Raw genomic sequence first — 288,358 nt, forward strand, 5'->3', positions numbered from 1 at the left:
TGAACTTGGAAGAAACTTTTTGAAAGTGCCATGACTAAGATGCACTGTTTGAGCACACATGTTCCAGTTCTGCTTGCTCCAAGTTTTAGTGTCCTCTCTATAGGGACTTTCATCATGTTTAGGATAGAGAATGTCTTGTACTCATCACTGTTTGAGCCTATTTTTCCCAGGGACCAAGTATATATAGAAGAACACCCTTCAGTTTGGGGATGATATTTTTGGTACTTTGATTTCTGCCATATCTTATCAGTAAATAGTCTTTTGTAAAAACTAGCTGAGATTAATTACTTAATTGATATTGGGGAAATATAACTGATTGGCCTATATTGGGATGGTGGGGGGGAAGAGGATATGGATGGTACAAGGTATGTGAGAAGAAAGAAGAAGGTTTGTACTTGTCCTATCTGGGAATTTGGGAGAGAGTTGTAGAATCACATATTTCAATCTAAAAGAGATTTTAGGAATATTAGTGAGTTCAATCCCTTAATTTAACAACTGAAGAAACTGAAATCTAAAGAGTTTAAATTAATTCACAGGGTCAAGAGCTATTATTTAAAAAGCTTGTTTTTTCCTGAATCCAGGTCTAATAGTCCATCACAATAAAAACAACAAGAGCAATTATAATTATAATAGCTAAAACTTATATAGGGCCTACTATGTGTCAGGTTAAGCACTTCATGAATATTGTTTTGAAATCCTGCCTTCCTGATTTCAGGATTCTAACTCCAATCTTTCTAACTCTCAGTCTGATACCATATTCACTACACTGCTTTCTCTCTCAGTGTTTGCCTAGAAATAGTGAAGCCTACGTGAAATTAAAGAAAATGAATTTGTAGTTTGTTATTTAATTGACCAAACTGGGCCTGTTGAGTGATTTCCTCTAGCAGTCCTAAGATCTTACGATCTTTTGATCACATTATGATCAGTGATGGAACTGACCTAAGGTTGAGGACTGGTTGACAAGGGGACTGAGGAAGACAAGGGATCAAGGGATTCAGAGAGGAAGGATATCATTAAATTGGTTAATTATAAGGTCAGCCTCATAAAGGAGGAAACTGATGTGAAAGCAGGGGTTATGGTCAACAGGGACTAGTAAGACAGGGATAAAGCAGATATCCAAGTGCAAACAAAAGAAGGAAGTAAACAAGCACTTATTAAACTCTTACTATGTGTCATGGATTGTTCTGAGAACTTTATAAATGCTATCTCATGTTAGCCTTACTATTATAGCACTGGTAGATACATGTTATTATCATTCCCCTTTTATGGTTGAAGAAACTGAGGCAAAAAGAAGTTGAATGACTTACCTAGACTCACATAGCTAGTCTGAATTAGAATTTGAACTCAAGTCCTCTTAACTCCAGGCCCAATGTTGTATTCACTGTGCCATCTAGCTGTCCTGAAGACAATTTATAAGAGGAATAGAATGGTGGGAGATCAATTAAGAGAAGATTATGATCAGATAGTAATATTTCAGAATTTAAGATTATTGAGAAAGTATATTGGATACTGGCAAAGTCCCAGCCATGAGTGCTTCTATGGATGGTTGAATAGAGTGGAAATGTAAATTATAGAATTCACATGATTGATAAACTGGAAAGTCAGAGTGTTTAAAAGAACATCACAGTGAATATACTGAATCCCCAAGTAGGAAAGACAGACATTGGTGGAAAAGATGACCGTGAGACAAGTACTGTGTTCTCCAGAAAAGGAGCGAAAGTGAGTTGACTATAATGAAGATCTGAACAAAGAGATAGAGCTAAATCGAGTGAACCTCTCAAAAATGGATAAGGTGCTGAATGATCACAAGAGCAGAAGAGTCTGGGATTGACAATGGGAAACATTAAAGATGCTTACCCCAGTGCAGGCTGGGGAAGTTGGTCAAAGATGATATGTGTCCCAAAGAAAGCTAGCTTTCCCTCAAAGCACAAAATTGGCAAGAGTCTGAAATGGAAGAGCTCAGATGACAATATAGCCAGGATTAGTCAGACAATAAACATTTATTAAGCACTGATTATGTGTTAGGCAGTGTTCTAAGGTGGGATATAAAAAGAGGCAAAAGTCAGTTCTTGCTTTGAAGAAGCTTGCAGTCTAATGAGGGAAACCAGTAGATAAATATGTACAAATAAACTATATAAAAGATGTATAGGAAAAAAATAAGAGAAGGTTTTTGAATTGAGAGGTTGGAAAAGGTTATCTGGGAAGATAAGATTTTAGTTGGGACTTAAAAGAAGCCAGGGGAACCAGTGGGTGAAGATGAGGAGGGAGAGCATTCTAGGCATGGGGGGAAATCAGAGAAATGACCATAATCTAAGATGAAGTATATTGTTTGTGTGGCAAGGAGGCCAGTTTCACTGAACCAAAGAGTTCTCAGTAAGGAGTAAAATAAAAGAAGATTTAAAAATAGGAGGAGGCTAGGCTATGTAGGGCTTTAAATTTGATCCTGGAAGTGATAGAGAACCATTTGAGTTTCTTGACTGGGGACTAGCAGCATGGATGAACCTGTCCTTTAGAAAAATCACTTTACTGGCTGAATGGAAGTTGGATTGGAGTGGGGACAGATTAAAGGCAGGCAGGCAAACTAGGAGGTTATTGGAAAAGTCCAGGTGTGAAATAATGAGGATTTGCACCAGAGTGGTGGTGATAGATTCAGAGGAGAGAAGAGAGACATAATTCATTAACCATACAACAGGTCTTATAGATTTGATTTTGATTGGATTTATCTGGTATTTATCTCAGCTAATGTAATATATTTTAGTCCCTGGACCTAGAGTCAGGAAGGCCGAAGGCCTGAATTCAAATCTAGCCTCTGACACTTACTATCTGAGTGACCCTGCGCAGGTCACATAATCTCTATTTGCTTCTGTTGTAAAATGGAGATAATAAAAGCACCTAGCTCCTATATATTTTGAATTTGAATAGGTAGAAGTATATATTGTTGGAATCCTTACAAAGTGTTAACTATTAGAGTTGATAGAGACAATAATTATCTAATTTAGCATGGTTCAGTATGATTGATCTGATCCTACAAGATGTTATGGGTCAGAACTTGAAACAAGGTACTAAGTAGAACTGATAGAAACAATGCTTGTGTTCACATCTTTAGAGAGCTCATATAAGCAAGAAGCTCTTAGGGCCAGAAAGCACTCTGGGAGGAAACCCATAATCCCACTCTCGGATCCCACAATCCCACTCTTGGAGAGGGAGCATAAATAGAGCTTCAGTGAGCCAGTTGAGTCAGTTCAGAAGAAGCCCGCTCTCAGAGGCGCAGCCAGATTCATTCACTTCATCTCACACCACTGAGGTGTCTGGGCTCCTGCACTTCCCCCACTGAGACCAAGGCTGGTCTGAAAGGCTCTCCAGAAAGCTGCCCAGTCCCAGGCAAGGAACCAAGAGATTCATTCCATCTTCCACCTTTGTGCTGGCTGGAGGCTGAAGGGAGCAGAGGCAAAGGACTAGTGGCAAGAGCTCTTGGAACCAAGGAGAGAGAAGGCCTCCAGAACACTAGCTGAGCCCCAAGTGAAGGAGAAAATTTTGGAAGAGATAATAAAAGACTGTACTTTAATCCCTGGCTGCATTTGGGGTGATTATTGATCTGAACTGATACTAGGGCTACCTCCCCAAGAAACCTGCTCCCAGAGAGAACCATTATATTTTAAAGAAGGACACCACAATATATAACTTTTCACTTCACATCTATGTGGAATTTAGGAATAGTGAGCTATATGAGAAAGGTATCCTGGTGCTCCATTTCAAGTGTGGAGTTTCCATCACCAGGGGAAGTTTAGCGGTTTGTGACATTGTCAATCAGTTAATCAATCAGCAAATGCTTATTGATCTCCTACTGCGTAGCAGGCACCTTGCTAAGCTCTGTAGGGGGTTAAAATAAGTATTCCCAGCCTCTGTGCTTAAGGAGCTAATAATTGAGATGAATTTTACATTAATTTCACCCTTCACTCATTTATTTGTGGCTCTGCCATGGAAAACAGAAAGAAAGAATTCCAGTGACAAACATATTTTGCACTGTGTTCAAAATTCACTTCCTCCAGCAAGTATTGCTTAGATATTATACTTCTCCATTCCTTTGGATTACCTTGGTACTTCTATATTCATTGTTATATGTGTACTTTTGTTGCTGCATAGAAGGCAATATTGAATGAGAAGGGATCGTAGACATCAGCTGTCTTAATCTTTTCATTTTAGAGAAGAAGAAACTTCAGCCTAAGAAAAAACCCTAAAGAAACCTAAGAGGTTTGATGATTTCTTATAAGATCACACTAGCAATTTGTGCCAGAACAAGGACGTGAAACCAGAAATTCTGCCTTCCAAGCTAATACTCCATCATACCTTATAGTTGTATCTATTTTTTATTCCCTCCAAGTAGTAAGCACCCCCAGGCAGTGCAAATGCAACATCAGCAGCTTTTCTGTGTGCTTTACCTTTACTCCCACCCTCACCCTCATCCCCATGCCTCTGGTTTTCCATCAGCAAACCCCAGGATCTCATTCACTAACATCTCTTCCTGGGGTCTACTACCTTTCATTTCCCCACCATACAGCTTAGTTTTAAAGCAAATCTTTTTCATTTTCCCCTGGGCCTGTTTCCAGAGAACAACCCCATAAGTTTATATTGGGGTTTGCTCTTACAGGGCAAAAAGATGGGGGAAATACAATAGCAAATAGAACGGGGAAAATGACATTATCCAAGTGTTGGCCATTTGAACATACCTGTTTCCAATGCAGGAAATTCTGGTGGTGACTGGGAGCTGTCCGCAGCTGAAGAAGAGCTTTTGAAGGAACAAGGTCAGGGTTAGTACCTCGTGTTCAGGTTTAAGCATACTTTAAATCACTGAGCCTAACAAATTGTGTACAGCTCCTCTTTGCTCAAGCTCACAACTTGGTAGGGTTCATGGACTTTCAACTTCTCTCAAGCTGTATTTTTTTCTACTTGAATCTTAGTGAAGCCCCAGTGCCTTTCAATTCTTTGAATTGGAAGTATATTTCCCTTTCTTTGGACTCCTTGCTGCATTGAATTTCATTATGAATACTTTAGTAAATGATATCTTATTTTATTTAACCAGCCTTTTATTTCTGCCTCCTCATGAACATAGACTTACTTGACTCTTCAGGTATTCTTCCCTGTGTAATCTTAGTTTATTCCTTGATGAACTCTTGGCTATAATTATTGACTGCTCCTTAATCCTGTCTTCATTTTGCATCGGAGGCAGAGGAAGTAGCAAACAGAGGTCTTATTAAATCCTGATCTTATCACAAAATTACAAGGATCTAAGATTTTTTCCGAACTCTCTCCTTTTTCAAGACTTTCCATATTTCTTCTCACCACTTTCAGGAATTTGTTTCTGCCAAGATCTTTACCCTGATACCAGCATCAAGAACAGATCTTCTAGGTAAGTGCTGGAGTAAGTTGATCTACTTCTCTCTAGATTACTTGAACATCATAAAAGTTGCATAGTGGATACATAATTAGATTTAAAGTTAGGAAGTCCTAGATTTGAATCTCTTCTCAAATACATACTTGGGTGACTTGGGTAAATCATCTTAACTTCTCTGGATCTCAATTTCCTCATTTGCAAAATGAAATTAATAATAGTATTTTCCTCATAGGGCTGAATTATCAACTGGGTGAAGATCAAATGACAAAATGTATGTTGAATACTTTGCAACTCTTAAGGCATTGTACCAATATATGTCATTATTATTCTAGTTGCCTTTTTTTTTTTTTGATAAAAATCAAGGTTGTTGTGTGATTTCATTTCTTTAGATTGTTTCCTCAGCTCTCCGTTCTTGTTATGCATGTTTAGGATCTGGTGACAAATTATTTTCTTCTATTGCTCCCTGTTCCCACAGAAGAGCCCTTTTTCTGAGGCTTCTGGACTCAAAAGAACTTAAAGTACCTTCTGCCACTCAGTTCAGAAGATCATAGGAGCATAAATTTAGAACTAAAATGGAAAAAAGAAAAAGGGTCACTTCCCTCCCCTCATATTATATAGCTGAGGAAACTGAAGCACATAGAGATTAAATGACTTGCCCAGGTTCAAATAGTTAGTAAATGTTTGAGCTGGTATTTGAATCCAGGTTTTCCTGACTCTAAGTCCAGCAATCCTTTCCTTACATAATTCTACTGTGTTCTCTGGCCATGGACCTAGTTTTTTCCTCATTTTCCTACCTTCATAGCCTAGAGTTTCAAACTCTTCCTCTGGACTTAAAAAAAAAAAAGCCTTCCTGATGTTCAATTAATAACCTGATTCAGTTATTTGCAACAAATGAGGATATGGATAGGTCACTTTATTCCAAATTAAAGAATAGGTTGGACAAAATAATCTCTGAGATCCTCTCTAGCTCTGCATTTCATGATCTTATTTCCTCCTGAAGATCTTGGATTTCAGATGCTTAAAAACAGCTTTGGTCTACCATTCATCCCTTTTGCCTGGCTGATACCTACCCATGTGCTCTGTTTTCAAGTTAGTTTTCCATGTAGATTGTGGCATCCTTGGGCAAGGAAATGATTGAAGACCTTCCTGCATCTATAAATGATTGGCTAACCATGGCTACATTTTGGGACACACTCATTTTGCTAAGGGTCAGATTCATGGGGGATTAAAGGTTCTCCCATCTTTACTCAATCCATTGCAGGGTACAGTGGGGTTGGAGGCTTCTTTGAGCACAGATTCTTTATTCAGAGAGTTGCATTTGCCTCTTTCCTTTGTGATGAAGTTGCCTTCTCCATCCTACTGTCTTACCTGGACACCCAACCCTCTCTCATTTCCAGAGACATATGGTCCTAGGAGGTTAAAGTTGTAATTTTCCTTGGTCATCCTCTTTAATCCCATATTTTCCACATTTGCTAGTGGTTCAGGGCCTCCCCTGAAATTGGTACAGGTCAATTTTTTGGTGTAATTATTCCCTCTGCTTTCTTGGCTTTTTGCTGCTGAGATGATTACATGACCTAAATGCCACTAGTCAATACAAATCATGCTCTTTTTTTGCAATGTGTAATCCTAGAGAGTTCTCCAAAGTCTTGAATAGCTGAATGAGTCACAGTCATTGGCTGATCTTGTACCCTGGTTCTTCTGGCCTTCAGATTCACTTTCTATCTACTATTCCCCTTTGCTTCTTGGTTCAAACCTGATCCATTGAATTCTGGCTGTAAACATACAATGTCAAAAATCAAAAGTCTAAGTTTTGACTCTAAATTTTGCCCTGTCTTTCTTTGTTTTCCTTCTACTGAATACCCACCCAATCGTATTTACTCCTTACTTGATACAAAAACAGAGAATATATGAAAAATAATCCTGTATAAACTGTAATATCCACAAGGCCAGGGAGTAGGTCTTATTAAAATATTTTATTTTTGTCTCTACCTAGAGCAATGCTCTCTACTCAGTATGTATTTAACAAATGCTTGTTGATTAGTACAAGGAATATTTCCTCCGCTAGTATTGTAACCAACTATATAACTAATATTACAGTAATTTGGAATGAACCTCTTTCTTTGTATCAGACTATAAAGATGCCGGTGAAATTGGGTGCTAGATCCTGAGACTGTTGGGAAACACAGTTGCTCACAGTGGTTAATTATACTCTAGTTGTTTATGAAGGTGTTGAAGCTGTTTTTTGGGGTTAGTGACGTGGTGGAAATTGATCCGTAGATATGGTAAAAAGGAACAAAGACAGAAATCTCATAATTGATGGTGGTTCAAGAGAGCCAACCCTTCCTATAAGGAAAGAACATGAAAAAGTCTGGGAATGTGAATCCCTGGAATTTAGCCTGGGAGAATTATGGGTGGAGGCTGACCCAGCTATTGTGTGTGTAAATTAGGGTTAGAGGTTCAAGTGAATAGAATATATTGTTGGGGGCAAAGGCAGGAATTCTGTGGAGTGAGATCTGGGCTGTGTTTTGGATTCTACTGTCTCCTTGGCATATTAGAACGAGTATTGAGAGAAGATGAATGCCCATCAACTAGATTCACAATTATGTCAGTTATCTTCATTGAGCACTTTTGAAGTTTTAGTGTCTGTAAGGTAAAAAAGACTGATCTGAGTAAGAGAGGAAATGAGAGAAGTTTGGTAAGTATGAGCAAGCTTGGGATGTGGGTCATATCAGCTTGAATATACATCAGTAACCCTTAAGTAAAGAGGTAGTGGCAGGCATGTGTAGGCTGGGATTCAAGACAACTGAGTTCTATTTCCTACAGTACCAATTACCAATTACTAATAAATAATAAGTAATACTTTAAGATTTGTAAAACAGTAGAAATATTATCTCATTTTTATCCTCTTCATAGCCCTGGAAGGTAGATGCTATTCTCACCCCTTTTTCCCAGTGAAGAGATTGAAATATATCCCATGATAACATTATGTTAAGTAATTTGTCCAGGATCACAGAGATTCAAAGAGGTTGAGGTTCATTTGAAATCAGGTCTTAGTGAGTTCCAATCTAGTGCTCTCTATATGGTGCCATCTTATTACACTTCTGTATGATCTTGGACAAATCATTTTTTTTTTCTCTCTGAGACTCTGTTTGTTGATTTGTAAAATATGTGGAAAGGACTAGGTGATTTAGTTCCAAGTCTGTTACCATGCAAATTATTCAGAAAGATAATGATAAAAAAAGACCATTTACATTCCAAAATATTCATAGTAGCACTATTTATAGTAACAAAGAATTAGGGGAAAAGTAGATGTCCTTTAGGGAATGGCTAAACAAATTATAGTACATGGATGTAATAGGAAGAGATAATAAATATGATGAATACAGAGAAACATGGAAAAGCTGGTGTGAATTGTTTTGATGTGAGTGAGCAGAATTGGGGGAAAAACAATATATACAATGACAACAACAATGAAAAAGGAAACAACAAACAAATGGAAATTAAATACCATGAAATTATAATGACTAAATGTGACCCCACAGAAGAGAAATGATAAATCACCTACTTCTTTCTTTATAGAAAGAGGGGACGACGGGCATGAAATATTATCTATAATGCCAAATTTTCTTCCTCTGTGGATTAGTTTTACTAATCTTCTCACATTAGACTCCCACCATACACCTCCCCATTGTCATTCTTTATATCCTCAGTGCTTAGTGCAGAGCTTGGCATATAGTAAATATTTAATTGTTGACTATTCACTTGGCTATAACTGATGGCTTTTGAGAAAAGGGAAGGAGATATGCAGATGAAATAAAAGCAATGGATTTTATAAATAACTGGTTGGTATAGTAGATGGAATACTGAAACTGAAGTCAAGAAGGCCTGAATTTAAATCTAGTTCAAATCAAATGTAAACTTGGGCAAGTCCCATAATCCCTGTTTGCCTCAGTTTCTTTCTTTATAAAATGGAGATAATAATAACATTCCCCTCCCAAGATTGTTGTGAGGCTAAAAGGAAACAATATTCCTAAAGTACTTTGTAAACCTTAAATTTCTACATAAACATTGGTTGTTATTATTGTCAATGAAAATTTACTTAAAATATATTTTAAAATATAAGCTTTCTATCTATTTTAAGGAAGGTAAAAAATGAAATAGTTTGAATGCAGAAAAAAGGCATCAAATTAGAATGTTTCAAATAAGATAATAAGTTCAGTTTTGAAGAAATGAACTCCTTTCCTCTTAAGGTCAGTTGAGTTCATTCAAGACCTCCTGGTCCTCTAAGCCAGCCCTCCTGTATAGGTCTCATCTTTGTTTATCTTTTCAGCAAAGGAGTGGGCAAATGCATTTTTTCTATGACAGATCAGCTCCATTTTCCCTTTTGGAGTGGCTATTGATATTCATTGGCCTGCTAGAGCAAAGCTATTCTTCTCAAGCTTGATAAAATCATTAGGGTAAAGACATACATATTGGACCAAAGAACTTCCATCCTGTTGCACACTATGAGTGAGTCTGGAACTAATGATTTTTCTTGGCCTTTGCATTCATCTTTTAGCTTGCTTTATAGTGGAACGGTCTGTCCCGTGATGATGTTTTGTTGGTCTACAGGGCCCGTAAAGTGACTTTATAGAACTGTAGGCCATAGGGTGATATTTTATGAGAAGATAAGGCTTTTCTCAAATATGTATTCTTCTCTGTTATCTGAAAATCTGGATTGTTTGTCAATAGACTAACTCACAGTGGGCAGTAGTTGTGGGTGATGTCACCTACAATGTGGCATTTGGGGAAATGGAAATTGTAGTTCCCATGAAAAAATCACATGGAACTAAGTGGTATGCCATTGTGTATCTGAGAGTAGCCAAGGATGCATTTTCACAAAGGTAAAAGTGGGATGTTGGAACCCTGCCAATAACATTATGTTTGTTCTCTTGTTTTAGCTGATCTCTTGTTAGAGAATCTTGGATAGATGTCAATGATTTTCTTAAATGATATAAAACTTTGTACATACTTGGAAATGAAAGCTAACTGTACATGTTATTACTATGTTAAAAATCCTGGCTGCTTGGGATACTTGTATACTTCCAAGAGTAAGAAATGATTTCTAGAGTGACTGCTGAGAGGCTCTGAAACATTACCCTTTGCAGATGAAACAGCAAATGAGATGTTGACAGAGGCCAATATGGATCTGGAGGCCTTAGGGCGGATTGCAGTCAAATTATTATTGTCCGATGAAGAGTAAAAACAATAGTTGGCTATATACAGATCACTTATTCTTCTGATTGGCCCCATGGGGCAGAACTGAGAGCAATGGGAAAAGTTGCAACAAAGCAGATAGACTTGCTATTAGGGGAAAAAAGTTCTAATAATTTGAACTATACAAAAGCTGGATAGGCTGCCTTTGGAACTTGTAGGGGCATTCCTCCATTGGAAGGATCAAAAGAAAGATTTTAGGAAAGATGAATAGAAAAAAGGAAGAAAATTAGGACAAAAGGAAGGAAGGAAGAAAGGAAAGAAAGAAATTAAGAAAGTGGGAAAGGAGGAAGAAATGAAGGAATGCAACAAAGATGGAAGAAAGGAAGGAAGGGGGAAGATTTAAAAAAATGAAAAAAAATAGAATGGAAGAAAGAAAAGATTGATCAGCAAGCATTTAGAATGGAAGGGATAAAGTAAGGAATAAAGGAAAGGAGGAAGGGAATAAGGCTGGACAGAGGATGCTCTGTGTTTGTGTCCTGTTCTTTAGACTAAAAGAAATTAGAATAAAGAGAGATACTCCACAGGGTCTGGTGTAATAAACACACTCCCACTCTCAATGGTATTGCTCCTCATTCTACATTCAGATGCAAATCTCAGTGGCAAACATAAAGAATGCTTTCTGAGGCCGAAACAAATTTGTATGTATTTGGGGGAAAAACACCCTAAGGACTTCTAGATCTTTTCCTTACCTTCTAGTATTCACTTCCTTTTATGATTATTTCCCGTGATTTATTTTTAAAGGATGTAGTTTCAATAAAGTTTCCAAAGTACTCTGAGTTCCAAATGGACTTGAGTTCATTTGATTTTTATGGGCGGCTAGCCTTTAATCTCTTATCACAGAATCAGAAATGTACCTGTTCCATACTGGTAAATTAGTTATCAATCCCCTGGGCAGTATATTTTAATATCAGTATTATAAGAAAGATGATATAAATCTTGTGTACAGTATTATTAGCTTAGGCAGCTGCTGACTTAAAAAGGCCAGTTTAACAAGTCACCACTGTATTATGTTTAATTAGGTACAGTTTATATAATGAGGTGTTCACTTCTAATGGAAAGACATGCTGTGAACAGCACATCTGCAGGAATAACTATTACAATCAGCATTGCAGAGACCCATGGAACTGCAAATTAGACTTACTTATCTAGAAATAAATTACATCCCAATGCCTTCATAAAGCTCATTAATTAATTCCACTGGCATAAAGGTCTTTTTCTTAATTTCATGTTCCATTAGCATAATAAACACAATTTGAGTTACAACAGTATGATCAGTTTAATGGATGCTATTTATTTTAGTTTTTTATTTAAAGTCCTGGTAACGTAGAATTAACATCAATATGCTGTTTGGTCCTTTATTAAAAATTCCCATAGGATAACCAACACAGATGTTCAATGCAGCATCATATATCTGCGGCATTTTATGGCTCCACTAATTGGCCATATGGAAAGGTGTTACTTGGGTGTAATTTTTAAAAAAAAATCCGCTAAATTATATGAATTGTAATAATTATAATCAGTTTATATATAAAGTTGGATAGGTTAATACAGGCTGCCTGTTGCAAGCAAAATAGGAGTAAACAAACTTTTGGTGCTATGTTCTGTTATAAATACCAGTTTACTTAAACATGTGCACATTAGCTCCAACAGCATTTTAAGTTCCTGTTGTAATTATAAGTAATTTTAACTTTTGCCTGTAGCTTAAAGAGATTATATGCTTTTGAGTTCCGGAAGCAGTAGTGTTTTAGGGTACGTGCTGTGAGGACTTCAACAGTATGCATTTTTTCACATATTTTGAAATTTTACATTAATAGTAAGTGTTCAGGATTTGGTTATTGTCATTTGTCCTTTTTGCCTGATAATAAAAATGGGATCTTGTTAATTTCTCATGTTAATTTCTCTTGCTGCCAAAAAAGAATAATATACTTAAAGCTTCATATATTTTACTTTCTTCACATGACACATAATTTTCCTTCTTGTCACATTTTCTGTCTTTTTTCACCTTTCATATTATCAGCATATATTTTATATTTATGAAACAACAATTACATATGCTAGAGTCATCCAGGAGAGGGGGGGGGAGAGTAATAGATCAAGAGCTGGAACAGAAATTAGAAAGCTCTGTGTTCAACCTTATTTGTGACCATACCTACTGTTTGGTCCTGGGCAAATACTGTAATTCTCAGTGACCCATGCAGCCAAGGATGTAATTTAAGGACAGATGGGGATATGTATGGAGTTCTCATCTTATAGAGATGAAATTTTGGATGTACTCCTTTTCTACCTTACTAAAATATATACATTTATTAAAGATTAAAAGCTTACTTGTTGTTTAGTTGTGACTAACCCATTTGGGGTTTTCTTGGCAAAGATCCTATTCTCCAGCTCATTTTACAGATGAGGAAAGTGAATCAAACAAGGTTAAGTGACTTGCTCAAGGCCGCATAGCTAGTGAATATCCGAGGCCTGATTTGGCTCAGGTCTTCTCAAGTTTGACTTAGATGCCTCTTTATTAAAAGCCAGGAACATAGTATATCTAAAATCTAGCATTAGATATGTTATTAAGTGTACACTTTTTACTGGTTTGTTACCTTTTCCTCCTGGCACTCAGATCACCTTTTTTTATTTTTTATTTTATTTATTTATTTATTTTTAACCATAGAATTGAATTCTTCTTTCTCTTTCTCCTCCTCGGGTGGCAGTAGACCTCTGTTCCTCCCAGATTCCCTATTACGTCTCTCTCCTTCCATAGAAGAGTCTTTTTTGTCTCACAGGCTTGTTTTACATTGATATTCTGCCAGATAAAGCTGCTTATCTGATTTTTGCTCTAGAAATTCGGGCAGTCTGAAGTAATTTACCTCTTTGTTCTCATGGTTGTTTTTTTTTTTTTTTTTTCATTTTTCTTTGTCTCTGTCTGATTCTCCCTCTCTTTCCCCCCTTCCCTTGATCTTCCCCTTTCTCTTGTGTTCTGTGTATATGATGAAAACAGATAATGAGACAGAGCATGAACTGGTCCCTACCATACCTTATAATATATTGCCTAGTTCTAATATATTTTGCAATATGGGCACAGATTCTACTATTTTTCACAAGTCCAAGGTAGAAGTAAAGTCAAGATGAGCCTCAAACTTTAAGACAAATGGAACGCTCTGGAAATCCATCAAAGAGGATGAGGATGGGCTATTGAGACATTACTGAAGACTTTTCTCTTTCCTTTTCCATTTTGAACCAGTGCAGAATTTTCTACAACCATAGTATCTTGCATATAGAATGGTACAAGTTTCCTTTTGGCTGTTGTCTCCCTGCAGTAGATTGTTATCACCTTCTGATCCTATTTGAATTCTCAGTGCATGGCACATAAATACTTGTTGACTGGCAAGAGTGGAATAGATTTCACTGATTTCTATGATTTCATTGGCATAGGAAACTCCCATTGAAGAAACTACCTCTTCCAAGGCAGATTGGCACCTTCTTTGAAACTTGCAGCCTTATAATTTCAATCTCCTTGTGATGGAAAGAGCCATTTGCATCCAGAGACCTATGGAGACTAAATGTGGATCAAAACATAGTGTTTTTACTTTGTTGTGATTTGTTTGTTTGTTTGTTGCTTGTTTTTTTTCCCTCATGAAACATTTCTGTTTAGAAGAATATTGGATTGCTCCTGTCTTTGGAAAGGGGTAGGGAGGAAGGAGAAAAATTTGGAACACAAGATTTTGCAAAGGTGAGTAGTGAAAACTATCTTTGTATGTATTTGGAATAATAAAAAGCTATTAAAAAGGAAACCTGAAGCTTTAGAAAATGGCTTGGAAGATTAAGGGATTTACCCAGCTTTCACATATGTGTGAAGTGGGACTTGAACCCAGGTCTCCCTCATCCAATGACATGCTGCCTATATGCTTTGCACATAGTAGGCACTTAATAAGTATTTGTGAAATTGAATGGATTTATTCATGTTCAGACTTAGTTTTGGTGGTATTTAGTTACACATCTCATATTTCTCCCAAACAAGATGGCAAATTATCTAAGGACTATATATAATTCATCTTTGTATCTCTCTTCTTCTCCCAAATTCTACCACTCTGCTTTGAACATAGTACATACTCAATTAAATTTTGGTGAATTTAATTGAATTATGTACTGGTATGATTTGAGGAATTCTGGTACAGCGGAAAGAGTGGTAGATTCAGAATCAGAAAACCTTGGCTACTTGTTACTTGTATAATTGCCAAGGTCACCTTCCATCTCTGGCTATCAATGAAAGGATTGGACTAGATGGCCTCTAGTTTCTCCATCTAGCTCTACATCTATGATCCTATGATCCTATGATCTTATCACTTCTCTTAATGACCTTGAAGTTCAACTTTCTCCTTCACTTCTTATGAGTCACTTTATTTCCATTGGGTGAAATGAGTTCCTCTGAATGAGAGCAAAAAAAGCTACTCCAGTGACATGAAGATCCATGTTATTAGGCTAGACTTATTTTTTTGTCTTGTTATATTAGAGATGAGACCCTCCAAAATAGATTTTTAATATTCTCTACAAATGATTGTTGAGCTGAAGCCCATTTCCTATCTATAGCTAAGAAGTAGCAGGAATTGATAGACTGGAATATTGTCTCCTTTCCTCATGGCATCATGATCAATGCCTAGCCTTGGGGTTAAGTATTTTCTTTGGGCTCATGTGCTACTTCTGACCTATACTAGCTGTCACACCGTAGGCAAATCACTTAATGTCTCATTGCTTGAGGCATCTTTCTAGTTGCTGGTCTGCAGGGGCAGAGATGGTAGTTTTATTGGGATTTCCCTCTCCTGGTGAAGTGACAAATATAGATGTGAGAAAAAAATGGCCCATGTTGGCCACAAAAAGGCACATGTTGAATACATGTCGCCTTTGGGTTTAGCAATTAGCTAATAAATCATTGGCATTTAAACCTAAAGAATTTCATAACCTGGTACCACTCTATTTTTTTTTTTTGTTTTAATTCATACTAAGCCTTTTCATGCTCACTGCAATCCAATCAAATTGGCTTTTTCTTTTTGCTGTGATTCCTCCAGCATAATACCTCTTACAGAGTAAGTGCTTAATAAATCTTTATGTATTTATCCTCCTATATAGCCTTTCATTTCCCACTTCTGTGCCTTTATATTGTATCTCCACTCTTCTTGGAATATATTCCTTCCCTAATATAATCTTACAATTACCAGTTTGCTTGAAGCCTCAGTTCAAACATTGTCTTCTACATGATGTCTTTCCCGATTCTTCCAGTTTCTGTTCTCTCCATTCCCAATCACCTTTTATCTATGTTTAAATATGTATCTTTCCCAACTAGAACATAAGTTTCTTGAGAGTAAGAGCTGTTCACTTTTGTCTTTATATTTTCAAGTCCTATGTTCCAGGTCCAGTATTTTTAGTAAGTTCTTATTGGCCTCAAAATAATTTTTCATTGTTTTGTGTTTTGGAAAAAAATTAAACATTTCCTTCTCTAGATACATTGAACACCAGCATTGGCTTTAAGGAAATGTAATCCACATTTCAGATGCATTTATAAAGCACACAGGTATATTGAAAAATTCTTTGGATACTTATGAAGCAAAGTTCTCTTCTATCCCAAATTATAGCAAAACAAGTTTTGACAAAGGATCATAGGATTAAAGCTGGAAGCCACTTTGGTAGACATGTAATCCAATTCCAACTGAAGTTCGATGACTTCTTCAAGTTCACACAGGTTCCAGGATACGGAGCTGGTATTTGAATCCAAAAATACAGCATTATTTGTATTGTACCTTGTCATATGGCTCTCTTGGAAGGTAACAGGCAGGAGATCAATCAAAATAGACTAAGAGGATCTTGGTTTAGATCCTGCCTCTGCCCTGCTGTGTGATCTAGGACAAATCACAACTTCTCTCAGCCTCATTTTTTGCATCTGTAAACTGAAAGGGATGATTCAGATGCCTCTGTGTTCCCTTCCAGTTCCAAATCTATGATTTTATGATTTCAGGACAGTTTATAGCTTCAAGCCTATAAAGCCACGAATGAACTCAATGCTCGATAAAACAAACCAATGTTGCTTTAGTTTTTCTTCTGATTGAAATATCGTTTTTTAAAACTAGAAATCACTCAGACATTCAGAAGATGTTTAGGACTTAGCCTTGAACTCAGAGTCCTGTAGATCCCATCTGTCTTGGAGAAGGCTCGCTTTACACAGCATGGGGCAGGCAGGCAGAATAAATGTGCCTATTTTCCAATTCTGCTGGCAGGGAAGATGGGAAATGGATTGAATGGAGTTTAAGTGACTGTTACAAGTTTGCAGATTCTCCAATTGTGACAAACAATCACAGTCTTCAGATGGCTGAATGTTGGAGAGACACACATTGGAAGGGGGGAAAAAAGCCCCCAATGATTCTCTATTGAAGGGCAGAAATACCATTACCACACAGCTGTATTGTTGTCAATCTATGGTAACTAATGAAGCACGTCCAAGTACTGAGCAGCCATGCTCTGCTCTTGAAGGCAGAGGCTTAACAGTTTGTGCGATCTCTGGGCAGGAAGGAAGAAGGTTGCTTTGTTATGTCTTGCAGTTAAGCAACATGGGACATTTATAACTGTGACTTTCTGGTGTTTCTATGAACTTATTGAATTAAAGCCCATGCTTTCGGGGGGATAAAGAATAACATCTACCCCCCAGGATTGCTGTAAGGATCAAAAAAGATAATATATGCAAAATGTTTAGCAAATGTTATTACGCTATATGTTATTATTTAGTCATTTTTCAGTTGTGTCTAACTCTCCATGACTCCATTGGGGTATTCTTAGCAAAGATACCATAGAGGTTTGCCATTTATTTTTCTGCCTCATTTTGCAGATGTGAAAATTGAGGAAAACAGGATTAAATGACTTGTCCAGGGTCACATAGTTAGTGACTGTCTGAGGCTGATTTTGAACTTAAAGTGAAGACTCTTCCTGACTCTAGTCCTGATACTCTCCATTGCATCACCTAACTGCATCGGGTTATATAAATGTTAACTATTCCTTTTATTATCATTAATTATTACTAAATGGCTTGCCCATGATCATAGGCATTGTGTATCATAAATAGGATTTATACTTGCTTCTTTCTTCCTGGCTCTTTATCTGATACATCATGGATGCCCCTCATGACCTCTATTACCATAGGTAATTGGATGCTGACTACAACATTCAACAATCCACTTTATGGGAAAAGTGAGTCTTAACTCCTAACCTTATTGTTATGATCACTGCTTGGTCCATAACATCCTCCTGAATCATTTGTATATTTGATAACATGTCCAATTCTGGTGGAAATGTCTGTTTTAAATGTTTAGATTTAAAGCAGAGACAGATCGAAGAAAGGGTTGGTTTCAAATTGCAAAAGTGGATGAAATGCTAGGTAGGTAGAGAAGTAAAATACAAAGAAGGGAGGGGGGACTTAAAAACAAGTCATCGTGTGGCATAGCAGACAAGGTATTACATTTTATTTGAGCCTTAATAGCAGATCTATATAGATGAAAGGTTGTTTAAAAACATGGCAGAAAACTACAGGTGTCACTTTTCCTAATAAAAACTGCATTTTCCCTGTAGTTTATGCCTTTGATCCTCACAAACTCAAGAAAAATAAATGAAATTTTTTCTCCCATTTCCATCTGCAGTAAGATGATGTGCATTACTGATCCGAAGGAAACCATATCCACCGGTGTACCGGCGCATTGGGCCTCATACCACCTATTGGGTGAGGTGGCTTTCTGCGTGTTTATTCTCGACATTTGTTACTTAGAAAAAAAATAGATGATGGTAAGATAAAAACAAGTCTTCAGATGCAATACACAAGGAAACTAAACAATAACATCGTTTGTTGATCTATGGGCTTGGTGACCTTTCCTATTTGTTTAAACAGCTTGTTTTAATTAGTAATGGATATGGGCTCCCTCTGATGAATGTTATTGACAATTGAAAACAGCACCTTATAAGCAGAGGAGTTGGCGAAATTTAATCTGAGGAGTAGAACCTTGCTTCTTTCAGGACCCACTTTGTTCTTGTCATAATGCATGACGCTAATGGACAAGGATAATGGAATGACTCTATGTGTCATACACTGAGTGAAGAGGACTGACAAAAATCCATTAGTGTCCAGAGAAGAAAGACAAAGGCAGAAATTCTATCGCTTCCAGATGAGTCCTCACTATTCCCTAAACTCTATTAGTATGACAGGCAAAAGACAGGACTATTAATGCAAAGGTCAGATGGTGCAATTTTAGCCAGATTCCTCAATAGAAATAGGAACGGGGAAATTATCACGAATGCCAATGTTGTGGAATCCAGGAGATGATACTTTAAAAAAAAACAAAGCTAATGACTCAAGATGCTCTGAGTAACAATTCTACCTGTCGTGCTAAAAGGGAGAATGGGAACTTTTCTCATTGTCGGAGATTGAATGGTTACTAAAAGGAAAAGTTGCGTTATACTTATTTCTGGTGTGACTTTGAGAGATTTGGAAATAATTGTCCAACTTTGAAGTTACTTCACACTTTTAAAGAGTGTGTCTCTGTGTTAAAGTAAAAATAAGTAGAGATGACCTTATTCACTTAAGGTGACATCAGGAGCAGGAACTTTGTTCAGTTTTCCAAGAACCCTAACTGGGAATTGTTGTAAATAATAGGGCAAATACTAGAAAGTAGGCTCAGGACAAGGGATGTGAAAGGTAGCATAGGTGGGGGCAGGGCAGGCAAAAAACATCCTCTAGGTGTTTGCATGTGGGAGAGACAACCTCAGGACACTATAGGGACATTGCTACCACCTCCCTCTGGTAATGTATTTAAGTACTGGACAGTTTCATATTTAAAAACTACCTTAGCACACAATTAATTGGTTCTTCACAACTGGCATGCAAAAAACTTGATTACAATGGGGAAATGGAGGGTTGCAGGATTGGAAGTAGTAATCTTTAGAGCAAGTGCCTGAAAAAGGTATTCAGTCAATCCTTCCCTCACCTGGGGCATGGGATTGGGAAGAGAATTATTAATTACCAAGTTAGAACTGGAAGCTTTGTTTACAGAAGAAGGAACTGACTCCTTTGAGAGAGAAAATGGTTTATCTAAAGGCATAGTAGAAGACTCATTCAATAATTACCCAAATGAGGCGGATTCAAACAAAGAATCAATCTCAGACTTGCCAGATCTTCAGGATTGAGGTACAGAGGCTTTCTTGATCAAGAAGTTCAGGAAAAAATGACCAAGAGTTAGTCTTGGGGTAGGGACTGGACTTTCTTGTTCTGGTTTCCTGCCCTATGATTTTCCGGTTAGATTGTGAAGTTTCTCATTAAATTCCTCTAAACACAAAGAGCAAGTCCATAGGCAGCAGCATAATATAATGGAGAAAATGCAGGACTTAGAATCAAGAAGACCTGAATTCAAATCTTGATTATGGTGCTAGCTGAGCATCCTTTGCAAAATCCCTTATTGCCTTAAGTCGGTCAGCAGCAAGTAGTTATTATGAGACTATGAAGGGAAAGGGAGTAATCATTTTTAAAGTGTCTACTATATATGCTAAGTGCTTTTCACAAATGCCTCCTACAACAAGCCTGTGAGGTAGGGGCTATGATGTGGCAGGAACTGATTCTCTTTTTTTTATTTTTTATTTTTATTTTTTATTTTTTTTATTTAATAGCCTTTAATTTACAGGATATATACATGGGTAACTTTACAGCGTTAACAATTGCCAAACCTCTTGAGGAACTGATTCTCAATACCATTAGGATGGGATTACTTAATTAGGGATTCATGAATTTATTTTTAAAAATGCTTTGTTGAGGGTAGCTAAGTGGTACAGTGGATAGAGCACCAGCCCTGAAGTCAGGAGGACCTGAGATCAAATCTGACCTCAGACACTTAACACTTCCTGGCTATGTGACCCTGGGCAAGTCACTTAACACAATTGCCTCAGAAAAAACAAAACCTTTGTCAATTATTCCAATATAATTGATTTCCTCTATAATTCTATGTACTCTAGTCTATATGTTTAAAAACATTTATTCTGGATAAGAAATCAATTGGTCTACCTCAAGGAGTATTAAATTAGATACTATTTATGAAAAGCACTTCTCAAAGACAGGTTGTTCACATTGGAAAATTTATATATCTTCTATGGATATAGTAGTATATCATCTTTACTTCCCATATTTTTCTTTTTTCTTTCTTTTGTTCTTGTTGTAAGGTGCTCAGGGTTAAGTGACTTGCTCTGGGTCACATAGTTAGCAAATGTTAAATGACTGATTCTGGATTTGAACTCAGGTCCTCCTGATTCTAGGGGTGTGCTCTATCTACCATGTCACCTAGTTGCATCCCTACTCACATTTTTCAAGTAGCTTGAAAGAATGGTTTCTTTATCTCTCCTATTCTTAAAAGAATGCCCCTGCTAATTAGAACCAAATGATTGCTTTTACAGATGATGTGACAATCTGCTCAGAGGATTCAGTAACTGAAACAATGAATAACCAACATTGTTTATTGTTAATAAAAAATAAGCCCCTATAAAATAACCAGTCTTTCTATACATTGCCAACAAGATCCTTTAAGAAGAGATTAAAATAAAAATTCCTTTTAAAGTAACCATAGAGTATATAAAGTATTTGTCAGCCTACCTGTTAAGGAACACCCTGAAAAGACACACACACACCCTGAAAATACATGCACATAATTATAACTACAAAAGATTTTACAGAAATTAAGACAGATCTGAATAATTAGATTTTTATTAGTCATGGTTGGGCCAAATCAATATTGTAAAATAATAATATTAACCAAATTAATTTATTAATTTGGTGCCACATGAATCAAGCTACCAATTGATTCATGTAGAGAATCAGAAAAAAATAATAACAAAATTCATCTGGAGAAACACAAGATCAAGAATCTCCAGAAAAAAAGTGGAATGGAATGGGGTTCAGCAGTGCTAGAATTCAAACTGTACTATAAATCAATGATCATCAAATTATTTGGCCCTGAATAAAAAAAAATGGAAAAATTAATTAGTAAAACACATTAGGGACATAATATATAAAAGCAAACAAATTTAGTAGCCTGGTATCTATAAACCCAAGACTTTAATTACTGGGGCAAAGACTCATTACTTAACAGAGGCTACTGAGGAAGCTGGAATGAAGTCTGTCAGAAATTAAAATTACACCAACCTTTCACACTACACACTACAATAAACTCCATATAAATATATGACATTGTCACATATTAAACAAATTAGAGGAACAAGAAAGAAAATATCTATCACATCCAGGGATGAGGAGTTTATGGCCAAAAAGGGATAAAATGGTTAACTTTGATAACATAAATCTGAAACAGATAAAATTAGAAGGGAAGCTGTTAACTGCCCCCCCCCCAAAAAAAAATTGTGCCAAGTTTTTCTGATAAAGGTTTGATATCCAAGTATGTAAGAAACTGATTTAAATATATAAGAACGAGAGCCATTTTTCAACAGATACATGATCAAAGATTATGAACAAGCAATTTTCAGTTGAAGAAATTCAATAGATTAAAAATAATATGAAAAAAGATCCATATCATAATAAAGAAATTCAAATTTAAACAACTCTGAGGCTCTACTTCAAACCCGTTCTATTGGCCAAAATGACAAAAAGGGAAAATGACAGTTTTGGAATGGCTGTTGGAAGACAAGCATACTAATTTAATGTATTGCTGATGAATGACCCCATTGATCCAAGTATTTTGGAAAGCAGTTTCAAAGTATTGAATCACTGAATCATGGTCCTTTTGACCCAAATATACCAGACTAAGTTTAAACTCTAAATAGATTTTTAAAATGAGGAAAGAGGAAAACATCTTTAAAAAGTTTTTATGGTAGCTCTTTTTATTATTGTTGTTTTAAGCAAAGAACTAGAAATAATAATAACAAAAACAACAATAATAACAATAGCAAGCATTTATGTAGGGCTTTAAGGTTTGCAAAGTGCTTTACCTATGTTAACTTATTTGATCCTTACAACAACACTGGGAGGTAGATGCTTTTATTATTCCCACTTTACTTAGAACTGAGCCAGACAGAGGGATCAAATAGCTAGCAAATACCTGGGGCTGGATTTGGACTCACATTTTCTTTTAAAGTCTATTGCATTACCTGTCTCCCATTAATTTGTAAATAGTTGGAAAATTATGGTATATAAATGCTATGTAATAGTATTGCATCATGAGAATTGGTGAAAAGGGTAGCTTTAGAGAAATATAGGAAGACATATAGACATATCTATATATACGTGCGTTCACACACACACACACACACACACACACACATATATATGAACCGATGCACAACGAAGTAAGCAGAACCTGGAGAACTATTTATATGATCACAACAACATTATAAAGGAGCTTTGAAAGAGATGAAAACAGATTAATGAAGTGAAAAACCACAATTCCAGAGGGCAGGTGATGAAACAGGCTACTCACTTCCTAACAGGGAAGTGGTGACCCCAAGTTGAAGAATGAAACATATTCTCAGACTTAGCCAATGTAGGGATTTGTTTTCTTTGATATGTATATGTGCAAGTTTATTAAAACAAGGTTTTTATTTTCCTTATTTCATTTGGAATGGTGGAATAAAGGTGAAAAGGACTAGCAACAGTATTGTTGAAATGAAAAAAGAAGAAAAGAAGGTCATTGAAGCAAATTTTAAAAACACAAAAAAGAACAAAAGGAAGGTCATTGAAAAACACAGACAAGCAGAACAGCTTTGAAAGTAAAAATCTGAATGCATGATATGCTTAAACAGAAAAGCAAGCAACACATTACACTGAAAGTTTTATGTACAATTCTCTTTTCCTCTCTCCATTTTGTAATATGAAAAGAACACATTCATATTGTTTAGTGTATATATTAAAAAAAAAAACACAATCAAATGTTAACAACAACCAAAGCCATAACTAGATCCCACCATCCCTGTTGGCTATTTTCTTATCCCACTTTTTAAAAAATAACTCTCGAAAAAAAAAGTTAATTTTCCTGTCTCCACTTCCTTTTTTTTATGAGCTTTTTTTTCTTCAATGTGTTACCGATAAATATGAAGACAATATGGGGAGACAATAAATGATATAGAGGAGAGAGAGCACCAGTCTCAAAAGGTTTGGTTTCAATTTCACTTTTTGGAACTAAAAACTAGGTGTTAGTCCCAGTCCTGTTGATAACTACTTTTATGACCCTAGAAAAGGTTCTCAACTTCTTGGAGCCTCAATTTCCTCCTACAGAAGATGGGGGATAATGATATTTTGTTCCTAAAAGGAAAATGAGTTGAAAAGGTCCTCAACATCTTGGAACTTCAATTTCCTTTTACAGAAGATAGGGGATAATGATATTTTGTCCCTAAAAAGCAAGAGAGATGAATGCATTGCTTCCTGGTATTCTCCTAATATCTCAAGATCCAGTGGTACCAGCCACCTTACTGTTCCTCACAGATGACAGTCTGTTTTCTGATTCTGAACATTTTCACTGAATATTTTCATATCCTTCATACCTTTCCTCCTCTCTGACACCTGACTTCCTCTTAGTCTCAGCTCAAGTCCCACTTTTGGCAAGAAGCTTTTCCCAGGTCTCCTTCATTTTAGGACCTTCCCTTGAAATTACCCGCAAGATACTCTATATCTTATTTGTACTTAATTGTTTCCATGTTGCCTACCTTATTAGACTGTGAGCTCCTTGAAGACAGGCCTAGTTTTTTGCTTTTTTTTTTTTTTTGTTTTTTTTTTTTTTGTTTCCCTTGTGCTTAGTTCAGTGCCTGGTACATAGTAGGTCTTAATTAGTAATTGATTGACTATTAATAAAATACAATATAAATAGACCAACAAAAAACAATTTATCATGCATGTATTACTATTAATAGGGAGCTAGATGGCATAGTGGATTGATGTTGGACTTGAAGAACTGAGTTCTATTTCTGTCCCTGGGCTAAGATATGTAATAATATCTGCCTCACAATGTTATTGAGAAGATCAATAATATGTATATATACATATATATGTGTGTGTATAGGTAAATGTGTATAAATTCATTTAAAATATAAAACTTCATAAATCTTCACTCTGCATATTAACTATTATTATTATTGAAATTTTACATCTTATAAAACCATAGCTAGTAGTATATTGATCAAGAACTAGAACTCAGAACTCTCACGAGCCATCTCTCCCAATTTCATTCACTTTATATTTGAGGAGGCTGAGGTCCAGGGAGATTGATTTTCTAAAAATTATATATGGTCACTCCTCAACTTTCATGAGGATAATATTCCTAGAAAAAAGTGTGGAAGTAAAAAAAAATTGAGTGTTAATACATTAAATCTATGGGAAATAGAGGATTAGACTCCAAAAATTTCCCAAACCAGTAATCTTTCATTAGAAATTGTTGAAAATATATTTTTCTGTATACAATTCTTTTTTTTTAATTCCTTACAAAACATTAATTCTAATAATTTGGACTTTTTCTAACATCATAACCATGAAATAATTCATACAATGCAATTCACAAAATAAAATTGGTAACAAAAAATTTTTCTCACTAATAATTCCCTAGAACTCTATGATCTTTTAGGCCAACGTCTTGATTAAAATTTTTTTTTTTCAGGCAATATTTACTTTTCACAATATATGGAATCTATAGTATCCAAAATACTGTATAGCAAATAAAAATTTTAAAACAAATATTTTTGAACTTAAATCTTAACTTTATATTGTGTCAGATGACAATCTGTGAGCATTATATTATTTACTAAGTTGATGTATACATTTTTAGTTTGACTACTCTCTGAAAACCAGGAGAGAAGTTGCTGGGATATTAGTCACCTCTATTAGAAGATGCTGAGGATGGTGAGTTCACAACATCACCTTAGAGCCCCAAGACTTCACTCAGCTTTGGGGGACACAATTACAACACAGAACTTGAGTTTTAAAGGCAACCAATGAAAATATTCAATGAATACATGAGAAGCAGTGCAGTGCAGTGCAGAGAGCAAGACCAGGGAAGCACCTAGTAGGATACCAGAGGCTCCACAAATTTGAGCATATTGTGACTCTTTTTTTTTTCTCTACTGAGCGCAGCTACAATGTGTACCATTGACAATAAATGGGAAAGTAAAAATGGGATGAATAAAAATGAGGAACATTGAGAACTGGCTGTAAGTAGTAAGCTTAAATTTCTCTTACTCCAAAGCCAATGCCTTTTCAATGTGTTTACATTTCTGTTGGGATTAAGACTCAAAAAATCTTTCACAGGCTTAATTGTAGATTATCATAATGACTTTGAGAAGGAATGGTGTCAGTTTCCTTGTAAGGTTTATACTTTTGTGCCAGATCACAACACCAAATGACAGAAAAAAAAAAAAAACCCACTACTACCAAGCTAGTTGAGTCCCTTATTTTTTTTTTTTATAATATTGCAATAGACTGTTATTTAGTTGTTTTATTGTATCTCATTCTTCATGATCCCATTTAGGATTTTCTTGGCAAAGATACTAGAGTGATTTGCCATTTCCTTTTCTAGATGAGGAAACTGGGACAAATAGGGTTAAGTGGTCACACAGGATCACACAGCTAGTAAGTTCTGAGGCTGGATTTGATCTCAGGTCTTCCTGACATCAGGATTGGTGTTCTATTCACAGTGCCGTTTTGCTACCTCCATTGATTTATTCAAAGCTTGGGCCATATTGAGTGCTTAATAAATGGTAGATGACTGTGATCCAGTGACATTATTTATTTCTGTAAGGATGACTGCTGGAACAGTGGTGTCCCTCAGTCTTTATGATATGCCTTATGGGTGGGATACCTGTCCACTTATCTTTGCTCATCAAAATCTTATGGATCTTTCAGGAGCTAGTTCTGATGGTTCCTTGTTTTTGAAGTCTTTTCCAATCCCCCTAGTTAGAACTGTCAATTAATCCCTTCTTTAACTCTAATCTTTGTTTTTCCCTATCATGACACTCAGTCATACACATCTCTTTGACTGGAATGGAAATTCTGATCAATACGTAGCTTCCTTAGAGGATGTCTTTGGTTGACAATGAAATAGGATATTGGAATAATAGAATGTCAGGGTTGATATTAGTGATGCTTCATACACTTGCTAGAATCTTAGAGTTGGAAGAGACTTCAGAAGCCAACAGGACCAAGAATTGACATTCTCAGAAAAAGAAAGAAGAGGGGATCTAATTCTTATTTCCAATGGAGGCCTTCTTGATCTGCAGTAAATAGCTTTGAAACCAACCCCCAAAACTCCCTCATTCAATCCTTTCATCTTACCATGAGCATCCTAATGCATAGGTCTGACCATGTTACTCCTTCTACTTCAATAAATTTCATTGGTTCCCTATTACTTTCACAACCTTCTTACATTAAGTCTTTTTATACTTTACTTCCACAAACATTACATCAAGTAGCACTTACCTATCTGCTATTCTTTTATAGGAAACTCAGTCTCCCAATATCATACCTTTATATTGGCTAATCCCTAAAGTTGGAAGGTGCTCTCTCCTCAACTCTGCCTTCTGCATTCCCCAGTTTCCTTCATTACTTAGTTCAAATCCCAATTTCTCCACACCTTTTGTGTTCCCTCTTGGCCTCTCCCCCATGATTGTACCTTTCCTTTGAGATGACTTTCTAATCAATTCATTGGTCAATAAATTAACTTATTAAGGGCATAGGGTGTGCCAGACATTGTACCTCTAGTTAAGACTGTATATCTTCTCTGTATGGTCTTTTGCTTTTCAATTGTGAACTTCTTAAGGATCAACACCATGTTTTTGCCTTTCTTTGTAAGTGCCTCAATATTTATGACAGCCTTTGGTATATAGTAGGTGCTCAATAAATGCTTGTTAACTCATTGGCTGATCTTCAATTGAAAAAATTGAGGTCTGGGGACACTGCACAAGTTTCCTCTTGTTTGCATGTTGGAAATTCACAAAATCCCCAAATTTAAGTTTAAAGTGACTTCACTGACTGTTATGGGCCAGAACTTGAAACAAGGTGCAAAGTCAGTGGAATTGATACAGACAATAGTTATCTAATTTAGAATGGTGCTTAAAGTTCTCTAATTCAGTACATGCACTTAGTACTTATTATAGCTCCACAAGATTCACACCTTTGATTAGAGAGGATATAAGCTCGGACAAAGTCAGCCAAATGAGAACTGGGGAAGACCAGAGACAGTGGTAGCGGTCCTCCTGCCTCCCCCACAGAAACCAAGACACATTAAGGAGGACCTCAAGAAGCTGCTAGAGATAAAGAATGAGATTATAAATAAATTGGAAGAGCATAGGATAGTTTACCTCTCAGACCTGTGGAAGAGGAATGAATTTATGACCAAAGAAGAACTAGAGATCACTTTTGACTACAAAATAGAAAATTTTGATTATATCAAATTGAAAAGTTTTTGTACAAACAAAACTAATGCAGGCAAGATTAAAAGGGAAACAATAAACTGGGAAAACATTTTTACAGTCAAAGGTTTTGATAAAGGCCTCATTTCCAAAATATATAGAGAACTGACTCTAATTTATAAGAAATCAAGTCATTCTCCATTTGATAAATGGTCAAAGGATATGAACAGACAATTCTCAGACAAAGAAATTAAAACTATTTCTAGCCATATGAAAATATTCTCCAAATCATTATTAATCAGAGAAATGCAAATTAAGACAACTCTGAGATACCACTACACACCTGTCAGATTGGTTAGAATGACAGGGAAAGATAATGCGGAATGTTGGAGGGGATGTGGGAAAACAAGGACACTGATACATTGTTGGTGGAGTTGTGAACACATCCAGCCATTCTGGAGAGCAATTTGGAACTATGCCCAAAAAGTTATCAAACTGTGCATACCCTTTGATCCAGCAGTGTTTCTACTGGGATTATAGCCCAAAGAGATATTAAAGAAGGGAAAGGGACCTGTAGGTGCCAAAATGTTTGTGGTAGCCCTGTTTGTAGTGGCTAGAAGCTGGAAAATGAAGGGATGCCCATCAATTGGAAAATGGTTGAGTAAATTGTGATATATGAATGTTATGGAATATTATTATTCTGTAAGAAATGACCAGCAGGATGAATACAGAGAGGATTGGCGAGACTTACATGAACTGATGCTGAGTGAAATGAGCAGAACCAGGAGATCATTATATACTTCAACAACGATACTGTATGAAGATGTATTCTGATGGAAGTGGATTTCTTCAACAAAGAGAAGATCTAACTCAGTTTCTATTGATCAAGGATGGACAGAAGCAGCTACATCCAAAGAAAGAACACTGGGAAATGAATGTAAACTGCTTGCATTTTTGTTTTTCCTCCCAGGTTATTTATACCTCCTGAATCCAATTTTCCCTGAGCAACAAGAGAACTGTTTGGTTCTACACACATATATTGTATCTAGGATATACTGTGACATTTTTAACATGTATAGGACTGCTTGCCATCTGGGGGAGGGGTTGGAGGGAGGGAGGGGAAAAATTGGAACAGAAGTGAGTGCAAGGGATAATGTTGTAAAAAATTACCCTGGCATGGGTTCTGGCAATAAAAAGTTATTTTTTAAAAAAAGAAGAAGCTGCCAGAGGCAGAGAACACAAAGGATTGATGGCAAGAGCTTAAGCTCTTGGAACCAAGGAGAGAGAGAGGCCTCTAAGAAAGCTAACTGGGCCCCAGGAAAGGAGAGAAGACTTTGAAGGAGACAATAAAGGATTTGGACCTCAACACCTGACTGGACTTGTGGTGATTACTGAACTGAAATGAAGGCTGCCTCCAGAGATCCCACGAAAACCTCAACAGAGAATATTATATTTTAGAGAGAATAATATAACTGACCACCTTGTATAATCAATATATGAAAGAATGCCCTATAGAACATACTTAGCAACAGTTCATAAAACTTTGATTTGAAGAGTTCTAATGAGGGGGAGCCTACTCATTCCTGAGGAAACCAACCCAACTTGGCCAAAATTTTAAAAAAATTTTATTGCATTATAATTCTTTTTAATTTTTATTACAATTTGCAATTTATTACAATTTTTATTACAAAATAAAAGAATTGTGAAAAAGTGACTTGTCCCAGGATCATTTCTATTTGAATTCCATTGAAAAGGTAAGAACTTTCATGTAATGATGATAAAAATAACACAATGCCAAATACTCTTAATTTTCAAGTTATATGGGATGAAAAGCCTTCAAAATATATAGACCCAGTATAAGAATAACTAACATTTATGTATCATTTTAAAGTTTATGAACCACTTTATAAATATGATTTCATTTTTATCTTTACAACAACCTTGGAGGTAGGTACTATTATTATTTCCATTTTACAGTTGAGGAAATGGAGGCAATTCAGGGAATTGCCCAGTGACACAGAGCTAGTAAATACCTGAGGTTAGATTTGAATCTAAATTTTTCTGATTCCAATTCCAGGAATTTATCCACTTTACCATCTAGGAGCAAAACCATGTGAGAAAATAATAAAGTGCATACACACAAATAAAAGATATATCAAATCTTTCAATCTTGTCTACTAGTAGGCTTGTCTGATGTTATTTTCTGTGAGACCACAGAAGATAAGCTTAAATTCTAATAGTCTTGTTCGATTATAGAAAGTAATTTTAAAATTATAAATAGAGTATTAAATATAAAGGAATAATGTAGAATTTTTTGGACTATTTTTTTTTTTTTTTTTTTGGTGAGGCAGTTAGGGTTAAATGATTTGCCAGATCACACAGCTAGGAAGTGGTAAGTACCTAAGACTGGATTTGAACTCAGGTACTCCTGACTTTAAGGCCGGTACTCTATCCACTGTACCATCTAGCTGACCCAATTCGAATATTAAATATAGAAGAATAATATCAGGAAAGTGATGGATACTAAGATCATTTAATCAGAACTCTGTCAAAAACATAGAATGAAAAAAAGAGCAATAATGAGCATTTATTAAGCACCCACTGTATACCAGACTGTGCTGGGGACAGAAAGACAAGAATAGGAGTCCTTATCCTTAAAGTGTTCCATTGACAACAATGACAGAAGCAATAGGGATTCAGATTTTGGGGAGGGCACTTTGAGGTTTACAATGCTGTTTTCCTCACATTCACCTCATGCTCTAAATGTTCCCAAGTATCATCATTTCAGTGAATGTTAAAATCACATATTGGGGGACTCTGCTCCACCCTTGCATGGAAGGGGTGAGATTATTTCACTGGGCTCCTCTACTCTAAATATCAGTGGGTAAGGCTGGGTAAGACTTTCCCAGTATTAAAGTTAGCTTGTAATTATCTAGTGAAAACAAATCAGGTGTGCCTATTAACTGTGTTAAAAAAATCCCCCAAACCAACAAAAAAAACAACCACAAAAAAACAAGTCACCCCAAATCTTCCTGTGCTTAAGTGCCAACTTAGGAGATCCTGTTGTCAGAGCTGAGGGATGAAAATGGACTTTGAGATGTCATAGAACTTACAGAAATCATGTTTTCATTTCCTTTCTCTGCTCACCTAAAAATAACTGCTTTCTCTCCTATCATTCAGGTGATGTGGCTTTAAAATGAAGAGACTATGCCCAATATTATTATATTTAAACCAGAGCTTTTAATTAGGCAACCAAGAAACCACATTCATCTTTCTTTGTGATTTTTCACCACTCAAGAAACTTGCCAGGCTGCTCTAAGGCATCTGCTCCTCCTAATGAGGAAGCTAGGGCTCTAATGCTGCCATGTGGCTCCAAGTAGATGCTGAAGAACTCTCTGGACCAAAGTGTGCAAGGAAGAAGTGCTTGGCATTCTGAATTCTACCCACTGAATGTGGGAAGAATGGAGGAGGAAATGGGCTGCCCTCGCCGTGGGGCTGTGCTAATTACTCTAACAGGAAGCTCAGCTGCGGTCAGAAAAGCATCTCATCAAGTGTAGACGCCCTCGACCAGAAGCGTAAAAGAGGACTGAACGTGTTTTCCATTTTGATTCACTGAGTATTGTCTGGCACATCCTTCAATTCTACTTGATGACGAGGTTATTCATTCCCTCTGGAACTAAGTTACTTTTAATTTCCTTCCTGAACACATTTGGGCTTCATAATCAGAGATGGAGCAGAGATGGAGCAGAGAGAGCTGGGGGGCTGCAGGGAAATGACCAAAGTTGGTGCACTAGCTCTGGCATCAAGTTGCTGTGGGACCATGGGCAAATCACTAATTACTATTATCCTTTTCCTCCTCTTCCTCCCTCTTTTTCTTTTCTTCCTTCTGCTCTTTCTCTTCTTCCTCTTATTTTTCCTCTTCCTCTTCTTCCTTCCCTTTCTGTTCCTCCTCCTCTTCTTTTTTCTTCTCTTCCTCTTCCCTTTTCTCCTCCTTTTCTTTCTCCTCTTTCTCATCATCTTCCTCATCTTTTTCCTCCTCCTCCTCTTCTTTATCCCTTTCCTGTTTCTCTTCTTCCTCTTCCTGGTCCCTATTCTTCTTCCTTCTCCTCTTCTTCCTCTCCTTTTCTCCTCCTTTTCTTTCACTTCTTTCTTATGCTCTTCCTCCTCTTCTTTTTCTTCTTCCTCTTCCTCTTCTTCTTTCCCCCTTTTCTCCACTTTTTGTCTTTGTCATCATCTTCTTCCTCTTCCTTATCCTCTTCTTTTTGTTCTCCCTCTTCTTCCTTTCCCCCTTTCTCCTCCTTTTCTTCTTTCTCTTTTTCTCATCCTCTTCCTTCTCTTCTTTTTTCTCTTCTTCCTCATCTTCTTTTCCCTCTTCCTTCTCTTCTTCTTCCTTCTCCTCCTCTTCCTCTTATCACAATACTATAGTATAGAGAACTATATAAGTATAGCAGTACAAGATAGTCCACAAAATAGAACAATTCTGTTTTATTTTTGTGAGATAGTTTCTTGTGGACCAGCCATAAATCCTTGCTAATAGCAGGTATGTTGTTGGGAATGTGACTATTGTAGGAGGAAAACAAGGACAGTGCCTCTTGGGATTTTTTTTTTTTTGTTCCAGTACATTTCCTTCCACATTCTTATTTGCATTGGAGATTAAAGGAATTTTAATTCTGAGGAATATATACTTAGAACTTTTGACAGTTTTAAAGAAGGAGAGCTCCTAAATCAGGAAGGTTTGATAATTTTTGGGTCATGAACTCCTTTGGCAAGATGATAAAATCTATGGTCCCCTTCTCAGAATTGTGTTTTACATATATAAAATGTTATACATTTTTTACATGTATAAAATAAAATACATAATATTACAAATGAAACCTATTTTAGTGAAATAGTTATCAACATATATTTTAAAAGATCATAGATCCCAGATTAATAACATCTGTTCTACACAAATACCTACTGTGTGTAGTTTAAATGTGGAAAATTAAGCAGGTATTAAAAGGAATTTCTCACTCTAAATAAGAGTGAGCTCTCTGCCCTTGGTGATGAAGACATATGAGTGAAAAAAATAGATTGAAGCCTATAGGCGTTAGTTATCTAAGGTCATTCTGTGTTACAAAGAACTAGGATGTTCTTTGAAGAATTGATTGAAGGAGATTGAAGAATCTCCTTTTGGAGAGGAAATTTGTTCTATCCAAGACTTAGATAAACCCATACATACCTCCTAATAGGAGAATTGCACTGAGAGTTCTTTTCCTCCTCTAGTCTCAAAGACACATTATGAAGGCTTACTTAGGCTTTGTCTAAGAAAGTTGCACCCAAAGTTAAAAGAATCATGGCAGAATCCATTCATTTTTCCATTGAAGGAAAGGCTGTATCTCATCTGATAACTCTACCTGAAGCAAGAGGCCCAAAGCAAAAAGGACTTCATGCTTAGTAAAGCTGATAGTGATAGTGATCATAGGACCAATGTAGTATGATCAAGTAGTGACTAAGAAAATCAGGAAACAATGCTTAGCAGAGAGTACTTGCCATGCCTAACCACTTGGCACAGACTAAATCCTTGCTATAGAGTCTTTTCCTTTTCCCATTTTTCTTCTAGTTCTCTTTTAAGATCCATTTTAAATTCTTCCAAGAGAGCCTTGTGAAATGGGGACCAATTCATATCAGCTTTTGGGGCTTCATCTGGAGACGATCTGCTTTTAGTGTCCTCAAGGTTTGAAATCTCTTCTTTTTTTTCTTCATAAAAACTATGCTCAGAGATGTTCTTGCTTTTTTGCTCACTTAAAAAAATGTTGAAGTCTATTTTTACCTTCTTTTTAAATCCTATCTTTCTTGTGCAACAAGATAACTGTATAAATATGTATACATATATTGTATTTAACATATACTTTAACATATTTAACATGTATGGGACTACCTTCCATCTAGGGAAGAGGGTGGAGGGAAGGAGGGGAAAAGTTAAAACAAAAGTTTTTGCAAGGGTCAATGTTGAAAAATTACCCATACATATGTTTTGTATCTAAAAAGCTACAATAATAATATTAATAATTATAATTATACACATACACACATGTATATATAATATATGTTGAAGTCTGTTTTTAGGGCAAAGGGAGACTGTCCAAGCTTCCTCTATAGGTGACCAGTGGCTGTGCTGAGTCAGTGCTGACTAAATTCTGGTGCTGAGTGGGGTGGCCAGGTTCTGGGAAATTCTGGGGTTTAGGGAGCTCACTATTTGCCTTTTGTATTTGTGTTGGATGTCTTACAGCTAATCTGCTGATCTACTGTCTTGCAATCAGGACAGAGTAGCCAACATTGCTATAGATTCCTCCCGGTAGATTCCCTGTTACACAGAACCCACACCATCCTGGGTCTCTGCACTGCCTGCACTTGAGTTTCCATACAGCTGCCTGTTCTTGGCTCTCCTCCCTTCAGGCCCAATTGTAGCAGACATATTCTGAAGATCTTCCAAATTATCTGCTGCTGAAAATTTGTTATACTCCAAATATTTGGAGTGTGGGTTTTGTCTCCAAAACCAGTCCAGAGACTTGATTTGCTGTTAATTTGAGGGATATGGGGAGAACTCAGAAAAAGACATTTCACCTCTTCACCATCTTGGCTCTGCCCTCCTGCTATAGGGTCTTTAAGAAGCTCAAGAGAGTGTTAAACCTATTGAGAGTAGGAAAATGACATCATCAGAAGTCTTCTGTGTCCCTACAGTAATGGAGGCTTGACTTGTCCCCTAACCTCTAGCACTACTATGGGTGAGTCTAGGCTCTGTTTGTTTCTTATATATAACTTCTTCTATGAACTTGGCTTGCTCATATTTGTTGCTTTTTTGTGTTTCCCCTATATGCACTTATCCTAAACACCTTTGATATGCTCTTCCACATATGCATCATGGCTATACACATTCTTTGTATATGTGCTCTTCCAAATATGTTCCCTATGTGTATTTACTCTTTTCATTGGAAATGAGCATCTTTGTGGGAAAACAGAGAATGTCTCAGGTTCATAGGAGAAATATTGTGTTGGTGTTTGGCTTGCTACATTCATCAATGCCTTTGTTTCCAACTAGTTATATCTTAAACATAAATGCATTGATTGGTTCTCAAGAATGATGATTTCTAGTGGATACAGACCCACAGAATGTCTTAAACCTAGAGGATTTACTGTGAAAGCTCCTCATATATAAGTTAGGGGTATATCTGTATAGCCCTTTAAAAACCTCAGATACAAGGTCTCTGAAGAGTAACATTAAAAAAAATACAACTGCCTAAGATTATATTTCTCAGGATCCTGAACTTCTTATGGAAGTCTCTAATAGTCGTTTGGACAACAAAGTGTAGGTATTTCAAGGGCCCCATAAAAGCATTCTTTTCCTCCTCAATTTCTCCCCTCCCATTATCTATAATTAGTCTATCAGATTTCAGTTTGGCTAATTGACTTGAGGGTCCTAAGGCAACCTGATACTAGAAATGTCAACTATGTTGGACAGAGCATAGAATTAAAAAACTCTAAGTGGTTTAAAGTAGCATTAAATTATCAGGTCAAGGAAACAGAATTTGGATGATATAACTCTCACTCCCTTATTTTTGTTTATTTCTATCCTTCTGAAGTTGAGGAATATGGGATCAAATCCTGCCATTGGTGCTTGAGCAAGATACTAAACTTCCTTTTCTTCAGTTTCCTCTATTATAAAATATAGGAGTTATACCAGATGACTTCTAACACTTCTAGCTCTCTAAAGCTGGGCTCTTCTGATCCTAAATGTGATCTCCTGAATCTCAAGTCCTAATAACATCCACTCCAACAAGAGTAATAGACAAGGTGTTAGAAACACAAAAAAGTAAAGTTTCTGCCCTGGGGGAACTTTGAATTTACTGCTGGTTCAGAGGTTACACTAGATAAGTAGGTAAGATTATACATGATTATTTGAAGAAAGAGAGAGCATAAGCAGGGAGGAAGATGAGGAAAGCCTTTTTTCCTTCAGTAGCTGAGTCGTGAGCTAAGCCTTGAAAGAATTCAAGTAACCTAAGAGGTGGGAATGAGGAAGCATTTGGGTAATGGGAAGCAGCCTGGGCACAGAGAAAAATTAGAGAAATTGACATTTGTAAGACAAGCTCTAACCTTATAGGTACAATGGAGAGAGAACCTAGATTTGATTCCTAGCTCTTAATACTCAGGTTGACCTTGAACAAGTCCCTTCACCCCTTGGCCACAGTTTCCACAGCTATAAAATGAGACGATTTGATTCACTGACCTCTGTCATACTTTCTAGTTGTAAGTATCCTCCTTATCATTAGATCAAGTCCACTTTACTCAATGTAAGATGGTGCCTAAAGTTACATTAGAAAATAGTGGATCATCTTCAAGAATCATTATACTTTAGTTAGATTCACTTCTTTGTTTCAATATCTGTCATTAATATTATCCTTTGAAATTCTTGGTACCATTTTAATTTTCATCAAAGAATTTTCATTTCCCCCCATTGGAATGTAGATTCTTCAGAGGGACTATTTTTTTCTTTTTTTATCTCAGTACATACTGCCTTATACTTGCTCAATGTATGAAAGAGTGAATGAATGAATGAATGAAAAGTGCAAATAATCAGAATGAATTAGTTTCATAGAATAGGGAATTAGATCTCTTCTATTTCCACAAACTCTCTCACTGACAGCCTATTAGATTTCTTGCTTTCCTGGCTTCAGATTCAAGTTTTTGGGATAATCTTAAATAGATGGACTCTGTTTAAAAGCTATAATGGGAGCATTTGGACTTGTAAAAATGAACAATCCTGGGAGGGGAGAGAAGGGTTGCAGAGAATGAAGATAACCTGAAGAGGTTGGAAGAAGTTTTTGCAAAGAGACCAGAACTCGTCCATTTTGTCCATGGAATGACAGTAAACATTGGAGTGGTAAAGATTTAAGCAATTTCTCTTTTGAACAGTGACTGAAATTATTTGAGCTAGCAGAATTCCATAACCCACCTGCTGCTTTTCAAAAGTGGAAATAAATTCTTTTTCGAATACTTTTGTTTTGCTTAGAGGTTTTTGTTTTGAACATTTTCCACTTTGCACTGACTCTTCACTGATATGCTCATCTCGTATCCATTTCAAATCAGGATATCTTAAATGCTTTTTTATCTGTTTGTTTTTTCTATTTCAAACAAAAACTTTCAAATTAACTATTTTTTTTCCTGGAAAGATTAACAAGACAAAGGTTTGAAAGGAAATATGGGATAGAAACTTTGAATTCATCATACAATCCTTCTGGAGAGCTTTTTCTTTTCAATATTATTTATGATTGTTTATTGGTAACTCTTCTGATGTACATGTAGAAAAGTACTTGATAATGGAAACCTTTGAGTAAAAAGGATGATGCTATATATGTGTGTCTCCTTTATAGATAGATGATACTTAGATATACTCTTTTCTGATAATACCACCTTTGAAGATTTTTCTGAAGTCACTTGTATATTTGAAGCTAATACATTAAGTGTTAGTTTTGCTTAGATTCAAGTAGTTCTGTAAATGTTTCAAAGGTGTGAAATGCCATTTGGGAGAAAAACACTTTGACGTTTGTCAATTTAATAATTTTCGATGGGACACTTATTTTCTGTTCAATTCAGTTCAATTCAATTCAAAATGTAGTTCAAGATTGGAAAAAAGGTAAATGTGACCTTGGTAATTTTTAAAGAGAAGAGGAAGGAACTTTCAAGCCACAGGTCAATGGGCTTGACTTAAATCCTTGGAAAAATTCTAGAAAATATTATAAAGGGATGGCCAGTGGACAATGAGAAAAAGAAGCAGCAATCACAAAGGGGCAGCATGGCTTTGCCCATTACAAGTCATGCCATACTAAACTTATTTTTTTTTGATGATATTATTAACATGGTAGAACAGTATAATGCTGTTGGTATATTTTACCTGGACTTTGGAAAAGCATTTGAAAAATCCTCTTATGCTGTTCTTATAGAAAAGTGTGGGCTGGCTGTGTGACCTGGGGAAAAATCACTTAATCTCTTGCTGAGTGTAACTCAGATAGATTAACTGTAATGATTTCTGTCTTTTTCATCACCACCATCATAAAATTAGGTAGGTTAATGACCAAATCCAATAAGTAATCATGAATGGTTCCAACTTGGAAGGAAGTCTTCAGAGGAGTATCCTAGGAATCTAGTTTTAGCCTGTGATAGTATTTTATCAATGTCTTAGGTAAAGGCATTAGATGATATGTTTATCAGATTGGAAGATGGAAGAAAGCTGTAGGGGCTAATTTACACAATTAATGATGGATTTCAGAATTCTAAATGATCTTGACAGGTTAGAATGATGGTTCAATGTACAAAACTGAAATTTTTATAGGGATAAATGTGAAGTCTTAAATTTGGATTACAATTAATTTCACAAGTATACGCTGAGGAATTATATACAAATTGCTAGACAAAATTCATCTAAAATGATATAGAATTTTCAATAAACTTTAAGTAGAAAATAAGTAAAAGAATTATGAAATCACAGCACTGAAAGGCAATGTCCAAAACTGAAAAAGTTACAGTCTCACTGGACTATCATATCTGAAGTATTGTATTACTATCTGGATACCATTGATAAGGAAAAAAGATACTGATGTGTTGGGGATTGTATAGAGGAAGGTAACAAAGTGAAAAGAGTAATAGGGGTAATGCCATACAAGACTTGATTGAATGAGCTAGAGATGTTTAGCCTGGGGAAGAAAAGATTTAGGGGATATAGAGAAGCCATCTTAGGACGTGTCAAGGAATGTTGAATGGAAGAAGAAGATATCTTTCTGGGCTTCGGAGAGCAGAACTGGTGGGGAAGGAGGTGAATGGATGAAAAGAACAATGGCATATTAGAGGTATTTAAGAATACTCCCATAGCTTTAATCCTTACCATAGCTCAATTCAGATCTCACCCTGCTGTCATTTTACAAACTACATTCTTTATTCCAAACTAGCCATACCCTCTTTAACCCAATGTGAAAGTTTTTCAGTGACATCTATCATTTCCCCATTTAGGATAAGATTATCATTTTATTCCCATTTCTAGACTCAAATGTTCTTTTTCTGATTTTCCCATAGTTCCCTGTTTTTTTTGAGAGATCAGAGAAATTACTATCATTTTTGTTAACCTATAGACAGAATTGGGATATTTCCAGTTCTCTTATCTCTGTCTTATCTTCCTTCCTTATTCAAGTGTCTTCCCATTGTTATATCTCTACATCCTTTAAGCTATTTATGAATCATAAAATTTAGACACTGAATAGCTAGCATTTCTATATAATTTAAGGTTCAGTTTAATAACCCAGTATTATTACACAATCACAAAAAATAGAAGAATGGTATAGTGTATTCCAAAAAGCAGAAGCATTAAAAGTAAAACCCCAAATCTCTTTTTGGAGATATTTGAAAAAAAAAACAACTCTTTTTAAAGACATTTAATGTTTTGCTTTTACTTTATGGAAAATTCTTCTGAGGGTCCCAAGGAACAAATATCACAGCTGTAGGTTGTTCCAAAACAGCCAAGTAAAAAATACAACATATTTGAATAGTATATGAGTCTGACTGTTCATACTTTTTGACTGTTTTCTTTCTGAGTTCCCTAAGTGTCTTTTTCAACAATTTGCTTAGCTATTGCCCAGCTCATTCAGTAAGACTAAATAATGATAGTGGCCGAGAAACTTTTTTTTTGACTCAACAAATCAGTTGAGATTCATGAATAAATAATGGAGCTCCTTCTTCTGATCATTTCTTACATCTAACATTATCAGGTGCCAAATTAGTTCACCTTTCTACAACACTTCAAAGATTATCAAACATCTTCACACCTACCTTGAGAGGTAAGTAACAGGAGTGTCATTAGCATCATTTTATATATGAGGAAATAGAATTCTTGATAGAGGAAGAGATTTGTTTAGATACACAATTAACTTGCATCAGACCTGGGATTTGAACTTGGTCTCTGGCCTCCATATTCATCATGTTTTCCTCCATACCATACTATGTCTATGGAAATCAGCAATCAGAGCTTCCTAAAAGAGGGAAGTACTAAAGAATAACTCCATTAGCTTCTTGAAAATGATGGAAAGGCCCTGGAATGTGGTTTCTACCACCTAATTTTAAAAACCAGATTACAAAACTTTTTATAAGGATGAGGATCCCATTTCTTCTCTTCTGTGACAAAAATGCTTTACCCAGAAGACTTTGATTTTGCTTATGCTTTGAGACCTGTCAAAATGAATTAAAAAAAATCATCAACTTTCTTTTATCATCATTAATAGACTCCTAATTAGCCTGTTGATACCTTTCAATATCAGAGTTTACTGTTATTTAAGAAATGAATTTTATAGCTTTTCCAATGACATTGAGAGGATAAAAATATTGGTTTATTTGTTTTATCCCAACTGGGACAGCTAGGTGGTGCAGTGGATAGAACACTTCCTGACTAAAGTCAGGAAGACTCATCTTCATGAGTTCAAATCCAGCTTTAGATATTTACTAGCTGTGTGATCCAGGGCTTCATCTTGTTTGTCTCAGTTTCCTCATCTTTAAATGTACTGGAGAAGGGTAATGGCAAATCCTTTCAGTATTCTGCCAAGAAAACTCCAAATGGGTTCATGAAAAGTTGGATATGACTGAAATAATTGAATAACAACAAAACCCTAACTGCCAAATGACTTTCTCAGGTTACAGAATCTAGCCATTGTGTAAACCTAACAGATTATTGAGGAAGAGAAAATTAATTCTAATTTGATCAAAACAGCTGACATATTCTGGTCCATTTTCTATTCAGTTTATCAAAGTGACCTTAAAACACAGGACTAATCATACCACCCTCTATTTAATAAATTCCAATTATTACCTCTAAGATCAAACACAAAATCCTCTATTTTCCTTTTTAAGGCCCTTCCTAACTTAATTTCCTTATATATCTTACATCCTTCTTGCATATGCCATGATCCAATAATGGAAGCCTCCTCACTGCTCTTCACGTATGGCACTCAATCTCCCAACTGAATCTTCTTTGCTTAAAATCTTTCTCCCTCAATTTCACTGTTACCTGATTTCCCTGGCTTCTTTCAAGTTTCAAGTACAATCCTGACTTCTGCAAGAAGACTTTCCCAAATTTCCTGAAACACTGGCATTTTCCCTCTGAGATTATCTCCCTCGTGTAGCTCATTTGCACATCGTTATTTGCATATTGTTTTCTCTAATAGAATATGGGCCCCTTGAGGGCTTGGACTGTTTTGGCCCTTCTTTGGGTTCCCAATGTTTAAAACAATGTCTGGGATATAGTGGGCTTTTTATGTTTTTTGTTTTTCAAATTAATAGCATTTTATTTTTCCAAAACCACGCAAAGATAGTTTTCATCATTCACCTTTGCAAAACCTTGTGTTCTAAATTTTTTTCTCTCTCTGCCCTTCTTCTATCTCCCCTAGACAGCAATCAGATACGGGTTAAACATGTGCAGTTCTTCTAAATATAATTCCATATTTGTCATGCTACGTAAGAAAAATCAGATCAAAAGGGAAAAACACGAGAAAGAAAAAAATGAGCCAACAAATAACAGCAACAACAGAGGTGAAAATATTATTCTTTGATCTACATTCAGTCTTCATAGTTCTCTCTCTGGATATGGATGACACTTTTCATCACAAGTCTATTGTAACTGCCTTGTTATTTTGGTTGAAATTGTTGTTTTTGTTATTGTTGAAAAGAGCCCAAGTCCTTCACAGTTGATTGTCACATAATCTTGCTATTACTCTTCATTCTCTTGGTTCTGTTCATTTCACTTAGTATCAGTTCATGTGAGTCTTTCCAGGCTTTCTGAAATCAACCTGCTCATCATTTCTTATAGAACAGTATTATTCCATTATATTCATATATCATAATTTATTCACTCTAAATGATAGGTATCCACTCAGTTTCTTGTTCCTTTCCACTATGAAAAGGGCTGATAAAAAAAACATTTCTGCAAATGTGGATCCTTTCCCCTCTTTTATGATCTCTTTGGGATACAGACCCAGTACAGACACTACTGGATCAAAGGGTATGCACAGTTTATAGCCTTTTGGGCATAGTTCCAAATTGTTCTCCAGTATAGTTGAATCATTTCACAATTCCACCAACAATTTATTAGTGTCCTGGTATATAATGTTTAACAAATACTTGTTGACTATTTATCAACTTTACTTTTAACATTTGCAAAGTTCATTTGATTCTCACAACTCTACAAAGCAAACAACTACAGATATTTATAGTCATAATTTTGAGGCAAGAAAACAGCCTGAGAGAAATGATTTTTTGATGGCCAGAGAATGTGTTTTAGGTAAGATTTGAACTTAGGTGTCTCTTGATTCCTGGTCTATCATTCTTCCCCTTGTATCATGCTGCCTCCCAGTAAATACCAGTTATTGCAGAACTAGAAAATCTGAGTCTTGGAAGGGATCTCAGGTGTCAACTAGCCCAATGCATACATGGATGGAATTACCACTGTAACATAACAAGATGGTCCATCTAGTCCAAATGATTTGTGAAAGCAATCACCACCGTAAAATACCATATTTGAATGGGATCACCACTATAACATAATCTGATGTGGGCACTGTTTTCTGCTGGACCTACTTCCTACTGGATTTCTACTCCTACCTGGTGGGCATGGTTCTACTCTAGAAATTCCATTTAATTTTCCTGATGGGGATCTTATATTCCTCCAAAAACTTATCTTGATGGGGAGGCTACGCCAAGGACAATTCCATGAGAACAAAGTTCTCCCTTCCACATCATGATTTCTCTCCCATTTTGTGATACTGATATATCACAGGTCAGTAAAAGAAATTAAATGGGAATTTTGGGGGAATTTTGCAAAAGCTGGTGAGAAGCTTAGTATATGACACAGAGCCTATGACCAAATACTTAATCCAAATTTTACATTAAGGTGCTGCAAATACCCCATAAAAAAAAAAGAAAAAAAATGATACCTCTTGTCTGCTACCAAGGGAAGTCCAAAATTTTTTACACTGATTTTTCCAGATCATGGTACTGCATTTCCCCTAACACTAGTGATGTGAAAGTGATAACTGGGTCTGAGGTATTACATCTCCTGCATTACAAAAAGTCCTTTAGATTTTGACCTAAAAATGAAAATGTGGCAAAAAGAGAGAACAAAATGGTTATGCTGGGACTACTGTGTGCCTTTATAGCTCTGCACCTTATAGGTCCATAGATTTTGAACTGGAAAGAACTGTTACAGACATCTGGTCCAACTCATTAAAAATAAAGAACTGAAGCCCAGGGAGGAAATAAGAAGTGACATAACTAGAATTTGAACAGAAGGCTTCTGAGTTCCCAATCTAGCATATCAGCTACTTTGCTCAGCTTTTAGATTCTTGCTTTTCAATGCAAAGGGGACCAGCCACAAATCTTGAAAGCTTTGAGCTGCTGGACACTTGGTAACCAGAAAAGAGATAATTCTGCTATGGATGACTTGTTCTGTTTCTACTTTCACCTGCTGAAAAGTTCAAAAAAGTCTTAGCATCTCATGGGTGTGAGACACACTTCTATTTTCTTTTAGGAGCTGGTACATAGAAAGACTACTAGCTCAGTATTTTCTACTCCTCCCCTTCTATTCCATGATGGCTATCCTCAAGGGCAAACTGGTGGGAAGTGAAAGGAGAAGGTTTCAAGATATATAAAGGAATTGTGCTTACATCCATCTTTTAATGTTGGTTTGTGAACAGTGTTGAATGAGTCATGGACCCAAGATTCAAAGGCCCAAAGGAGTCAGCAAGTTAAGACAAAAGAAATCATCTTTTCTTATGCTTTCCCTTTTCTCTTGCACAAAAACAAAATGCTTTTGAAGCCTCTACAAATGGGGGCCATATACTACATATTCTTAGGACATAAACATGTACATTATACATTGAAATGAACTGAGAAGAATTTGTATGTTAGATGCATTGGCCCAGGAGGCAAGCTCATTGCAGTCTTAGCATCTGAACTGCATGATATCCAAATCATTTTCTCCCTGGTGTTTTTACATTGGAAAATAAACAAACCTTCTTTATTTTTCTTTTAAATCGCAATCCTGTTGCTTTCTGCTTCTGAAGTCAAAAGGATAAGCCATCAAAATGTGGCTTCCCTGTGTAAGAAGTTCAAGATTTTCCCATTTTGGCATATTTTTATTTCTGTTTATGTATGTGTGTGTGTGTGTGTGTGTGTGTGTGTGTGTGTGTGAAAGAGAGAGAGAGAGAGAGAGAGAGAGAGAGAGAGAGAGAGAGAATTTTGACTATAAATAATGTAGAAATCTGTAGTGAACTTATTTTTATAGTTAACAACTTTTTAAAGGCAGTATTCGATTTTCTTCAAGTTTTCATTTGGTGGAATTAAACAGAACACAAGGAACCCTTTGCCTCAGCTTTGATGCATGTTCAGCATCTGAAGGGATGATCAGGCCCTTCATCTATAAGCCAAGGATCATTTATATTTGTAAACATTTACTGCTTCCCTCTGAAAAAAATATCCCATCACTATCTCCAGAAGAACCATCTGAAAAAAATGAGAATATTGAAATGGTAGATTAGTGTGAAGGGGACTAGTATAGCCCAACTTTGGAAAGATTACATTCTGACAAAGAAAAAAACAGATCTGCGGGACTTAGATTATGTCTCTCTATACTCTACTCTGTTGAATAAAGTACTTTATTGTGGAAGAATCTCCAATGATTCTCTTGCTGTACTTGGATTTTAAAATGCCTACCCACATGGAAATTTTTCAATAACACCTATGTACACACAATGTTTATTCTTTAAGGATACCACATCATTAATAGCTGTATTTGCATGATACCGAATGCACAGATTCAGGGCAGTCTAGTCATCGGTCAGACTGATTCACTTAAAAAGAGAAAGAAAAGTAAGATAAATGAATTATTGTGTAGTTTTATTTGAAGAGATTGTTTTTTTTTTCTTTTCAGCCAGCAATGCTGGCATCGGTAAATACAGTCCAAATTCTGTGTTTCTAATAGTCAGAATTATATCTCCATGACCACTTGCAAATAGAGCATGAAGAGCTGGATCATCAGTCCAGGTGACTTTATCATCACCTGACTCATGAGTATATGCTTTGGATGAAATAGTCACTTGTTTTAAAAAAAAAAAACCCAGACTGTAATATCTTCTGTGAAGGTCGGCCTCATAGATTTGATTCCTTAACGTTCTAGCTGACATCCCCATTTTCTGAAATATGAGTCTTTAGATACATAAGTCTTAGATATTATAGTATCAAGAAAGCACCTATGTGTAGCATTGCAATTAGATAGAGGAAATCCTCTTCATGGGTCACATATGTGACTGGTAAGCCAAATCTTTTGAGATTTCATGCACTAGCCCTACAAAAATAGATGGACCTCATTCTAAAGTTTTTTTTTTTTTTGAGGAGAGGTTGGTATGAAAATTGATTAAATTAATATGTGGCCTTGGGCAAGTAATTTAGGCTCTGTTTGCTTCAGTTTCCTTGTTTGTAAAATGAGGATGATAATAGAACCTATCTTTCAGCATTGTTATAAAAATCAAATGAAATAATAATTTAAGTGCTTAGCACAATACTTGGCATATAGTTAGTCTTTTGTAAATGCTAGTTATGATAATTCCAAAACATGGTCTCAGAACCAGTGGCCTCCCTAATATGTCCAAAAGTCATAATTCATTCAACAAAGCCATGACCAGTAGTTAGTAGGTCAAAGACCTTGTTTAGGAAAAAGGGGAAGGGGAGAAGAAGTCAGAAAAGAGAAGAATGAAGGATTAATGAGAAAGAAGAAAGAAGGAGGTCCTATCTCTTTGTCTTTGAACTGGCATGGAAACTCACTGATTCTTCATATTTTAATATTTTAGGCCTCAGCCAATGGGAGCAAGCTCTTTTCTCATGGAGGCTCCATAAGTCACTACCTAATTGCCAGTTGTCCTGGGATTGGGGGCGGGGGGAGATAGTGAGAAGAACATAGACTTCTCAATTTATCATACCTTGGGACAAGCATGGCAATAGCATGTGTCTACCGAGGTCAATCAGAAGTGATATCAGTTTGTGTGACTATAAACATTGTCTAAAGCCTGCTTTGATAATTCTGTGATAATTGGATTCATTTTTTTCATTTTGTCTTCCTTAACCTCTCAACGTAGTGAGGGACTGTTGCATCGCCTCATTCAAAATGGTAGAAAAGCAAATCGTCCTATGTTGAGAGATTCCTGAATTAAAGATCCAGGCTTTAAAAACCCTCCACTCTTTTCTAAAAACTAGCAAAAGAGTAAACTGGAAAAGAAGAGATTCAAAAATGTCTTTTAATAAAAGTTTAAAGTCTTCAAAATATATTTGCCCCTGGAGCAAACTTTTTTCATTTAATATTGTGTCTGTTAATTAGTGCTTCAAATTTGCAAATTCTTTATTGGTTTATATCAATGTAATACCCAAAGCTCATCTCATTGCCAGATTTGAATGAAATATGATCCTGTTTATTCTATTAAAACGAAGGCTTGAAATTGTTACCCAAATGCCACAGGAATTCTTGCCATTTTCTCATCAAATTCCTCATCAGATTTTTTGTTAAAGTCACATTGTTTTAGATTTTGTGCCTTGGCATTTAAATGAAATTCAATGTGCCCCACTGGAGGAAACATCTGTAGGGACATATTATATACAGTATCCATTCCAATCAAGCCGGAGTGCAGAGTGTCTGAATGAGAAGCTCATTCTTGCTCCACTTTTCCTCTGATGTGGCTATTGAGCTGATCTCTGAGAAGGAACATTTATAAGAATTAAGCCAGTGGTAGCACAAAGTTTTTAAAATGCTCAAATCAAATACATTTTTAAGGGCATAATACCCATTTCAATACATGAAATCCTGCTTTTCTTTTGATATCGGAGACTTCATATGTGTGGTGCCTCATAAAGCCTTTCATAAATCATAGGGAGGAATTGTTCAACTACAGGGACATGTGATTAGTGGTGGTGGGGAGTTGATCAGTGGGCCACAGTGGACCACTGCTGCTTGGCTTTAAATGACATTTGCTATCAAATTTACCAAGCTACTCGAGGAAGTTTTTCTAACCTCCATTTTGTCTATAACATACCACCTGATAGAGAGCACTGTGTATATTTTAAATCATTTGGGTCTTTATGGGACCAGAGCTCAGAATGGGCTGATAGAGAAACTTGAATCTAGTGGTCAACCAGTAAATGTTTGATGGTGACAAATACCAATAGAAGTCAAGGCAATTCTGAATCAATTACATTTTTTTTTTTTAAATTTAGGTAGAAAGCTGATAATGGGAGAAAGGAGTACCCTTCCATAAGCAATTTGTAGAAGCATTGGGTAGATTATACAACCTTGAGGACAAGGATCATTTTCATTATTGTCTTTGTATTCCCTGTGTTCAGTACAGTACCTAGAACATAATAAGCAACAAGTTTTGTGTTGAATTGTTATGGAAAAGGTATTAAGCATAAAATTAGAACTGTGATTCCAGAGTTAGAGCCAGAAGGAAGTCCAGAGGTCATATAATTCAGCCTTCTCTCCCCTCCCCCATTTTAAAGATGAAGAAAGTGAGAAAAGCCATGGGTTTGAGCCCCAGTTCCAACATTTATGATACAGTCCCTTTTCTACAAAGCTGCTACATTAATACTTTGGAAACTTAGGTCTGACCATGTTCAATGTTCAATTACTTTCTATGATCATTAGGGGAAAATGTAACATCCTCAACCTTGAATTTATATTCCATAAATTTAGCTCCTACTTACTTTCTCAGTATTATTCTGTATTATTTCCCTTTCATGTATCATTTTTTAGTCAAATTTTCCCACTTGTTATTTCCCTTGCATGACTGATAATATCTCCTGTCCCAGTACTTTTGTACAAGTGATCCCTCAAGATTGGAATTAAATTAATTTAACCAAGCATTTATTAAGTACCTATTATATGCCAGGCTTTGTGCTTGGTGGTGTGGATACAAAGATAAAAACTAGACTATTTCTAATCTCATTGGATTTACATTTGAGGTAGGAAAAGGAAGGGGAGGGGAACTATGTGTTCAAATATAAGTAATTATAAGATCAACATAAAATTATTGATTTTTGAATTGAAATTGAAAATTAATTAAAATAAATGGTTGACTTACTGCCAAGATACCTACCAAAAAGTCTAGCTCTCTGCTTCTTACTCCAGCAAAACCTTTAACATTTCACCATACAAAATAATGATGAATAAATTCAATGAGATACTGTAGTAAGTGATTATTTTACCTCAGAACTATATAATAAGCCCCCAAATAATAGGAGAGCTATCAGCAATTTTGTGAACAAATGCAAAACTAACTATAAAGACTTACTGTGACCTGAGATGGTGAAGAAATGTTTATACCTTTGAAGAAAGCAGGAGCAAGAAAACTCAGTATGATCAGAAAGCCAGCAGCAGAAATCTTGGAAAGCAACTGGGAGTGAAAGCAACCAAGCTAGCATGGCATTCCTCAGAACTGCACAATGCAGGCTCCCAGGGATTTTAAGGCACCCTAGAACTCAGTCTTGACTTGTCAGAGGGAATTCCCAAAGTATAGTGCTTTGAACCAGAAAAATCTGAGGGTCAGGAGAGGAGCTAATTCTAGGAGATGGAGGTCAGCACAAGAATCCAGGCACCTAAATCAAAATCAAATAGGACCAACTGCCTCCTTGGCACAAAGCTCCAATTCAGGAACTAAGACTGGGTAGATGAAAAAACACCAGAAAAATCAGGTCACTATAAAGAATTATACAAATCATGTAAAGATCTGGAGGGACTAAACCATCCAACCTAGAAATAGAGTAATTAATTGTATAATACCCACAAATAGAGACTCAAAGGAAAAAAAGGGGGGCTTGCCCATAAAGACTACATAAATTAAAGGCAGAGATAAAAGATGAAATAAAAACCCCTGAAGAAAGAATTGGGAAGAAAATAAGTTGTTTTGAATAGAAAGTGGTAAATTTTGCTTAAGTAACAAAGTTCTTGAAAATTGAAATGGATCACATAGAAATCAATGAGTTCAAGAGTCAGCAAGAAATATTAGAACAAAATCAGAAGATTGAACAAAATAAAAACAAATGCAATACCTCTTCTATCAAAAAATTTACATGGAAAAAATAGGTCAAGGAGAAATACATGGGACTCCCTAAAAAACCATGCTTATAAACCTTGATATCATATTTCAAGAAATTTAAACCAAATTACCCAGATCCATTAGAAACAGAGGGAAAAGGGAAAGTAGCATCTACTGATTATTAACTGAGAGAATCTCCCAAGTGAAAACTCTCAAGAAAGTCATAGCCAAAATCTAGCGCTTATACATCAAAGAAATAAAAGAAACCCAAAACATTGTAAGTCAGGAAAAAAAAAATGTATATGAAAAGGAATTACAGTCAAGATTTTGTAAGACCTAGAGGCTGTATGTATATTAATGTGATATTAATATTCTTTTTTTTTCTTTTTTGCTGAGGCAATTTGGGATTAAGTGACTTGCCCAGGGTCACATAACTAGGAAGAGTTCAGATTTGAACTCAGATCCTCCTCACTTCAGGGCTAGTGCTGGAACCACTGCAAAAAAAAGAAAAAAAGAAAAGTGCCTCTTCAGTACCTCAGTGTCTTTAAAGATGATGAGGGGGTTAAACATGAAAAATAAAATTGAGGGTAGGGGTGAGATAGAATGGTTCTGCTCCGAGAATTTGAAGAGAGAAAAAAGAGAAAGGGAAAAAGGAATACACTAGTGTAAAAAGGAAGAAGTGAAACTTGCTATTTCTTACAATTGACCTACATGAGGAGAAGAATATACAAAAGATGGAGGAAAGAGCTAAAGGAGTAGAGAATCAGAGGAAATTCAGACTTTTTTGATACAGACAAAGGTAGATTGAAAACACATACAAATGAGTTTGGTATAAAAATACACAAAATTCAACAAGGAAATAGGTGGGGTTAGGGAGAAAAAGGGGTTAAGGGGGAGTATAATGAAAATAGAATAGCTTTTAGCAGAAGAAATTTCCTTATTTAGAGGGGAGAATTAAAAGGGAAAACAAAATTCCACCAATAAAAAACCAAAGAATTGGAAAGTAAGAAATATTGCATCAATTGAAGGATGGCTGAAAATAATTCCAGCACATGAAGAGAGAATAAGGAAGCAAAATTTATTAAGTACCTACTCTGCACCAAGCACTGTCAAGTGCTTTACAAATATTATCAAATGAGATAATGTCAAAAAGAAATGTCAAAAGAAAAGATGAAAGTGACAATTTTAGAGATTCTGGGAGGATGCAGGATGAAGTATGTAGAATAGGAAGAATTTACATAAAGTCAGTAATATTTTAAAGAGATTAAAAAAAAACTTTGAAAAACTAAAGAACTCTGATCAAAGCAGTGACCAACCATGCCTTCAGAGGCCTGGGGATGAAACATTGCCTGCTTCCAGACTGAGAGATGATAGCCTCAGGGTGCGACACAGAAGTACATTTTGGACATTCCTATATTGTAAATTCATTTTACTGGACCGTGTTCTTTTTGCTACAAAAAGTTTTTTTTTCTTTTCTGTTTTTAATTGAGGAGATGAAAGAAGAAGTTGATAATAGTGAGAGCAGAACAAAGAGTACCATTGAAACATTTAATAAATGGAAAGAACAGAAAGTTCAGAAGGAGGCACAGACTAGCATGACAGTTTTAAAAGTGATATTTTGGATTTGTCATGCACTTGAAAAAACAAGTTCTATGAAATGGACACTGATGGTTCATGTACAATTCCTTTTTGGGTTCTATCATTTACATTAAATTTTTTTTGAGAAGAGGAAGAAAAGGACAAAGAAGAGAAAGATGAGTATGAAAAAAGGAGAGAAGGGAAAGAAGAGGAAGAGGAAGAAGAAGAGGGGGAAGAGGAGAAAGAAGAGGAAAAGGAAAAGCAGAAAATGGGAATTGCCCACCTGTAAAAATCCAAATAGCTTACAAAGCAATCTCTGGATTTTTCCCTTGCTGGTTCAAGTATTAGAGAAAATGGCTCAAATTAGGAGTCATTTAAGCTGACATCAGAGCTGCCCCAAAGTTTAGACATGGTGTTTAGTGTATAAACAGTTTCCCACTGCTAATAATGGTTGATAAACTGGGATCTTTCCAATATACACATTTAGGTTAGTTGATCAAAGGAGATGACAGTTCAACTTGATTAAGCTTCCAGAGTTTCTTCAATTTTCAAACCAAGCTCATTTTGGAGCAATGGAATGCTCCAATACTTTGTCTAGATAACAGAAATCTGAATGAACCCCAAATAAGAACATGCTTACATAGACTTTAATGTTTAAATGGTATTCCATATATAACAATTCATTTGCATTTTTAAAAAATAGTGAAGGTAGAGGTATTTGAAAAATCATGGGAATCAGTCACAGAACTTGGATTAGGACTTTGGACTTGGCCAATTATTGCTTGTATCACAAATCACTTAATCTCTTTGGTTTCTCATACATAAAATGGAGAGGTTGGATAGCAATTCCAGCTGTGACACACATAAGAGGCACAGAAGATCTTGTGTTTTTCTTCCCTTTTTTTCAGAGGAGGAAACTGAAGTTCAAAGATGTAAATGGATATCAAAGGCTTCAGAGCCAAGTTTCTCATGACCATAAGTCCAATGTTCTCTCCTCTCTACTGTGCTGCCTCTTAGAAGGCTGTATGTAGGCACTGGATAAATTAGATTTTATCATAACTCTTTCCCCAAATTCCTCCTCATGGAACCTTTTAAAAACTCTCCTCTAGAGATAGAGTAGCTTTAAACCCCTTATTACTTCTGCCCAACACCATCTGTGCTACAAAGCCTGGGGCCTAACAGCCTCCCCGCTGGTCCCCAGAACTACAGCTTTACCACATTTTGTCTTTTACCATGTAATAACCTTTTACAATCTGGCTCCAGTAGACTTTTCCAGCCACATCTCTTCCTAGTCTCTTTTATGATCTCAGCATTTCAGCCAAACAGGACTCTTAACTGTTCTCAGAATATGACATTACACTGCCCACCTCCTTGCATTCTTAAAAGTCATCTTACATTCCCAGAATGTACTTCATCCTTTCCATTGGTAATTGCCATTCTTTACATCTTTCAAGTTCCAGTTCAGGTGACACATGCATTATATAACCTCTCTTCAATTTCCTCAATAGGAAGTCATCTTCCTCTTCTCAAATTCTCCTACTGTCTTTTTATATGCATTACTTCTAAGTACCACTTTTATTCTAAATTGTATTATAGCCATTTGTGGATATTTCTAGAAAGTAAACTCATTGAAGGTAGGGAATATATATATATATATATATATATATATATATATATATATATGTGTGTGTGTGTATGTATATAAATATATATACATATGTATACACACACACACACACACATTTAAATCTTTGTATTTCCAGTGGCCATTGGTCTGATATTTGCTGAACTGAGTTTGTATTCCCGTGAATTGGGATGAATGAAAAATATCAATTCTTAATACTCTAATCTTAAAAGACTAATGATTCTGGGCTATAATTTTAACATGGCTCCAGACAATGGGCATAATAGCACTCATTTCCTATCAGTATTTTAATTCTGATAATTCTTGAATTAAATAGGACCAGATAAGTCTATAGGAGCAGTTCCCTTGACGCTTTTGCTTTTAAAGTCCCAGGGTATGTCACATGAGGCTCTTTATCTACTTGCTTTTAGAGTACTAGCTCTCACTTCAATTGAAAGGACACTTGGTAAGAGCCTCCTGGGTGCCAGACACTATGCTAGGCACATATGCTAAATCATATAGAATTTTTGGTTTTGTTTTAAAACGAAGGGAATGCACAATTGATTATCCAAGAGACAATTTCATTATTGATGTCATTGCAATTGCTGTTTCTGAGAATTTTATAGCATTTTTCAAAAACAATTGGAGAATATGCCATTGCACTCTAAAGTCTATGGTTTTTTTCCATCTGAGGTGTAGCCGAAACCTTTTATAAATATTGTCTCCTTTCCTCAAATGTGAGTTATTTGACACCAGGGGCTCCCTGACTTTTCTCTCTTTTTCCCAGGGCTTGGCACAGGGTTTTATATAATGTATTTAACATTTCTATTTCCATTCATTCATAACCTAGGATATTGCAAAAGCCCAGAGTTGGGACTAAGGTGAGTTTCTCTGCCTAGCATTTGTAGATGTCACAATCTGACCCCGTCTTCCTTTCCTTCTTTCCTTTTCTTTCTGTTCTCTTCTTTCCTTTTACTCCAAGTTATAAGTTTCAGAAACCCTGACAAATATGATTATTTCCATACACAAAGAACCTAAAAAGGGATTGCATATGAAATCACCAATAGACAATATGCACAGCTCATTAGCAACACAATTGTACCAACACTCTTATTATCTTATTTCATATCACTTCCTATATTCTTTCTTCTAGTCGAACTGGCTTGCTTACTTTTCTCTGTCCATATAATCTCAGACATGTGTATAGGTTGTCCTTTGGGTCTGGGGTACTCTCTTTTCTTTCCATCTTTTAGAATCCCCAGCTTCCTTCAGCAGAAGCTTATGAGTCCTTTCCAACACGGGAGTTGTTAGTCTCTTCCAAATCACTTGCAAATTATCTGAAACACAGTAGGTGCTTAATAAATGCTTATAGATTGATTTTTAAATTTATTTAAGTTTATATAAGTCTATATAAGAATGTTGTACCATTCCAAGATTTCTTTTTTGTCAGGGACTACTTTAATTTGTATATTCCTGATGATTAGTACAGTTTCTTAACCTTAATAGGAGCTTAATAAGTGTTCACTAAATTAAACTGAATTGAATGGAATAGTGACAGACAACCACCAGAAATATGCCTCCAGGTAGACAGGGAATTTGATCACAGAACTCCTGAGCTCCAAATAAGCAATTGTTGCATTAAAACAGTGGCAGTGTCCAGGTAGATTTCGTTGCCGATCTAATAACAAAGAAATGTGGCATTTAATATTCCTTCTGGGTCCCTTTTCTGACTTGGTTTCACTGAACTTGGCATGTTCAGTTCTTGATTATTACTGTCAGCACTCAAGGGATGAGGCAGCTAGGTGGCGCCATAGTGGATAGATCATTAGACCTGGAGTCAGAAAGACTTCTCTTCCCGAGTTCAAATCTGCTCTCAGATATGCTGGTTGCCTCAGCTTTCTCATCTGTAAAATGAGCTAGAAAAGGAAATTGCAAACCTATCTAGCATTTCTGCCAAAAAAATCCCAAAGGAGGCCACAAAGTGTAGGACACAGCTGAAAAATGGCTAAATAACAAAAATAAATAAATAATAAATAAATAACAAAACTCAAACGATACCTTAATATTTTTCATGAGTCCATGAGATATGGACAATCATGTCAGTAGACACAATTAACTCAGAGCAACAGCATTTTCTTAAGATGGTAAAGAGCACTAGCAACAAAATATTTCTCTAGGAACTTGGAGTACACTCTCCAACATATACGTATAGCATCTATGGGAGGAATGGACACAAATTTAGCATGATAACAGGCAGGCTCGTATATGAAGTGAACACATCTCACCGAGGCAACTGGGCCTTTGGGAATTAAAGGCTTCTGTTTCCTTTTTTTCTTCAGAGTCCTGGATACATTATCTCTGTTGGACAAGTTGCTCATTCCCAGTGTCTGCTCCCCTCCACAGTTTGGCTCTCAATTACCAGGGGTATCTCTCAGTTGTATACCGAGCTAGCTCTCTTTGCTCTCAGAGCTTCCACTTCCTGAAGCTGCTTGAAGCCCGACTTTTCTGTCTCTATGCCTGTCTAGACAGCTTACGCCTCTGTTCTCTGACAGATCCTGCCTGGGCTCTCCCAGATCAACAAACTGTTCAGCAACAGACTCCTGAATGGAGTTTGGAAAGAAAAGATTGTTACTATTCTGCTCTATGGAGTTCAAGTGAACTCAGCTTTTTAAATATCCTTAGGGGTGTGGCCAATTTTCATCTTTCCATTCTGATTTAGAGAAAGGTGTTCTATTTAACATGTATTGAACTACCTGCCATCTAGGGAAGGGGGTGGGGGTGAAGGTTTGGAACAGAAAGCTTTGCAAGGGTCAGTGTTGAAAAATTATCCATGCATATGTTTTGCAAATAAAAAGCTATAATAAAAAAAGAGAAAGGTGTTCACATATTCTTAGAAGAGGGTAGAAATGATTGATCCAGACTAACTCCCCTTCTTCCATGTTGATAAATTCTAATACTTCCTTCATCTATAAATAATAACAGCATGCAGTCATATAGAGCTTTACCTTTTTAAAGGAATTATGATTATTATCTCATTTTATTCTCAGGACAACCCTAAGAGGTAGTTGCTATGATCATTCCCATTTTATAGATGGGAAGACTGTGGTAGGCAAATTAAGTGACTTGCCCAGAATCACAGATCTAGTAAATATCAGAGCATACATTTAAACTAATGTCTTCTTGACCAGGTGTTCTACCTATCTGCTTCTAAATCAATGATCTATGTCTATATTGTTTCTGCTGATAAGATAAAAGCTCTTCCAGGATCATTAGTGCCAAGTAGAGTTCCTGGCACATAATAGGTACTTGGTAAATAATTGGTGATTAATTGATTGGTTGATAAAAGTCAACACAGGCGGATTTCTAATAGTTGGAACTGGCCAGGTATGTTGCCTGGGGTTGGGGTAGGTTGTTACCCAGTGAAGTCCTTCCAACTCCAATATCCCATAAATTAGCTTTGCAAATCGACAAAATCTGTATGATTTTTTTTCTTTCATTTGTTTTTTGGGCAAACTGTCTTTATTGACTTGTGAGCTCCTGATTTTAAGAACATGGGCCTCATTCTGCTTTCTGAAGATCCTGTGTCTGATGTGTGTTTCAAAAAAAAAATAAAGAGAAAGAAATCCAACTTTGAGGATTACTGACTGGGACAGGGAACAATCTCATCTTGCCAGTGAGATACAGGTGCTGGTATCTTCTTAGGAGCAGTTGGTTGGGATCAAAACCATTTCCCACTCAATTGTCTCTTCCCCTATCAAATAACAATGGGAACGGCAGCTTCTGCCAATAAACATGGATCAATGATATCTGCAACTCCTTCCCACATTTGTGTAGAATTAATCTATTTATGTGAAAATCAAGTTACTGCTGGGCCTGTGTTTTTTCATTATTTTTACTGGAAACAATTGATAACATTACTTCAGAAGAAATTAATCCAGAGAATTAATTAGCAGAATCTAATATCCAATAAATGTAGTCTGGAAAAAGATTTCATGGATGGTCAATTGTGACATTAAATGGAAGGATGGAAGGTAAGTGAACAAAATCCTCCCTGCGTTCAGCCCTCCCCAACCCCCACATTGAAATTGCAGTGTGGAGGGGGAAGCAGAGGACTTGGTATGATTCAGGCACTAGTGGCAAACAAATGGGAAACCCCAAGTAGCCCCATAAAATAGTCATTTCGTCCATTGACCTTGTATATTTAAAGATTATGAGATTTTTGGCAGTAGTTGGGTTATAAAATATCAATTTAGAGGCAACAGCAAATTTCCTGATATTCATTTCAGTTTATAGGCAATTCCTGTTTTGACACAAATGGATGGGCCTGGTGGTTAGGCTCTATGGGTGGAAGCTCGTATCACTAAGAAGTGATTCTGGAAAAACCTGTGCCTTCCAGAAGGGGCTCAAAGCCTGGGACTCATCTCTTCTGAAGAAAAACAAAACAACAAAAAGCTGGTACCTTCCAACCCATAATGTTTGCTCCTAATGAAGATCCTTTGCATCCCTGAGGAGTTTCCTGTAGTGTTACTCTTGCCTAAAGTGTTTTCAGGCTTGAGAGCCTGAGAATAAGATGGAGAAACATAACAAGGATGTTGGATTCCAAATTTTTTTTATTTTAGATTATTTCATTTCGAGGGGTTTAATATGGCCCCCGAATCTAGTACATCGTTAATTGCGGCAACTAAAAATAAAGTATGACTAAAAGAATACCATCCTTATGAATCACTTGCTATGTTAATATTCAAATTAGGACTCATTTTGGTACATTCTTAGCTGTGAAATTAGGTTTTCTTTCTTTTTCTTTTTTTTTTTTTTTTAAGATGTAAGCTTATTGAATGTATTTAAATTACCAGCTAATTCTTTTGAAGGGGGAGGGAAAAAAACTCCAACCCCGAGGCATGTGTAAAACTAGTAGCTACAGAAAGCAGGAGAATCAGCTGTCTGCTGGGCAAATTGACAGAACTCATTAATCTTAGATGCAGTGTACTATAGAGTCTGTCCTTTCATGCACCTGCCCAAGCCCAAAGTAATTACATGATGGCACTATTAATACTGAGGAGCTTGAGTGGGGATAGGGTTATCTTCTCTTCTTAGTAATTGATTGCTAGCTGATTAGTGGACAACATTTTTCTTGCAGGATAATTGCCTTTCTGCTATTGTAGCCTCCCTGACCTGGGCTTAGGCCATCTCACTGATTCTGAGGCCTTGACAATAGCATCGAGGACCTCTAAGTAATGAACTGGAACTCAATCACTGTGAATTCCCCAAACAGGACTTGCCTAGTTAAATTCGCCCCAATGATATCCCAAGTCACAATGATTAGGCCACATCAGATTTAAAAAAATATTATCTCTTTCCCTCCACGAATCCTTGAGGAAACGGAAGAATCCAGTATATTAAGCTGCAATTTTACATAGAAAGAATGGGATTGGTCATGTATTCATTTCTATTGCTTAGTGCATATGGTGGATATCTATGGGAAGTGGAAAGCCAGGGTTCCTTTTTTTGAAGGGAACATCAATTTTGTATGAACTTGAAAGATAGACAAATGTGTCTAAGTTTCAGAACTTCAATGCCCATTTTGTCCCTGGATTTTAGATTGTCACAGGCATATCTGAGCAGTAGCAGGCACTGGGAGGCTATATATAATGTAATCATTTTGTCCTATTTGCTGTCTAAAAATTGTAATTTCTTCCTTTGAATTATAAAGAACCAGCTGATGAATATTGCATTGTACCAGGTCCTGGGATGGGGCAGGTATCATAGTTATTTAGTCAGAAAGCTTCAAAAACCTTAAGGAGTTAGAAGTGAATTATGTGGCTATTTCTCATAAATTTCCTTTGTTTCAAGATGATTTCTCTGGGATAGCCTTCTAATTTGTGCTGATAGATTCAAAAATAGGGTCACCCAAATCTACTTGTAGGAGAAAACCAAGGTCCTTTTAGATGGAAATATTAGGAAGTGAAAGATGGCACTGGTTGGTTTAAGCACTCATTATTCTCTCTACTTTCTTGAAGAGGCAGTGGTTGATTAATGTTCAAATTCTGTTGCTTTCCATGTGGAAAAGACAGGAAAAATGTCCATGACTCAAGTTCATTCAGAAAAAGATGGTAAGAGTTAGCATTATTTAAAGACCATAATCAGACTATTGGTTGATCATGGTAAATTCTGGATACATTCTGGGCTCAAATTCACACTCATGGGACAACTGGTTTCTACAAACTTGAGACTGATTGTAAACCATGTTTCCCTGCTTGCCACTAGGACCTGTTGACACTACGTGGTTGCCCTTTTAATCTCTGGATCTTCTTCCTGACTTAGCTCCTCTCTCCATTGGCTTAGTGGTTTCCGCCAACCAACAATTCTGCTCCTCATGATCCACTTCTTACTTGTGATCCCTTAGTCCTGAAGACTTTTCCTGCCCTTGTACTACAAGACCCTTTTAATTTATTATGGATGACTCTGGGCAACAAAGTGGTGTGGTGGAAAGAGAATTAAGCCCAAAGTCAGGAAAACACAATGAAATTACTAAACTTCAAAAACAAAATAGATAATTCTGAGCAGCAGTTCCCTATGAGCTCTGACACTTGATTCTAGCACCAGCCAGGGCCAGGGAAAACAGTTTTGTTTTTCTGAAAATTAAGTTTGACAATGCATGTTTCACATACCACATCAATGGAGCAAACGGACATTTATTAAGCACCTACTGTTTACCAGGCTCTATGTTATGCACTTGACAAATATTGTGTCAATTGCTCACTAAAAGGAGATTGAGCTCTGATTACATGTAAAACCAGTTTTAGTCCAAATGATGACATACCTTCTTCCTCTTCGCAGATAGGTGGGGGCCTATGGAGACAAAACATTGCATATGTTGCCAGATGTGTGTGCTATATTTCCTGCTTTTGCTTGATATTTTAAAAAATCAGTTGGAATTGATGTCACTCAATAACCATTTATTAAGTGCCTACTATGAGCCAGGAACTATGCTGAGCAAAGTAAGCTATAGAGTAAATTAAGTAGAAATGAGTGAACAGTAATCAGAAAACTAGATATAGGATTATAACAACAATATTTACTAGCATTTACCTCACGCTTTAAAGTTCATAAAGTGATTTATAGCTGGCTCTCACAACAACTTTGGAAAATAGGTGCTATTATTATCCCCATTTTATAGACAAGTGAGGTTGAGGGTCAAAGAGACAGGACTAGAATTCAGGCTTTCTCGAATCAGTAATCTACCAGTCTAATATCTAGCTATCCCAGGATGCAGCTGAATTCACTGAACAATCTTGACTTCAGAAGGCTAAGAGTAAGATGTACTTTTCCTCTCTAAGTACAGAGGTGTTGAACTACAGATATGGAATGAGGCATGACCTGTCAGACATGGCACATAAAGTTATTTATTTGGATTAATTTGGTGTCTTCATAACAAAAAAAGATTCTATTATTAGTGATAGGGACTGGTGAATGGAAATAGTTTTGAAAAATTAAAATGAGCTATAACAGGGGTCCCCCAAAGGATTTCCTTAAACATTAAAAGGAAATCTAATGTTTAGATAAGAATTAAAACACATTAAAAAGGTCTAGTGATGTTCATATATATATATTTATAATTGACATGATTGAATTCTTTTTGTAGGACGTTTTCAGTATATATATATATATATATATATATATATATATATATATATATATGTTGGAGAATCATGCTTCCTTTCACATTTATAGGCACAAAAGAATGGTATTTCTATTCTAATATTCAATGTCTTTGCATTGAAATAGTGTTTCTTTGATAGTAGGATTTTTATGTTTTTTTTCCTAGTTCCGTTAGATAAAATTATGAGGAAGCATATAGGGTCAGGCTATTTTCACAGCTTGCCTCACTGTATTTTCACACATCTGTGTACTTAGGGAGAATGCTTTTATCATGTGTATTATAGGTGCTTCACTCCCCACCAAGGCCTAGCCCTGTGTCTCTGCCTTAACAAAGACCTACTGGTATCAGGTAGACTTCCCCTTTCCCTGGTTGCAAACATACACACACCCATAATCATACCTATTACTCCCCCTCCCCAACACACACATACACACACACACACACACACACACACACACACACACACTCCAGGAACCTTTGCTTGCCCACACATAGAAGGGAATATAAAAGCAAGACTGAAAACAAATAGCCTCAGTTTTGGGATGAAGTCACAACCCTGGTTGATAATTCTGGCACATAATAGGCATTTAATAAATGCACATGAACTTGACTGGGAGAGACACAATTACCTCACCAACAGTCTTTTGAGAGCTCTTTTGGATATATCACTTTATATTTCCCCTTTTCATCTTACATTTTGTACTTGGGAATAAGAAACTTTATACTTTTGTCATCATCTACATCGAAAGTGAAATGACCTCCCCGAAGTGGAATGGGCTACTCTGAGAGGAGGTAGTTTCCCACTTTTTTTTTTTCCCAAACAGAGGTTTGATTGATTGGTTCTTGTGTAGTGGAGATTCCTTTTGTGTACTGGTTGGTCTGGATGATGAGATCTCTTCCAACTCTGAAATGCTATGATATTGTGATTCTCTATTTTTGGTCTTCCAATTTGATCTCCCAAATGTAAGCTTTTTGAAGGCAATGGTTATGACTTGCTGTTCTGTGCTTTTGCACAGTATTTCTGTTGTTCTACACACAGTGTTTGATAACTCCAGCCTTTCACTAATCCATTAATGTTATAATAATTACATTGTCAATTACTTTCCTATTCCACAGATATCAATGGAGTAGGGAACTTGTTATGAGGAAACATTCTCTACTATTATAGATAAGCAACTTTTTTTATAACTTCCAGGAGAAGAAAGTTATCCAAGATCCTGTGAAGTTGAGGTATTTTTATTGGTCTTTTTCTTTTCTTTTTGAGACATTGGGGTTAAATGACTTGTTCAAGATCACACATTTAGGAAGTGTTAATTTCCTGAGGTCAGATTTGAATTCAACTCCTTCTGACTCCAGGCATCATGCTCTATCCATTGCATCATCTACCTGCCCCAAGGTACTTTTCTTGGGACAAAAGGGAAGCAGCTTGTCCTTTGGTTAGAGGATGGACTTCATAGGCAAGACCATGGATTCATGTCACAATTCTCACACATACTGGATGCAGTTCCTTATGCAAGTCACTTGATCACTTAATGCCTTGAATCACTCTTTAAGAGGAGGCACTGGAAGAGAATTACTGTCGATATACATCAATAAAATAATAGGTGCCAACAAGAAAGATATGTACATATAATATACAAGTAAACATATATACACACATGCACATGCATATGTATGACAACAAACATTTTAATAAATTACTCCTGTGTGTTTGACACTGTGCTGGGGGTGGAGGGTAGGAAAATACAAACACAAAATAAAATATAGTTCCTACCCTCAAGAAGCTTACATTTTATTAGATTAATATAGCTCTTCATGTAAAATTAAAAGTTTTCAAGCATTTAGAGATTTTCTGTTTCCATTCACTGAAAAATCAATATCTTTTGTTACATTTCTTTCTGTGGCTTGTTTCAATGATAGGACTACAGATAGGCTAGGGTTAATGAGAGGCTGAGCACCTTGATGAGAAGTTGGAAACAGCTGTACATCACAGTGGGGAGGGAGCTGGGTGCCAGGCTTTGGAACAGGGATGAGAAATCATAATGAAAAGTACAAAACCCTGGTCACTCCCTGGAGGGAAATCATCTTCAGATCAATGCAGGAGGTGTGGGTGGGTAGGGTCAACAGCACCTGTGATTGGGAAGTCAGGGTTTGGTTAATGTGTAGGAATAAGTGAACAGGAATGAATTTGATGATGAGTACTAGTGATGAATAAGGGATAATAAAACACAGAGAAGCAGAGAAAAATAGGAACTCAGAGCTAATAACCAAGAGTGGTTTACTTTCCTCTGTCCATATGTTATTAGAATATCTTCTTGGTCATCCTTTGTTTCAAAGAGGAACAATGACGTCATGAGATGATTTCTTGACTTGGGAAATGAAGTGAATTTAAGTGAGGCAGAGTTGCATAAAATTGAGCCTCAGTCTTTATTCCAAAGTCATTGAAGTCCAGTGGCAGAACAAAAGTCGAGATGACCGATGATCCAGAATGCAGTGGATGACCAGCTGACCAAACTCTAAGTACTTCAAAGAGCCTGTTTTAGCTGCCTTCACAGCTTTTGGAACAAACTGAATCTCATCACCTTATTCAACTGGGGGAAGTCCTCGAATGCTTAGAATAGATATCCTTCTATCTCACCAATGGGTCTGAGGCCTGTCAGTTACCCTCATCCTGGTTTAGTACATCTGCCAAGATGGTTTTACTGGGATGTGGCTTGCACATACTATAACTTTTTGGAGTCACAGATAAGAGTTAGATGAAAGGTAGATATCAAAGGTGGATAGGCAGCTCTGAAGAGGGCTCATACCCCAGAGGGGCCAGTCCTCCCTTAACACCCCATATACCTTAGGGTCCTCTTTTTTTAAGTGACTTGCTTAGGCTCACACAGCTAGTAAGTGCTTGAAGCCAGATTTGAATCTACTATTTATTTATTTATTTATTAACAGCTTTTTAGTTACAAGTTATATGCATGGGTAATTTTACAGCATTGACAATTGCCAAACCTTTTGTTTGGCAATTTCCCCCTTCCTTCTTCCCCCCTCCCCTAGATGGCAGGTTGACCAATACATATTAATAAATAATATGTTAAAGCATAAATCAAATACAAAAGAAGTATATATGTCCAAACAGTTATTTTGCTGTGCAAAAAGAATCGGACTTTGAAATAGTGTATCATTAGTCTGTGAAGGAAATAAAAAATGCAGGCTGGCAAAAATAGAGGGATTGCGAATTCTATGTAATGGTTCTTAGTCATCTCCCAGAGTTCTTTCACTTGGTGTAGCTGGTTCAGTTCATTACTGCTCTACTGGAACTGATTTGGTTCATTTCATTGTTGAAGAGGGCCATGTCCATCAGAATTGATCATCATATAGTATTGTTGTTGAAGTATACAATGATCTCCTGGCCCTGCTCATTTCACTCAGCATCAGTTCATATAAGTCTCTCCAGGCCTTTCTGAAATCATCCTGTTGGTCGTTTCTTACCGAACAATAATATTTCATAATATTCATATACCACAATTTATTCAGTCATTCTCCAATTGATGGGCATCCACTCAGTTTCCAGTTTCTGGCCACTACAAAAAGGGCTGCCAGAAATATTCTTGCCCATACGGTCCCTTTCTCTTCTTTAAGATCTTTTTGGGATATAAGCCCAGTAGTAACACTGCTGGATCAAAGGGTATGCACAGTTTGATAACTTTTTGAGTATAGTTCCAAATCACTCTCCAGAATAGCTGGATGTATTCACAATTCTACCAACAATGTATCAGCATCCCAGTTTTCCCACATCCCCTCCAACATTCCGCATTATCTTTCCCTGTCATTCTAGCCAATCTGACAGGTGTGAAGTGGTATCTCAGAGTTGTCTTAATTTGCATTTCTCTGATTAATAATGACTTGGAGCATCTTTTCATGTGGCTAGAAATAGTTTCAATTTCTTCATCTGAGAATTGTCTGTTCATATCCTTTGACCATTTATCAATTGGAGAATGGCTTGATTTCTTATAAATTAGAGTCAATTCTCTATATATTTTGGGGTCCTCTTAATGTAAGACTACTTACCTCTTAATGAAAGAATGTCTATCCATCCCTTTTCTTCCTTCCCTTGATAGGTCCATTCCAACAGAAATTAGACTCTAAACACCCCTCACTTTGATGATTCATTGCAGTTTCACTGGCTTGGGAGTTAAAATTTTCTTTTGAGAAACTGCCCTTGCAATTTGAGTAGACAGATACCAGGTGGTTATTTTGAGGTATAAGGATTATGGGAGAGGAATCTATATAGTGTGATGAACTGCAGTTCTTTGTTATCAGAGGTAAATTTTTCCTTATTAAACCATCTAAAAATTGGATCATTGTTAAATACATACTGATCATTTAAATATGATGCATTTCTAAAAAATCAAACAAAATATAAAGTTTCTCAACTAATTTTAATATCCCCCTACACAGGTAATTTCAGACTAAATTATTTTCTAGGCTTTATAATGGGTCAATGTAATGAAAAGAACAATAAAGCCAGGAAATGGATTTTAGCCTTTGTTCCATTGCTAATGCTTTGTGTAAGTTGGGCAAATCAATTCTGCGAGCCTTGTTTTATTTTTTTTTAATCTGCAAAATGAAGATAATTGCATACCCTGTCTACTTAAAAAGGTTACTATTAGAATCACATGAAAATACATATGGGCGGCATTAATGTTATTATTAATTCACCCAAGATTAACTTGGTTTCAATCCTCCCTCCTCTCTCCCCTTCCATGACTTCTGTTTACACTAGTTTCTAATTTCCTTCTATCATCTCTCTAGGAAGTCATCTCTGATAGCATTATGAGCTGTTCAAGAGAAGCAGCTGCCTGATTTTCCATCTAGGAGGATTCTATTTCTCTTTTTTCCTGTTGAATAACACATAGATTTAGGCTAATTTTCCAGATTTTGGAGTGTGGAATAAATGATCTGTAAGGTCTCTTCCAACTCTGTATTTTAATAACTATGTGAACTTGTAGGTTCGTCCTCCCTTCTTTTTTTTTAGCAGGACCACTCAGCACCATGGCCAGTGATAGTGAGGTTTGTGAGAGTAACTTAATTTTGTGTGGTAGAGTCCTTTCATTTGATCACCCATTGTGCCGGGTGGAGTGAGTGTGTGTGTGTGTGTGTGTGTGTGTGTGTGTGTAATTGGAGATGTTGGAGTTACTTATGCTGGTAATTTTAATTAGATTAGCTAACCTTTATTTACTTTGAGTTGCTCAAAGAACAGAAATAAGTACCAGGTGGGACTTCAAGATGTGGTTAAGGTACTCCTGAATTATTTGGGTTTCCTGTGGAGAAACTTCCCTGATATGGACTTGTCTTTGTGTGCTTCAATTAACTAATAAATAGAGAAGCAGTTGGAAGAGACTGTATCTGTCCACAAGTGGACAGTAGAATGTAAGTTTCTCCAGGGAAGAGATCATTTTTCATTTTGTTACTCTGTAACCCCAATATCTAGCACAGTGTCTTACACATAATTGTATCATGTGTGATATCCTGTAGCACTGCTTCGTATCTTCCCTATGTGGCAAAATGTCAGTCTGGTTGGGATGGAGTGTGCAGTTATAAAGGTTTTTTGAGATGCTTCCAGCTGCATTTCTCACATCAAGATTCTCTTCTGGGGCTCTGGTCCCAGTACTCTAATTTTCTACCCAGTTTTCTACTTCTTAACTTTAATATGTATATGTGACATTTGTTGGGATATAATAAGTTTAGTCTGGCTAAGTGAGCCCTGTTAAGTTTTTCTAGGAGCTGGTTAATTCCTCTATGATGCTAAAATGCAATGAAAGGGAATGTCATTTGTCAAGGCTGAGGGTGAATGTGAATTGGGTGTCAAGCTCAAAGTGATGGAGCAATTCTGTTTTCCCATTGGTATTTTTTTTCTTTCTTTTGGTAAGCAAGAGAAGAAAGTTACCAAATGATGTGGGGAGAAGGGAGAAGAAATACCTCCAAGCCTGAAAACAATTATCTACTTTAAAGCATTGAAGAGTTAGATGTAGAATGAGTTAATGATCACAATCCAGAAGGCAGAGGTGAGAAAATTAAAACAGGAAGGGGAGCAAGGTGAACTTCCCATCTAAAGAGGATAATGAGGACTTTAATAATGAGTTCCCTTGAGTTCCCTTTCTTCTCCTTAGGTACCCTTCCTTTTCCCATCTATAGTTAGTGAGTTACTGGTAGTAATCCTAATTCAGTGATAGTAGAAAATTATTCATTCTATGGAACAGATTAGCCATATGTGCCTCACATCAATATTGTCAAATTCAAATAGAAACATGTCCCTGTGGGCTTTATCTTGAATCAGAAAGCCACAAATTAATATTATCTGTGTTGCCTTGTTTTTGTATTTACTTCATTGAACATTTTCTCATTACATTTCTTTTTGTTGTTGTTATTTTTGCAGTTGGGGTTAAGTGACTTGCCCAGGGTCACACAGCTAGTACATGTCAAATTCTGAGGCCAAATCCTCTTAACTCTAGGGCTGGTGCTCTACCCACTCAATCATCTAGCTGCCTCCTATCAATGGAATTTCAATCTGGTTTAAGCTGCCAGAAATTCAAAGCCTTAGTCTTACATGATGCTAATTTTATCCACAACATCCAGAACATATTTGATTCAGCCTTCCATTCTCCAGGAGACCATATTAGTCATATATTATACCATATAGCTCTTTTTGGGTTACCTGACCTATATTGATTCCTTGTTCTTGATACCATGATGAAAATTCTAAGGTGGCACCTTCTTCAGACATCATCCTAGCTGACTCAGTGGTCAGGATGAATTTGATCATGATGGTGATTAAATTTGCTTTTTCAAAGATATTTGGGTCACAGTGTCTTGGATCACTGGGTGTTGGGTGAGTATGTGTGTGTTCAGAATTTTTTTATTTTATTTTATGACATGAACAATTTTCAAAGTTGCCGTCTTAGCTTTTTGACTTTACTTACCTCTTGATAGCAGAGTGTGTGTGTGTGTGTGTGTGTGTGTGTGTGTGTACATGCACACCCTTGCTAGCTTCTTTCTTTGCCTTGGGAGAAAGATGTTGCAATAACTTATAGTTTAATATTAAGTTAAAAAGCTTAGCTCTCACCTAATCTGGAGCTATGAAGTTTTCTTTCATATGTGCTACTAATTACTTTTATCTCACATATATCTGAATTAATACATTGTCTTTTCCTTTGTAAATCATACCTAGATAACATATTTTATGTTCTGGATTGTGTAGCAGTGAAGAGTGAGAAGGAAAAGACTGAAGAAACATTAGAATAGGACATTAGATTTTGATGGCATTAGTTAAAAAAGGAAAACAAGAAATTAGAGATTAGATATAGCAAATTTCCAGACCCAGAGAGCCAAGTAGTTAGAGAAAGAAAAAAAGGCCAAAGGCTATATGTGTTTTGAAGTTCAAGATTCTAGACAAATTCAAAACTCTAGAAATTTGTAAAGGAGAAAGAATGGAGTTAAATGCAAGGTACTTTGGAGTGGATCCAAGCAGGAGTTTGCCCTGAAGGAAGCTGGCATGGCAGTGGAAGCCTTTTCATTTGGCGACCTTGCTTTTGTTAAAAATAAAATAAAATAAAATGTCTGAAAGCAAGGTCATAAGCAAAAAAGATTCAGACAGAAAATATTCATAGGACTGGAGAAGGTCAATAGATTAAAAAGAGGAATAGTCTGAGTCACAAGTGTCCTCTGACCACATTATCACCAGCAACGGCTCTAGTAACGATGAATGGGACAGTCTTTGGCCTCCTTGGCATCTGATCACATGTAGAGAGGCAGTGTAGGCTAAGGTGTAGCCAGAGTTGGTTCTCAACTGATAGCCAGGTGACCAAAAAAAAGGCATCCTTTCTGTTTGAAAGAAACTGATCTGAGAAAAGAAGAATTGAAGTGAGATTCTTGAGTTGGAACCACTTATAAATATGATGTCAAAACAAGAAGAGACCATAAAGAAACAGAGAAACCAAGAAAAGGGAATGGGAGGTCTCTCAGAATCATGGGAACTCAGAATTGAAAGGGAAATCTTAGGTTGTCTACTCAAGTAATACAAGTCTAAGTTTTTGTGATTCCATTTGAAGTTTTCTTGTTAAAGATACTGGCATGATTTGTCATTTCCTTTTCTAGCTCTTTTTACAGATGAGGAAACTGAAGCAGAGTCACACAAGTCCAGATTTGAACATAGGAAGATGTCTTCCTGAGTTCCAACCCCAAGGGGGCCTCTAGGTCCTGTGCTACTTAGCTGCCCTCTATCTATTCCTTAATAAAAATCTCACCAACAACATCCCTGACTACTGGGCATCCAAACTTTGATCGAAAATCTTCATTACTACTTCCAGGACTCTCATTCCTTCCTAGGCTGTGCCCCAGATTTCCTTTACCATTCCCCACATCTTAATATCAGGTAATTATGAAGGCATCTATGTGGTGAAGCAGCCACTCACTAGCTGGGTGAACCTATGAAGTCACTTTAGCTTCATCTGCCTAAATTTCTATAAAATGGGGGTGATAATACCTTTTACTTAAAAGGTTGTTGTGAGGATCAAATGAAATATATATATATATATATATATTTTTTTTTTTTTTGGCTAATGCAATTGGGATTAAGTGACTTGCCCAGGGTCACATAGCTAGGAAGTGTTAAAGTGTCTGAGGTGAGATTTGAACTCAGGTCCTCTTGGCTTCAGGGCTGGTGTTCTGTCCCCTGTGCCAGCTAGTTGTCCTGAGATAATACTTTAAAATGCATAGCACACAACCTGGCACATAGTAGATGCTATATAAATGCTTATTAAAAGACAAAAAGATAGTCTCTATGCTCAGACAGAGAGTATACAGGGGTAGATAGTCTAACAATATCAAATGTGGAAGGGAAATCAATAAAGTGAAGCTTAAGAATAAACCATCATTTTTGGCAACTAGGAGACTACAAGAAACTTTGGAAAACAATATTAACTGACTGATTAGGTTGGAAGTCAGGTCAAAAAGAATTGAGGAGTGAGAGGAGAGGAAGCAAAGGCAATAAGTGTAGACAGATTCTTCCAGGAGTTTGGCTGAGAAAGAAAGGAGAGATATAGGATGATCTATTGAGGAGATGGCAAGATATAGCTAATGATTTAAAAGGATGGGAGATACTCAGGCTTTTTGAAGGTAGTAGGGAAAGAACTGGAAGATAGGGAGCGGTGGAAGATTAGAGAGAATGAGGCAATGATTGAGCGGATTATCTTTTGTAGAAGATAGGAAGGGATGGGACCAGGAGTACCTAATGAAGGGTTGGTTTTGGCAAGTAAAAGAACCATCCCATTATCAGATACCAGGGACAAGTTGCAGAGAGTGATGGGAGTGTTGTCAAGGGGTGTTAAGATGAAGAGTAAAGGAAAAGAGGTTGCTTGTGGTGATTGGTATGTTATCTTCAGGATAAGTATCTTCATTCCAATTCTACGACATCATTTCCCTGATGTCATGGTCCTCTTCGAGAACAATGGACAAGCAACCTCTGTGAATAAAACTGGCTTGGAGTCAATCATTTGGAAGACCTTTTCTTTCTTCCCCCCTCCCTTCCTCCCTCTTTTCCTTCCTTCCTCCTTTCATTTTTCCCTCCCACCTCTTTTCTTTCCTTCCATTGTGCCTTCCTTCCCTCCATCGCTTCTTCCCTCTCTCCCTTCTTCCATTCTTTCTTTTTCCCTCCTTTCCTCTCTTCCTCCTTCCTTCTTTCCTTCCCTCCTTCCTTCTTTCCTTCTTTTATTTCCTCTTTCCTATAGCTGTCCTGGGGTCAGGAAGACTTTAATAAAAATCTAGGTTCACATACTTGCTAGCTGTGTGATCCTGGGCACTCAATTTTTTTTTTTTTTTACCTGTTACCTTATCTTTAAAATAAGTTGGAGAAGGAAAGGGCAAACCCCTTCAGTATTTTTGTCAAGAAAAACCCAAGAACAGTTGGACACAGATGAAAACAACTGAATAACAGTAACAACAACAAACTTCTGTCCTATTAAACTTATAGATAAATAATCAATGATCTAATTTGAATTTCATTAATTTAGTTTAATCCAAATGGAAGTTTTCTTTCTTCTTTGTAACATGTAAATATTACAATGAAGTAGTCCAAAGGACATAGTGTTGATCATGGAACTCAGTGTTACTTGTTTTCTGCAGACTGTCTCTGATTTGACACCGAAAACTGCTTTAGATCGTAGGGTCATAGATTTACTTCATCTCCATTGGGCTAGTCTTCTGATTGTATGGACTAATGATTGCTATAGTGCCTATTGCACTCAGATTATTTGAAACTGAATGAAATCTCCCACTATCATTTCTTCTTGCTAATACTCTACCTTAGGATAGTTGGAAATGAACATTGTCTGGTGGATGAATGCCCCAGTGACATCTTTAATGTTCCATATCATAGAGCTCAAGAATTCTGGACCTTGTGACTGAACAATATTGTATGTAGTCTTGCCCTGTATCTTCTCCCTTTGATACCAGGGGGATAATATTCTATGGTAGAAATAACAGTTGGACTTTAACAGTTATTTGCACCATGATATAAATAGAATTAGTAAATTCAAGCTAAAGCTGGATGATTGTTGGAGACATTATTGGAGGGCTTTATTTAGAGATAGAAGGGAATGTGGTTGATGAAGTAACCCCTCATGTCCTTCCCAACACTTTGGAGTATGATTCTGTGACATTTTCATCAGAATAGGTTTTGATGGTAAGGAAAGGTGAGAAAGCCTAGGGACATTTGATATCTGTTGATTCTGGAAAGAGGGAGGAGGGCACTGAGTGGGAAACACTAATGATAATAGTTCTTATTGATGGATTATTTTAAGTTTTTTAAAACACTTTGCAAATGTTATCTCAATTGATTCTTACAATAGCCCTGTACTAATAAAATATTCAACATTTGTATTTTAGAAACAAAAATTTAAGCTGAAATAAAAGGTTTCAGGAAAAGTTGAAAATGACTAAAGAGTGGCCAATTCAAGTTGGCATAATCTATAATTTGTATTTCACAGCTTTTTAAGTAGAAAGCAAAATTGATTAATTAATACTTTGGTTCCTGAATAAGCAATTATATTTTTTATTTTATAAAAAGCATGAGTGAGTTTATTAAGTGGGATGCTTCTGTTTTTCTCACTTATCAGAAAATCACATCTGTAAAAATACACGATTTTTCATCTACTATTCTCTGGAAGATATGTCACTAGTAATCGCTGGTTAGAAAGCCTAAAGTATATAAAGTATAAGGTGTAGTCCTTACCTCCAGGGAGCTCATATTCTTATTATGCAAATAAAACATAAAAAGAGTCACAAATTAAATAATAATTCAAAATTTCAATAACAATTCAAGACATCAAAAGGAAGTAGATGGTTAATTTCCAAGTTAATGGACCATGCTATAGGAAATCTGGGACAAAAGAGATCATGTCAGATATGTATGACTAGGCATTTGTAGCTAGACAAATAGAAAAAAAGATCTGAGAGTTTTAGTGGGCTGCAAGTTCAATGTGAGGTAGTATTATCTCATATTAAAACAAGAGTTCTATCTCTTCACTCCATTAAGAGAGACAAAATATAGAGTTTATAGATATGATAATCCTCATTTAAAGCACATGCTCAGTTGCAGGTAATTGGGTGGCCAGAATGGGTACAATTTAAATTGGTCAAAAATGATGGGAGGAGGGCTTTGTATTTATCTGTGTTTGCATTTAACCAGCTACTTAATTTGGAGCTATATAAAAGCAGGGACTATATCTGATCTCAGTTTAGTCATCTGTATACAGCCGGTATTTAATAATGTTTGATGGATTGAATTAAGTTCTCCCCAGTCAGGGAGAGGATTGAGGAAAGTCACAAACAAAAGAGCAGTCAGAGAAGATTAACAAATTATCTTTGGGGACAGCAAGTCAGCTTGAAGGTGAGGATCAGTTTGGAAGATTAGCAGCAGAGCCAGATCAGGATAGAAAATTATCCATACCTGAAGGGCATCACCATTGACTTGTGATCTCCAAATAAAATGATCATTGAGGATAGGTGGCAGTGATGCAAGCCAAACGTTTGGGCAGAATTAAAAAAGGCCTCTCCAGAATTTTATCTGCTTACATTTATGTGGATTTTGTATGTATCGGTAGAATAGTATAGAGAATACAGGTCTGGCTTCTGAGCCACTAAGAGCTGGATTCAAGATCTGGCTTTGATGTATGTTGGGGATATATGCTGGGCAAGGCATTTAACTTTGTAGTCCTGCAAGGAGTTCCCTGAGACTAAAAAGTACCTGCGCAAACATATGTATAAATCACACATATATATGTGTATAAAATGACATGTAAATTAAACAATATACATGTACAAATGACACAATATTAAATTATGCCCACATATGACACATATGAAATTACATAGTGTGTCAATTATATCCATATATTTTGCAGAAATTACAAGTTTCAAAATAGATATATGTATAAATTACATACTTATAAACCACATCCATATATGTATATATATTATACAATATAGAAATTATATTCATATATATATTTTGTAAGCAATATAATATATATTATAATGCTATAATGCATGCATATATTATATTATATATGAATTGCATGCATATACGTATGCATAAATTATATATGTTACATAATAAAAGTGTATAATACAGAAATCACTTTCATCCATACATGTATATATGATATAATATATTACATAAAACATATAAATGATATAATATGAAATTACATACATATATGCATGCAAAAATTATTTGTATGAGGTTTTGAACATACATACATAGGCTCCCTTGATAGAATGTAAACTTCTTATGAACAAGGACTACTTCGTTTATAGTCCTTGCATCCCAGATACCTATACACAGTATTTAGCAGAGTAGGCTTTTATAAATGTTTATTCAGTGACTGATTGAGATCTTAACCAATTAATTGACAGAAATCTCCCAGGTGTCTTCAGGTTGAGCAATATCCATAGGTACTTTGTCTATCAAATGCCATGGAAATCTTTTCATCTTGGAAGCTCCCTTCAACCCTGACTAGTTTTTATTTTGAAAATACCCAGGGCTTCTTAGGCCTCTCTCTCTGGTTGCCTATTTCCTCCCAGAACCTCCATTTTAAGAAGGAGGTCCAGGTCAATTATTCCTTCATTCCTCTTCAGACTATGCTGCTGATTCATCTTCAGAGTACTTTTTCTAAGGTGCCAGGAAAAGCTCCCTTTCCCCCACTTTTCAGCCCTCTTTTATATGTTGCCTTCATCCATTAGAAGGTAAGCATTTGAAAGATGGGAAATGTCTTTCTGCTTGTGTTTACATCTGTAGAAGAGTTCTTGGCACATAGTAAGTGCTTAATAAAATGCTCATTGACTTGAGGCATACTGTATGTAAGGGATACCCATTGAATTCCATATTAACCTTAATCTGAATATTAAAATGATGTTTCCTTAAAGGGGGTGAATCAGGGTGATCCAGGAGTCAGTAAAAGCCCCAAGAGTTTGCTATTCTAAATGTCATTCCTGCCTTTGCAGGATATGCTCTCTGGCCTTGGGAAAGTGTTTTTCATCAATGTGTATCTTCTCCTCTTCTTTTAAATGGGGAAGGGATATGGTTGCCAATATTTTGATAATCTGATGGAAACGAGTGAATGTGATTTTTGAATTCAAAGTTATCTATTGAAAAGTCCTGAATTATGCTCTTTGATGTGCTTACATGACTTTTTCCCCTTCCATTTTTGTGCATTGTATACTTGTAGATTCATAATATAACAACACGGGCCCATTAGAAACAAATGATCAAAACCATTAAGCTTTATATTTTCATGTAGCTGGAACTCATCAGCCCAAATACTAAACCTGCCATGGCAGAAAGTGCAATGAGCCTACTTAAATAAATATCAGATGGCGGCACCACCCTGTTTAGAGAATACATTTATTTTGTGTCGTTCGCCTGTCTACAAACATCGTACCATGTAGTGTGCACTGGAATGTGAACACTTGTAATATGTGCTCTGCAGTGAGATGGCTTTAAATGGACTTATCTTGTTAAAGGTTGGTATTCTATTATCCAATACATTTTGGTGAAGATGAGAAGAGAGTCAGGGTTGGGAAATATTTCCTCTCTCTTGTGTGGAAGGATCCTGGATAATATTAATTAAAAATTCATCTTAGAAGGAGGTAATGGATAATCTTCTAAGGCTGTTTTGTTTCATGGTCTGGTGTCTGCTTCTGATTTCTTTTCCTTTGGAATAAGACAACAGAGAGGTGAACTCAGGTGATAAATCCCATCAGCTGCTCTAAGTTGAATCTTGAAATGACTTGCTCCATTATCAGTTACCTCTTTCCTTGTGTACGCCATTTCTGCGCTCTAGAAGAGTACAAATATGTGACCCTGGGTTCATGCAGATCCCTGAGAATACCTTTTGTATAACACAAGGAAGCCAAAAAAGAAGGCAAACAGAAGACATGATGTTTCACTGTTCCCAGGAGATAAATCAGGCCTCTGCTGCTGCCTTTGCCTTATATTTTGTGGCTATTACATCTAGGCTGATTTGAATAAGATTATACCTCCTTCCCTCTTCTGGTTTTTCTAAAATATTAATTATACTTTACAAAGAGGTGTTAATATAATCAGCTCTCTTAATTCTTTTCAGATAATTCCCTTTAGACTCAGCCAAGTGAATATTTTAAAGGTTTCTCTTGCTACCCTTTCTACTTTTGGATATATATATATATATATATATATATATATATATATATATATTATATAGTTATATATTATAATCAGGAAAGCATGGAGTACATATCTCCAGTGGTATACAGCTTCTTTGAGACTTTCTTCTATGTGAAATCTGCACTGATCATCATAAATGTAGTAGAAAAGAGTTGAAAGGGATTTTCTAACTCTAAGTTAGATAACAGTCTGGAATGAAGGATCACAGCTGAATGGGAAGAAATGGAATTTTAACAGTAAATAATGCTTAAGGGCTTTCCTAGAGGGGAATCATAAAGTTCAGAGTCACAAAGATCTGAGATAACTATGAGACCATGATCTGGTAGATTCTTTGCCCATCAGAGAAGAGAATATACAGCAGCAGAAAATCAGTAAATGGCAGCAGAGAGTTGCAGAGGACCTATAGGGAGCCATCTAAACTTGACCCATTAGCAGCAGAGATCAGAGTAACCCAACTACATTCTAGTAATCTAGCAGAGTAAGTAGCCCATGATTTTATGATGCTGACTAGCTACTGACATTAGAGGCTCTGCACTGGGGCAGCAAAGAGAAGCATCGGAGATGGAGAGGAGTTCAATCTATGTATGTAAGAGAAGGAGTACGTAGCTGGGATTATGGTCATTCACTACACTTGAGCCCTCTCCCACCCATGTCCCTGATCTTGTACATTCAGTATTTGTGTGCTTCATTCTGTACAGGATTCCTGGCCATGTATATTCCTTATGCATGGTCAATATAGGTGTGGAGACTGGGAGAAAAGACTATATCCATGTGGATTAGGAGAAGGGAGTTTATTTTCCTTGACATTTACTTTGTCACTATTTTGTTTTATTAATACCACTCACTGACACATGCATACACATTGCTTTATGTCCTATGTGTACATGCACACACACCTATATACTATTTGTATATGTGTATATAGACATACTATGAATATGTATACATGTATATTTGTAAGCTACACACTTTTAGCACACACACACACACTCATGTATATCTTTAAGGTTTGTGAAACTCTTTACATATATCATCTCATTTGGTCCTTAAACAACTCTGTCAAATAGGCGTTATCATTATTATTATTTTTTTTTTCATGTGTGAGGTAATTGGGGCTAAATGACTTCCCCGAGATCACACACCTAGGCAGTGTTAAGTTTCTGAGGCTGGATTTGAACTCAGGTCTTCCTAATTTCAGTGCTCTATCCACTGTGTCATTTAGCTGTCCCAGTAGGTGCTATTATTATCCCTATTTTGAATATATGGAAACTGAGGCTGAGAGAGGTTTACTTTAGCAAGGCCACAAAGTTAAGTACAAGTCTAAGGCAGGATTCAAATGCATGTATATTCCTGACTCAAAATCCATCAGTTGATCTCTGTTTTACCTAAAACCTGAATGACATGTCCTCTGATTGGGCTGATAAAAGAACCATCAGTGGGGGTTTGCAAGTAGTTTTAAATAGCTGCCTATCCAAAGTGTGTCTTGAACTTGAACTTTCAAAGGCCTGTACTTCACATATGATGCCCTTGCCTTGTCTCCTATCTTCAAATCCCATTTCAGACTTCTTATCCCATTATACTAATAGGGTATAGTTAAGTACCTTGGATCTTTAGCTTTTAAATCTTAAAAAAAATTTTTTTTCTTCATTCACCTGAGAAATGTTTACTGATGTTAACCCTTTGCCAGTATCATGGATACTTAAGGAATGCCTAAGAATACTTCATGTATTTGCAGCTGGAGATGGGCTGTGGGGCATATTTTATGTTTCATCAAGAGCCCTTCCTTTCATCCATTTTTTCATGTCTGCCTTAATCTTTAAGCTTCTGCCTCTGTAGGCCTTTATCTTTGTATGGCTATTAAAAAAAATGGATTTTAAGCTTAAACCAAAAGGTAAACCAAGCTATCCGATGGGTTTTGCCCCTCCCCATCTTCCACCAGAGGCTCCTTGACTTCCGTTTTGGGGGGGTTGATGACCGATCCCTAATTCTTCCCGACGGACCTGACTGAAGCCAGTTCTGGGGCTTCTCTGCATTCCAGCCAGTGTCTACTCCAAACTGTACTGCTATCAAAAATGTGACACCTCATCTTTTTGGTAATGAATGTAAACAGTGAAAATAGAGGCCATGACCTTCTTCTATGCATTTCCAGTTCCACTTTGTTGCAGGGATTATTAAGTTTCCATTTATGTAGACAATGTTGTACCAGAAAAGGATACTGAAAGAATTCTAAAAACAGTGTTTCCATGCATCCGGCCAAATATAGCTTCCCCCTTCTACCCCTTGGGATACCAATCTGAGTGTCTTCAGGCAGATTTTGGCCTACTGAATGTCCTCAAGAGTTCCCATGTGCAAAACACGGGAGATTGTGTTTTTTTTTTTTTTAATTTTTATTTGAGTGTACTAGAGTCTGTTGCCAGCTACAGAAGAAATGTAGATGAAATGTTAAAATAAAACTTTGATTCAGAGCAACCGTGAAGGATGTTACAACTCAATCTCAATATAGAACATATAGAGATGCCGTTTCATATTTGTCTAAGAGGAAGGCCTTGATCAGGCTGTCCTTTGCTGTCATGTTTCTTATGTGGAATTCTTGAACAATGAGTTTGAAAATAACAACACCAGCTTGTCATTAGTCGATTAGCTGTAGCTGCAAATCTAGGTGTTGAGGGTGAATTCTTTTTCTGTTGCCTGAAAATGTTTCTCTTGGAGAGCAATTACATCTGATTGACGTGTTTTTTATGTGCTTCCAGACCTAGCTTTTTTTTCTTTTACTAAGCAGTCCAGATCAAGGACAATGATGCTTTCTGCTGCCATTAACTAAAATCGGGCTTCCTTGGAGCGGGAAGAAAGGGAAGACACTTTAGCGATGCAATTTGAAAAATATCTATACATATATTTTATATTTTGTTATATGTACATGTGTGTATACAAGCATAAGTATACATGTGCAATATATATACAATATAGTCATACAGGTGTATGCTATATTCACATGAGCACACACACATACACATATATATTATATATGTATATATATATATATATATATATATACACACAATACAATTTCTTGCTGTTGTTCAGTCATTTCAGTCATATCTGATTTTCATGACCCCATTTGGGGCTTTCTTGACAGAAATACTGGAGTGGTTTGCTATTTCCTTCTCTAGATCATTTTATAGATGAGGAAACTGAGGCAAACAGGGTGAAGTGAGTTGCCTAAGTTCACACAGTTAATAAATAAGGCCAAATTTAAACTCATAAAGATAAATCTTCTTGATTCCAAGCTTCATGTTCTATTCATTGAGATACCTTGCTGTTCATACACTGGAGTGTGTATGTGTATATATAATCATATACATATATATATATGTATCTGTCTATCATCATATAGTTATATAGTTCTTACAATAATTCTGTGAGGTTGGTACTACTCTTAGCCCCCTTTAACAGATGGGGAAACTCAATCTGAGAAGACTAAGTGAGCCTGGGTTGTTTGCCCATGGCTAGTATAGCCTGAAGCAGGATTTAAACTCAGTTATTCTTTACTTCAGATCAGTACTCTGCCCCTTATGCCATTTAGCTGCCTCTGAGTTTTTAATTTTAGTGTTCTATGGGGTATTGAGGAGATTAAGTGGCTTGCCATAGATCACTCAGTTCAGGACATGTCAGATCTAGTCTTTTTGTCTTCAAGGTTGGTCTATTGGCTGTGTCTGTCTATTGGTCTATCAGTTCTTCCCCCCACCAACTTATTCCTTCTTTTTCTCCTTCCTCTAGCCACCCCACATATGTCTGTTTGTCTCTGTCTCTCTCCTCTATCTCTGTCTTTCTATCTCTGTGTGTGAATCTCTTCTGACTCTCTCTGTGTTTTTCTGTCTCTGTCTCTCCCTGTGCATTTACTTTTCTCACAGAAATTACTCTAGCTTTAGAACTGAAGGGATCTAATATATTCCCTACCCCCTATTTTGTAGATGAAAAAACTGAAATCCAAGGCATTTAGGTGATTTACTCCTGGTTAGAAGTAGGATAGGACAGGAGGGTGCTCAAGGCCTGAGTTTGAATCTAACTTCTACCACTTGTTACTTGTAATACTTTGGCCAAATCACTTAGCTTCCCTGGGTCTCCATTTTGTTATCCACAAAAGGATAAAGGTGGACTTGCTGGCCTTAGTGGTACCTCACTCCTCTACATTCCCTGTTCTCAAGTAAAAATAAAATCAAATATGTATAAAGAAATTAGGCATGGAAAGAAAAGTTACCAAATTATAAAAATCCTTTGACCCAGTAATACAACTGGGACCCAATGAAGTCAAAGACATAAGGTTGTATTTGTGACAGAATTTTCTTGTGAGTGGGTATTAGAGCAAGAAACTGGAAATAAAATGGATGAATAATTGGGGGAGAGCTAAAGTAATTCTGTCATATGAATGTAATCACGCAATACATTGTTCTATGTGCTGTTCAGTAAATCCTCATTTGCTCTTAGACCATAAAATTCAGGTTTCTTGATAGCATTAGTAGAAGAAATTTCTTAGTGAGTAGTTCACTATACTAGTGAAATCATAGGTCCTGGAAAAATAAAACAAATAAGCAAAATGGTAAAGAATAGGAATCAGTCAGAGCAAAGCAAAGATTTATATCTAGGATTAGACCTCTAAAGCCATCCAGGATAAGTCACTTACCCAAGAAGCTCAGGTATTAATCATAGTAGAGCAGATATTTGACTCCAAATCTAGCACTCTTAATATTATACTATTGTCTTCTGGAATTTTGAGTCACATGAAAAGATCTATACTGTAATGATTCCTATTTAAAGAAGAAAAAGCAGAAGAATCTACATAATCACAGTAACTTAAGGAGAAATAATTTGAGGGCAAACTCATTGAATTAAATTGATTTGAATTAATTGTATTGATCAGTGTTGGTTCCAAAGAACAGATTATAAATCACTATATATTTTAACCTAAAAGAGAAGGCGGGTTCATGGATAAGGAATGTGTCATATACTGGTAGACATGATCACTGAAGTGGCCAGTTGTGATGAATGCCTTTTTTCTTTGCTATTAAAAAAATGCAATAGGCATTGATATAAAAAGAAAAGCCATTAATAAAACTAAAAAATTAGGAATGTATTAAAATATCACCCATTAAGCAATATTCTGTTCGTATACTGCATAATCAAACTATTTTCCCCTCTTAGACTGGACATTTCAATATAATATCTTTTTTCCCCCTGCTTCATTGATCTTCACTCTAATGTTCTCCATCATACTTCTTTCTGATTTTGGAATTCAATGAATAGCGTTCATTATAATTTAATTATTCAAAAGGTAGGGGGATCAACAAAGGGAAAATCTTTTCTATATCTGATTCTTACTAGCAGAGAAGAGCTAATTGTCAGAGTGGAAATGATGGGAACTTTGGGATAATCAGTCCTTCCTAGACTTTATGATAGACAAGCAGAGGAAATTTGATCATAGTTTAACGCGCACTCTGGATTTGGGGAAAGTAGATTTCAAAGGGTTCAGAGTAAAGATATATGTATCTTAAGGTAAAAGATCTCATGTAGCAGAATTCTTCAGGAAAATTCAATCTAGATGAGAGATATTCATTAATGAAATTCTGAAGACACAAATGGAAACAGTTCCAATGAGAAGGAAACACAAGAATTATCTGAAGAAGCTGATGTGGATGCATGGGGAACTCACCAACCAGCTAAAATTTTCCATTGTCATGTCTAGAAGCTGGTAGTAATGTTGAGTAACAGAAGATAAATATAAAAGTCTCACGTGTTCTTGTGAAAGTAATATCTGAAATTTTAAAGCTCAGAGCAAAGTGAAGTTGGTGATGGAAGCTATTGACAATAGAAAGGGTGGATCTTTTGAAGGTCTAGTGAAAGAAAAGAGTCCCAGAGAATGGATAGGACCTTAACTTGGGATGAGCAGGAATATGATGGGATGGAAGAGTTGGGGGGGGGCAGAACTACTAATTTATTCTTTTTCTTTTCTTAACTAAAAGGAATAATAATTATTTGTATAGTGTAAAATTTACAAAGTGCTTTACAAATTGTTTCACTTGAGCTTCAAGATGACCCAAGGAGGTAGGTGTTGCTATCTCCAGTTTCCAGATGAGAAAACTAAGGCTAAGAGTGATGAAGTGATTTGTCACATAGTCATTAGATGTCTGAAGTCTGGTACTTCCTAACTCCAGCTCCAGTGCTCTTATCTACTATTGTCATACTGGTTGCCAATGTTAGTTGACTATACACTAGAAATGAGAGGAGAAAAATCTTTAACAGAGAATTAATAACTAAGCTAAGTAATGCAATAATAAGAGAATGTCTAGTTGCTTTTAATGAATTCAAGTCAGCTAGATCAAATGAGCTATATCCTCAGGTACTGAATGATCTGGCAGATGAGATTACTGAGCCATTGTTAATCTTATTGGAAAGAACATGGAAAATGGAGAGGGGCAAATATTGTTCTCATTTTTTTTAAAGAGGAGAAGAGAACAGTCTGTCAATTGTAAATAAGTAAGTTTGACTTTGATTCCTACTTTTTAAATAATGGCTCATCAATCAATCAATCATTAAACATTTAATTAGATTTACTCTGCTTTAATACAGTGCTAATACTAAAGATACAAAGAAAATGCAAAAAAAAATAGTCCTCACCCTCAGGTAACTTATATTCTAACATGTGTGACTACTTGTATTTAAATTGGCACAAATATTATACATAAAGAATAGAAGAGAAATCGCATTAGAGGGGAAGGCTCAAGTGAATGGGGGGCCAGAGAATATCTCCATAGGAGGTGATGATTAAACTGAGTCTGAAATTTTGCCAGGAGTTGTGAGAGATGGAGGTAAGGAGGGAGAGCTTTCCAAACATGGGAGATAATGAGTGTAAAGGTAAAGAGAGAGGAAGAGTTGTGTTAGCTGATGCAGCTGCAAAATAGCATGCATGGAAGGAAGGAAAGCATACAAAAAATAGAATAGTAATAAAGTGTCAAGTTGTGAAAGGTTTTACATATTATATATGAAAGGTAACTAGGTAGTATAGTGGATAGAGCATTGGTCCTGCATTCAAGAGGATATGAGCGATTTCAGAAAGGCCTGGAGAGACTTAAATGAACTGATGCTGAGTGAAATGAGCAGGACCAGGAGATCCTTATATACTTCAACAACGATACTGTATGGTGATCAGTTCTGATGGATGTGGTTCTCTTCAATAATAAGATGAACCAAATCAGTTCCATTTGTTCAATAATGAATAGAACCATCTATACCCAGCGAAAGAACTCTGGGAAATGAGTGTGAACCACTACATAGCATTCCCAATCCCTCTGTTTTTGTCGGCTTGCATTTTTTATTTCTTTCACAGGTTAATTGTACAGTATTCCAAAGTCTGATTCTTCTTGTGCAGCAAAATAACTATGGATATGTGTAGAGGGCTGAAACTATTGAGTCAATGCACTGAGATCAGGACTGCCAAGCACTTGAGGCTAACTACCGATTGGACAATACTCTATGAGCATATGCTTGGAAAATGGTCCTTCCCACTATCTGTGCTGACTCAATGATTGTTGTATACAGAGGATTGTAGGAGGGACTAGAGGCAAGCCAGAGTCACTCTTTGGCAGTAGATGAGGGAGAAGGTGATCGCGGAGATTCTGCTTCCATCCTGTTCAATCCTGTGTCTAAAGACCAAGAATAAAGACTAAGAATTTTTGCTTATCCTGACTCTGGCTGATTCTGGGGTGTCCTGGGTGTTAGTGCAGTCATCACAGATATGTATACATATGTTGTATTTAACATATACTTTAACATATTTAACATGTATCGGTCTACCTGCGATGGGGAGAGGGGGAGAAGGGGAAAAATAGGAACAAAAGGTTTTGCAATTGTCAATGCTGAAAAAATTATCCATGCATAATCTGGTCAAGTTACTTCTATTTGTTTCCTCAGCTGTCAAAAGGGGATAATAATAACACTTCATAAGCTCTTGTAAGGCTAAAATGTGATATATTTATAAAGCATTTAATAAGGTACTTGGTACATGGTAGGTGTTTAATAAATACTTGGCATATCCCCTCCCTAAATAGAAGATTTTACATTTAATTTTGAAAGTGATAGGGAGCCATTGAAATTTATTGAGTTATGTATGTGTGTGACGCTACGCTGATACTCTAGGAAAATCACTTTAGCAGCAGCATGAGAATAAATTGAAGTGGGAAGGAACTTTGGGCAGGAAGTACAGTAAAAAAAAAGCTGTTACAGTGATCTAGAAGAGAAAGGACAAGGGTCTGAACTAGGGTTCTAGATGTGTGAATAAAGAGATACACAAGAGATGATATGGAAAAATAATTTATGTTTTAGCCATAGATTAGATATGTAAGATGAGTAAGAGTAAAACATTGAAGATTACCTGGGAAGCAAACCTGGGTGATTGGAAGGATGGTGATGTCCTCAACAATAATAGAGAAAGGCACAAGAGGGGTAGATTTGGGGAATAATATAATGAGTTCTATTTTGGACGTGTTAAATTGAGATGTCTTTTTTATACATCAATTTTGAAATGTCCACTTGCCAGTCAGTGATGCAGAACTATAGCTCAACAGAGAAACTAGGGTTTGTTATAAAGATGTGGGACTTATAGAGATGTTGATAGAACCTGTGGGGATTGTTGAGATAACCAAATGAGAGTATAGGAAAAAAAGAAGAGGATCAAAGACAGATCCTTACAGTTCACCTAAAATAATTGAGTATATAATAGATAAAGATACAGTAGAGACTGGTAGAAAAAAAAACAAGTGAAAGCAGAGTCATAAAAAATCAGAGAGTAGAAAGTATCCTAGAAGAGCTGATGGTCAATAAGGTCTAATGCACTATAGGAATTCTTAAGAAGGATGATATGGAGAAATCTCAACTAAACCTGGCAATTAAAAGTTCATTGGTGACTTTGGAGAGAAAGTTTCAGTTGGATCAACATGATGGAAACTATAATGCATAGAGTTTAGAAGTGAGTCAGATGAGAGGATGTGGAGCAAATGGAGTGTGGAAGCTTTTTCAAGAAGTATAAGCTGGGAAGGAAAGAACAGATATAGAAGAATGGCTAGTGGACTTCGCTGAATGTAATGAAGGCTTTTTAAGGATGTAGGAGACTTGATTCTTTTTTAAGGAAACAAGTAGTCAGTAGATGGGGGAGATTAAAAATCGGGTGGGAGATGAGGATGATGATAGGGGCAATCTTCTAAGGAAGGTGCAAGTATAGGTACATGTATAGACACTGACCTTAGCAAGTGGAAGGCGAACCTCATTATTAGAAACTCGAGTGAAGGAGAAGATGGAGAGGATATCAGAACATTGTGAGATAAGGGGGTAAGGAGGAAAAGGAAGTCTAAATGAATGACTTCATTTTTGAGGCTTGTGGGTCAAAGAGAAGGTTTGAAACAGCCATTGTGATGGGAACAAATTAGGGGATTAGGAAATAAATCAGTGAGAAATGAGATAGAATTGAAGTATAGAGGTATTGAAGGTCTTAGGAGGATGAAGAGAAGATTTAGGAAGAATAAGGCACAGAAAAATATAGAAAGATAAGATTATGCTCTTTCTGGAAGGAATTTAGGAGTGCTGGAACATGGAAGTGGAACACTTGTGGGTAATGCAAGGTCAAGAGTATGACTTGTAACTGAGATAGAATTAAGTAGTAAGTTCTGGCATTGGAATAGATTAAAGACTTAGGAATTTAAGGAGGGTCTTTGAAAGGATGTTTTTTGAAGTCCTCTAGTATAAAGGCAGAAAAATGGAGAAGAAATTTTTGAGCTCTGCCCTGAACTCATTGAATAAAGAAAAATATCTTGGATGGGAAGTCCCCTGAGATCGAGAGCATCTAGAAGGAAGTTTCTGAGTGATAGGGCTAGTAGGAAAGGTCCTACTAAGTTTGCTTCTTGTAAATGATATTGGTAATGAATGAGTCTAAGGTTGGTCCTTTCTTGATCTGCTTCTGAGCTAAGTCAAACAGGTTACTAGATGGATGTGCTAGTTCTTCACTGCTGTTATTGGTTCTGATGACCATGGGGATCTCTCCAATGGCTGTGATAGATCTCTCAAGCTCACGACTATCCTGAATCCTCTTCTCATGAAATACACACACTTAAAATAGGGGAAGGCTAAATACAAAGGAACAGAGGTAAAATGTGTTCACAAATACATGTGGACCAAGTAGGAGACAGAATGACGATTCTCATTCAAAGCCATAATGACAAAGTTGTATTATGTTATACTAATAATATACTAAGTAATAATACTAGTAGTAACAATAGTACTACTACTAATAAAATGAAAAGCATTTGAATTGGCTTTGGAGTTGGAAGGCCTGATGATTTAGGAAAAGCTGAATGAAATTTAAACTCTCTTTTCCCTGATGGCTGGCTACACTTTCACTCAGATCTCTCACTTGTAGGTAACAGCGGTGGGGGATCCAAAAATTCCTTGCTCTCTTGCCTCTTCCTGAAATTTTTGAGCAAATAAGTTCACAAAAATTCTAGGGTAAGTTAGAAAAAATTAGAAAAATTAGAATAAAATGGCTACCAACTCATACAAGAAAAAATCCCTTATAACATATTCTATAAATACTCATCCTCTCTCTGCTTAAAGACCCAGGATAAAGTCACTGTCTTTCTGAGGTAGCAGAATTCACTTTTGGACAGCCATAATTGTTGGAAAAATTCCCTGATATTGAGCCTATGTTTACCTTTTTGCAACTCCTACTCACTGTTTCTAGCTGCTTTCTGGGGGCAAATGGAACAGGTCCAGTCCCTCTTGGAAGCCAGGGAATTCAGGCTGTGGCTCTATAGGTCATTTAATGATGAGCAAGTTGAAATCTTATTCCTTCTCTGCTCCTCTTATATTGTAGACTAATGATGGAAATAAATATACACTCAATGTAAATATTAGTCAGTCTTTGAAAATTCTATTCATTGCAGAAGAAGGCTGATATGCTGTATTTTTAGATTTTATTTGGGAGAGAGACTTTTCACAACTTAGAGCAGAATGAGACTCCCATAATCACTGGAGAGACCTTGGCCATGATCTAGTCCAGTTTATAGGCAAGAAAACTGAGGGTTCAAAGAAGGAAAGAAAGAAGCATTTATTAACTACCTACTGTGTGCCAGACACCACAATAAACCAAGTTTACCAATATCTCATTTTATTCTTATAACAACTGTAAGAAATAGATGTTGTTATTGTCCCTACTTTTTAGTTGAAGAAATTGAGGCAAAAAGCTAAGTGACTTGCCCAGATTCACACAGCTAGTAAGTGCCTGAGGTCAGATATGAACTCAGTTCTAACTCTGGATCCAGAACTCTATCCACTGGGCCACCTGGCTGAAGCTATAATTGGTTAAGTGACTTATCCAAAGTCACATGGGTATTATGTAGTAGACATGAACTGTTACCTCATCAGGTATCCTTACCTCCTCATGTTATATAGAAAGAAACCAGAAGGCAGAAGTTATATACAAGACTCAGAAGGCAGAAGTGTCTTACTTAGTCATGCAAATTAATGTGAGGCAAAAGCAAGGTTAGGTCCCTGGTTCTGATTCACTGCCCAAGCCTCTTTCCACTAGCGTTGAATTGAAGGAATATGCTCATTAGACTCATCTTTTAGAGTTAGTTAATAAAATTAAACTGCAGATGTCAAAAGTATTTCAGGTTACATTTCTCTCCAAAGCCTTCTTTGCAGGCTAATTTAAGAATACTGACTCCTATTTCAGTTGCTCAAATTAACTGTAACGGTGATTAGCAGATATCTAGATTGATTAATGTTTCAGTGTTTTTGTCACTTTTTTTTTTTCAGAAAGCAGAATGTGGCACCAAGCAGAGGGAAATTGTGATGAGTCGTTTTGACTTCTAAATTACTTTTCCAAACTTATAAACATCCACAGGAACTTTAGGATTTAACAGAAAGCTTTCCAAACAAATCAATTCATTAGAATGATATATATATATATATATATATATATATATGTTTCTTCTTCAATGAATCCTGATTCCAGTTTTGCCTGATATTAATGCATGTCTCTTGAATAAATATTTGCTGATCTTATTGGCTTTGATTCTTTGTCCCTTTTCTGGGCTTTCTGTTTCATTCATTCATGCTGTCCAGGGTTTGTTCCTTAATGTTTGTTTCTCTTCGCCTTTTACATATGGTTTAATCACATCACTATTGAGCATAGCTGACATATCTAAAATAGTGGCAAAAGTCCAAAATGGAAATCTTTAATGAAAACTGCAGAGAAACTACTTAGTTATTTCTATTTGTAAAGAATAGAATTCTCAAATGGATAGCGGTTCTTCTTCTTTTCCCCTTTCCTTTTTTTTTCTAAAAATGGAGTAGGCATTTGGGAGAGTAAATTTATTTAGCCCATGAAGAGAGAAAAAAGGAGCGAGGTCCCAAGGAACTCCTTTGCTCTGATTCAAATGTCATCACCTAGAGTCTTATCCTTTTGTCTTTTGCAATCCCCTAACATCACTAAACCACATAAATAATTGATTAAGTAGCTGAAATTCAGAAAATAGATAACTGTTACCTGTTGAATTGTTGTCCATCCTTTAATGTCACCTCCTTCTGATTTGTACCAATCAGCAATGGTTTCTGCTTAATATAGCAATTTCCTCTGTACCTCCCCTATATATGCATTATGGGTTATTTTGCATTTTGAATATACAAAAGGAATAGAAAATTAGATGCACCTATAGGGATGTAGGACAATGATTACCAACTCTACTCATCCTCTGCTATCTTCCTAAAGAGAAACTCCACTATAATTGTTCTGTGCTAGGGATAGTATAAGGAATTGAGTGACACAGTGGAAAAAGTAATGGCCCTAGAGTCAGGAAAACCCCAGTTCAAATCTGGTCTCAGACTTTTAATACCTGTGTGATCCTGGATAAGTCATTTAGCCCTATTTGCTCTAGTTTCCTAATCTGTAAAATGAATTGGAGAGGAAAATGACAAACCACTGCAGTACCTTTGCCAAGAAAATCTCAGATAGTGTTACAAAGAGACAGTGAAGATTCAAATGACTGAACAACAAGAAGAAGGGGCATTATAGAGATTGAAATGAATTTTTTGTTCCATCCTAAGTAGCAAATAGACTTTGGGAAGTGATCACTGATGCAGAAACAAAATACTCTAAAAGATTAACCTCTTATAGCTGGTCCTGTGAGCAGTTGTGGTTCTGACTTAGAAAAGAACCCTAATAACCTCTTAACTATGAATGATGTCAAGAAAGAATTCTGGTCACTTTCCTGAAGGGAAAACAGCATCTGCAATTCAACAGAGAACCAGCAAATGACAGCAAAGTAGTGAAGACAGGACTGTGGATCTCTCCATCCACTTCTGCCTAAGTGGAGAAAGCTTGTATTTGTGGATGAGTCAGTCCAGCAGATCATACCTCCAGACCAGCAGTTGACATCAGGAGCTGCAATTCAGCAGAAAGCTAGCAGGTGGCAGTGCAGCAGAAAAGATGGCCCCTCAGGTAACACCAGTGGTTTGCAGCTTAGTGAAGAAAACAGCTCCCAGCTTTGTGTATGAAGGTGCTCAGTAGATGATATCAGATCTTAGAATGATTTTAGTAGTGTTATAAGGAATTAGCAAGGACAATCTTCAGAGATAGAGGAATATGCAAGGTGTAGCATAGCCCTGGGATCATATGATCTTGGTTAAGCATGATCCCTACAAGTATTCTCTCTCCCACTGTGACACTGAAAAGTGAGGAAGTGTCCATGTTAGGTGCAGGGGAGTGCCCAAAGTCTCAGGGTAGATTAAGTCATTCAAGCTTAAAGACTTTTAGAACATCATGTATAAGGAGATTTCCTATTATCTACCTGCTATTCTCTCTTAAATATTTTTTGCTTTGAATGAAAGTGGCTTCCAGTTTCATCTGGCAAAAGATAAATCAATGGAAGTTCATGAGTTGCAGATTTTGAGTGGATGCTTGCTACAAACGTGCCATGAACCAAGGTTATATTAAAAGGGTAAATTTCAGACTTCCTCAAATGCTACAAATCAAGTCTTGTTTTATTGTTTTGTTGATTATCTAAAAGTAAGAAAGTATTGAATAAAAGCAATAATAACACAGATTAAACTAAAAAGTATGACCTATATACTCTTTTTTGAGAGTGAGCTGTTAAATATTTTTAGCATATCTTTACCTTGAACACATATGTATAGGGTTTTATTTTAAAGAGGCATGCTATTTTTGGGGAGTATGGGAGAATGGTAGTCACAGACTATTGTGCCTGCTGGGCACCAGGATACTAATTGTATTTGGTTATTTTGTTTTTGTCAATGATAGCTCTCTATGTACAAAATCATAAAGGAGTTACAGTCATTTCTCAACATTTGCATATTTAATTTTTGAGACTTTTTGCGTGATTTTTTTAGTGGCCTCATTTTCACTTTTGCATAGGCGACTCTGCACACTCATGGCTATGCACAGATGGGGAAAAATAAAAGGTCCTATGTGGGTAAGGTTGTGGAGTGCTAGGTGCTTCATTGGTCTTATTTACTCTACTTGGCAGCAGTGACTAAAGTCACAGCAACCTCTCCCTTGGTTTTCAGGAGGTGGCCAAGGTAGAGAGGTTTACATCTGTTTAGTATCCAATACAATGCCTTCACACCACCATCAGATATGGTGGAAGGTAAGATTCAGATTAAAAAGTTTTAGTTTTTAAAAATATTACTTGCTATGCTGTATTTATTGTACTATAGTTTATAAAAACTGAAGATTGTCTGAAATCAATGTATTTTGAGATGTTAACACAAAAGTCACAGAATTCTAGGGAATCACTAATGAGAAAAAAATGTTTTGCCATGTTACCAAAGTTGTATATTGTATTTTAGGGATTATTTCATGGTTACTGTGCTAGGAAAATGAATATTATCAGAATTCATGTTTTATTATAAAGGATTATATTTAGAAAAGTACATTTTTTAGCAATCTCTACCAAAAGATTCTAGTTTTTGATGGTGGTGGGAATGTAATCCCTTATTTCCCATATATTCAATGTTATCGGCATTTGTGGTTTTGACTTTTGTGCAATTTTCTAGTAACATTACTCTTCTGAAAGTTGAGAATTGACTCGATATTCTAAATTGGTGAAGGGGGTTCCATACTTAGGAAATTCTAAATCCCCAAATATTAAAGTATTAATGAATCATAGTGATCTGGATGACTATTGATTAGCTATATAATAGCAGTGGTTTTGTTTCTATGCAGGTTGCATTAGGCGGCTTGGTGATGTACTTCCTGACTTTCAAATTCTGATTCTGTGTATCATATCTTCTTACTAAACTATAAATGCCTTAAGGATAGATATTGTATCTTACTCATTTTTCTGTTTCTTAGTGTCACATTGTATCAAGCCCACATTGTAAGGCCTTAATTAATGGTCGCTAAATTGAATGGAATACTTCATAACTATCTATTGATGAATTAGTAGAAACTTTGTGAACATCAAGGATTTGGATACTGAATTCAGTAGCTCCACTAGTCAGTCAGTAAATAAACATTTATTATTCCTGCTATGAGCAAGACACTGTGTTAAGAAGTCGGGATACAAGGAGAGGCAAAAAACAGACCCTGCCCTCAAGGAACTCATAATCTAATGGAAGAGACAACAAGTAGTTACAAAATAAGCTATATATGAAATAAATAAGAAATAATCAATAGGGGGAAGGCAGTAGAAATAAAAGAGATTGGGAAAGATTTCCTGTAAAAGGTAGGATTTTAGGTGGGACTTGAAGGAAGCCCTTACTGTGGAGATGTCCAGGAGACTATAAATCCTCTACCATTTATATGGGGTGATTTGAGAGGTCAACTGAGGTAATATATGTGTATGTATGTATACATATATATATCTTTATATATATATATATATACACACACACCCACATAAGCTTTTTATTTTCAAAACATATGCATAATTTTCAACATTCACTCTTGCAAAACCTTGTGTTCCATTTTTTCTCCCTCCCTTCCACCCTACTCCCTCCCCAAGATTTCAAGTAATCCAATCTACAATAAAAATATACAATTCTTCTATACATATTTCCACAATCATCTTGCTGCACAAGAAAAAACAAGATCAAAAAGAAAAAAAATGAGAAAGAAAACAAAATGCAAGCAAACAACAACAAAAAAGTGAAAATACTATCTTGTGATCCACAGTTAGTCCCCATAGTCCTCTCTCTGAATGCAGATGTCTCCATCACAAGTCCATTGAAACAGTGAATCACCTCACTGTTGAAAAAGAGTCACATCCGTCTCAGAACTGATCATTGTACAATCTTGTTGATGTTGTGTACAATGTAAATATTATTATTATTGAGAGAGACCCCAAAACACAAAAACTGAGGATTTAGAAATGTAAGGGGCATTGGAGATCACCTAGCCTAAGTGTTCTTAATTATTTTTTGTTGTTGTTTTATGGACCCTTTTGTGAATCAGGGTAAGACTCTAGACCCCTTCTCAGAATGTTTTTAAATACATAAAATAAAATACATTGAATTACAAACAAGGCAATTATATGGGAATATAGTTATCAAAGTTATTACAAAAAAAGTTCATCTTCCCCAGGTTAAGAACTCTTCCTTTAGACCACTCCTTTCATTTGATGGCTTAGGAAATGGAAATGCAGGATTTCTTTAAATGAAATCTAACACTTTATCTTCTGGATAGCATTACCTCTGAAATCTTAACAGTACCTAATGGTGATCTCACTCTACTAATAAATGTCTATTGCTCACTGATAGCCTGAGCTCTACTGAGGGACTCTCATTTTCAAGGATCAAATACCAAATACAACATGGTTTTTGCTTCTCCTGTAGCCATTTCACTCACTTTTTAGAGATGTAGGGTACTCCTTACTCCCCACCCCCAAGTTCTGACTTCTGGAGAGATGCAAGTGATTCTGAGTATTTCCTTCTGTTACTTCAATATTGCTGAGCTGGTAATATGGGAACATGTCAGTCAACACAGCCCTGGAAAACCTTTATGGTGGCATTAGCCTCTGGGTCTTATGCTTTTATTAAAGCCCGGCAGGTCTCATAATGCTCTGTCTTTGAATGTGGTCTTCCTTAAACCCAACTACAATGAGGTTTTAGCTTCAGTATCAAGCTTTTGTATTTAGGCGGGTCTTCACACTGTTGAATCCTTTTTAAAAGCAGATTACAGAACTTAATTAACTTATTGTAGTATCATAAATCCCAGCACTAGCAATGGCCACAGAGTCCTCCTCCACCCCCACTGAGAACATTTTCATTTATGATGAATTGTCCCTTAGGTGCTCAACTCAGAGGTGGGTGGCCATGCAGAACTCAGGGTCATCCACGATAACACAATCCATACAGCTAGATAATAATGAGTCATCTGCCGCGACCACTTACGTTTTTGTGTGTGCTTAAGTCCCTTTATGCTTCATTGGAAAAGGGAGATGTTTATGGGAGGATGAGCTGGATCCTCTCCTACAGATTGCATTCTCTGCAAATTAATCTTCCAAATGATTTCTATGTGGGTAGATGCATAGGGCTCGAGCCCTGTCCTGGGGGTGACCCCTCTCCTCTACAGCTCCTCTCCAGCATTTGGCCTTAGCTGCCTTAACTTTCACAGAGTTGGTCTCTCTGGTTCAAAGATGGAAGTGGAACTTGATTAATTTCACTTCAATCCAATCCAATCCAATTCAACTGAATTCAATGCAACAATCATTTGTCATGTGTTGGGTACATTTTTAGGTCTTGGAGACCTTGAATATGATGTTTCTTATTCTGTTCTTCCCCACTTTGAGGACTGGCTTAGGGAAAAGAAAAAAAGAGACAATTGGAGAAAATGGAATAACAAGGGGTAGAGGGGCACCTTGGTGCTCAAAGTCAGAGGAATATTAAGATAGCCTGGCAGTGGAAGCCAGAAGGCTGCTACTTGCTAGGGTTGATCATTGGGTCCACCTCCAAGTAATGAATTAGCTGAAGCAGGAAAGGAATACAGTTACTTGGCAGTGAGTGACAGGACAGACAAGACCAATAAAACATCAACTTTGGAAACTTCCATCTTTTCTCAAGTCCCTCTGGATCCAAGCACTTCACTTATGCTCTATCAGATCAGAAACTCCTGTAGAATTTCTGTGTCTTTATATGATGTCTGGGCCAACTGGTTGGAAGGCAGGCATCCAGCACTGTTCTGTATGATAAACTGAATGGAGTACTGGGACTGAAGTCAGGAAGATTTGGTTGTAAATCTTCCTATTTATATGATTTTGGCAAGTCACTTAACATTTCCAAGCCTCAATTTCTCATCTATTAAAAAGGAATAATTAGATTGCTGTGAAGACCAAAGAGAAAGTATACATAGAGTACTTTGGAATTCATTTTTAAAATAATATTTTACTGTAGTATATGAATGTAATGGAATACTATTGTGCAATAAGAAATGATGAACAGGAAGATTTCAGAGAAATATGGAAAGATTTGTATGAACTGATGCAGAATAAAATGAACAGAACTAGTAAAATGTTGAATATATTATCAGCAACATTGTGTAATGACCAATGATTGACCCCATTCTTCTCAGTAACATAGTATTTCAAGACAAGTATGAGTGACCCATGAAAGAAAATGTGATCTATAACCAGATAAAGAATGAATGAACTCAGAATACAGAGCAAAGCATGTTTTTTCACTTACTTTAATCCTTTTTTTTTGCTTCCCCCCCTTTTGATCTGTTTCTTCTTTCACAACTGTGCCTAATATAGAAATATGTTTTATATGATAGCAGATGTATAAATTATATCAAACTGCCTACCATCTTTGGAATAGGAGAGGGAAGGGAGAGAAGGATGGAAGGAAAAAGTTGTAATTTAAAATCTTGTTAAAATGAAGGCCAATTTTTTTCTTAATATGTCAGTAAGGGAAAATAAAATACTATTAAAAATAAAATAATACTTTCCCCCAATAACATGTAAAAACAGTTTATCTTCATATAAAAAAAGTTTTGATTTCTAAATTCTATCCTCACATTCCTCATTTTCTCCTTCCTTGAGTTGGTAAGCAATCTGATAAAAACCATTTAATACTTTGTAATTCTTCAAATGCTATGTACATGGTAGTATGGTGGATAGAACATTGGGCCTAAGTTGGGAAGATCTGAGTTACAATCCAGTCTAAGTATATGAGACTCATATATGAGTCTCATATACTTACTAGCTGTATGACCTTTTACAGTCATTTAATATTGATTTGCCTCATTTTTTTAATTGTAAAATGGGAATAATAATACTACTTATCTTCCAATGTCATTGTGAGTTATCAAATGAGATAGTATTTGTAAAGTGCTTAGCACAATGTCTGGTGTACAGTAGGGACTTGATAAATACATTGACCATGCCTGAAAATACCTCATTCTGCTTTTCTAGTCTCTCACCTTTCTATCAACAGCTAAGGAATCAGACTCCCAAAAAACTATTTTAATGACCTAGAAAAAATAACAACAAAGTTCATATGGAAAAACAAAAGGTCAAGAATTTCAAGGGAATTAATGAAAAAAAAATCAAATGATGGTGGCTTAGCTGTACCAGATCTAAAATTATATTATAGAGCAGCAGTTACCAAAACTATTTGGTATTGGCTAAGGAATAGATTAGTTGATCAGTGGAATAGATTAGGTTCAAGGGATAAAACAGTCAACAAATATAGCAACCTAGTCTTTGACAAACCCAAAGATCCCAGCTTTTGGGATAAGAACTTACTGTTTGATAAAAATTGCTGGGAAAATTGGAAACTAATATGGCAGAAACTAGGCATTGATCCATACTTAACGCCGTACACCAAGATAAGGTCAAAATGGGTTCATGACCTAGGCATAAAGAATGAAATTATTAATAAATTAGAGGAACATAGGATAGTTTACCTCTCAGACCTGTGGAAGGGGAAGGTCTTTATGACCAAAGCAGAACTAGAGATCATTACTGATCACAAAATAGAAAATTTCGATTATACCAAACTGAAAAGTTTTTGTACAAACAAAACTAATGCAGACAAGATTAGAAGGGAAGCAATAAACTGGGAAAATATTTTTACAGTCAAAGGTTCTGATAAAGGCCTCATTTCCAAAATATATAGAGAATTAACTCTAATTTATAAAAAATCAAGCCATTCTCCAATTGAAAAATGGTCAAAGGATATGAACAGACAATTCTCAGATGAAGAAATTGAAACTATTTCTAGTCATATGAAAAGATGCTCCAAGTCATTATTAATCAGAGAAATGCAAATTAAGACAACTCTAAGATACCACTACACACCTGTCAGATTGGCTAAGATGACAGGAAAAAATAATGATGATTGTTGGAGGGGATGCGGGAAAACTGGGACATTGATGCATTGTTGGTGGAGTTGTGAACGAATCCAACCATTTTGGAGAGTAGTTTGGAACTATGCTCAAAAAGTTATCAAACTGTGCATACCCTTTGATCCAGCAGTGTTACTACTGGGATTATATCCCAAAGAGATTATAAAGAAGGGAAAGGGACCTGTATGTGCACGAATGTTTGTGGCAGCCCTTTTTGTAGTGGCTAGAAACTGGAAACTGAATGGATGTCCATCAGTTGGAGAATGGCTGAATAAATTGTGGTATATGAAAATTATGGAATATTACTGTTCTGTAAGAAATGACCAACAGGATGATTTCAGAAAGGCCTGGAGAGACTTACACGAACTGATGCTGAGTGAAATGAGCAGGACCAGGAGATCATTATATACTTCAACAACAATACTATAGGATGACCAGTTCTGATGGACCAGGCCATCCTCAGCAACGAGATCAACCAAATCATTTCTAATGGAGCAGTAATGAACTGAACCAGCTATGCCCAGAAAAAGAACTCTGGGAGATGACTAAAAACCATTACATTGAATTCCCAATCCCTATATTTATGCACACCTGCATTTTTGATTTCCTTCACAAGCTAATTGTACAATAATTCAGAGTCTGATTCTTTTTGTACAGCAAAATAATGTTTTGGTCATGTATACTTATTGTGTATCTAAGTTATATTTTAATATATTTAACATCTACTGGTCATCCTGCCATCTAGGGGGGGGGGGGGGTAAGAGGTGAAAAATTGGAACAAGAGGTTTGGCAATTGTTAATGCTGTAAAGTTACCCATGTATATATCCTGTAAATAAAAGGCTATTAAATAAAAAACAAAACAAAACAAAACAAAACAAAAAACACAAAACAAAACAAAAAAAAAAAACAGCTAAGGAAGATGATCCACCATTAGTCCTTGTGAACAACATCTCTTGAAGAGTTTAAGAAAGGAATAGAATGGGATCCCAGTTCCAACTCCCAGATCAGTCTGAAGACTGTAGAAGAATAGCCAGAATAGGAATCCTGGACCATAGGGAAACCCAGAATTTAATCACCATAAATCAGCAGAGCTTTCTAGTTGGCTAATAGTGGTAGATAGATGTCAACAACAACAACAACAACAACCAAAAAAAAATTCTCTGTCTTATTTCTTAATTAGCCTTAATCATTAATTGGACATTTCCTTAGTCACTCTGAGACCTGTTAAAGACCTTTTAAAAAAATTGGCTTCCATTGCATCTAGGGCCATCTCCAGTTGTCCTGATCTATATCTGGCCACTGGACCTAGATGGCTCTGGAGAAGAACCTGAGGCTGGTGACACTGCACAGCTATCCCTCAATTAACTTCAATTCATTTACATATCATGGCATCACCTCCCTGATGTTGTGGTTGTCTTGAATCTTAAATACTTACCCTTGTTACTCTAATGTCTAATCTTTTTACAACTTTTGATTTTCTTGTAATTTTATTTCCTAGTTATCCACATAATGATAATGATAATGACGATAATTCTGATGGTAATGGTACCTGATATTCACAAAGTGCTCTATGATTCACACAGCTCTTTATATCAATGATTTCAGTTTATCCTCATCCCAGGTAACATTGAAAATATTAGTCCCTTTCTTCAGATGAAGAAATTGAGAGGCTGTTACCCAAGTTTACCTCGCTAGTGAGGAGCTGAGCTAAGACTCAATCCCAAATCTTCATAATGCATCAATAACTCTGTGTCCTCTTGTCCCCTAGTCCCTCCCTTTGGGTATTCTCCTTATTCATTTAGAGAATATTTTTTAAAAAATTGCTACTTGTCAAGGTATCTTGATTCTCCAAAGAGTTTTGGATTTATCCACACAGAGAGTAATAAGATAACTTCGCACTCATACTCACTGTCCTAGCTGCAGAAGCAGAGGGCATTTGGTTCTATATTGAGTCCTAAACTTCCCACTTGCAACACTCAAATCACAGTTCATCCAAACATAACCATAAACTACTGGAGAGCTGAAACTAAGTATGTGCACCCACACATTCTTTCAGCTTCCACAGTTCCACCACTCTTCAATCTTTTCTTGCTTATCCCAGACTCATGTTACTATTAATTATTTCCATTAGTATCATATGCCTTGTTCTACACACACACACACACACACACACACTCACAGTTTTAGCAATTTTTGTTGCAGACATTCAGGTATCCCCATCCATGCCTATTTTACCATTTACCACCATCAAGAGAATGTCCTAACCATTGCCTTAAAGTTTTCAAAGGAGTAAATAGTGACAGAACAGCTTTGTGTTCTATTTTCTTGGACTCAACAGTCACTCTCCTTCCAGAATCTATGAACAGACAAATTTTCCCTTCCAGGTGACATTTTCCATAGCCCCTTTCTCCTCTAGTATCCCTTTATTCAGTGGACACTCAGGAAAGACAAAATAATTTTACTACTATACTATCATTATTGTTATTATCCTAAACAAAAAATAAATGGGAATTTCCTTTTCCGAGGAGTAAAATGTTATAGAATCTCTAAAGTGGCAAGTGATTTTGAGGTCTCTTATTTTCATTTATCTGCTTTTTAAAAAATACTATTCATACCTCTATACTACATTACTGCTAAACCCCATATAGATAAAGGGGAATTAACCAAAATCCCTCTTAATCAATGAAGATATGTTTTTTAGGATTAAAAAAAGTTCCCCTGGACATAAAACCAATTTTTTAGTTTCCCCTTTGTTTCACATGTTTTATATAAATTATTTTGCACAGAAGTGTTTCTTATGTTTTCATTTCTTATTTTTTTTTTCAGTCAACAAACATGTCTTAAGTTCTCACTGTGGTTTGGGCACTGAGTTTGTGCTCCTAGTTTACTTCTTCTTTGTTAAGGGAGTTGAGTTTGAGGGGGGGGGGCAGCTCTAATTTGTGATACAACAATTGAATTTAGTAGCCTTCCTTATCTGACCTTCTCATTCTCTGATTCTCTGTAGGATACATTTGCAAATCCCTGCTTCTGCTGTCCAACTATAAAGTCCCTAGCCCACCCCTTTCCCTTCTCTTCTTCTTGGCTGCTCATCTGGTTACATCATCTCTTGGATGGCCTTTCTGTTTCCTTCCTGGATCTTTAAAATAACTTGTAGCCTTCTACTCTCCTGTTCCATTCATGAGCTTTACCATGTTTCTGCTGTACTTAAAATACCCTGGGCATCAATATTATTCTTCACATGCATTTCATTGCCTTGCCAAGTTTCTTGCACTACTGTTCAAGTATTTCAGAACAATTAAGTAAATTGGCCTTAAATGTTTTTAGCCAGGGTAAGGATCATCATATGACTACCCAAAGATATTGATGAGCTAACTATGTTCTTTCTTTCCCTTTTGCCTCTATTCCACACTGGAGGTTTTAGTCCTAGCCTTTAGGGGACAGAGACAATGATGACTACTGAAAAGCAAAAGTTGCATGTGTATGTGTGTGTGTGTGTGTGTGTGTGTGTGTGTGTTTGTGTGTAGGTGGTATTGAGAGAAGGAATATGATAGCAGCTTGAGCAATGAATTTGATGGAGCTTCAAGAAAGATGAGGGAGGGTACCTACAGTAGACTGGAGCTTGAGATACAAGAAGAATTCAAGACCCAAAGGATCTGAACTATCTGCAAGGCATCTGAAAATAAAATGGGAACTCCTCAAGGGCAGGTCTAGTTTTCATTTTGCATCCCCAGTGACTAGCATAATGTCTTGCATTTAGTAGAAATGAATGAAAACATGTTAAATGTTGAGCAGAGGAATGAATTTAGGTAAAATTGTGAAGTCAGCAATATTTGTTTCCTGTACCACAACCATTCCTTTCATTTATTTACTTCTGTAATGTCATGTTGCCCTCCCCTCCAGTACCTAGTGACCTTAAACATTTCCCTGCATGCCAAGAGTTCTCAGCTGTGGTACCATTCCTAATTAAGTATCCACATCTTTCCTTCCCCATCTCCAAAAGATCCAAACCATTTTGTCCCTTCAAAATTGGCCAGTTGGAACACTTTTACTATATTCTCTCTCCCAGGTTAAGAGTCTTGCATTGTCATTTTAGCTCTTTTTTGACCAGTACTTTGATTACAACAAAATGTCAAATCTAATAATTAGAAATGGAATTATATAGAGACCAGAACATTTTCGAACACCCTCCATATCTCGACAACTTGGGGCCTGCTTTATCTACCTAAAGTTGGGACAGCCCTGGAATGTCACACTACTCTTTCCACTGCCATCAAAGCCATTTACCTATATGGCTTGTTAAACAGTGAAGATTAGGGTATCTTTCCAAGTACTCAAGTAGAACAATGCTTATAAGAAGGAGGCTTTTAAAAATTTGCTTTAGTGTCACCCTGAATTTTGTGTTAAAGTAGAGTGATGTGATTGTATTACATTCAAGAAGCAGATGTCATTTTTAGATCAAAGGGCATTAAATGGGTGGTTCAGAACTTTGCTAGAGCCTTTGGGTTAACTTCCAATGGATCAGGGAGCCCTGGACTTGGAAATGGGAAGATATGGGCATAAGTCCTAGCACGAACCATGGAATCTCTCAGAACCTTAGTTTCCCCATCATGAGCTGGTGCCATCAATAAAATTTATATTACTGGGGCAGCTGAGTGACACAGTAGATAGGGCACACTCTTTAGAGTCAGGAGGACCTGATCTCAAACCCAATCCAATAGTAAAATAGCTATTTTACTAGCTATGTGATTCTGGGCAAGCCAACTACCCCTGATTGCCTAGCAATGTCAACAAAAAACAAAACAAAACAAAACAATACCATAACACCACCAAAACAAACAAAAACAAAAGAAAAAAAAGTTTGCACTATTTAATAGAGCTTGTGACTGTCAGTTAAATGAGATTATATAAGTAAAGTACTATATAAAGGCAATTATGATTATAATTGATATTTATAATGACATTTGACATTATTAATAATGATAATAGCAGTAATTAATCATAAATTGTCAGAAGGACTTGTGAATTATTTTTCATCAGGAAGCTTTAAAACATACAAGGTGACATGTTTGGTAGGGTGGGGTAGGGCTTGAAAAACAGCTTATCTCTCATTTTATTGGCAAGGAAATTGAGGTTTCAAGAAGTAAAGGGATTTGCAATGGAGATGATGCAAATCTTAAAGCACTATGCAAATACAAGGTATAATAATGATGATAATCACAATAATAACAAGGATAATGATAAGTGTTCTTTAAGGTCATGCATTAGTGCAAAGCCTAGACATAAATCTAGGTCTTCTGATTCCAAATTCAGTGCTTAGTCTACCATACCATACTATCATAAAGAAATAGAGAAAAAAAATGGAGTGGAGAAAAAAATGACAAGAACAATATTGAATCAATATTGTTGGAGCAGGAATATAGCTCAGAAATCATGTGGACTTCTCTGTTCATTTCACAGATGAGAAAACTGAGATTCAGAGAAGTTTGATGTCCAAGTTACATAGATTTAAATCTTCAGGTATTTGAATGTCCTTCAAAGGGAAGAGCATTTAATTTTTTTTTTCCCCAGAGAGAGGAATAAGGTAGGCCCCATAGATGAAAACTATAAGGAGTTGGATTCTCTAATGATTAGTACTATTCCAAGAGTGGCAAAGATTGTCCTCAGATTCTATGTCTTGCCACTGGATCCAGATGTCTCTGGAGGAGAAACTTTGTATAGGCCTCCTTCACATAAATCCAATTCAATTGCATGTCCTAGCATCACTTTCCTGATGTCAGGGTCCTTTTTGAGAATGAGAATATCAAGAAGGTCTTCAGGTTTTTGAGTTCTTCCTAATTGGAGGTCATCAAGCAAAGACTAAATGATCATTTGCCAGGTATGTTGAAAGAAGCCACTTAGTACAATGATTGGGTATTTGACCTCAAAACAAATGATGTTCTGTGTTATTTCCCACCCTGAAACCACAGTAGAAGAATTGGAGAATAATAGACTTCTTCAAGTCTTGAACTTGAAGGCTAATATATTCCCTGCTAATCTTTTTGCCAATCTAATGATCCATCTTTAGATGGTATATTTTCTCATCCTGTCACTTCAACTTGCTATAAGAGATAGGAAACTATATTTAGTGTCAGGAAAAGTTGGTTCAGATCTCAGACACTTGAATAATTTTGGTCAAATCCCTTTACAATCTCTCTGGACTTCAGTTCTGTGGTTATTCAGTCATTTCAGTCTTGTCTGATTCTTTGTGGCTCCTCTCAGAGTTTCTAGGCAAAGATACTGAAGTGGTTTGCCATTTCCTTCTTCAGCTCATTGTATAGATGAGGAAACTGAGGCAAATGGGGTTATAATTTCTGAGTCTGGATTTGAATTCAATTCTTCCTGAGACCCAGCACAGACTTGCTATCCACTGAGCCATTTAGCCATGTAGGAGCTTAGATTAGGTGGGTGACTTCTAAGGATACTTCCGGCTCATAATCTAATTTTCTTTGAGATAGGGCCATTTCATCTTTGTGCGTGTGTGTGTGTGTGTGTGTGTGTGTGATAGATCCCTTTGACAGTCTAGAAGAACTGATAGACCATTTCTCAGAATGTTTTTTCAATCCATAAAAAAAAAATATGTAGAATAAAGAAAATAAATTATATTGAAATATAATTATAAAAAGTTTCTGAGCCTTATATTTCAAACCTCTACTATGAAGGGATTCTTACTCAGGTACAGGGTGAATGAGATGACTAATAAGGTCCCTTCTATTTTCAAGATTCTTTGATTCAAACTTTAATATTAAAAGGAAAACTCAGCTTGAAGAAATAGCAACTTGATAATTTCCATTAAATTTTATTGGGCTATAATGGCACAGTAGCAATACTGTCCTTGGCAGAGAAGCCCAGTCTCTGTTCAAAATTATATATTTTTTTAAAAAACAACCCCCACCCCCTAAAAAAAAAAGCCCAGATCACAAAGCTAGTGAATACTGCTATTGCCTATCATCCATTAGCATATAACAATAATTGCCAATAATGTTCTCCGGAATGTGTCTTAAAAGCCTCAGAATCAAAATGGTGCCATCAATATCAATAGTTTCAGCATGTGGCGTGATTCTAATTGCACGTAAGAGAACCTATTTGTTTTTAGCTTTTGAAAAGCAAGTCTTGATTGTGTCCAGTGGGGGCACTTTTAAAGTGCAAGCATTGGCACCTGCTTCAGGTACAGAAAGTTTTTGTTTATTTCATTAGTGTCTGAAGCTTTGACTGACTGCAGCTTTCTGCTAACTGCAAAAATGGAGCTGCCGGTGATCCCTGCTGGGGACAAGCTATTATGAGATTAGCAAAGAACTAAGTTACTTTGGAAAGAAGTTATTATATCTTGTAAGGCTGGTCTCTCATGCAAATAAATTCAACTCAATTCAACAAGTACCTATTAAATGCCTTCAGTGCCAAGTGCTGGGACACAATGCTGGAAAAAAAGGGAAACTTTCCCTTGTTTTGAAGGAAGTCCAATATGGTGTGTGTGTGTGTGTGTGTGTGTGTGTACGCACATGTATTTGCATGGTGGATAGTAGGACCAAGACAGGAGAAACACATCTTATGAGACGAGATCAGACTTGATAGGGACACAGAAGAGTTTCAGAAATGCTTCAAATATATATATATATATATATATATATATATATTTTTTTTTTTTTTTTTTTTTTTTTTGAGAAGGGAGAGAATACTTTTAGGTTCAGGGACCAAGAGAGGCTCTATGAAGATGGTACCTGGTTTAGGCCTTGGATGAAAATAAAAATTTGAACAGAGGATAATAAGGTGGGAATAAAGTCAAGGGATGGGGCACAAGGGTTGTGTGATATCCACAGATGTGAGGATGTAGGAGGATGCAGGACAAACTCATAGAACAGCTGGAAAAAAGACTGTGGGAATTGGCTGACTATAGGCCAGGAAACATGATTCCTGTTCCCCACAAAATTCTAGGTCATGTTATCAAAGGGATCATTTGTGCTCATTTTGAAAGGGAAGCAGTGATCACAAAAATCAAGTCTGGCTTTTTTCAAAAATAACTCAAGCCAGACTAACTGTGACTCTTTTTCTTTAGCAAAGTAATTAAGACCAAGGGATGCTTTGGACCTATAGTATATAATCAGTGCTTACTAAATGAGAGATTGATTAGTTAGTTGATTGATTATGTACCTAGATTTTAACAAACCATTTGACAAATTCTCTAGTGCTATTTTTACAGGCAAAATAAAGACATGGGGGCTTAAGAATAGTACAATAAATTATAGTACAATGGGTGAATTTGGAACTGGTTGGATGACTAGAAGTGATGAGTAGTAATGAAAAGTTTGATAACAAATAGGACAGATAATCTCAGAGTTTCAGGGCTGATTGGATCATATGACCATTAAACTACGATATCAGATGGGTCCCCTCTGGATTTTTTGCCTTCAGTACACCAGCACGGGCTTCTTCTTACACATGCCCATTTCAGGCTTTGAAAATCAGCTTTCTCAGTGACCTTGTCAGAAGTAGTCACAATGAACTTGCCTATATTGTGTTGTAGTTGTTGTTCAGTCATTCAGTCATATCCTACTTTTTGTGACTATGGAGATCTTAGCACTCCAATGCTGTATGTAAGGTTTTCTTGGTAAAGATAGTGGGGTGATTTGCCATTTCCTTCTCTAATAGAATAAGGTAAACAGAGGGTAAATGACTTGTCCAGAGTCACACAGCTAGTTAAGTATCTGAGGCTGGGTTTCAATTCAGATCATCCTGACTCCAGGCCCAGAGCTCATACACTCTACCTCATTGCCTCCAGACAGCCTACCTATTTTTGCCATGGGGCAAAGTAACATGGGACCTAAGAATCTGACATGACTCTTATTTTTGAGGGCCTTTTATTTGATATCTTATAATTCCAGTTCCCTTTGTTCCCTTCTGTCCTGTCTTCCCTCTGTATTCATTGAGTTAAAATGCTTGGAGGCAATTATCCAGACTCTACTTTCTTAAATAACAACTCTGAGATTATCCTCTAAAAGCTCTCTCAACGAACTCTAATCCAATCCCTTACCAACCCTACTCTCTCCCCTTCCTATCAGTTGTAATCCTTTAGGAAATACATGTCATCATCTATCACATGGGAAAAAAAAATTATGCTTGTTATGTTTTTTCCTCAGCAGTTAGGATGAGGTATACTGGTTGGAAGGTGCAAAAAGATATATTTAGGTTTGCCATAAAGAAAAACTTCTAACAAAAATATTTGTATCAAAGTGAAATGAGCCTGTCACTTACTACCTATGTAACCTTTGGCAGGTATTTATTTCTGTCTCTCTCCTTCTAATCGTCTCTCTGTCTCTGTCGGTCTTTCTCTCTCTCTCTCTGTTGCTGTCTCTCCAAATTTCCCCCTCTCAGCCATTGGGATGATGGACTAAATGACTTCTGGGGTTCTTTTTAGCTCTATCTGATCCTAAAATCTTATGGATCAAGTAAGCTTCACACAAAGATCACGTGCTAGGGATAAAGTTTTGTTGAAAGGAAGAATAAACGAAAAAATAAATAAGTATGAGAAGAATGACTTGTGGAACAGAGTTCCAGAGTACACAAAAAGGGATAGAATGAGTGGGAAAACTCCCTTTGGTATGGGCAAGGGCCACCTCATCCTCTGAGATCTGAGAAGAAAAGTTCGTAAGTTATGAAGTATGGAGGAAGACAGATAAGGTCACCCATGATAGCTGGACACCATTTTCTTCATAAAATAGGAAAAAATCCTCTTCTGAGTGAACTGAGGATGAAAATGAGTTAATTTGGACCAGCTTTTATGGGAAATGTGATGGGATGGCAATCAGAAAAGAGTAAGTGGCAATTAGAAGAAAAAGGTGTATGATAGTGAGCCTCTTTTTTCAGCATAAACTAGAAAAATTCAGAGCTTCTAACCATCTGAAATTTGATAATTTTTCATCTGGCAAATTCTTACTTTGTTACTTACTTACTTTGTTAAAGATCAGTTCAAACACGATCTTACTTACGAAGCTTCCTTTGAAGTTCCTTGGTCTCCTTCAGTTCAACAAAAACTTTCCCCTCCAGTATACCATAAAATTAACAACAAAAAACTCTAATGTGATTGCTATATAACATAATACAGTCTAGTCTTCTATTTCAGAGGCACATTTAAACTACCTTTTATTGGTTCTCAAAAACCAATTGTTAAATTTTCAGTGAGAGCAACACTTTGTCCAATGACAAATGCTTCAAATCGAACCTTGATTTATTTTTTTGTCCAAGATGTCTCTAGAATTAAGAAAGTGATGGAGAAAATGTGAATAAGGCAAATTACTATTCAAAGTATTTTTTGTGTCCCTCCCTTTCCCCTCTGGAGAACCATTTTACTAGCACATCTCTTGTCTGTACCTATCCTTCTACGAGAAGTTCTTAAACTATGGTCCATGAACTTTGGGGAAAGAAAATTAAATAGGAACTTAAATATAATATTTTTTGGTAATACTATGTATTTTATTTTGATGTAGTTAAAAACACGACTCTGAGAAGGGTCCATGCTCTGGCTACTTACCCAAACTTTCCCATTACTCCACAGGGGAGTATTTCCTGTTTCCAGTGGTCCAGTCTCCTGTCCTCCATAACACAAGCTATGCTTGTTTCTTCCTTAATTCTTTTGCTAATCCTGCTTCTTCCACATCTCAATTGCCTTTTCTTCCCTGCTTCTTCCCTCCCCGAATCCAATTCATTCTTCAACAGTTGTTCATGCTCCACCTTGAGCATAGTCCAATTGCTTCAGCCCACATTGATCTTCGCCTTCACTAAACTCCTACTGCCCTTATGTAAGCAGAATGTGTTAATGTTGGTGTTAACATTGTCTCTGAAAATAAGTGTCTGCTGAAGCTAGTTGAACTGAAAATATCTGTCAAAGTGCTCGAGGACATGGATCATCGCTTATGTTTCTTATCCCCTAGATCCCTACAAGTTCTAAACACAATACTGGACACACAGGAATATTTGCAAAGCTGAAAGGAATCTTACAGTTTTCTGGTCTCTCTAGGGGACTATATTTATAAAGAATCAGGGAAGGAAAGCAATCTGTCCATTGTCACAAAGCTCATAACTGGCATAGATGAGATTTGAATTCAGTCATCTGACTTCAACTTAAGGGTTCTTTTCCCTAGCACAGAGGTAATCCATATTTTCTTGTGTCCTAAATCCCTTTTATGACAGTTTGGTAAAGTTTGTGGACCATTTCTTGGAATGCTATTTTTAAACATACAAAATAAAATACATAGCTTTGCAAAGGAAAGCAATTATATTGAAATCCAGTTATCAAGATATTAAAAATTAAAAGATTCTAGGTTAAGAACCTAGTTTAAGAATCTAGAAAGCTATTACAGTGCTTAATAAATACCTATTGATTGATTTTCTATCTCTTTTGAGACAATGGGTACAGATGGTAAGAGGAGAGCTTTCCTCTTGCCACATGTAAACATTTAACAGATGCTTTTATCTGTCCATCTTGGATTGGGGATTAGGGCTTCTTAAATTTGGGTATGACATGAATGATTTAGCAAGATTGGAGACTCAGTGCTAGAGCACAGTAGAAACATACAATAAAGGCTGCTTGAATGGATAAATCTGTCCCTAAAATAGGGTAAAATAGTGGAAATACTCTCAGTAGGGTGGGTAGTGTTACATTTAAACTGGGCTAGGACCAGACATCCTTGGGTTATAAATTAGAGCTGGAAGGAACCATAGAATTCATCTAGTGCAATCTTCTCTTTTACAGATGAGACAGCTGAGGCATAGAGAGGGTGACTTGCTCAAAGTTATAGAGATTTACATGCAACAGTCAGAATTCAAACCCATGTCCTATGATGTCAAATTCTCTGCTCTTTCCTAGGTACTTCATTGCTTCCCAGTGCACAAGTGAATGAATAACTGGGAGACTCTGAGATCCCTTTGAGCTTCTGATGCTTGGTTTAAGTGTTTTATTTTTGTAATCCATTTCATTTTCTTGGGGCATTCCTTGACCTTGGCTACAGAGCCTCTTCCAGGTGTGGGGAATCATATTTGAAGAGAATGTTGGTTTATACTTTTCTTTGGCTACAGTTATAGCCATTTGGGCTTCTATTGATTTTGCCTTGATCTCACAGTAGGCAGCTCCCCCCACCTCCTTTTTTGCCTCCTTTGGCACTGTTTCAACCTTTGAGAATTTTTCCTTCTGATCTCTTTTGCAGAAACATTCCCACACTCCTGTCAGCATGATTTGCAAGGCCGGTGGGAGGGAAGCATTTGTTTAGAGGCTCTAAGAATTCCCAGTTTTATCTAAGGTGGCAGTGGGGGGTGTGGGTGGGAATTGAGGGGGGAGTAGGATTATCTTGAAAAAGGCCTTCCCTTAAAAATGTAGGTTTCACCCCACAGCAATAGAAATCACCAGAACTCCATCTATCTACTCTCTATTATAGTATGCAGGCTGGCGAGGCACATGGAAGTGACAGTCAATAAACTTTTATTAAACATGTACTATGTGGTAGGCACTCTGATAAGAACTGGGGATACAAATACAAAAGAAAAATGAAATACAGCCCCTACTTCAAGCAGCTTGTAATCGAATGGAGAAGACAACATCCAAAAAAGAAGCTGAAGGGTGGTCTAAGAAAGTACGACATGGGGCAGACAGTAGATTGGTTAGAATGAAGGCCATCCCAGAGGAGTGTACCAAAATTGGAAATGGCCTGGGAACCTTTTTTAAATAGTCAAATCATGTAGCACCTCTGGCTCTGGCTCCCAAGTCAAAGTGAACTGGGATTCCTAGATGAATCAAGATTGGTCTACTATCCATGACTCGTAGGATCAGTGACTTACCCAGGCTTGAGTAGCTTTTACCTCAGAGCACTGGGCTCTGCTCACTTGGGCTTGGAAGATATCTACAAAGGTGCAGAAACACCAAAGCTTCTTTTTACTTTGGTCTATTGGAATAATATTATGGAATGCTTGAGATCCTCCCATATCCTCCATATATCTCCATCCATTTCATCTGGACACAGCTTGGTGGTTCAGTGGATAGAAAAGGGTCACAGAGTGAGGAAGACCTGAATTCAAGTGAACCTCAAGCACTTACTATGTGACCTTAAGCAACACAACCAGCCTCTGTTTCTCTCTGTTTCTTCAGTTACAAAAGAGTATATAATAATAGCACTTACTTCATAGGGTTGTGATAATCAAATGAGATGATATTTGTACAATGCTTAGCACAGTGCCTGGCACATAGTAGGTGCTTAATAAATGCTTGTCAAATGAATGACTTAGCAAAGTCTTAAATATCTGAAATCCATCCTGGAATGTTGAGAATTTCTAATTGAAAAAAAAAAAAAAACTCCAGAAATTTTAGTTGCTTCTGAGCAGACTATATACATTTAAGGGGGAAATCCACCAGTCATCCTGATATATATCTGACCACTGGACCCAGATGATACCAGAGAAGAGAATGAGGATGGTGACTTTGCACAGCTCTCCCTCACTTAAATCCAATTCACTTACATGTCATGGTATCCCCTTCCTGATATCATGAAAGAAAAACAACAACAAAAACAACCAAGGATGTACTCTCCTTCAGCCAGTCAGAAACTGGCTGAATGCTGCTTTTCTTCCTCTCTTAATAGTGCTGGACTCTAATTAACTGGATTTGATTAACTCTAAGATGCCCTTGAGCCATAAATATATGATCCAAAAATCTGTGATGCATTTTGGGAGTCACAGTCAACTGCTAAACATCATCCTTTGAGTTCTGTGGACATTACCATTTACCTGTTTGTTGGAGGAAGAGTAAAGTAGCTTATTCCTGGTGGCTATGGTTCTGGGCAACCATTGTCTCCTTTTATCATGTGTGAAGAGGTAAGTACTTGGCTTAAAGGCTTTATTTCCCTTGATTTTATTTTAAAGTAGGATTGCCTGAATTTTAAATCCTACTAGTTCATCCCATATGATTGAAGCTTCTGTCAAGTCAACAAGCATTTATTAAAAACATCTACTGTGTGCTAGGCTAAATGCTGGAGATACAAAAAAAAGGGGAAAAAACATTCCCAACTCTGAAAGAATTCATAATCTAATGGGGAGACAAGATTCAAACAACTATGTACAACTAAGAAATATTCAAGATAACAGGGAGATATTCTGAGAAGAGAGAAAAGGGAAGGCTTCTTGAAGAAGGCAGGAAGTTAGCTTCCCTCCTCCTGTGGATTAATTATCATTGGCTTTGGTTTTGTAGCTATATTGTTTCCAATCGTTAAAGAAGGATGCATTTAGATATTTAGAAAGAGAAAGCCTTCTTTTCCTAAATAGCCAGGTGCTATGCAAAGACTGGTGGATTTGTAGCTAAAGGCCTTAGGTTAAAATCCCAATTCTGCTGTTTATTATCTATGTGACCTTGGACAAATCACATCACTTTTTTTCTATCTAGGTTTCCTCATTTGCAAAGTAAAGGTTTTGGACTGGCTGCTCTTAAAAGTCTCCCTGTCAGCTCTACATCTGTGATCTTGTGATTTAAATTAGTTGATTAATAAGATGGCGGCTAGGATTTCAAATAGCAACCTTGAGTGTAGGTCACTTGAGAGAAGAGCTGGTTTTGGATCCGGAGAGGCCTGGATTCAAGACTTGCCTCTGAGACAAACCAGCTGTGCAGTGCATATATCACTGACCCTCTTATTGCCTTAAGCAATCCTTTAAGATTAAACTGTCAGTGAATTGTTGACTCTCATTGGCAAAATGAGTTTCTGCATCAGTACTGCTTATACAAATGAAAATGCGATTTCACCCAGAACCAGGAAAACCAGAATAGCCCTCACCTGGAAAGTGACTTAAATTCCAAGATTCTGCTTCTAAGTTCTTAGCTCTAGACGTCGCATAAAATTTCGAAAAGCCTCTTAAGAAGTGCAGAGAGAGAGCCCATGGAACCTTCATCCTCCACTGAGTATTATTGCATTTGTAAAGATAATATTAATACAAAATTTTAATGCTCTATGGATCATTATCTGGCAGCAGACCAACAGCAGGGCATAAAACATTAACAACTAAAAGGGGTGGGGGGAATGATTCCTTTGAGTTTCTAATTGTTGTTCATTACAAAAAGCTACCAAAATAGGCTTGAGCTGATTCATAGAGAATTAAATAGATTTGGTTTAATAATATCTTCAGGTCCCTGAATAAATTATGAATGCATCCTGACTGGTAGAAGGAGACATTGACATTAGGAAATGGTAATGAACAGATCTTTAAGAGGGAAAGGGGAAAAAAAAAATCCCTTCAGCTGATCATCCCATTCAAAAGCGATTAAGGGCTGATGAGATGAAAGTTTTTTCATGGGTAGATGTGCAACAAGTCATGAGTTGTGGACTTTAATAATATATTTTCTTCACAAGCAATAACACTGCAATTAGGAGATGCTCATTGAGGTAGAAATAATGGTAAGTGCTGGGCAGATTAGGTTTGCTGAAGGGAGCGATCAGACATACAGTAAAACAACATATTCCGGATTCTTGTTGGTATGTAATGTCTCCTATATTTACTTATCATCTCTGTCGAACAGGGCTGCTGGCAGTAATGAGGCTACAGGAGTGTACATGGGATCCTGTAGAATACTACAAATTATGGGAAAGATAAATCTGATAATTACCTAGTCTAATGACAGCACAATCTTGTCTTCCCTCATGGGGAAATTGTGTGATGGTGAGCAAGAAAGGAAAAAGCTCCTGACTGGAGAATAGGGCCCCGGTGTAGAGATGTCCATTCTTGGTTGATTTCTGCTTGGGAACTATGTAATTCATAGGAATGGTGTAATTCACATGGCTCTCCAATTCACATGGAAGTGAGGGTAACTCAGGTGAATGGCTTACAAACTTTTCCCTCTTAGTATTACTATACTAATATTAAATATTTACAAACAATAGGCTGGGAAAAAAATCTTATTACCCTTTTCTTCACCAAAATATCTCAGAGTAGGTATAATATAAAAATACCTCAGAGTGACATAATATAAAAAAGGTGGAGGAACTGAGAGGAAATAATCTACTGCCTTCTATTTTATTGTAATTGTTTTAGAAGTAAGGACCCATGAAAAACACATGATGAAACCTCAGTACAGACTACATTTCCAAGGCCTTCAGCAACCACTCAGGAAAACAGTTTGGAGGAACACAGAAGATTCTAGCACAGTTTTAAAAAATCACTATTTGTCTGAACAAATTCCCAGAGATAGAGATTTCACTTTATTGTAACAGGATTTTGTCCTAGAACAAAGTAGTATCTCCTCCAATCCCATTACCCTTCACCCCCACATTTCCAAATGAAAACCCCTGTTTAGGCAGTTTTTCTTTAGGCAAAGGAAAAAAAAAGAACCTTCTCTTTCTCTGTCTCTTTCTGTCTGTGTCTTTCTCTCCCTCCCTCCGTCTTTCTCTCTCTCTCTCTCCCTTCCTTCTTCCCTTCCTTCCTCTCTCACCTGTCCCTCCTTCTGCCTCTCCCTCCCTCTCTCTTCCTCCCATTCTCTCTCTCTCTCTCTCTCTCTCTCTCTCTCTCTCTCTCTCTTTCTCTCTCTCTCTCTCACACACACACACACACACACACACACACACACACAGAGTTTTAAATCTGAGAAGCCTCTATTGCTCAGTAAAGAATCATCTTAGGTGAACTGTGTGCCTCCAGATACATTTACTTCTTTTCCTTTGAAGAGAGAAGCGGGCAATCTTCAGATAGAATGTGCCTGATGTATGCGGAACAGGGAAATGCAGACTGCTGTTTGCTGCTGTCTTGTTGGGACTGTTTGAATCCAATTTCTTCACATTTCCCCCAGCCCCCCAAGTCTTTTCTTCCTGATGTTTAGACTATGTTTCTGCTTATGTTTATCAGTACCCTAGCTGATTGTGTGGCTCAGAATGGAAGCTGATGCCTTTGATAAATATACTTAAAGGCAGAAAGCATTTTCTCACCATTCAAGTGTCTCTAGGTAACTGGAAAAGATTCCAAAGGTGTCCTAGTAAGAAGGATCTGGGTTAGTAAGAAGCATGAATGGCTACTCTGGAAATTTGTCCCATTTGTAGGTTATAGATTTGAGTTAGTAGGGATCTTAGTGGTCACGAGATCATAGATTTAGAGTTGAAAGTTACTCTAGGCAGTATCTAATCCATTCCCTTAATTTATAGATGAGGAAACTGTCACTTCTTATGTGATTGTCTTTGACCCCTTCCAGCTATGGGACCCTGTGTAAATGATTAATCTTGTGAAGTCTCAGTTTCCTCACCTGTGAAATGAGGGCATCAGACTAGAAGGCTTCAGAGGTCATTTTGGTTCCAAGAATCTTTCTCTTCAAAAGAAGGGGGCTCTACTAGAAGGCGTTGGAGATCTCTTGACTTGGCCAAGCCACAGAGATAGAAATGGAGACATCCAGGGAGATAACTGGTTTTTTTCTAACTTGATATTCCAGGCCCTTTTGTTTTACAAATGGTGCACTTGAAATCTAGAAAGATGAAGCCCTTTCCCCAATATTCTAATTCATAGTCATATAGGTTTCAGGTAGTAAGATACCAAATCAGAATTTGAACTCACGTCTTCTGATTCTAATTCATCTGTTCTTGCCATAAGCTTCCTCCCCACCTCTATGTCATTTAGATCTTTGTTCCTTTTTAATGAAGGGACAGGTCTTTGTGAAAGGAAAGCAGAATGTATAATCATGCACATAGACTCATGCCATACATTTAGATCAAACAATCTTTAAGAATGAATGAGAATGTTGGATGAGATGATGATATCTAAGATCTGTCTCATGGCTTGGCTTTGTTTAGGGTGGAAAGCAATGCCAGGATTCAGATGCATCATTTAGAAATAGGCTGCAACTGCCTTGAGCCACTCACTGGCTTGTGACAGCCAATTGTTAAATTTTCAGTGTGAGCATTTATATCTCTAGAAATGAGCAAAGACTGTACATCAGGCTTTGATTAATTGTTTTGTTGATCATCTAGACTTAAGAAAGCAAAGGAAAAATATTGATAATGTAGGTTAAATTTTAAAATATATTTGTGTACATTTTCCCCTATAGAGTTGGTTGTTAAACATTTACTAATACATCACTACAAATCTTTCCTCAAGTCCCTCTGGATTTAAGTCAGTAGGATTTTTCTTTTTCTTTTTAAACTGAATCTTAGTTTGTTTGAAGAAAAAATAGAATCAAGCATAGTATGAGGGGTTTAGAAGTGACCTGTTTTAGATCTGATCATAGAATCTTTTCTAGAATGCTAAAATTTCAAAGATGAATATGTATTTCCAGTTGAAGATAAATAGTATGGTTCAATATAGGGTTGGGAAATAAGAGGATCTAGCTTTAAATCTAGTCTCTATTATTTACTTATATTCAAGTGATTTTGGATAAGTCATTTGATCTTTGCAACCTGAGAGCTGGATCTTGAGAAGCCCTCGGATTTAGTCCCTCATTTTACAGATGATGAATCCAACACTCTGGAAAATAGAGTTAACTTGTCCAAAGGCACACAGCTACCATCTAACAGGCCTGTGATTCAGAGCAGGCTAGGACTTGAGACAAGTTCCTCTGGCTCCACATCCAGCATTTTTTGTCACTATTCTGCTGCTTCAGTTTTCTCTTTGTAAAATGACAAGACTAGGCTAGGCGAGCTCCAATTTCCTTTCAGTTCTAAATCTATGATCCTGTGAAGACTTCTTTATAAGCTAAAGGAGTTAAAATAGATAAAAGTTATATTATATTAAACCAAAGCACACAAATTGATCCTTTATTATAGGGCTTCTTAGAGCTAAAATGGAATTTTCTTTCAAAAGTATCCATTCTTGTAATGAGACAAGCTCAGGACAATAGAATAAGGTTCTGATAGCAGTCCAAATAGGAAAACAAATTTAGCCTCTGAATCATTTTCCAGAGAATTTTCTGCTCTTAAATATTTTTCTCCTTTTAGTATTGATATTTATCTAACACACTCTGCTCTCTTTTACCTACCTCCTTACTACTAAAATTCTTTTGAAGTCAAATCTATTGTCCTTAAAATGGGAAGGGGAGGGAGGAAGAGAGACACTAGGACAGGTAAATAGAGTCTGTTCAGTTCTCTGGCCCATGTCCCTGTTTTTAAAGGTTCATTTTCTGACCTCTGGCAGTCAGAGAGTGGAGGGAACAGAAAGAAATATTAACTGATGATGAATTCATATAGATTTGAAACCAGCTATTGGTACAGATGAAGGGAGCCATGTTCCTTTTGTACTCTGTTCTAACCATCATGTGCCAACATGGGCAGAGGAGATGCAGTAACAAGATCTAATAATAGCATTGTGAGTATTAATTAGTTGATGATTGAAAAGCACTTTGAAGATGAAAAGCACTAGACACAACAGTGCTAAGTAATATTAATTCCTCCAGGCCAGCAGAAAGGCCCATTTTGCCATTAATGGGGCCTTATCAACTCTACCTGAAGGCTTGTTCTGAATGTATTATAATGTCGAGGTCTCCTTGCTTGTAAATCTGAATTATCAAAAGGTTATCTGTTAAAACACACACACACACACACACACACACACACACACACACACACACTTAAAAGGCAGACAGAGCACTCTGGGAAATTAGTCCTCCATGCATTGTGTCGACACAGTTTGCTCATTTCAGCTTCCTGAAAAACAAAGCCACCTATTGGGATGAAGACGAGCATTCTTTTTCTAGGTAGATTCATGGATTCCAAAAGGAATAGCAAATATGATTTGGGCTAAGGCCAAAGATAATGCCAGCTCTCAGGATGGTTGGAACTGGGCTTTGAGAGCCAAAAGATGTTTTGAAGAAACTTTTCTCTTTGGGAAACCTTTCATCCATTGCCTTTTGCTCCATTTCACTGGTGCACACATTAAATTCTCATTTGGGTTTCAAATATTTCCCAAGATGGCCTCAGTGAAACGGAAATCAAAGAAAACTAAGTATATAATAGAGATGGAGAGCTTACCTCCCTTCTGTTCCTACTAGGTACACTTTATAGCATCTATTGGAATGCCATCTCCCTCCTTATTTATTATTATTACTAAATCAAGATTACTGTTACCTTCCAAGAACCTAAAACCTCTAGTTGCCACTAATTCTATACTTCCATTCTCTTTTCTGGACCCAGGCGGCTCTGGCAGAGAAAGCAAGGCAGGCAACTTTGCACAGCCCTCACTCTCTTGAAAACCATTCCCATGCATGTCATGGTATCACCTCCCTCATGTCATGATCCTCTTCTAGAATGAAGGACAAACAACAACAACTTTCAGATATTTGCACACATACTTAGATTGCCATGCTAGATTGCCTTTCCTTGCAAAGTGACTTTTCCTTCCATTTATTCTTGTCCCTGTAACATATATAAATATCTTTCCTTATTGTTAGGAAATCAGATTGCATACAGGATAGACCTGGAATCAAAAAGACATGAGTTCCAATTCTGCTTCAGACATTTAGTAATTGACTAACCCTGGACAAATCCATTGACTTCTCTCTGCCTCAGTTTTTTCATCTGTAAAAGGGGAATAATAATAATAGTACCTATTTTACAGAGTTATGGATTTCAAATGGCTTATACATATACTTCAAATACATATATTTATTATCTACTATGATTTAGGATAATTATGGCCATCTTGGTTACTGAGAATAATTTTATTTGTATATGTGAAGTAGGTAAAGGGGCTTGCCCCTTGTGCCTAGAGGCAACTGATGATGCAGTGGACCCAGCAATGGATGGCAGATTGGGAAGATCTAAATCCAAAAGCGGCCTCAGATCCTTATTAGCTGTGTGATCCTGTGGCTTCAGTTTCCACAAGTATAAAATAAAGTTAATAATAGCACCTATCTTTTGCTGTTGCTGGTAAGATCTGATGAAATCATGTTTGTTTCTATTTTTCTATTCTATTTTTAATACTATTCATTTTACTTAATTCTTTTTAGTTTACTATGAAGGATGCCTTAAATTATGAAGGTATCCCTAACTGTTACATAATATTAAGAGCCTCGCCTTCTTAGTTATCATTAGCTTTATTGCCATTGTTGACTCGAGGAAGCTCTCTACCTTTCAGGTATTTGGAGTGGAGGATATACAACAAAATATTCATTTTCTTTCCCTGTTCTCATCTTCCATTAGAATAGTAGATCTGTAAAAGGAAAATACTCAACTTATAGGCAGTTGAGAACTTTCTGATGATAACAAGGCAAGATCAAACTGTGATTTGCCTTCCCCTTTAAAATGAAATTGTTAACCAGCAGATCTAACCATTTCTGTCTAGTGCTCACAACCTTCAAAAGCTCCCTATCATTTACAGGATAATGTATGAACTCTTTAATTTGACATAGAAAACCCAAGCAATTTCTCTCCAATTTACTGTTGTTATTTAATTTCCTATGACTATTCCCCTTCATAATGTTACATTCTAGGCAGTTTCATCCTATACTTCTTGCCCTAGTGCATTTGCACTAGGGCAAGAAGGGAATGCATAAGGGCATTCATGCTTAGAATGCACTCCTTCCTCTTCTCTGCCTCTTGAAATTCTCCCCTTATGAACCAGATCAGGCACATTTTGTATATATGGGAAACAAAAAGAATTGTTAACCGGACAAGGGGTCGAGACAATCATAAAAGATAAACTAGGCAATTTTGGTTACATGAAATGGGAAAGCTTATGTATTTAAAATGACATGCAATTCAAATTAGAGGGGAGCATACTGATCAGGAAAATAAAATTACCATTAGCTATCTCTGATAAAAATCTAATATCTAAGTTATATAGAGAACTAACACAAATATCTAAGACAAAGAGCCATTCCCCAATGGATAATATGAACACACAATTCTCAAAAGAATTGTGAAGTATTAACAGACTTAGGAAAGATTGCTCCAAATCACAAATAATAAGAGGAATGCAAATCAAAACAATGTTGAACTTTCACCTCAATTTCCCTAAATTAGTAAAGATGGCAAAAGATGGGAATAGTGGAATTAGAAGGTTATAACTACAAAAAAGAAGAATAACCATTGGTACAGCTGTGAATTGTCCAAAAGTTTTTGAAAAGAATTGAATTTTGCTAAGAAAAGGCTAAACTATCCATACACAGAAGTCTCACTGAGGGGCATATGACTAAAGAAGTGACTAAAAATGTAGATCAAAATGTAGATCAAAATATTTATAGCAATACTTTCTAAAGTGCAAAAAAACTTAACCCAAACCAACCAAACTAAACCAAGTAGGAAACTAAGTATAAGGTCCTTGATTGGAAAATGCCTAAGCAAATTGTGAGACATTTAATTCTTAAATGAAATAAAAGATTATGCTGGTATAAGAAACAATGAATAACAAACCAATTCCAGTTGTTCAGTGATGAAGAGAACCATCTATACCTAAAGAGAGGACTGTGGGAGCTGAGTGTGGACCACAACATAACATTCTCACTCTGTTGTTTGCTTGTATTTTGTTTTCTTTCCCAGTTTTTTTTCCCTTCTCGATCTGATTTTTCTTGTGCAGTAAGATAACTGTATAAATATGTACACATATATTGGATTTAACATATATTTTTAACATATTAAACATGTATTGGACTACCTGCCGTCTAGGGGAGGAGCTGGGGAGAAGGAGGGGATAATTTGGAACAGAAGGCTTTGCAAAGATCAATGTTGAAAAATTATCCATGTACCACTCTAGCAGAGTGAATCTGAGGTGGCTTCGCAGTAGACAAAGCAACCCTCAACCGATTCTTTGCCTTCCACTTCATTCTACCCTTCATCATCATAGGACTAGCCATCATTATATGTTTTGTAAATAAAAAGCTTTAATAATAAAAAAAGAAACAATGAATAAGAAAAATTCAGATAGAATGAGAAGATACATTTATTGACACAAAGTTAACAGCACCAAAAAAATAATGTACACAGTGTCAACAACAACAACAAAAAACATCAATACAAAAAGGAAAGTGAATACTTTGTAATTAATTTGTGAATTACTTTGTAATGAACATGCTTGTCATAAGAGGTCGAATTCTGGAAAGGATCTTACAAGCCATTTAGCCAACTTTTATAAATGGATGAATTGAGGTCTAAAGAAATTAAAAGTCTTCCCCAGTTTTATACAAGTAATTAGTGACAAAATCAGGATTTGAATCTTTTCTCAAAAGTGAGCACTTGGTCTTTCTAGATTAGGTGAGAAACTATATTACTCCCTTCTTTGTAGACATGTGGGATTGTGGGTATGAAACATTGCATATATTGTCAGACTCAGTTGTGTTGATTAGTTTTTTTTGAAATGCTTCCTTACTTTAAAAAAATATTTTATAAGCAACAATTCACTGGGTAGGAGAGGATGACAGAAAAAGAAAACATCAAAAAATTAAATATTAGGAGAAAAAATTCTCTTCTGTCTTATAACACCTCTGTGAAATATTCTCTGATGCTTCCAGCTGAAAGAGAACTCTTCCCAAATTTTTTTCTTTTTTTAAAATTTGTTTTATTTGAAAAAAACAGTAAGAAAAAAAGATAAACAGAAAAGAAATACAAAACAAAATAAAGCAAAACAAAAGAGAACAGTGTCATGTGTCCAGCAGAACATCAGGGAGAATTCAAAATATATAACAACAAATTATCAAATCAAGGAATTGTATATATTAGAAGAAATTATATTCATGAATGTCCATTTTTAAAATTTCCTTGTAAATTTTTCTTTGGTTCTCTGCTGAGCATCTTATTTACTTTATTCTTTTTCCTCCCTTTCATCCCCCCTAATACCCTCAAGCAACCTACAGTTAAGAAAAGATATATTTATGTATTCATATGTAGATATATACATACACACATACACACACTCACACTGCCACCCACCCCACATAAACACGTTTTTCCTATCCCTGCTGACTCTTTAATTAAATTCTACTCCATAACTTGCCTTGCTATTACTTAACCTGCCCCCTACCTAAAGATTCCTCACTTGTCTTCTTTCTCATCCTTTGCTTCCACCCATCCCTCCCCCCTTATTTCTTTATAGATTTTGGAGAGTGTACAATACCTTTCATGGTATATATGTAGTATTGCCTATTTAGCCCATTTCTGATGTGAGTAAGCTTTCAGAGACACCAGCCCTCTTCCCCTTTTTAATCCCTCTGTCTGTTCTGCCTCTGCACCTCATTTGTATAAGAGATGACTATTTTTACCTTGATACAGTCAATCTTTTTTTTTTTGAACCACCTTATTGTTGATGCGAATCTTTAGCCTATAATAGACATTTTCCTACATAAAAATAATGTTTAAATAGTTAGTCCAATGTTAAGTTCCTTAAACTTGACTTTTCACATTAACTCTTTCATGATGAATTTTCTGTTAAGTTCAGATTTGGTTGACAGAAAGTCTTGAAAATCTACAAGGTCATTGAAGATCCATTTTTTTCTGATTCTAAATTATAGATAATTTTGTTGAATATGATATTTTTGGCTGGAGGCCTAGTTCTTTTGATTGTTGGTAGATATGATTCCAGAGCCTGTGGTCCTTGGGTCCTTGGGAAAATTCCCATATTTTCTTAGAGCAGTGTGTCTATATTTTACCTTAGTTCTTATCGCATTCTCTCTTGTATCATACTTATTTTTCTAAATATGCATCCCCTCTCCCAGTAGATTATAGACCCCTTATGTTTACAGAGAATGTTATTTTTCATATTTATACACATAGTGTAGGAGAGGTGCAGCTATTAGTCTTGATGCTGCTGTACCAGAGTTGGATCAGCCCATTTTTGCAAGACTATCACAGCAACATTTGGAAAAGTGGAGAACTGAGTTCCAAAAGCTTAATACTTAATATAGTGGTGCATCTTTTTCTGTAGTAATATTCTCATGCTGTATGTGATGCCAGCATTTTTTACCCCAGGGGAAAGAGGCTTTTAGTTCATGTGGTCTGTTTGTGTTCCTTTGAGTATATTATTCCATGGCAGAGTCTGGCACTGCTCTAGAGTTAAACCACAAAGTATATCTAAGAGTGGGTCTAGTTAATTATGTGTCATAATTAACACACCCTACAGATTCAGCCTGGGGGCAGGTTCCTTATGACTGTGGAGAAAATTGCTCAGTTGTGAGCATCTTCCTGACAATTTCTTTCAACTCTTTCATCTTATTTTTATAAGTATTCTCCTTTTTTTGCATCTTATCATGCTCACATAATTGATAGTTTCAAGATTTGGCATATGGTATTGGGATTCAGTTAAGAGATACTTCAGCGTTACTCTTCAGTGTGTGTATCTGAAACTTGAGGGTTAGTGTTGACAATCATAGTCCCAATTTAGAAATGTAAGATCATATTTTTTTTCAAATAACAAGTAGTGTTTAAAATCAATCTGTCCTCCCCCTCCCCACTGAGCAAATTAAAAAACAAACTGAAAAACAAATCCCTTGATACATAGCTGCATAGTCCAGCAAAACAAATCCTTCTATTAACCATATCCATAAATATATGGCTCTTACTGAATTTTATATTCATCACTTCTCTGGCAGGAGGTGACGGCATGTCTCACTTTCATTCTTTTGAATTCATGGTTTATCATTGTGTTAATCAGTGTTCTAAAGTCTTAGACGGTTGTTTTCTCTATAAAGTTGTTATTGTATAAATGTTTCTTCAAATTCTGCTGTCTTCACTTTGCATTAGTTTCTAAAGTTCTTTCCAGCTTGCTATCCAAATCAGCATTTCATATGGCACAACAATATTCCAATAGATTTTCATACCATGCTTTCTTTAGTTGTTTTTCAATAGGAGGACATTTCCTCGGCTTCTATTTTTTTGAAACTACTATGAAAAGAACTATAAATATTTGTACATATAGATTCTTTTCCTTTGTCTTTCTTTGATTTCTTTAGGGTAAGGATTGGGAACATCCCTGGCCTGTGGGTGGGATAAGGCTGTACAAGGCCCACAAAATCCTTTGGTCTGACCCTGCCAAGGTAAACACAGGTGATGATGAACTGAAAGCTCCCTCTGCTTGAGTTTTCAAGTTGATAATTTTGTATGACTGGTGAGTGATGTTATAAATATCCAAATGGCCCTTGGCAGAAAAAAAGTTCCCCGTTCCTTTTTTAGGGGTGCAAAATCCAAGGGTATGCGTAGTTTGGTAACTTTCTAGGTATTATCTTAAGGTACTTTCCATGATGAATGAGTCAGTCCTTCCGCTCATAAGAATTCTTTCATTTTCTCCTTTTATCTCCTTTTCCAGTCTGAAAGGTCTATGTGGAATGTCAGAGGTCATTTAATTGGCATTTCTCTAATTATTAGTTAATTTTAGAATTTCTCAAATCTTGTTGTTCATTAAAATTGTTGATTATTGACAACTTAAAACTTCAAGTTCACATATTTTGATCTATCGGTGAAATGGATCAGATCATACATTTTGAATTGAAAGTAATCTTAGAATATGTTTAGTTCAAGCTATTTTTAAAAACAGATAAATCTAATTAGAGACATTAAATAACTTGTTCAAAGTCACATAGATAATAAGTGGTAGAATCAGAATTTGAATCTGGATCCTTGACCCCATTTTTACCACTTTTACCTTCCATTAAAATGATTTGGGGAAATATTTGCATATTAATTTTGAATTGAAATCCACCTCATGTCCAAATCCATTGTTTTTTTCTCCAATACATCAAATAGCTTTCATTTGAGAAAATTCCCCAATGCATTTTGTCTACTACCAGCAGTAGTCTATTAGCCAAATGCAAAAAGGTATAGGGAGGGCTGGTTTAGAAGGGGCATTAAATTGAGCCCCAGACCTTGGCAGCAATTTTGATAACAATGAAGTAAGAGAGTAGGCAATAGAGATTTTATAGTAGCAAGTCATTTAAATTCTCTGAACCTCAGTTTCCTAATCAGATGATGAGAAATAACTTGTGAAATAAAGGGATTGGGCTACGTGATCTTGAAAATCCCTTCTATCTCAAAATCTGTGTTCTTATGATCCTAGTGGGAGAAGCAAATGGGAAACCACTTCAGCATCTTTGCCAAGAATTTGGGTCATGAAGAGTTGGACGTGGTGGAAAAAACATCTGAATTTTTATGATCCTTATGCTTGCCATACTTAACTCATAATATTATGGAGAGGAAAATGTTTTGTAAACCATAAAGGTCAAAAGAGCCGGAGTGACTGGGTAAAGAAAGATCAGGATCAGAATAGACTGGGTTTAAGTCCTGTTTCTGTCTCTGTCTTTGTGACCCAGGTTAAGCCAATTAACTCTTAATGCTTCAGGAAACTTTGTGAGATTATAAATTGCAGAGAAGGTGCCTACCTATCATTGGAAAGAAGATCCTTATTGGAAATTTCCTCTATCAAAGAATGTCTGATCCCTACCCCTCTTCCTATCTAATATAATGAAACATGTGCACGTGAGCTCTTATTATTAATCTATTATTATTAGTGTTAGCTAAGTGGATAGAGAACCGAACCTGGAATAAGGAAGACCAAAGTTTAAATCTAGCCTTAGATAATTCCTAGTTGAGCAAGTCACTTAATGTATCTATCTCAGGTTCCCCATCTATGAAGTGAGGATCATAATACTGCAACTTCTTTCTCCCAGGATTGTTGTAAAGATCTAATTATTGATGACTCTTCCACTATGTAGGTGGAATTGACTGGGTTCTGAAAGACTATGCAAGTCAAAGACTTTTACTAGTAAGGTTTACCAACTTTCTATGCTTTGAATGTGGGCTCCATATTCCCCACTGTTAAGTGGTAATAATAACAGCACTTGCCTCTAAGAGCTGTTATGAAGATCAAATATGGTACTATTTGTAAAAAGGCATGGGACTATGTTCCTAGCACATAGTGGGAGCTATATAAAAGCTAACTTTTTTTTTTTTATCAGTTCAAGGAATTCTTGCAGCCTTTTTGAAGTCTTGGCAGGCAGTCTCACTGGAATCTCATACTAATACTCTCCACTCAAGAGTAGAGTGGAATTGAATATAAGTATCAGCATCACTTGAGCTTCATCAGCTGTGTCTGGGTGGGATGGACTTGAAAAGAACACAGCTAGCTCCCAGAAACTCTCAAGCAAATGGGATCATTCAGCTATGTGTATACTCTATGGAATCAATCAGAGGCCAGTTGAATTCCCCTTCTTTTTCTGAGATACCACTTGACTAACTCAAGATTTTTATCAATGATTTTGAGGAAAGTTTAAATACTTGTCAAATTTGCATATGATAGTGTTGGATGAGCTATGAAATGCATTGGATTATAGTGTTGGGATCCAAAATTGGTTAGAATATCAGGTCAGATTGAATAAGATAAATTATTTTAGGCATGAATTAGAGATCCTTAGCCTTAAGTCTGTGGATAGATTTCAGATAGTTTAAGAATCTGAATGGGGAAAAATTACATTTTTGTTTTCACAAACTTCTAACTAAAATTGAATAATTCCATCAATTATGAATCAAATAACCCCAAACTCAGAGAAATCTGAGAAGGGGTCCATAGGCTTCCCCAGAATACCAAAGAGGTCTATGACATAAAAAAGATTAAGAGCTCTTGAAAAAATATATAATATTTAAGATTCTAGTGCTGGAAATCATGGAAATTGGTGGTATGATTTGGTAATCAAAGAGCTAATGGATTGCATTAAGGGAGGCAGAGCTTCCAAGGAAAAGAAGATGAGACATCCTCTCTACTCTGTCCTAGTCAGAAACATCTGAAGTACTGGGTTTAGTTCTGAGCACCCCAGTTATAAATGAAAAGTATCCAGAAAAAGACCACCAAAATTGTGAAAGGTCTTGGATTCATGATATATGAAAATCAATGGCAGGAACTGGGGCTATTTAGCCTGGAGAAGAGAAGGCTCAGTCGTGCTTTGATAGTTTTTTTTTTTTTTTAATATTAGAAGGGCTATCAGGTATAGGAAGTGTTAGATTTGCTCTGGTTAGCCCCAAAAGTTAAAATCAGGAACAATTAATAGAAATTACAAAGAAAGCAAATTTAGATTTGATGTCAGGAAAAACTTGGCGCTGATTAGTGCTATCTATCCAGAAGTGGAATGGGCTGCCTCAGGAGGTGGCAGTCACCTCCAAGACCTTTGGAGGTCTTCAAGGAAAAGCTAGGTGACGACTTGTCACTTGTGCTATCCTGGGGCTTCGTTTGGGGTATAGATTTGACTAGCTAGCCACTGAGGTCCCTTCCACCTCTGAGATTCTGTAATTCCTTAGAACTTTAGGAATCCACAAGCTAGCACAATGATCACAGAAACTGATGTATCCCAGGCTATATTAAGATGACTCTAGAGCGTCAAACTAGGAAAGCAGTAGTTCCATTTTACTTTCACCTGGATTCAGATGGTACCTGGAACACTGTATTTAGTTCTGGGCGCCATCTTTCCAGAAATACATATGAAAGAAGTCTGGGAAAAGATGAACTAGAGAATATCCCATATAAAATTTGACTTTAGGAACTGGGAATGTTTAATCCTAAGAAGAAAAGACTAAAGGAACAGCACACAAAAGGGGTCTTCAAATATTTGAATTTCTATTTGGTGAAAAAGAGATTAGTCTTCTGTTTGGCTTAATACTTGAAACATGGAGTAGAAGATGATGTGGCAGTTTTAGTTTTGATTTAAGAAAACTAAAGTTCTCAACAATTAATATTTCTTTAGAAACAGAGTAGATTGCTGGAAGTGGGTTGTAATTTCTTTTGTAATAGTGGCTAATCTTTGAGTAGAGGCTGAATGGCTACTTATTGAGGATGCTGTCAATTTCAATTTGGTCAAAAATGATTTCTAAAGTCCCTTCCAACTTTGATATTTTGTGATTTTCTGATAAGAAGAACTGATGAAAGTATTGAAGGCATATTCCCACCTTCTAGGAAGCAAACAAAAGCTTATTTATTAGATCTTTTGGAGACTTTTTTTCTTTTTGGCACTTTTTAGCTCTGTTCCACCTTATTAAAGAGTATAGTTTAAACTTGGTAAATGCTCATGCTTTGTTCTTGATATTTCTCTTTCACAATTCTCAGCCCCACAATTTGCTACTGACTTCATGCCTAATTTTAAACTTAGTATCTAAACACTCTGCTCAGTACCACCGCCACCTCCCACCCCTATTCCCTACCTAACTCTTCACCAGTAGCTTTGGCAAGACTGAGCTGTGACAATAATGTGATTATCCTGGATACCACCAAAGGAAGATTTGTTACAAAGTACCAGAATTATCATACTATAGAGTTCTTTTTGTATATAAGAATATCACTCAGCATATGGTTCAGGGACAGTGTAAGGAACTGGTTACCATGCCAATTGTTCAGAAATGCCCAATGGAACTAGACTAGATTTATATGGTTATTCCTTCCATGTTGTCAGAGTTAAAAACATGGTGCCCTCATGGTCTGGAAAATCTGTGTAAAATTTTTTGGCCTTCCTTCATACCAGAGAAAAAATCTGAATTTTTTCTTTTAGGGCATGTTGACAGTAGTTGTGAAATTTGGGTAAAGTATTTGCTCATGGGCTCTGTGTTGTCTGCTGGCCTTTGCATGTCATCTGTGGCTTCCATGGAACTCCCTAAAATTTCCATTTAATTTCTTATGTTGACCTCCCTCCCTCCATGATGGAGAAAGTCATGATGTGCAAAGGATAACTATAATCTCTGTAATGGTTTGTCTTAGCAACTTATAGAGTTCTGAGAACAAAAATACTTTGCAAACTCTAAAATAACATATAACGTCCTATTATTATTATCATCATTAATGCATCTAATGAATCATACACAGAGTTTTCTTCCTGAGAAGTTTATTATCCAATAAATTGAATTAAACTATACTTTGATTATTTTGAGGACATTTTAACTGAAATTAAATATGCTACTTTCTCAGAGTATGCTTTTTTGCATGCACTCATACCCTGAGTATAGATGGAAGGGAATTGGGCCTTTCTACCATCCTGCTGAAATGTTCCTGAGTTCCATTGGTCAATCAAGAAGCAATCCTTATGCTCCTTCTAGTACCAAACATTGTGCCAGAAGCTGGTCTTAGAGATGTGGAAAAGAAAATAATTACTGTGTCTCAAGCAGTTAGAATTCTAACGGGGAAACAAATATAGAAATGAGCATGGATTTGCTAGAAAACCAGGCTCTCTGGAAAAAGAATATGCATTATCTACATTTCTACAAGTCTAGGCAAGCAAAAAAAATAGCAATAATAATATGCAACATTAACCAGTTATTGTCCTAAGCACTTTAAAAAATTTTATTTCCCAATTACATGTAAAAAACCCCCCCTTTTTTTTGTTATACACGTACACTTATTTTTTTAAACATTTTTCCTTATGAATTCATGTTGGGAGAGAAAAATCAGAACAAAAGAGGAAAACGTTGAGAGGAAAAAAAAACTATAATAAAAATAAAAAAAGTGACTGTACATTCAGTCTCTATAGTTCTCTCTCTAGTTGCAGATCATGTTTTCCATCCAAAGTTTATTGGGATTGCCTTGGATCAGTGAACTGCTGAGAAGAACCAAGTCTGTCATAGTTGATTGCTGCACAGACTTGCTGTTGCTGTGTACAATGTTTTCCTGGTTCTGCTTGTTTTAATAAGCATCAGTTCATGTAAATCTTGCCAGGCTTTTCTAAAATCAGTGTTCATAATTTTTTATAGAACAACAATATTCCATAAATTCATATACCATAACTTATTCAGTCATTCTCCAATTGATAGGCACCTACTCATTTCTAGTTCTTTAGCACCACAAAAAGTGTTGCTTATGCTAAACACTTTACAAATATTATCTCATTGAAACCCTGGGAGGGAGATGCTATTATTATCCCCATTTTGCAAATGAGAAAACTGAGATACAGAGAAGAGAAGTGACTTCTTCAAGGAAGTGACTTCACCAGTAGGTGTCAGAGACAAGATTTCAATTGAAGTCTTTCTAACTCCAATTGGAACTCTTTATTTTCTATTCCATATGTTCTCTCTCTCTCTCTCTCTCTCTCTCTCTCTCTCTCTATATATATATATATATATATATATATGTATACATACACACACACACACACACACACACACATATATATATATATATATATATATATATATATAATCCTTGTGATAAAAACAAATACCAATAAATACAAAGAAATTGGAGAAGGAGGGCAGTAACTGATGAAGAGTTGGAGTTCAGGAAAGGTTTTGTGCAGAATGTAGTGCTTGAACTGGCCCTTGAAAGAAAGGAAGGATTCTTAAGTGGAGATGAGGAGAGGATGCATTTCAGGAATAAAGGATGACCAGTGCAAAGGCTTGGAAATTGGAGATGAGTATAATGTGTGAGGAGGCTAGATCACAGAATTTGCTGCTGTTGTTCAGTCATGTCTGACTTTTCATGACTCCATCAGGGATTTTTTTTTTTTTGGCAGAAATACTGTAATGGTTGGCCATTTCCTTCTCTAGTTCATTTTACAGATGAGTAAACTGAGGCAAACAGGGTTCAGTGATTTGCCCAGGTTACACAGCCAGTAAGTGTTTTGAGATAAGATTTGAACTCAGGTCTTCTTGAGCTCCGTATCACTTATCCACCCCAGTAGGGACCTTTGAGATAATCAAGTCCAATCTTTTCATTTTATAGATGAGGAAACTGAGGCACAAATTTGAGTGATTTGTGCATGGCCCTGTGATTTGAACAAACTTAGAGGAAAAATAATTTCTTATACCAAGTACTGATAGTCAAGCAAAGCAAATTTCCTCTCCTCTTTAAAAAATACATGTTTCATTTTGCCCACTGAGTTCATCACTTCTCTGGATGGATAACATGCTTTATCATTGATCTTTGGGAATTCTCAATGGTCATTATGTTCATCAGAATTTTAGTTTTTCAAGTTTTTTTGGTTCTTTACAGTGTTATTATTGCATTAATTCTTCTCCTGGTTCTGCTTACATTACTCTCCATCACTTTATAGAAGTCTGCAAAATGACTTGTGGATGAGATGGTTTAAATTCTTCTCTTGCTCTGCTCTGCATCAGTTCATACAAGTCTTGCCATGTTTCTTTGAAATCGTTTTCTCATTTCCTAGAACACAATAATACTCTCTCTCATCCACTGGCCAAGGTTTGTCCAGAGAAGTTTCACAACATGATTTGTCATCTTGTTTACTCCTACCAGGCCCTTATGACTTTTGTTCTCCTTGACTTTCTGCTGAGTTGCTCAATTTTAGATAGTTGTTAGGAATTTCTTCTGCCTTAGATTTAGTTATCTTGTGAATTTTGATTTGATGCAGCCCAGCAGTTTGTTTACTTTCCTATATCACGAGTCAATTTCTCTGCTTCTCAGTTTTCTTATAATAAAAAATAGAACAATCAAAGCATTTAGTTCACAGGGTTGTTGTGAGGATCAAATTTCATATATACACATACATGTGGGTGCACAAACTAACACATATGTGAACTTTCATTTATATGAAACATATTATACATATCTTCGTCAATAATAACAACTAGTATTTTTGTAGTACTTTATGTATAATCTCACTTGATCTTCCAAATAGCCCTATGAAACAGGTACTATTGTTGTAAAACCCATTTTCCAGTTGTAGAAACTCAGAGGTTAAGTTATTTTCCCATGATCATACAACTCTTGTCATTTCCCTTTTGAGACCTTACATTGAGATTGGAATGAGTAATTTATATGGAGTCAGAGGATCTTTATTTAATATCCAGCTCTGTAACTTACAACCTGAATGATTTTATGACAGATTATTTAAGGTCCCTGAGCTTCAGATTCCACATTTGTAAAATAGGTATTTTGAACTTGGGTCACTTCTCATTTGATGTCTTCTTGTTTTATGATAGTTTTAACAAAATTTCTTAGATTTTTGCCAAAATCTCCCATGGGTTTACAAAAGATGTTTCCTAAATTCCTTGTCTCTTGGGGACTAGCTGGGATCTAATTATTCTGGGATCTCAATGTTTTCAATGACCTTTTCTCAATAACTTGCTCTCCATCTTTGAATATAAATTCCTTAAAGGTCAGGATTCATTCCTTCTATCTATATCTAAAGAACCTCACAGAGCATTAAGCATCCAGTAGGTACTTAATAAAAGCTTGTTCTGAAAGCGGGTGACTATGAAAGGGACAGCATGGCATAGCAGACTGAGGCTGGTCTTCAACTCAACAAGTCCTGGCTTCAGGTTCTACATCTAAATGTTTCCAACTGAGGATGGATAATTCTGATTTCAGTTGCCATATTTGGAGCTAGAAATTGTGAAAGCATTAAATGGGCTTCTATGAAAATCAGATCAGAGAATAATCTGCATACTGTTAGCAATGATCCATTATGTTTGACCTAAATACCCTCAATCAGATTATTAGACAAAAGAAGATAGAGCTAGGAATCTTGGATGACTTCTAGCTTAGATAGGGGAAAATATGCTGGTTAATAAAACCAGTTAGATTTATTGTATATATGGCAGTAGGAAATTCTTTTAATCACATATTCTCAAGGGCCTCTGGGAACTTGGACAAAAATGGCGTGTATGCTGAGTGGAATCTGATGCAGTATCCTCCCAAAGGAGGAGAAGGATACACAAACCCATCAGTCTGTTACCTCTTAAGGTACTCAATAAATGACCTTTGAGTTTCCCAGATACCATAGGAATGGGATGGGAGCCATGAATTGAAACCTCTTCAGAAGATTTTGGTATGGTCTTAGTCTAGCCTTAGTACTGAGAGCCTTTGCAACCAGAATTTTATTCTAGGTTTAATTCAGCCTTCAGATTTAGTGAGATAAGAAATTTCTATTCCTAAAAAATCTGAGCCTCGCCATGTTTTCTATTGCTTCAAGGTTAGAATAAAAGCTTCCCTTTGGGAAATTCTTATTACTTTGCATCTGACACAATCCTATAGACACAAACACATACACATGCACACACACACACAGAGTCTTATTTGATCTTTATGTAATCTTGTGAAATAGATACTATCACTGTGTCCCTTTTTCAGATGAGAAAACTGAGGCTGGGAAAGATTTAGTCTAAGTCATTTGGCTAGGAAGTATCTGAGACAGAATTCAAACTGAGATCCATTAACTCCAAGTTAATGACTTTATCTACTTTACCAATTAGTTGCCTAGATAGCATTCAACTAAGATGGGTATCTCCTCTCTGAGGCCCTTCTTGATATCTCCCATCTCTAAAAGATTTAACTGTCATTCTCATTCTCTCTCTCTCTCTCTCTGTCTCTCTCTCTCTCTCTCTCTCTCTCTCTCTCTCTCTCTCTCTTCACATACACACAAACAGAGTCATTCATGTCTATGACGACTTAAGGAGCTAAACCTAAGGAAAAATATAATTCATGGCTTCTTGGAAAGTGTCCCTTAAAATTTTTTCATGGCTTCTTGGATATGTATATGGCTCCTAAAGCTCATTCCAGTTCTGAATCTATGAATCTAAGAGTTTATGACAATCTGAGAGAAACTACTATGGTTTGAAATGTACGGGCTGTACAATTCTAGATAAAATGTTGACCTCTTTTGAGCCTTTGTTAGATGGGGCTGCAAATAGAGCACAAGATCTGTAGCCAGGAAGATCTGAGTTCAAATCCAGCCTTAGACACTAGTTGTGTGACTGCACAAATTATTCAACGGCTGTCTGCCTCAGTTTCCTCAATTGCAAAATGAGTACAATAGTAACAGCTACCTTCTAGAGTTGATGTGAGAATTAAATGAGATAATTTTGAAGCACTTAGCACAGTGCCTGGTACATAGTAGGTGCTTTATAAATGCTTGTACCCTTCCAAAGTCACTATATATTAGGGGATTTATATACCATGGGCAAAAGTCCAAGAAGAGAAGAAGGCACAGTTGCATTGTGATATTTATCATTTTTTGGATGGAGGGAATCCAATCTTATAGGATCCTAGGTTTATGAGGGCATATTGGATCCATTCTTTCTCCCATGCAAAAATTGGCTCGCACGCGCGCGCGCGTGTGCGTGTGTGTGTGTGTGTGTGTGTGTGTAGAGAGAGAGTGGGATAGATAATAAACAATTAAATTCCAGTTCTGATTCCCCTGCACTGTTGGTTTCAATATTGAGTGTTATTTACCTCCTCCCGGAGCAACTCAATACAATGGGAACATGTTCTATCACACTCTATAGAGAGACTGTTTAGATAGTCTTACATCTGATTTATATTTGAGGGGCATAAAACTAATTGCAGAGAGATTGTGCTACGAAAACACTAAACCTGAGGGACGTTTACATACAAATGCTTTTACAAACTCTGGTACGACTGCTGGAAATTGAGACCTTCAAAATTAATTTTCATAACCAGAAATAAGGGCGTTTTTAAGAGTCCTTGATGGATGCAGATACATTACACCTACTTTCCAGACAAAGTTGCTGTTACCTGAGAACGTCTTGTTAATATGAGATTGGAGCCTAGGATTGTAAGCAGTAATAAGTGTATCCATTTACATTAGCATAAAAGAAACGGTAATGGCGTAAGGAGAGTAAACAGGTGGATGGCTAACGGTCACTTAACGTGTTAAGTGATAACTGAAGGCTGAGGAAATTGTGTTGCGGTAAAGTCAATTGCTTTTGCATTAATGGGCCCCTAATTTTTCGTTGATGCATGAGTATGCTGGGATAGGACTAGAATCTTTCTTTCAGAATGTATCATGTTCATCATTTAAAACAAAATCTTCCTATTTCTTATCATAGAAGTAGGCAGGACTAGTTGTCTTTTAAGGGACTCTATTCTGAGGTCTGACTGCAGAAAGGAGGTACATTTTTCCTATTCCACTTTAATTTCCAAAGATTCTGGGTTTCCTTTTGATATGTTTCACAAAGTGACATTGACTCTTAAAAGTAATAAAAGACATTTAAAAAATGCACCGGGGATGCTACATTATTCATCTACCCCCATGTAGTGTCCATAATCTTCCATAAACATATACATCTCTGTGTGTCTATACACACAGACACATATTGACCTGTTTCCTCTGAATGCTACTTATGAGTTTGCTATTGTGTCATTTCTTTGCTGTGATGTTGTCTATGGAGGTTTAAATGAAATTTATAGCAGGCGTCAGGTACTGTAAGTTTATCTGTCTCATATAATCCTCGGCACGTGAAGGCTGCGGCATATTTGGACTGTATACGGAAGCCATGTAAGTAATCATATACAAAACAATGCAAAAATGTGAGCATTGTATGGCAATTAATAACATTGCTGCCAGTGTAAATACGTTTTTTTCCCCATAAATCATTTCCAGCTTGTCAAAATGGATCTGTGCTGGCAAAAAAACAAGGGTAATGTTTCAATTTTCTCCATCTGGCAAGATATTTTCTGTTAGCTCTCGCCTCCTTCTCTGTCTCCCTCCCTCCCCTCTTGTTACTGAATTTATATGAACAACTCCATACAGTATGATTAAAGATGGGTGCGGCATGATGGGAGAAAGAACAATACCAGAGCATTTGTTTAGGGTTTACTTTGAAATAAATAGCACCAAATTACATGCATACCTATATATATATATATATATATATATATATATATATATATATACACATAGAAATGTATATGTATACATATACAAAATATACATATAGACATACATATATTATTTCTGGGAGTCCAAAGAAAACTCCTTTGTGGGAAAATACTGTTTTCATTAAATAAAACATCTCTTCTCTCTCCAATCCATGTCCCTGTTAAAGACTTGGATATATTAGAAATGACTTGGACTCATTTCTTATTCGGATTGATAATGCATTTAAGTAATGAAAACATGTTATTTTAGTATGTATGCAATCTTGGGATTCTATGAGTTGTATAAGGACAGAAATGGGAATTCTCTTGTAGGGTAGGGATGCTTAGTTTAGGAACTTCTTTTTTGTTTTTTAAAAATATTTTTTGATAACTGTATGTCAAATGGTTTCTTTGAAATCTAATATATTTTATTTTATTTAAAATAGTATTTTGAGAAGTTCAAAGGCTTCTCCAGACTGCCAAGGGGGTCCATGATAAAAAACAGTTTAAGATCTCTGCCATGGTAGATATATGTTTTAGATCACACTGATGGAAGCAGGCATGCTACACATACAATGTGTACAGAAAGAAGTCTTCAACAAGCAAATTACTCTAACCTCTCCCCAAAGCCCATGAGGGAGGACAAGCAATGGAATGAAAAATAATACTAGATTTGTAATCAGAAGACTCAGATTCAATCTTGGCTTTATCAGCATGACTTTTGGTATTTTCAAGCAACCTCTGCTTCTTACCCTGGAAAATGGGAATAATAATGCTAGCATAATCTACCTCCCAAGATTGTCATGAGGATCAATTGAAATAGTGTAACTGCTTTGCAAAATTGGAAAGAACTAGATAAAAAAATGAGCTTTTCTTATTATTTCTCTAAAAAGGTCCTACTTCAAATGTTTCTTCCCTATTAAGGGATGGAAAAAACTTTTTAAGCCCACTTAGCTTAACACTTCCATTCCAGGTAGCCATGGATTTGTATATAAGCTCCATGTTGTGTTATCCATCTGTTCTCCCAAACACTGGTCTGGCTAAGGACAGAGGTTCAATGCTAGAAGGTTAACTGCCTGCTACTGAAATCTTTGAAGGCACTTATTCATCAGACAAGAAAGGATCATGAGCTCTGTATACTGTAAAAACATCAGCTCTTTGGGGTAAGGACTTTCACTTTGGCTTTTTATATTCCTAGTGCTTAGTAGAGTGCTCTGCACATATCAGAAAAGAGAAAATAAGCATTTATTAAGTGTCTACTGTGTGCCAGACATCATGCTAAGTGTTTTACAAATATGATCTCATTTGATTTTCATGAACAACCTTGGAAAATAGGTGTTATTTTATTCCCAATTTACAGTTGAGGAAACTGATGTGGATAGAAGTTGTCGCTTGTCCAGGGTAGTACAACTGGTGTCTGAGAGTAGGTTCGTGTCTGAGAGTAGATTTGAACTCAAGTATTTTCACCTTCAGACCTAGCTACCACTTAGCTGCTTCAATAATAGACACAGTAAATGCTTATTAATTGATTGATGCAGAAATGAAGGGAATAAGGACATTGTTGAAATCTCAGCAAAGTACTAAAGTGATTATAATAAATCATTTTGTTGCTCTTGAGTGGTGGGTACAAATGGATGGAAAATCATGTAGTAAGTGCTTCAGTGTATCTGGCACTGGAAATATGTGTTTCTTCACTCCATAATTTTATTTCTATTCATTGAAAGCACATGTTTGATCCCTAGATCCTTCTGATGTCCCCTTCAAGCTTCTGGAGCTAAGGTTTCATATGCTCGTAGATGGTTTAGGAACATACAATAGAAAATAATAATAATAATAACAATAATATCATGTATGTTGGGGCTTTGGATGCTGTTCTATTTTTAAGCCAAGGCATAGATTTATGTTATTAATAAATTATATTTTCCATAGGTTAATATTTCTGATGATAAGCAAGTGAATAAAAAAGTTTAACAATTTTTGATGGATAACCCACATATAGCTAAGCAAGAACTGACTACTTATGTTTCTGGATCAGTTTGAGAGGTAGCTCTTTGTAAAGCATCTTCACTATTTATATGAACTGATAGAAAAAAAATAGAAGAAACTATAGATGGATAGATAGATATGGATAGATGGAGAGATGGATAGATATATATACACACACACATACAGAGAGACAGACAGAGAGAGAGAGAGAGAGAGAGAGAGAGAGAGAGAGAGAGAGAGAGAGAGAGAGAGAGAGAGAGAGAGAGACATGGAGGAAGAGGAAGGGAGGGAAAGAGGGAAGGAGAGAGAGAAAAGAGAAAGAGAGGGAGAGGGAGAAAGAGTGAGACAGACACAGAGAGAGAGAGAGACAGAGAGACCCAGACAGAGAGAGAGAGACAGAGAGACAGACAGAGACAGAGAGAGAGAGAGAGACATGGAGGAAGAGGAAGGGATGGAGAGAGGGAAGGAGAGAGAGAAAAGAGCAAGAGGGGGAGAGTGAGAGAGACAGAAAGAGAGCGCCCATTTGATCATATCTAACACTGAAGCTCCTAGCAGCTTCCTCAGGTGCAGCCCAGTACAAATTCTTTTTGGAGCCCCCGCATAGCAAATGTGAGGGAAAAGGAAAGCAGAAGGAGCCCTGAGCTAGCCTTCACCGCCGCCTTTAAGACAAAGCTATCTGGAGCAAAGGTCGCTCCTGAATCCTTTAATCATCCGCGTGTCCTGACATTCTCGGGGTCTCCGCAGAGCGCCTGACAAACACTGCTCCAGATGTGCGGTTAAAGCCGGGGGGTAACGCTCCGCCTCGCGGTGATTGATACCCAGCCGCGGCCGGCTCTTCGGAGGCCCGTCCAACGGGCGGAACCCCACACGGGCGCCGCCCGGGACCACTAGCGCGTGGTGGCGGGCGTGGGGAGCCGGCCCGGGGGGAGCCGGCCCGGGGGGAGCCGGCCCGGGGGGAGCCGGCCCGGGGGGAGCCTGAAGATACTTCTCCCAGTCTTTCCACAGGCGGCTGCTCCTTTCATACACACAGCGACCCGTTCGAGGTGCAGTGGGAGCTCTGGGCTCGGCTGTCGGGCCCTACAACAAATACTGGCCTGCAGACATTGTCATCCACATTACAGTTTCCACAGAAGGAATAAATTTGAACTCAGATCCTCCTGACTCCAGGGCTGGTGCATTACTCAGTGTGCCACTTAGCTGCCCCCCCCCCCATATTTATTCTTTAAGAATTATATGATGTCCAAATGAGATGGAGTTGGCTTTTCTAAGCAATGCAGTAATTCAGGGCAATTCCAATAGTCTTGGAATGGAAAGAGCCATCCACATCCAGAGGGAGAACTTTGGAGACTGAATGTGGATCACAACGTAGTGTTTTCACCTGGGAAGGAAGTGCTATATTATTCCATTTTACTAATGAGGAAACTGAGGCAAAAAGGGGTTAAATGTCTCGCCTGCAACCACAGTTAGTAAGTACTGAGGTAAGATTCAGACTTAGATTTTCTTGAGCCTAAGTCCACTCTCTACCCTCCATAGCCTTTAGTTTCTGTCTCTATCTCTTTGTTTCTTTCTCTGCCTCTCAATGCCTCCCTTTCCCTGTCCCTCCCTCCTTCTCTGACTCCCTCCCCCCCTCTCTCCTATCACATGTATTAACTCAGTATGTATTCTTACTATTAGAAAAAAATAAAACCCTCTTTTGTTCTTTTATTTAGGTACATTACCCTATTGTTTAATTAAATTGCATTCAAAGTTGAATTCAGTGGGACTAGATACCTGGATTTTGCTGTGATGTACCCTTGTGTTAGTGGGCAAGACCTGTCATCTCCCCAGGCCTCAGGGGCCTTCTTGAATGATTAGGGGCCACTCAGGTCACTTCCATCTCCAGATCTACAGAAGGTACTATTGGTACAGAGTGAACTATATTCTCAACATGGCAAGCAAATGAATTTCTCGATATCAAAACTTTTTTCCTCCCCATGGATTTCCATCATATTCCTATGAAAAAAGACTTTGGCCCTAAAATGTAATAACATCACTTGAAAAAAATGAAAACCTTTGGAGATCACACTAAAGTGGAAGAAAAAGGAAACTTTTGGACACAATAATACTCAAAATAAAAATACTCTGACTGAAAATGCCCAAGACTCTAGTGATCATGGTGATGTAGTGAGTTATGGGATAGAGAGGGATGGGCAATAGTCTCATCTCTCTCACCCTGGGAAACATTATCTTGCTGTTCCAGACACTGCTTCCCACAGAGAAGGAAAGTTGAGAGAAGGGAGGCTTTGTCTGTCTTTGAGCCACTTGATAAAGTTTTTTCCCTTTTCTCTGCCACTGTTACAGCCTTATAGAAAGAGAGCATGAAAGGGAGAGACAGAGAGAGGAAAAGAGAAAGAAAGACAGAAAGAGTAAAACAGAGACAGATAGAAAGACAGAAAGAGTAGAACAGAGACAGATAGAAAGGGAAAGACAGAGAGGCAGAGAAGGAGATAAAGATAGAAAAAAAAGACAGAGAGACAGAGGAAAAGAGAGAGAAAGATACAAAAAGAGAAAAAGAATCATGGAGACATGGAGAAAGACATGAAAAGAGACATACAGAAAAAGAGTGGCAACATCTGAGACAGGCATAGAGACAATGAGAGACAGACAGAGAGATAGAAAGAAATAGACAAGTGGAAACAGGCATTGACAGAAAGAGAGAGAGAGACAGAAATACCGAGACATATACAGAGACTGAGATATAGAGACAGAAGCAGAGGCAGAGACTAGGGAAAGGAGATAGAGAATTAGAGACAGAGAATATAATTATGTATGCTTATCATAAGTAGTTCAAGATATTGACTTGAAAATGATGGATTGGATTAGATGATCTCAAAATCCTTTCTAGCACTATGAATCTGTCATTCTTAACTTTCTTTTCTTCTGTCTTTCCTATTCATAAACTGAGAAACCTGTTAATTATTGGTTTCTAAAGCCTTTTCAAAAAAAAGTCAGAGATGTATTTAAGTGTACTTATAACTTATTGATAATTCCTTCTTCAAGTCATGCCCTTTCTCTCCTCCTCTTTTCTTCCCTCCCTCCTTTATTTATTTATTCTCTCATTACAAAACAGTGATTAAGCTCATCCTGCTTTGTGTAATATATTCTACTAATTATTAGATCATCTTTTCCAACCTACTACTCCATGCAAGCATTGCCATTGTTCAGTCATGTCTGACTTTTCATGACCCCTTTTGGGATTTTCTCAGCAAAGATACTGAAATGATTCACCCATCTCCAGCTAATCTTACAGATGAGGAAACTGAGGCAAATAGGGTGAAATGACTTGTCCAGGGTCACACAGCTAGTATCTGAAGCTGTATTTGAATTCAGGAGGATGAGTCTTCTTGACTCTGGTCCCAATATTCTGTTCATTGCACCACCTAGCTGCACATGATTGAGCTAGGTGTCTTCCAAGGTTACTTTTAATTCTTGAGATCTGTGATTCACTCTTTGGTGCTATAAAAGACTTGCCCTACCAAGTGTTTGGGGGCTGGATATCAGTATCATATCTCCATAAAGAATAGCCTGTCTGTATCTAGGAAAATTGTTACTTCGCCACAGAGAGAATGTGAGTTGAGAGAAACAGAACTTGATAAGTTTTAGGTACCATTCTCTTTCATATTTGACCTGTTATCCTTCTGTTTTCTCTCTCTCATCCTACCTATTTAGCCTCCTTATACCTTGCTCCCCTATCCTTCTGTGTATTCTGTGATCGAACTGCACTGACTTACTTATGGTTCCTGAAATACATTTCATTTCCTACCACCATACCATTTTACTAACGGATCCCAACAACTGGAATGTTTACTTTTTCACCTTTGGCTCTCAGTTTTTCTGGCTTCCTTTTAGGTTCAGATCAAATCCTACCTTTCAAGGAAAACTATTTCCAGACTCCCCAGATTCTAAATCCTTACCCTTTCAGATTACTTTTATTTATTCTTTCTCTGTCTGCCTTGCTCATCTCTATTTGTCTCAATCCATATCTTTTTCTACATCTAATTACTGACATGTTCTTTCCCACTCTTAGAATGTAGGCTCCTTAAAGATAGTGAATATTGGGTTGTCTTTCTCTATATCCCAATACCTGGAATGGAGCAAGGCACACAGTAAGTGATTAATAAATACTTCTTAAATTGTTGGCTGATTTGGTACCAGAGTTAATGCTCTTTCCACTGTGTCACACTGTTGAGTTAATATATTACACTAGATAAAGGTTACTAACGATTTCTGTCATCAGGCCTGAAGTGTATGTCTGTCATCCAAACATCAGCCTGACTAGGCTGATCACCACAAAGGTAGCCTCCAATGGAATATTTTTCAATGCAATATTTCATTGAACCATCTCTTAAGATGTGGAAGAATTTGCATCAATAGAGAAATAGCATGCAGATGAAAACATAAATCTTTAGAATAAGGATAAAGTAAAATCTTGTGCTTAGGTTCAAAAAATCAATGTAACAAGTATAGGGTGGAGGGATGCGTGATTAGATAACAGTTTGATAAAGAGTTACAAGAATTTGAGTGGTCTCTAATTTCAATATGTGTCAAGAGTGTAGTAAGGAGCCACAGCATCTTTTTGAACTTCATCTTGACCAGACTGTATTTGGATCATTGATTCAGTTCTAAGGACACATTTTAGTAAGGACATTGATAAATTGTAGATTGTCAAGAAGACGAAAACCAGGATGGTGAAGAGCTAAGAGTTCATGTTATATGAGGAGTCATTATATGTTGAGCTTGTAAATAAGACTTCAGAGAGTCATGACATCTGTCTTCAAGTATTTAAAAACTTGTCATATGGAAACAGAATAAAATTTGTTCTTCTTGACCATAGATGAAAGAACTGGGAGAACTAGGTTTTGCCTTTCTTGTTGTTCAGTCATATCCAACTATCCATGGCCCTGTTTGAGATTTTCATGGTACAAGTACTGGAATACTTTGGCATTTCTTTCTCCAGCTCATTTTACAGATGAGGAAACTGAGACAAACAGGGTAAAGTGACTTGCTCAGGGTCACCCAACTGATAGATGTCTAAGATGGGGTTTGAATTCAGATCTTCTTGATTCCAAGCCTAGTGCTCTATCCATTGTGCCACTTAGCTGCCCTAGGTTTTTATCTCTATCTATGGGAAACAAACAAATAATTAGAGGTTCCTAATAAATTAGAGTTATACCAAAAATACCCATTGTCTTGAGACAGCGAGTTCCTTTTGGCAAAAAGTCTTGAAGTAAATGTTAGATGAGCGCTTGATATCTCTGTTGTGGGTCTGCTGTGAAGGAGTTTCTTTTTCAAATATGGGTCACAAGAGATGGCCACTGAGATCGCCTCTAGGTCTGAAGTGTTGTTCTTCTGTGAAATACTCAAGCAACTGATTCCTACTCTAGAGTGATATAAAAATTGAATCACAATAAAATGGAACACTACTGTCAGTAGGGCTAATAATGCTGTTATTGATGATGATTTAAATATGAAATATTGTCCTTTTGCGTCACCTTTCTTTTCAAGAACTCATGCTGCTTCATATTTAATATTTTGTTCATCTCTCCAGCAGCCTGGTGGCAGTGATGGCGGCAAACTCAATGATCCTTATCCTACCGATGGCAGGGCAAAAGATCTAGTGATGATTGAGTAGTTTGCCAGAAGTCAATAGTTGAGCCTGTTCTAAACTCCAGGCCTCCAAATTCCCATCCAAAGCTTCCCCACTCCCCATTAAACAGCGCTGTCCATTCTACTTGATTTGATTGACCCACTGATGACATATTTTAACTTTTGATAGTATTAATTGGGATAGAGGGTGAACAGGAAGGTAATTTAATTTCACCTAGAGTCCTAGAGGATTTGCATGGGCCAATTTATTCATTAAATGCAAATAGCATTTGGCAAACCCACCAAATGAGACAAAGCTTTGAAAAAGTCCTTTAGAAGGAATTGATATCTAATGTTAATGTCAGTGGAATAGAACTGTCACAGGATAATGGCCTTTTGATGGTACAGAAAATGCCAAGGCACAGATAAGACATTTATTTTCTAGGTACTCGACAGTCACCTTTTGACAATGTTCCTCTACCAGGTCTTTATTTCTAATAGGCCAATAATTGATATAGATGTAATTATTTTTCTTGATGGATTTGGTGTATTAGACAATGGCCCTTATTCACTGTGTACAGTTAGGAACATACTGTGTCCTCACTGGTCCTTAGAACAAACCTTATTCTAATTTTTTGTCCAATTGGAATCTGGAGGATCTGTGATTCCCCTACCCCCACCCCCACCCCCCCACCCCACCTCCAAGAGTATAGAAGGCAGCAATCACTGCAAAAGTATTGATTTCTGACAAGCTGAGATGATGAGCATTATCATCACCCTAGTGGGCTAGCCATTGGCACCTCCATTCCTAAGCTCAGCAAAACTCCAGATTCAAATTTCAGCAAGATCTACTTTAAGAAATAGAAAATCATCTATTTTCTTCCTAAAGCAGATATATTAAATAACCAATCAATCTAGTCACTCTAGCAAGACCTACATCCTCAGACTCAGATCAATAGACATCAAAGAGTTCACAAAATAAAAGAATAATTTTGCCCCAGAATCCAGGAATTGAATTTTAAAGACCAGACCCAGAAATGAGTATCAAGTGAGGTCATCACAGAAGTCCAGAATTTAGGTTTGGAAGGGATCTTAATGGCTATCTAAATCAACCCATTTTCTCCTCCCCAAAGCACCCTCCCATTTGACCAGTAATTGAAGACCCCCCAGAGAGGGAGACCTACTACTTCCTGAGGTATACCTTTTCATCTCCTAACTTGTTGGTGGACTTTAGATCCTTTGGTTACCTGATTCAGTCTGTCTGCCAATATGGCTTATCAGGATGTGGTCATTGCTTATGTTCCAACTTTTTGGAGTCACAGGTAAAAGTTGGGTGAGTCATGGATGGGAAGCCCTGAAAAGATCACAGTGGCCCTCACAACAGAGGTGTTAGTCTTTCCTGAGCGTCCTACCCATCTCCACCTTCAGCTAGCTCTAATTGTAAGAAAACTTTCCTTTGATATCAAATTTTGATATGATATGTACTTTCTTGTCACTCCTATCCATTTTTCTCCTACTATTAACCTCTGAGACTAAGAAGAATAAGATTGATTTTCCTTCCAATTTTACTAGCAGCAGTCATAACTCCAGCAATCTAGCACATATGCTTGATTATTGTTATATATTTTAAAAATCGAATCCAATGAGAATACTTGATATCCCTGTATTTTGTGATTATTTTCATTTTGAGGAAACTTTAGTTGGGTAGTTGATTTCAGTTGGTTTTGTATTGGGTATGGACAAGGGTAAATAACTTACTTTGATTTCCAAGATGTACACATCTCAACTCCATGCAATTTACCCCATTCCAATTTTCAAGGCTGATTAAAAGGAAGTGTATTCAGTAATGCCATGGACAGCTTCCACAAGGAAACTCGATCATTTGGCCTCCCTTCCCCTCCATGCCCTGGAAACCTCCAGAGGGACTGAAGTGACAAGACAAGGGCTTCATTGCATGTCTCCTGTCCTGAACTTCTGAGCTACATGTCTTGCATTTTTATTCAAACTACTTTGGGTTTTAATTTATTCAGTCAAATGTCAACCAAGTGTTGTTTATCCTGTGGATTACATTCGCGCTCACTGCAGAATTCGCTAACATTTTGATTTCTAATTATTTTCTTGTTTATCCATGTGGTGGGGTGTTTTGAATATTACCTTCTGACCACTGACCAGTTGGAATTCTGATTTTGCCTCTTTCCGAAGCATCTGGTGGCAAAAAGCTGGCAAGCTTGGTTCCTTAGCATACCTAACGCCTGCACGGCTTCAGTGTGGAGCCCATAGCACAGAGAGTTTCATGATTATTTATTGTACTTGAGCAATTAAGGAAGAGTATCAGAGCTCCTGGCATTTCAGGCTCCACTAGGAAGAGCCCCAAACAGCACAGTACATCTGCAGCCCTCATAAGCTGGATAAGTGCAAGGCTATGGATGAAGGTTTAGTGGTGTGTTGTCCAGGGAACTCCAAACAGAAAGGAAAACAAACAGAGTTCAAACTCAGGAAGCTAGACACCAGCTCCACAGGAGAGATCAGCTGGGGAGAACTACATTTGCTCTGTTCCATAGATGCTCATTCATTTTAATAATCCTTGACTCCCTTCAAATTTCCCTTAGAGGTAAAGCACCCTCTTCCTCTGGTTGTACTTTTTGTTTTTATTCAGTTGCTTTCGATCATGTCTGACTCTTCATGAACCTGCTTGAGGTTTTCTTGGTAAAGATGCTGGAGTAGTTTGACGTTTCCTTTTCCAGCTCATTTTACACATGAGGAAATTGAGGCAAAGGGGCTAAGTGTACATGCCCAGGGTCACATAGCTGCAAAGTGTCTGAAGTCAGATTTCAATCCAGGAAGACAAATCTCTCTGTTTCCAGAACAGGCACCCTAAGCACTGTGTCACCAAACTGCCCTTGGCTGTGGCTACCATAGCTTATTTGGGGACTGGAGATGGTATGATGGTGGTGGGTAAAACACATTTCAGAAAGCTTTTAAGAACCTAGTTTATGTCAGCATTGTGCTAGGTACGGGAGATATAGGAAAAAAGAAACAATTCTTCTCTCCCTTCCCCTTCCTTCCTTCCTTCCTTCCTTCCTTCCTTCCTTCCTTCCTTCCTTCCTTCCTCCCTCTCCCTTTCTTTCTTTCTTTTCTTTCTTTCTCTCTCTCTCTCTCTCTCTCTCTCTCTCTCTCTTTCTTCCCTCCCTCTCTCCCTCCTTCCCTTCCTTCCTTCCTTCCTTCCTTCCTTCCTTCCTTCCTTCCTTCCTTCCTTCCCTTCCCTTCCCTTCCCCTTCCCCTTTTCCTTCCTTCCTTCCTTCCTTCCTTCCTTCCTTCCTTCCTTCCTTCCTTCCTTCCTTCCTTCCTTCCTTCTTCCTTCCTTCCTTCCTTCCTTCCTTCCTTCCTTCCTTCCTTCCTTCCTTCCTTCCTTCCTTCCTTCCTTCTTCCATATATAAAAAAGCATTCAGGAACTAAAAAGAAAAAAAATGATATTCCTTGCTCTCCAGAAGGTTATATTTTCTTGAGGTGGTAGTGATAGTGGTACATATAATTTAAAAACACACGCATATATCTATATAGCTCTGTGTGTGTGTGTGTGTGTGTGTGTGTGTGTGTATGTGTGATACATACACAGAAATGGTACATTGTTTTGGGAGCAATGAAGAGATTTAGGGAAAACTGAAAAAAGAGTGAAAATTTTAGCTTGATGGAGGAACTGTCAGAGCTTATGAACCTCCATCCTTGTTTTCAAGAACTTCTAGAGACAAAAACTACATTGGAGTTGAGTTTTAGTGGAGACCTTTGTCCCTAAAATTGATACAATAATTCCTACCCTTGCCTTTGTCTCCTGAAGTATCGTAAAAAGCTATGAGACTTTAATGAGAGATTTAAAATGGAGGGTGATGGTGAGGAGAAAGAATCCCTCTAAATCTAATCCTTCTCTTCCAAACTCATTGAGTAAAATCTTCTTTCCCCATGGGGATATTCTGGGGACAGACAAAGGAAAATACATATCCAGGCAAAGGTCTCTCTTCTGGGAGTTTATAATCCAAGACTACATTGTTACAGACAAATGAAAACCTGGATATAAACATGGATTGAATATAAAATCAAAGTCAGCTCATCACAGAAGATGGAACACTAGACTTGGAATTGGGAAGAACTGGGGTCAAAATATGCTCCCCAAAATTTCCTGTTTCTAACTCTTACAAGATGTGGCAATATGGCATAGTGGATAGAGCATTGTACTTGGACTCAAGAAGTCCTGGGTTCAAATTCCTCCTTTGTTGAATATTAAGTGTTACCCTGGACAGGTCATTTAATCCTTTTGTCCTTCGGTTTTCCTCATCTGTAAAAGGAAGACACTGGACAAGATGCTATTTAATGTCCTTTCCAGGCTTAAATGCCCTTATGTGTGACCCTGGACAAATTATTCAATTTCTTTATTAACCTTGCTTTCTTCACATTGGTAATGAGTTCCTTACAGTAAGGATTGTTTAATTATTTTTCTTTTTGTTTTCCCAGTAATATAGTGGATAGATTATTGGATCTAGAGTCAGGAAGCCCTGACTTCTCAGCTTCATATACTTACTAGCCATTTGACCCTAGGCCAACTACTTAATTTCTGACTGTTTCAGTTTTTTCATCCATAAAAGTCCAATAATGAAAGGATCTACCTCCCATGGTTATTGGTAGGACAAAATATAATAATATGCAATATACTTTGCAAACCTTAAAATAGCAATATCATCATCATCATCATTGTGTTGCTTGGTTGGTTGATGTATAAACTTAGAATGATAACAATAGCATTCATTTCTTAGAACTCTTTGTGAGAATCAAATGAGATGAGGGATGTAAAGCGCTTTGTAAATGTTAAAAAAAGAACAGTAGAAGTGAAAACTATTATTATTATCAAGAGACCTTTTGAGAATAATGATCTTCCACAGCAAAACAATGCTTACCTGTCCTATAAACCAACTACAAAAAATGCCATTAATGATGCTAAGTACAAATGCCTTCTTCTGTTAGACTATGTTTGGCTGTAGATAAACTGGGGGTTCCTTTGGGTAACTTTCTATAGGCTTCCAAATGTGTCTGTATGGGCTCATACTTTCTTGTCTTTAGTTGTTCTCTGAATCAAAACCAAGCCTTATCCCCTCTCCAATAATACCAACACCAACAATGACCATGAAAACAACCAACGAACCTCTGATGTCTTATATCTTTCACCCCTTTATCATCACAGGGAAGAATATAAAATTAGTCATTTGTACAGCTGGGTTGACTGTTGCCTGTTGCCTAAATTATCACATTCAGTTGTTGTCATCTGTTCCTCAGGTAGCAACAGGAAACATGTAGAGTGAGTCTGTCATCAGTATGCATGCCCTAGGGAAGCCATACATTTGGAGGATGAACTGGGTCAACAACTTAATGGGAGGAGATTGGGAAAAATCACCTTGGGAAACTACATGGCACTTTCAAGGATTCTAAGGTGCTTGCTGACACAAGAGCCGGCTGGTGAAGCATTGATATTCTGCTAGAAGTGACTGTGAGTCATGGGACAGCATGATCTCAGAAGAATTAAAATTTCAGGTGACCCCAAGGGCAATGGAAAAACTGCAGAGAGGGGTGTGTGTGTGTGTGTGTGTGTGTGTGTGTGTGTGTGTAGGCTATGGGATATTTCCAGTGGGGTTTTGGCAATGAAAAGTCATGAGACAGAAGTCATCATTAAAGATGTGTATGAATGGAAGAGGGGCCATCATGAAATGGATGATGGTAGAGAATTAAAATGCTGCTTTAAGATCCTGAAAATATTTTTTGAAGAAACAAAATAATACAAGAGAAAAGCCTCAAGAACAATGGCTAAATCTCTAAGGGAGATTTGTAGAAAGATATATGGGCAACAATGATATAGAATGTAAAGGTGGAAAGGTCCCAAAGGATTGAAATCTGTACCAGTGGAGGGGATAGATATGCTAAAGTTAATTGACATTACAATTTTAACAAAATCATTTATAAAACTTTAACTTATTTAACATGTATGAGACTACCTGCCATCTAGAGGAGGGGGTGGTGGGAAGGAGGGGAAAAGTTGGAACAGAAGTTTTTGCAGGGGTCAGTGTTGAAAAATTACCCATGCATATGTTTTGTATATAAAAAGCTATAATAAAAAATAAAATAAAAAATCATTTATAAAAATGTTACCTTAACCATACTTCACTATTCAAAACCTTCTTCCTTTCATTTGTTGAATGAAAGGCCTTTCCTCAACTCTTTCTTTGTAAGGATGCTTTAGACATTGGCAATCATACTCCCCTTTTCCAATTAAAGAAGACTTCACATTTAATAAAGGGATCATGGGGTACAATCTTGTTTATATTGAAAGACTATTCATGTCTATAAATAAGTTGATTGATGTAGAGATATCCCTCCCTTACATAAAACATCTTTCTCATGAGGTGATTTTCACTGAGGGGAGCAAAACTTTTTTCTGGATTCCTTTCTGATGAATTGTTGTTGTTTGGTCATTTTTCAATTGTGTCTGACTCTTTGTGATACCATTTCTTGGCAAAGAAATTAGAGTGGTTTGTCATTCCCTTTCTCAGATTTTTTGACACATGAGGAAACTGAGGCAAATAGGATTAAGTAACTTGCTCAGAGTCACATGGCTAGTAAGTGTCTGAAGCCAAATTTAGACTCAGGAAGATGATTTTTCCCGACTCCAGGCCCAATACTCTATCCACTGAGTCACCAATTCAGATATTGCAAATAAAACCAATCATTTGAATTTTATTGATTTGAAATTGTCAATCCACTTAAAATGTATTTTAGGTTCTTTGTTTTTGATTTGTCTTATTGGTTAAAAATAAAATGTTTAATTTATTTCAATAGGTAGAGGTCTCATCTTCTTTTGAGATATAATTAAAGAACTGGAGTGATATGTCCAAAATTAGCCTTTATTCTAATACCTCTAAGTCTTTGGATATTGTTTTTTAGGGTTTCACATGGTAGGAAAAGAGCCAGTTTAAATGTCTATCAAACTGAGTGAAGTGATTAGTCTTTCTAAACAACTTGATCTATTCTTGTGAAAGAATAATTAGATGTTTATAACCATGTAGATTAAAAAAATATTTTATGGGGAACTCACTCAGGACAAGTGCTCATGAGGTAGTCTAAAAAAGCAATATAAGGACACTCTCAAGTTCTCTCTGAAGAATTTAGAATTGATTGTATGACATGGGAGACACTGGCACAGGACTGGCCGTCATGGCACGCCCTCATCAGAGAAAATTCTGTGCTCTATGAGCAAAGCTATATATGAATTAACCCAAAAGAAATGTGAGATGCACAAAATTATAGAATCCCCCCCAAATGTTCTTATGGACTATTTGTGTCCGACCTGTGACAGAGCTTTGCAAGCTCATATTGGTCTGATCAGCCAGAGTCAGACACACTGTAACTCAACCCTAACAAAGTGATGTCATTTTGGTTCTCTTCGAGAATGAAGGACAATCACCAGATGAAATCCTCAATAGAGCTTAGACACAATATTGCTAGGAGAAATGCTTTTTACCCCTAATCTCCTTCTGTCTTAACTTTTATGAATCCATTAGATTTCTCGGGCTATTCTTAGTTTGTTTTATCCTTTCCACTTTGCTTTACCCAGTGTAATTAGAAATATTCTGACCTGGGGCTTTTAAATTGAAATTTAGTTGGTCTAGTCACAGAAAGACACATTGAGAACATTTCTTCATTTGAAACTAATCTTGGTTCCCCAACCTCAATACTATGTCTTTTCAATGTGTCTATATTCTCCCTGCTTTGGAATTTAGTACAATAGAAAGAACATTGCTTTTTGATTAGGAGGCTTTGTGTGAAGATCTCAGCTCTTTCACTTACCCTTTGTGTGACCTTAGTCAAGTCATGAGCTCTGTCAGCCTCAATTTCCTTATCACTAAAATGTTAGAGCTGTATTAGATGCCTGATGGGCTAAGAACTGCTTTTTTTTGGATGTTTCCCCCCATCTCAGGGATGCTTCTTGTTGTCTGCTCAGGAACTTTTCTGTGCTTCTCATTCTGGATAACAACATGGCTAGTTAGCGATCTGAAGTTGACTTTGACATTGGCCATTGGGCTTCTTTAAGTATCAGAAGCAAGCAGCTTGACCATTTTTGTTATTTCCCAATTTGTAGGCACAGATTTTCCTGAGTTTCACACCTCCTGCTAACATATCTAATGAAGTAAAAAGTCATATGTGGAAACACATGCATTGGAGTCACTGTAGAATCTTCTTTGGACAGTCTTCTTCCTTAAACAGTTTTCATCTCTTTTCTTGTGAAATTATCAATACTGAAAACCCTCAAACACTTCAAATAAATAAGAACAAGAAAAAGGATTGAATAATCCTTTAAATTATGTTTGATTTTAAGAGAAAAATATATTTATATATATGTGTATATATACATATACATTATATATATAATATGTGTATATACATATATGTATGTATACAATACACATATGAAATTTGCCAAGGCATCAACAAAATTGCTCTGTTTGTGTCTCCTGCAATTTTTGTTTTCTTTTGTGAATTTTGACATCTGACACACTCGTTGCTGACTTATATGATCTCATCAATTCAGTTAGCAGCTCCTGAAGTTAGCCCCATGTTTTAAATGGAATAAGACTTAGGAGGTTTTCCTTTGTTTTCTCTCTGAAAACTGTTTCCTTTGGAGGAGCTCACAATTTATACACGGAAAATATATAAAAGAATTATGTGTCAACAAAATGGTGTTTAAGGTTTTAAATCATCCTAACCATCAGCCCTGAGACTTTCTCACTAGGCATCTCAGAGACTTTATGAAAGTTTTATTCTACAATTCCCCAGTTGCCTTTACCCTTAGCTTGGTCCTCCATCTATTCATGTAGTTTGAAAAATGGCATTTATATGCTTTAAGTTGCAAGGCATTTAGAATTTTCATAATCTCTTCATTGTGGCTGAAGCAGTAAAAAATATGAAGTCTATTGCTGACAATAATTTATAATGTTTTTATTGGATTAACTGTGGCAAGAATTCAGGACCAGGGCATTTCTTTTATTCTATTGTTTGGAAGTCTTGATTGGGGGTCAGATGAAGTACATTTATTAAGCACTTACTATATGCTAGGCACTGTGCTAAATGCTGAAAATAGACAAAGAAGCAAAAGTCAGTCCTCACCCTCCAGGAACTCATCACCTAATAATGTAGTAGTTAGAACTGAGCAGATCCCCTCTACTTCCCAAGCCTTTTGTTATATCAGCTTTAAGCTCTGAATCCCAAATTAGTTTAATATTTAACAAAAGCTAAAGATGCATCTATATGTAGTAAGGGAGATTGGGGTTCCAGTGTTGTCTCTGATACACATTTTATATGGGATACCGGACAAATTCTGCAACCTCTGAATGCCCCAGGCTAGTCTCTCAGGTCCTAAGTTGTAGAATAGATACTCAGCTAGATAGAAGAAATTTTCATCATTAGGAGACCCTCATATGAATGACATCATAAGCCCAGTCCAGTTCACTAACACTTGAAAAGTGGGAGAATGGTTTCCATGACCTTGTAGAAAGAAAGCTCCATCAGCTCCCTTATAATAATATAGTCACATCATGTTTTATTGTCTTTGGGATGCTTTTCTTGCAACAGACTTGAAAGGTAAGTGGAACCATTCTTATTATCTTCATTTTTCAGATTTGTAATGGTTGAGGATGAGTTCAGAGTAACTCATCTACGGTCACACAGCTAGTAAATACCGGAGCATTCCACATCCTGTGATCTTTTCCCCAGGGTGAGTCATTGTTTGCAGGTCCGTCTATGTCATCTCCTTACTCAGTAAATTCCCATGGCTTCCTATTATATCTAAGATTAAATATTAAATCTTTTGGGTGACACTTAAAGCTCTTTAAAACTTGGCCATTTCCTGTGTTTTGAATATAATTTATCCCCTCTCTGTACTCTATGATCTGGCCACATCTGATTACTTGCAGTCCCTCACACACAATGCTTCATTTCTCATCTCTGTGCTTTTGCCCTAGTTTTGTTCCATGCCTTGAATGCTCTAACTCCTCACTCCAACTTTCAATTTTCTTGGATTCCTTCAAGAGACTTCAATTTCACCATCTTTAGTTGACCTTTCCCAATTCCCCAAGATGCCAGAAATTCTAAGTTGCTCTTTCTTTACTTATCTATATATCTTGTCTTCGAATTTATTTTCACCTACTTCATTAGAATGAAAGATCCTCAAGGGCAGGGAATGTTTTTGCTTTTTTGGTAAATTTTTGGAGCTCAGAGTATGGTAGATACTTAATACTTGTTGATTGATTGATGGAAATCTGCCTTAAAAAATAAGAGGAGCAAAAGGTTCTTTTTCATAAACTATGCTAAATTGTTAATAGGAATCCAGAGCATACACAGAATGAATTTCTGTTGCATATGTTGCCTGTATCAGTATCGGGTAGAAAGGGGATCTCCCTTGCACTTGACTAGTTTGTAAGCAGCTGACACTATTTTGAGAATTCCTGGGATTTGGTCAATGTAATCAATTTTAAGGGCTACTTCCACATTTTCTCTCTATTGCCAGTATATGCATCTTTATTCTACCAATTGGACCTCAATCCTATGTCCTTCATCACCTTCCTTGAATTTCCTGCTGGTTATCGACCCTCACTGCAGAGTCTTTGGGGGTAACAATTATGCCTATTGTCTCCCAATTGCACAAGTGTCCAATTGTGCACAGCTGGATAGTATACTGGTACTGAGCAAACTAGTTCAGGATCATTTTGCAGGAAAGATAGGGAGGTAATGAGAAATTGTATTTCTCAGAGGTCTGACCCGGGCTCACTTCAATTTGATATTTTCTTCCTTTTTCTGATTCTTTACTATGGCCTCCCACGTGTCCTTGAACATTATGAAAGCCCTTTCTATGATCAATACAATTGAGCGTGAGCATGAGTATGAGCTATGAGACATACCTTTCCTGCTCTCAAGGAGCATTCAGTCTATTGGAGGAGAGAAGTCACAGATAACAGCATGAAAAAACATGCTTATTACCAATGCATGAATATGTACGTGCAGACAAATATATGCAAATCTACAGGGAGATATAATTATATACATACATATAAATACATATATATGCAAATATGTGCATTTACACAAATACACACATATACATACATATATCTATTTCTATTTATATACAGGGTAGGTTTGGGACAGAAAGAATGTTTGGAGCACAAGATTTTGTACTTCATTTGTCAATAGTATGCTTTCATTTAGAAAAGGAAATTCAGGTGGAATTATGGAATGAAAAAGAAATAAATTGTAATAGAAGATGGATAATAATTGACCAATTTTGTGTGAAGATAGTAGAAAGGGATGTCTTAGGGCATTGTATATTTCTAGGTGAATAGTAGTCAATGAATAGACTGTTTCTATGGCTAAAAAAGCATTTATCGTTCTACAGTGTCCATAGAGAAGTCAAGTACATAGACAACATTAGTTTATTCTTCTATTCATTCTCATAATGATCATCCTTTAATTAGGAGCAAACATGATATGATAAAATCAACATTTCCCAGGGCCCTGCCATATAGGCTGGGCTAGTTATTAACCAAGTTTTTTTCTCTCCTCTCACACCAAATACACACACACACACACACACACACACACACACACGTTAGATGAGTTATTCTTAAAAGGTATTGAAATCATCCTTGACATTTGATTGGTTGCTTGTGGCTTCCTAGTCTCCAAAGTACAAAAGATCAGAAGGAGCTCTGGCTTCCTCTCTAAGGTTTTTGACAGCAGACAAGCAGCATGATCATCTCTGAGAAACTGTGTATATCTGAATCAATGTGGCTTTTTATGGGATTTTCTTCCCCTGCTATGGCTAAAGAAACCTCCTTTGCTAAGTGTTAGATGGACTAATGGAATGAGAATGATGGAAATCTTTCATTTCTTCACAGTATTGAACCCAAACAAACAGGGGACTGTCTTAAACAACACCTGTGCTATGCTACAGTGGAAACATTCCAAATTACACCTGGCTTGGAATCAGAAGACTTGAGTTCAAATTCTGGCTTTGCTATTTACTTACCTCTGATCTTGTGCAAATCCCTTGATTTATATTGGTTGTTAATTTTGTTAATTTTCTCATTTTTAATGTCATCCTTGGACTAGGCCATCTCTAAGATTCTTTCTAATTTAAATAACTGCTAATTTTCTGATTGTGCCACCTTAGGCCATTTGTGGAAAAGGTAGATGGAGATGGTAAAAAGATATAAAAATTTAATACTATGGACAAAGTCAGACAATGGATCCAAAGACCCATTCCCAATTAGTTTATGCAACAAAGATTTACGTACTTACCTGGTAGGTACTGAGATAGTATAGAATGAAAACCATCATCCCTGCCCTAAAGGAGATGTAAACATAAACTATAACACAAATTAAATCACGAGAAGTGCATAGAGAGGTTTAAAACAGGTACAATGAGGTATTTGACTTCAACAATCAAATAGAAAAAAGATTAAGTGCATAAATATAATACTAATATGAACATCGGGCAATTGGGTCTACAACAGATAGAGCCCTAGGTCTGAATTCAAGAAAATGGATCCAAATCTTGCATTGGATATTTGGACAAATCATTTAACTTTTTTGCCTGTCTCAGATTTCTCAACCAAAAGTGGAGATTATAATAGCATCTACCTAGTAGGGCTATTGTGAGGATCAAATGAGATACTATTTGTAAAGCCTTCCTACAAATATATGCAAATAGTTAAATATAAGATAGTTGGAGAGGCACATTAAAGCAGGTTTTTAAATTCTGGTTTAAGGGGCATAGGCTTTGTTCAAGAGGTAATGGGGAACTCTTGATGGTTTTTTAATAAGGGACTATTGTGATAAGAGCTTGGAAGGAAATTCATTTATTCAACATTATTTACTAAATATCTACTATAGGGGAGATACTGTGCTGTATACCGTGGGAGACACAGAAATTATATGAAAGATAATCTCTGTTCTAAATTTATAATCTAAAATAATAGTATTTTAGACCTATTCTAGGCATCTGATTCTCTCATTTGGCAAATTAGGAAGGGTCCTGATTTCTTTGAATTCTTTCAACTGGTTAGCCTCTGAGGCAGTAGGCACCCTCTTCTAGAAGTACTTTTTTTACTTAATTAGAAGAGAGAAGTTGTATGTAACTGCTTACACACACACACACACACACACACACACACACACACAGACCCCATAATACCAATTCCTTTGAAATCCTTATCTCTTTTCAAGGCCCAGTCTAGATGACATTCCTCTGCTGTAAGTGATAACTACCTCCTAAAATTCTTCATTTCTCGCATTTTGAATCTCTCCTTTGTTTTTATTATATTGTAATTCATGTCCTTATAGTCTGTATATTTGTTTTATGCTTTCTACATTAGGGACTCTTCACGCGCATTCACAGACAGGTAGTTTGTGGAGATATTTCAGGGAATCCATGAATTGGATGAGAAGAAAATGAAATCTTACTTTTATAACCTTTGATTTCCTTTGCAATCCCATGTATTTTATTTTATGCATTTAAAAACATTTTGAGATGGAGCTTGTAAGCTTCACTAGACTTTCAGAGCTGTCTATAATCCCAAATAATTAAGAAACTTTGCTCTAAAAGATTGGAGTAGGGATTTTTTGTTTCTTTGCTCCTCCCTCTCTCCCTCCCTTCCTGTCTCCCTGTGTGTCTGTGTCCCTGTCTCTCTTACTCCCTCCCCATACCTCTTCCTTCCTTCCTTCCTTCCTTCCTTCCTTCCTTCCTTCCTTCCTTCCTTCCTTCCTTCCTTCCTTCCTTCCTTCCTTCCTTCTTCTCCTTCTTTCCTTTCTTCCTTCCATTCTTTCCTTTTCTCTTTCTTCCTAATGTTTACTACAGTGCCTCATACATAACAGGCTAGAGGTGGCTAGATGGCATTGGATAGAGTGCCCCATCTGGAGTCAGAAAAACTCTTCTTCCTCAGTTCATATCTATCCTCAGACACTTACTACCTGTATGATCCCGGGCAAATTACTTAATCCTGTTTACATCAGTTTTCTCATTTGCCAAATGAACTGGAAAAGGAAATGGCAAACTACTCCAGTATCTTTGCCAAAACCCCCTAAAAATGGAGTCATAAAGAGCTGGGCAGACTGGAAAAATGACTAAATAATAACAACAGCGACAAAATATTTGAATAGAATGCAATGGGAGAAAATTAAAAGAGACCTGAGATTTCAGATGAGAAAAGGAAGACTAAGTGACCACACTTGACAGCACTATCAAATAGCAATTATTAAGAGTTTGAATGTATTTTTTGCAAGTCTGTAAAAGAAGGCACAATTACCAGTTTCTTGGACCTAAACCTGTCTGAGGCTACAACTAGAGTGAAGTGACTCAAGCTTGGCTTCAAAAGCACCGAAGTTTAGGAACTCTGTGCAGACTCTTGCAATCTTTCATCAGTATAGAAACAACAGCAAGAACTTAATTAGCAAGAAAAACTAATTAAAATGGGAATCTACAGTGGAAATGCCACAAGGTAAACTCTTTCCTGTTCAGTTGCACAGTTACGAGGGGGCATTTGGTGCAACTTGCCCTTGACACATTTCATGCTGTGTGAGCAGGGATGAAACAATTGCCCAAGTTCTCAGTGTCCTCCATCTCTACTCCAAACCAAAAGAAATGAAATTAAAGCACAATGTGAGCATGGCAGGTTAGGAGAGGAAGGCTATCCTCTGAGACCAAGGAATATGGTTTCTTCTTTCTGTAAGATGTTTAAAAGTCTACTTTATGTTTAAAAGCTTTAAAAGTGGAAGGAACTAAGAAGTCCCCAAATCCCACCCCCTTATAACAGATGAGGAAACTGTCTGGAAAGTTTTAGTGATTTGCCCAATGTCACATTAATAGCAAGTGTCAAAGCCAGGCTTGGGCTGAGGTTTTCTCGCCCAGAACTAGCTCTTTCCCCTAAATTGCTGGGATTGTTTACATGTAATGCTGATCTCTAAATATGTGTCATCTCCAAAGGTTCCTTCTCCTTCTGAGGCTCTGTGACATCAGGAACTATGGGTGAATTTCAGTTTAGTCCATTACCTTCCCTGCTTTCTTCTGTTTGCTAATGTAGTACATTCAAACATCAGCAGATGGGGCCCTTGGTTGCTTTGAAGAATGTCAGGCCTTTGGATTCCGTTAGTGTCTCTGGCCCTGGTGAATTTTTTGTTACAACAATGTGTTATATTAACATACCTTTTGTAGTTAACATAACTTTATTTAATCAAGAAAGATAAAGCTCGCTAATGGCCGGGGAACATATTCCCCTCAAGTCAGAAAGAAAAGTGTTAAGGTTTTGTTTACAGATGGAAAAACGAGTCCAGGGTAATATCTGGAAGCTGCATTTTAGAAAAGACAAGGCAATTCAGTGTCGAAATTAATCCATTGTCCCTCAACTCAGGAGGCCACCACAGGAAACTTGAACCTTTGGACTAACCATGGCAGATTGGCAGCTCTGAATGTAATTTTTCTTCCATTGTACTGAATTTCTTTTCTTTAGGGGCATCTTCAGTGCTTTAGGCACTGATCAGTGATTATTTTTAATTTTTATAATGAAAAAGAAATGTTTGCAGATAATTACAAAAATAATTGAGTCTACAGGTTATTTGATGTATGGACCTGGTCAGAGAACTAGGCTGGACTTTCTTTAAGAAGTGGTCCATTTTCCAGGAGACTAGTATTAGTCCTTTGAGGAAGGAGCATTATGCTACAGAAAGAACACTAGTTTTGCTATAAAATCTTATTCAGATTTCAAGGATTATCCCAAGTCATTGAATCTCTCTTGTCCTCCTTTTCCTCATTAGCAAAATGAGGGAGCCAAAATTGATATCTACCAAAGTTGCTTTTAACTAAAAATCTATAATTCTATGATTAAGGTGATGATTGAGTTCGAGCTCTCTTTTACCTTCTACCATGATTCTTGGGGTAGGAGATGACCTTATTCAAGCTTCATGGATTTTTATCTCTTTATTGTTCCCCTGAAATTTTACATAACCTTGCCCATAAGTATTAATATTTCTATTCCTATTGTAATCTACAATATGAAGATAACAAGGATGTTTCTTTCTTTTATCTCTTTCTCTCTTTCTTTCTTTCTTTCTTTCTTTCTTTCTTTCTTTCTTTCTTTCTTTCTTTCTTTCTTTCTTTCTTTCCTTTCTTCCTTTCTTTCTTTCCTCTTTCCTTTTTGCTTTCTTCCTTTCTTACTTCCTTTCTTCTTTTCTTCTTTTATTTCTTTTTTCTTCTTTCTTTTTTGGGTTGGGGGTAGGGAGTTGAGACATGGGAGGGAAAAGTTTTTGGCTCTAAACAGAGCAAAAAATGTCTCCTGTGTACAAAGCTTTATTATGTAAATGCTTATATCAACGTGCATACTGTGTCTCCAGATTACTATTATTTAATTGATAGATTGAAGCATCCTCTTTAGTGTAATTACTATTTGTGTTGTAAATAAGTTCTTCCGCTTGGACAAATCTTAATAGCAGATTTAGATCCCAATAAGAAGCCTGAGTGTAAATCACTGACTGCGTAGATGAAATTGGGTTTCCCAATGTCAGCCCTCAGTTTAAAAAAAAAAAAAATCAGAGGTCTACTTCTATGGTCATGATGCCAACTTGGTACAGTGGGTGATTATTCTCCTTTAACAATCACTGATGCTGTGATGCAAATTATTGAGTGGGAAGATGAGAGGTTGGGTAGAGAGCTGGCCTTTGACCATGAAGATTTCTGTACTGCCTTTTACATATACAAGCTGTATGATCATGGACAAATGACTTAGTCTCTCAGAACCCCAGCTAATTCTTTAATACTCTTATGTTATAGAACAGTTATTGGAGGACTGATAGAATAATAACAGCTAGCATTTATATAACATTTTGAAGGTTGCAAGCCTATTTTACTTATATTAGTTTATTTAATCCTCAAAATAACTCTATGAAGAAGGTGGTATTATTTTCCCTATTTTATAGAAGGGGAAAATGAGGCTGAGAAAGTATAAGTAATTTGCCTATAGCCACACACCTAACAAACTTGCGACTGAATTTGATCCCAGATCTTTTTAATTCCAAGTCTAGTACTTCAATCTGAGGATATGAAAAAAAAAAAAAAGAAGCAAAACTCAATTCTTGATTAAGTTTTAAGCTTAAAACTTCACTAAGGATTTTTGGGACCCTCTTTACTCCTCAACTGCCTCAACTCTTCAACATCAATGAAATTACAAATACAGATAAAAAACAACAACAACAACAATAAACAAACCCTCCAAGTTGTATGGACACTTTGTAAAGGATTTATGGGAAGATTGAGACAGCGATTAAACAGGAGAAGCAGGGTGGATGGGTTGCCATCTGTATTACTGTAATTGCTGGATATCTTGGTGAGATCATAGATCTATTAAAATAAAATAAATTCTTCCTCTTTTAAAATTAGTCTAAATATGACATCCTACAGGAGGCTTTTAAAAATGTCTCCTTTCCTTCTAAAAGGCTTCTAATTTATACTTATATATAAAATAGGAATACATTTATTTATTGTTATTAGTCATAAAAATTCATGAAAATAGATAAAACATACATATAGGGTATACATGTATATTGTGTATATATTTACTTATGTATGTGTGTGTAATATATACTGACCTATATACATGTTGTCTTCATTATTAGAATTTAAGTTTCTTGAGGACAGGAACTGTTCTTGCTTTTTCTTTCTATCCCCAGGCCTTAGCTTGGTGAATGCTAAATAAAGATTCATTGATGATTTTTGATTGATCAGTGATATCTAGAATTATCACAGGAATCAAAGTCAAGTTTACGCATTTGTAGTTTGTAGACAATTCTAATCTTTTAAAGTTAAAAAAAATAAGAATTAAATTCATTTTTCTCCATTATTATTTTTTCCCTCTCCTTTTCTATGTTCTTATCACTGATGATGGCTCAGGAATCCCACTTACTGGGTTTTTCAATACCTCAGAATGTATTTCATCTGTATAGGGGCCCTTTCCTGATCTCCTCAGCTTGGAGTATCTTCCCCTCTGACATCATTTTCCATCAACTATATATCTTGAATGCACTTTATTTATCTTTTGTCTTTTCCATTTGAATGGTTACCGAGATTGTTTTTGTCTTTCTTTGTAACCCTACTCTTTAGCACAAAGCTCTTCACATGGTTTTTAAGACATGTTTGCTCAGTGATGATTAATGTAATAAAAATTGGCAAGACGAATTGGATAGAATAAGATTCTAGGTTCAGATCCCATCTTTGACACTTTACTCACTCCATGATCATGGACACATTTCTTAGCTTCCTTGGGCCAGTTTCCCCAGCTATAAAATGTGGGCCATGGAGTAGACTTTCTTAAAGGCCCCAACTAGCTCTGAGTCTATGGTCCTATGATGATCCATGGCTGAAATCATATATAGGTTTGAGAATGTCTTGTTTTGGTAAAGACATTTAAAATGTTCTTGTCTGTCTATAGATGCATCCACCATTGCACATTTACAAATTAATGTTGCCAGTAGGGAGATGGGCTGGGTATTTATGAGGCTTCAGATGGTAAAAGCTAATATATTACTTGTGGGTAGCGATTATATTTGCCTGTGGTTAGCCTGCAGCAAATTCAGAAGCTGAATTGTTCATCTCTTACCACTCTTTCCTATCCCCACCCCTGCCCCTCCCTTTGTGCCTGAATGCTAAGTGATCTATCTAGAAACTGTGTGCAGTACGGTGTGCCTTAGTCTGAAGAAATGCTTGTGGGCAAATTTCATTAGTGCTTGATTAGTACTCGTGCTAATTAAGGCAGGCACAATTTTGCCTCTAGACGTAGTATGATGAGTTAAGGCTGGACCAGAAATGTGGCCCTAAATGCATATGTTGGCAACCCATAAAACCCAGATAATCCCAGGGAGAATTCGCGCTTGACTCCTCCATTAAGGGTCTAAAAAAGTGGAACAGAATGCTCAGCTCTCAGTGCAGTCTGAGTTCACCCAGATATGTGATATGCTAATGTTTAGATTAACCAGATGGCAAGTAAGCCAGTTGTTAAGTTGAGGCTTGTTTTTTTTTTTTTTTTTTTTTTTCCTTCCCTCTTTTCTAAATTCACTAAATACTATTTTCAAACATGTTATTCAGAAGGTAAATTCCTCTTATTCCTCTAATCCTTGAAAGCCATCCTTGGGCCTTCTGACACTTTTAGACCCTAGGAAAGATAAGAGTTTTGGCCTTTCACTAGTTGATGAGGAGCAGTTATTTGTTCTTGTTCCTTTTTGGGAGTGGGGAAAAAGAGGGAGAAAATGAGTAAGGAGCCAAGAGATGAGGAATGGAGTAACTGGAGCCAAGGAGGAGCAGAGCACATGTTAAACCTGCTCCTACATCTCTCATTTTTTCTGGGTTCTGGAAAAAAAAGTTTCTAAAGATAACATGGCCCATGAGGGCAAACAAAAAACAAGGGGGGATATTTCTTTCTGAAGTCTGGGAGGGATTAGAAGTGGGGAAACTCAGGCATTATGGTACTACGGGAAGAATGCTGGATTGGGAGTTGAAGGATCTGTGTTTCAATCCTATTTCTTTCAGTTATGTGTGGTCTTGTGCAAAACAAACTTTTCTGAGCACCAGGTTCATACTCTGTAAAATAATTTCATAATTACAAGATGGGAGAAGTATAAAACCAGATAACCATGAAGAACCCTTCCTTCCCTAATTTTATGCTCTATGATCCCACAAGACCTAGAGTCCACATTCTTTCCACCTTAAATACTTTATTTTATGGCAATTCCAGTTTCCAGAACTGAAAAGATAGTGGAGGTGGGAATGGTAACCACTCCAAATGTAAATTATTAGTGACTTTTTTCAAGATAACATCTTCTAGTCTCAAAAGTTCCATAAATCTGGGTGACATTGTTTGGAAATTTGGAAATCGCTGAGCTACATGGTCATTCCAGTTTGAGGCTTAAGGTTGAATCTAGCACATCCTCCAAAATGTCTGTTTTGAAAGAATCAGTGGGTTTGACCCCCAAATTATATTGAGTGTCCTCAGGCACCTGTAAGGTATATGAGCTATCTCTTCACTTCTTCCTACTTTTCCTTTCTGCTTGGAAAACCAATAGTTTATTTAATGCTGCTGCTGCTGGAAGAGAAAAAAACATGTCCACACTTGTATAGTACTACCAATGCTGTGTTTTTCCCAGTGAAGATGTGAATGTTCGAGTCATTAGAATGGCTATGATATGGAGGTCAGACAGAAAAAACTATGAAAGGATTATTTCTCCACTCTTACGCAAGACAACTAGTGGACATCTGAATCAGTGGATGGTTTAATTTAATTCAAAACTCAAATTAACTAGCTACCATGTGCTGCCAATACAAAGGGAGAAAAATGAACACTGTCCTTGCCTCCCAGAGATTATATTCTGCCAGAATTTACATTATTCTGTTGTGCTTACGGAATGAAAGTTTCTATATCTAGTTGTCATTTATTAAAGGACAGAACCTGTGATTTTATTGGTAGGGGGAGCTTCTGGATGAGGAAATTCTTGCCACTAGTGCAAGATAGTACCTTCCCTTCCATTAAAGAGTTAGCTAGGACACTGAATGATCTGATCAGGCTCATACAGTCAGTATGTGTCAGAGGTAGGGCCACAACCTAAGTCTTCTTAGCTTCGAGAAGAGCGCTCTTTCTATTATACCATGATGCCTTTCAGGATAAAATTTAATAGGGAAAGATGCTTAATAAGTCTTTATAAAATGCATAAAAGAAAAAGTGAATGGATGAATGATTGAATGACAAGCCAATTTAATTTATCATGGCAATTTAACTTGCTGGCCTGACTCCTGGGAGTTCTTGGGTAGACACCACCCAAGTAGAGTTGTAAACCAAACTTGGCATTAGTCAGAAGCATTGGCTGGCTTATGAGCAAGCTTTTGGGACTTGGCTTGGTCTAGATAAGTTGTCACCTGCTCCTTGTGACTGGAGCCTGGCTAGTCTGAGCCAGCAGGCAAGAATTAAAACTAAAACTACAAATGAAACCAAAATGCAAGTCAGGATATGAAGCATCATTAATATAAGAGGGCATGTCTCACCCATTCCTATTCACTGGAGACATTGTTTTTGCTAACTTGAATTTCATTTCAATCTTGTGAAATCACCTTAGTAGCAGCTAGATTCTATGATAAAATAACAATCAAATTAGTCAAATAGTAATAACATTAATAATAATGACAGCAGCAACAATAATAGCATTGATATAGTTTTAAGATATGCAAAATATTTCACAAATATTATTTCATTTGTCTTGGATGATTGGCAGAAGTGAATCTGTGAATTTTCCCAGACAGACCAAATATACTTTGTTCAGTTTTAGCTATCACATTTTAGGCAGGACATTGATAAGCTAAAGTGTTTCCTATAAGAATCAATCCAGGTGGAGAAGGGTCTTGAGTACCAGTTGAAGAATATAATTATATTTATTTTGTAAAGGCATAGACTTATCAGGGATAATTGTCTTTCAGCATTTCAAAGGCTGGAGTATGAAGAGAGTTTGATGTGATCAGTTTTGTGCTAGAAGGCAGAGCTAGGAACAAGAGGAGATAGTTTTAAAGAGGTAAATTTCTGCTTGGTATAAAGAAAAAACTTCTTAACAGTTAGAATAATCTGAAAGGAGAATGAGTTGCCTGTGGAAGTAGTGGATTTCCCCTCATTGGAGATCTGAGTGACCATTTGCGATGAACATTCTAGCCAAACAAATACTTCTTTAAGTGTGGGTTGGACTGGATGGCCTGTCCTCCTGTGATTTCAGACATTACAACATCATCTATGAAATATTCCTTATGATAGCAGCATAACAAAATTGCCTAGGTCTCTCCAAATGGGAGAATGCACTGCTAAAAACTCCCCATCATGCATTTGCTCGATGACTATGATGCTACTTCTTTGGGTTGTCTTGTTAAGGATACTTTCCTCGTAGTTTCTTGTAAAATGGAGATAATCACTCATGATGCATAGCTGACTCCCAGGAATGTTGGGCAAGTTAATGAATTGTGTCTGCGGGGAGCTTTAAAACCCATGAAGAAGCTGGCTCAGTAACTATTGTAACTTTGAGGTCTGACATTTTTGACTTACAATGCTCTGGTGAATGGATCTGGAATTTCCCCATCATCATTCCCAGTAAGGAAGCTTTACAATTCACGATTTTTAAGAATAGGCCTGATTGTATCAGTTGTAGCTTCACATATTCACATCTCTCCTCCTCCTTTTTATTAAAGTTTCCCTTACTTTAGGTCAGCCAGTAGCAGCTTCTCTCTGTGGAAATTGTCTTACAAATTTTAAAGGTAGAACAATGTCTCTGTCACAATTGTTTGGGGACTTGCTAATTTTACAGTAGTTTGAACCCATCTTATGTGAACTTTCTTTTCCTGAGTAGACAGGGTTTGGTTTTTCTGTACTACCCAAAGTAGCCTTGAATCTTGCTGCCATCAGCTGTTTCTGCCAATGGACAGCAACTGTACCAGGGAATGAAGCTGTAATTTAATTAGCATTGGAAATTCCCAGAGAAGGAAGCATTCTCTACCAATGCAAACTGTTACCTTCTCTACAACTTTTAGTCTTTGAAAAATTTATTTTATTTTAATTTGTGGACTAAAACGAGCATTTTCGCAAGGCAGTATAATCAAAAAGATGATTGCATATGAAACTGAAAATACTTGTGTAGTCTCAGAGCAGGGATTCTTAACCATTGGGTGGGGGGCATGTCATGGAGCTATACTTAGAATCATATTTTCAGATTTGTTAAATAAAATAACTAGGATTTTAAAAAGAAAAACAATTATAATGTCAAAAACATAAAAGTTTAAGGACTCCAGGTTAAGAAGGCTCACTTAGAGAGTTATATCTAGCAGATATCTAAGGTGCAAGCTGCTGCCTATTGTATATGGCCCACAGCATTTATCAATGCTGCCTGGATCAGATTAAAATATAATTGGGAAACATTTAACACAATAAATAAAAACATTAGAAATGGATAATTTAATAGTGGTTTTCTAAGTAAATATACTGCCCACAGGGATCCTTATCTAAGGTTTTGTTCTGTTCCTCCATCCCAAATTTCTATTTGAGTTTGATACCACTGGCACAAATCATTGATAAATAAAGTGACCCACTCAAGGTCTCACAGCCATGTCCTTTAAAAAATGAGCACTTTAATTTGGCACCTGAAATTTCCAGAGATTTGAGTTGATTTGCTTTTTGTCTTAAAGCTTGGTGAAGTGTGATTATAAATGACTGATTCTTAGATAATTAATTTTAAGGTCACCTTCCTGATTCATGTCTCTACCTGCTGAATATACATGGTTATACATGTATACATGATTACACATGGTGCCATTGAGGTCAACTTTCAAGTTCTTTTTCTAAAAATGCTTCATCTAGAATTCCATCTATTCCTGACATTGGTCATCAGGAACATAGGATGGAAATGTGTATTACATATACATATATGTATATACAGTATGTATTTGCACATGTATATACAATACATTTGTGCATGCCCATGTACCTATATAAATGCATAAATATGTGTATGGGTATACATACGGATATATACATCTAGCCTATCAGTGCAAAAAGAGTTTAGTGTGGCTAGTCAGCTGCCCACTATGTGCCACATATTGTACTAAATGTTGAGGATGCAAAGAAAGGCAATAAACTCTCCTTGCTGCCAAACTTACAGTCTAATGTGAGTTAGGCAACATGCAAAATTATGTTAAAAAAAAGGTATATGCTGGATAAATTGGAGATAAGCAATGTGGGGGAAGACATTAGCATTAAAGGGTTACAGAAAAAGGCTTCTTGCTGAAGGAATTTCAGTTGGGACCTGAAGGAAGACAGGAAAGCACATTCTGTCTTTGTCTCTGTCTCTCTGTTTCTGTCTCTTGTCTCTGCTTCTGTCTCTTTCTCTCCCTCTCCATCTCCTTCCTCTTCTTCCTTGTTCACTTCCTCCCTTTTCTCCCTCTCATTGTTCCCTTCCTCCTCTCTCCTCCTAGTGCTTCAGTTTATTCATCTAGAAAATGAGAATCATACTCCTTAATTCCACCTCCCTCACCTTATGATTCAATACATAAGGTTATAATTAGGAGAATATTTTATAAACCTTAAAGTGTTATAGAAACATGAGGCATTCTCATGAAATTTATGTAAGCATCAGTACAGATGACTCCAACAGGAAGGAATGAGACCTGTAGGCTGCTTGCTGTCCCATGACACTCTTGTCAGGAAGATCTAGTGAATGGGATAAATCTGAAGAGTTAAGAACATGAGTAAAAAATTATTCAGGATCCATCATCCAAGTTGTGATTCTGTTCTTGGGAACATAGGAGGTCATCAAATCTACTTTCTCCTTTGGCAAATGAGGAAACTGAGGTTTCACCTGAACATTTCTAGACAAATTGTCGACTTCTGTTCTCTACTTTGAAATAACCTAGAGAGGATTTGCTACTTGTTATTCAAAGTTCTGCACAGTAAGTAAAACACTGAACACTTTGGTAATGTACATTTCACAAAAACAAGCACTTTGTGAGTATTTCCTGTTTTCCTGCCTTTGAATATTAGGGCAGTTAAGTGTCTCTTTGAGCATCTGTGCATTATGACTTATGGCAGCAATATAAGGCTAGGTACAATAGTGGCAAGGCTTGCTGATTGCTAGGTAGGTGGGAAAATAGATTCTCTTCTCAGAATGGATGGAGTATTTGGAGTGGAAGTGTTTAGTCAAATTATGCTAAGCCTTATTATGATATGTGTGGCTTTAGTGATGGTGGTAACTGTGGAAGTGGTAGGAAAATTAGAGAAACTTGATCCGTGGTTTCATGGGTATAAGCCCCTCCCAGGGAAAAAAAAAAAACTCCCTCTACTAATCCAGATCAGCCTTTTCTCTGCTACATATGATCTTAGTTGATTGGGATATTGAGTTAAGTGATTTGCCCAGGATGACATAGTTAGTATGTGAGATTTAAATGTAGGTCTTCTACTCTCTGAGATCAGCTTTCTGCTGCCTTTTAGCCCATAATAAATGGCTCAAATTTCTGTACCATTCTAATAATGCAAAGTGTTTTCCTCATAGTGAAATAGGTGGTGCCTGAGTTATGAAATATAAAAATGAAGTCTCAAATGAAAAGTCAAGCTTTTGAGTAATAAGAATGATAATTATAATTTGGTACTTAAAGGGCTTTACATTAAAGTGAATAAAAATAATAATAGAGAACATTAATATAGTGCTGAATGTTTTAAAAGTGTTTTTACAAATGTCATCTCATTTAGTTCTCTCAATACCACAGGAAGCCAGGTAGTATTTTTACTCCCATTTCAGAGGTGAGGAAACTGAGACAATGATACATTTATTTTATTAATATGCATTTCTTGAGGATCTACTGATTATACCTTTATGAACTAAAAAACAAAAACTAAAACAAAAACAAAAAACGGAAGTCAAGCTATCCTTCTCTTCTTGGCAAAGGTTGATTTCCATTTACAAGTCAACTTGAACCAACAGTTTTATTAATGGAAAAGAAAAGACTTTCATGTTCATTTCTTCCAACAATTTGGAAGGTTATTCATCCAATCACCTCTTCCTTGACTATCTCAACAGAATCCTTTTTTTCCTCATCTTTATTCTCTCTTGTAGACAATCTACTCTTCATTCTACTTACTGAAATATCTTTCAGGATACTAGAGGCAATTTCTGGGCCAACTGGAGAAATTGCCAAGCCTGGAGTTAGGAAGACTTGAATTAGATTTTGGCCTCAGACTAGCTGTGTGATTCTAGGCAAGTCAATAAACCTCTGTTTGTATGTTTCCCCAACTGTAAAATGGGGATAACAATAGAAACTGCCTCCCAGGGTTGTTGGAGGGATCAAATGAGATATTTGTAAAGTACCTTTTAGCCTTTGATGGCTATATAAATGCTAGCAATTACCACTATTTTATCACCAGTTATTATCTTTTTTCATGAAATCCATGTTCCAGTCAAACAATTCCTTTGTGTGCCCATTTTCCAACCTTGCCTGGTGTTTTGCTCTCTCTTTATTTTTGCTTACCCTGTTTCCTCTTCCTGTAATGTCTTTCTTTTTCATCTGTATAATTCCAACTCATCCTTTAACATTCAGTCCAAATGCCTGCTCTTCCTTGAAGCCTTGCCTAATCCTCCCAGTAGTTATAAACATGCTTCTTTTTCCTTCCCAACCCTGACCTTACAGGATGCTTTATTTGTACTTCTTGTTGTACTGAACATGGAAAGTTGTGTATTATAGTTATGTACTGTGCCTCATTTTACTATTTGTAAATTCCATCAGGCAGAGACTATGTCTTATATAAACTTTATATTTCCTTTAGCCCCTAGCCAAGTCCTGGACACCTAAGAGTTGGTTGAAAATATTTACTGAATGTACACCAAATTGTGTTCTGGTGGAATCTATCCCAAGTCTACTGCTTATTGTTTCATCAATGAAAAAGGGAAGAAATGGTAAGTCGACTCATCAAATTAGTTTTAGGTACCTAATAATCACTGAAATTTAGAGTGAAATATGTTTGATTGGGATAGCTTAAACAGTGCCTAAAAACATAAACTCATCAATGATTTACTCAATACAATTCAGAAATATTTATAAATGATATTTATCAGACTGTGCTGGGCTCTAGGGATAAAAAACTCAAGCCAAATAGTCCCTGTTCTCTCAAAGAGCTTACATTTTGTATTGTAGGAGAGGGGCAGGACAATTATATATATATATGTATGTATATATATATGAAAACACCTGGCCTTAACCTATCTTTCCAACATAATAAATCTTTCCTGCCCTTCATTCTACCATACTGGCCATACTGGGTTTGTATTCCTCATACATTGCTCTTTAGTTATGCTCTGAGCCTATGGATGCTGGCCGTGCCCAGTACCTGGGTTGCCACTCTCCTCACTTCTGCCTTTTAAAATCTCTACATTTATTCCAGACTCAGGATGAGCATCACCTGATTCCCACAAAGTGAGTGTCTTTAAATTACTCATGAATTTATCCTTATATGTATCTATGGTGTTTCTTCTGATAGAATGTAAAGTTCTTTGGGTCAGGAACCATTTCCTCTCTTGCCTTTGTATCTCCATTGCCTGGTAATATCCTTTGTTTGATTTGATAAATGTTTGTTGATTGATTCATCTGTTTGGTATTTAAGCTCTTCAGAAGATGAACTCTCCCTAGTTTTCCAGTTGTCTTAAACTTTATTCTCCTTCATGAATTCCTTAATCATACTATTTTGACCCACTTGCTGTGTCTTGTTGACAAAGCCTCATATACAGACAGACCTATATGTATATATGTATATATGTTTGTATGTGTATGTAATTTGGCACTTTACACTGTTAGCTCCCTCAGGTCAGAGATTTTTTCCTTACAATTCTTTGACTCCCTAGCAGGTATTATAGTGCCTGGACCATAGCGGGCTCTTAAATGTTTTTTGATTGATAAGTTGATTCAAAAATATTTTCAAAATATATATATATATATATATATGGAGTGGAGAGTGGAGTGGAGAGTGGAGAGTGGTACTAAAAACTGGGAGAATTAGAAAATCCCTCTTGTTAGAGGGATCAACTGAGTTGAGCCTTGGGGAAAGTTGGGGATTCCAAGAGATGAGAAGGGACAAGATCCTAGGTAAGAGGACAGTTTGGAAGACAGAAAAGAAATGGGATGTTATGCAAATCTAGCAATTAGACCAGATTAACTTTCTAATCTTTTGATTTTGTGAAACAGAATTGGGAATTTGATAATAAGGTGGGCTAGTTCAAAAGAATAAACTCTTCACTGTGAGGACAGAGGACTGTTTTATCTAAACTTTGTCTCTTCCTTAGTGTCTGGCACAAGTTGTCAGCACACAAATGCTCAATTTTGGTTGAATGATTCTGTTGAATGAACGTTAGGTGGTCTTGAGGTTGAGTGACAGGAGGCATTGATATCATTGGCCATTGGAATCTAAAGGTCAACCTGGTGGATGTAACCGCTGGTGGCATCTGTCTTTTCAAGTGGATTGATATGCATAAAACCGGCACCATTGGTGACATCATCATCCAGCACTGGAGACTATGATAAATGGTGCTTGGGACAGAGTGCCTGTAGTTTGTGCCATAATGCCAATAATACACAGTATATGATAGCTTTTCTGCCCAGAACTATCAGGGAGATTGTGCCAATATCCATTGCTATCGAATGAGATATGGACAGGACCTACTTCCTAACTCCTAAACAATTTTTGGCTCAGCAGTCATTATTTGGAATGCTCTATTTGGAGTTGTGCATTTTCATGGCCACAGAATTAGCTTTCCAAGCATAAATTCCAAGGCAATAGACATTGTTATTTCTCTTCCACACTAAGATTTACACAAAACCCTTCTGGGTGAACTTTTTTCTTAAAGTGCTTAATATCTGTACAATGAAGTTGTCAATTTAAATTTGATATAAATAAATTAATTTATGCCAAAATTGCTGATTGACAGGAGAAAGTTGGTCATATGTGAATTGACATCACAAACATGAATGACCAATTTTCCCACTAAGAGCTTTTTTATGGAACTATTACTTCAATCTGCTTTATATAAACAACTGTTGGAAACACTTCTTCGTTGATAATTTATAAAAGTGCATTAAAATGGTACCTGACAACCTAGGTGGGGAAGTGAAAGATACAGTTACATTGCAAAGCTCTATTTTTTCAAGAGTTTATGATTTTTCTAATCACATCAAGTTCAAATTTATCTCATAAGTGTTCACCCTAAGTATCACCCAAAAATGCTTTATCAGTGGCTTTTGATTGCATATAATTCCTCAACTATCCTTCATTTCCATTGAGCCCATCTTTGTAACAAAGAAAAAGTAGTTAAACAAAACTAACAGACAAAATGACTGAATCTAATAGTGATTGCAAGATTCCACGCTTATAATCTTCTATTTTTCTACTGAGAGAGGTTTGTTTTTTCAGATGTTTTGTGGGACCAACACTGGTCATCACGATTCATCATGGCTCAACTCCCTTTTAGAGTTGTTTTCATTTATTTTGCCAAAATTCTTGTGTATATTATTTTTCTGGATTGACTTATTATGCTCTACATCAGTTCATAAAAATCTTCCTATGTTTCTCTGAATCCTTTGTAATAGTGGTTTCTATAGTGCAATTCTATTACATTTATACCCTAGAGTTCTGTGCATCTATCACCTAAATGATGGATACCCACTAGTTTTTAGTGACCACAAAAATGATATTACCAATAGTTTGGTATATATGCAAGATCTTTCTTTCTGTTTTTCTTTGACCTTCTTGGGAAATATTCCAAATATATCAGTGGATGGTTATGAACAAATTAATTGTCTTTATTGTTTTCTGGATTGATAGGACCAATTCACAGCTACTAGTGTATTCTAGATCTTGTTTTTTTTTTATTACAAATTTTCTAAATCCGTACCCTCATTTCCTAGGAAGAGATGTAAGTAAATGGATTCTACTTCAAAATTAGTTTGTTTCTTAATCTCTCCTCCTATGAGCAAATCAGAATTGAAATAGCTCAAAAATGCAAGATATACAAGTTTAGAGACATCTCCACTCCAAATGTTCATGTGGGCTATTTGTGCCTGACCTGTGATAGTCTTTTGAGTTCATATTGATCTGCTCAGTCACAGTCAGACACACTGTGCCTTGACCCCAACATATGGATATCATTTTGATCCTCTCTGAAAATAAAGGACAACAGCCAACCAACCAATTATCTCTCCTCCAAAGGGGAAGTGACTCAGTTATTCTGTAAATTGCTCCTTAGAGTACAAGCTCTTGAGAGCAAGGACTATTTCATTTTTATTTTAACACAATGCTCAGTGCAAAGTCAGGAACACAGCAGGAGCTTAACAAATGTTTATTAATTGATTGTTATTTCATATTTTAGAAGTACTTTCCCCCTTAAAGTTAATTTTTGGTTATGTAGGTTTTCCATACACCTTAAATTTTCCTTCCTAGAATTATCAGGGGTCCTCAAACTATGGTCCGCGGGCCAGATGCGGCAGCTGAGGATGATTATCTCCCTCACCCAGGGCTATGAAGTTTCTTTATTTAAAGGCCCACAAAACAAAGTTTTTGTTTTACTATAGTCCAACCCTCCAACAGTCTGAGGGACAGTGAACTGGCCCCCTATTTAAAAAGTTTAAGGACCCCTGAATTAGATGATTAAAACCAAGATGAGGAACCCTAATGGTTTTGATAGCATCTGGAGTTTGGAGAACCTTTTTATTCCTTGACTACACTTCATATTCTTTTGTACATTTCTAACTTAGAAATTGTATCATGATCAGATTGGGATATTGATGTTCTTTTGCTTTTTGTATTCTATTCATCCTCCACTTACTTTCTCAACAAAGCCTTCAAAAGCTTGATTTTTTCTCTTTTGTGGAATTCTTCCTTCCCTGAGGTGATGGCTTACCACATTCTAGGTGGCATTGGTTTCTTTCAGTGACAGAATTTCTTCTTTAGCTTTCCTTCCTTAGAGTAAGGGCTCATCTCTTTCCACATCTAAGATTTTCTAGTTTCTCCATGATCTATTGACAACTCTATCTGCCAGCCTTGGAAGTGACGATGATATCTGTCCCAAACATAGAGTACTCTGGATCTTCTCAGGAAGAGATAGGGGAGGAAAGTACATAATGAACTGTGATACCCCATTAGCCTGTAAAAAACCCTAGAGTCCATAAGGAACTGAAGGAGTCAGCTGGCACTCAAGCTGAGTTCTGGTTCTGCCAAAACCCTGCTGATTGCTGATAGGCAAGCAACAGAAAATGTTGGTGTGGAGGGAAAAAAATATGTGAAGGCTTCTAAGGTTATTGGATCATGAAGAATGATGAGACTAAATGAGTTGTTGAGTGCTTTGAAGTCTGTGGAGAAAGATATTATCAAAATCCATGACATTATATATTCTTATTTCCCATCTCTAAGACTATATAGGCCTTTGCATTAGATGGAAGCAAACTTTCTTGTCATTAGTCCATGGCTTGTATTATTGCTGAACTTAACCAATCAATCAATCAATATTTTATTTATTAGTCACTGTGCTAAGTGCTGCATTGACCTATAATAAAATTTATTGACATTTATTAAATTCTTACTATATGCATGACACAGACACTGGATTTATTTTGACAGACATTCCTTAAGCTCCTATATGTGCCAAGCATAGCACTAGCCACTGAGAACACAAAGATAAGAGTAAGAAAACAATCCCTGCCCTAGAGGAATTTACATTCTACTTAAGCTGAGGGGTGGAATATAATATATAAATATGTACATTACACACATATACATATACACTACCACACATATGCCCGGTAATGAAAAGAAAATATAGATTCTATTAAAATATAAAATGTGTTTAGTATACTATAAATATATAAAATATAAATTATAAGGAAGAAAAGAGAAAGAAAAGAAAGAAAAATAATGTGAAATATTATAATAATATAAAAATAAAAAGAAAGAAAAATTGGGATAATTAGGAAAGTCCTCCTGGAGATGGGAAATGAGCTGTGATTTGAAGACAATATTGCTTCAAGTTGGAGGTTAGGTAGGAGAACAAGGCTTATCTACAAACATCATGGATAAAAAATCAGGCAGAGTGTGTTTTAATTTCAGTTAAAATTACTATTTTATTTCTCCCCTCATTTTTCCAGGTTTTGGAGATCTTATTCTGAAGTATCTTTTCCTCTGCTCCCTTCCAGGAAAATGTTATTATCTATGTTTAATTTTAAACTAGAATTTCACTTTTTTTTCCTTGGAAAATCTTTTGATTCTTGGTAGAACCAACCCTTCTCCAAATATCAGAGTACTAATGAAATTTTGTTTTTGTTTATAACAAAATGAGGATGGGGGATAAAAATGCTGTATCTTGGTATCATTTCCAAATGTAAGGCAGCAGTTGATTATTTCCTGAGTCACCATGAAAATTATCAGAAGCCTATAACTAACAAGCCATCTCCTTAGCCACTATTCCTCTATCTATTGCATCTTAGAATGCTTTTATTTTCCTGGTTAAATATTTTGGGGAAGGCCTCCTCCTCGTGGTGGGGTTCCTTTCCTCCCTCTCTCCCTTCCTCCTTTTCCCTCTCCCACTCTGTCTCCCTCTCTCCCCACTCCTCTCTCTCTGTCTCTCTTTCTCTCTGTCTCTCTGTCTGTCGCTCTCTCTCCCCTCTCTTTTTGGTTGAATTTACTAATCTCCAAGGAACACTGCTGTCTCCATAGGTTGAAGCAGATTATAGATTCCAATGGCTATGTCTTCTCTCAGTACAGAGCCTCTGTCAATCTTTAACTCCAATTCATTTCACTTCTCTTCACAGTAATGCAATGCAGTTCAATGAACATTCAGATTTTATATTCAGCTCTATGGACACCAAGACAAAAATGAAAATAAGCTCCTGTCTCCAAGAAGCTTATATTTTACACAGAGCATACAACATGTATATAAATAAGTGTAATACATCATCCTGTTCCTCATTGCCGTGGAGTCCAGATGTGTGACATTTTTTCCCTCCCCTTAAGTTCTTTGGTACCCTTAAGGAGGCTGTTGTATCTAAACCCTCTGTAAATAGCTCTAGCCACCATGATAGTATTCTAAGTAAAGGGGATTGGTCTCCTGTATCCCAGTTCCATTTAACTACTAACAGTCAGTTGAAGTTTTATAGAGAAATATTTACTTTAAAAGGTATAATCATATATATATATATTTACTCAACTAATATGTGGGAGGTATGATTCCTCTTCCATTTCGATCTCCAGAGAGAAGAATGATATTAAAATTTTACTAGTTTGTTCTCAGAGTTCCAATGCCTGCTAGGGCTTGAGTCCCAGTTATCTTGGCTTCTCAGGGCTTCCATGCTGTCCTATTTGAATTCATTTTACCTGTAATCCTGCATCCAAGGTTGCCATGATTTGAACTCCAGGATCCTGTGAGAATCACCTTTGGTACTGAAACTGAGGAGGACAAATAACACAAAAGAGAACCAAATACTGCCCCCTCCTCATCTCTGACTCATTTCTCAGATCTAGAATAAAAGAGGGCTACTAAAAGAAGGAAAAGTCTTCTCTTTCTGATTCAGTTCAGTCTTTAGACATCTTAATAAAGAGGGTAACTATGTTTCCAGTTTTAAAGACTGAGGCAGCCAATCAAAGGAGATTATTCTCTTCATCATGATAGGGGATGCAGTGTGCTCCACTTTAGGTAAACTGAGCATGCTCAAAAGGGCTTTTCCATATTAGGAGAATTGAGCATACTTAGTGAAATTAGAAAAGACAAAGATAAAGTAGGCAAAGTAAGGTAATTTCATTTTAAGAGGGGGGAGCAGGAATAACTAGAGATATCAGGAAAAGCCTTATGTAGGCGGTGGTACTTGAACCATACTTTGCAAAAAGCAAGGAATTCTGTGAGGAAGAGATGAAGAGATATAAGAGGAACTATTTATGAAAAAATCTGGAGGTAGGTAGGACATGGAATACATGATATTCCTGTATGGGGACTAATTAAATAATCTCCTCCTAGAGAAGGATTAAAGGAAATAGGAGGAAGGAATGGGGGCCTTCTCTCTACCATTTATAATCTTCTCTCTTTCTCCCAGACTTCATAAAGCACTTTGTTCATGTCTCATGTTCATTTATTAGATTAGATAAAACATATATTAATCATTTACTATATGCTTTCAAGTAATATTTTTGTATTATTTAGAGTCATGGTGAAGTAGTGAATAGAATATGAGCCACGGAGTCTGCAAGACGGGTGGAAATCCTACCAATTATTAGCTAAGGTGAATATAATGAAATCATTTCTTGGTCCTCAGTTGGTCCTTGGTCCTTAGTCCTTTCTCCTATAGACTTATATATAGGCTATATCAGAGTCTTAGTTGCTCTCCACTATTAGGAGAATTAATAGTTGTCCAGACCAATTAATGTTGCTTTTGTATGTGTGATACACCTTAACAGCCAATAATTTTTATGAGGTCAGAGACTTAAGCTTGGAAATTTAATCACCTCTATCTTTGACCCAGAGAAGTTGATGATGTAATGAATAGAGAGCCCATATTGAAATCAGGGAGATGTGGATTCCAATGTTATTTTTGAAAAATACTGGCTACGTGACCTGAGGGAAGTCACTTCTCAGTACCAACGTAGATTAAATATACCTAAAAATTACAGTAATTGTGATGATGGATAGAGGAAGTTTCCCCATCTTGAGATTCCTAGTACCATTGAAAACACAGGCTTGGACTGTATTCCATTTTACCCCACACCTAATGCAGTAGTCTTCCCAGTCTAGGTACTTTATATATGTTTGTTAAATTTAGTGCCATTCTTGTAATTCCCAAGAGTGTTGTCAATGAAAGATGAAATGCAGGAAAATCAATGCACTTTGACATTGTTCCAAAAAGCACTCCATGAGTGATATTCTTTGGAGGAAGACACCAGAGGAGATATCTGCTACCTATCAACTATGGAGTTTGGGTAAATCACCTTATATCTGTGATCTCTCAGTTATTTCATATATAAAGTGAAGGGAATGGACTACTAGAGTACCTCTAAAATTCTGTTCACTTTTAATCTTAACCCAGTAACAATTGCTAGTATTTCATATAGCACTTTAAGGTTTACTAATATTTTAAAAGTATTATCTTGTTTTATCTTCATGACAACCCAGGGAGATATCTGTTTCATTCCCATTGTAAAGATCAGAGTCAGAATAAGAAGTTGAAGTTTATCAAGTGCCTACTATATGGTAGGCACTGTACTCTACTCCAGGGATGCAATACTTCCTGCCTTCAGGGAGCTCACAACATATTGATAGGAACTGACAGGGGAGAGAAAACATGGATGGAAAATGGACAGAGGAAGTGTAAGTAATTGAACTGATTTAGTCTTCTTGCTAGATGAAGAATTTCCAAAGATTATAAAATAAAATAAAGTAGCTGGGTGTGAAATAATCGAAGTACCTGTGTATGCTCTTTAAATTGTGGAGAATCTGATTCAATTTAGGTTTTCTTGGGCAAGGAAACTATAGTGGTTTGCCATTTCCTTCTCCAATTCATTTTTATAGATGAGGAAACTAAGGCAAATGGGATTAAGTGATTTGCCCAGAATGACATAGCTAATAAGTGCCTGAGGGTGAATTTGAACTCGGGTCTTCCAGACTTCAGCCTGACATTCGACCCACTATGATCACTTAACTATCTTTAAAACTCAAGGTTTGTATTGCAATTATGCTCCCAAAACATAGTACAAGTCCTTTGGACTCTAAGCCCAAATATGTAATTCAGTGATGTGATTTAATGAAAAATAAAGATGTTAGGAAAACTTGGTTCAGTAATTTCTGCAGCCATTGTTAGCTACTGATTTGGTGTTAACAAATCTGAAAAAAAAAAGGGAAAAGATATTTCAAGCTAGTGAATCCATCATGGTTTCCAATGCCATCCACCAGCTGTGTAGGACTGAGTGTTGGAGGTAATCTTGAGATCTTGCTAATTTTGGTGTCTTTCAACAATAAAGTCCCAGTAAATTTCCAGTAATTTTCAGAGATTGGTTAAGGTAGAGAATATAATATATAGCAGCACAGTATACAGTACAATGACCACAAACTACATCCAAGATAGGGAAAGATAAAATTCAGTTTTAAAAATGTTTTAGTTTTAACATTTTTTATTTGCTATATCATATTTATGATACTATAGAAATCAATAGTTTCTGATTTTTAAAAATTGAATTGTTAGCAAAAAATCAGAATTCTAGCATTTTAATAGTGAGAAAAATGTTTTGTATGTTACCAATTTTATTGTATTTTTGAGCAATTTCATGGTTATTATATCAGGAAAAGTACATATTAGAATGAATGTTTTGCTAAAAGGAACTGTATGTAGAAATATATATTTTCAGTGTTTTCTAGTGACAAATCACAATTTTTGGTGGTCATGGGAACTTAATTCCCTTAATTCCCTGTTTCTCATAGGTCCACTGTATCAGTATTTATGTATCAATATATCAACATTTTACACTATTTTCTAATAATGTTACCCCATAAAAGTTGAGGTTTGGTCATAAATACAAAGCAATATGAGGGCCCAAATGACTAAGGATATATATATATATATATATATATATATATATATATATATATATATATGAAGGGATGAGGAGAGGCCTCATATAGGGTCATAACACTTGGAAATAAAACTGGAAAAAATGTCTTCTTTCAAGAAGCTAGGAATGATTCCATGTCCAATCTATTGCTCTCATTCTCTGGAAAGGCTCACTGCTGTAGATGAAAATTTTTCTATGATATTAATTATTTCTTTTCTTCAAATCATCAATTGCATCATTTGTTCCCTTTAAACTTCTATCAAGATTATGATTTCTCTATTGAGCCATTCTGGAATAGCTACTATGTTTCCATACTTTCTTATTGTGTTTCATCAGGTTTTAGTTCAATTTTCTTTTTGACTTGTAATGTTTATATTATATATTTACATATTATTTATTTCAAAAGATTTATATTCTCTTGGATGTTTTCATACTCATCTCTTCTTCAAATTTTATTTGATTATTCTCTGTAATTTTAATGAAATTTTCTTCCTCTTCATACTTTGATGAATTTTATGTTTTTCCTTTATATTTTCCTGTATTAATTTTGTAGTTCCTTTTCTCTTGATTGTCAGCTTGGCCCCAGGCTCGGGCTCAAAATTTTCAGCCTCTTCCCACATTTTCTTTTCTTGGACTTAAATTTTTATCCCAAATACCTTCTTTGAGAACAAGATGGATTCTTGCTGGAATTTGATCCCCTGCTACATTTTGAGGTGAATGTTCTTAAAGGTTTCTTTCATATATGGTTTCCCTAACTTAGTAATCATCCCTGCAAGAAGAAAATATTATTTTTCTATTATACCTTTCTATCCATGTCAAATGGCAGGGCATAATAGATGTTGCTTGTTGCAACCAGTTGATTGAAGAATGGCAGAGGCAGAGCAGGGTGAGCCTTTCAGAGACTGTTGCAACAGAGAGATCACTGAATGAATCTCAAAGCCCAAACTTCTAGATTTGTTTGTGTACCCTGCCAGAGGGTGGTGGTTGGCAGGGTAGGGGTACTATGTGAGCATCAAAACAGTGTTCTCCACAATTATTTCATAAAGAGATTATTTGATTGGTCTTCCTGCTTTTTGTCCTGCAGAAATTCATGATTGCTTTAACTTTGGCACATAATGCCTCTTTTGGGGATTCGTAAAAGTTAGTGGGCACTATAAAACTGTCTAGTCTTCTATATTATTGATAATGTGACATATCTAAAAGTTAGGGATTCTAAGAGTCAGGGGTAAGGAAGTAGAACATATCAAATATGGGGATTATTAAGGGATACAATTTTTAGGTAATTGCTTTTGGACTCATCAAATAATAGATTACATTATATGGTGGATAGAGTGATGGGAATTAGAATAGGAAGCTCTGTGTTCAAATTCTGTTTTGGATACTTACTAACTATGTAATCATGGGCCAACCATTTAAATTCTCCTAAGCCTGAGTTTCATTTTGGTAAAATGAGAGGCTTGGACTCAATGACCTTTAAGGTCCTGGCAACTCTAAATTTATGATCTTATGATCCTATGATTGTTGCATTTGGAGATCTGGGGAGAGCATCCATTTGTGTGACAATTTGAGTCTATCCCAAATGGGAGCACTGGGAGGTATTTGACCAAGAATGATTGACAGTGTCTGTAAGTACTTATTATGTCAAGGCTTCAGCTCGTCGATTGATGGGAAATGATGTATAATAAATTAGAATGATCACACATCATTTCCCATCGATTGAAATGCCAAATCCTTGACGGAATAATGAGTTATGGCCAATACCACTCACTGTCTTAGGGGGAGATTGATTGCACATCTTTTCATCAATGTAATCAAACAACTAAAAGATCCTAAATACATATCCAATTCCCAAAATTTGCCACAGAGCTAAGGTAAAAGGAAAGTAAAAGAATAAAGTTAGCATTGCTTCAGTAAATGTTGTTTAATGCTTCCTGGGTACTCAAGCAAAGAAACTATTCACCAGAAGAAGAAATGAGATTCTTACTCTCAAAAATTCTGTTGTATTATTACAGGAGAAACTCAATGGAAGCAGCTATTAACAGACTGATTGGCATGCATCTGACATGACTTATTTCCCTTACAGAATGAGAAGGAAAGAGAAGAAAGAAAGAGGAGGAGAGGGAAAGAAAGACAGAAAGAGAGAGAAACAGAGATGGGGGGGAGGAAGAGAAGGAGGGAAGTTCAGAGAGAGAATGAACTTGAAGAGGAAAAGGAAGAAAAAAGAATAAGAACAATGTTGAGAGTAAACTCAATGGAAATAATAGTTAAGTATTTATGTTACCAGTAGGATAGAGAAGTGAAGATGTTTTTCATATTTTTCTTGTATAACGTATTCTTTGCTTTAAGGTGATTGCAAAGGTAATATCAATTCAACTTCATTTATAGTTAGGACATCATATCCTCTTATTTTATACAGGAATGACCACATTTAAGAACTATGATACCTAAAAAACAAACAAACAAAAAAAACAAAAAACCTATTTGTCTAGCTTGCCTTCCCAGGTGGAGAAGGAATAGTGTAGCATCCAAAATCCACATTCTTTGCTTCTTGACCAGTTTTGAATAACTGTTTCTACAGCTGAGATTCTAACTCATTGTATAAAGAAAAAAATGGAATAATATCTATGGACTTCACTTATTTTTTTGAGGATAATTATTTCAATATTTTTTGTTTTTATAGTACTTTTATTTAAAAATATATCCCTTTTTTTCTTTTGTTTGTGACAAAGATTAAAAAGGAAGACAAAAAATTCAATCAAACTAATTTGCTCACCAATCAAGTCCAACCTTATATGTGCGCTGTGCTCCACTAGCTTGGTCTCCTGCCTTTTCAAATATAGAGGAAACTGTGTTTGTATATTATTTCTTTGAAAATCAAGCTTTTCCATGATCGTTACACAATGTTCCATTTCTCTCCATTGTAAAAACAGCTATAAACCGAGATCATTGAAGTCCTTTGGTAAAGTTCATGCATCCAGTCAAGAAATATTTTGACTTATATCACATTGTATTAAATTATCAACCAACAAACAAATGGTACATTTTATGACAATTTTATTATTTGTTCCTTATCCCATGATCATCTTCTTCAGGAGTTGTTTTAGGTTTTTTTGTCTTTATGGCTTCCGTGTCTAGCACAGTCCTCTGCATATAGTAGACACTTAATAAATGCCTACTAAATTCAAATCTATTGAAAATTATGATTAGGTTCTATTTATGCAGCCCAATAGATCAAGATTGTTTTTAAATTCTCTTATCACCCTCCTTTTTTCCCAGATAAATTCCAGATTATCAATGTCCTTCATCAGATGCACTGTAGTAAACAAGACAAGGTATCTTTTTGAATTCATTTCAAAACAATTTCATCTCAATTAAAAACTTCTATAATTTACTGGAATGCTTAGAAAGAGGAAGTAACAACTCCTCTTTTCATACTAGAATATATTCCCTCATTAATTGATTCATAGAATTGTAGAAGAATGGATTTGCCAAATGTAAAGAGGCCTAAGAGGTGACTCAAAGCATAAATTCTATGCACCACAGCCTAGTAAGTGGTAATCCAGTCTTTTCTTGGAAGTTATAGGGAGAACACCATTTCCAGAGACATGTTCCATTTCTTGACAAGTCCATGTTTTAGTCCCCATCGCATCATCTTATATCAAACTGAGCCTTTTCAGCAATTCCTACCAATTGCTCCTTGTTTTACCTTTGGAGCTTTAAACTTTCCAATCTAAACAAGTCTAACCTGCCTCTCCTATGATAGTCCTTCAAACACTTGAAATCATTTTGAGGAGGTATAGATACTGAGCAATTCATCAGTAAAAGATGTTTCAAGCTTCATGTTAATATAACACAATGACCTGGAAGCCAAGCAAATTAATATAAGCTTGCAATGTGATAAGAGCTACATAGTACGCAGAAAAATAGAGGTTCTAGTCCTATGATAGATACTCTATCATGTTCTAACCATATCTTGATTATTTAGTTTATTTCTGGGCAAAAGATTTAAGACTATTGATAAGATTGAGAGCATTTCAAGGAAATCACCCAAAATGGTGGATAGCATCATATTCTTGTTAGAAAAAGATCAATTGAAAGAATTGGGATAGTTACCCTGGAGAAAAGACATGATGGCTATCCTCAAATATTTGAAGAATTAGCATGGGGAAGAATACTGAGTTTTTTTTTTCTGCTTGTCCCAAGAAGACAGAATTAGGAGCAATGAGAAGTTTCCAAGAAGTAGATTTGAGTTTGGCGTCTAGAAACTCAGGCTAACCAAGAGAGAAAAAGGTTCTTTGGGAATAATTAATAATGATCATGATTGATGAGGATGAAGGATGATGATAAGCATTTATTTAGTGTTTAATGTTTGCAAAGTATTTTGCATATAGTACTTCAATTGAACTTTAAAACAATCCTATGAGATAAGTGCTATTATTTTCCCCATTTTTGTAGAAAAGGAAACTGAGGAAAATAGTGATTAAATGACTTGCCTAAAGTCACACAGCTATTAACTCTGAGTCAGGCAGAAATTCCCCCTCATTGCAGACATTCAAACAAATGCAGGAGTGTCATATGATGGTAGAAGATATCCATTTGTCAGACTTGGTGGATTGAATTGTTCCTAATATCCCTTCCCAACACTATAGCCCTGTCCTTCGTAAATCTTCCAGTGTGAAAATTTCCCAAGTCTTTTTAGTAATCTTCATATGGCTTGTTTTCAAATTCTCTTATCACCCTCCCTTTTTTCCAGATGAATTCCAGATTATCAATGTCTTTCCTCAGAAGTGATACTATCACGGGACAGAATTGGGACAGAACAGCCTTCTTTAGAATATACTGTGCTTGTGGTATTTTGGGAAAAGGGATCGTTTATAGTAGATGTTCTGAGTTTTCAGTTGAATAATCATATGGTCTTTGGGATTTGGGATTCAGTTTCCTCATACAACTGAATTGGACTTTTTAGAATCAATTTAGGTTCTGTACTTATCGATTTAAACCTGGAAGAGAACTTGGAACACATCACTATGTTTCCTGTGGAAATTTTGAGGAAGCTAATATCTAGAGAATGTAAATTATTTGCCCAGTGTTGCACTACTCATATGTTTGCTGTGGAATATGAAGCCAGGGCTTCTAGCACTCATAAATAATCTGAAAGTGATCACCCAAAGCACAACTTCGCATTTAAAGTTCAAGAACTCCCTATTGCATTGGGCAGATCATTTCCTGATTGAGACCTGACTAATAAGAGAGTATAGCATAGAGATCATGCCCTCTAGCACAAAATAGCATTTTACAGACATCATCACATTTGAACCTCACAACAGACCTGGGTGGTAGATGGAATTATCCACATTTCATAGGTGAGAAAACTGAGGCTCAGAAAGGATAGTAAATTTACTGAGGTTGCACAATTAGGGTCAGTGGCAAGATTTGAACCTAGGCCTTTCCTGATTCTAGATATAATACTTCTATTTTAAGGAGACAATATTGCAGGAATGAAAGATCATAGGTTCAATTTTAGCCTCTGATACTTGCTATCTGGGCAAGTCACTTAAAAAAAATCCAGTTATCAAGTGCCTGTTAATATATATCAGGTACTCTGCTAAGTGTTTCATTTGATCATTATAGCAACCTTATGAGGTGGGTTCTATTATTGTCTGAACTTCGCAGCTAGAGAAACTGAAATGGGTTAAGTGACTTGTTTGAGGTCAAACAGCTAGTAAGTTTCTGAGGCTGGATTTGAACTCAGGTCTTCTTGACTCCAAGCCCAGGGGTCCATCCACTGTGCCATCTAGCCTTCTTAACTTCAATGTATCTTAATTCCTTTATCTATAAAATGGAGAGTAGGAGACTGATCAGATGACTCCTGTGCTTCCTTCTGTCTCTACATATATGATGCTCTAACTATATGCACAGCAGAAGGGGTCTTTCCTTCACTTAAAAAAGACTTTAAAAAGAATATAAGTTCCTTAAAAAATGTTCTCGTTTAGTCATGTCTGACTCAGGGACTCCATCTGGAGTCTCGACAAAATTTTCTTGGAGTTATTTGCCATTTCCTTTTTCAGCTCATTTTACAGATAAGGAAACTGAGGCAAACAGGGCTCAGTGACTTGCCCAGGGTTACATGGCTACTAAGTGTCTGAGGCAGATTTAAACTCCGTCTTTCTGACTCCATTCTTGGCTCTCTATCTACTTAGCATCCTTGAAAATTGGGGATTGTTTATTTCATTGTACCTACACACACACACACACACACACACACACACACACACATTTATACATACAGTCTTTATTGTAGACACACACACATATCTGGCAATGCTAACTTCTTAATAAATAAGCATCAAGTGTCTACAATGTGCCAGGTATATTCAAATAAAAATGAAAAATAGCTTATTCTCTGAAAGAGTTTGTACTCTTCTGGGAGAATACAGCACATACAGAGCTAAGTAAATTGATGATGAGGAAGTAAAGTGTGTGTGTGTGTGAATATCTATATTTACATATATATAAACATATATGTATGTACACATGGGAGGTATTACATATGTATATATATATAATATGACAGTTATATATATGTACATATATATGTTTATATATATGTATATATAGATATTTATATATAACATATATAAATATCTATATATACATATATATAAGGGTTTTATTAAAAAGCTTAGGGTAGTTTTAGTAAAAAGCTTAGGGCAGAAGGCAATATCTAAGTTGCACTTTGAAGAATTCTACCATGTATAAATTAAGATGGAATGAAGGCTAGGTAAGGTGATAGAACTGAGAGCTAGAATTCTGGGTTTGGGCAAGAGTGAGGAGTTTGGCAAGAATGTTGTAAAGGGGAGCAACGTGAAAGAAGTCTAAAAAGGCAGCTGGAGCCAGAGTTCAATAACAACTGATGGGGTCTGCATTTGATTCAAGCAAGGAACCACTGAAAATTCTTGAGTAAAGGAGGGAAATGGTCAAACTTGTACCTTTGGGAGAATATTTTGACAGCTGTGAGGAGTGTGGATTGGAGAGGGAGAAACTGCAAGCAGGGAGACAGCCTGTGCAGAAATTCAATAAAGGCTTCTAGAATGAATGAATGAACAAGGAGGTAATTATATGTTTCATACTGACCTAAATCAAATGGAACATCACCTATTAGAATTAATGATTTGCCTATGAATCTTCACATCAGTGTGTTGAAGTACCCAAATAGCAAGAAAATCAGGACAAGTGATGACATTGCCAGTGAGACAGATGTGACATTCTATCCCACCCTTTGCAGTTTGCTGGGAAAAGACAGATGTGGGTTGGGTCCATAGAGCACAAGGAGTTTGTCTACAGTACATCTGGTACAGTCATTTGGGCCCTCAGAAACAATTGATCCACATGACCACACAATTGATTCAGCCACAACGCCTAATTGATATCGATCTTCTAGACCAGACAGCTGGGACGATCAGATTGGCTGAACCAAAGTCTGTTTTGGAGACTGTGTAGAGACACACAACCATTTATTTCTTGGCCATTTCCACATTGTCATTCATAAAGGACTCTGTTTGGGAATAGAGCCATTGGCAAAGAAATAGGGAAAGGTTGGTTCACTTGGCACATTCTCTCTCTCCAAACATGTGGAATATGGAATTGTCATCATCAACACCCCATTTCATCAGAAAAATAAATATAAGACATGAAGGCAGCACTCAGGATTGGAGTCTTGCTACAAAATAGACTGGGACACTTTCCATTACACTAGGACATTGGATGGGGTTTCTAGTAGGGCTTGGCCACTCATCCTTTTTTCTACTCTTTAATCTGGACACTAAAAAGTGTCCAAAATGTCAGCAATGACACATGTCACTAGTAGAAGGAAAACTTCTTGAGGGCAAGGATTATCACTATTTCTGTCTTTTACAAAATTCTCAATGTTAGCAGGTGTCTTATCTACAATAGACATTTAAAAGATATTTGTTGAATAGAATTGGATTGCTATGCTCCAATCCTGGTAACACCTGCAAATCTAATAACTTCTGAAAGGGCTGTCTTCCAAAACATAAATTTGTAAGTTGTTTGGAACTTGGAATGCATTTTCCCATCGAAACAATATCACAATTCCCAGGCTAGCCTACAAAACCCCATTTAATCCATGAAATGTCTGAAATTTTCAACATTATGTCAAAGTCAATTAGGAACCTGGGTTTGAATCCTGGATTTTCCACTTTTTACCTATGTCACCTTGAGTTTACTTCATCTTTCTAGGCTTCAGTTTTCTTGTTTAAAAAATGTAAGAGTATACTGAAGGTAATATAAAGTCCCTTCTGATTCTAAATCTATAATTCTTTGTAATATAATTTGGGGAAATGTGCTTCCTTCTTATCAGAAAGATATCTTCCACTTACTCCTTATTCCTCCAATTAATAGTGCTTACTCTTGACTTTACATAAGTTTTAAAGAAGGTAACTCTTTAGGTCAATGAATATCTAAGCATCTTGATTCAGTAATCAAAGAGTAGTCTCTATGGTAAGAGTGGATCCAGGGCTCTGAATTTGATCTCCTCTACTACCTCATTTGTATGTACAGGTTATTTTTATGATGTACTTGAAGCCATCTCTGATTAAGTCAATTCCATAAACATTTTATTGCATATTTAGCATATTAAAAGCACTATGTTTTTCACCAAGAATATAAAGACAAAAATTAAACAATCTCTGCCATTGGGAGGCTTTTTTTTTTTTTTTTTTTTTTTACTAAGATACAATATATAACCCCCATGGAGATATAAGGGAGTTGTGCTGCAGGAAATGGTGAAGATGAGTTCAAAGGATCTTAGAAAGACCTGAATGAACTGATATAAAGAGAAGTGAGCAGAAATAGAAGACTACCATAACACCAACATTGTAAAGACAACTTTGAAAGACTTAGGAACTCTGAGCAATGCAATAACCAATAATGATTCCAAAGAACTGATGATGAACCTGCCTCAAAAGAGATCTGCACTTCAGATACACAATGAGACATATATTTTATGATTATGGCTGATACAAGAATTTGTTTCCTTAAAACCCATATTTTTACAAGAGTTTTTTCTTTTTCCAAGGGAGAAGGAGAGAAATTGATTTTTCATTAAAATATTTAATTGAATTTAAACAATTAAGGAAAGTTTCATGGAGTGAAAACACCTGATTTGAAATTTGGATAATAATGAATGAACTGAAGAGAAGAAGTTGATAATGATTTATAGAAATAACATTAGAGAGGAAATTTACTATTGGTATGAAGTAGATAATGACAATGTTAAGAGAACTGGAAGGTAATGTTGAGATTTGGTAGTTAGTAATCCAAATTATATAGAATAAGACTCAGAGGGCAATTTTGAACTAGATTTTGGATACCCTTAAAGGCCAGTTTGATGATCTTTTATTTCATATTGGATTCAAAATATGGAACCACCAGAGTTATTTAAGGAGGAGAGGAACATGTTTAGAGTTTTTCATCAAAAAACCAAGAGCAATATATTTTCGTAACTGTGTGGTAGATTGAATGAAGAGCGTGTGAAATGAACTGAGAAAGCTACTACAGAGTGTAGAAGAGAAGTGGGAGGGTTCTGATTTAGGGTGGTAAATATGTCAGTTGAAGAGAAGCAGGTTGAATGTCTGACAGAAACATGCCAAGTTTCCTCATCCTTAACTCTTTACTATATCCTAGCATCACCTGAAGCTATTATTTTATATCTCTTTTCCCTTTCTTGAACAAACTTTTAGGAAAAAAAACTATCTATACCCATTACTCTAACTTTCCCTACTTTCTTTCACTATTTGCAACTGATATCATTTAGCCAAAATAAATTTTAGTCTCTTACTTTCTTAGTAAAAGGTCAATGAGAATGATTCTATCCACATTGGAGAAGCAATTTAAGACCAGCTCAGCCAGCATGTTTATTGAACAGAATGTTCCTAGCTCTGTTCCATAATAGTCTGTCAGAGGCAAGTATGGAATCCATGAAAAACTTGACAAAGTGTAAACACAACCATGGAGCAGTGGAAAAGTAATTTGAACACAGAGATCAATCAGGCAAGAGATATTTATTAAGCATCTGCCACTTGCCAGGCACTGTACTAAGTGCTTGTCTCTGCTTCTACACTTGCTTTCTGTGTAACTCTGACCAAGCCATTTTTGAATGTAGCTTTCATTTTCCTATATACAAAATAAGTACTCTGAATTAAATTGTCTCTAAAGTTCTTTAAATAGATGCTCCAATATGTAAAGTATCAAGGATCTGGAACCCCTAACTTATATTTTGGATCTTATGTGTTAATCACTTACAGAATGTAACTCAAGCTATCCAGGAAGAAAACACCATTCATGTTGCCCATGAAGGAGTCTTTAACTATGGGTGTCTATAGCAATATGATTTTTTTCCTATATGAATACCAAAATCATTGAAATTATGGCAATCTGATTTAAGCACCAATAGACAGCCTATATTATTTGGATAAGTGGTTTTAAATTTCTGAAAGAAGATGTAATTTTTTTTACTGATCAGGCATGGGCAATGCTTTAAGAGAAGGGTAGTTAAAAACACTTTAAGGATGGTCTCATGGCCAGCATGAAAATGTGTAACATTCATGACAACCTGTGAAAGTCTCTTACTGAAGACAACTTCCTTTCTAGGAAGAATCTACTTTGAAGTGTTAGGCTTCAAAATTTTGCAAAAGAAGATGGAAAAATGAATGTGCTTGGCAGAAACAATGAGCTAAAGACCAAATTAACAACCCAGGACAACTCATTATGCCAGAAAATATGTGCTTGAGCTGTGACAGAGGCTGTCGATCTTGGACTGGCCTCATTAGCCATCTATGGTACCATAGATAAAATAATAATGGAAGATATCAGCCTCATCTAATGAGGGATTGCAAGGGAAGAATACTGCAGTGCAGCCAGCTGTTTAAAGAACTGAGGAGTAAAAAATACCATTCAGGGTGAAAACAGATGGATTCTTTTTTCATTTTCTTTTTTGTTATATATATATATATATATATATATATATATATCTGTGATAATGTAATATGTTCCCTATATACTTTCTCCCTTCTTTGGAATGGAATCCCACTCCATTACTTCAATATATTTTATTTACTTATCTGTATTCATGTTGTTTCCCCCAAAGTAGAATGTAAGCTCCTTTAGAAGTTATTTTGTTTTTATCTTTATATCTCTAAATTTTGACACATCGTAACTACTTAAATGCTTGTTGAATTTAATTTAAAAAACCCTCACCAAACTTTTCATTTTCCCTTAGATTTTATTCCTTTGTTAATATGATAAATCATATTTGCTAAAATGCTTTGTTAAAAAATTGTTAGTGTCATATAATAATTTATGTATAGTTTCCTTAGAAGAAGGAGGTGATCTGAGATGAATTGGGATGAATTGTTTCTCCAGGACATAAATGGTCACATGATATCAGCATTCTTCAAAAGAAGAAATACAACCTATCAACAACCATTTGAAAAAAAATGTTCCTGATCAAAAATGATAAGAGAAATGCAAATCAAAATAACTTTAAAGTTCTATCTCATACAAGAATGATTCCCTGAGGTCACATAGCTAGTTGAGAGATGATATTGAAATTAGAATTTTATCTTTTTGATTCCCAACTAACTAATTTCTTTAAAGTAAATTCTTTGTGATTTTTTTGGTCAATTTAAATAGCAATCATTCAAACAAAATATGTTATTAATTTAATGTTCTTATGTGTAAACAAGTATGATACTTCAAGGAGTGAAAAAAAACTCCTTTCATTCTCTTCCTTTTCTCTCTCTCTCTCTTTTCCTCTCTCCCTGTCCCCCCTTCCCCCATGTATAAGTACACATATATGTATATGTATCTTTATCTGTAGAGATGATTTGAGGAGCAAAGCAAACCTCCATATAATTGCTATTGAGTTCCTTTACCAGATCCATATGAAATGGTTATAGGGGACACAGAATACTGTGAAAGAATTATATTAAAGTCATAAAATTTTTTTTTACCCTAAATCATATGCTCTGGGAAAATGGACTTCAATTTAAAGCCAGACACGACAAGTCCAAAAAATAAACTTAGTATTAGCATAAGGACAAATGACTTAGTTTTTGTTTCACTAACCTGGACGCAGTGACTCATAGTACTAGCTATGGACTAAAAAATACCTGTCAGAGCATCCTTCCTGTAAGTGGACCTTAGTACACAGAAATGAGATGATCAGCAACTGGGCTTCGAGAATTGAAGTTCAGAAGCTAGGAGCAAATACAAGCTTACTGATTATGAAATTGTGGAAAATTCCAGGAAAAAAAATCAGTGCCCTGCAGAGGGGAAAGATAAAATGAATATAGATCCAGAAGTCAATCCATCAATCAACAAACCTTTATAAATGGAGAGCAGAAAGGTAATGCTTAGCAGCAGTCAGCATATGATATTATCTTAGAGCATTAACAGAGCTGCACTGTCAGAGACATGAGTGGCTCTGGTCATATATGACTATGTGTGTCTTCACAAGTATGCCTTCAGCTCATAGATTCTCAGGATATGTCTCTTCATACCTATCTTCTGATCATATGTGTTCCCTATGTGCCTATTTTCTGTTTGTGAGCACAATTCAAACATGTTCCTTGGGAAATCATAAAGAAGCGAAAAGGACCAACATTTGCAAAAATGTTTGCAGCAGCTCTTTTTGTGGTAGCAAAGAACTGGAAAAGGAGTGGATGCCCATCAATTGGACAATGGCTGAACAAGTTATGATACATGAAGATAATGGAATATTTTTGTTCTATAAAAAATAATGAAAAGCTTATTATAGAAAGGCCTGGAAAGATTTACATGAACTGATGCTGAGCAAAAAAAAGCAGAGCCAGGAATACAATACACAATAACAATAAGAATGTGTGATGATCAACTATGGAAGACTTGGTTCTTCCCAGTGGTTCTGTGATCCAAAGCAATCCCTACAGACTCTGGACAGAAAATGCCATCTGTATCCAGAAAATGATCTAAGGAGACTGAGTGTAAATCAACCTATGCTATGTTCATTTATTTTTTCTGTTTTTTTTAATCTGTCCCATAGTTTTTCCCTTTTGCTCTGATTTTTCTCTCCCAACATGAAGCAATGATATTAGAAATAAGTAAACTTACAAGGAATAACAAAAAAATAAAAAATACAAAACAAACAAACAAACAAAAAAACCCAAACATGTTCTTGGTCTCACTGTGCCCTTTCCCACTGTTGATGTAGTGACTTGGAGGAAAACATGGTAAATCTTCTTTTCTGTTTGATTGACTATTTTTTTGTTTGAATTAATATACTTTCTGGCTAGCTGTTAAAGAAAACACATTGATAGGGACTTCTGAGTGTTGACTCATACGTTTCCTCGAAGTTGGGGTTGCTTTCCTGTGCAGGAGGGCTATATGCAAGAGGAGGCATCCTGGATGATACAAAAACCTAAGCTATCACTTACAATTGTGTTGTGTAACAGAAAACTCTTGCTCTTAAGTAAGGGTTGGGATAGATAATTTCTCAGGTCACTTTCAATTCTGAGATCCTGTGACTTTATCATTCTGTATATCTCTGAATAACCAAACAAGTAAGAAAGAAAGAGACAGAGCAGTGTCATAGAAAGACAAAAGAGGAGAGAATACCCAGTTGGAAAGTTCAACAGGTAATGAGTTGGAAAAGACTAGGAGCACCAAATTTAGTAGTCACTCAACAAATATTTATTTAGTATTTACTATATACTCCAGCTATTGTGCTAAGTGTTTTGGATATAAAGCAAGGCAAGAAGACAAGATTTAGGGGAAAGTGAGCTGGACTTCAGTCTTCAGATATTTGAAGGGCTGTCATGTCAAAAAGAAATTATCCAATTCTACTATGTCGTGTAAATGCTTGTTTTATTTCACAAATTAAAAATAAAATAAAAAATAGATATTATGCTTTATTTTGTCAGGCAACACATACCAATGGATGAAAGCTAGACAGAGGCATATTTAAGTTCAGCATAATCAGTCTGTCAACAAGCAATTAAGCACCTATTATGTATCAGGCAACTTAAAGAAAAACATCTACTTTCTAAGGATTAGAACTTTCCCAAGTAGCATGGCACATTTTGGGAGGTGGTAGGACCCATCCCTGAGGTAAAAATTGTCAAAATTCTTATAGAGGGCCTGCTCATTCAGGTACCAGAAACACAATGACATTCCTTCCAACTCTAAGTTTCTGTGAGTTTATGATATCATAAGTTGATCAGCTATATCACAGTGTATGGAATGCTGGACTTGGTGTCAGGAAGATGAATACAAATCCTGCCTCTCGGCTGTGTGACAAACACAGGTCATTAAATCATTTAATCTCTCTCAGGGTTGGTTTCCTCATTTGTAAAATGGGAAAAATAGTAGTACATGATTCAAAGAGTTGCTTTGAAGATCAAATGAGATAACTAGAAAAGCCCTTTGGAAACCTAAGAGTTCTATACAAGTGCTAGTTATTACTATTCTTCTTAATATTCATTAATTAAGCTATAAATAAAGTCTTAGGACAGCTCAAGATGACTCTTGGAAAATCAGCATTCTGCTAAGTGATTTAAATGAACAAAAGGCATGAAACATTTTTTAAACTAAAGAAAGATACTTCTTTTTAACAAGCTGGTTTCATTTTTTATTATTAAATAATTTGGAGACAAGGATGATGCATAAATGTTAAGAATTTCAGGGATCAAACTGGAGAACATTTTTCTGGATCTTCTCAGATGGGTGCTGGGTCTGGGTGGACAAAAGGAAAAGCCAGTTCCTTTAAAAGCATCAGCAAACACTGATAAAATGCATGAAATATCATTTTCCATATGTATGTGGGATAGCTGCTATGTGGGATGTAAATGGTTTTCTCATTCCTCTCTTTTCTTTCAAATTGCCCTCAATGTTCTGACGATAGACATCATGGACAGATCACTCAGCCAATTCAAATCATGCACCTCCCAAATTGTGGGCAAAGGGGAAAACATCTACAACACAAGCTGTCTTTTTGTACTTGTATAACTTAAAAATGACCAGGAGGAATTTTTTTCCTTTAAATTGCTTTGCCAAGCTTCAGCTTTAAGCACATTTTTATGACTGATTTATTAAACCTTGAAAATAGGAGCTTATCATGGAAACCGCTCCCATAAAACATAATTCTTAGTAATACTGCCATGTGCTCCTGCCACAGCAGAAACACTGGCAGGACCTTTAGATGTCCAGAAGACAACATGAAGAGTCTGTCTTAGGATTCATTTGTTCATTCATTCCTTCATTCAATTATTCATTCGCTTACTTATTTCTCCTACAAATGGCCTTCACTGATTCAAAGAAACATTTTGACCCTCTTGACCAATAAATTATATTGTTGCTGTCATCGTTATTTTTCAAAATAAAATGTTAATATCTTTAGTTTCTATACAACCTACACCACCCCCCCAATTTCTCCCAAAGAATCATCCATTATAATAATTTTCATTAAAAAGCATCATCAAAAGCTAATTAGCATTACTTTTAACAGTCTGATATGAAATGCAATGTTCTCCACCTCTTCAAACAAACAAAAAACCCATAAAAATTCTAGAGAAAGATGTCTTTTCCCCTCTTTTTGGGATCAACTTTTAATTTCATTTTAATTTCACAATATTTAATTTTACTTCTTTTGTTGTGCTTTCCATTTGAATTCTTGTATTAATTGTGTGTATTGTTTTTCTGTCCCTACTTCTCATTTTGCATTAGTTCATATAAATGTTCTCATTCTCATTATTAATTTTAAGGGTCCATATATTCTATCTCTACAATTTACTGCTCATAAGACTTTAGGAAATTTCTCTACACCTTGGTTTTCTCATCTGTAAAATAAGGCAGTTAGATTAGATGGCCACTGAGGTGCCTTCTAGCTCTAGCCTAAGAATAACCCAAGATTATCCTATACTAAATAAAAAATGAAGCTTCACCCAACATGGCATTCTAAGCATTATGGAGCCTGCCTGTTCTTGTGTGGGGAACAGGATGCTTTTGACTTTTAGACAGACTTAGCAGATTTATTGGAAATAAAATGATTTCAGATTGACTGGGGAGATTTATTGGGAATAAAATTATTAGAAATCCCCAGTCCTCATGCAATGATTTCAAAATTATACCAGAGTGAGGCATTTTTTTGCTTGAGTTTCTAAAACCCAAACTTCTGGCATTGCTCGTCATTAGAATTTTCTCCCTTAGGCTTCGTCTTTATTAGTAGCTTAAGAGTATATTTAGCACTGTCATATGTGAGATCTCTTCACTCTGTTAAACTAATATGAGAGAAAATGTCTTTTTTTACAGTGTTACTCATTCATTATGTACAAATGAAAGCAGCTCCTTTCATGTGGCTCTGGAGTGAGTGACTATTTTTATGACAAAGGAGAGGTGACAGTACATATCCCGTAGGCACATGCACGAGGGTATTATGTAAGAGTCATTAGTGTAATTGATATCCAGAGAAAGAGTGTTGGATCCGGCATGATTAAAATGTGCCATGTGTGATGGAATTTCCAGTGGCCCAGATGCTGGGTTGCAATCTTGCCTTTGATGGATATCTTACAAAAAAAAAATAAATAAAATCATCCCCGTTAAAGAGATAATCTTCTGCTCCTTAATGTGGGTGAAATAGAAGATGGGAGCCTGCCGTTGATTGGATATAGACATATGACATGTTTGTTCAGGGAAGTCTGGATTCCAGAAGGTGAAAATGGGTGAGGTCTTTTAGTTGGACTACTTGCTAATTCTTCTGGGTTCGAAATCTTTAGGTGATGGAAAGATCATTTGAATGAGATATTGTAACCATTTGAGAAAGTTGGTTCTGTCTCTTAACTAGCTTATGTGACTTTGGTTTAGATACCTAATCTGTCTGGGACTTGAATTTCTTATCTGGAAAACAAGGGGGCTAGATGGATTCCACAGAAGATGTAATGGCAGCAGTTAGCTAAGACCTGGGTTCAAATCCCCCTTTGGATATTTACTAGTGGTATTCCTCTCAGCAGGTCACCCACCTATAGTTTCCCCTTATCTGTAAAATGAAGGAGTCTTTCCCTCCCACAATGATTCATTTATGAAAGCCATCTTTTGCTTCTATTCTTGTCTAATCTTTATTCACTGAATGGGTGTTGTCTGAGACAAACTGAGACCTGGAAAAGATCTTAACTTAAAAAGGCTGAGATCTCCCACTGTATCTGGGACCATCGCCAGTCATCCTGACTTACGTCTTGCCACTGGATTCAGATGACTCTGAGGGAGAGAATGAGGTTGATAATTTTGCACGGCTCTGTCTCAATTAAATCCAATTTGTTTGCAAGTGAAGATATCTCCATCCTGATGTCACTGGCCTCTTTGAGAATGAAGGATAAACAACAACAATAAACAAAATGAAGCAGTGAGATTCCGTGCCTCTGAGCTGTCTACATTTAGGGTTTTCTGATACTTACAGGGCATTTCAGAGACTTAGTTTCCTCATCTATAAAACAGGGATAATAATGAATTCAGTATAGAGAGATTGAATTTGGAATCAGAAACAAAAACTGGCTATGAATTCAACTATTGTTACCAGTTAGCTATGTGACTTTGAGCAAACAATGAGCAGGCACCTATTAAGATACCAACCATGTAGGGGCAACTAGATAGTGCAGTGGATAGAGCACCAGCCCTGAAGTCAGGAGGACCTGAGTTCAAATCTGACCTCAGACACTTTACACTTCCTGGCTGTGTGACCTTGAGCAAGTCACTTGACCCCAATTGCCTCAGGGGAAAAAAAAACTGTGTTGAGCACTGGAAAACAGGTAAAAGTGAAACAGTTCCTGTTTAAGGAAGTAGAGTAGGTAGAAATAACTTTTTGTAACAGAAAATATATAGAAAAGGGATTTGACATTGCTTGGGAAGAATATTGCACTAATAGCTGGAGAAATCAGCAGGATCTTCATGTAGAAATTAGTAATTGAGCTGAATCTTGAAGGAAAATAGAAATTTCAAGAGGTGGAGTTGAGAAGGGAAATCACTCCAGGAATGGGAGACAGCTAGGACAAAGGTGCAGATAAAATGTCATGGATAGTGGACAATAAGCAAGCAAATGTCACCTGGAAAGGAAAGGAAGGATTGGATGAAACAGAGGTTGACAGTTAGCCAAGCAAATTTTACTTTTGATCTTGAAAATAATATAAAGACATCGGTTTTTAATAAGCAGGCAGAAAGTGAGGTGGAGGCATCATCAGACATCTGCTTTAGGAAAATCACTTTGGCAGCTTTATGGAGTATGGAGAGAAGTTTGAGGGAAACTTAATAGGACATGGTTACAATAGTCCAGGTAAGAGGTGATGAGGGCCTGGATTAGGGTTATAATTGTGCAAATGGGGAGATATATTCAAAAGATGTTGCAGCATGAAAAATGACAATTTGGCTATTTGTTTTCTAAGTGAATAAGAGTAAGTGTCAAAGATAATACTGAAGTTGTGAAGTTGGAAAACTCATAGGATGGTAGTGGCTTTGAGAGTAGGGAACTATTAAAAAGGGGAAGCCTTGGGTAATGAGTTCTATTTTTATGTTGCTGAGTTTGAAATGCATACATCCAGTGTGAAATGTCCAATAGACATTTGGTGATATGGAACTGGAGTTCAGGAGAGAGACTAGGGCAGAAAATATATACACACATGCACACATTAACATACAAATTGATATAGCCACACACATATGTATACATACATACACATATATGGGTGTGTGCATATATATGTGTGTGTGTGAATATATATATTAGTTGTTTGTCATTCGTTTTCAAAGACCAATGACTTCATGAATAAGTGATGTCTTGACTTGCATATAAATTAGATTTAAATAAGTCAGAGTTGTGCAACTCATTGAACTCTCTCTTCCAGAGTCATGGAAGTCCAATGACAGGGCAAAAGTCAGGACAACTGGAAATGAGCTGGGATGCAATGGATGACCTTAGTATCTTCAGTGTCTTAGCAAACACTAAATACTCCACAGCACCTACTTTCACTGCCTTCATGGACATTGGAACATATTGTTTTCACCCACTCATTCTGTAAGGGGAAGTCTTCACATGCTGAGGGTAGGTATCCCCCTAATTCACCCATGGTTTTAAAACCTAAAACATGAAGAGTCATATGTGACTGAAAAATGATTACAAAACAACAACAGCTAGCAAGGATGGATGTAATTCAGTGAAGTTTAAGTTAATTTTTTGGGGGGAAATAGAGAATATTTTGGTATAAAAGAGAATAAATAGGGAAAACCTGAAAATTAAAGACAGAGGATAATAGTGGAGGCAGTCTTGTAGAGAAGCCTTAAGGTGATGATATTAAAAAGTACTTATAGAAGAGTTGATCTTGTCAATGAGAAGGGCCACCTCTTCATTATAGAATAAAAGAGAAAATAGTATGTAGTGCGATGTCAATGAGTTATGAGATGAAGAAGAAGATCTCAGTGAATGACTCATTTTCTAGGTAAAATACAAGACAAGGTCATTTGCTAATAGGATAGGAGAAGAGAGGCTTGGGAGGAGAGAAGAGAAAATTTGAAATAGGCATTGTGGAAAGTAGGATAGATCATTTGTTGTCATTGTGGTTCAATTATTTTTCAGTCCTATCTGACTCTTTGTGACCCGCTTTTGGAGATTTCTTGGTAAAGATATTAGAATGGTTTGCCATTTTTCCAGCAAATTTTGCATGAGAAAACTTAGGCAAACCAGATTTAGAGGCTTACTCAGGCTCATACAACTAAGTTTTTGTAGCCAAACTTGAACTCAAGAAGAGGAGTCTTCTTGACTCCAGGCCAAATACTCTATACTATACTATCTAACTACCCAGCAGAAAATCATTTAGAGAAGAATAAAAAAGATTGTCTCACCATTGTAAGCTAAGCTGAGAGTTGATAACATAAATTTGTGGTGGACTCTGCTCAACTGAGTGATTTCTGCAAGCACCATTCAGTAGCACTTTGAGCAAGAGAGTGAAGCCAGGAGGAGTAAGTGAATTAGTTCCTTAATGGATTGAAATGGGGAAGGGAAGAAAGTGTATTCAGAACTTGAGTGATAGCATGGGAAACTACTAAGGGAGAATAAGACATAGAGAGATGGAATGATATGAGACTAGGATTGGATAAAGGATTTACAAAACTCTTGATCATAAAAGTGAAATATGTTGGGCAAATGTCAATCACAAGAGAGTATCCATCTTTATATGTAGCTTAGGTTGCATTGAGGAATAGGTAAGGAGAATGGAGGAGACTTAAGAAATATGAGATTAGGGTATTTGAAGGAACATCAGCATGTGTGTTGAAGTCTCCTAGTATAAATACTCCATGTTACTGGACTTCAGTTTCTTAATCTGCCAAATAAAGGAGTTGACAAGATGGGAACCCTAAGATTCTTTTCAACTCTACATCTATGATATAACCATAGGTTAACAGAAGATTAGGGGTATGGGACAATTTAGAAATAATCAAACATCTCACAAAGTAAATGGAGAGAAGTGTTTTTGCAAACTCTTAAGAAGCTATACAAATGTGAGTTATTATTTTCAATAATGTTATTGTCCATTGGCACAGTGGATAGAGAGCTAGGTTTGTAGTAAAAAAGATTCAAATCTAACCTCAGACACCTAGTAACTGTGCGACCTAGGACAAATAAATCACTCAACCTGGTTGCCTCAGCTTGTTAATTTGTAAAATAGAGCTAATAACAGCACCTAACTTCCAGAGGTGTTGTGAGGAGCAAATGAAATAGTAATGGTCAAATGCTTAGTAGAGGACCTGGCACATACAGGTGCTTTATAAGTGTTAGCAAATGATGATGAGGACAGAGTACAGTAGGATTCTAGCACATTGCACAGTATCTGGCACATAGAAATAATAGAAACATGATGATGCTTATTATTCAAATAAACTCAGAATGCATCTGAAATAGAATGAAATCTTTGAGAACAGACAATATTTTAAATTTTATCTTAGTGATATAAGCATCTAATACTGTCCTAGAAGTTAATGGGTGATTAATAATTGTATATTGGATTTGATTAGAGATAATCAAATCCAGATTTTTAAGATGTCCAACATTGGCCCTAACATTCCCACTGAGCTCCATTGGAGCAAAGAGAAAGATGTGATGAAATCTTCCTCAAAGGATTGTTTTCCCAGGCTGCAAGTCTAGGAAAGAATTCAGGAAAGGTTTAGGGGAGTTTTTTCTCCCTCTTCTAGCTTCTGCAGGAGACTGGAGAGCAGAAGGCTTTAAATTTGCATCCTATTTCTTTTGAGAAAGTTCAAAGTGTGGCACACGTGCTATTTCAGTAACTCATAATTGCCTTATTGAGGTAGTTGACATTTCTACTTCCCCACTTTTACAGACATGTGTGATCAGAGCAGTGCTAACTGCTGAGAGCTTAGTGACACTTCTGAGGTCCTACAGTGCATCCAGGACAGTAAAACTAGCTTAAGAGGTAGGATTCTGAATTCTGTGTCCAAAGCTGAGTGGGCTGTTGCAGAGATGTCACAGCTCAGGAGGCTCAGAGTTGTATTTTCATCTCCTCAGCAAACTTGTAATGTGACCTTAGTTCAATCTGGCCAAAGCCCTTTATTAGTAGATGGAAATGCCAAATGGCTACTAACAAAAAAGGAAATATAATAAGATGACATCTCCACAAATACTATTGACTAGAGCTAGTCTCATTATCTTAATTACAGTTACCTATAATTCCTGTCCAGCAGCTAACTTGCTGCCTCTCACTAGGATCTTGCCATTTTCACTTCCATAACCATCTCTCACATCCAACTCCTTATTTGTTCTCATAACTTCCCCTTTGGTTCAATTCCTCATCATTTCTAGCCCAAATTTCTGTAATAGTCTCTGGTCTCCCTGTTTTAGATCTTTTATCTCTCCAGGCCACCCTACAATTGCTGCCAAAGTGATTTTCCTTAAATGCAGGTGTGACCCCTCTCATTCATTCTCCCTACTTCATGATATCCAATGATTCCCTCTTGCCTTGAGAATAAAATATAGATTCTTCTCTTTTTATGCTTTGCTATCTGGCCCCAGACTAATTTTCCAATCTCAGTGACCATTACTCCTCTTTTTCTATGCTGCAATCCAGCCAAATTGGCTTTCTCTCAATTTCTCACACATGGTACTCCATCTTCCATATGTGGACCATCATGATGGCCATTCCTATGCAAGGAATATGCTTCTCCTTCACCTCTGCCTTATGGAGATCCGATCTTTCTTCACTTGACAGCTCAAGCATCATCTACATGAAACCTTTTCTTATTCCCCCAATTGCTATTGCTGTCCTTGCCAAACCACCTTTTAATCAAACTACTTCATATTTGTGTGCATGTCTGTTATTTATATTTATTCAGCATGCCTCAGTGATGTTCTTCTTGTCTTCCCAGATTATGCCCTCGCAAGTACGAATTATGTCCTTTATATATTCCAGTTTCATGGCCCATTATGCACAGTAGGTGTTTAATAATTGCTTGTGAACTAATTTTATCAATATAATTGATTAATAATGGTTGGTTCTTCATGGTTGAGAATGTGAGTGCTCATGGGAGGTTTGATTATGAACAATGATGGGAATGATGATGAATGAAAAGGTGGCTGGTATGGTGGATAGAACAATCTGAGTTCAGAATCCCTTTGACACATACTGGCTGAATGACTCTAGGCAAAGATTTTAGTGCTCTAAGCAAATGTCTGAAACAGAGGTGATAGATATGAGTGGTGGGACCCTAAGTGCTACCTGAATCAGATTAAAATGTCATTGGTAATATTTAACAAATTAAACAAAAATACAATAAAACATAAATAATATTTCATTGGAAAACTAAATCAAGGTTCATTATACAAGGTTCAAACCATTAAATGGTTTAGGGGCCTTAGTTTCTATTTGCATTTGACATCCCTGATTTAAGCAATAAATGTCATTGATGGAGGATTTTTTTTTGTCCCAGAATTCCTTAAACCAATGAAATTCCAGGTCTAATTTATGCCCCCATTCTTTTCCCTATTGTTATTGTTATCACCATCCCAATACCCTAATCACAAATTTGGGAAATAAAATTTTAGATTGGAAGTAAAAGGAAAAGCTCCCTAGTTATGGTACATTGGAATGAACATTGTCTCTCCAATAAAAGGTCTGTGTTCAAAGACCACCTCTGACATTTACTCACTATGTATAATCTTGGGCAAAGTCACTTAACCTTCGTTACCTAATTCCTCATCTGTGAAATGATTATTTGACCTCTGAGATACCTTTTACCTCCAGCTTTGTTGTCCCAAGATTCTTCTAATCATTAAAACTCTCATATATTTCATGCAAGATCCTCCAAAGTTTTAATACTGTTTTAAAGTGATATAATTTTTATATGAAGGAGGAACACTTGATACATGTATAGAACTCATGTTTATTATGTTAGGAAAATGAATCAAGATTCAGGACAAAGATTATATAGTGGTTAACTCCAGTGACTTTCTTAATGTCTCTTTTTTAAATTGTTTTTTTCTGAGTATACATGAACATTAATTTATAAAAATATATATTTCTTTATGAATCATGTTGGGAGAGAAAAAGCAGAACAAAAGAGAAAAACCATGAAAGGAAAAAAAACCCAGAAAAAAGTGAACATATCATCTGTTGATTTGCATTAAATTTCTATAGTTCTCTGGATGCTATTGGTATTTTCTATCCAAAGTTTATTGGGATTGCTTTGGACCATTGAAGTACTGAGTAGGTCCAAGTATTTTATAATTTGATCAGTGCACATTCTTGCTGTTATTGTGTATAATATATTCCTGGTTCTCCATGTTTTGCTCAGCATCAGTTCATGTACATTTTTCTAGGCCTTTCTAAAATCAGCTTGTTCAAGATTTTTTCATTCTCACTTCATGTCTACACTATCATCCAGAACAGTATATTAAATATTTTATAGCAGGTGGAAGGAGTTCAGACCAATGGTTTCATTGTGTGTATGATGTACGTTCTCTCAGAAATGCACATCATTGGTATCATAATCGTAATCGGTTGTAGGAAAGGAAGTGGTGAGTGGAGAATTGGGGCCACTGAGAGATAAAGTAATTTTCACAGTATCATACAAACAATGTGTATAATAGGGATTTGGACTGGGTCTTCTGGCCTCTAATTTTGGCCCTCTTTTTTTTTTTTTTTAATTCCCTGCTGCCTCTAATAAGAGATGCTTGATAAATACGGGTGACATCAAATGATTAAAAACAAGCCCAACCAAGATGCCTTCTGGTTAATCATTCACTCAATCAGCATCTCTTTATTAAAATGTCTCAGTGCCAAAGTAGTCAAGCACTTTATTAGAATCTGGGGATAGAAAGAAGAAATAAAACAATCCCTGTGCTCAAAGAGCTTAAATTCTGGCGAAAAGAGGCAGTGATGTTTTAGTCATATGTCCTTGATGGTCATAATCCTTAGTGTCAACTTTGGCTTCTTTTTGCATTTCCTGACTAAAGGCTGCCTACTCATTGGTAAGCAGAGGTAACAAGTGAAATGGCAGTAAATGATAGGTTCCTTTCCTTAACTGATGATCTAATCTATTTGGCTTTATAGTCACATAAGGAAGACTGGTTTGCTCTCCTTCCAAGACTGATATTCTTTTAATAAGGAAGAGTTTTCCTAAAATATTTCCCCCCATGTTAATACTGTACTTTTTTTCCCTTGATTTCCCCTTTGCTGGATATAGTTCCCTGCATATAGTGACCAGGCTCCTTTGAGGTTTCTAAAAACTCCCCCTCACTAATTTTTTTGCCCTTATTAACTGCCAGGTTCATCACATCAGCAATGTGGTCTATTGGTCCACATTAGGCCTCCCTATGCCTTGATAATGTAAGATTACCTGGTGAGATTTTTTTTTAAAGATTCATCAAAAAGATTATATAGGGTCACAGGTTTTTATGGACCTTTGGAAGTAGTAGTAATAATATTGTAGTTTAATAATACATAAATACCATTATCATTAGCAATAATAATAGTAATAATAATGGGTAATGATTGTAATAATCAGTTGGCATGGGCCTAAAAGTTTGCAGAGACTTTCCACTGGCAGAATTGGCCACATCATTTAGTCCACAAGGAAGATACAAGATCATTTGGGAGCCATTATCAGTCTCTGTTAGTGCCTTTTCAAATCTAGTGCTTATTGTGTGTATTATGAATAAGGCAGCACAAAAAAAATTATGCACATGGGGGCCAAATCCTCATCTTGCTCTGGACCCCCATGGACCTCTCTTTGAAGTCAATGGGAGCTCAGCAGGGGTACGGAACAAGATGAGAATTTGGACAAGGAGCATGAAGAAAAGAGGATAATTTTCTCTTACCATATCATCATTTGCTATACGTTAAATGCTTCCACAGTATCTTACCCTGATTCCTTTTTTTCTTCAGCTACAATAAAATTGCATAGCACTTTTTTTTCTTTCGATTCCTCTGTGTATATATTCTGTAGGTCATTTTCAATGGGAAGAGAATTGGATAACTTCAATTACTTTCTGTAAGCTGTTATTATTAAACCAAGCCCAAAATGCTTTATTTTCAATAAGGAAATATGCACATAACTCAACTTTCATGCATATATTAGGAATTGTCAATTTTAAAAGATTATCTAGAAAGAACTTAAAAATTCTAACAACCTTGATCATTAATGATTCATCTTTGTGCCTTCTCCTTCATTTAGTGAAATCTGGAAATTGTTTTTCCCCATCATAGAACAGATACACAAATGGATGTCCTCCAAGGAAAACACTGTTTTTTGAGGACAATGCATTTTTGTCTTTCAGAATTCTAATGCCCACCCCCTCTCAGGACTGCAATTGTTTCATGCACACAATGATAAGTAAATGTCCAGATGAAAGCCTTGACAAACAACCTGCCACTATGTTGGATGCCACATACACTTTCGATATTCAGGTGGATGCTTGCCCTTTATCAGCATGGTTACACACATCCTGGATGGAAACTGTACTGAGGAGTTTACTTGGCTTGAAGGAGAAAACCCATTAGATTATTGTACTTCCCTCACAGAATCTCAGCACTGGATGACCCCACAATGGTCAATTATTTCAACCCATACTCCACCCCACCCCTCACTCCCACTTACCCCCCAGAAAAGAAGAAGAAACTCCACTGCAATATATCCACCAAGTGATTGTCCAGCTGTGGCTTTCAGATCTCCAATTGAGAGAATCCACTGTTTTACTAAGAAGCCTACTGTTTTAGGAAAACTCAAATTTCTAGAAAGTTATTCTTAACATCAAATCTAAAATTACCTTTTTGCACTTTTATTCATTTCTTCCAAGTCTTCTTTCTGGGACCAGAAAGAGCAAGTCTAATTCCTTTCTCATTTGAAAATACTTCAAATATTTAAAGACAGTGAGCATGTCCTGATACCCCCAAATCTTCTCTCCTCCAGGCTAAATACCCCCAGTTCCTTCAACCAATCCTCATATTTCTTCCTAGAAGCCCAATTCCATCAACATTTCATACTTGGGTGTGTGCTGATGAAATGTCCTGAAACTAAAAACCATTAATATTCATGGTGAGTCTAACATAATTCATGACTTTCTAGAGTAATGTTAGATGATAAATGGTAGTAAACAGTATCATTTACACTGAACCTTAAAAAATATTGACAAAGACAAGTTCCTAAACACTGATGAAACCTTGTATTTTGTGTTATGATTTCTTGGTTTTATACACGGAACAGATTTTCAATTAACGGCACTCTATTCTGAGTAATTATTCATTTATTATAGTCAGTTTAGATATGGTAAAGATTAGAGCAGTAAAACAAATCATTTTTGTGACACTGGCTAGTTATACATTGGTATTATTCTGATTTCTTTGACTCTTTCATCAGAAAGATTTATGATGTCTACTTTTGAATGCTAAGTCATCTCTTCTTGGTCTTTATTTTTATAGCTTTAAATAATCAAGGGAAACTATTCCGTTGGAAGAATAGTTACTTTTATGATTTATCAATGAGGTAGACACATGGGCATAAAGTGAGTGCTAGCACTGGTCATCGGTGAGAGCCTTTCGGTTAGATGAAGTAAATATCTTGCCTCTTTAAAAGGCCATCCTTCAGAGGAGTGTTGAAGGGAAAGTATAGATTTGTGGGCTGCATAAACAAGGTGTAGATATATGAAGAATGCCATCAAAAAAGAGCATGGGATTTGGAGTACAAGCAAATTGAGATAATGGCACCCATTAGGTGCTTGGAAGTTAATGAGACAGGGTACAATACCGGCAGTCAACCTGTATATTCATCTTTCCCAGTGTACTATAACTTCATGCCCTGTGATGTATCATTTCATTTCTTAGGTGGTTTTACATGCTTATAAAAGTGTGTGGGATATTGGCAAAGTTTATTTTATGCATCATGCATAAAAGTTGTCATTAGGATTTAACAAAGCAGTTTGCATAGAAAGATTAGAAATAAAATCTCTGTATACACCAGAGTGATTTGTATGGTTTAGTGAGATGAGGAAAACTTTTTAAAAAATGAACATTTCCCTTAGAGTTCCCACAAAACAAGGAAAGAGAAAAAGTACCCAAGTTGAACAGAGTTGAGATAGAAGCCCTGGAAGGCAAAGAGAAGATTGCTGCAGGATTTTCCATTTGTCTTAAATTTGTCCCATTCTTTTTTTTATAATTTTCCAATAACATTTCGCTTAAAGGCTTATGGCTCATGAGTTCTAAGGGCCCACAGAGGCCATCCAATCTAACCCTTTCATTTTGGTGAGGAGAAAACTGAGACCTGGAGAGAAGTGACTTGCTAGAGGCAACACAGGGACAACTTGACTGAGATGGGATTCAAACCCTGGTCCTCTGCTTAGGATGATATCAATAAGAATGCTAGAGGATGCCTTCTTTTGATTTTCATGACTCTAGGGGAGAGAATGAAGTTGATGCCTTTGCATAGTTCTGCCTCACTTAAATCCAATTCACACTCATGATGTCATTGATCTTCTTCTAAAATGAAGGATGAATAACAAGCATAAAAAAGGATTCACCATGAGATTTCCACATACAAAGGTGATTTGTGTACGTGTGTATGTGTGTGTCATTTAAACCTCTAAAATAAGGACAGTGCTCTTGCCACTGTACCCAAATGCTTCTCTGTTGCTTTGTAGACATGAGGAAGTAAAACTAGAGTCTCAGAAGCTACAAAAGTAGAAGGCTATCTCAAGAATATTTTACCAGGATTGAATTGTTTTTTAATATAAGCTTAGGAGACAAAGGACCACTTAAGCTTAGTGAAAATATGGAAATCATCAAAGGTCATAGAATCCAGGGATCATATATTTCAATATGAATGAAACCTTAAAGATTACATGTCCAACTCCTGTATTTTATAGAAGAAACTGAGATCCAGATAGATTAATTGACTTATTTAGGGTTATACAACTCATAAATTTCTGAATTAGAATTTGAACCCAGGTCTTTTTAACTCCAAGTCAATAGAGCACCCTAACTACTAGAATTTTGGGGAATAGCAATATGGCAAATGAGGAATACTTCCCATCATGGGAAACTTGAAGAGACAAAGGTTTGCCCATGGGCACCAATAACTTTAGTGCTTTTTCTCCTCACTGGGGACAGAAAATTTCAGAACATGGAAACACTCTAGTAGAGAAGTATAAAGAGGTAATAGGACTCAGTCTTAGCTTGGATCCTATATGTAAAGGTATCAGTGTCAGATCTGAGATTCTAAAGGAGCAAAATGACATTAAGCTCTTCCTCAAAGTGCCATGCAATTACCTAGTCAAGAATTTCACTGGAGCCAGAAACTGGACACAAGCAATGACCATTGGAGATGTGCCCTGCAGGGCTAGCACATAGGGAATACATATGGCCAGGGGACATGCATGAAGAGACATACCTTGAGAACCATGAGTCTTTGAAGGTGCACTTGTGAAGGAACATATAGTCAAGTATGACCAGAATGACTCATATCTGTGACACTGTGGAGCTACTGAGATGTCATAAGCTGACTATTTCTAAGCATTACCTTTCTTCTCTCTACTGATAAAGTTTTGTTTGATTAATTGACTTCTGGATACATATGGGTATTATCTTCATCCTCTGCAGGGCACTGAATTTTCCCTCAGGGAATTTTACACAATTTAAGAATCATTAAATGGCTCTCTGTTCCTGGATCTGTACCCCAATCCAGTTGCTGGCCATCTCAGTTTCTGTCTCCTGAGGTTTGCCTACTAGGAACTCTCTTCTCACTAAGAATTGACAGGTACTTTAGTCCATAGCTAAAACTACGAGTCACCACATCCAGGGACTTGGACATGCAATCTTTAAGGTCTCATTCAGATTGAAATGTATGATCCCTGGATTCTATGACCTTTGATGATTTCCATATTTTCACTAAACTTAAGTGGTCCTTTGTCTCCTAAGCTTATATTAAAGAACAATTCAATCCTGGTAAAATATTCTTGAGATAGCCTTCTACTTTTGTAGCTTCTGAGACTCTAGTTTTACTTCCTCATGCCTACAAAGCAACAGAGAAGCATTTGGGTACAGTGGGAAGAGCACTGGCCTTATTTTAGAGGTTTAAATCACACAGACATATACACGTACACACATCACCTTTGTATGTGGAAATCTCATGGTGAATCCTTTTTAATGCTTGTTGTTCATCCTTCATTTTGGAAGATGATCAATGACATCATGAAACAAAAGTCAAGCCACTTGTCCTTATGCTAATACTAAGTTTACTCTTTGGACTTGCCAAGTCTGATGTTAAATTAAAGTCCATTTCCCCAGACTATATGACTTAGGGTTGGAAATCCTTTATGACCGTCATCTAACTCTTTAACAGGATTCTGTGCCCACAAGGGGATGTCTTTCTTTTTGCTTGTATTTGCCTTCCCAGTGCTTAGTATAGTATCTGGAACATAGTAAGGAATTAATAAATATTATTGTTATTTTCTTATTATGCTATTTTAGTAAAGGACTTGTTTTGACCTAATTGTGTTCTCTGGCTGAATACTGAACAACAAACACATAGATGGGGGATTGTGAGCTTCAGTTTCAGGAATATGGACCTTGATCCTAAGATAGTTTTCCATCTAGGGGATTTGCCTCTGAATACAAGTTAGAAGTATGTGTCTCAAAAGGCATTACATGACTCTATTATTTATTATTTTTAATCACACTAAACTATAACATTTTAGAAATTAAATTGTTAAATGAATGAAGAAGTGAAAAAGCATGAGAATGTAAATACAACCCTCCCCCAAGAAGTTCAGATTCTAACAAAAGGAAACCATACATAGGAATATGGTAGCCAGAGAAGAGGAGTTATAAGAATGTTAGAGGAACCATACAGCAGTAAATTGTTGTATACTATCCAGAAGTCATGTTAGTTTAGATTTGGTTATTGTTTCCAGAACAAGTAGAAAGTGGGATTTAGGTGGAAAAGAATATTTTGGGTGGCATAGATGGCAAGATATGGCAAGGTATCTGGTATGGATGGATATGAAGGCAGTTTATGGTTACTTATGCAGAAGAATACTAATAATGAGAGCAAATGGCTTAGGCTTGTTACATTCTTTTATAGAGAAGTCATTCGAGGGTTCAAATTTGGTGACCTACAATGCAGACATTTATGTCTTTTCTATTTACATGGTAAAGTGGCTGGAGTAAGATAAACCAGTTTAAAATTATGATATGGAACTTTCTGTTATTCTTCCTGGGCCTCAACTTCACCAGTTAAATTGAGGTAGTTGGAATAGATGGCCTGCCAGGGCTGTAGATCTTTGATCTTATTATGGAAAATAGTCAAATATTTATAGAATTTGAATTGCAGATGGAGCTTGGATGCATTTCACCTGTCATATTTCCTTGGCTTAAGGAAGTATCCTAAGGAAGAGGAATAGCTTGGGATTTGTTCAGAAGAGTGTTTTCGTTGATCTTGTGTCTCAGGTTCAGCACTCAAATCCCTTTGGGGTTTTGTTGACCCCAGAACTCAGATTGGCAGTATGATCTGGTACTCAAAACTCTCCTAGGGAGAAAACATCACAGAGAGAAAGCATCCACAGATGGAAAGATGAGAAACAAAACCCAGCAGTACTTAGATGCTACAGACATACTACTCTGCTAAATCAAATTCTACCTGCTGCTTCTCTTCATCTTCCAAATCAATGAAGCTTTACTTCTGCTGTTTTTTGAGGGTAGTATGGAAGCTCAGCAAGGAAAATCCTATTTCTCCCTATTCTTAAATTTGGACTCTAGGAAGAAAGTAGAAGAGAGACTGATGACTATCCCAGGTCTATCCTGATACATAATGCAGTTCTGCTGCCCAGTCCTTTCTGCTGTGCTAACAGCATCCACTGACAAAGGGGGAAAAAATCAAAATTACAAGTGAATGAGAATAAACTGTAATAGCTAAAAGGGAGTGGTGGGATTGTCTTTAAGCTTTAAAATACATTTTAAAACACTGCATTCTTTTGGGGAAGAAGTATTTCTTTTGTTTCTTTAATAAAGAACAAAGTTCTTTTGGAATGAAGAACTGTTTAGACATAGCCATAAAAACACCCTGCTTAATTCAGCCCATATAAGAATGAGAGAAAACAGCTCTATTTTGAAAAGCATATCATATTCTTCTCTCTTAACAGATCACCTTGCCTTGACTTTACTGAGAAGGCTGAAGTCATCCATCATGAGTTGCATTGTCTCCTTTCCTCTATACCTTAAAAACCATGAGATCATAGAATTGTAAGGGAATTTTGAAACCATTTATTCTGTCCTTCTCATTTTATAGATCAAAAACGTGAAACTCAGAAAGGTTAAATCCCTGTCCTAGAGTCACATAGATGGCAACAGAAGTTGAATTCTCATTCCAAATTCAGTGCTTTTTTATTATACTATTATATTTTCACTAATTATCTTTGTTCTAGTATCTAAGAAAAGTCCCTACTGCCACCAGCAATTTCATCTTACCCCTCTCTCTTTTCCTTTCCTCTTATCCCATCCATCCTATCATACCCCAACCCCCTCCTACACTCCAGTTTTACCCAATCCCACTCCATCTAATTCCATCCCATCTCTTTTAAGAACTTAATTTATTTTCATCTCCTTTATCTCCTCTTCCATCTCACATTACTTCTCTGTTGCCTAAATTTTGTGCTTAGGTATCTCCTTTAACAAAAACAAACAAAAAAACCCAAAATAGCCTTTCCTTGGCCCTACCTTCCCCATAAGTTACCACCTGCTATATCTCTCCATCTGTTCATTGCTGAATTCTTAGAAAGCGTTGTCTTTGTTCACTGCCTCCAAGACATATGATATTTCTCTCCTAGGAGATCACCTTGACTTTGACTTAATTGAGGAGGAAGTACCTCCTCCACCCATTCAATCCTCAGAATAAGACAGTCTGACTTCTGACTCTCAGTGTATACTGATATTATTCTCTTAAAAGTTATTATGGCTTCTCAATTATTAAATCTGACAAATTTTCCAGCAGTCATTCCCCCTTGATTTGTCAATAATATTCAAAGCTATTGTCCTCTTTCTTCTCAGACAGTTAATGATGTTGTTAAGTGTGTCAGGCACTGTGCTAAGAACTGGGTATACTAGGAAACATAAAATATGGTTCATGTCCTCAAAGAGCTTACTTCTAATGGAGGAAACATTATGTAAGTAGCCGTGTATAGATAACATAATTTCAATGTAAGTAAAAAGTCTTTAGGCTACAACACAAAGAGGGAATTGTATGAATCTCAGGAGAGGCTGCCCTGGAATCAGTTCACTACTCCCATCAGATTTGATGGGTATGAATCCAGGATCTATAGTCACCCTACATATCAGAAACTCTCAGGTATATATGTGATGGGGGGTTATGGAGGACAGGACATTTTTAGGAAGTGCCATCTTTATATTCATATCTCACTTCTGATGTTATAGTAGAGAGTCACCCTCCTTCCCCTTACCTGTCCCATTCCCCAGAAAGCACTACACAGAAATTGGACAGACACTATAGAGGGACAACAGATTAGTACTGAACGGAAGGGAGAAAGCAGGCTGCTTTGTTTTGGGGATATTATATAATGCTTTTAATCTGTCTCTGAAATGAAGACCACTGTTTTAATAGAGGTAGCTAAATGATTCTCTAAGTAGAATACTGGGCTTGGAACAGAAAGGCACAAATCCAAACCCAAATTCAGTCACTCAATAAATATTTATTAGATATCTCCTATGTGCTAGGCACTGTGCTAAAGTTGGTAATACAAAAAAAAAAGGCGACAAAGAATCCTTGCTATTAAGGAGTTCACAATCTAAAGAACCTCTGACACTGTTAGTCTCTTAGCAAGTCTGCCTTAGTTTGCTCATCTGTAAAATGGGGCTAATAATAGCACTTATCTCTTTAGCACTGTTGTGAGGACCAAATGAGATAATATTTGTAAAAGTGATGGGTGCAGAGCCTGTTAGAAATGCTCCCCTTAACATCAATATTCTTCCAGTAATCCCATATGGCAAAGAACAATTTTGCATATTTTTTAATCTGTTTTTATGTGTGTGTTGCCTCCCCTCCAGGTAGAATGTAAACTCCTCCTGAAAAAAAACTTTGTCTTTTGTTTTTGTAGTCTCATTTCCCGGTAAGAGGCTTGGCTTATAGCAGCTACTTATTAAATGGCAGTTGATTGAATGATTAATAGAGTGAATGAATATCATAATTTCTGAAGAATCAAAATTTTAGATCACCCAAAGGGAAATAGCTATTTTTTTGGATGGGACTAGTGTCCAGTTCATTGACAGCAAAATTATCCCCACTAATCATCATAAGGACCTAAACGATGTCATCAAAGAGATGAAAAGCTGGAAAAGATGGCTCGTTGTGTTGGCAGGCAGAATGAGAGAATACAAGTGGACTATTCTCATGCTGTATTAGTTCCTGTTTAATATCAAATGACCTACAAAAGTTTCCCAGAATCTTAGGTGGATGATATGGCAAGAATAGCAGAGGATAAAAAAGAATGAATAGGTTCTGGGTTATGGAGAGTCCCCACATTGATTGGATCAATATTGGTCTTAGTCATCAAACTATTGATTGAACAAGTGAGTGAATGGATGAAAGAATAAGTGAAAAGCATTTATTAAGCATGTACTATGTGTAAAGCATAGTACCAACTGCTACAGCTACAAATAACAAAACAAGACAGTTCCCTCTCTCAGTGAGTTAATAATTACTGTAAGAAGAGAACTAATCTTATTCTGAACTTCAGTTTTGAAATAGTTTTTTTTCCTGGATGTGGGGATGGATAGTAACAAGTTAATCATTGTGATTTCTGGTTTTCTTCCTATATTTCCCGCTGTGTAGTATTTTTGGAGGGAAATTTGTTTTTAACCAAGAAAAAGCAAACAACTGTCTGTGAATTGAATGTAACCCACTATAGGTTCTTGTACAGCCTGGGAACTAAGAGTATAAAAATGTAAAAACAAACAAAACAAAACAAAATTCTTAGTTCCAAGGGTATCTAAACAGAGGTGGTAATTGATACATGGCTCATAGGCTATAGTTTACCAACGTCAGCTCCAGACAATCATCCCAGAGGTAGAATTCTGTACTTCTTAATATGTTGGGTATGTGGTAGTTGGCTGATAGTCATACCATGAGTAAAAACCCTAGCGCTGTTATTTCTGGAAGGGATTACTTCTGCTAAACTGAGTCTGCTGTCTTGGGAAATACATTAAAAAAAGTTTTTTTTGGTCATTGCCTGGAGTAGCCTCACTCCAAATGGCAACTTGAGTGACTAAACTGAGAATAATAACCACAAGATGATCAGATAGCATGATTCTTTCCTCCCAGTGACTGATGGATCTTATGAGTGTTGTTTTAGGTAGTAATTAGCATTTTGTCAGTAATGTCATTGCCAGTTATTTTTGCTACCCAAAGCTCAGTGGCTTTTTAGAGCTGAGAGAAATCTTTTAAAAATATATAATTTGCTCTTTTATTTTTGGCTTCTCACTTTCAGGAAACTTAATTGAAAATGATTGGTTTTATTTGCTGACTTATCTCTTGCCACATAACTGAAAACAAACGAAAGAATATTGAGTTTTTTACCTCTTTGTTACTCTATGGTTATGGAGAGTCACAAACAATTATTTTTAGAATGCTCTTATATACAAAAAGTCAATTGAAGTCAACCTCACAATTATCATAATAATGCCTTATATTTACAAAGGTTTTTTGGCAACTTTTTTCAAAGTCCTTTCATGTCTACTATCTAACTGGATCCTCACAAGAAAGCTTTGAGGTATATAGGGCAAGTTTACTATTAGCCTCATGTGACAGATGAGAAAACAGAGGCACAATAATAGTAATGGTTTGGTTACAAAGTTAAGGAAAAGAAATAGTGTGAGAATGGAGGTTTTTTCAGCCTAGGATTTGATTCCCTAGCTTTGTTTATTTTACATCTATTTTGTATAAACGTATGTATGCACAGGTTGTTTCTCCTAATAGAATGTAAACTCCCTGAAGACAGTCATTGTTTTATTTTTATCATTGTATTCTTAGTGCCCAGTACAATTCTTGTAACAAAGAAGGTACATAGAAGGGGCAGTGGAATGGATAGAGTGGACCTTGAGTTAGGAAAATCTGAATTCAAATTCTGTCTCAGATCTTAGGTAAGCAACTTAACCAATGTCTGCCTCAGTTTTCTCATCTGTAAATTTGGCATCTACCTCCCAGTATTGTTGTAAAGCTCAAATGAGATAATGTTTGTAGAACTCTGCAAACTTTAAAGAGTAATATAAATGCTAGCTATCATTATACTCTAATAAATAAATATTGATTATTTGATTATTGTTAGCTTCTGTGAGATTCTAATTTCACAGTCCCAATGTTTCCAGAACATCACCCCTTCTCTGATGATCTTTTGGTGAACTGTTGCTGAAGTAATCAAGAAAGATAGGAATTAGAGTCAGGTAGGGAGTCAGTGTGAATTGTCTTTACTGATATGAATAACCTACTAGTTAGGTCTTCTATGAGTCAAGGTTCTGTCGCTCTGGGGCTAACATTCAAATCCAGATCAGAGGAGTTGAATTTGGTATTAATGATTTTGTGCTTCCAGAAATCGCTTATGGGAATGCAGAGTCTGAATGGGGTCAGACTGATTTGGAGAAGTCTCAGCAAAACATATTCAGGGTTGAAGGCTGGTGCAAGATGAGATCCTATCTGTTAATTGCACTACAGATGCATATGTATGCCTTAATATATGTAATATATATATATATATACATATATATATATATATGTATATATATATATATATATACACACAAAATAACAGTATTACCTTTTTTGAGAATGTGCTCCGGCAGTATGGAACTCCTTTGCAGTCCTAAACAATATTAGGGAACCAGAGAGGTCTTTAATGAATCAGATCATCTCTCTCCCCACCCTGGATCTCATGTAGCTCATGTACCTGTCCTGTCAATTTATCATAATCTAGATTTTGGGCTCTGAATCTGTGGTTTCATATTTTTGGGGAATGAGCCAGTGAAGATGATCCTCTGGCTCTAGAGTCAGAAAACCTAGGTTCAAACTCTACCTTTCTTTCTTTCTTTCTTTCTTTCTTTCTTTCTTTCTTTCTTTCTTTCTTTCTTTCTTTCTTTCTTTCTTTCTTTCTTTCCTTTCTTTCTTTTCTTTCTTTTCTTTCTCTTTCTTTCTTTCTTTCTTTCTTTCTTTCTTTCTTTCTTTCTTTCTTTCTTTCTTTCTTTCTTTCTTTCTTTCTTTCTTTCTTTCTTTCTTCCTTCCTTCCTTCCTTCCTTCCTTCCTTCCTTCCTTCCTTCCTTCCTTCCTTCCTTCCTTCTTCCTTCCTTTCTTTCTTTTCTTACATGTCTGAGACCAAATTTGAACTCAGGTCCTCCTGACTTCAGGGCTGGTGCTCTATCTACGGCACCACATAGCTGCCCTTACCTTTATTTATTTATTTTTTTTAACAATACTTTCTTCCAATTACATGTTAAAACAATTTTTAAACATTTTTTTTAAAAGCTTTGAGTTTGAGTTCCAAATTTCTCTCTCCTTTCCTCTTCACCTCCCTAAAATAGTACTACAACCCCCCTTTGACATCTACTATGTCTGTAGTTTTGGGCAAATAATGTCCTTTCCTTCAATTTCCTCATCTGTTGGATTAGATGTTGCTTGTGGTCTAGGGATATATTTGGAGCAGTTTTGAATTGTTAAATTTTCAGTGTGGACCTTGGAAATAGGAAGAACTAAAAAACTCAGGGATTGATTCATTATGGTGTTAATTATTTAGGCTTAAGAAAGTGATGGGGAAAAAGTTCATAATGCAGATTAAATTTAAAATTGTTTCATGGGTACATTGTACCCCGAAGAAAGCTGATTGTAAGATATTTCTTAACCAGCCACCCCTGCAGTGAAGTACTTTTCAGCTCTAAATCTCTATTGCTGTGATTTATCAAGTCAAAAACAGGAAATTTCCTTCTATTAAATGTGGATCTATCTAGAGTTTCCTAGGATCCTGAGAAGTTAAATTACTTACTCCAGGTCATACAGTTCCAAATCAGGCCTTTCTGACTCTCCTAGCATGGTATCTCTTATTTATGGTCATCATGTGGGCAGAGGTAGGTGGTATCTTAGTGTGTGCAGCATTGGACCTGGAATCAGGAAGACATAAGTTGATATTTCACCTTAGACACTTAATAAAGATGTGACTCTTAAACAAGTCATTTAACCTCTGTCTTAATTTTCTCATCTGTAAAATGGGAATAATAAGAGAATTTATCTTGGTACAGATATAGGACTTGGCATATAGCAAGTGCTGTATAAATGTTAGCTATGGTTATTAATTTCTCTATTCCCTTCTCCCTTTGATGCCATGCACAATGGATATTGTATGACAGAAAGAGAAGAAAAGGGAAGTTCATCATTTATTTAATGCCTTCTATGTGTCAGGGCCAGTATTATTTCATTTGTTCTTTTACGACAACTGTGAGGTAGACTGTGAGGTAGACTATTATTATTTCCAGTTTACAACCAGAGAAACTGAGGCAGGACTTATACAAATGCCTAGTAAGTATCTTAGGCTGGATTCAAATGCAGTATGTAAAAAAAATTTTGAATTTGAAGTTAAGAGAGACCTAAGTTTGGCCCCTGTCTCCGATGTTTATGATTTTTGTGATAATGGATTAACGAGCCAACATGAGTCTCAGTTTTCTCATCTTTAAAAGGAGGATAATAATAATACCTGTCGTACCTATCTTTTTGGGTTGTCATGAGGCTCAAATAAGATTGTTTTTCTAAAATACTGTGCAAACTTCTAAATTTTATAGAAGTAGCAGTTTTTATTATAGCCAGAACTTGTGTGAAAAGTAGAATACCTCTTGGATTTAAAGTGGGAAAGCTAAGAATTGAATCCCAGTTCTGCTATTTCCCAGGTGACCATGGTCAAGAAGTTAAGGCATTTAACCCAAATCCAGTGATCCATTTAATACATGCTCATTGAATTGAATTGAACTGAATTGAGGATAGGACATGTGTAGAACATTTTCCATGGTTCAGTGGCTGGGGTCTTTATAGGAATATGCCAGATTTCCAGGGGCTCTCTCTTTTCTCCAAGGCAATTTCCTTCTCAGCCACAAAAGACTAGATCCAAATTAACAAATATTTGGTTGAATGTATAACATGCATAAAGCATCAGAATCCCTGTTGCATGTTTCTTTGCTTATAACTCTGTAGCTTGCCCTTTGCCTTCTAGTTGAGAAAAAGCCATGCATCATTCTCATTACCAATACATTTTATTTTAATGCATCCATTCTTAATGAAGTCTAAGATTGTGACTAGATATCAGTCACTAGGTTCACAAGGCGTTGGTTTCCTCCTCTAAATTCTATATTTAGAGAATCTTCAGAGATCTAGCTTCTCTGAGGACCTGTCACCTGGAGCTATTCAGGTGGAAGATGTAATTCTACCAATTAATGACATAAAAGGCATAGAGATAGTTGCATATACATGCTATCCCAAAGGCCTTGGTATCTCTAGGTTTTGGAGACATCACTCTCTCTTAGTTCTTTTCTTACCTATTGAACTACTTCTCTTTCTCGTTTGCTGCACCTTCTTCCAGATCCTATCCGCTAACTAGAGAATTGTCTCAAGCTGCTATCATGGACCCCACTCTTTTTTCCCTCTACACCACTTCACTTGGTGGTCTCATCACCTCCCATGGATTTAATATAACCCGATGCTGATGCTTCTCAAATCTACCTATCCCACCATACCTTGCCTGTTGACCTCCAGTCTCACATCACCATCTGCCTTTCAGATGTCTGGAACTGGATATCCAGAAGACATGTTAAATTCAGGATGTCAAAAAATGAAACCATAATCTTTTCCCCAAATCTTCACCACTATTACTTTGCAGGGCAACACATACTTTCAGTCCCTTAGGTTATAGGAACCATCTTGTATTCTTTATTATCTCTACCCCCACCTTTTCCATTTTGTAGCCAAGGCCTATGGATTTCACTTCTGAACAGCTCTCAATTAATCTCTGATGTTGCTACCCCGTTAGTGCAGGTGCTCATCCCTCCAATCCATCTTCCATCAATCACTAAAGTTATTTTCCTAAAATGATCAAATCTTCCCCTCCCCACGCAATAAACTCCACTGACTCCCTGTGGAATTCAAGATCAAATACAAATTTTTGTTTGACACTTCAAAAATCCTTCCTAACCTGGCCCCCTCTGACCTTTCTAGTATTCTTAAACCAAACTTCCTGACATGTACTTTTTGATTCAGCTGCTTGGCTCTTCCACAAATAAGTCATCCCATCGCTTGATTCTGAGCATTTTCTCTGGCTGTCTCCCATTCCTAGAGCACCATCCCCGAGTTGTTCTGCCCCAAGCTGGGGTGATAGCTATCAGATTGGTGGTTCAGAGAAGGAATTAGTGGGCCTGCACATATTGAGAGTTCAGAGGTAAAAAGCCATATCTGGATCAGAGACAAAACTCATTCCCAAGATCAAAGAGGCTGAAATATATCAGAAGAGGCATTGGCCAGAGTCAGGTCTCAGGGTTCTATAGCAGGACAACAGAGATAGGATTAATTCTTCTCTAGCAGATTTGTTTGAGTTGTGCAAAGAGTTGGCATTCCTCAAATCCCCTGAGAGCATTTTTGTGGGTGAAAAGAGGGTTAGGGTTCATGTGTACTATGACAGATTGATGTACAGAGGCAGGGGTGAGACACTGGAATCAGAGATCAATCAATCAACAAGTATTAAATAACTACAAAGTATGAGCCTAGGATGCTTGTTAAGTGTTAGAGATATAAAAACAAAAACCAGTTCCTGCTGTCAATAAGTTACATTATTATTGAAAGAGAGACAACACACACGCATATGTATGTGTGTGTATATATATCCATTACATATGTTTTTTAAAAGTATATACAAAACAAATACATATATAAAAGATGATTTGGCAGGAGACGTTAGCAGCTGGGAGGTGCTGAGGGGGAAATCAGGAAAGGTCTCATGTAAAAGATAATGCTTAAAAAAATTTTCCATTCTTCAATGTGGAAAGAAGATGGAGTAGATTCATTTCTGGAATGGAGGACAGGCTGTATAGAGAAACAAGAGATGGGGTGTTTTGAGTAAGGGACAGCAAGGAGCACAGTTTGACTGAGCTGTAGGGCTACCAACTTGATTTGGAAACAGAGAGATAAGGAGAACCAACTAACCATGATGACATTATTCAGTACATGAACTGAGGATATTTAAACAAAAGATAATAGATTTATTTTATGATGCCCTAAATCCTACTGGACAGTAGGATCGTAGAATCAGAACTTTAGAGCTAAAGGGGATCTTAGAGGTCATTTAGGCCAATTTTGTCATTTGAAAGGCTGAAGAACTAAGGTGTTCAAGGTGGTAGAATTATATAGTGCTGAGTTGAGCATTCAAACCAGAGTCTGTGATTCCAAACTGAGTACTCTGAGGTCAGTGGACTTCCTGATGTCTGAAGCCTGCCCTTGCTGTTTGAGCTGGGCACCCATGGCCGTCCCCAGGTCATCTTACTCTTGTTCCTGCTTCCTCTAGCATAGGGACTCAAGATCTTTCCCCTCTCCTCTTCTCGCCTATATTGACAATGGAAGCAAGAATCTTCTTCAGAGTGAGGGAAGGGGCTATGGCTCTCAGGATCCTTCTTTGTCTGTTCTTAGTCATCTCTCTCCGTGAAGTTTCTACTTGCCTTACTTGCCACTGAACACAAACTGGGAACAGCAAGAGTTTATCGCCTCAGATGTTCAACTCTTCTGGAGGCTTGAGGCAAGCAGCCAAGGCTTGGGCAGTTTCCTATTTCCCACCCCCCTCCCCTCATCTTCCACTCTTCACAACTCGAGAAGAACAAGAGCATCAGAGAGGTAGAAATATGGGACTGAAAATATAATAGAACTTTCTGTGGAAAGTAGGAGGCATTCTCTTTATAGTGAATTTTGCAGGAATACATCTGTTGATTATCCCCGATTTATCACATATATATGTATATACATATAATATATAGATATGAATATGTATGTATAAACACAGTCACATATTTATATATATCCACATACCTCAGTTCAGTCATTTTTCAATAGTGTTTAACTCTACATGATCCCAATTAAGATTTTCTTGGCAGAGATACTGGAGTGGTTGGCCATTTCCTTCTCCAGCTCCTTTTACAGATGAGAAAACTGAGGCAGAGTGAAGTGACTTGCTCAGGAACAGCTAAGTTTGAACTCAGGAAGATAAGTCTTTATGATTCCAAGCTCATGGTTCTATTTACTGTGCTACCTGGCTGCCCTATATATACATACTTAGATACACATATATTTTATTTGCACATAGTTGTTTTCATGTTATTGCTCCCGTTAGATTCTGGGCTCCCTAAAGGCAGGGATTCTTTATGTTTCTCTGTATGTCCCCAGCATTTGGCATGTAGTATATGCTTAATAAGCACTTATTAGATGACTGAAGTAAGGTCTATCTGGAGAGTGGTTATAGCTTATTATTTTTATTATTATTGAGAAATGGGGATAAGGTAGAAGCAGTGTTCATAACCGTGTGTGTGTGTGTTATGTGTGTGTTATATCCTTTGGAATCTAGATCCCTTCTCTGACTGAATTTAAAATGACTAAAATAGAGCCCATGGGATTACACAGAAACCCACATTTAAGGAAAATAAAGATAGACACACATATACACACATATATGCATACATATATGTATATATATATCTATATATACACACCTGATCCAAGTTCATGAACCTCATGAAATCTATCCACACATCCCAAGTTAAGAACCCCTCCTTCAGAGTCAGGATTTCAGTCTTATTTCTGCCACTTCCCAGCTCTGTGATCCTTGGCAAACTGTTGAACCACGTGGTCCTTCAGAGTCCTCAGCTATCAAATAAGCTGAGTTAGGTGACCTCTCAGATCTTTCCTAGCTATAAATCTATGATCATACAATTAGTATTTTAAAAAATTTTGTTTGGATTTCTGCTTTTGAGTATTTGATGCCATTTCCTTGCTGGTAAATTTGATGTGGACATATGGGGATTGTCAATACCAGACATTGATGCCTGAGGGATGTGAGAAGCCTCGTTCATCCCACTTAGCCTGGGAGTATTTCCTGCATGAGGTGGGATCTGAGGAATGTTGTGAGTGAGGGGAGGAAGGTGGCGGGAAGAGAGGTGGGAGGCTGTTTGAAGCATATGGGACAGCTGGCAAGCAGGCATAGAATATGGAGCAAGAGGAAGTGCTGGAAGGAGCAGAGACCCGATCTACTTGAAAAGAGCAAAGGGGGGAAATGGAAGAAGGAAGTATAGGAGGGAAAGGATCCAGCCTCTGCTGAAAGAGAAGGGATAGAATGAATGCGATGGTCTTCATTGGAATGGCACTATGGTTTAAAACATTTTCTTACATTCATATCCATGTTTATGTTCTTGCAAAAGCTAAACTTCCACAAGGCAGGGATTTGACTTTGACAATCTTGGCACAACACTGGGCAGAGCCTGGTGCTGAATCAGTATTGAGCTTGATTCTTCAGGGCCCCACCAGAGAGTTCCAGATGTGTTTTATAAGTCTGTTCAAGAACAGGACTCTTGTTCTTCTCCAAGGGGAGTCCCATAGGAAAGAATGTTCTTTATGTAAATGGAGGTTATTAATGGGATGCCCACTGGGATAGAAGTAAGTCTCAAATCATTGTAAGGAGTCAAAGACTGGAAGAATTTTAGAAGTCAAGAAGTGGTCTTGAGCAAGTCAGTTAAGGTGTGAATGATGAGTCAAATGCTAAATGCTCAGAGTCCAGCATCTAGGAGAACAGAGCAAGTTAGCAAGAATGACAGTAGAAGGGCAAAAAAGTAAGCTGCTCCATTCTAAGGCAGAAGGTGTTTTTCTGTGTTCTTTTTCATACCTCATTTATGCCACACAAAATCCATAGGTCTTAGCTTCTGGGCAAAGGAAGGCTAGAAATGAATTCTTTTCTTGATTGATGGAGGGGCAGATGTGCTAAGATCTCTGGGAAGTCCTCATATCCCATGAGGCAAAGGATTCCAGGGACCAATTAGGGGCTTTTTCATAGTTGTCATGACTCTTCAAAAATGATATTGACTGAGACTGATGACTATCCTTCTAATTAGTCTCGTGTCTCCTTACACTCCAGTCCATTCCTTCCACAGCTGCTGAAGTCATTTTCCTTAACTTGGATTGACTATGTGATTCATCATCTCAATCAACTCCAGTACCTCTCTCTTATTGCCTCTAGGATCAACTATAAATTCCTCTGTTTAGCTTGTAAAGCTCTTCACAATCTGATCCCAATCAATCTTGCCAGCCTCATTGGACATACTTCCCCTCCCAAATTCTATGAACCAATCAAATTGAAATTGTTTCTATTTCCCATGCAACATCACTTCATTTCCCATCTCTATGCTTTTGTACTGGTGATCCTACAGTTATGAAATATATTCCCTCACTCCAGTTTCAGAGTCTCTCCTTTGCTTTAGGATGCAGCCCAAGGAATTGTTAACAAAGAACATACAGTTCATCATATTGAACCAGAGCAGAACATCCACATGATGAAAAAGTGAACACTGGATTTTCCTTTGCCAAAGCAGTCCGAAGCTTCTTAGAACTCTGGGAGCAGGTGATTTCTTTTAGCACTTTTTAGAAGTCTTTTCCATAACTCTGTTCTGAGGTAGCCACTCTTGGGTGGAAAATGCCAAATCAACACACTAATGTTTCAGAATCATAAGTGTAGGTTCAATGAGCTCAAAAAGTAAAAAGTCCCCAAAGTATATACAGCTTCTTCATATCAGAGAGAAGAAAGTTTCTGATGCAAACAATGTGCTCATATATGCAACCAAATGCTATATATATATATATATATATATATATATATACATGTGTTACATAGACATAAATATACAGATTTTTATCCTAACTTCTACTCATTTTGATGATTCAAGTTCCCAGAACTGGGCTAATACCTTGGGACTTTAAAGGTACTATTCCTAAAGGTAGAGGGTATATTTTCCAGTGTCATGAGCATAAGCCCCCATGGGTGTGTTTCACTCTAGAGATTATAGGTTGACAGTCACTTTAGTTAAACAACTTTAGTTAGTTTTTCAGAAAGCCACATTTATTAGAGTGATATTAGGAGAAAAGATGATAAAAAATCCTTTCAAACATTTACAGGACTATATCCAATAAATATCTACCGAGTCCAAGAAGTAAGCTTAAAAAACATATGTGGCAAAGAGCTAGCTCACAATTCCTGGTTGCAGAAATTCCATTATCTCTCCCTCTCTTTGTTTCATGATCAGGAAGTTCTTGTTAGGTTGATCTAGCTTATTTCATAGTCTCCTTGTAAAGTCATGAATCTGCATTCACTCTTCCCTTGCCTCTAAATATTCATGTCTGAAAAGGATAGTGCCAGAATGCTCAGCAAAAGGTAGGAAATGCAAAATTCTCCTGATCTTTTTAACATGGTCAGGTCCTCCTTTTGGCCAAGAGGTTGGGAGAAACTGAGGTCAAAGCCAAAGATTCTCCTTTTGTCCAAGTGACTTCTCAGGAAATTCAGCTGAAATGATTTCTTTTTGCTTATCATTTGGTAGAATCTCTTCCAGATGCCTGAATAACCTGAGTTCTGAACTGATTTTCTATTTTATAGATAAGCAAAGGGCTTAATTTGATTTTCTGAGCCACTTACAGTACGCTTTGTGTGTTGATATTACTTTAGCTCTTCTAAGGATGTTTCTTCACTTACTCTAAAGTTTTCAATTGCTTGGTTGAATGAGCCTTGTTCTCACCTCGCTGAATAATCAGACCATCTTGATCCTTTACTTTAAGTGATGTATATTGACTTGATTGATTTACTCCATTAACCTGACCCTTGCATACATAATATGTAATAATATTAGATAGTCTTATGGCAATGAGTAGGTAGGGAGATTTTCCTGGAGAAGATAACATTTAGACAGGGTCTTTCTGAAATCGTAGGATTAGACAGTTCAGTTTTTAAGGAGAGGAGACATGTCCAGGGAAACAGCATAAACATTAAAATTTACTTATGTGTTAGACTGTTCAGGAGTGAGTGGGTAGATAATTCTATATGAAGCAAAGGGGGCATGCAGGAAAGCTGCAGTTGAGGTTATAAAAATAGGCTGGAGCCATGGTGTGGAAATCTGAATGCCAACCTTTTGTCCTTAAAAACTTGGACAAATTGCTTCTCTCTTCTTTACATGTTAGTTCCTTTTCTCCAAGATTACTTTCCAAAGAAGTGTATTTATGTATGTACATATTTATATATGTATGTATTTATGTACATAATACATATTATCTATTAGCTCGGTGGCACAATGTATATAGCACTGGGCTTGGACTCATCTTCATGAGTTCAAATCTAGGCTCAGATACTTATTAGCTGCATGAAGCCGGGCAAATCACTTAATCATGTTTGCCCCAATTTCAGCATTAATCTATAAAATGATTTGGAGAAGGACATGGTAAATGATTCCAAGAAAACTGCAAATGGAATTACAAAGAGTCTGACAGGACTGAAAAATGACTGAACAAATATCATATAATATATCTAATATAATAGATGATATGACATTGTTACATTATATCTTATAATATTATATATGTGTACATATATATCGTACATAAATATAGTACATATATACATACATACATATAAATATGTATGTATGGACAGCATATTTGGCTGGGAGGGAACCAGTTTATAAAACTAGTTTATAGATCAGTTGCCATAGAGTTATAAATGGAATGGACCTTAAAGGTTATCTAGTCCATTCTTCTCCCTTTATAAGTGAGAATACTGAGTCTCAGAGAGGTTAAGTAATGTTTCCATACTCAAACAATAAATAATGATTCTAATCCAGTTCATCCTGACTACATACATACCCGATGCTTTTTCAACTATTGTAGGCTGGTTGTTAAGACACTGGAAAACCATTCTTCCTTCCCCCAGGCTGCATTAAATTATGGTAAAAGTCATTGTTCTTATTCATTTACAAATCTTAAACTCTTCTGTGTATAGTGATTAAAAATAATAGAAACATCAATAATTATTGTTTCAAACTTTTTAATGATAAAAAAGATGATGTGAGTCTCCAAAGAAATGAACAAGCAATGTTCACTCATTGCTGTTAATTATATTTTAAGACAGACTCAATTTTGTATTAGGCACAGATGTTTCATTTCTCAGTTCATATATAATGTGCTACATGGAACATCTCCAAAGAGATTTTAGAAGTGTTTGCAATATTGTCCATCTCTTTACCACTTGGTGTGGTCTTCTTTGAAAATCATGTCATTTTGGAAAGCAACTTGAAGAAGGCTTCGAGACATTTTCAAGACATTTTGTTTTTGATGATATCTAAAAATATTCCTATTGAAAGTGAAAATTGGGAACAGTTTCAAAAAAAGACATACCAAGGATCAAAATGAATATTGCTTCTTTGGCAAGGCTCATTTGCAAGGGGGTTTGGGGCAGGGTGGAGAATGGAGTGGGTGGGAGTGATTGAAATTGTGGCCTGGCCAGTGAGAGAACATTGTTGCGGTATTGATGTTGGTCCCAGGGGCCTTTATGAAGCTATGTTGTCATTATAGCTATTAGTGAAAAATGCATTGAGAACAATCTGAGGGAACAGCTATTTCCAAAAAATTTGCCCCATTGAAAATAATATTTTTAAGGGGAACTTATCCAGGGGGCAATCAGAAGAAGATGGAGAAAGGGAATATTTGAAGTGTCTTCTAGAACATGATGCTAGGAATTGAGATAAACATGAGTCAATTAAAAGCTTTGGTTTTAGCAGAAAATTTTTATAAACTAAAATTTATTTTATCTTTGCACCATAGTGAAAAATAGGACACATATTTATTGAGGATAAGTTACTTGGACAGGGTCGCAGAACTAGGAAGCAAGATTCAAATTCGGGATCATGAGTCCATCATATCTTGTCATCTGGAAGGGAGGACGGCTTGAATGGCTTCTTTGGGAAATGTGCTGTGCTAATATATGTTTATGAAAACATATAGGTGGTAATGTCTGGGAGATGGTTGCCATGATTTATTTATTTATTTTAATAAGAAACTTCCTATAAAGAAAAATTAAAATGTCAATATAGATCAATGAATGTTTACTGATGAAAAAAACTACCCACTGTGCTTGGTGCTGGAGCACAAATTAAAAACCGAGACAGTTCTTTGCCTCAAGGATTCTGGGGCTTCAGCTTAGGTTTGGGAGTCTGAAAGGGTCAGTAATTTACTTCAAGCACTATCTTCAGGCAAGCTGATCTTGCTGGTTCAATACTGTTAGAATTCATAATAAGTAGGCTAAGATTTTCCCTAATGCTCTGCCTCCCTCTGGACTCACTTTTATTTGGGAAGAAAATTTGGGGTCTTTGATCATTTGCTATTTTTGTCCCCTACCTACCTCCACATTTAATCAATCTCTAAGTTGTAACCAATTCTGCTTTTGCAATAGTTCTTATATCTATTGTATCATACTTCTTGTAAATACATTTTGGTATATTTCATGATGGTTTACAAGAAATAGAATATACATCTAATTCATTCTCCTTAGGGAAAAAGCAGCTGTCTGCAGCAATACCACATTTTCCTTTTTTGCTTCTATACCTTTACTCACTATTTTTCCCGCCTTTCCTCCTCCCTTCCCTTCTTCCTTCCTTTCCTCCTTCCTTCCTTCCCTCCTTCCTTCCTTCCTCCTTCCCTCCTTCCTTCTCTCCCTCCCTCCTTTCTATCTTCTTTCCTTCCATCAAGGAAGGAGCTGGATTCAATGACTTCAAAGCTTCCTACAATCCCTAAATCCATAATTTTATTATCCTATTTAATTGTTATATCTTTCATATCCTAAAAGAAGTATGATAGTTATATAACTCTTAAAGGTTTTAAAAATTCTCTCTCTCTCTCTCTCTCTCTCTCTCTCTCTCTCTCTCTCTCTCTTTCTCTCTCTCTCTCTCTCTCTTTGTTTCCTCCCCCATTATCACATTTTATGCTCACAGTATCCTTATCATGTAGATGCTATTTGCATCCCCATTTTAGAGAAAAGAAAATTCAAGTCCAATGAGGCTGTGACCCAAATTTCTTCCCTTTTGAATTCTAGTTCAGATGCTTCCTCTTCCTTGAATCCTTTTCTGATATTTTTCTTTTCCCTAAAAATGACCTCAACTCAAATTTCTTATACTGCTTTCTTTCCCCTCTGTTTTTTTACTTCAATTAAGTAAATACCTACCATATGTCAAGCCTCTCGACATACAAAGAGAAATATGAAATGATCCCTTAATGCCAAGGATCTGTGATTTGGTAAGTAAAGAGCAGAAGTCCTCTTCCTTCCTTGTGATCACACAAATATAGTGGTCATCTTGCATCCATATCCAGAACTCTACTACCCCAAGTAGTTTCTCTAAATAATTAAAAAACGAGAGACACACAGCGATTTAAATGATGCTCATGTATTTAGAAAGCTTAAAAAGTAAAAAAGGCTAAATGTAAGATATCAAAACACTTAAATAGTAAACACCATATTTTAAGACATATTTTAACTTTAAAAATAAGTTGATTATATTATTATAAAGAAGTCCCACCTGCAAATCTTTGTCTCCTAAACGAGTGGTTTCATGATGTTGCCCACATGGGTTTTTTTTTCCCTTGTGTGCAGACCACATACAACCCATTCAGGCCTTCTGACCCTGAGCACATTCCTGTTCTATATTCTCCTGTAGATCCTTTACAGAGAATCCTAGAGGCTTTTGTAAAATCATAGATTTAGAGCTTTCAGTGACTCTTATAGGGTCATTGAAGTCAACTCCTTCATTTTATGGATGAGGAAACTGAATTCTGGAGAGGTTAAATGACTTGTCCAGTATTATTAATATAATAAATGTTCTTGGTAGAATTTGAACCCAGATTTTCCTGTGCAATACTTAGCATAATGCCTGCCACATAGTAGGCACTTAGTGTTTGTTGACTGACCGACTCCAAGTCTGTAAGTTTAAAAAATATAGTGTGTTAAAATTTTAAAATACATGTATATTGAACTGAATTTCAATCAATTGCTTTCCTTTATAATTCTGTAAATTTGGGTACCTATGAATTTTTTAAAAAAGTGTTTCGATAACTATAATTTTTTAAAAAAAGCACCATGTGTGTTTATTTCTATTTTAAACATCAAACTTATAAATTATGTGACTCTGAAATAGTCATGACCCTTCTTTGGGATTCAATTTTTCCCCTCTTTAAAAAAAAAGCTTTTGATTTTACCAAATACATGCAAAGAGAGTTTTCAACATTCATCTTTGCAAAAGCTTGTGTTCTACCTTTTCCTCCCTTCCTCCTCCCATAGACAACAAGAAATTCATTACATGTTAAATGTGCAATTTTTCTAAACAAATCTGCTCTCTTCATGCTGCACAAGAAATGTCAGATCAAAATGTGAAAGGAAAAAAAACACAAGGAAAAAAAGCAAACAAACAGCAAAAAACAAACAAACAAACAAACAAAAATGGTAAAAATACTATGCTTTGATCCATGTTCAGACTCCATAGTTTTCTCTCTGGATGTGCATGGTTCTTTCTATTACAAGATTATTGAAATTGCCTTCAATCACCTCGTTATTGAAATGAGCCAAGTCCATTATACTTGATGATCCCATAATCTTCTTGTTGCTGCATTCTCTTGTTTTTACTCACTTCATTCAGCATCAGTTCACATAAGTCTTTTCAGACTTTTCTGAAATCAGCCTGCTCATCATTTCTTATAGAACAATAATATTCCATTATCTTTATATACCATAACTTATTCAGCTATTCCCTCCTGATGGGCATCCATTCAGTTAATTTCTTGCTACTACAAACAGGGCTGTTACAAACATTTCTGCATCTGTGGGTCCTTTCCCCTTTTTATGATCGCTTTTGGGATACAGTTCCAGTAAAGACACTGCTGGACCAAAAAGTATGGACAGTTTAATAAGCCTTTGGACATAGGATAACTATAATTTATAACTATAAATCCAATGTAAATGGATTTCTTTATAATTCTATATATTTTATTTTGTGCATTAAAAAATCAAAAAGGTCTGTAGGCTACCACAGACTACTGAAAGAACTCCTTCCCTGACTTCAAGGCCAGTGCCTTAACCATTGCAAACCTACTACCTTTCTCTTCTATGCTTTTTGTACTTCTGGACCTATCTATTTTCCTTGCAGCTGAACTTTCTTTGATGTGTTCCCTTTTCCAAAGTGGGAACCTGAGAGTAGAACTGTCTCTTTTTACATTTTTAACCCCAGGATGTAGCACTGTGTAAATACTTACATTTCTCTTGTATCTCATAGGTTCTAACTGTAGCTTGTGGACAGTTTATCAGTTATATCTCATAGATATCTTTCTTTTTGAAGCTGGTTTCCTCCATGGTATCCTTTTTTCCTTGAATATTTGATGACTGCATGATTCTGGGTTTTTTGATTTGTTTTTAGGAAATCATGGTTAAGTGATTTGCCATGGATCACATAGCTGTTAAATATCTGAGGTCAAATTTGAATTCTTGTCTTCCTGACTCCAGGGCTGGTGCTCTTTCTAGTCTGTCACCTCACTGTCCCAACTCCATAACCCCGTATAACACATTAACCTCTATGTACTTTAGGCAACTCCCTGTGATTAAAGGAGTCTTGATTTGTAGCTAAAAGAGATCCCAGAGACCATCTAGTCCAACCTTATCATATTAACAGCTAAGGAAATTGAGATCTCACACAGTTAAGTGACTGCGACAAAATCATTGATCCGCCATATGTTCACATTTGTGGATCTTTGATGTCATTTCTTGGGATTTATGCATACATAAGCCATAACTTGAAACAGGTTGGAATTTACTTGTGTCCATCACGAGGCTCTCCATTATCCATGGAATCAGTCCTAAATTTCATTCTTCCTTCATTGCAGAGTTATGAACTACATAGCCTCCCAGCTTCATCAGAAGAATGTGTGTGTGTATGTGTATGTCTGTGTCTGTGTCTGTGTCTGTGTGTAATATGGAATTCCCAGAAGTCCTGAGCAGCAAGTGCTTTCTAACAATGATATTGTTTTATAATACATATATGGTTCTTTAATATATATCTGTGATTCCTGATTCCCATATATAGGGTGAGTACATATACCTGACCATTTACACTCTGTTCAGTTTCAGCCTTGTTCTTTTTTAAATATTGGCCACTTCATTTCCCCCATAAAACAAGAACTTATGTCAGGTATTTGTCACCAAATGTGTAATGGAAAATTTGTTCTATGCTAAAATATATCTTCTAAAATATTCAAGGTCAGGCCAAATTATGGCAGTTGTTTCTCAGGTCAGCAGCTTCTTGTAGCCTCTCTTTATAATATGCATTATAAATATTTTTTCCCAAAGCATGAAAACAAATAAATTTTAGTAGTACATTAGCTAATTAATGGAATATTCTTGTCCACGATTTGAACTTTTGAATCTATCTATCCCTAAGGCTGGAAGAGATAAAAATTGGAGGAAAGGGAATGGGAAGGGAGACACAAGTAGGAAGGGGGAGAGAGAGCAGGTGAGAGGAGAATTAGGAAGATGAGGGGAGAGAGAGAGAGAGAAAGAGAGAGAGAAAGAAAGAGAGAGAGAGAGAGAGAGAGAGAGAGAGAGAGAGAGAGAGACTGTGACTTAAAATTGTATTTCTTTGAGGGGAAAAGGAGAAGTGATTAGATGAGGAGAGAATGAACCCAACAGAGTGTTCATAAGATGTGAGTCCCTTGTCTGGGAATACTGTTGTTTTCTCTTCACTTGAGAATAACATGTCACTGGTTGCTTATTATTGCTTTTTTCAGACTGAATGTACACTCTAACCCACTGGGGAAAATGCTGAACTGGGAACTGGGTGATCCAGCCTGTAGCCCTATCTTTGCTTCTGAGTAACCCTGAAAAAAACAACCATTCTGGAACTTAGTTTCTTCACTTATACTGTGAATGAAGATTAGCATATGTACTCTTCAAAATGGTGTTATGTCAATAAGAATATCTTGGACTATTCAAATAATGAGAATGTCTTGCACTATCTAGAAGAAAGGAGAGATGATAAGGGCGTTATAAACATACTATCTTTAGAACAGTAAATGAGAGCAATGATTCAAATAACTCAATGGCCATTTTGGTGCTGGAATAATTCTCCCATTATTCAGTCAATGAGTATTTATAAAGTGCCTACTGTGTGTTAGGTATTGGATTAAGTGTATAAAGACAAAATCAAATAGTTTCTACCTTCAGGGAGTTTATAATTTATCTACTGTAAGGACTTAAAAATGCATCCTGAGTCAGTCTTAGAAGACTTCTAGACTGAAAGACATGATATCACTGTCCCAGTGAATCTGGCCCCTTGTGACAGTTATCTTTAATGCATCAGAGCATGTCAGGACAAGGCTGCTCAGAAAGTCTCTCTCACTATCATAAAAAGGCAGAGGCTAGCAACTATCAGGATCCCATGTTGACTAAAGCATACCAGAAAGGATAGAGAAGATTTTGTTTAGATATAATTGTCAAGAAAATATCCATGACTGACCTTAAGATACAAAGAGTTCTCACTCATTTCTTACTCTTCTGTCTATAACATCATTCAGAAGGACTCTAACACTGACTGATGATTCACCCCAACAATACTAATTTAGTGTATGCTAATCATAACATAGGATCATAGATTTCTAGCTGGAGGAAACTTTAGAAGTCATTTTATAAATTTTCTTAATTTATAGATAAGAAATTAAGATCACGAGAGATTCATTGACTTGCCTAAGGTCATACAGCTTGTATCTGAGGTTGGATTTGAAACCGGGTCTTCCAAATTTCAGGTCTAGTTATTAGTCATATCGATTTCTTCCTTTAAGAACCGACTATTCATATTATTTAACCATTTATTGATCCATTGGGAAATGACGTTTCTTCTTATATATTTGAAGCAGATCCTTATATATACATGGCATATGTAATTTTTATCTGAGAAACTTTCTGTCAAGAAATTTCCACAGTTAATTATATCCTTTTGCATTTTAACTACATTGGTTTTATTTAGGAAAAAAATTGTTTATGTAATCAGAGTTGTCTATTTTATCTTCTGTGATCTTTATCCTTTTATTTTGTCATGAATTCTTCCACTATACATAATTTAAAAAGTTATTTCCTTCCTTGTTTCTCTAATTGGTTTATGATAAGACCTTTTACATTGTAGTTATATATCTATACAGAGCTTATCTTGGTATGATGCTGCCATATAAGAACAATAACATTATTAAGGATAGAGGAATTTTCAAGCAGTGGATATAGTATGAGAGGACACCAAAAGAACGAACATTTATGAAATACTTACTGTGTGCCAGGTACAATACTAAAGTGATTTGTAATTATAATCCCATTTGATCCTTATAACAACCTTGAGAGTAAGATGTTATTATTACCCTTCTTCTACAATTGAGGAAGTTGAGTCAGATAGAGGTTAAATGATCTAGCCTACATCATACAATTAGTGAGTATCTAAGGCTCACTGAAAGTGATACAGTTTTCAAATGTGACTCAAGACTCAACATAATATATTCATACTATCCATTTCTGGACTCAAAATGTTGTCTAAGATATACATAATGGACTAATTCAATGGGTTGCTGGTCTAAAAGATTTCTTTCAAACTCCTGTGGATTTCACTTAAATTTTATGACTTGGCACTGACTTTGGGTTCTGAGTTTATGCCTTTTGATTGTAAATAGTAAAGGTCCTCCTACCCAAGCTAGAAAGTCATCAAATAAAGCCATTACACCACAGACTACTTGTGTATTGGTCAAAGAATGTAAAACATAGAGAGGTTTATCACCAGAACTTGGACATCAGATTAAAATATTTGGAAATGGACAAAAACACAAAATGGTCCTTGGTCCTATATACCCCCTTTTCTGATTCTTCAGTCATACTAAGAAAAAAGCAGAAAGGGGTCTGTATTATACCAGATCAGTATAGTAAGGATGATTGTTGATTTCTTATAGGTTAAATTACAAAGAATCATTGAATTTGAAACTTGGACCATCAAGTTCAATATAGATGCAGATGATGGCTGTATGCAATAATGAGTTATAAAAGAAAGTTGGGGATAGTTTAGTCTTGACCTTGATAGCACATGATTTGAGCAGGCCTTCCCATAAACAGTCCCTTAATGGCCCTACTAAAGTCAGAGTATTGGACTCTTGTGGTCTTCTTGCATTCTAGAGCTAACATTTTCAGGATTCAGAATGGCTCAACTCACCTATGTCATTGTTATTCATTTTGATCAGTGCCTGTTTACTGGGCCTTTGGGCCCAGTTGGAATATAAAATAATAGAAATACCGAACAGAAAAGCTTGTTGTTTTTCTGGAATTTGTAGCTGGGCCACAACCCAAATAGCATCAGACATTTGGAAAGAGTTTATTCTTTAGAGATTTCTAGCCTGTATTTGCTGATATAAGAGTTTGAGGTAAGAATGAACAGTATTCACTTTTTGGCCTAAGGAAGACGGTAGGGTCCAAGGATAGGGTACTTAAGGTGAGATTGCCGGCATGGCTCATTCTACTAAGTTGATGGGGTGGGTGGGATCTCCAAATATCATTGTTTAAATGAAATATAGGCTCCTTTGAGAACATATAAGATGTGAGACATCACTGAATATAAGACAGGAAACATCTGTTTTAGAAATATTGACATACAGTTATGTATGAACCCAGGAGTTGAGAGCAAAAAAGAATGGGAAAATCAAAATGATTCATGTAGGTCATTTATTAGGAAATACAACAATTACTTTCTTTTGTCATTCACTTTTGGAAAAGAAGATTCTTGGCCTTTTTACTTTGATGTCTTCGATTTTGCAAATACGTGTTGTGCGTGACAGTGTAATTACTTTTTCTCCCTGAAGAATACTGAGCATTATACTATGCCTGAGTCATACAACATCTGAAGTATTGCACCCAATATTAGGGACTGTAATTTGGAAAGGATGTGTTGTTTGTAGCAAGTCCAAAGGCTATCATCCAGAATGGCATAGATCACTATTTTTAAATATCTGAAAGGTTTTCATTGAGAAAAAGGCTTTATAAACAGATTTTGCTTTGCTCAGGAAGGCACTGCTGAGATCAGTGAATAGAAACTACAAAGAGGTAGATTTTTGCTTAATATAAAGAAAGACCTCACCAGTTAAGAGGGATAAATGGCTGGTATGTGTATGTGTGTGTGTATGTAAGTGTGTGTGAGATCCATCATTGGACAAATATAAGCACAAGTTGTTTTGGAATGGATTCATTCATTCAGTATAGAGGGGCAGTAGAGTATGACCTCTGCAGTGTTCTCCAGTTCTGAGATTCTATAACTGTAGATAACACAGTGGTTAGAGTTCTGGGCATGGAATTCAAATCCTATCTCGGAACCTTACTAACTGTGGATTAATGGGATACATGGGGTGTTCAGATGTTCAGAGAAGAATGGCACTTCTGGCACAGAGCTTATCAAGCCTATCTTGGGACTGCTTGTTCATCTTTGGTATTCGCCTTTCACCCAGCTCTCACTATGGCTCCAAGAAACTGTGGTGGGCATAGTGACCACAGTCTGGTAAAACTGTTTTAGTAGACAGGATAAACAGTTGTTGGTAACTGAGGGGTCTCAAATGATGAATCAGGAGGATTCTACCCCAAGAATGTAAAGATCTCCACTGGCAGAACAGGTAGGTGAAAACAATTTGCTCCAAAGGCCATGATGGCAGCTGAAGCAGGCCCTGTGGAGAGCTTAAATCTAAGTCAGGCATTGAAGGAGCCAAAGTCATCCACTGCATCCTGGGTCATTAATTCCTCAGGAGCATTGTCCAGTTGGTGATGGCAACTCCTATGAGTTGTAATAATGGATTGGGTGGGAGTGGTGGATGATGTGCTGTGTAGGTAACTCCTGCTTTGAAGACCTCTTCTAGCTGAGGTGGTGGAGAGTGTTGCAGAAGGAGAATTGATGGCTCATATTCTGCTTTAGAATAGTAAAGCTTGAAGAGCTTTTAGTCAGAGAACAGCTTGAGGGAAAGCAGGATAATGGGGCATAATTGTCCTGATTATGCTGTTGAGGTATGTTAAGGAACAGTCTGTTAATTCTGCTAAACTGTGGCATTTCACTGTGTGTCAATATTTTTTTCAGGAGTGGAACAAGGGCTGCTTTTTATTGAACCTTGCTCCAAAAGATGATCTCGAGCATTGGAGCAAGGCCTGATTGCTTTTGTCAATGCAATTGTCTGCCTTTGGGGCTATCTTTGTGCCTAGCAGTTGTTAGTATTCCTCAAACATTAACTCAGTAGTAACCCTTTATGGCAACCCTGCTGTAGAGGTGAGTGTCATGTTTATAGAACCATAGTGATTACAGTGAGAATGAGTGACTGGCCCAAGATTATGGCTAAGCAGGCAACTAAATTCTCTTCTCTTTAAATTGTTTCAGATTTTACTGTTTGTGGCTTACATTATCTCTAGAGGCAGGATGGTAAACTGGGGTAGAGCATTTAAACTAATACAGAAAGATTTAAGCTCTAAATCATCTCTTCCAGAAAGAATCCCAATATTTGGCCCCGTCTTTTGGTAAAAGAACAATATGAGAAATGAAAATCTTTAAAAAATACTTCCTAACAAACATGTAGTATCATAGATTTATAATTGGAAATGCCTTTTGTGTTACTGACTCCTGGGCTCCTAGATTTACAGCTGAAAGGGATCTTTCTAGTACAAACCTCTCATTTTACAAATGGAACCTGAGGCTCAGAGTTATAGATACTGACTGAAGGTTACAGAGGTAGCAAGTAATAGAGTTTGAATTTGAAACCCAGGTCTTCTTGCTACAAGGAAGCTAGGTGACACTATAGTCTGGCCTCAGACACTTACAGATGTATGACCCTAGTCAAGTCACTTATTCTTGTTTGCATCAGTTTCCATATCTGTAAAATGATTGGAGAAGGAAATGAAAAATCACTTCAGTATCTTTGACAACAAAACCCCTATTGAAAAAAAAATTACAGCTTATCTGATAAGGACTTTATTTCTAGAAAAAAAAGAGAAAAGTCAAATTTATAGAAATAAGAACCACATCTCAATTGAAAAAAAAAATGGTCAAAGGATGTGAACAGAAAGTTTTAGACAAAGTAATCAAAGATATTTATGATCACATAAAAATGCTCTAAATCGCTATTGATGAGAGAAATACAAATTAAAACAACTTTGAGCTATTACCTCACACCTCTCAGATTGGCTCACAAGACAGAAAAGAAAAACAATAAATGTTGGAGGGGATAATGGGAAAATTAAAACACTAATGTACTCATGATGATGTTGTATACTGATTTAACCATTTTGGAAACATTTGGAACTATACCTGAAAGATAGAACACTATGTATTCCCTTTGCCTAAACAATACCACTAATAGGTCTACATCCCAAAGAAATAAAATAAAAAGGAAAATCACCTATGTGTACAAAAATATTTATAGCAGTTCTTTTAGTGGTGGAAAAAATTGGAAATTGAGGGGATTTCTATCAATAGGGAATGAAAGAACAAGTTGTGGGATTCTATTGTGCTTTAAGAAATGATGAGCAGAATACTCTCAGAAGAACATGAAAAGGCTTACATGAACTGATGCAAAATTAAATAAGCAGAGCCAGAACACTGTACACAGTAACAGCAATATTGCATGATGATCTATTATCAATAACTTAGCTATTTTCAATAATACAACAACCCAAGGCAATTCTGTAGGACTTATGATGAAAGGTACTATCAATATCCAGAGAAAGAACTGGTAAAACCTGAATGCAGATCAAAAATGCTTTTTCTTCACTTTCTTGATTTTTTCTCCTTTTTTTGGGGGGGTCTGTATTTTCTTTCATAGAATGACTTACCTAGAAATGTGTTTTCTGTGACTACACACATATAACCTATATCAAAATGCTTGCCTTCTCAATGTGGGGGGAGGTCAAAGGAGGGAGAGAATTTGGATATCAAAATTTTTTAAAAGTTAAAATTGTTATTACATGTAATTGAAAAAGAATAAACTATTAAATAAGAAAAAAAGATCCCAGATAAGTTCATGAAGAGTTATACTCAATTGAAAAATAACTGAACAGTCAAGTCAATTTATTGTTACAAATGCAAAATTCTTCCTGCTGTACCATTATGATCCATCTTTATATAAAAGGACAGCTCTAAATGCTGAAATTAAACAAACAAAGAAATGAAGAACATCCTTATTTTTAGGGAGTTGGCAATTTACTGTTGGGACTCAAGAGCAAGGGTGGGGGAGCACACACTATAATTTTAACAAAATAGAGATGGAAAAGAACAATTTAGACAAATGTACCAAGAAAATTCAAGGCGAAAGAAAATATTTTCATCTGATTCAGTTTGAGGGAAAGCAGGAAAATATTTATGATGAAAATGGGAGAGAAGGGTAGAGGGATGAAAAGGATGCTATTTCTTGCGTATTATAGTAGTAGAGGTTCGTTGGATAATTTAAGTAATTAGTTGAGTGAAATCTCTGGTAAGACCTATGAAGCTGAGAAGGTTTGCCTAAAATCACCCCAATGTTGATTTGTCATCTGAACATGAGATTAGTGAAGTTTGAAGAGCCTCATCTCATTTAATTCCATTTCATACTTATTAGGCATTTGCTGTGTCCAAGTTGCTATGCTGGACTCTTAAGACACAAATATGATACAAAACCCAAACCAGAACTAATCCCTGTCTGCAAGAATCCTACATTCAACTGGGAAGAAATAGCATGTGAACATATAAGTGAATAACAAGTAAATTGATCTCAGGTGAAGAACCCCCTTCTCATTTCCCCCATCTCGTGAAACTGCTTATTCAGTTAGATGAATAGGATCTGCTAAGATCTTGGTCTGCTAAGACTTGCAAGGGAGGGTTGAGATCTGCACATGTAAAGGCAGCACCCACACTAACATACTAGGACTTTTCAAATATACCCATGAAAATGTTGTAATAATATTGGTTTGGTTCATCTCCTTTCATTACCAAGTATCAGAAGACTTGTCTTCGTTCTGTATGTTATGTAGCATAGCATGCATGTATCTAAATATATGTTGTTATTGATTCATGTCTGACTTTTTGTGATCCCATTAATGGCTTTCTTGGCAGAAGTACTGGAGTGGTTTATTATTTCCTTTTCTAGCACCTTTTGTTGGTAAAGAAACTGCAAACAGGGATAAGTGACTTGTCTAGGATCACATAACTAGTAAGTAAGAGTATGAGACAACATCTGAACTTAGGTTGCATGGCACTATATCTACTGGATCATCTAACTGTCCCTCTCTCTCTCTCTCTCTCTCTCTCTCTCTCTCTATATATATATATATATATATATATACATATATATATATATATATATAAATATATATACACATATATATGTATGTATGTCTATATGCATATATCCACACACAGACACATATATCCACATATATCCATATATACCTATACATAAACATACAGACATCTATATCTATATCTATATATCTCACACACATTATCCTGGGTGTGTTGAAATGGGGAATTCATTTCAGGCGATGTGAGAAAATTGCTCCTATCAATGTGTATATGTGTGTCCATCTAAATATATGTATGTATGTATGATTATACATGTTTTAAATGTATGGTATATACATACATAACCAGACCTGTGATTGCATTGGTGTGGGGAACTCTTGATGAACTCTTGAATTGTTTGAGGTACTGAGAGATAAAAAGTAGGTGGAATAGCCAATATATGGAAGAACTAGGATTCAAATCCATGTTTCCAAGGTCTGATCTCTATCTACTCTGCCATGTTCTTTGTTTCTATGTTTCTCCTTCTCTCAGATAGATAATAGAGATATAACATATGCTTATATAATATTTGGTATTCCTTTTGAGATCCATACAGTGACTTTATAACTATCTTTCCAAACTTTCTCAATTAGGAAAAATGATATAATAGCATGACATCTTTTTGGACTACAGGGAGTTTCATTAATTTTTCCTATAGAATTACTTCTGTGAGAGTGTGTGGTGATGTCTAAAGGCTGGAATATAGTTGATGTCTTGGTGTCTTCTGAGTTTTGAAGTACTCTACAGAGCCTCCTTCAACTGCCTTCAATAACCTTTGGAATAAATTGTTCTCATGCGCCCATTCTGCCATGGAAATGTATTCATGTGCTTGGGGTAAACATTGCCCTTACTCACTGAGAGGTTGGAGGCCTGTCCATTACCCTCAGCCTGGTTTAGCTCATTTGTTGAGATGGTTTGCTGGGGTGTGGGCACTGTGCAAGCTACAGCTCAAGAGAACCACAGATGAGAGCTGTTTGGCAGCTTACTCTAATCCCATGTTTTGGAAACTGAAATTTTCATTCAGCTAGAACAAAGAAGAATTCTCTTTTTTTTTTTTTCCTGGATGATCCTAAACAATTCATTGATTTTATAGTAGTTGTTTTTTGCACTTCATACTGAGCCTTGGGCATTGGCTATTATGGGGGCTTGAATCTCGGTGACTGGAGGTTGGGAATTGGGACCAGGATACAGATCTTGAGAGACCAGGTTCTCACCTGGCATAATACACTATATTCTTTAGTAGGCATGGAGGGATGGATGTACATTCCCTTGGTTTGAATAGGAATGCATCCCTTCCCACCCTACTACCAGCCCCTCCCCAAAGTTATAAATAGTGTATGGCACTCAGTGCTTATACTTAACAATATAACAGGATTGTATTCTGTACTTATACTTACAAAGCAATTTTGTAATCCCACTTATTTACTTTATGGTATCCTGCAATGCCTAGGGAACAGTAACTTAGACAAAATCAGCCGACCACAATAACAAGCGAGGCATATTTTATTACTGCTTTAATAATATACTTTTGAGTTCCAATTACTCAATAGTGGCCTAGTGTTTAGACCCATGAATGCTTCGAGCAATTGACTTCTCCCACCCCCACACATGGTGCGGCTATCTGATGGTTTGGCTATCTGATGATTTTTAATGCTTGGTATTCAGACTGATTTACCATTGACTGCATATTAGCTGCACCCTTCACTTCATATTCACTGCCATGAGATTGTTGGGTTCTGCCCTCATTTTAAGGTACTTCCTTCTGCCTACTGGGGCAATCATCCTGCCCTGAATTAGATTTATGGTTTGCCCAAGCATTAACTTACCTCCTAACAATGGCTTCTCTTGGGAGGCAAGCTCTTAGCATATTTTCAGCATAGCAGAAGGGTATGACCTGGAGGTTTTAGTGTGGGTTATAAATATAAATTGTGTCAGCTGAAATGATTTTGCTAATAACCTATGGAGTTGTGTTTTAGGTAGGTTTACAATAGCCAGTCTTGAAGTAAATGAAAAATCTGCCCCTGTTTGGATGATCTGACATTGTTTCCATGACTATATCACCTGCTCAAATCAGAGTGGAAGGTATCTCAAAGGTCATTTATGGGCTCAAACCAACCTGTAAATGAATAAGAATTCCTTCCCCAATATCCCTGAGCAGTGAACACAACAACCTTTGCTTGAACGTGTCTAATAAGGGAGAATCCAATATTTTTCAAGGCAATTCTTTCCACTTTGAGTTATCTTCAGTTTTTATGAATATTTTACTTATTGTCTTATTTACGGTTCCTAATAATGTTCTCTGAGATTGGGAAAATTGTATCTAATTCCTCTTCTATGGTGTGTCCCTCCTAACCTTTCTGGGCAGAATGTGACTCTATTCTACTCTTGGATCTTCTCCTCTCTGATATAAACACCCCCACTTCCTTTAACCAATCCTGGGGTGGGATGGATTCTAGTTCTCTCCCATATCTAGAGATAATGTGTCATGGTAGAAATGTGTTGGATTTGGATTCATAACCTATGGGTTTGAATTTTTGAATTTAGATCTTTCCAGTTCCCACTTAAAACAGTGTCAGCACAAAGCAAACATTTTATAAATGCTTTGTGACCACTTTACTCCTACTTGGATGGCCTTGAGTGATCAAGCAAGCTATTTAAAACTACAGTTATGCAACAGGCACCCTGTGAGTTGCTGGGAAATTGCTTGATTTCTCAAACTTTTAGCTTCACAAAATGTAAAAAGAGAGAGGGTTAGACATGAGTCCAACCATATCTAAATCTGAGCTACCTTGTGGTTCTAGATTTATGATGTTGCCATCTTTCTCACCTTGGTTGACCTCCCTTGAACTCTCCCTAGTTTATCAATGTCCTTCAGAGCACACAATAGCCTTGGTTTTTATGTTGACTTTTTGTGTATTAGTGGTGTCAACTCCAATACCTGAATAATTATTTAGCTTTATTCATTCCTCTCCTTTCCTTTGTGGATCTTCCCATGCTTAATTCTACTACTGAGTTATTCATTACTCACTTTCTCAATAAGTGGGACTTTCCCCCCAAGTTTGCCTTTTTATTGTTTAGAACTTGGTAGTCAACTGACCTAAGGGATGCCCACCATCCATAAACTTCTTGTTTTCCTGTGTATCAGCAGCTAAATGCCACTCGAGATATTCTATTAGTATTCAGCAATTCTGTCAGTTGACAAGCATTTATTAAGTCCTTACAATGCTTTAGACACTGGGATAAGTACTAAGGATATAAAAAAGGGGGGAAAATTCAAACCTGACCAGCCCTCAAGGAACTCACACTCTAATGGATGAGACATAATGAATGAGACAGCAACACAGTAAAACTAGGTACCTTAAGATAGAGTAAATGGAACTAGCTACCTTAAGATAGAGTAAATGGAAAGTCATCAGAGTGGGAAAGACACTGACTAGTAGCTGAGGACATTGGGAAAAAACTCCTGAAGAAGGTTGGAATTTGAGTGATTTTATCTCCTTCTGGGTTTTTATTGCCAATATAATCCAGCTCCTGACCTGACCCAACACCCATTTCAGAAGAAGAAATCAAAGTTATCTAAATTCATCTGAATAAATCCACCAAATCACTATTGATTAGAGAAATGCAAATCAGAACAACTATGAGATATCACCTCATATGCTGGAGAAGAGAAGGGGAAGGAGGTACACTAATGAATTGCTAGTGGAATGGTGAAATGATTCAACAATTCTGGAGAGCAATTTGGAACTATCCCAAAGGTCAATAAAACTGTGATCCTTTGACCCAGTGATATCACTACTAAGTCTGTATCCTGAAAATATTTTTTAAAAAAAGAAGAGAAAAGGAACTATATGTACAAAAATATTTATATCAACTTTTGTGATGGCAAAGAATTAGAAATCAAGGGGATGGTCATCAACTGGGGAATGGCTGAACAAGTTGTGACATGTTTGTGAGGGAGTATTATTGTATTATAAGAAAAAATGACCAAAGTGGTTGCAGAAAAACATGTCAAGACCTATATGAATGGATGCAAAGTGAATTGAAAAGAACTACTGTGCACAGCCAAAAGCAATATTGTAATGATGATCAACTTATTAAAAAAAAAATTGGCTATTCTAATCAATATACTGATTCAATTCGATTCCAAAGGACACATGATGAAAAAAATGCTATCTCCAGAGACAGAACTGATGAATTCTGAGAGCAAATTGAACTATAATTTTCTCACTTAAAAATGTGGCTAATCTGGAACTAAATTTTGCATGATTTCACATTTATAATTGATATCATATTACTTGCATTCTCAGTGATTGGGGAGGGCATGGGAGAAAGAGAGAGAGAACTTGGAGCACAAAATTGAAAAAGAAAGGAATTTTAAAAAATAAATAATAAATCAAAATATTAAAACAAATAAGCCCAAAATACTTTACAATGTCCAGAAGTTGGAATTACAAAATATGAGGTGGAAAGGGTCTAAGAGGTCATTGGGTTTAGGCTGTACATTGACTAAGAGTTTCCTCTTCAAAAACCCCAAGTGGCCCCTTTATCTCTCATTGCCATGCCATTTTACTTTTGGTCATTGAATTTTTCTTCCATTCAATGCCAAATCCAAATCTGCCTCTTGATAGCTTCTACCTTTGAACTTTAGTGCTACCCTTTGAAACAGAACAATGCCAGTTCCTCTAAGATTTTACAGACCTACAAATATCTGATAATAGCTCTACTGATTCCCTTTCTCTCCCTCCCCCAAAGCTGTTCTTTTCTAAGTTAAAGATCTCTAACCTATGTTTCTTCATGTGGCAGTTTTCAAATTCTTTCATGCTACCTTTCACTTTTCTGTAGATTCATTTCAGTTTGTCAGTGATCTTTCAAAAATGTAATACTCATGAATAAAAACATAATACAACCCAATAAATACAACCTAAGATAATAAAATGTAATTCAATGCAATTGGATGCAATTCAGTGCAATAACACCAAGACAAGACATTCTTCTAGCCATTCATTTACTCTCTCAGTGCCTCAAAAAGTTCTTTTAAACAAAAAAAAAAAAAACTGTAAAAAGTTTTTTTTTTTTTTTTTAAATTGTAAACTGTAAGTCAGGAGAATCCTGTTGATCTTTATTAGCAAAGAGAATTTCCTCACCAGAATTTCCATGTACCAATAATGTATTTGGATTAAAAAAAGTGTACAATTTAGTCTTGCCTCTAAGTCCAAAAAAGTCAATTGCACAAGTTTTTCAACAATTACCATATTGTTGATATTCAGTTGTTAAATTGTGTCCCACTCTTCTTGATTCCATATAGGATTTTCTTGGCAGAGATACTAGAGTCGTTTGCTATTTCCTTCTATAGATCATTTTACAGTTGAGGAAATTGAGGCAAACAGGTTTAGATGACTAGCTCGGGTAGCCCCACATTTAGATCTAAAAATTAAATTGCACAAATTTCCTAACAATTATCATATTGTTGTTATTCAGTTGTTATTAGACATGTCCCACTTTTTGTGACCCCATTTGGGGCTTTCTTAGAAAAGATACTACAGATAAAGAAACTGAGGCAAACAGGATTAAGTGATAAGGTCACAAAGCTTAGTAAGTAAAAGTATCAGATTTAAATTTTAAAAGATGAGTCTTCCTGACTTCAGGACAGGTACTCTAGATACTTTACCACATAGTTGCCCTAAGTACTTATTAAACATCAACAGATTGCAAAGTGCATTGAAAACCCCAAATAAAAATCAAACAAACAGTCCTGTTCTCTAAGAATTTACTTTTATTATACTTCTAAACAGATGACTTCTAAATCTATGTCCCCAGGCCTGACTTTTCTCTTGTTCTTTAGACTGGCAACCTAACCACCTACAGGCTATTTCTACCTCAAAAACTCAGCATGTCCCAAGTCATGTTTATTGTCTTGCCCCTCAACTTGCCTCTTCCTATAAATGGCACTACCATGTTCCCAAGAGCCTGTGTTTGAAACCTTGTGGTTATTTTTTATTCTTTCTTCTTCCTTCTCAAAAATTAACCAAGAACCATCAGTTCCACTTTTACCACATCTCTTGTACCCAATTCATTCTTTTTCCATTTTCTTAGCCCCAGTATTAATGCCAGCCCTAAGTATTACCTTTCTGAATTATCACCATAGCTCACTCACATGACTTAGCATCATCTTCCTTATTAAAATATCTTGCATGTTTTTTTCCTATTCCCCTTCCATTGAATATCATCAATGCTTCCCAATGGTTTATTTGAGTAAATTTGAAATTCCTTAACTTGACAACTAAGGTCTGCCATAATTTGGTACCATCACATATTTCCAGTCTTATTTCATATTATTCCCTACCATGATGTACTTAACTCCATAGACAAACCATCCTGCTTTCTGAATCTCAAACATAGCTGGCACTATTCCACGTCCATATACTTTTTCATACAGTTTCCTGTGCCTGAAATGTCTTTTATCCCACACTTTGACTGAAGAATTCCTATTCACCTTTTAAAGCCTAATGCAGTTGCCATGTACTCTTGATGTGATATAATATAGTGGAAAGATCACTGGATCCAGAGGACTTGGGTTCCAAATTCCAGCCCTGCTCCTTACTCTCTATGTGACCTTGAGCCAAATTACTTTGCCAGTCTGAGTCTCAGTGTCCTCACTTGCCAAATGTGGGGTTGGATGAGTTGTAAAGCCTCTTTTAGTTCTAAATCTGATGAGCTTCTAATACGGTTTTCTTGACTCTCCCTTCTTATCAATGACCTCTTTTGCAGACTCCATCTAATCCTGTCCTTTGCTTGTCTCAAATTACCTTATCCCATCATATCTGTATGTTCTCTCATTCAACAATGGTTATTAAAGATAAGCTTACAACAAAGCTACTTGAGTTATGATCTATCTATAGGAGGCTACATGGAATAATGGAATGTACATTGGCTTGAGAGGCAGAGAATCTTAATTCAAATCCCATCTCCAATATTTATTTCCTGTGTAATATATGGAAGAAAATCACTTAATTTTTTTGAACTCTATTTTCTTTCTCTGTGAAAATGAAAGGTATGGTTGACCTTGATTAATTCAAAAGTCCCTTTCAGCATCAGATCTATGATCTGCATTGGAGAAAAGAAATAGGATCAAATCTCACTCAGCTCCTAAAGGCTGAGCTTTCCAGAGAGAATACATATAGGTCTTAGGCTACAATAAGGATTCCTTAGCAGGAGTATTTATCATTGGAGTTCAGTTCAGAATTTACCAAGTATCTTTTATGTGTTAATCAGTTCCCTTGGTACTGAGAATTAAATATATATATATATATATATATATATATATATATATATATACATATATATATATATATATCTCCTGCCCTCAAAGAGCTTCTGTTTTATAGGGGAAAACACTTCAAATTAATATAAACAAAAAGATGTATATACAAACTATATCCATAATAAATGTAAAAAAAAATTGTGTGTGTATGCATGTGTGTATGTATGTAGCAACAAGGGTTCAGAATTTTTATTAGTTTAAGACCTGACTTAAATTTATAAAAATATAGCTCTCAAGACCTGACCTCTCTCTTTTGTTCAAGAATAGCATCATCATTAGGCAGCTAGATGGCACAATAGATGGAATGCTAGGCCTGGAGGCAGGAAGATTCATTTTCCTGAATTCAAATCTGGCCTCAGATACTTATTGACTATGTGAACCTCGAGAAAATCATTTGACCCTGTTTGCCTCAGTTTCCTCATCTGTAAAACGAGCTGGGGAAGGAAATGGCAAATCACTCAATTATCTTTTCCAAGAAAATTCTGAGTAGTGTCAAAAAGAGTTGGACATGACTGAATATCAATAAACAAAGCATCACTATCTGTCTACAAAATATTTGTTGGGAAATAGTTCCAGATAGTTCAAAAGATTTTGCCTCATAGAATAATGGGATTCCTGCACTACTACTGCTACTACTGCTATTCTTCCTCCTCCTCCCCCCAACTTCTTCTTTTCTTATTATTGGTGCTGCTATTACTACTCTTATTCCTCATTTTCCTTCTACTAGAACTAGTACTACTATTACTACTACTACTACTACCACCAGTACTTATAGTATACTATAAGAATTGCAAAATGCTTTACAACATTATCTCATTTTATCTTCACAACAACCCTGAGAGGTAGGTACTATTATGATCTCCATTTTCCAAAATTTTCTACTGAAGTAGAAAGAGGTTCACATAGCTAGTAAGTGTCCATTTGAACTCAAGTCTTCCATGTTCAGTATTTTATACCCATTTTCCCACCTTCTAGAAGATTGTCTACCCACTCATTTTTCAAGACTGTGATTGATAAAGATTTCCAGACTGGATGGAAAAATGAGTTTAAGTGGCTTCCAAGTTCCTTCCTTGCCCTAAGATTGGAGGATTTTATGACTAATTCTTACTCTATATTAGAAATGGATTTGAAATGGTTCAAGCTAGGAAGAGATTCACAAAATATTTTATTGACTCTGTGTGAAGCAGAACTGGGGAGGTGATTCCACATTTTTTAAGCCACTAAATTCATGAATGAGATAGAACAAAAAAGTAAAGTGATTTGGCTTTTTGAAAAACCATTTTGTTCTATTCGTACCACACACCTTAAAATTCATGAAGCTCTTCATATTTTCTGAGTGCTTTTCAGCAGTTATTAATTGGTACTCACAATGACTCTGGGGAAAGTGGAATTCCATCCTCATTTAGCAGATGAAGAGATGAGGACCAAGTCTACAAGTTCTCACTAAATCTGTTCAATTGAAACAGCCATTTGTCTAGTTGTTTAATGAGTATTTTCTATATAGTTAATGAGATAAGACGTTCAGTTGACTAATGCATTCATGAGATCATCAAATTAAATGGGAGAGAGATTGAACTTGTAGGTATGAACCCTGAGTTCAAATCCTTCCACTTGTTTCCCATGTGACCCAGGGCAAGAATGCATGTAACCTCCTTGAGTCTCAGTTTTCTTATTTAAAACATGATGAAATTGAATTTGACCTTAGAGGTCACTTTCAACTCTAAATATAATTATCCTATGCCTTTTATTTATTCAAGAGGAAAGAAAGTTCTCACCTAATTGTCCTGGTGAAGCTTATTTAGGGCCCACTTCTATCTATCATTAAAGTTCTCATTTTGTGGAAAAATCCTATCCCACTGATTGTTAATCACTGACTTCAAGAAGCTTAAATTCATATCTTCTAATTCCTGTACTCAGCTCACGCAAATATCTTCAGTCACTATTTGATACCAATGCAAATGGAATAATGTTCCCTGGAAGACTCGCAATAAAATTCTGGCAACTGATGATTGAGTCATTAAAATGGTAGAGAAATACAAGAATGTTGGGGTTAGTTTTTTTTTTTTTTTTTTTTTTTTTTTTTTTGGTGTGACACTTTTTGTTAAAACTCATTTAAAAGTTTTTCGAAACACCTAAACAATTAAAAAAAATTATCATCCTCTACATTGTTTTACTAAATTTGTACTCCTCCTACCACTTACCAAGTATTTCATGAGTCACAACAATAACTAGCTAGGATTTATTTATACAGTGCTTTTTGTTTTGCAGAGTGCCTGACCAATATTTAAATTTAATCCTTACTCTATGGGATGACTAGGTGGTATAGTGGATGAAGACCTGCAACTAGTATCAGGAAAACCTGAATTCAAATATTGGTAAGATACTAGCTATATGGCTCTGGGCAAGTCACTTAACCCTCTTGCCTCAGGTCCTCATTTAGAAAATGAGCTGTAGAAGGAAATGGCCAACCACTCCAGTATCCTTGCCAAGAAAATACCAACTGGAATCACAAAGACTCAAACATGACTTAATGACAGAACAACATTGTAAGGTAGGTTCTATTATCATTCCTCTTTTACAGATGAGAAAACTGAAGCAGGCAGGCAGAGGTAACTTGACCAGGATCACATAACTAAGCAAATGTCTGAGAGGGTTTGAACTGAAATCTTCCTAACTCAGGGTCCAATCCTCTATGAATTGCACCATCTAGCTGTGTGATCTTGCACTAACTTGGTCAAGTGTCTGAATGTTTCATTTTCCCAAGCAACCCTCTAAGACAATAACATGGAAGAAAAGATATCAATCTGCATTGAAAGAAGGTGTTTTCTATTGAAAAGTTCCCTTTAAAAGAAGAGTCCATAACAATATATTATAAAATTCTTATACCACCATTATAATATGAATTTCTATACCACAGAATTTTAGAATTGGAAAGGACTTCAGAAGCCATGTAATCCAACTCATAGCTAGGCAAGAATCACATTTACCACCAACCCAACAAGGGATTAACTCATCTTTTCATGAATACCTCTGTTTCCCCATCCTTACATCTTTACCCCCATTGCAGAATTTCCTTGGACAGCCCATTCCTCCTTAGGTCAGCTTTTGGGGTCAGTCACTTTGGAGCTTGGAAAAATTTTCTTTGACCTCAAATTTCACCATATGCCTTCATTGCCCTTAGCTTTATCCTCTGTAATCAAGGTATTGATTTAATTCAAGCCTATTTCATCAGCAGCATAGCAGGCAGTCTTTCATATACTTGAAGACGCTAATGGGTCCTTCCCAAATCTTTTCTTCTTCATTTGAAAGATCTTCAGTTATTTTAACTGATCTTTATATGGTACAGATTCATTTCCCTCTCCTTTCTGGTAGCTCTCTTCTGGCTATATACCAGCTTATCCATGTCTTAATTATGGACATTGTTACTTATGAAATGTGGTATCCAGATGTGTGTGATATTCCAGATGTGGCTGGGCCAGGATAGAAGAGAATAGATCTATAGCCTTTCCCTTCCTTGTTGTGAAAACTTGTTTAACCACTTTTCAATTGGTACCCAACTCTTTGTTACTCCTTTTTGGAGTTTTCTTGGCAAATATTTCCTTCTCTAACTTTTTACAGATGAGGAAACTGAGGCAAATAGGTTTAAAGGAGTTGTCCAGGGTCGCAGTGTTTAAGGCAAGATTTAAATTCATGAAAATGAGTCTTCCTGACTCTAAGTCTGGTACTCTCTCCACTGCACCACTTAGCTGCCTTTAATGCATCCTTATCATGTCTTAAACATACCTTCCATGCAGCAAGGATTGAAGGATTCTGGAAAGATGATGAGGTACCCGTTGTATTGAAGGGAACCCACAGACTCAAATTAGCTGGATCCATGATTTAGAGAACAAAAGTTAGTACTAAAGCACTGTGCATAAAATGTTTCCACCTCTAATCCATATTATATGATGATGAGAGAAGTGAGGTGAGATAGAAGATTAATGAAAAAATCAATGGTAATTTCTGTCTTCTTACTAAATACGAGTCGATTTGTATCTTTGCCATTAGCGTCCAAGTCGAAATGTGAATGAGATTAGTTCTGAAGGGAAAACTTAGCATGGATTTTATGGCCCAATGTGGGCAAATCCAGGTGTTGAATTTTGATGTTTCCCGAGTACATTGTGTAACTCCATTCTCTTTTCCTACCCCCATCTCTGGGACTGCAGTAAACTGTTTCCATATTTCAGGGAGAAAAAAGTGCTGCAGAAATATATTTCTTATTTAATTTCTACTATTCTTTCAACTGGCAGTTTGCAGAATGCATCTGGGTGTACAGCTAATGACCCATGAGCAATAAGCAACTGTTTAAATAAAATGCACTATGAAAAAGCTTTTACCAAACAGCATTTTAATATTTTAAATAGATTTTCCATTGCAGGCTCTTTGTAACTGGATTAGTTCTCTGATGTGTTCTGACAGAGCTGTTGTTAGGGATACCCCATTAACTTTGTCTGTCATCTTATTTTCCCCAGTATCCCACATAACACCCTTATATTTCATAATTTGTATTGCTATCAGTGCTGATTTGTAAATGTGCAAATTATAATTAACAACGGCCACTACTTCTATTAAATATTAAATCATTCTTGCAGCTTATATTTTCCACAGCAGATGGAGCCCTGCAGTATGCAAATAGACTTTTCCTTAAGTCGTCAGCAGTTTTTACCTATATTTTGGCCTTAAAAATACACTTTCCCCCCTTTACTTGCTTTGTGTTTTCTATAGCATTTAGGTTAATATTTATTTACCGCAGATTCCCTTTCTCCCAATAAGAATTTCATGGACTATTACATTTTCACACGATGTTTTGGTTTCTTTTCATTACTAACTCTTTAATCATTTGTTGCTGGTTTCTAAGGACAAATGCCTGTTGTTTGCACTGATGTTGCAGTATTGCCTGAGAAGAAACATTCAGTTATATTGGAATACGTAGAGAAGAAGCAAAGGGACGGGGTATACAATCATAGTTTTTTAATTTGAAATGCAATCTCTGGGTACATTTTTCCATGTCTTCCTTCTCCCTCTATCCCCAGCCCCTGGAAAAGAGAAATGCATTTAAGGTTTTACATTGTGTCTTAAATGTTCTATTAAATGTCATCAGCCGATTCAGGAAAATGTATTGCAAAAATATTAGAGAAGTATAAAATGTGTAAATATAATGGATGTTCATGACATGGAGAGGAATGTAAAAAGTCCTACATTTATCAGGTAACCGTAAACCACTAAGAAACAGTGATGGAGTGGGACACTCTCGTGATATATAGTCTCTTATGCATCACCTGTTATTTCTGCTATTTATGGCCAGGCTGTTGTATTAAAGAACACTAATCTGGAATCATTGCAGCCTCCCCCCTCCAATTTTGGGTTCCTGGATGAGGAACAAATGCCTTGAGTGAGGGAGTCAATTCTAATATTCCTAATAAGAAAAGGAAATACACTCTTGAAATTGAGCTGGGGAAAGGTGGATGAGGGATCCAGAGGCCGAGATTCTTTTGACAGGTTTTTTTTTTCTTTTCTAAGAGCAGTTAAGACTTCTGGGAAACTGCAGAACTCAAAGGCATTAACTGACAAATTAAGCAAAGAGTAATGAAAACTTGGATGTGTTGGAATCATCATTCATTGAAGTGTAATTGCCTTAGCAGCACAAAATTAAATTGTAACAAGTCAGGGGCTTGACACTTCCTGAAATTTAAGAAAAAAAAGTTTTAGTCCCAGTATGGGGTAGGGATGGCGGGTGGGGAGAAACAGCCAGACATGAAATTTGTTTTTATTTTTATTTTTTTCACACAAACATTCAAGAGGGCCTGGTCATCTTTCAAAACGAAGAACAAGTTATTGTATTAGCGTGAGTTCTTGCTTCCTTAAGGCTAAACAATTTCACTTTGGAATCTTTGGCAGATTCAACATTAAAAACCAGGGTCATAGTTGACTTACACAAAACAATGGGGACTGTTGGATTGTGGAAATAATTTAAAAAGATTTTCCAGTTGCCTCATTTATTTTTTTTTTTAATTCAAGGGAGTTAGAAAGACAAAGAAGGGATCCTGACCAAATCTGCTCACTTTGGGGTCATTTAGAGTCCTAAATGAAAACCTATTAACTGACTCACTAGCACCTGATAAAGCAGCTTTTAAAAGGGAAATACCAGTTTTCCTGAATAGAATTTACCGAAACCTCTCAAAATATGTAGGATTTATAGGCTAGATTTCTTTCTTAAGGATGGTGCCTTAAGAAATGGCCAACAAGAGGTCCCACCCAGTCCAACTGCTTGGTCATTTTTGGGGATTAAAAAACAATGACTGAGTATAAATAGCAATTGTTTCTGTTTTGTCAGGAAGTCTGAGGGGCTTCTCCTGCCACATTGAATTTTTAGATTAAAAAAGGCCAATTTTTTAGCCTCATTTCTTACCTAACCTTAATTACTAAATGGGTGTTGCCTCAGTCAAATTGAGGCCTGAAAAAGACCTTAATTTACAAAGGCCAAGGTCTTCTATCTCCAGTCCTCCTGATCTATATCTGGCCATTGGACGATGCTTTTAAGGTTTACATTCCAGTTGGCTCTGGAGGAGAAAGTGAAGGAGGTCACCTTTCATAACCCTTCCTCACTTAAATTCAATTTACTTTCAAATCATGGCATCACCTTCCTGCTGTCATGGTGGTCTTTCATAATGAAGAACAAATGATAACAGCTCATATCTAGGTTTCCTCTCAGAGTGGCCCAATAGATAGAGCCCTGTGTTTGGAAACAGGAACACTTCTCATTGGGCGTTCAAATCTGGCTTCAGATACTTATTAGCCAAATGATCCTAAATCTTGTATGTACTGGAGAAGAAAATGACAGATCATTCCGGTATCTTTATCCAAGAAAACCCCAAATAGGGTCATGAAGAATCAGTTACAACTGAATAACATGTTTCCTCCATTGGCTTCACTATTAAATAAATACCCAGGAAGAAGCAGTTTTCCTATTCAATAGTTCATTAAGCACCCATGTGTGCTCTTTACCTTCTAAATGCTAGAAATACAAAGACAAAAAGTAAAAATTCTAATGCTTACCTTCAAGGAACTTACATTATTCTGGGTAGAAATAATATACATACAGGTAAGTAAATATAAATTTTGTACAAAGTAAATGCAAAGTCATTCTGGGTGCTTATTAAAACCACTAAAAATAAGAAGATAAGGAAGGGCCTTCTGTAGAGATATGGGTGCTATAAATGAAACCTGAATGGAACCTGGGTTTCCAAAAGGGAGAGGCAAAGAGTTAGAAGGGACCTCAGAGTTTCAGTAGCCCAACTCCTGTCTAGAGCATCAGATCCCTCTACAATCTTTTTGACCATGTGGTCATTGGTTTTCCAGCCCCTGATCAAACACCTCTAGTGATATACCATTGAAATCATTGCTTCAGGAGGTTACTCATTTTTGCTCCAATTGTTCATTTTGTTGAGATGAAATTGGCAATGATCATTCAATGCAGATGGATTCTGCTAACCAGAATACTGTGCCCCACCCCATTCCCAAGACAGTAATTAAATTTTAAACATATGTTTGTATATATACACACATATATCATTAAATATTTTCCAATTGCATTTTAATTTTTAAACATCCGTTTAAAAATTTTTTAAAATCTAAGTTCTCTTCTTCCCACTCCTCAACCATTTGAAATACAATATTGATTATACATGCGAAGTCGTGAGGAACATATTTTTGTATTAACTATGTTGCAAAAGAAAACATGCAAAAGAAAACAACAAAACCAAAAATAAAGTGAAAAATATATGCCTCTACCTGCACTTAGAGTTCATTGTTTTTCTGGAGGTAGGTAACATTTTTCATCATGAAAACAAGGCAGCAATTCAGAAACTTGAAGAAAGTTTTCATATCCCATCCCTAGCTTCTTTGAGTTAGCCATCTCTAGCGCCTTCAAATGTTCCTCATATGAAATCATTTCAAAATCGTTTACCAAAATTTTTCATCAACTTCCTTTAGAGAAGTTCTACTTTGTCAATGTCTCTTTCAGAATTTTGGGTCCAGAACTAAGTATAATATTTGAGAGACTGTAACATCCAATTTAGCACTTGATTCAATTCAGATTTTTGCTTCACTCTGATTATTTCATTTGAACTTGTCTCATTTCTCAATCAAGACTAAGTACTTAGAGGTCTCTGTCTTTCATCCATTTAGGAAACGTTTATCAGGCAGCTATAGCCATGACAATGCTCATTTCTGGACAACTATTTCTAATTCAATCCAAGATGCATTTATTAGGGATCTAATATGTGCAAGGCATTATATTAAGCTCCAGGGATATGAAGACAAAATCAAAAGGGAGTCTTTAGCTTTAAGTAGTCTATTTTATAGTGGGGTGGGAAGGGAAAACATGAACAGAAAGGTTTATATGTGATCATTCAAAGAGTGAAAAAACACTGATATCCAGGAGGAAAGAATTTTTGGAGGAGTCTTGACAGAAGATAAGAAGAACTGGGAGAAGACTATTGTGTGATAACAGGATTATAGATAAGAGGCCATATGGTTTATCTCTCTCATTTCATCATGATGAAACTGAAAAATAGGAAAGTAAAATGGCCACAGAACTCATAAATGAGAGATAAAGATTTGAACTCAGAACCTTTGCCTCCAAATTCTAGGCTCTTCCCATCATCAAACTGTCCTTCACACATAAACCTATCATAGGTTCATAGAGTAGTCCAAAGAGACTGGATTGAGGTAATGTGGAGTCAAAGGTCAACTTGTCCAACTTCCATGATTTTACAGACAAGGAAATTGAGACCCCAAATGACTTTCCAATGTCACCTAAGTAGCAGGCGTCAGAATTAGGATTTGATTGGAGAGTCTCTTTAGACCTCTCACTCTCCATGCAGTGGCCATTGCACCAAGCTATTTCTAATGTGAGTTTCATTTCTCCCCCCCTCCCCTCCTCAAACCACCTATGAAACTCAGCCCCAGGACCAAAAAGGAGAGAGAGCAGCTGAAAAAACAAAGAAGGAATTGTTTGGAAGTTGCAATGGGGGTGGGGCTGCCTTGTAAGCCTGCCTAACCTTTCCGTGGGCTTTAGGGATTATGAATTTTCCAACAGACAATGCTTCAGGATCTGGTGGGAAGCTGTGATGAACGTTTGAGTGAGAAAATATGCATCTGAGTTGGAGCATCTGCTTTCATTACCAAGTTTTCAAGGGGACATTGTGAGTCAAGGAAATGAGTAGGCTTCATTCTGGAAAAGATCCAGGAGAAATGAGATCTTCTTAAAGAGACAAAAGAAGAGCAGATTACTGTTGCATGGAGAAGAGGGATGGGGGTGGGTAACCCTGTGGATCACATGAGCTGAGCCCCTGTGGAGGAATCCTGCCCTCCCAGAGCTGCAGAAAGACTAGTTTATAGCAGAGTTTTAATGGGTTTAAAATCCTCCATTAAAATATTACCCTAGTGTTCCCAAATCCAATGCCCTGAGAGGCTGCTTTAGTCTCAGATAGTTATGCTTAACTTGGATTGCCTGGAGACAGAGCCTCTGAAGTGCAAAGGCACAATCCTTAATGTAGGGGATGGAGATTGGGGACGGAGGCAAGAGGGGGGATGAAACTGCTGGTGTCTGGATGAGGGCTTTCAGCACTGTCTTTCAGCCTGGCGCTGAGCCAGAAGGATACTGAAGCTCTGGGGCAAACTGCTTTTATCTATAATTTCTGAAATAGCAAAGCAGGGAGAGGAGAGTTCAGATTCAGCCTGCTCCCTTTCTAAGTGGGTGGATTCAGTGTTTTTGTGGCTGCCTTTCTCACAGTTTTAGAACCTAATGTCATACTGCAGAGAGATACACGTGTTAATAGTGATAATTAAAAAGAGACAGCATGAAGGAGATGAGAAAGGGCTGGCCCTTGAATCAGGAAGAACTACATTCTAGTCCTACTTCTGAAGCATCTTGGTTGTATGATCCTGGACAAGTGCCTTTCAAGCCCTCAGTAGCCCAGGAACCTTCTCTAATACTATCTAATGTGGAGAGAAGGTCCTAAACTGTCTTGATTGGGGAAGTTTCTTAGGACTCTATACAGATAAAACCATAGATTCTGATAGCTAAATAGATGGAAGGACAGCTGGATAGGTAGACCGCTGGACAAATGATTGAACTGAAAGGAGCATGCATTGATCAGTAGATTGATTGACAGAAATAGATGGGTAGATATAAAGATGGATGGAAGGATAAAGGATGGGTGGATAGATGCATAGGTAGATGGATGGATGGATGGATGGATAGATCAGAGGAAGACTGAGTGGGTAAATAGATGGGTAGGTAGATATATTGACAGATACATAAATGTAGATGAATGATTAGATAAATACATAAATATGAAACAACTAATGTGACATTTTAGCAGTTAGCAGCAAGAACACAAAAGTAAGAGTCATAAGACATGGTACCAATAGAAATTACTTGAGGGCAGAGACTTTTTAAAAAATCTTATTAGCCTCAGTTCCTTAGTGGCCAGCGCAGTATCTGAAAGAATAAGCTCTCTTTGTCTCTCTCTCTCTGTTTCTCTGTCTCTCTGTTTCCCTGTCTCTCTCTTTTTCTCTCTCTGTCTCTCTTTTTCTCTCTGTCTTTCTGTTTCTCTCTGTTGCTGTCTCTCTGTCTTTCTCTCTCGTTTTCTTTTTTCTCTTTCTATCTCTGTCTCTTTCTGTGTCTCTGTCTTTGTGTGTGTGTGTGTGTGTGTGTGTCTTTCTCACTCAATCTCTTGGTGCCCAGCACAGTATCTGAAAGAATAGTCAGTCTGTCTATCTATCTATCCATCTATTGATCTATTTATTGAATTGAAATAAATTAATTCATTCTTCTGTCATATTTTTTATGTGAAATCCCCCAAATCCTAGGATTTATACCTAGACCTTAGGGATCACATTCTCCAACTCCCTCATTATAAAAATGAGAATCACGGCTGTCAATGTCATGGACTGTGTATCTCACAATCTTCAGAGATCCCCTGGTCACTCAAGTTAACAATGAATTAATGCACCATTGTTTATAGGGAACAAAAAGGAGAGAATTAATGATCCAGCACATATTAGCCCATGTAGTAAAGGAAAAAAAGACTTGCTTTTGTGGTCAGAAGACCAGGATTCAAAACCTGGATCTATTACATTTCACTTATGTGATCTTTATATCTCTGAGTAAAATGAGGGTGGAGCTACTAAGTGGTGCAGGGGATAGAGTTCTGGGCTGCAGTCAGGAAGATCTATCTTTCTGAGTTAAGATGCAGCATTAGATACTTACTGAGCAAGTTACCTTATCCTGTGTGCCTCAGTCTCCTCATCTGTAAAATTTGCTGGGAAAGAATATGGCAATATCTTTGCCAGGAAAAACTCCAAATCTAATCAGATATGACTCCAACCACCAAACAAACATCCAAACCAAAATCAGGGTATGAGTTAGAAAGATCTCCAAAGGCCCCTTCAAAGCTGTTTCTCACTGGAGCTAGCCTTAGAATCATGGTCATAAAAGCTGTTTACCAAGCTTTTTCACAGATTATCCCCATGCCTAGAACACACTCCCAACTCTCTGGCCTCCTAGAATCACTAACTTCCTTCACTTTAACCTTGGTAAAAAATAGAGTAGGTGATACCCATTTGGGAAGCCTTTTCCCTGGAGCAGTTTTTGTCTTCTCCTTCCTCATAGTATGGGACCAGAACAGGAAGGGTGCCTTCTTGGAAGGCAAGGCTGCTGCTGAGGAGGCAGAATAGTTTGGAGTATGATTTGGGCTGGGAGAGAAATGAGCATTGCCAGTGCCCCTCATGAAATAGCAGCCAACTCTAGGGACTTACCAATCAGGAGAGCGTCCTCTGGAGTAGGGAACTATCTCAGGGGCAGGCAAGGCTCCTGCTGTGGAGATGGATCCTGCTGGAGAGTGGGCTAATGTCCTGTCACAGAGACATTGCAATCTGTCTGTGGCAGCATAAAGGAGAAGGCTTTTGTGGAAAGCTTTATTGTATTGGTCCTTTGTTCTCAAAGAGGACTAATGACATCACAAAGATGTTATGATATCACGAGAATGATATCATAATTTCCCATGATTTGGATGTGACTGGGCAGAGCTATACAAAGTCATCAGCCTCACTCTCTCCTCCAGAGTCATTGAAGTCCAGTGTTAGGACAAAGGTCAAGATGACTGATTATGGCCCAGCATGCACTGGGTGACCTTCATAAAAGCCTTTTTAAGAAAAGCCAGAGGGAGCCAATATCTCTCTCAGTTTAAGCCATACCCATTGAATCCGGGCAGCACATTTATATGATCAGCAGTTTAGCCAAATCATGACCAGTGGAAATCCATATCTACTTGGGTACTGATAAGAGTCCCAATGAAAGGAAATAGCAGTAATTTCTGGTTTTGGCCAGAAATCCAGAGTCTTCCTCACCCAGATTTATTTATTTATTCAGATCCTCTTATCTTTTTTTTTTGACTAGGTGAAAGAGACCATTCTTTAGCTCCATTTCTTCCTAGCTTTAATCACTGATTAGTTGTTGCCTATTTAACAGGTGAGATCTGTTAAAGACCTTAGCTTAAAAAGGCTAAACTCTTCTACTGCATCCAAGGACATCTCCAGTCATCCTGATCTGTATCTAGCCACTGGACCCAGATGGCTCTGGAAGAGAAAGTGAAACTGGTGACTTTGCACAGCCCTCCCTCACTTAAATCCAGTTCACTTGCATGTCATAGTATTACCTCCCTGATGCTGTGGTCCTCGAAAGAAGGACAAGAAACAACAATAACTGCCAAGAGATCCAAGAAATTGTCAGTTTTCAGATCTAAGGGTGATTTGAATAAAAGGGATTGCATGTCGAATTCTCCATTCAGATGGGACCAGAGAATACCTGGTGATCTAACATAGTGTATCTTTGGAGTCTCTGGAAGCCTTCCCTTTGCTGCTAGAAGCACGAGAGCACCCTCTTCAATCTTGATCAAGGTTAAATAAAGTAAATAAACAAAAAGTTAGTAATAATTTAATAAGAAAATAAATAAAAATAAGAATTCTCTATGCCATTCCCACTATTCAAACCCAGGCCCTGCCTGAACAATACAAGAGAACTAGACTGAAGGAATTAAAGTTCCTTTAGTGCAGGAATATCTATTGATCTGAGGGTCTGCTTTGCTCCTGTCCACTTATGACCTGATGTGCCTAATTCTGTACTTGGTCCAGCAATAGCTTCTCTTCCAGGTTTGAATTCTATGGACAGCAAAACCTGCAGTTAGTGGAATCCAAGCCAGGAGATCTTGAGAAAAGAGGTCAACTTTTTGGAGGTGATAACCTGGAAGGGTATTTAGAGGGATACCTAGTTTATGCAGTGGGGTAGAGCCTTGGAAATAGGAGGGATACACCTGAGTTCAAATTCTCCCTCACCTATCTGTACCTAATAGTCTGAGCTCTCTTCCATGAAAACTTTTCTAAGTGAATGCAACTTATCTGATATATAAATCAATAATTCAGTGTTAATAGTCAATAATTACTCATGGCTCACATGAGCAACATTGATCTTATTAAAGGAATAGTGTGAGCATTTGAAGGCTAAAGCAGGTAGGCTAGTGAGCAAGAAAAATCATTTGGGGCTCCTCAAATCACACTTTAGAGGGTGTATATATATATATATATATAATGCTTATTGACTGACATTAAGTACCTACTATGTTCCAAGTATTGTGCAGAGTCCATAGCTCATCCTTTCTTCTACAGAGGCTCTGCCCTGGGACATAGAATCCCTTCAGCATACCCATCAAAAAGAGATGTGGGTTCTACCTATGGACTTGTGTAGAGACACTTCTTTCCTGTGATAAAATGCTAAGGTGGTCTAGGGGGGCACTGAGGAACCACTATTTTAAAATGTATTATCCTGTGATTTAGATGGATGAAATGACAGATCCTAGAAATACTGAAGTCAAATCAATAAACATTTATTAAGTGCCTACTATGTGTCGGACATGACAAAGCAATGGACCCAGCACTGATATGAGACATTTAAGAAAAAAAAGTTAGAAAACATCATCCATGCTATTGAAGAGTTTATTATCATTTCAGGCACACAAAACACAATGAATATGAGCAATCACAGGGTGAGTCATCATTAGAGGGGAGGACTGGAGGCAAAATGTAGACAAGATTGGAATAAAAACAACAGCTAGCATTTATATAGCTCCTACTATGTGCCAGGCTCTGTGCTAAGTACTTTTTTCTTGTTTGATTCTCATAATGATTCTGGGAGTCAAGTGCTATTATTACCTCCATTTTACAGATGAGAAAACTGAGGCAAACAGAGGTTAAATGAAATAGCGCAAAACACTAGAAATGGTTTGTGTGGGGTAGGATCAGTCACTGAAAGTTGTTTAAAGGAGATGAATCCTGACCAAGGTATAGGTTTTGTATCATATACATAACATTCCATAGGACAACTAGATGGCGTTGTAGTGCATGGAGAACTGATCCTGGAGTTAGGAAGACCTGAATTGAAATTTGGTTCAAGATTGTGAGCTCTGTGACCCTGGCCATATCACTTAACTTTTATTTTCTTCACTTTCTTCATCTGTAAAATGGGGATAATAATAGTGTCTGCTTCCCAGAGTCATTGTGAGGATCAAATAAGAAACTTACACACCTAGGATTGTTGTAAAGATCAAATGAAATGATTGCAAAGTACTTAGCTTAGTTCTGGGAACATAGTACTACATAAAATTATTATCATTATTATTATTACATCCCATTCTATAGGCTGTCTCATTGGTCTTTCTTTCCCTCTTTCCCTTCCTCCCTCTCTCCTGCTATCTCTCTGTCTCTCACTCTCTCTGTCTCCCCTTCTCTCTTTCTCTCTGTCTTTGTCTTTCTTTCTCTGTCTGTCTGTCTCTCTGAACTGTGGGCTACCTCCTATCTCAAAATTCAGCTCACATGCTACTTTTTCTTCAGTTGCTGTTGGGACTCCACCTGGAAATCACTTGCTTTAATAAGTCTCCTGTTCACTTAATTCTACATGGGATGTTTGCCCCATAAAAATGGGAGGGTTAGAAGGGCAGAAATTGTTTGTTATTGTCTTGTTTCTACTTAGGCACCAATACAATGACTAGTACATCTCTGTAGGTAATTAAGATCATGAATCTATAATTGGAAAGGACCTCAAACTCAAAGCCTGTTCAGTCCATCCTCCTAACTTTACAGATGGGAAAAATGAGGCACAGGAAAATTAGGTTATTTGCTTGATATCATATAACTTAAATGTCAAAGGTAGGATTTGAACACCATTTCTCAGATTTCCCTTCTCTTTCCTTTGTGCCTATTGGCTTAAACAAATATTGGTTAAATTGAGTAGAAGAAACCGTCTAACCATGTTCTTAATAAGTACACAAAGGCAGAGCACAAATATTTAATGAAAACCATAGAGTGCTTCCCCCAAAACACGCGCGCACACAAACACACACACACACACACACACACACACACACACACACACCACCCTTTCAAAAAGAAAATTTCTTATTTCTAGCCTGCAAGGCAGGCACAGCTTGTGAAGGGAGAGGGTGGAGTTAAGCTCTCCACTGCCCCTGTGGGTACTGTCCACAAAACCTCAGAGGACAATGGTACTTCATACACAACAGCTGTGGTTTTTATTTATTACAGTGAATTTCCAGTGGGGCCTTTGCCGGGGGCATGCACCCAGCATGATCAATCCCATAACCTGTTCTCTAGAAATCATCCATTCTTATTCTCTGAGATCTTGGCAGACTTTGTGGTCTCCTTCAGGGTTCCACGAGTAAAGAAATAAACCAGAATAAAGTTTTTTGGAAACTATGTCAGATTCCTCATTCAAGCCCATCACTTTTAAACTATACAAAGCCCTTTTAGAAAACCAAAAACAACCAAAAAATCATATCTGTACTATCATCTCCAGAAATATTTTACTAAGAAGGTATGTATAGTAGTTCACAATAAATTCAGAAGCAGAATTTTTGAGGGATGAATGACCTAACAGGAGGCATTGTGAGGAGATCTACATTTTGAGGAAATAGTATTAATATTAATTGAGCAAGACCAACTTGAAAGTCAGTCTTATTTTGGGGGGTGGTAACATTCTAATTTCTTTCTTTCCATAGTCAACTATGCAGATTTATACTAGCCAAATCCAATTTTTTTTTTTTTTGGTGTCCTCATCATCTTTGACCTTTCAAAAAAGCTCCTTCCCTCTCTAAATTTCCTCTTCAAGATATTATTCTCTCCTATATGTCCTCCATATCTAACTGCTCTTTTTCAGTCTCTTTTATCAATTATCATCCATCTATTTCAACCTTAATGTGTTTCTGTGCACACATATTCAGCCACATGTTCCCCAAAGTTGGTTCTCCTCTCTTCTCTTTTTATATTCTCTTCAATGTCGATGGGTCCCATTAACCACATAGGATAAAGTATGAAAAGATTAAGTAAAGCAGAGAGAAGACTGATTTCAAAGAAGGTAAGATTCTTTACAATCTGATTCCAATATACTTTTCTATCTTTAATTCATATTACTTCCAAATATGTTGTCTCACCCATTAGAGGTTTTTTTTCCCCCTATTTTTATTCCTATTGCTTAATACAGGGCTTTACACATAGAAAGTACCACAAAATTTTTCATTCATTCATTCCCATGTCTGGGATGCATACTTTCTTCAGGTCTATCTTTTAGCACCCCTTTTCCCTTTATGGATAAACCTAAACATAACTTCCTTCATTATATATCTTTTCAACCACTCAATTATTAATATTCTCTCCCTCTTCAACCTACCCATGTTGAGAGATCTCTGTGCCTGAGAGCAGGGACTAGCTTTGTTTTTACTTTTTTTTCTTTTATCTTTATATTCCTAGCATTTAACCATGCCTTGCACATTCTAAGTGCTCAATAATATATGTACTTGAATAGACTTCCAATTCAAAGAACTCCCTTTGACCAATAAGTTTTTATTTTATTCCAACACTAGGCTAGAATCCTATCTCCTTCAACCCTCAACGAAATCCTTTCTTTGTGAAAAACAACCCTCAGAAATGGATTGTGATGTGATTCTGTATCTTTCTCCAAAGTTTATGGATTAGGAACCATAAGGGCTCATAGACAGCTCCCTGGATTATGGAATATAAAGGCAATAATATAGAAATAATATAATTTAAAAAATTACATAATTCAGTCTCTATCATCCTTCTTTTCTGGTGGTAAGACTGCAATCCAGCCACACATTTCCATTCTGTGCTACTCTTAACTGTATCTTTCCTTAAAGACCTATGTAGATCTTTAGATCTATGTAGCTAGCAAGGAGTAGAGATCCCGCTCTATCTTTTTTTGGACATTTTGTGGATATTAGCATGGCAGCAAGAATATCTATATATTGGTCTATGATTTCTCTTCATGATCTTGTTATCTCTTTTTCTAATCAGATTTTTTTTTTTGGATAATACATTACTACTTCCCATATATAAGTCATCACTGGTCATATACTGATACTTATTTATACCCACTATATATTTTACATTGCTCTGTAGGCCCCTTTCAATTTTAATTTTTCAGAGACTTAGGTGTTTTCTGATTCACAGCCAAAATCATGTTTGGGAGAATAGTCAAGTCATGATACATAACAGGAATATTATCTGTTGGTGTCTTTCAATCACAATGCTTAGATGATTATACTGTTCTCAGGAATTTTTGTGGGTAAGATCTCCTCCTATTAATATTTGTAAGTTTCTTTAATGAAATCATAGCTCTCCCATTCATTTTTTCAAGAGTGACTCAGATCCCCCACCTTCCACCAGATAAATCACTTTAGAAACTTTTTATCAATGGGACAAAGGTGTTGAGTTTTTAGAATGTAACAAAGCTTAATACCTAACTATTACAAATGTGATACATGACCCAAAATAAGCCAGCAAAGAGTATCTTTAGTTGGGTAACAGCACTTGAATCAGCCACAGAAACTTTGATACAAACATCAACTTAATTTATTACGTAGTACTCCTGTGACCTTATTCTTGATTTCCTCATCTGTAAAATGAAAAGTATGAATGAAAATACCTCCAAGTCTCCTTCTAGTTATTAATCTTGTCATCATAAGATCTATGATCTTATGAAATCCAAAATATACAGTTTATTAGAAATGTGACTAAAGCTAATTAACCAATGGGCAATATTTGCTACTATTAGTAAGCTAGACATTGTACTCCAGAGTAACAGATATTCTGGATTGAGTTTGGTGAGCCTGATGCTCTCCAAATTTATTTTTCATCACTTGCCAGAATTTCATAGATGCAGCATCTTTCTGCTTTTAAAAACTCATGGCCAAATTTCATTATTACTTTTTTACTGAAGGAACTTGAGTTTTTTTTTAGCCTGGAGAAGAAAAGATGTAGAAGAGACATGTTGACTGTCTCTAACTATTCGAAAAGATATTATGTGAAAGAAGGGTTATACTTGTTCTATTTGACCTCAGAGGGAAAAAACAAGGAGTAATGAGTAAATGTTTCAGAGGCAGATTTAGTTTTTTGGATAAAAGAAAGCTGCCTAATAATTAGATCTATCCTAAAGTGAATGGGGGACCTTGCTTTCTTTAAACAAAAATTGGATGCCACATGTCAGATCTGTTATTGAAGGGATCCTTTTTCAGATATGAGTTGATCTGTATGGCTTCCAATCTCCCTTCTAGCATGGAAATCACATGATCCTGTCAAAAATATTTGAGGTTGGACAGAAGACAGAGGATGGAGAGAGATCAATGTCACCTTTTCTGTTTGTGTCCGGACATTTGGTAGCAGAGGATAAAGAGCCTAATTCTCCATTATGGCCCTGTGTTTTCATTTGAGATTCAGACATCTTAAAAACATGTTCTTAAGAGGATACCAATGTTAGTATTCCATTGCCATCCCTGCCACCAAAAATCTACAACCTAGTATTTTCCTACCATACATTTCCTAATGATGCTTCTGTTGATAGAAAGCCCCAGTCATTTTTTATTAATGGATGCTGACTTCTTCCCACTTTCTTTCCATTGCCACAGCACTCCCTGATTAAAGATGCCGTTTGAGTCAGAATATTCCTTGCATAATGATTGGTTATTTGGAATGGGTACCAGCTATTCCTTCCTGATAAAGAACAGTGTGTATAAATAAGGATAAGAGATTTTCTTGATGTTCCAAGGTCTTTGGTCCTTGAGTTACAGATTATATATCCAGCAGGTCTTAGCCCCTATACAGAACGTCCAATGAAGTCAGAGGGAGTCCCCATATAACACTTGATGATGGGAAAATGTCTCATTAGCATTTATTATTATTTCCTCATTGTCTGCCCCAAAGATTACTTGGCACATTAAAATGTTGGAGATGGTGTGAATTTTCTAGTGATTTATTTTTATTCTATTTTGGGGTATTGTCTTCTCTCGTGTATGCTTTTCATTCTTCTCTGTGTAAATCAGTCTCTTCATCTATACTGTACTTTCTGACACTATAAATTCAGGCTGTGCCCTCATTAAATGATGCTGAGATGCAATTTTCATTTTAGGATTGGGACTGAAGTTTCTCAGGTTTCCCCAGAAATATCTGGTCAGAGGATTCTGTCTTGATTATCAGACTCTGACAAGGAATATATTGGTTTCTTGACCATCTCACTTCTCTTAGCATACTTCTCTTCTTTGTCTTTTCTGATCCATGGAGTACTCCTGTTCCTTCTTCTGAAAATGAGAGTTTGTCCTTGGTTCTTCTGTCTTCATCCTCACACATCTCCCTCTAAGGGTAGCTCTATGTTAGGACTTTCTTTTTCTTGTAGCTTTGGCCTTTTCCCTTTGTTTTGTGTCATCACCAATACCTCCCTTCTCCTTTAAACCATGTTTGTCTCCTCTCTTTTAAGGCAGTAGATGGAGTAATTGATGCTTTGTCCAGGCAGATACTAAGGTGGAGTGTTCCATTCTGAGCTGTATAGGGAGACTGGTGAGGTGAAGGAGGGAGGAAAAAAAAATTTGTAAAATAAGGTTTTGCAAAGTTGAATATGGAAAATTAGTTTTGCATGTATTTTGAAAATTAAGAGCTATTATTTTAAAAAAATGGGGAAAAAAGTATGGATGGAGCATCATGCTCTCAGAAAAATCTGGAAAGCTTTCCATGAGCTGATGCAAAGTACAAATACTGTATGCAAAGTAACAGCAATATTGTAAGATGATTAGCTGTGAATTGCATATTCTCAGCAATACAATGATCCAAGACAACTCTAGAGGACTTATGATGAAAGATGCTCTTCATACTCAGAGAAAGAATTGATAGTGTCTGAAGACAGATTGAAGCATACTTTTTAAACTTTATTTTTCTTGTTTTGCATGACCACACATTTCTAACATTGGGAATAGAGAGAATAAAAAATTGGGAATCTGAAGAGAGCCCATATCAGGGAAAATTGGCTACTGCAGTGTCAATCAGTCCTAAGTGCAGAAAAATTGAAGGGCTTTCTCTTTACTAGAGAACATTGAACAATTGTCTCAAACAATTGTAGTTCTAGGCATATTATAAGTTATTAATATTTTATGTTATAGAACCCCTACAACTGGTGATATTTAGGGCTTTTATCTCAGAATACTGTTTTAAATGCATGAAATAAAATATATGATTACAAAAAAATGAATTATACTGAAATGTATTCCATCCCTCCCTCTATCTCTGTCTTCTCTCTACTTTCTGCTCTCTTTTTCTCTCCCTAATTCTCTTCTCTGCTTTTCTCTTTGTGTCTCTTTCCTTTGTGTCTTTTTCTCCCCTTCCCTTTTTTCTCTCTTTTGGTCCCCAGGTTAAAAGCTTCTGATCTAGAACTAGACACAGATCATCTAGTTCAACTTATTTATTCATATGAGGAAATTGAGGAAAATGAAATCTAGGTAACTTGCCCAAAGTCAAATAGATAATATCCAAGATGGGATATAAATTTAGTTTTTCAATATCACCATTCTCCCCCATTATTGGATAGAATATCCTGGAAAAGGGATTGGATTTGTTCTACTTGTCTCAGCATGCAAAACTTGGGAGTATTGGGTGGAGAGTTCCAAGAAGCCAGTGTAGGTTTTTGTCTTCAAATAAACAGAAAAAATTAACCCAAATCCCCTAAATAAATGGCCATCTCCAGGCCTGGAAAAATTGTTTCTGATGAGCACATCTTCTCCTCTATGATTGTCTTCAAATCAAAGATGAATCACCATTTTCAAGTATATTACATTGAGATTCTTTTTTTTTTTTTTTTTTTTGAGATATTGCATGAACTAAGTGGCCTTTTTCCACACTAAAATTCTCTGACTGTGACTTTCAGATAATACATATGCCCATTCTGGTCATTTTCTGCTTTTAAAGATTGTCCTTGCTTTTTCATCTTGGTTTCATGCATTTGTCCCAAGGAATTTTGATTCCAAGCTTTCACACATAAAGTTCCTTTACCTGAGAATCTTTACTCTCACCACTCTAGGCCTGAGAGTAGGAAATGACCTCTCTAGTTTTCAGTGGTCTCTATAAATCAGGGGAATGGAAGACTAGATCAGTGGTGTTCAACTTAACTAGAAACTGGGGAATACAAATCCATAGATAAGGATCCATGCTGATTGCATATTAACTTAGTTTTTAAAGCATAATGTTATCTATGATTTATTGTATTTTTATTTTGTTAAGTATTTATCAATTACATTTTAAGTATTAATCAGCTTTATTCCATTGTATTCTCAACATATTGAAGATCATTCCTTTTGAAAGAGAAAACAAAAACCAAGTACAAGTTGAACAGTTCTGCCTTCTCTTTTTCCCATCTACTCAAAGAAGCAACTCTATCTTTTCTTTGATCTGCTCCTTGCTTCAACATAGATACAAAAGCCCCTTTTGTTGTCATTAGCCTGCATTTCAAGCCTCAGCTTACCAATTACATTTTTAAGTGATTTTGGCAGCACTTGGGAGTATTTTTTTTTTTTTTTGGAGGGGAATGTATTCTTCCCAGACTATACTATATTATCTCTAAGGTTGATTCAGTCTAGAAAATCCTGTGAGTAATCTTGTTCTAATTTTTCTTATCTCCATTCGTCTCAAATCCACAATTAAATAGAGGAAGATAGATGGTGCAGTAGATAAACTGTTAAATTTGGGGTTCAGTTCTTAACTTCAATTCTTACTAAATGTGTGACTTTGGGATAGTCACTTAATTTCCCTTAACCTGTTTCCTTATCTGTAAAATGGAATGATGATAATAATAGCAGCTTGATTACCTTCTCATCATATTTTTTAACGTGAAACATGCTATTGTATCACTTGATCCTTTAGTCTGTGAGATAGGTTGTAGCAGAATGTCCTCTCCTTCAAAGAAATGAAACCTTAATTGGAAAAAATCAGGAGATGGCAATATTCTAATATTCTGGGTTACTCCCAATGAAGAAATTTCTCCTATTGATGAATATCTACAGTTCATAGTTATAAAATACTGTTATAATTTTTTCAAGATCAATGCACTTTAGTCTCACCCATGTAGAGATTTTTGTTGGCGTTAGCTTAAGTTGACTCATAAGAACTGATGTTAAATTCTCATTGTGAGCATTTATAGCTCATTTTGCTCATTTAGCTCACATTTAGCATACTAAAATCAGCACGTTGTCTTACTGTTTTGTTGACTGTCCAGACAAAATATTAATAATGTATATTCGATTGAAAAGTATGTCATCAGTATATTTTATTTCCTCAGAAAGATTACTGCTAAACATTGAACAGCACATTATTGTCCATTTCTTTATTTGAATAATCTCCCTTTCCCAGCATCCCGTAAGAAGCCCCATGAGAGTTGTCCTTTTGGGGAGATTAAAGAAATGGGTTTCTAGAGGCAGAGGCTGGAAAAGACACATTAAAACAGTGAATCTAACTTTCTTCCTCCCACACTGTCCTATCTCTTCTTCCTCATGCCTCATCGAATCAAAAAGTAAGAAAAACAAACAAAAAAGAGTCATATGATACTTGGAGACTTAAATTTGATCTGGTAAAGTCAACTTCCAGCTGAGAAGCTGGATATGACACACCTGCTTCAGGGCTAAGGGTCAGTAATGAGAAGCTTTAATATCAATGGCATTGTGACTATGTCAGTGACTGAGCCCCTGAACTACCCCATAGGTTCACCAAATATCTTAAGCCAATAGAGGAAAATTCACAATGAACATCTATAACAGGTTCTCTTCATGAGCCATCTCCACGTCCTGGTAAAGAGATTGTATGAAAAATATGTCTGCTGCATGGTTCTAGGGAATAATTTAAATTATTTACATTTTAGTAAAAACCTGAATCCAAAGTAAATGTCAACCAACAGACCAATGAGGAATGTCCTACATAAATGAATGATAGGATATAACTATGGCATAAGAGATGATGAATATAAAGATATTTAAAAAAATTATGGGAAGACATATAACAATGAGAAGATCCTTGAGGAGAACAGCTGGGTAGTGCAGTAGATACAGTGGTGGGCCTGGAGTCAGGCAAACTCATTTTCATGGATTCAAATCCAGCAGCAGATACTGGCTAGGTGACCCTCGGCAAGTCACTGTTTACTTCAGTTTCCTCATCTGTAAAATGAGATGGAGAAGGAAATGGGAAACCACTGTAGTATCTTTGCCAAGAAAACCCCAAATGGGGTCACAAAAAGTTAGATGTGACTGAAAAATGACTTAACAACAAGATTCTTATGAAAAGAACTCTTTTGTTTTTCTCTTTTTATCTCTAGCACTTCATACATAGACATCTCTATTGAATCAGTGAATCAATTAAATGAATGTACTTGGGTATAAAATGGTCCTAATCAATTTGGGAGAATTAATATTGAAAGAAATAAAATTATGCTAAACAGGGAATTTATTGGGATTATTTGAAAACAATCCCTTAAGCTCTGTTGGGATTCAATAAAATGTAAAGACATTTTGGGATCCAATATTTCAATAGCACTCTAACCTATGGGTGGAACAATTCCAACCAGTTCCTTGAGGAGGTGAGAAGAGAAAACCTCCTCCTTAACCATGGCAACTTTAGAACTTAGCCAATAACTAAGGTCAATTAAAGAGCTACTTCTCAAGGGAAATACATGAAGACTCTAGGAAAGGGGAAAAAAAAGAAACTTTTAATTGACTAGGAACTGGTTGTTACTCCGATTTCCTTTCCTTCCTTCCTTCCTTCCTCCCTTCCTCCTCCTTCGTTCCTTCCTTCCTTCCTTCCTTCCTTCCTTCCTTCCTCCCTCCCTCCCTCCCTCCCTCCTTCTTTCCTTCCTTCCCTCCCTCCCTCCCTCCTTCCTTCTTTCCTTCCTTCTCAAGGGAAATACATGAAGACTCTAGGAAAGGGAAAAAAAGGAAACTTTGACTAGGAACTGGTTGTTACTCCGATTTTCTTTCCTTCCTTCCTTCCTCCCTCCCTCCCTTCCCTTCTTCCTTCCTTCCTTCCTCCCTCCCTCCCTCCCTTCTTGAAGTCAAGACCTGGGTTCAAATCTAGCCTCAGACATTTAACACCTCCCTCCCTCCCTCTCTCCCTCCCTTCCTTTCTTCCTTCCTTCCTCCCTCCCCTCCCTCCTTCTTTCCTTCCCTTCCCTCCCTCCCTCCCTCCTTCCTTCTTTCCTTCCTTCTCAAGGGAAATACATGAAGACTCTAGGAAAGGGGGAAAAAAAGAAACTTTTAATTGACTAGGAACTGGTTGTTACTCCGATTTTCTTTCCTTCCTTCCTTCCTTCCTCCCTCCCTTCCTTCCTTCGTTCCTTCCTTCCTTCCTTCCTTCCTTCCTTCCTTCCTCCCTCCCTCCCTCCTCCTCCTTTTCTTCCTCCTCCTCCTCTTTCTCTCCTCCTCTTTCTTCTTTTTTTCTCTTCCCCTTCCTTCCTCCCTCCCTCCCTTCCTCCCTCCCTTCTTGAAGTCAGGACCTGGGTTCAAATCTAGCTTCAGACATTTAACACTTCCTCGATGTGTGACTATGGGCAAATCACTTAACCCCAATTGCCTCAGGGAAAAAAAGTACTTGCAAGAGAATATCTCATATATGGATCTCATATTTGATGATGATGGTGGTAGATAGGGATATTGTACTTTCTTCCTTGCTATACCTTTTTGTAAATATCCCTTTAAAAAGCCTTAATCAGCTCATTGATATTGGGAAGATATCGGTGTTGAATTGACATTGGGGAGCATGCCAGTAGGGGCTAATCAAGCTATCAGTATTTTAAAGTGCCTACTACATTCTAGGCACAATGTTAATATTCATGAGTCCCAGATACCCCCACCCCAAACACTGAAGATCCCTCCTAGAATCCTAAGGGGATCAGTATCCAAGTTTCCTTTTGGAATACTACTTGCTGATACTTGTTGGAATTTTGGTATTAAACCCAGAACCTCAATCATATATTATTTTTGAGGAGGTCTGCCTACCTCTCTCTGCTACACTGATTTCTGAGGAAGACCCTGTATCACATCTGCTTTCTGATGCCCAGAACTGCTTTCCTTCAATGGAGACCATCAGTTCAAGGTTATTTAAAGTCAACACAATTCTGAATATGGCTACTATGAAGAGAATAGAATTTGATTTCCAGAAGAGGGAAAGGAAAAAAAAAAAAAAACTTGTTTTTTGTATGTTTTTAAACAAAATTAACTCATAGCTGCAAGCAGTCAAATGAAAGTATACTTTCAGACAATCAGCTTCTTCTCTGCTGGAGGAATGGAGGGCTCCCTCCCACTACTACCAGAGCTGGCTTACATGGCTCCAGATCTGTTTGTAAAACCTTTCTCTGCAAGTACTCACAGCTCAGAATGGGAAGGTGAGGCAAAAACTATCAATTTCAGGAGAAGAACTAAAAGTTCTGTGGACCCAAAATCTGCCACTTTTTATATTTATTTACCTGGTAATCATTAAGATTAATTACATTTTTTATAAACCTAAAGAAAAGTGTGGCAGAAAGGAGTTGTTTTGAAAGGATGATTTCACTAAAATGTTTTTCTAAACTCAATGATCTTTTAAATTTCCATTAAGTCTACTCATCTTTGTTTTATAACAGTAATAAAATGTAAAATTGTACAGACCCTGAGAGATGTTGGACACAGCTCAAGTGCCCAAGCTTGCTTATGGCTTTACATCATATTGATGTGTGTGAACCCCTCTATGCTCCCATCAGTTGTTCTGATGCCAACTTTTAGATGTGAGTTAGATATAGTGAAAGTATGATTTTGACATACCTTTGTAAGATCCTGATATTATTCCTGAACCTGGAGATGGAGCTCACTAAATCTTAAGATTCACAACCAAAATAGAAAGCACCTTCAAATCCCCTCCCATGCTCTAGAAAAAACCAAGAAGCAAAATTTTCTGTTTATTTTGTACCTATTATGTATACCTTATTCCTTTGCCATTAACCCCAAGAGAATATAAACCAAGGTTTTTTAGTAAATGTTTAACAACTGATTCTTTAAAAATAAGCAGGACACATGTGTAAGTTTAAACTGCATTATATTTCTGTCATTTTTAAAAGTCCAGACAATCGATAACATAAAATAAAAGAAATCCTTATTTGCAATATTTATGGAAGTATAAATGCGCACACTAAAATTTGACTTGGGCCTAAACTGGCTGGAGCACACTGTTGAACATAAGCTGCTTGAGGAGAGGACCATGCAATGCATCATTGTTGTCTTTATAGCTATAGCTGTTATAAATGTCTGGCACATGTAAATACTTAATAAATACTTGTCAAATTAGTGGATTCAAATGAATTAATATACATATAAAGAGCTTTGTACACATTAAAGAATTATACAAATGGTAGCGTTTATTAATTGATTAAAATGGTAATGACAATGATCAAAAGGATGAATGAATTAATTATGACTATAAGAATCATATTTTTCTATGTTAAAATTAACTACTGCTTCATAATTAGGGGTAAAGATGGAAAGACATTTTTAAGAACAATAGAAATAATAATATTTGACAGAATGTCGTGCTATGGTACTTGAAACTTGCTATCTCAGGAAGTGGTAGGAATTAAAACTATTGTTAGTTAGTCAATAAGCATTTATTAAATACTTACTATGTGCTAGGCATTGAATTAAAGGCTGAAGATACAATATATAACAAAAACAGTCCTTACCCTCAAAGAACTTGCATTCTTTAAAAATAAACTTATTTACTTTGAACATAAATGCAAAAACAAACAAAAGTTCCATGTACACAGCATAACACAAAGCGAGGATTCAATATGAAATCATGAATCTCCACTTCAGTTTACTTAAAAATAAAACAAAACTATGTAATAAATACTACATACTGTTTACAAAGCTACCCTGCTTCTTATGCATCCTTCTGAGATTTTTTTTGCTCTCTGCTGTGCACTTCTAATTTTTTCCTCTTCCTTCCCCTGCCCCATATGTGTATATGTATATGCATATGATATATATATATACACATATATATGTGTATGTATGTATATGTGTGTATGTTTTAGATATGTATGTATATATATACATAAATATGCAGACTCCCCATTTATATACATGTATATATACACACTCATATATCCATACCCCCACCCTCACCCCCATCACTCACCCACCCCTACATATATATGTTAAACCACACATCTGTTTATCATTCTCTAGAGGTGGATAACATCCTACTATATAGGTCCTTTATAGTTCATTTGAACATTTATAATACTTAGAATAGTCTAGTTGTTCAGTTATTCTCTGAATAGTATTGCTGTTACTATATGCAATGTTCTCTTGGTTCAGCTCATTTTACTTTTTTTTTATTTCCCACAAATCTTTCCATGTTTTTCAGAAATCACAGCTCATCATCAAATCACTAAATCATCACCACAGTAGTATAATATCAAGGCCATATAGCATAACTTGTTCAGCCATTCCCCAACTGATGGGCATCCCCTCGATTTCTAGTTCTTGCAACCTCAAAGAGAGCTGCAATAAATATTTTAGAACTTTGGAAACAGATCTAATAGTGGTATTGCTTGGTCAAAGGGTATGCATAGTTTCATAATTTTGGGGGTATGATTATCTCATAAAGAACTTTCTAATGAAGGAGACAACATTTAAATATGTAAGTTAATCATTATATACATAAGTATACATAATACATACATAGTTTTGAAAGAAAGGGACAGAGACAGAGTAAAGACAGAGAAAGCAGGAGATTACAGAGGTCTCTTTGCTAGCACTGAGGTAGGAATCTGTTGCTTTGCCCATAGTCTAATCTGAGTCCTAGGTGACAGTCCCTGACTAAGGAGGAACACTAGTACACCAGAGCTTGCAACCACAGTGGAATAGGGACCTTTTCATGGTTTTCAGTCAGAAAAGAATGCTTATGGTCACTCACAAACCAGAACACAGGCTAAGAGAATAGTAGACACATCTTCTTAGGGGATCATTTTACCTTGGAAGAACTTAAAAGTTACAGATCCCTAAAAATATCCCTGAAAAAAGTAGCCAAAACTCCTAAAACTTTGAATATTATACTCTACATTCTGGAAGTAGTGCTCTATTGTAAAAAAGAGTTGGAAGTTAAGAAATAGGCTGGAGAAATGAGCAAATAACAGAAAAAAATTCTGATTATAGAAAGTTACTATAGTGACAAGGAGTATCAAAACACCCACTTAAACGAAGATAATGCAGTCAAAGCTCCTACATCCAAAGACTCCAGGAAAAATATGAACTGGTTTCAGGCCATAGAAGAACTCAAAAAAGATTTTGAAAATGAACTAAAAATAAAGAGGCAGAGAAAAAAATGGATACAAGAAAATAGTGAAAAATGAATCAATAGCTTGGAAAGGAGACACAAAAGTACTAAAGAAAATAACACTTTTAAAAACATGGTAGGTCAAATAGTGAAGAAGATACAAAAAGCCAATAAGGAGAAGAATGTCTTAAAAAGCAGACTTGGCCAATTAGAATTGAACAAATGGAAGTGAATGACTCAATGAGACATCAAGAATCACTCAAAACCCCTCCAAAAAGAAAAAAAAAAATAGAAGAAAATGTAAAATATCTCATTAGCAAAACAACTGACCTGGAAAATATATTCAGGAGAAACAATCTAAGAATTATTGGACTACCTAAAATCCATGATGAAAAAAAAAAAGAACCTAGACATCTTTTAAGAAGTCATCAAGAAAAATTGCCCTATCTGTCTTAGAACCAGAGGATAAAATAGCCATTGAAAGCATCTACCCATTTCTGAAAGAGACTCCAAAATGAAACTCCAAAGAATATTATAGCTAAATTCTAGAATCATCAAATCAAAGAGAAAATACCACAATCAGTCAGAAAGAAACGATTCAAATATCAAGGTGCCACTTCATTAGAATGAAAGTTCTTTATGAGATAATCATAACCCCTAAATTATGAAACTATGCATACCCTTTGACCAAGGATTTGACCAGGATTAGCCAGGATCTTGTAGCTTCCACTTTAAAGGATTGAAGGGCCTGGGTTATGATATTCTTGGAGTATAGCCAAGAATCAACTATCCAGCAAAATTAAGCATTTATTTTTCAGGGGGGCGGATATAAACATTCAATGAAATAGGGAATTTTCAATTATTTTTTATGAAAATACCTGAGCTGAACAGAAAGTTTGATCTTCAAATACAGAACTCAAGAGAAACATAAGAAGGTAAAAAGGGAAAAAAATAATTATATTTTCAAAGATTGAAATGGTTGCCTCTCTACATCTGAAATGATATATTTAACTCTCGAGAACTATATCTTTGCTAGGGGTATACTTTAGAGGGCCCAGGTATACTTTGTCTTGTGATGATATAAAAAATTAGGGGTGAAAGAACTGAAAGATGAAATAAGAAGAAAAGGGGGCAAAATGGGGTAAATTATATCATATGAAGAGGTAAGAAAGACCTATTACAGTTCAGAGAAAGAAGGGAAGGGAGATGAGCATTGTTTGAACCTTAATCTCATCATGTTTGGCTCAAAGAGGAAATATCATATGTATTTAATTTGATATAGAAACTATAGGAAAGTAGAAGGGGAAAGGGGAAAGAAAAGGGAGAGGCTAGTAGAAGGGAGAATAGAAGTAGAAGGGGAAAGGAATAAGAAAGTAGGAAAGGGCTGAGTAAAGAGAGGGTAGATTGAGGGACATGGTGGTCAGAAGCAAAACACTGATGAGGAGGGAAGGGGGAAAAGAGAAAGATAAGTATAATTTGGGGAAAAATAGGATGGTGGGAAATATAGAGTTAGTAATTTTAACTGTGAATGTGAATGGGATGAATTAACCACAAAACAGAGGCCTGTAGGAAACTAGATTAAAAGTCAAAAATCCTACAATATGTTGTTAACTAAAAAAAAAAAAAACACATTTGAAGCAGTGAGATACAAAGATAGTAAAGAAAGGTAAAAGACTGGAATAGAATCTATTATGCTTCATTTAAAGAAAAAAAAGATAGGGGTAGCAATTCTGATCTCATAGCAAGCAAAAGCAAATACAGATCTAATCAAAAGAGATAAGGAAGGAAACTACATCTTGCTAAAGGATACCATAGCTAATTAAGTAATATCAATACTAAATATACATATATATATATATATATATATATATATGCACCAAGTGGTATAGCATCCAAATTCCTAGAGATGTTAAGAGAACTAAAAAAAAGAACTAACAACAAAATTAAATTATTGGGGGATCTCAACATTGCTTTACCAGAACTAGATAAATATAACCATAAAATAAACAAGAAAGAAATTAAAAGGTAAATGGAATTTTAGAAAAGTTAGGTATGATAGATCTTTGAAGAAAACAGAATGGGGCCAGAAAGGAATATACTTTGTTCCCTGCAGCACATAATACATACACAAAAATTGACCATGTATTAGGGCATAAAATCTCAAAATCAAATGCAGAAAGGCAGAAAGAGAAAATGCATCTTTTTCAGACCATGATGTAATAAAAGTTACAGGTAATAAAGGGCCAGGGAAAAATAGAACAAAAATTAATTGGAAACTAAATAATCTAATCCTAAAGAACAAGTGGTGAAACAACAAATCATAGAAACAATCAATAATTTCATCTAAGGGAATGAAAATAATCAGATAATATACCAAAATTTATGGGCTTCAGTCATAGCAGTTATTAGAGGAAATTTTAAATCTCTAGATGCTTACTTGAATAACATGGAGAAAAGGAATCAATTATTTGGGCATGTAACTAAAAATCTGAAAAAATAACAAAATTTTAAAACCCTTATTAAATACCACATTTGAAATTTTGAAAATAAAAGGAGAGATTAGTGAAAATGAAAGTAAGAAAACTATCAAACTAATAAACAAAAGCAAGTGTTGATTTTATGAAAAACCCCAACAAAATAGATATATCTTTAGTTTATTTGTTTAGAAAAAAGAAAAGAAGAAATCTATCAATGAAGAGGAAATTAAAGCAATAATTATGACCTATTTTTCCCAATTGCATGCCAATAAATCTGATAATCTAAGTGAATGAATAAATATTAACAAAAATATAAATTGCCCAGATTAACAAAAGAGGATATAAACTACTTAAGCAATCCCATTTTAGAAAAAAAAATAAATTGGACAAGCTATTAATGAACTCCTTAAGAAAATATTTCCAGGGCCAAATGAATCTGCAAGTAAATTCTACCAAACATTTAAAGAACAATTAATTCCAATACTATGCAAAGTATAAAAAAAAATAGGGAATAAAAGGAATCCTATCAAATTCATCTTATGACACAAGAATGATGCTAGTACCCAAACCAGGTAGGGTCAAAACAGAGAAAGAAAATTAAAGACCAATTTCCCTAATGAATATTGATGCAAAAAATCTCAAATAAATATTAGCTAAGAGATTACAGCAATTTATCATCATAATACATTTTATGACCAATTATACAAGGAATGCAGAGCTGGCTCAATATCAGGAGAACTATTAGCATAATTGACTACATTGATCGCCTAACTAACAGAAATCACATGGTTATCTCAAGAGATAAAGAAAAAGCATGTGACAGCATCCAACACCTATTTCTATTAAAACACTGGAGAGCATAAGAATAAATGGAGTTTTCCTTAAAATAATCAGTAGCATCTTTCAAACAACAACAACAACAACAACAATAAATAATCAGTAGCAAGCAACATATATAATGGGATAAACTAGAAGCATTCCCAGTAAGATCAGGGTTGAAACAAAGTAGCCCACTAGAATCATTATTATTCGATATTGTATTAGACATATTAGCTTTAGCAATAAGAGAAGAAAAACAAATTAGAGGACTTAGAGTAAGTAATGAGAAATCAAAATTATTATTCTTTGAAAATGATATGATGGGACACTTAGAGAATATTAGTTTCTAATACTAGAAACAATTAACAATTTTAGCAAAGTTGCAGTATACAAAATAAATCCATGTAAATCACCAGCATTTCTATATGTCATTAACGAAGTCCAGCAGCAAGAGATTCAAAGAGAAATTCCATTTAAAATAATTGTAGATAATATAAAATTTTGAGTAAGCTACTCAAGATATAACCAGGAACTATATGAATACAATTATAAAATACTTTCCATACAAATAAAGTTAGATCTAGACAATTGGAAGAATATCAAGTATTTATGAATAGACTGAGATAAAAATAATAAAAATGACAATCCTATCTAAATAATCTACTATTCAATGACATACCAATCAAACTGCCAAGAAATTACTTTATAGAGCTAGATAAAAAATAACAAAATTCTTCTTGAAAATGATGTCTTGACATCAATGTCACCTTGACAAAAGGCCAGGAATTGCAAGAGAACTAATGAAAATAAAATGCAAAAGAAGGTGGCCTATCTGTATCAGACCAAAACTATGTTATAAAGCAGCAGTCATCAAAACCATTTGGTATTAGCTAAGAAATAGAGTTGTCTATCATTGGAATATGTTCAGCTCAGAAGACACAATAGTTAGGGACTATGGTAATCTAATGTTTGATGAATCCAAAGAATCTAGTTTCTGGGATAAGAACTCATTATTTGACCAAAATTGTTGGAAAAAATATTATGGCAGAAATTAGGCATTGATCAACACCTAACATCCTATACCAACATATGGTTGAAATGGTTCATGATTTAGATATAATGGCTGACATTATATGCAAATGAAGATAACAAGGGATATTCTAACTCTCAGATCTATGGAGAAAGAAGAAATTAATGGTCAAAGAAGAATTAGAGAGCATTATGAAATATGAAATGGAAAATTTTGATTATATTACATTATAAAGTTTTTGTATAAACAAAACCAATGCAACCAACATTAGAAGGAAAGCAGAAAACTAGGAAACATTTTTACATTTTAGGGTTCTGATAAAGGTCACATTTCTAAAATATATAGAAAATTGACTCAAATTTTTAATATAAGTCATTCTCCAATTGATATAGAATCAAAGGATATGAACAAATAATTTTCAGAAGAAGAAATGAAAACCATTTCTAGTCATATGAAAAAATTCTCTAAATCACTATTGATTAGAGAAATACAAATTAAGACAAATCTGAGCTATTACTACCCACCTCTCAGATTGGCTAAGATGTCAAGAAAAGATAATGATGAATGTTGGAGGGATTGGGAAAACTAGGATACTAATATATTGTTGGTGGAGTTGTGTACTGATCCAAAAATTCTGGAGAGTAATGTGGAACTATGCCCAAAGGGCTCTCAAAATGTGCATGCCCTTTGATCCATCAGTGTCTTTACTGGGTCTATATTCTTTTTTTTTTTTTCTGATAAAAGTATCATTTTTATTTTATTTTTAATAATAGTTTTTAATTTTCAAAATTAAAGATAATTTTCAACTTTCCCTCTTACAAAACCCTGTGTTCCAAGTTTTTTTTTCCCTTCCTTTCCTCCACTCCTCCCCTATACAGCAAGCTACATAATTCTCTCTCTTTTTTTTTAAATTTAATAGCCTTTTATTTACAGGATATATACATGGGTAACTTTACAGCATTAACAATTGCCAAACCTCTTGTTCCAGTTTTTCACCTCTTACCCCCCCCACCCCCTCCCCTAGATGGCAGGATGACCAGTAGATGTTAAATATATTAAAATATAAATTAGATACACAATAAGTATACATGACCAAAACGTTATTTTGCTGTACAAAAAGAATCAGACTCTGAAATATTGTACAATTAGCTTGTGAAGGAAATCAAAAATGCAGGTGGGCATAAATATAGGGATTGGGAATTCAATGTAATGGTTTTTAGTCATCTCCCAGAGTTCTTTTTCTGGGCATAGCTAGTTCAGTTCATTACTGCTCCATTAGAAATGATTTGGTTGATCTCGTTGCTGAGGATGGCCTGATCCATCAGAACTGGTCATCATATAGTATTGTTGTTGAAGTATATAATGATCTCCTGGTCCTGCTCATTTCACTCAGCATCAGTTCGTGTAAGTCTCTCCAGGCCTTTCTGAAATCATCCTGTTGGTCATTTCTTACAGAACAGTAATATTCCATAATTTTCATATACCACAATTTATTCAACCATTCTCCAACTGATGGACATCCATTCAGTTTCCAGTTTTTAGCCACTACAAAAAGGGCTGCCACAAACATTTGTGCACATACAGGTCCCTTTCCCTTCTTTATAATCTCTTTGGGATATAATCCCAGTAGTAACACTGCTGGATCAAAGGGTATGCATAGTTTGATAACTTTTTGAGCATAGTTCCAAACTACTCTCCAAAATGGTTGGATTCGTTCAGAACTCCACCAACAATGCATCAATGTCACTGGGTCTATATTCTAAAGAGAACATAAAAAATGAAAAAGGACCCACATGTCCAAAAATATTTGTAGCAGACATTTTTGTAGTTTCAAGAAACAAGAAATTGAATGGAAGTCTGTCAGTTGGGGAATGACTGAATAAGTTATGGTATATGTATTATATGATATATTATTATTATATAAGAAATGATCAGCAAGATAATTTCAGAAAGGCATGGAGAGACTTACATGAACTGATGCTAAATGAAGTGAATAGAATCAAGAGAACATTGTACACAGTGGCAAAAAAAAAATATGTGATGATCAACTTGGATGGACTTGGCTTTTTTAAAAATTCCAATGAATTCTTTTCAATCCCATTGAATTTGTGATTTAGAGAACCATCTGCACCCAGAGAGATGATTGTAGAGACTAAGGGGGATTTGCATCTTTTTTGTTGTTTGTTTGCTTGCTATTTTTCCTTTCTTTCTCATTTTTCCTTTTTTAATCTGATATTTCTCGTGCAATGTGATAAATGTGGAAATTTGTGTAGAAGAATTGCTTATATTCAAAATATATTGAATTGCTTGCTGTTTAGGGGAGGGTGCTGAGGGCAAGGAAGGAGAAAAACTTGGAAAAACAAGGTTTTGCAAAGATGAATGTGGAAAATTAGTTTTGCATGTACTTTGAAAATTAAGAGCTAAAAAATTATGGATGAGCAGCATGCTCTCAGAAAAATCTGGAAAGCTTTCCATGAGCTGATGCAAAGCAAAAATACTGTATGCAAAGTAACAGCAATATTGTTAGATGATTAGCTGTGAATTACTTAGTTATTTTCAGCAATACAATGATCGAACTGACAACTCTGGAAGTCTTATGATTAAAGATGCTATTCATACTCGGAGAAAGAATTGATGGTGTCTGAAGACAGATTGAAGCATACTTTTTAAACTTTATTTTTCTTGTTTTACACGACCACACATTTCTAACATATATGAAATTGTTTGTCTTATCAATGGAGGTGAGAGAGTAAGGAAGAGAATTTGGAGCTCAGTTTTAAAAACAACAATTTGTTTTTAAAAAACAAATGTTAAAAATTGTTTTGACATATAACTGGAGATATAAAATAATAAATTTTAAAAGGTGGGACTGGGAAGGGATATAGCACCTAACTTCTAAGGTTGTTATGAGGATAAAATTGATCATTTTTCTGGGATGCTCTTTCAGAATTCACATGGTCCTTCTCAGCTTTAGGGTAGGGAAAAGACCAAAGATAAAATGCTTTCTTTCACTCCCTCCCAAATTAATTCCTTTTAAAGGATATATTCTCTTCTACTCTACTTCATGCTCAAAACCAGTTCCTGGTTTTATTCAGGCCCCAGAGGAAGTGACTCAGTTCCTCAGCCAATCTAAACAGATTTCCTGTCATATGTAGGGAAATATACAGACTTAATTCACATCTTTTGAACAATCAAGTTATACTCTTTTACCTGATAATGTATCAAGACTAAGTGGTTGAGATGTATTTTAAACTGATAAATGTATCAGTATTAATTGCGATGGGGGTGATTTCAACCCTATCCTGCGATAGAAATGAAAGTGCTTTGGAAAATATAAATGACTTTGTTGCAAGAGTCTTTCACCCTTGCTTCTGATAGACTTTGCATTTTTTCTTATTTGAAAGACATGGAATAAAGATACCTCTCTTTTCCACACTATTTCACGACCCTCTATATATCCTTATTCCACTTATCCTGGGTAGCTTAAGGCAGGGCTTCTTAAACTGTTGCCACTTGCAACACTTTTTGCTTGAGAAATTTTTACACTACCCTGACTATATAGTCTATAAAATATGTATACAAATTAAACATTTACACAGCATAAATCATAATTTCATGATTCTTGCATTCAATGATGATAACCCATAAGGGGTCATGACTTGTATTTTAAGAAGTTTTGGCTTAAGGGATGTGAGAGGAACATCTTTTGCCTATCTATAGGTTTAGGGGGGCACTCCCAGAATTGCTAAAAGGAGATTCTGAGTAATCTTCAGTATACATTCAGTACAAAAAGAGCATCCATGAATTAGACCATCAAAAGTCAAAAGTGTAATTTGAAATGATAAACGCATCCATTTTAAGTTACACATTACTTTGCATAGTTAATATCACTGTAATTAGTCATAGTTCCCATAATTTATTGAAAAAGATGCTCATCCCCTCCAGTGTACCACAGTGATGAATGTTGCAAGTGTAACTTTGGAAGCTGGAATCAAGAAAATTAGTAACAGTTGGAGAATTAGCATGTAAATCAATACTATCCTTTCCCTTGCATTTGGAAATCCAGACTAGTATCCTGCATGGTCTCACCTAAGGGATCCCCCAGGCCAGAGCCGGAATCTCTGCCACACAGAGCTGGGCAGGTTGCTTTTTTTTTTTTAAACTGTAGGAAATGTTTAAAGCCCTCTCAAACATTTGAGTAAATCTCTAGTAAATATTTAAACTCTGCATAACTAGTCACAAATAAATTAAGCTGATTTTATGCAGTCACTCTAATTAGAAGGGCACAGCATTTGTTGAAACGTGATTAGTATTATTCATTAAGCAAAAAATTCTCATTTGTATCTTATTATCACTATTCTGCATAAACCAACACAATTTGTCATGAATTCCCTCATTTGCTGTATCCTCAAAAAGCAGATTATGCTTATTTTTCATTTGGACAGTGGAAAATCAAGCCAGGTGTTTGGCAGCACCGGGGTGTTCAGGTGTAACTTTGCCAGTGATGGTACATTACTAGCAGCGTGGATGAAGAATGAGCCATGGAGAATCTTGGGACTGAGGTGCCTTGAGGCCCATCCCTTCAGAGTGGCCCTGCTGATGAGACAGGTGTTGTAAGGGCTGGGGGAGGGGGCGGGGGGGGGGGAGGGGGGAGGGGAGGGGGAGGGGGGGGGGGGGGGGGGGGGGAGTGAGGAAGGGAGGAAACAAAGATAACTTTTGTTTTTTGTAAAGTCAGGCCTTTCACCTTCAAGTACAAACTGTAAAAAGGGCTTGCATGTATTCCTGCTGCGTCTGGGCTCCTGGCATATGTAGCAGAGTATTACCTTTGTCTTCAACGTTTCCAAGGTATAAAAATTCAGATCCATGATCTGTCTAGATCTGTCTGTCTGTCTAGACATATAATCACGGTGCATAGTTAGCTTTTTAGATTCACAGGTATTGAAAGATAAGAAAATGACTGTGTTCTATGTCTGGACGCATGCAGAATGTATGCTGTTTTCCCCTCAATCCCTCCCCCACTCAATCTTTTCTTTCCTTTTTTTTTTTTTTCTTTAGAAAAAAAATCATCTTTGTTCTCCAGCTCAGGTTAGAGACTGCATTAGGTCTTCTGGAGGGGGAATGCTTTATGATTCTGGCAGGAATAGGTGACATGAGTGTTGGAGACTCTATAAAACAGTCAGGTGGTGATGCTCTCAAGGATGTGTGGTCTTGAGACCCCGCCAGCCTCCTTGAACTCCTTCTGACGAACTGGGTTGGACCATTTTCTACCAGGCAATCTAGGCCTGGCACTGAGTCAGCTTTCAGGGCTGGCACACCTCTGTGGTTCTCTCCCAATCCTTTCCTGAAGTGTGTGAAGTATTCAGGGCGCTCCCCAGGTAACTGGGCAAATGGTCAATTGCCTTTTGGATAGTGAACTCTGCTGTGGGATCAGGAGCCTCTATCCCACATACAAAGGCAGTTTTAAGATCTCCCCATCAATCTTTCAAGGTGTCACTCTTGGAAGTCAGTATTTAAGCACAGTGTAGTCTTTGCATGATTGTGGGGGAAGTAATGATCCCAGTCAGGGCTGGAGACCTTGGATCTTTCTTCCCTCAACTTGACCTACTACTGGTTCCTGGCACTGAACATTCACATATACTTCTTTCCATGTCTTCCCTACCCCTTCCTCTGAGAAGTCAAGGTGCCTTCTCCTTTGTGCTTTCCTCTCCCACCTCCCCCATCTGTTACCTCACTTTATTCCCAGAAGGATGTAAAGAGTCTATTTTATTTTGCCTTGGTGTCTTTGGCGCCCACTGGAAACAGTGTTTTGTACATAGTAGGCACTTAGAGAAATGTATTTATATAAAACTTTATATAAATTACCTCATTTGATACTCATAATAATCCAGGGAGGTATATGCTAATATTATATGAATTTTACAGAGAAGGAATTTAAAGTTCCAAGAAGTTAGATGCCCAGTTATAGATTCTGGGTATCTGAGAAAGGAAAAATTCATGTCTTCCTGACTCAAAATCTATAATGCTTCCCGACTCAAATATTCCAGCTGCTTCCTCTGACCTCCAGGGTCAAATTATTTGTTTAATATTTCAAACCCTTCATGATTGAGCTATAGACTACCTTTCTATCCTTTCTATCCTTAATATATACAATTTCCCTTTACATACTTTATTGAATTGCCAAAGTCTTCCTCTTTCAGTCTTGTGCATTATATCTTGTCTCCATCCACTTCCCCAGGCTGATTCCCATGCCTCTTAGACTTTCTATTTTCCTTCCATTTTAATACCCTTTCGTCTTTTGATATTCCGAGCTGTTAATGCCTTGCTTTCTAAGATTTTCTTGAATTTATTTCATATAAATGTTTATCCAAATATAATATCCTCTTTGATAAAATCAAAAAAGGAAGGCGGGGTTTCATTTTTACTTTTGTTGGTTGGGAGGTCCAGTTCAGCTCCTGAGATGTAGTAAGTGCTTCAAAATTTCCTATTCATTTGTCAAAATCATAGTTCTAGAGCTGAAAGGGATTTTAGGGGACAATCTAGCCCTAACAGTTAACATTTATATAGTACCTACTATGTGCCAAGTACTTTACAAATATTATTTCCTTTGATTCTTACAACAATCTTGGAAGATAGGTGCTATTATTATCCCCATTTCATAGTTGAGGAAACGGGCAAAGTTTAAGTGACTTATCCAGGGTTACACAGCTAGTAGTAGTATTACTACTACTACTACCACTACTAGCACTACTAGTAATAATAATAATAACAATAACTAGAAATAATATAGACTAACTATATGTCATATATTGAACTGAATGTTTTACAATGCCCTCACTTGTTCCTCACAATAACTTTGTGTGATAGATGCTATATGTATCCTCATTTTACAGTTGAGGAAACTGAGGCAAACAGTTGAGGAAACTGAGGGTTACACAAGCTAGTAGTAGTGGTACTAATAGTAAATAATAGCACTAGTAGTAATAATAATAACTAGTAGTTACATAGATTTACTATTTGTTAGAAACTGAACTGTTTTGTAATCATTTCATTTGATCCTCACAGCAATCCCAGGTATTATTATCCCCATTTTAAAGTTGAAGAAACTGAGGCAAATAGAGGTTAAGTCACACAGCTAGCAGTAATGGTGGCAGTGTTAGTGCAGTAGCAGCAGTAGTAGTGCAGCTAGTAGTAGCAGTGGTAGTAGTAGTAATATTAGCTGAGGCAGTAGCAGCAGTAGTAGCAACAACAAGCAGTTATGTAGCATTTCTTATGTACTAGGTACTATGCTCAATGTTTTACAGTTTTTTCATTTGATTCATACAACAACTCACCCAAGTATTCAAGAGGGGACTTCAACCTATGCCTTCTGCCTCTAGAATGAATACAATTGATGATGGGGTGATGGATGAAGTCATAGATCCATTTGGTAGGGCAACAATTGACAGACCTGATCTAAACACTGGGTGTGTTAGGTTGTGGGTGGGGGTGGTCCTTCTCTACCTATTTAGAGTTGGGGATTTTGACAAACTGAGAAGAGCTAAAGTTTGAGGCTTCTACAAAGGCCAGCTTTGGGGTATGCTAAAATATAAAAGAAGTCCCAAGCCCTAAGACCTGGGCAGAGCCTGTTAATTCGATGGATGGGAGACCAAGTGTGAAACAGTCACAGTGTGCATGAAAGAAAAATGGAGGGTTCACTTGGCATTTATACTCTGCCATAACAGAAATGGTACCCTTTAAAGGATTATAGTGTCTTTAAAGGATTACAGAATAATGATGCAGTTTCTTTAAGAAAATGTTGTCTAGCTATAAATCGGGAGAGCACAAATGGTGCAGATGTTGAAAACAATTCTCCCCTCCCTAGATGGAGGTTCAGCGCAGGGGTCTTGGTGCCCTGTTTACTGTCTGGAAAAAACTATGAGTGGATGAATCTTTTGTCCTTTGATTAGGGATGCACAGTAAGCATTCTAGTGATCACTCTCTACTTTTCTCCTCTTTCATCAAGTTTGGAGAAAAGAAATAGGAAAAGGGGAGGCTGTGCTCTCCTAGGTTTCCCAGGGGTACATAATGAGAGTCTTACTATGTGTTATAGGGGAATAAAGAATCTGGCTCACTAACATTTAAGGAATCATTACCTGAGAAATAAGTCACCAACAAACATTATTTTCTGTGATAAATGGGGAGGGGTCCATTTCCTTCTTCAAGAAATGGGTTCTCTTGAGCTCAAATACATAGATGTGAAAAGTTATCAATTTAAAGCACTATATAAATATGAGTTTTTATTGTTGTTATTTTTTAACCCATGTTATTATCTGATTCTGCGTAACTTTAAAGCTTTCCCAGAATTTTGTTATGTTCTGAGGTCCGGAACTCTCTGAAGGCTGCTGGGACAATTTGGGAGGATGGATCAGAGAACAATCAGCTAAAGCAGGGCAAGACTTAGAGTACTCCACATCTCTGAGTGGAGAGACTTCCTTTATTTGCCCTCTGAATGAATGGTGTTTGTGCTCCATTTCTCTATAAGTGAAAGGAGTTAATTGCAGGACAATCCTCATGCCCTTGGCAGCTGGTTACACCCAGTCAGTGAATATCTACATCAGTCCTCTATTTCTTTTTGTCCTTTCTCTATTATTTCTGACCATTCCACTGCCACCTTTATTCTAATATCACATAAAATACATTAATGGCCAAATGGTCCATCTTTGTGATTTGTTCTTTGGGTAAGAAAGATGGAGGGGGTAGCAGGGAGGGTTTATTTAATAAATAGAAGGTAGGAGACCTAAAAAAAGTGGAAGACCCTCCAGAACCTAATGCGAGGCTGGAGAACTTGAGAATACTGAGCTATGTTTTTTTTTTTTTATTTGTTTTGTCCAGGAGATCACTAATTAGATAGAGCTACCCATGATGGTTTTCTAAGCCAGCCCAAAGTAGTGAGCAAGAGAAATCAATAAAAAAAATCAGAGTAATGTATAAAATTCCAACTTCATTCCCTCTCTCTCTCTGTTTTTCTGTTCTATCTATCTATCTGCCTACCTACCTACCTACCTACCTATCATTAATCTATCATTTAATCTATGTATCTATCTAATTTATCTGTTTGCTTATCTGCCTTTCATCTATCAAAAGTCATAAATGAAAGAAGGATAGAGGAGAAGGATAGTACTACAGTAGATCTTCCTGGTTTCTTCTATTGAGAATTATGGAGGGTTTGGTTGACATCCAGCACCCAAGCACATGCTCCACATGGGGACTTCATATAGCATACTAATGTTGTGTTCCAACATGCTATACAGTAGTCCAAAATGTTATAATTATTTGCTCTGCCTAGAATACACCACCTTTCACTCTCTCAGCCTATCCTGAAGCTTCAGGTAGGCCAATTCAGCTGTTTCATTAGTGGGAGATAATGCTGTTGGTCATGGAGATAGCAAGTCTCTCTGCATGAGCATTACTCCCTTCAATTATCATTGATCATTTGAAACCTCACATCACTAGGATTGTCTAATAGAAGGGTTACCTGGAGGGTTCATACATGAAAATAAGATGGCTGCAATTTTTTTTCCCATTACAGAGACTGTGTCTACATCACATGGACTGACAGTTTTTTGACTCCAGCAAGAATTCCCACCTGCCTAGATATACTGTTTATCTGCAGTTCTGAACCAGCTATTCTAGTGAGCAGTGATTGCTCTCTTAGTTGCAATTGGGTATCCTTTCCCTATACAAAATTGGATTGTAATTGCCAGCAAAGCTAACAGGCTGTTGTTAACAAAAGAGGACATCAATGTGAAATAAGTCAATAATTATTATTAGGAAATTAGGTAGGGGAATAGATTTTAGAGAGCCTTGAATGCCAGACTAGAACATTTTAATTTTTATCTGCAGTCAATGATGGACTATTTAGAATAGGGAGAGAGATGCAAGGTCATCCTGGATATTAATCAATACTTAGGGACAATGTCATTACTTTATTACTTTCCCATTTCATTCGATCCTGGTTACTCAGTGGAGTATGCTTAGAGCTAAAGGGATTATTATTATTCTTTCATAAGCAGGTAAATCTATCCATATCACCATAAAGGAAGTTACTTGAGGACAATGACTTTTGTCTTTGTTTCTATGTTATCTTGTGCAGGTGATTAATAGATATTTCTTGAACAGAGAAAGAGAGAGGAATGCACTTTTAGAAAGATGGCTTGTAAGAAAGTATACCTTGAAGGACAAAGGCAGATTTTGCAAACTGAAAAAGGACCTTCCGACTTTTATACCCCACTCCTTTCATATAGAGTCTATGCCCTGGGGAAGACATCAGACCCTTAATAGGTGAGCAACTGAGGACTTCATATTCATTAGAATTGAAAATGGAGAACTGGATCTATGTCTGATAGCTCTGAATGCCAGATGAAGACAGCAGATAGAGGACCGGTGTCATCTGACAGGAGTCTTAAGCAGATGGATGACATCGTGGGTGTACTAGAGAGCGTTGTTAATTTAATGGCTGTAGATGATGCTTCTTTAAAATTGAAAATGAGTCATTGAGAAACAGCCTGCAAGGCTCTAACCTGTGGCTTTTAGACTGCCTGCAAGGCCTAGAGTAATGTGAAAGAGAAGTATTGGGAAAAAAAGGAACAATTCAGAAATTGAATTTCTGAAGAGGAAAGTATATTTGCTTTCTTTGTAAAAGTAAAAAAAAAGCAAAAAAGAAAAATTCTTGTAAAAGCATTTGTAAAAGTTAAAAAAGCAATGACTGACATTTATACAGTGCTTAAAAATCTACTATGTGTTGGACACAAATCTGAGCCTCACAAAACTCCAGATAGGTTCTAAGGGTATTGTGACCCCGATTTTGTGAAAGAGGTGTCTGAGAATCAAAGAGAAAGAAATGGCTTGTCCAAGATCAGACAGGTTGCATGGAAACAGGTAGTGGAAGCAATGAGCTATTATGATGAAATAATGCTGGATTTGGAGTCAGAGAGCAGAGTTCAATTGACTAATTATCATAGAGGATCTTTTATACAAATAGTTGGCAAGAAACAGAAGTAGTACTGAAATATTCAAAGCATTGACTACATTTTTGATTCTTATGATTTCTCCTGGAACAACTAACTGTGTTGACATTTGCACTGATGGTGCAGAAGCAATGGCGGGTAAAACTACTGGTACTTTAGCATAAATAAAAGGTACTAG

Source organism: Sarcophilus harrisii, chromosome 4, assembly GCF_902635505.1.
Source record: "Sarcophilus harrisii chromosome 4, mSarHar1.11, whole genome shotgun sequence".
Classification (NCBI taxonomy): Eukaryota; Metazoa; Chordata; class Mammalia; order Dasyuromorphia; family Dasyuridae; genus Sarcophilus; species Sarcophilus harrisii.